General features: G+C 41.9%; 1 protein-coding gene across 6 annotated transcripts; it reads right to left on the bottom strand.

Moving 5' to 3' along the window:
* Window positions 1-40,298: 40,298 nt before the first annotated feature.
* DTNA (dystrobrevin alpha) lies at window positions 40,299-277,051 on the bottom strand. Of its 6 annotated transcripts, none has more exons than XM_054984554.1 (23): window positions 276,986-277,051; window positions 187,271-187,338; window positions 169,783-169,863; window positions 147,187-147,400; window positions 131,929-132,014; window positions 130,138-130,292; window positions 128,277-128,382; window positions 123,285-123,451; window positions 119,588-119,712; window positions 111,754-111,834; window positions 102,494-102,571; window positions 101,438-101,530; window positions 95,840-95,927; window positions 87,157-87,281; window positions 81,019-81,132; window positions 68,509-68,605; window positions 67,315-67,335; window positions 59,515-59,674; window positions 57,674-57,763; window positions 55,844-56,012; window positions 52,601-52,733; window positions 46,368-46,416; window positions 40,299-41,068 (listed from the first exon to the last, which is right to left on the bottom strand). In XM_054984554.1, the coding sequence occupies exons 1-22, from the start codon at window positions 277,033-277,035 to the stop codon at window positions 46,399-46,401; spliced, it is 2,319 nt and encodes a 772-aa protein (XP_054840529.1). In that variant the 5' UTR covers window positions 277,036-277,051; the 3' UTR covers window positions 40,299-41,068; window positions 46,368-46,398. The 6 variants fall into 6 exon arrangements, with proteins under 6 accessions (XP_054840529.1, XP_054840530.1, XP_054840532.1 ...); XM_054984555.1 differs by having other exon boundaries at window positions 87,157-87,278; XM_054984557.1 differs by lacking the exon at window positions 276,986-277,051 and adding an exon at window positions 276,579-276,758.
* Window positions 277,052-280,005: the final 2,954 nt, after the last annotated feature.

Genomic DNA, 280,005 nt, shown 5'->3' with positions numbered 1-280,005 from the left:
TTGGGGAGGGGCGCCTCAGAAACTTTGGGTGGCCTGGGCATTCCTGGACATTCCCCCCCCCAACAATGCTTCTTGGCTGGGCCAAACCTAGGAAAAGGTGGGAGTTGGTCAGTGGTTATAGTGGTATCTCAGCAATTTCCTGCTGTGTCCTGTTTTTGAAATTCATTTTTAGGATAGTCACTTTAAGATCGGCAAATATACATACCATGTGCTTAGGACAAATTAATGGTCACAAATTTGACACTAAGGCAACACAGAAAAGCCTGTAGGGGAACATTTTTAAAGTTTTCCTGGACATTCGTTTATAGGAGTTTTGTTTCTGCCTTATTCATAAGGGTGACTTAGTACTGAAATTTACTAAATTATAGCATCACAGACACTTTCGTTTGGTAAACACATGGTTGACATCTCGGAGTCAGGGCAGAATACAAAATATTTGCAGTGCACAAAATTTCTGAGCAATGTACAGAGTTCAGAGTAGTAGCAATCTTCTCACTTCAAACTCATATCCTATAAGTGAGTACAAGCACATTTTCAAATAATATATATAGTATATTATTTTATTTTGAAATAAAATAAAAAAGAATCTTGGATGTAGTCTGAATATTCTGGCCTGTACACATTAGATGTTATACTTAGGCCCTTGGCAAATACAGTAGGTGCGAATGTCTACTGGGACAGCTTTGCCTGGGTTGTGCATGCAGGGTGTAATCCCTGCAGCTTCTAACTTTTTGTAATAGCATTTCAGATTTGCCCAAGTGTTTTATAGCTTTTTATCCAAACAACCACCGTGCAAAGCAAGCCACAGTGCAATGATACTATTATCTGCTTGAAACCAGTTCATGTTGGTTGTAGCTGCCAAGGTGGTGCACAATTGTCAATACACACCTACTGGCTACGAGCAACTCTTCAGAGTGTAGACATTTTAAAAAGAATGCTTGACAGGCTTGCTGGGGCCATTAATTAATTTTTAAAAAGAACTGGTTCAGCATCCACTTCAGCAAACATAGAAAATTGTAGGTTTGAAGAAGACACAAAACATCTATCTACCAAAAGAATCCCAAAATCATATAGCTACATATTTGCTGTCATTTTGAAAGTGCTACTCAAGTGTGTTTTTCAATTTCTTCTCTAAACATTAACTAGATGGTTGTACTCTTGAAACTGTACCACACTATTTTAGGTAACAGCAAAATGAAGAGCATGGACATGAACGTTCCTTGCCAATGTTCTCTCTGGGCTGCACACAGGACAAAAGGAAATTTTAAAAAGGCCTCAGATCTGCATTCCCTCCTTCCCCCCCCCACACACATCTTGTTAATGCAGATGGGTTTTCTCATTGCTTCAGAGAGACAGCACCCAGGCTGCCATTTTAGGAATAGATACCACCTCACCATTTAAAAATGAAATAGAAATTGAAAGCAGAGCTTAAGAGTGGCTGAAGCAGCCTCCCCCACACTACCATGGAAGAACTAACTGTTCTCAATCAAAGATATATAGACCCATCCCAAACCCAGCAAAAAACAACAGCAGCAGCAAGCAAGCAAACAAATAAAGCTATTTCAACAAGGAAACAGGCCCTAACCCACTCCGGTGTTCCATTCCCAAATTACAATGTAACAATAGTGTAACTGCAAAGTAATTTAAAATAGAGACCCACTTTTCCTCTATTAAAAGGGGCCCCCCTATCCTATGCTCCTTCAGGTCACGGGGGCAGGGCTGGGCACTCGGAGAGGGGGCCGAGTTTTCGCCGTTTCATGGGCACCTACGGGCTATGCTTTCTTCTTCCATGGCATAGCTCTTTTGTGCCGCTGTGGGCGTTCCTGCTTCTGGAAGGGCTTAGGGAACGAACTAACTGTGGCCCCGACCTCCTCCCTGCCCCCTCCTGCGCCAACGCGGGGCTCTACACCGCTTCTCCGCCTCCGCCCAGCCGCCCCTTGCTTGCGCCAGTGCCAGCCCACCAGCGCTGCTGCACCTTGTGCCACCACCGATGGAAGGCCATTTATGCACACCCAAGAGCCTATTCTGCCGTCGCAAGCCTTAGTTCAGCTCCTATTCACTTTCCCCACCCCCGTTAGGATTGCACTGTTAAACACTAGCAATAATATATACCCCAAACAATGCAAGAGAAAAAATTATGAAAATGTTTTCCAATCCGTTATAGATATTCAAAAAAGAGATATTATCTTTCGAGACATGAATGGGGTAATGGATCTTTTAAAAGATAGGTGGGAAAAAAACAAAGAAGGCAAACTCCCCCAAAATGTGTTTAATTCTATGGGAATGTTACAATTGGAAGATGCTTGGAGGATCAAAAATCCGAATACTAGAGACTATATTTTCTTTTCTGAGGAACACCAAACATATTCAAGGATTGATATATGCTAGATATCAAAAACGTTAGCTATTAATCTAGAGAATGCAAAGATACAATCAAAAACCTTTGCAGATCACAATCAGTTAGTGGCAACAAAACAGAGGCAGAAGGGGAAGATAGAGATTAAATTATAATCTTTTATTACAAGAAGACATGGGCCCTTTTTGCACTTACGCCTTAAACCGCCATTTATGAGCATTCAATGTGATTGCAATGATTTCGGCATGGCGCCCCCACATTCCACACTGTCTGTGACAGTTTTGATTTGGTGTCTTGTTTTCATTTTAGACGGGCTTTGAAGTCTCGGTGCAGTTTCGGGCTTTTGGGGCTTTGCAATTCATGTCACACTTTTTTAAAAAAAAAAACTTTGAGCAGGTGTAGTAACGTTGCAATGTTGGAACCCATCCCCCCACCCCCGTATTTGCTGATTGGGCTCTCCTGTGCCTACGGGAGAGGAAATTGGCGGCAGAGTTCGGGGGGGGAACATGTACTTTTAGTGCTTGTTCCAGTATCATTTTTTTTAAGCCAAGCCAGGAAAGGGTTAAAATACTCTTGCTTCATCCCCTCCCCGCAGCTTCCCTGCTGCTTTGTTTCCAAAGAGCTGTGCAAAACACTTGGGTGTTTTTTTCTCTTTGGCAAAGCCCAAAACATACCTGGGAAGGAGGGGAAAGCAGCCATTTAATCCTTTCCTGGCTTTTAAAGTCAGGAGGAATGTGCACTATATAATGTTACAACCTATTCTTGCCTTTGGGAAAAAAGAGTGTATGCATACCCCAAGGAAGGAAGGGGAAAGCAGCCATTTAACCCTTTCCTCCCAAAGCCAAAAGGGAAGCCCCCGGGGGCTACAAGATATACAACAACAACAACCGGAGGATGCCACAACAGTAATAGTTATATAATACTTTATAATAAAGTGCAAAGGTGCAAAGTGTGTAAACAAAGTACAAAACTTCAAAAGGTACAATAATTACAATAAATACAAAACAGCAGTCTGTCGCCAAGGTAATTAATTTTACAGCCATTCAATGATGGGCTCAACTGGAGGTGGAGAGTGCAGTAAGGAAGGGTTGGAGAGAACAGTCCAAAGGATCACGCAAAGGGTAAAAGGGACCACGCTAGCCGACGGGCTAAAGCTTCCATTTACAATTCCCGTTTCGGAGCTTCTTCTTCCAGGGCTAGTCTCTAGGGGTTATTAAATACAATATAATAATAAATAATCACAAATGGACCACATTCCTACATATACCCCCCAAACTGTAAACATATATAACAATAAATACTCACTATCCGTAACCAACACTCCTCACACACCCACCAGTACAGAGCAGAAATTCAATCAACAGATGTAAGAACTCAACGACACGCCCCTCCATTTATACTCACTCTCCTGGGTCACCGAGTCATACAGAATTAAAGGGGTCGTACTACACTGAACTGCAAATATACAACCATACAGCAAAAATACCGAAAATAAAGCTAGACTCACACAAAGAACTGGATACACTGATAATTCATTAGCCAAGAAAACAGGTATAGTCAATAGAGAGGTTTAAACCCCCTGGGCTCATACTCTGGAGTGCGAAGATCCATTTAGACTCGGATCGTAAAAGGTTGGAGGTGCAACCAGCATCCAGCACCTCCAGTACCGAGACAGACAACTCCCTGGGATCATTATGGTAAGATATAAAATGTTCAACCAAGGGGGCCTCCCTAACTTGGTTTTTAATTCTAGACAGGTGCTCCTGTATCCGGACACGTAGCTGCCGTGTGGTGCTGCCAACATAATTGAGGCCACACCCACATTGAATGATGTACACCACATTGGGGGATTTGCATGTGGAAAATTTAATCGGGAGAGTTCTCCTGGGAGTTATTAAACTCGATAAGTCCACCATCAAATTGCAAACTGAACAGTCACCACAAGGAAAATGTCCAGATGGAAGAGAGCGACCAGGAGTAGGTCTACTAAACTCCGATCTGACCAAAATATCTTTAAGGCTTCTAGTTCTTCTAAGACCCATTAGGGGGTATTGCTCACAGCCAGGGATCCCGCTCACCAAATGCCAGTGTCTCCTAATGATTTTATTTATGGCACCCGTCATAGAAGTATATTCCATGGACCACTTAATTCTAGGGTCCCGCAGGCGGGGTCTCGGCTGTAAGAGTAATTCACGCGGAGTAGAAGCCGCTCTCCTAATGGCTGGTCGTGTAACCGCTGCTGGGTAGCCTCTTAAAGCAAAACAAGCATCCATTGCTCGACAGTGCAGATTGAAGTCGAAGGGATTGGTGGAATTCCGTCTGACTCTTAAAAATTGACCAATAGGAATGTTATTTTTCAAACGTCTAGGATGAAACGAGTCATAATGTAAATAGGAATTCCTATCCGTTGGTTTTACAAAAGGCCGCACACCAAGCGAGCCAGCTGTGCGTTTGTATATGGTGACATCTAAGTAATTAATACAACTCATACTCCCAACCCAGGAAAACTCAATGTCCGGGTCAAGAGTGTTAAGCCAGTGTCCGAATTCTTCCGCGGGGGAGGGGGAGTCAAGAATGGCTATGACATCATCAATGTATCGTTTGTAGAAAACAATGGACCTCTTAAAGGGGTTGGACTCAGAAAAAACGTGTTGCTGTTCCAAACGTGACATATAAAGATTGGCAATGCTAGGGGCCGCAGCACACCCCATTGCCACGCCTTTGACCTGGTAGTAATATGTATGGTCAAACTTGAAGTAATTTTTTTCAAGAATAATGTCCAAAAGGCTAAGCAAAAATGGGGTGGAGGGACTCTGTACAGTCCGTGACCAAAGCGCGGTTTCAACCACGGCTCTAGCGCCCTCGTGCGGTATAGATGTATACAGGGACCTAACATCTAAGGTCATCAAATAAGCTGTCTCAGGCACCTTCAAAGATTCTAAAAGAGATATAAGGGACATGGTGTCCTTAAGGTAAGCCGCAGTTGCAAATACCAAGGGCTGGAGAAAAAAATCAATGTAAATGGATAGAGGCTCCAAAACGGAATTGGACCCTGATATTATTGGTCTGCCAGGCGGCGGCCACCCCGGTTTGTGTACCTTAGGTAAAATGTAAAAAACCGGGGTACGGGGTTGTTTATTAATTAAGGCTTCATAGGTTTTTTGATCAATCTCATTAGAGAGTAAACCTTCCTCCAACACAATCTTTACAATCCGTTGGATATGCGCTAAGGGGTTACTAGGGATCCGTTGGTAATCAGTGCGGATATTAAGCTGACGTTCAGCCTCCTGCACGTAATGGTCGGTATCTTGAACTACCACCCCACCCCCCTTATCGGCAGCCTTAATTATAATGCCATCGTCGTCCCTCAGGGACTGTAGGGCGAGCCATTCCTGTTTAGTCAAATTATGATTGCAATGAATTTTATTCTGTTCCATGCGGCCGATATCCCTGAGGACAACCTGCTCAAAAGAGTCGATCAATGGGTCCGAAATGGACGGACAAAACGTAGATCTGGCCCTAATCCCGGTGGTAGGTGCCGGGTCCCCAACATTGTCAAAAAACCTTCTTAATTTAATAAGTCTGATCAATTTAAAGAAGTCCACACGTGTATGGAAAGCATCATAACGTGGAGCTGGAACAAAGCCCAGCCCCTTATTTAGAACCGTTTTCTCTACATCTGTCAAAACTCTCGATGACAAGTTAAATATCAAGTCCGGGTTCTGTTGTTCCGTATGAACCGGGACGAAGGTTTCCCTAAAAAATGTCCCCCCGGCTGGCGAGGAATCTCCCGGTTCCTTAGTGTCCTGATACTAGACCCTTCATCTCCGGAGGTGTCTGGCTCGGAAGGTTCAGTGGTCTCGTATTCAGATCCCTGTTGTAAACTACTGGCCCATGTCACTCTCTTGCGGGGTTTCACAGAAATATCATCCCTCCACTGATAGATACGCCCAGAGGTATAATCCTTTCTGTCCCTTTCAAATTTCTTGAGTTTAATTGCTTTCAAACGCTCTTGGCTGTCAGCAATGCATTGATCCAATTCGGCTTTCTTACGGTTAAACTCCTCAAGAGTAACCTTGGATTTTAAATCTTCCTCCATCTTTGCGGTGTCTAGCTTTATTTTTTCCAATTCAGCATTAGAGGTTTGAATGAGGAGTAACATTAAATCAAAAGAACACTTATTAAGAATCGCTGCCCAACGGGTCTTAAAATCCGCATTATCTTTAAACATCCCCGGGGGCTTGTGGACTCGCAAGCCCCTCGGGATGAACTTATTAACGGAATAGTCCGTTAAAGAAGCCGCGTTAAGAGACAAGCGACATTTTTTCATTTCAAGTTGCTCCAGGGTAGACCAATCCTCAAGTGGTACCGAAGTGGTAGACCCACTCTTCCATCTGGACATTTTCCTTGTGGTGACTGTTCAGTTTGCAATTTGATGGTGGACTTATCGAGTTTAATAACTCCCAGGAGAACTCTCCCGATTAAATTTTCCACATGCAAATCCCCCAATGTGGTGTACATCATTCAATGTGGGTGTGGCCTCAATTATGTTGGCAGCACCACACGGCAGCTACGTGTCCGGATACAGGAGCACCTGTCTAGAATTAAAAACCAAGTTAGGGAGGCCCCCTTGGTTGAACATTTTATATCTTACCATAATGATCCCAGGGAGTTGTCTGTCTCGGTACTGGAGGTGCTGGATGCTGGTTGCACCTCCAACCTTTTACGATCCGAGTCTAAATGGATCTTCGCACTCCAGAGTATGAGCCCAGGGGGTTTAAACCTCTCTATTGACTATACCTGTTTTCTTGGCTAATGAATTATCAGTGTATCCAGTTCTTTGTGTGAGTCTAGCTTTATTTTCGGTATTTTTGCTGTATGGTTGTATATTTGCAGTTCAGTGTAGTACGACCCCTTTAATTCTGTATGACTCGGTGACCCAGGAGAGTGAGTATAAATGGAGGGGCGTGTCGTTGAGTTCTTACATCTGTTGATTGAATTTCTGCTCTGTACTGGTGGGTGTGTGAGGAGTGTTGGTTACGGATAGTGAGTATTTATTGTTATATATGTTTACAGTTTGGGGGGTATATGTAGGAATGTGGTCCATTTGTGATTATTTATTATTATATTGTATTTAATAACCCCTAGAGACTAGCCCTGGAAGAAGAAGCTCCGAAACGGGAATTGTAAATGGAAGCTTTAGCCTGTCGGCTAGCGTGGTCCCTTTTACCCTTTGCGTGATCCTTTGGACTGTTCTCTCCAACCCTTCCTTACTGCACTCTCCACCTCCAGTTGAGCCCATCATTGAATGGCTGTAAAATTAATTACCTTGGCGACAGACTGCTGTTTTGTATTTATTGTAATTATTGTACCTTTTGAAGTTTTGTACTTTGTTTACACACTTTGCACCTTTGCACTTTATTATAAAGTATTATATAACTATTACTGTTGTGGCATCCTCCGGTTGTTGTTGTTGTATATCTTGTAGCCCCCGGGGGCTTCCCTTTTGGCTTTGGGAGGAAAGGGTTAAATGGCTGCTTTCCCCTTCCTTCCTTGGGGTATGCATACACTCTTTTTTCCCAAAGGCAAGAATAGGTTGTAACATTATATAGTGCACATTCCTCCTGACTTTAAAAGCCAGGAAAGGATTAAATGGCTGCTTTCCCCTCCTTCCCAGGTATGTTTTGGGCTTTGCCAAAGAGAAAAAAACACCCAAGTGTTTTGCACAGCTCTTTGGAAACAAAGCAGCAGGGAAGCTGCGGGGAGGGGATGAAGCAAGAGTATTTTAACCCTTTCCTGGCTTGGCTTAAAAAAAATGATACTGGAACAAGCACTAAAAGTACATGTTCCCCCCCCGAACTCTGCCGCCAATTTCCTCTCCCGTAGGCACAGGAGAGCCCAATCAGCAAATACGGGGGTGGGGGGATGGGTTCCAACATTGCAACGTTACTACACCTGCTCAAAGTTTTTTTTTTTAAAAAAGTGTGACATGAATTGCAAAGCCCCAAAAGCCCGAAACTGCACCGAGACTTCAAAGCCCGTCTAAAATGAAAACAAGACACCAAATCAAAACTGTCACAGACAGTGTGGAATGTGGGGGCGCCATGCCGAAATCATTGCAATCACATTGAATGCTCATAAATGGCGGTTTAAGGCGTAAGTGCAAAAAGGGCCCATGTCTTCTTGTAATAAAAGATTATAATTTAATCTCTATCTTCCCCTTCTGCCTCTGTTTTGTTGCCACTAACTGATTGTGATCTGCAAAGGTTTTTGATTGTATCTTTGCATTCTCTAGATTAATAGCTAACGTTTTTGATATCTAGCATATATCAATCCTTGAATATGTTTGGTGTTCCTCAGAAAAGAAAATATAGTCTCTAGTATTCGGATTTTTGATCCTCCAAGCATCTTCCAATTGTAACATTCCCATAGAATTAAACACATTTTGGGGGAGTTTGCCTTCTTTGTTTTTTTCCCACCTATCTTTTAAAAGATCCATTACCCCATTCATGTCTCGAAAGATAATATCTCTTTTTTGAATATCTATAACGGATTGGAAAACATTTTCATAATTTTTTCTCTTGCATTGTTTGGGGTATATATTATTGCTAGTGTTTAACAGTGCAATCCTAACGGGGGTGGGGAAAGTGAATAGGAGCTGAACTAAGGCTTGCGACGGCAGAATAGGCTCTTGGGTGTGCATAAATGGCCTTCCATCGGTGGTGGCACAAGGCGCAGCAGCGCTGGTGGGCTGGCACTGGCGCAAGCAAGGGGCGGCTGGGCGGAGGCGGAGAAGCGGTGTAGAGCCCCGCGTTGGCGCAGGAGGGGGCAGGGAGGAGGTCGGGGCCACAGTTAGTTCGTTCCCTAAGCCCTTCCAGAAGCAGGAACGCCCACAGCGGCACAAAAGAGCTATGCCATGGAAGAAGAAAGCATAGCCCGTAGGTGCCCATGAAACGGCGAAAACTCGGCCCCCTCTCCGAGTGCCCAGCCCTGCCCCCGTGACCTGAAGGAGCATAGGATAGGAACTATCCTGGGGACCAATCAGTGTGCGCTCCCGGCATGGATGAGACCTCCTCCCCAGACCCAATCACCCGTGAATGCACCCTATAAAACATCCCGCCAGTGCCACCCACACTCCTCAGGTAAGTGAGCACATGGCCTGAAGCTCTGCCTGTTTGCTGTGTGCCATGGCCACTTTGAACACAGGGCGGGGGAGAGGGTGCTCACGGTGGTAGGCACTGAGTGCACTTTGGGGACTTTGTCAGAAAAGATGGAGAACTGTGCACTCGCTGAGGGGAAGAAGGGCAAAGTCCAGAATGTCTGGCTAACTAAAAGCATCCACTCCTGTTTCCCTGCAGGTGTCCTGACTCTGGAGTTCCAGCTCGGTAAGGAGCGAGGGAGCACTGACAGGTAAGGAGGAGATGGGTCGACAGCAAACCCGTCCCGCTGATTAGTGCTAACCGCCCCATCACCTGAACCTACTTGATCACTAGCCGCTTCAGGTGCGGCTCAGCAGGAGAGGGGGCGATGGCAGCCATCCCTGCCCGCCCCAGAGGCAGTTGCCCAGAAAACTACTCTTGACCAGGCGTTTGTAACTATCAGCTCGTTTCCTCCCTTAAAGGTAAAGGCACCCCAAGGCAGAGTGCATCCTCGCCAGATGATCTTGCATCAGCTGGTCACTGCCGCTGCCGCTCTCTACTATGTGCATCTTCTCAGATGTTGGAGTGTGGGGTTCGCCTTGGCCGTGGACCGAGGCAAAGCCCACATGTGTTTCTTTCTCTTGCAGGCATGTCCCGAACATGTCCACTCCTCCCCGCCCTGCCCCCCCAATCCTCTGCGAGTGTCATTCGGATCCAGCCCAGGAGGCAATATCGCACAGCAGCCCGCATCTCAGCCTCGCCCCTGGGAGCGGGAAGGAGGGCTGTGTGAAATGCCTTGGCTCCCTTTCCAGCCGAGAAACAATGGCGCTTTTTCCAGTTTAATAAAACGAGTTGAAAAACAACAAACTTCTGTGTTTGCATGCCTGACTTTGTCCTTAGCCCCTCTCCCAACACCCCCGTCACATATTTCCACTCGCACATGCCTACAAATGTATCAAGCAGCCCCCTTCCTCCACCCAATGTAATGTCAGGCAGAGGGGTGGGAACTGAACCGTGGCCCATATATGTCTGCGGGGGCGGGGGCACTGAGGACTTTCATTCTCTGATAGGCTGAGCGGCTGGCATCTGATAAGCCAGGAAGACGGGGTGCAGGTGGAAAGCTGCTGCCAGGGGGTGGGGGTTGTGTTTGCGGAGGCAGGGATGGGCTTGGCATGGGGAGGGTCTCTCATTTCACTCTGGGGGAGCATCTCCCCAGTACTGGAACATGGCTGTCAAGGTCTGGCCCCCGCTCTCACTTTGTAGAGATGCAGTGATATGTTCCCGTTGCGCGGCAACAAGTCTGAGCGCGCGTATCATTCCCCTCGTTTCCAAATGGCTTCCTGGCCTCCCACGTGGTTCCCAATGGACATTCCTGTCACTCATTGGCGGCCCCGCCTCCCCCCACCTGCTTCTCTGGAACCTGGGGACTGATTAGGGTTGCTGGTCTCCAGGTGGTAGCTGGAGCTCTCCTGGAAGTACAACTGCTCTCTAGGAACAGAGATCAGCTCCCTACTGTCTGGCCCTTCTTTTCAGAGGGGGGGAAACCCCTTTTTCTTTTGGTGGTGGCAGTGGAAGTGGGTATGTGCAGGCGCACTGAGCTGCGGCTACCGGCCTGGCCCTCATCAGAAATGGAGGCTGGACGGGCAAGGGGGGGTGTTCAATCTGGACCTTCACTGTCACCTCTGCCTGCCTCCCTGGCAGGGATGCCTGCCCTCTGACGGGGGCCTATTGGCGGCGGCGGTGGCGGCGGGGGTGGGGATCGCAGCCTCCCCATTGGCTGCGCCACCGCTGTTCTCTCGCCTGTATGTGAGGGGCGGGGTGTGGCCATTGGCTGGTGTGAGCGGGGTTGTCAGGGGAACGGTGGGCGGAACCTCCCAGGGGCCACTGCATTTCACCTTGCTATGCTCAGGTGCTGGCGGGACTATCCTGCGAAAGTCATTAGGGTGCCGTCCAGCGCCGCCCCATTTACACCAGCTCACGAGTGACGGTGCAGCCTGGGGGGGGGTTAGGATTGTACTGTAAATCTTGCCTCCCAGGAGCCTGATTTGCAAAATCATATATCTTCCTTCAGAGTCTCTTAATTCTTCTGTAACATTTATTTGTAAATTGTTTATAAAAACCATGGCTCCTTTTTTAAATTATACATTCCTAATAAACTCACAAATACATACTAGCAAACAGGAACAAAGCCTCCAAAAATAATCGAAACTGTAATATGATACAACAGGGAGGGTAGGCAGTCCTGTGCTTCAGCTGCCATTATATAACTGAGTCCCTCGTGTCCCTGCTTGCCTGGGGGTGGGGGAGCTTAGCCTCCCTGGCCAAATTTGTGGAGGGTGGGGGGGGAACTTGAGCCACTGAGTCCCCCAAAGTTTATGCCTATGCTCTGAACTCCTTCGAAGAGGGGTAGTATAAAAATGTAGCAATGGTACAACGGTAGTTTCATATCTTGTTTATGACTAGCTGAAACCATTACAGTGCTGAATGCATGCTTTCAAGTTAAGGAGAGCTCTTTTGCATGCTGTTAAGCAAAAATATAGTAGGTAGGGGAGATGCTGGTGGTAGGGTTGCCAGGACTAGGTTGAGAAATTCTGGGAAGCTTGAGAGCAGAGCCTGGGGAGGGCAGGGTTTGAAGGGGGCGGAGGGGCTTCAGAGGGGTATAAAGCTGTAAAGTTCACCCTCCAAAGCAGCCATTTTCTTCAGGGAAGCTGATCTGTGTAGTCTAGATATCAGTTGTAATTCTGGGAGGAATCCATACCCCAACTGGAAGTTGGCAACCCTAGTTAGTAGAAAGGAAGGATCCCCCCCATATGTAGTTCAAAGGTCTTAAGATGAGGTGTTATGCAGACTTAATACTAAATGCAAAAAAAAAATCAAGTTGTTCCAAAAACTTGTGTATCAAAGAAGCTCCTGCATAGTACAGAATCTGACTATCTTAATGTCAATTATTTTGTCAGGCTGTTGTGTGTATTCTACTGATCTTGATTGCATTGTTTTCTAATTCTGTAATGTGCCTTGAGTCTGTATGAAAAAGGTGGGCTAGCAATGAAGTAAAAAAACATTGTTTACCTTTAAACATGTTTATCTAACGCCAGATTTGCCTGGTGATGCCTTTTTGAAGATCTTGATGGGAAGGAACTGTTGGTCTTAAGTTTTCAACTATTTCTGCAAGTTGCAGTTTCAGTCTGCTGTGGCAGCCTCTGAGAAGCCAGTCTGTGCCTACATGTGCATGATTTGGCTTTTGATCTGGTTGTAGCACGCTGAAGCCAAATCCAGTGTACTCCACCAGTAGACTGTGCACATTAAGCTAATGGTGCCATCACGTGCTGCAGTACTGAGAAGAAAAACTACACTCATTGAAAGGAGAAGTTGTATTTAATCACATTATTTACAAATCCTGTTGCTTCTTTTTATCTGTTATTACCTAATAGAACTTATTTGTAATAGTGTCCCCTCAGCATCTGTTGAAGTTACAACTATTTGTCCACGTTGTATCTTTAAAAAAAATTATTCATCCCTCACTTTTCTCCTGAATGTCATGTGTAGTGGTTAAAAGCAGCAGGATTCTAGTCTGGAGAACTGAGTTTGATTCTCCACTCCTCAGCTTAAAGCCAGCTGAGTGACCTTGAGCCAGTCACAGCTCTCAGAGCTCTCTCAGCCCCATCCACCTCACAGGGTGATTGTCATGAGGATAATAATAACACACTTTGTAAACCACTCTGAGTGTGGCATTAAGTTGTCCTGAAGGGCAGTATATAAATTGAATGTTGTTGTTGTTATTATTATCTCCTCAATTTTATCCTCAGAACAACAATAACCCTCTGTGTAAGTATAGGTTAAGCTGAAAGAGGATGACTGGCCCAGGTCACTCAGTAAGCTTCATGGCAGAGTGGGGATTTAAATCTGGTTCTGGTCTCTTAAATGCTACACTGTCTTTCCACCATCATCTTAAAAGCTGACATCAACACAGTCTTTTCATTAGCGGTATAAAATGCACTTTTGAGCATTCATTGTGTTTGCTGATGCTGAACTTCCAGAGTGGCCAGGGGCTGGAGGGACCAAATTCTCCCCTAATAATTATGCACCCCAGGGAACCAGTTGCTTCAGATGGGATTCAGGTGGCTTTGATCAAGCTCACCTGGGCTGATGAAATCAGAAAAATACTCCCCCCCCCCGCTCCCTATGGTGATCTGACTCCTTAAACTTGAATCTACCTGAGCTATATATTGTTTCAGATGGCCTGGGGAGGTGTTGAAGAAACGATCCTCTACCAAAAGCCAATGTGATCTGGTTGCTGTTGTGCTACAGGCAGTTGATCACAAAGACAGTAAACTTGAGAGCAGAACTACAAGTGACAAAAGGCACAGATTGGACACTTGTCAGCTTCCCTCAAGTTTTGATGGGAAATGTAGGCATCCTGGTCTCGCAGCTTGGCTCTCTGACTGCTGTCCAATGGACTTTTCAACTGTCACTTGTCCAACATTCCGCCAAGCTGCCTACATTTCCCATCAAAACTTGAGGGAAGCTGACAAGTGTCCAATCTGTGCCTTTTGTCACTTGTAGTTCTGCTCAAAGGAGAGTTTAGTGGGGAGCAAAACAAGACTACTTTTTTTTGGTCCTTCTGCCAAATAAAACAGAAGTCTAGTGCCACCCAAATGATTACCAGAATTTATTCCAGCATGAGCTTTCATGAATCAGACAATTCATCTTCTGAAACCGTTTGATTCTATCCAGTTCATCTTGTTGTTTTATCACTTGTGGTAGCACTAAAGAGAATACTTCAGCCCATAAATTGTCCAAATAGTTTGTCTATGCAATAGTAATCTCAATCAGTGACAATTGTAAAGCATCCTTGAACTCTAAACCTCTGTCAGTAGATCCCTAACTCCCACCTCCACCTGGACCTTCTGTGCTCTCTCTTTAAAATTCACCATACTGGGTCATCCGCTGTCTCATCTCCTGCCCCTGTTCCATTTCTCTGGGCTCTGAGTTGCTACTTCTCTAAGAAAAGTTGCCACAAAGGAGGAGTACAAAACTGTGTTGTTGGGGAAGGTGGAGTGTTTAAACCCCTGCCCCCCTCATAAAAGCAGAGGCCAGCTTGGGCCTCTTTAAGTGGGAAGGGAAGATGGAAACAATATGGTCACATGTCTTTTCTCCTTAGCAAGACTTACAGCAGAATGTCCCTGCTGTATTGACTTACGTAATCTGCTTTGAGTCTTAGAGAGAAAGGAAACTATAAAAACATAAATAAAAATAAATAAATATATAAATAAAAATAAATGGGAGTATCTGAATGATGCTAGGAGCTTATGTGAGTGTTGGTACCTGAAGAAATACCTAGAGGCAAAAGGCTTCTAGAAGAGCACTCACAGGGCTATTGTCAGATCTGATGTATTCATTTCTAAGGCTGAGGTCAGGAAAATAAGTCCTGTGAGTTGGAAGCAGATGTCCAACATATATCGTCTAGTGGGTTTGATGCCATGATCTTCCTTTCCTATGGAAAAATTTGGTAATTTAAAATGAGTTTTTAAAAAATATTCCTCATTAACTTCGGGTCACAGAAATATTCAAGTGGTGCTTAAACAATTAAAAAGCATTATCTGAAGCATGAGGGAGCGGAGGGTAAAAGCCAGTCCATCCATGAGTTGCAGCACAAAAGCAGAGGAAGAAACTAAGCCTGCTCTTATTTTTAGGTATGCTTTAAATGGCTTTTTAAATTAAAGCAGAGATTCTGAGAATCCATTCTTTGTCTGATTCCCTTCTCAACCTGTATTGTACCCGTCATGAACCTAGGATACTTTGATTATGCAAAGGTTAAAGTCAATTATTCGTTTTATTTATTGACTTCTCTTATATTCCAGTTTTCTAATTCATGGGGATCCGAAGCAGCTTACATCATTCTCCTCTCCTCCATTTTATCAAGTAAAGTTACAGCCATGCACTTTGACCTGAAGCTTGCACAGAAAATCCTTAGTCCAAAGATTTTCAAAAGAGAAATAAACAGGTACAATTTAGTATGTTAGCATAAAATGGGAGAAGAGAAAAACTTAAAATAGCTCAAATTTCTAGAATGGCTTAGTTAGTACAAATATATGTATTGCTGAAATTAAAGAACAAACATGTTCATTATATATTTTGTGGAGCGCACTGAAAGTCAGCTAGGGAAGGATACAGTAATTTAAGACGATATTCAATAACTAAGATCCTGGGACATTTTGTTTTCCAGCTACAAATAAAACACCATTAATCCTTCTAAATAGATCACAAAATTATTTTTTTCTGATTGCTCATAAAATGTGCTATTAATTCCCAAATTATTATTTATTCTCAAATTATTGTAGGTTTCCCTGGTGCTTGTGGAACAGTAGATTGAAAATGAGAAAAAACACAAATCAAATAAAAGAGTCTACTTTCTAAACAAATTGGAAAAATATCTGTGACTGCTGGGAGGATGGGAGGAAATGGAGAAAAACTGTACAGAATTGGCTTACCGAACAGTAGTTCCTTTGTGGGTGCATCACATTCACAAACAAGACTGTTTAAAGCTGTAGTCTTGATGTCAAAATAAAAGTGCTTGTCATTATCTGTTTACTTGCCCCTAATACATGTGATAGAATTGCTAGGAAAGAAGAAGAAAAACCTCTCTTTGAACACTGAAAATTGAAAAGACATTCTTCCCTATAGGCCCTTTACCTTTAAGGCTCTAAATGGCTTGGGGTCAGGGTGGGTACCTGAAGTATTATCTACTCTCATAACTATCCAGCCTGCCAGTTAACATCCACCTCTCAAGCCCTGACAGGGCATTTTCTGTGGTGGCATTATGGTTGCTAGTCCCCTCTCTGGGTTATGGGGCATTCCCCAACTGCTGTTCTCTGCCCCACTCACCTAGTTGATGGAGGGGGAAAAGAAGCGGAAATTGAGAGTACTCACCAGCTTCCTCAGGCCCTCACTGGCAACATTGTCAGGTTGCTGACAGAATGATATTTCTTTTGAGCATGGAAATGACATCATCATGTTGGCAACGAAGGCCTGGGTTTGGGGGTAAAAGCTGTAGAGGTTTTGCCCCAAAACCAGAGCAGCTCTAGCACGGCGATGGTATAAAGACATAACTTCAACAAGTTACATTGTTAGCGCATGCAGGTAAGTCTCACCCCCCCATCAACCCCGCCCCCCACCTCTGTTGGTTGCAGGGGTGACTTGGCATCTCTGAAAGGCAACTTGTCTTTGGAATGTCCTCCCCCTGGTGCCTATTTTACTTTCTTTTAAGTGCCAGGCTAAAACACATCTTTTTACTCAAAATTTTAATTAGGGGTTTTATCTTATTAGCTTTTAAACAATCTGCTTCTATATTATGGACAGTTTTTATTCTTGTTAAGGTCTAATGCCACCCTGGGCATCTCAATGGCTGACTTCAAGTTGCCTGAAGTGGTGGCTACCCGTGGGCCCATGAACGGAATAGGGAAGCCCGAGGAAAAACCCTCGGCCAAATACCGGGCCGCACGCTTGTTGGGGTATCGGAGTAGGAGGGGGAGCAAGGACCTGAGCCTTATTGGCGTGGGGGCCAGGCCCCCGACCCCGCTGCCCGCGCTACTTGCTTGCTGCGGCAGGCTGGGGGGTGGCCGTGCCGGAACCTCCCTCCTTGCGAGGGCCACCTTGGGAGGGCCGGCCACCCCGAAAGGGCTGCGCGGAGGTGCTCCCCCGTGTGCAAGAGGCACGGGGGTGAGGACCAAAACAGGAGTCACAGCTGTGGTCGTACTTGCACCTGGGCCGCAAACACCTCCCCTGGTTGTATTCCCAGCAGATGCCCCGGTTCCTGTCCCGGCGGCTGGATGCCTTCCAGCCTCGAGCCCCCTCCGCCCGACCCCTGATGTGGGGTCCGACCAGCCACAACCACAGTTTCTGATTAATGAGGTCCCACCTGGCCCGGGGGTTGTGGGACGCCCTCTTGCGGAAGGCCTCGTCATAGTCTATGGCTGCTGCCTCCCCTGCCAGGGCCCTTGCCCTGAGCACGTTTCCCTGGTGGTTGGTCAGGTGCCAGCCCCTCTCGGGGTAGGCCGCCTGGACCACCCCCATGTAGACAGTGTACCCCTCCAGCCAGTTGCTGAAGGTGCGCTCTGCCACCTCCCCCTTGCTGGATTTCTTCTCCCTTTTGGCAGGGGGGGCGCTCCTGCCATCCTCCGCCTCGGGCCTGATAAGGGCGAAGACGTCCACATAGTAGCCCCCCAGTATGCGCTCTCTTACCCTTCTCGATAAGTGGATGCCCGGGGGGTCCTCGTCGTCCGTAAAGGACGCTGCTGTCCTGGGGGGCTCCCCAGACTGGCCCGCGGACCAAACCTCTGCTGCCCCCCCTTGCCCCCGTGCCAGCCCCAGCCTGCGTTTTAATGCCCACCTTGGGAGGCCCGGGGTCTGTGCAGCCACCCCCCAGTAGTCATCCCCCGCGTCATCCTCGGAGGAGGAGGTGGAAGACGTACCTGAGGATCCCTCGCTGTCTGTGTGATCCCTGCTCCGGTGGGCTCTGCGCCTCCTCTTCCTCCTTTTGCTCTTCTGCTTGTGCGGTGGGCTCCTGGAGGCATCCTCACTGGAGGTTGACTGATCTCTGCCCCTTCTTTGCTGCTGGGGCTGGTTCCCCCCGCCCCTGTTGCGGGCTTGCTCGCTGGATGCCTGGGCGCCCCTGATGCCAGAGGCCTCCATAAGCTCCACCTTTGAGGTGAGCTGCTGTAGGGCCCTTGAGATCCCTTGCAGGGTGCTATCCTCCGCCTGCCCAGTGCCCCTGCCTCCCGTGTGCCGTCCCATCCTGCCTGAGCCTTTCCCCTTGGCTGGCCTTGGGGGGCTCCCAGAAGCCTCGGCCGCCCTTCTGCCTGCCCGGGTGGCGAGGCGACTTGATGGGCCTGCCGCGGCCTGTCGTGTCCCTCTTTTGGCCCCCCTTTCCCCCCCTTTGGGCCCCTTGGGGGTTGCAGCGGCCGCGGCTAGGCGCCGCCTGGGTTGGGGAGGGCCGTCCATGGCCTTCCTTGCCCTGTTCCGACCTCCACCGGTTGGAGCAGATGGGCCCGCCGCCGTCTTCCTGCTTGCTGCTGGAGCCATGCTTTTCCCCTTTCTTCGTGCTCCCAAGCAGCTGGACTGTCTCCTCGGCCCCGCTCGAGTGGCCGCGCCTTCACCGGGGCCCCCCGCCGTTCGCCGTTCGCCGCCGCTGCCGCAAGCCCTCGTCCACCGCGTGGGGCTCCCCTTCGCTCCAGGAACCGTCGACTTGTTCGTTCCGCAGCTGAAGATCAGGCCGTCGCACCGCGTGCTGTGAAGTGATTTCAGCTACAGCCACGGGGACGACCTGCTCTCTTCGCCGGCTGGAACAAACAGGAAGCGGCCCGGCCGGCTGCCTGGGTAAATACCCACGAGGCGGACCAGAGGGAAGACTGCTCCCCTCAGGTCCGCCCCCCCGGCGCCCCGCCCGCCTGGCCCCCGCGGCCCATGCTGATTGGCCGGGCGGAATTCAAACCGATTGGCCGGGGCGCCGAGAGGCAGCCGGGAGCCGGCGCGAGCCCCGGCTTCCCCTCCGAGCCTGCTGCCCCGCCGCCGGCAAACTGGGCGCCCAGGTAAGTCTGGGGGCCCTTGCTTTTAGTGGTGTTTAATGGCTTGTTTTTTATACTGTGGTTTTTAATTGTAAGCTTCCTCAAGCCGATCTAGAGATGACATAGAAATATTTTAAATAAATAAATACAGTTTATCTTATACTATCTTCAATCAGATAGATATTTTTAGACTTTTCTTGTAAATATTACAGCTGTCTACCATTAGCCATTCTGCTCTGGAATGCGGAATTTGGGCAATTAGCATGTCTCTTTAGGTAACATCCACTGTGCCACTGAAGTAAAGGAATAAATGAAATTTATCTGGGCTCTGTTCAGCGTTATGACTAATTTTCGCTAAAACCAGTGAGACTTAAGTCTCATTCTTTCATTTGGGCTTGGATGAAATTGGCTTTAGCCAGATTGGGGCCTAAGCGTTTACATTATTATTATTTGAGGGGAAATCCATAAGCTATGCACAAGTCTGTTTTATTACCAGTCTAGTAAAATGCCTGTCATTATAACAGGTAGACTAGAAAGAGCATTTGCAAGGCCTTTTGGGAAGTGTGAATGAGCTTTGCAGGAGGACACACATTGCGTTGACTATGAGGTTTTTTAGTGGAGGTTAACCCGTTACAAGACACAGACTGGGGAACTGAAATTAGTTAAGACTTTTTGTTTGCCTTTGCAGCTGAAATAATATAAGTTCAGCAAAAAAGTTTCACCACTTGCTTAGCATCTTTACAGGTATGAGGATGGTGGTGATGAAACAAAATTTGGAATGCGAAACTAGCTAAAGTAGGGAACACCCTTTTTTATAAAGGAAATGTTACATACCTGAATTATTGTAGCTCAGAAGTGAATGCCCAGTGAATACTTGCTGATGTCTATTGGGAAGTAAACCCCATTTATTATTTGGAGGATTCATTAATTGCCTTTCTACAAAGTATTCAAGATGACTTTTAATATAAATTGGAAATAAGTAAAAACAATCAGCCATTGAGTTCAATTGGGATTCCCAGTAAGTATGTTTGGGAGTAGAGCTAAAATATAATTAATAAAATGCTACTTTTTCCTGGCATCAGTATGATTATATTGACTGTGAATTTTAAGACCAAAACTAGAGCAAAAAAATCTAAATGCGTCACATAATTAGTAAATAAATAATTCAAGACAAAGGTGTAAATTGTTTAATGTAATACTCAAAATTTTTGTTTTACCAAGAAATATATTTAACTTGAACCTCACATTCTTTGGAACTAAACTGTCTACAGTTCTGTATGCCCTTGTACAATATCTGCTTTTCAACCCAATGCTCTTTACATATCACAAACAGCCCTATTTTAAGAGATGCAAAGGGAATTTCCTCAAAGCAATGTCCCCGTGAGTGTTAATTATTCTGTTTTCCAAACCCACTGGTTGTTTCATTCATCTCAGAGGTTTGGGGATATGTGACAATCTGCTCAGCCTTTGGAAGGAAATCAATAGAGAGCAAGAGCTCTCTCCTACATGGCAAACTTTCAAATTGTATATAACACAAGGAAACCATTGTCTGAATTTTAGACTAACTGCTAGAGCCTGAAGAAACTCTCAGACTCTACTAGCATATACAGTGTGTACAGAGATACACAGGGAGGGAGGTTCAGATCTGCTGCTTTGGAAACAGACTGAAAAGAAAAGCAATTTACAGCCATTGGGAACTAGTTCTGCCTTAGGGACGGAATCACCTGGCGGCTGCTTTCTCTCAAAGCTTGAGGATCATCTGCTGCCATGGCTTGTTTTTAAACCCCGTAACTATTAAATCAATAAATCAATAAATGATGATGATGATGATGTGGCCTGCAGAGGGAAAAGGAGATTTCATATGTTTTGTAGTTTGGGTGAATCGTTCACTTAATTAACTGGAATTGCTTCCAGTCTGTATTCCTATCTGATCTCACCTCTACAAAAGAGAACCTGGTACTCTCAAGCTTCCATGCCAAACCCATTTTTGCCGTAAGAATAGAACAATTTCCTTTGCTCCTTTCTTTTTAATTTGTAGAGTGCTTAATTGAAGTCAGGGGTGCGTTGGAATCCTTTTTGATGTTCCAACTTCTTCTCCTACTTGGAATTGATAAAGGAAGAAATAAAGTAGAAGATATCCCTGAGTATATGTGTATAATCAATGAAAGGTCTACTAAATCTTGGTGTACACAGCAGGAGCTGGGAATCAGTCCATTGTCAGGTGTGATAAGAAAGTAGTAGAGTGTTCAATGTTTTAAAATTAAAATAAGCAACAGTAGAATACTAGAAATCTTCATTTCTGTTGTAATGTGTACAAGCAGCCTCTAGGGGACAACTGTCTGCTTTGCGTGTTCTTCAGTCTTGACCCTTCAGGGTGCCTGTAGCAAATCGGTGGCTGCTGAGGCTTGACTGAGAGATGCCTGGGCGTGTGTTCATCAAGTGCCAGGAGATGCAATGTTAGCCAGGAAACGTAGTTTTAAAAGACAGGGCTGGCAGAGATTGCGCTGGAGGAAATGGATTCTCTCACAGCCCTCTGCGGTCTCTGGTGTGCTGGACTGTCTCTCCTTCCGGAGCCTTTGCCCTGCCACCCTCACTGTGTAAAACTTTGAACAAACCGAGCTTCGGCAGGGCAAAGGCTCCGGAAGGGAAGACAGTCTGTCACACCCGAGGTAGTGGAGGGCTGTGAGAGAATCCATCCCCTCCAGAGCAATCTCGGCCGGCTCTAACTTTTAAAACTATGCTTCTGGGCTAACAGTGCGTCTCCCAACACATGAAGAACATGTGACAGAAGTCTTGTGTAGAGAGACTGAGAGGCTGATGAGAAATGCAGGCTGAGCCAGAGTGACAGCTGAACAAAAAGCTGTTTATTGTATATAAACCTGGCATGTCATGATGCTCAAGATACAACAATATCACACAAACATTAAATTTATTTATTTTATTTAATTTATGGTCTGCTTTCCCTGTAAGCAGGCTCAGAGGGAATTCACAACATATAAATGCAGATAATAGAAACATATGTGTCCCGAGCGGGACCTTCCCGCCCCAGACTGGGCCCACCCAGGGCCCCCCCGGACCGAGGCCAGGCCCCGCCAACGCCCCCCCCCCCGCTCGCCAGACCCCCAGCGCTCACCTCAAGACCCGGGGGAAGCCGGCTCGAAGGAGCGCCGACGGGCGCGGCGGCGGAGCAGCGCCCGGGCGCGGCGCAGGCTGGAGGAAGCGGCTGGGCTGGGGAATGCCGGGCCGCCGCCGCCGCCGCTGCAACCCCCGCAGATGGGCATCAGACCGGCGCCCCCGACAACGCGGGCGGTGGTGGGCGGGGAAAACCTGGAGAGGCCTCCGCCGAGGAGGCGGCTGGGTGGAGACATGGCAGCCGGGCGGGCCAGGCCCGGGCCAGGAAGGGGGAGGGCGCGGGTGTGAGCATCGGAAGGGAGGCGGGCACCCGGGGCAGTGCGGAGCCAGATTGGGGAGCAGAAGGTTGGGAGGGCTCCCCAGTATGAAGAGACTGGCACGAGAAGGGGGAAGGAGAGGGGGTCGGCGGAGCGCAGGGAAGGGAGGAAGACGGAGGAGGCAGGCGAGCTGAGAGGAAAGGGGTGGGAACAGACAAGGGAAGGCACCAGTGACAGGACGGACAGCAGAGCACGGGGCGGGGAAAGGAGGGAGCACGGTGGCGGATTGGGGGAGAGGGGAGAAGCGGGTTGAGGCAGTGGCACAAAAGGGAAGAGCCCGAGGACGCCGAGGAGGAGAAGTTGGCGGGGAGAGCACATACGGCCAGAGCGAGGAAGCGAGAGAGAGAGGGGAAACGGTCATAGACTCTCCAGGCAGCTGGTAGGAGGCAGAAGCCAGTGGCTCAACTGCTGCCCCTGCCCAGTCTGAGGCCGAGGGAACTCCTTTGCCACCACCCCAACCGGGGTCCAAGGGTATGGCAGAGCAGGGGGGGCCGGCGGCGGGTAGTGCGGGGCCTCACAATATAATAAAACATTGGTAGTAATCATATGATTAAAATACTGCACTAAAAGCATCCCAGGCGGCTCACATTGCACCCCACATCTCAAAAACACCTGCAAAGTCTGCAGGAAGGGTGGCCAAGATTTTATAAGTACAGGTCAGGGGATGTCTCTCCCCCCTCCCCCTCTGGAAGGGGCCAGTTGGCTTGAGTAGATGGTTTTTTTGCTTTTAATTCTGCACTGCTTTCCTTCAGAGACAACTATCTGTGAAATGCACACCTGTTCTAGGAAGAAAGAGAGTCAATAATAATTAGGGGGTGCCCCAGTCCTCATAAGAACATAAAAGCCCTGTTGGAGCAAAACAAGTTTTCTATCCAGTTCAGCATCCTGTTTCACATTTATTCTGGAGGAGCAACAGCAGGCCATACTGGCTGAAGCCTCCCCTGATGTTGTATCCTGGCACTGGTATTCAAATGGTTAGTGTCTCAGAATGTGTAGTCACTATGGTAACTAGTAGGGTTGCCAATTCCTCTCCCCTCCCAGTGGGAGGGGGGACCTGGCACTTACCTTGTGCCACTCATGCGTTTCTCTTCAGGTGCAAACACGTGCTTCCGGCATATGTACAATGACGTCACTTCCAGGAGTGATGTCATTGCACCAACCGAATGAATGCTCCTGTGCTCTGTGCAGGGCTGATTCGGAGTGCTTGCACGGGCCAGCACAACGTAACTCCCAGAAATGATGTTCTTACATCCCCTCAGGACTGTGTGCACTGCATGTGTTCCTCGGGTGCCTGCCAGTGGCAGGCAACCTCCAAGGGGATCTCCACCTCCTGCCGATCACTGGCAGATCGGCAGGCAAGGAGGAAAACCCCTGGGAGCTTGCCTGCCACCAGCGGGCACCTGGGAACCCTAGTTATTAGCCATGGACAGAGCTCTCCTCTATTAAGCAGTCTAATTGCTTTTAATGCCATCTATGTCAGTGGCTATCACTACATCCTCTCACTGGCAACAAATTCCACCTTTAATCACTTGTTGAGTAAAGAAGTATTTCCTTTTGTCCATCTTGAATCTACTTCCCACCAACTTAATTAGCAGACCCTGAGTTTTAATATTTTGGGAGTGAGAAAACAAGTTATCTCAGTCCACTTTCTCTACCACTTGCATAATTTTATGAACTTCAACTATCTTCCCCAGACAGATATTTATGATCTAATAGGTAATTTTAGCTTTATTAATCCCATGGATGAATGACTCTGTTATGTTTGTTTATCCAAATTTATTATATTTGTATTTTGCAGGTTAAATAAAATTTTAAAAAACCTATCTTCCCCAGAAGGGAAGTTGGCATGGTATAGCCCAATCTTGTCAGATCTCGGAAACTAAGCAGGGCTGGTACTTGGATGGTAGTACCACCAAGAAACACTCTCCAGAGGAAGGCAATGTTGAACCACCTCTACTTTTCACTTGCCTTGAAAGCCCCTTGCTGATGTCTCTGTAAGTCAGTTGCGAGTTGATGGCACATATGTACGTACGTATGTAACATATCCCCCCTAGTCATCTCTTTTCTAAACTGAAAAGTCCCAGATTCTTCAGCCTTTCCTCTTAAGAAAGTTGCTGCAACCACTTAATCATCTTGGTTGTCCTCTTCTGTACTTTCTCTAGCTCTGCAATGTCACCTTCGAGATATGGTGACAAGAACCACACAGAGCATTCCAAATGAGGCCTTACCATAGATTATGCAGGGGCATTATAATTGCAGTTTTGTTTTTAGTCCCCAATAATTCCCAGCATAGAGATTGCCTTTTTCACTGCTGAGTTGACATTTTCACTGAGCTACCTACCGCTACCTCAAGGGTCGAATCCACATTCACCCATTACCCGCTTATTAATCGGATTTCTTTCGTTTTCCTCCAACCCGTAACTTTTCCTTCTCCGTTCACATTCTGGCTCCCCATCCGGCTTTCTCGCGCGAGCCTCCGGTCACACGTCCGCTCGCAAACCGCTTTTGTGGGCGGGACCTTTTTTCCCTCCCTTTTTTTTTAATTTTTTTAACAGACTTTTCCGTTATTTCATTTTATCTATATGAGGACACATCAATAAAGCGACATATCACGTGAACGTCTCGATATCCACTGGTTAATTTTTTGGGGCGGGCGATTCAAATAGTCTATAAAGGGTCGGTTTTCCGGCAAAATCTATTTGTGGGTGTGAGTGGATGGTTGGTGTGTTTGGTGGTGTTGTGGTTAGTGTTTGTGATTTGGTTGTTGGTATGGATCCGATAATCGCACTCATCGGACAGCTGATGTTTGCATTGCTGGCTTGCCAGACGCAGCTGCTTCTGGCTTACCGGCGCTATTCAGCCCAACGCCGCAGAGCTGCAGCCAGGATTCTGTTCCAGGATTCAGTCTCCACCGTCGCCTGGGTGCGCTCCAGAAGATGGCGCCGGCAGCGCTTCCAACATTGGTTCATGCTTGCAGAGATGGAGGAGCCACGGCAGCACTGGGTGTACCCGAGAAGCACCGACTGGTGGGAGAATATCGTGTTGGTGCATTGGGATGACCGCCGTTGGATGCGCCGTTTCCGGATGTCCAAGAGGACCTTCATCGACTTGGTGGAAGCGCTGCGTCCCAGGCTGCAGCGTCAGAATACCTCCCTTCGCTCTGCAATATCGGTGGAGAGACGAGTCGCGGTTGCAATTTGGTGGCTGGCCAGCGGAACAAGCTACCAGGTGGCGAGCGACTTGTTCGGGATCGGGAAGTCAACGGTAGCCTCCGCGGTGGTCGAGTTCTGCCTCGCGGTCGAGGTGGAACTTCTATCGAAGACTGTCTCCTTCGGCACAGCAATTGGAGAGGTGAATTTTATTTTGCAATATCAAATTTTCGTTATTACAATTAAACGTTGTAAAAAAAATTTTTGAGCTGTAAAGTCAAGGCTCCAACCAGTTCACATCAATATGGTGTTCCCAGCATCCCCTTTTCCAAGTCATTTTACAGTCAATTTTGGACCCCGCTCAATATTTAAAATGCTATGTTTTAGCTTGTGTGTAAACGAACATTGCCCACAGACGCCTCGAGCACCTCAGTGATGTGCACCTTCATAGTGTGTTATTCCCAAGGACACATCCCTTTGTTGAGAAATATGAGTGCACCTATTGACACGCACATGCCCCCCTTGCTGTGTGACCTGAAGTAGTTTACGAAATGAAGTGTCTCGGACAGGGGTCGCCTTTTTTGCTCCTATGATATTATAAGTGCTTTTACATTGGTGAGTTGGTATGCGGGAATGCACTTTGGTCTGACCCCCTGCTGTGTTACCAAAATCACAACACAATTGGTGTAGACCCTCTTCTAACCCCCCTTCAATAACCCTTCAACGTGAGGAAAAATTTGGACTATGGGGAAACAATTCCCCCCCCCTACGATTCTCCCCCTGTCCTCCAACAATCTCCATGGTCATCTATGGGAAGAAACGTCGCCCTTTATGGTGGCTCTGGGTGGCATTGTGAAAGCAAGGTGAACCCAACGTGCAAGGCACCATATCCTACATGCAATCCCAGCCTCCAACAATTTTTGGGTTCATTCTACTTTGGTGGGCGATTTTGGGGTCTCCCAAAAAACCATGCCCCATCCATCTCCAAACCCCAGTTTCCTAGGTGGGAAACAATAGAGGCTTCTGTAGCCGGGGGCGGCATTTGGTGTGCAAAATCCAGCCTGTCTTTAAGGTCGCGTCTCCCACCCGTCCTTGTTCCCTCTAGCAAGGCACAATCCAATCCCACTTTGGTGGGCCAGTTTGTGGCCTCACAAAGATGCTTCTCTCAACACCATCCCCGCTCACCTTTATTACCAGTGGTGGAGATAAGAGAGGCTGGTGTGGCCATAGGTGGCATTTTTCAATTAAAATTCCTCAAAACATAAGAGAACCTCGATCCAACATTCCGGAATACAAAAACCTTTAAATGCAATCCACAAACCAAATAAATTCTGGGTGTTTAAGTATGAGACGTTGCAGATTGATTATGATGCTTTAAAGCGCAGTGTGTCTGACAATATTTGAACTCATGTTTTCCTCTTCTTTCTTTTTCTCACAGATAATGGATGGTTTCTGTACATTGGGTTTCCCGCACTGTGTGGGAGCCATTGATGGGACGCATATCCTGATCTGCGCCCCGGGAGGGCGCCCAGATCAGTACGGGAACCACAAAAACTATTCTTCAATTCTGCTTCAGGGCACAGTTGATCACCGGGGAAGATTTGTTGACGCCGAGGTGGGGTGGAGTGGGAAGAACCACGACGCATTCGTGTTCGCCCACTCCGCCTTCTGTGTTGCCATGGATACCGGCTCACTGATCCCTGGAAACCCTTTCATGGTGGTGGATGGTGTTCGCATTCCACCTGTGGTCATAGCTGATGGAGCCTACCCCATGCGTAGGTGGCTAATGAAGCCCTACGGGAGAGCGGCAACCACACAAGCTCAGAAAAGGTTTGACAGCCGCCTATCGCGAGCCAGGAACGTGGTGGAGTGTTGTTTCGGAAGATTGAAGGCAAGGTGGAGGTGTCTGTCACACCGGCTCCAAGTTAGGGAGCATAACGTCATAGCCGTGGTGACAGCGTGTGTTGTTTTGCACAACCTCTGTGAAAGCCGGGGACATCCCATCACTGGTAGCGGAAGAACACCAGAGACAGTACTTGTTTCTCATGGAGAGGAACAAGAGTTAACCACCGATCACAGGCATCTTGCCGAAGGAAAGTTGGTTAGGGATGCCCTGGCAAAGTACATGAGCCTGGAGTGGACAAGGTGAGGTCATGTTCCTCATTGTGGCAAATGTTGGACATTGACTGACCTGCTTCAAATGGCTGCTGAAGCGTGGAAAACAGAAAAGGTGTTAATCAGCAACTCACATGTGAATCTGATCTGTTTAAATAAAAAAAAATGGTTAACGTTACATCAAAGACTTCTCCTTTTTGGGGTGCTGTCAAACAAACAGTGGATGTTGATTCTAGTCCTGATACATACAGACAAGACGTCCACACACAGATGAGTGGTCCCCCACATACACTTTATACAGTCAGTCGTGGTCTTGGTGGCAAAGTCTGGACTCTTGCTTTCCTTTCCTCCCACAAAAATTTGGAAGTAATGTTGATGGAATGTCCCCCTAGAAAATGGGTGTAGCTACATGTGGCAATAAGGGGGGGGGGAAGCGACACTTTATTGAAAACTGTTGTGGTTTTCTATTCAAAGTGAGGTTGGTTAGAATGGGCACAACATGACTGATACCACTTATCCAAAAAACGACAAATGCAATTATTCATGGTTTTTTATTGTATTATTTTATATTAAACATCTCTAAACTTTGCAGAGAACGGCAAAAACCTACAGTTAATCAACATTGGAACGAGTGTCCATCATATAACACCTTGACAATTCTGTTCAATCCCTGAAATCCTAAAATCTATACACATACGTGCACAACTGGGGCGACAACACCCCAAATTTTTTATTTTCTTTAAGCACACCGAATCTACGCCATTGCGGCATCTCCAATGCAATTGAACCAGTCATATTAAATTATGTGCCAGAAACCATTATATCGGGTAAATTAGCGGGTGAACGTGGAACATTGCTCTTCACAGCGTCAACCTGTCCCTGGCTTTGCCAACACATGACCGCTTGGCTCCTGCCTTCTTTGCGTTCTCCTGTGAGGAGGGTAGAGAGGTTTGCTCATTATCGAGTGTGTGGACGGTTCTTTCACGCTGTTGGGCGAGCATCTGTCCCAACGACTTTAATGTGTTCACAGCCTCAGACATTACTGAAATGTTCTGCTTCCAGGCCTCGGAAAACTTCTCGCTCTCCATTTTTGTATGCTCCAAGAATTCCTTCTGAATCTTGTTTTCATCAGCCTTCCAACTGCACAGCATCTCTCTGTCCGTTCTCCATTCGGCAACTTGGACATTGTGTTCCTCTCGAGAACGGCGCATCATATCATCGGCCACTCCATAGAGTGCTGCGTTTCTGCGTTTCCTGTTTCTTAGTTGGAATAGTCTTGTCCCAGGTGAAAGTTCTGCCAGGCATCTGTTATCTGCCCCTGCTGGTGTGGATATAGGTTAGAGCAACAGATTAATAATTTGATAACATATCATACATTATTCAAAAAAATGAACCTGGAGAACAGGAAAGTATATGTTTATCTGTTGGCCGGCAGTAGGCCACGTAAGGGGACACATCCCCATGACTAGACAAACCTACATAATAGGTATTTTTTTATTTTACCTCATCACCCCCACCCAGGTCTATGTGTTCAACGTGTGTTAACAGCCATGCATGCGTGAGAAGTAAGGTGCGTTGCTCGCTGGATGGAAAGCTTCCATGATGCCGCTTGTCAAGGGGGTGGAATAAAACGCACACATGGGAACAATTGTCAACTGTTAAGCTTGTAATGGGTGTCAATGCGTTAGTGAGATTAGCCATTTTATAAGCTTCAGATGGAGAGGAATCCCGCTGTGACCTGAGTAGCCTATTTTTTTACAATGGTTACATAAGGTGCTCTTGCAATGTGCCAGACTGTGCAAACTCTAACCATTTTCAATGTTTACCAAAATGACACATTTCTTTGTGATTATGACAAACTGGTTACAGGTCTTGTGGCTTCAACCATCACAAAAGATAGGTGTGCCAAGATGGAGTCTGTGTGTCCCTCTAAAAACATTTTTGGACCTGCGATTTCTGTAAGTCCAGTACAAGTGGACCGTTACGGCTTTATCACTAGAACGGGGCAAACTCTGCTGAACACCCCACTCGGCACATTGGAGAAACCAGGCAACAAATACGAAACAAAATACATGGACACAAATCATACATCACAAATGGGGATGTCCAGAAACCATTGGTAGAATACTACAATCCACCAGGGAATTCCATCACAGACTTAAAGGTCGCTGCAGTTGAACAGACACATTGGAGAAAAAAAAACAACGGGCGGCCACCCTACTGTAATTAATATGCAAAATGTAACCTGTCCTGTTGGTGCTGAATAGGGACTATAAACGGCTTTTAAAGTGACACAGGTGACAGAATACATTTGCACAGGTTACGGTCTGGGGGAGCTCGGTGAAAACTGGCGTGGGCTTTCGGGAACCACAGATCTCTTTGTCAAGTTCCTCTGTCAGGGAGAGCTGTGGTTATGGACGGCTCAAATGTCATTGGAATTGGGTGGTCTATCTGTTTGGCGGCTACAAACTAACAGGGCAAACTCCTTGGAGAACAACAAAGACTCACACAAAATGGAGATGTTTGCATTTTCTATAAAATGAATGTTTTGAATGCACCCTCCACCTTTCCCCCCAAACATTGCCTCTACTCTCCCCTCCCCCACTCTCCCTCCTCCTCTGAATTTGGCCAGGCTCTGTGTCATGTATCTGACTAAGTGAACGTGAATCTCGAAAGCTTATGCTAAGATGAAATTATTTGTTCTTGGAGGTCAAACAGGACTCTTTTTGATTATGCAGATCAAGTGAGCTTACCTGGGTGTGAGCGTGAACGAAGAGCCAGGGGAAGGTCAGAATCACTGTCCTCGTCCTCCACGGCGATTGCACTTGTGGGGTCATTTTCTGAAAAATGAATTTTTAAAAGTTGGGTTTTCAAAGACAGGAGTTGAATTTTGTATAGGTGACTACAAATCCACAATTCACATCAGAGGCATCGTTTGGTGTTGTGTCCTCTTTTCTAATTTGTGTTTGGTCAAAAAGAAATTTCTCTAAGAGCATAGCTTTTGTGAAGGAACATCTGTTCGTTCTTTTTGGACCCCAAAAAGCAAATGATCTTGCCCAGAAAACCGGGATCAAATAATATTTTGGCATTCAGTGACCAAGCCTTTATCATCCTTTTGCTATTACACGATGTCAAAGACACAACATTGCACCTGTGCGCCCCCCCCCGCCACAGTTTCTTATTCCTATGTTGATCTGACCCTGAAGCTGGGCTCCGGGTTTATATGCATCTAGTCTGGTGATAAGAGTTCAAGGCAAGGATCCATTAATGAAATGGCCATTTATTTAAAAAATTTCTTTCATCCTAAGCCAACAGCATCCTGGCTTCTTAATAGCTCAAGACAGGATAAAATGTACAGTTGCTGGCAAGGATTGCCTGAGCAGGAGAAGTCTGTTGACGATTGAAAACCAGAACTCTCTGGCCACCACCTTTGTATGGCTGGTGATGTCACAGTGCCCCTATGAATCAAACACCTCCAAACAATCACATCATTGACAGACTTGTTCAGACCTTGCAAACTGGAGGACATGGCATTTTCTCTTTTGAGAAAAGCCATGTCATTTTGGCGTTCCTCTTCTCCTACTGACTTCAACTATTCCTGTCACAATTTTGGATTTGCCATGAAGGGAAGAAATCTGTCCAAGCAATGCTTACCCTTGTCAGCTAGTCCATCTACAGTGCGGTCAAGATCCTCTTCACTGGCATCGGTGGATGATGACGAGTTCTGCTCTGTAAAGGTGAAAAGAACACAGGTGTCGTCATTTGATAGACAGGGAGATGGGAACAGGATAAAAATCAGTGCTATAAACCGGTTTACTCAATGCTCCACGACTCACGTGCTGCCATTGGATTTGGAGAAGAGCACCTCAGTGGTGCGGCATCAATTGTCACCATGTCGTGCGAGAAGAGTTCCTCCGATCCCTCCATCACTTCCCTGGGGGCGCTGATCTGAGGGGGTCCACGGTCAAAAGTGATGCTTCGCGCTATCCGCTTTGGTTTCACACTTGCGTCCCCTCTTAGAATACTGTCCAGTTCACGAAAAAAAGGACATGTAATGGGGCCGTTTCCTGAGGTGGAATTGTGTGCTATGACGCGCTTGTACTCCAACCTCATAGTTTTGGTTTTGTTCCTGCATTCCAATGCGGTGCGCTTATGCCCTCGTGAGGACATCATTCTAGAAATTTTCTCAAAGTTGTCTAAGTTCCTGTGGGAACTTCTAAGGGCCTCCTGTATCTTGTCCTCTCCCCAAAAAGATAGCAGGTCTAATACCTCTTTTTCCCTCCATGTCGCTGATCAAGGAGCAGCAGGAGCAGTTGTAGCCATCTTTTCAGGGCAATTGTGTGTGGGGGTGTCCCCGGATCAAGATGTCGGTCGCTGTTCTTTCTTCACGTCTGCAAGAAGGCAAATGGAGGGCAGTCAATTCCACTGTGATCGATTGGATGAGTACTGTTCTCCCGCTGAAAATTCAAGCAGTCGACCGCGCATGCGCCGTAACCGGCAACCGGCCCTTTTCTCAATTTTTTTTTTAAAGCAAAATACCGTTATTGCAGATATTCGAATAATCATTGGCGCGCTATTAAGATTTAATTAAAAAAATAAATAAATCCGTTTTGGGAAGTGAACCAATATCTTGAGCAAACCAACACATTTCTTGCTAACCGTAATTTCCCGTGCCACAGTGAACATCAAACAGCAGAAATTCAATACATTGGCCGTAAAGGGCCACCCTATGAGAGTGGGGATACACAGCATTCCCTAAAATGCTTTTCGCGCCGATATCAAATCCTCAACACCCATTGGTCACCTTGTTTCACCTAATCCAATCAGCAACCAGTTTTTCCGCGCCTTTATGGAACCGTTATGTGGGCATGCTTATTTATGCCACGGCACATTTTCGGTATTTCGTTTATGGACAACAATGGCAGCAGCGGCGAAAGGAGTCTTCTGGCGGGATGAAGAGGTGGAGACCCTGCTGGACCTCGTTGCACGCTCCGGAAAAGCGGGGCGTGTGATGAGGAGCACACATCTGCCCACAAAGCTAATTTTCCACAAGCTTTCGAGGCAGATGTGTGCCCGAGGTCACAGCAGGACCCCCGAGCAGTGCAGATCCAAATTTAAGCGAGTAAAGGGGGACTTCTATGGGGCGCTTGAAGCCTGGCAGGGGATCCCTCGCCAGAGTGGAAAGCCCCCGTATTTTGCGTCCATGATGAACCTCTGGGATCTCACTGGAAGGCCGAGCTGGCAAGCCCGACATCATGCCGGTAAGAGTTTTTTGCTAATTTGTTTTAAAGATTACTGTTAAGTGCACATCAATATAGTGACACAAAGCTAACTTTTGGGTGGGTGGGGGGAGAGCCGAGAATTCATCTTCCCCCCCCCAACATCATCATTGCGTGATGCCGTGTTTTTGCAATAGCGAATTTTCTTCTCTACCGTCGATACCCTGTTTTACCCCCGCGGCAGGGACCCCAAGGTCAAGATTGCGGCATGTCCAGAACCGTTATGTTCATTATGGTGCATGATCAATTGTGTTATCATTGTTTTCCCCTTTTTTAAAAAAATCTATTGATTGCAATGGGTTTATGGAGTGTCAACATTTCCTCTTCACTTTGCAGCCCTTCTCCGTGGTAGACCTTCCACCGCTGCTGTGGGGGAGGAAAGAGCAGAGGAGGAGCAGGACACGGCCGAGGTGCCTGGGGAGCATGCTTCCTCCGAGAATCCTGCACAGGGGTCAGAACCGGCAACCCCTGGTAAGCAAGCGTTGCCCTTAAAATGTTTTCCCATCCAAAAAACAGGCAGAAGATTAACGGTATCTTCCCCACACCGTGCTCTTGTCCATACACCTACATAGACTGTGTCCATGAATGAGTGGGTCCACATTTGCATCCACACTCCTATGGAGCGAGGAAAAGTGGTGAGTTACAGGGGAAACCCCAGGCACAGAGCATCGCCACTTACCCCTTTTTTTCCAGCTTTACAATTTGTGGTGTTTAAACCAAAAGTTAACATTCTTCTGTTTCTGTATTGTGACAGCTTGCAGAAAAATATGATGTCAGTTTTATTTTACCGGTGCAATCACAGAGTTCCCATTGTTCAGTAAAAATTAGAGTCAAACCAGAGAATCCACGGGTCAATGCCACTGTGAGTCGACCATGATGTACTCATTGCTTTGACTGACCAATTTTCAAAGAATTAAATTATTTTCTATGACCTCTTCAGCAGGTGACCAAGAAAGCCAAGCTGCACGGTCCGAGGAGGGTCCTTCGACCAGCGCACGGTCTGCTCCCCCAACAAGAGCCCGACGCAGAGGGATCGATGATTTGTTTACGGCCATGGAGAGGATGGAGCAGAGGCTGGGATCATCTAGTAAGTTTTTTATCTGGGTGTTTCTGTCAAAATTTTATCTCCAGGTGCCGTTTCTCAAAAAGAATTTTCTTTCCAAAATTCAGTCACAAACGTGCAAGAGAGGTTGAGCAGCGTGGAGGACCGGCTAGCACGCCTAGGGCGGCGAGTCAATGTCATGGAGCGCCGGGAGAGACGGAGACAGCGTCCCTCCGCCTCCGGGGATGCCTCCTAATTGATCACCGAATTGTATATAGTTGTATAAATTTGCTCCCCTGACTCCCACAGTTTATTGTAGAGATTTGAATGTTTAAAAAAAATCTCTGGGTTCTCTTTCAAAAACCTTTTGTCTTTAAATTAAAAAGACTGTTTTCCTGCCTTGAAAAAGAGATTTTCAGAGTGTATGTGTTCCGTGTCTATGCATCAATTTGAAGGTGTGAAGGTTTTATGAAGAGTACACTAGATTTCCTCCTTTCCGATCAATGCCCACCCCTGGTTGGAAACAGGTGTCACATCTTTAGAGGTTTTTTCTCTGTACCATTTTTTCCTAATTTAACCAACACCCGACACACATGTCAAGTAAATTGATGTTTCTGGAACTCATACCTTTTGAACCCTACCAGTAGAGGTTTGGTTTCCGGTGTCAAATTCGGATTTCTTCAGTTGACTTAACACAATGTAAGGGTTTTCGGGACCTGTTCAAGAAATGGCTAATGGTGGATAACATTGTTCTGCAAGCACCTATCTAGCATTCCCCCTTGTCACCGTTTTCACAGACACATTTTACAAAATGAGATGTTCAACAGTTGTAGTAGTGCGTCATGATCAGTCACACACAACCCAATGCATTGAGCGGAGGCAAAACAGGTGCCTCAAGTGCAGGAAAGTGGTTGTTTTTATTCTAGATTAATGTGCAGTCCATTCCCTCAAAAATTAGAACTTGAGTGTAATGTTGAGGGAGACTGCTTTAGCATCATAGGGATACCCGGTCACCTCCCTATGTGCTGCTCTGGATAACCTATCAACAATGTCTACTTTTGTAACAGTGCCAATCACAGGTGGTTGAAGGAAACAGCGAAGGAGTGGTTGTGCCAGGATGCCTCTAATTTTAATTCAATTTTAAAAATTTGACCAGCTATGTTTGTTTTAAAATCAAGGAGAATCGCTTGTCTTTGGTAGGTGCAAGGATAATATCTTTGCTTTCCTTTTCCAGATCAAATGTGACGTGCAAGCAACACAGCACACTTTATGCCAACTACCACAGTATAAAAGACAGGGGACATTATAGGGCTGGTAATTTGGGCAAATCCCAGGCACCCAAGCAGCATGAGCGGCATACCCCTCCCAGATACAGAGATCTGAAACGATAGAATTATTCCTCATGGAGATCACAGAAAGTGCAGGGTTGTAGATGCCCAAAATGGATATCTCGCCACATTCCTTGCTACCAATGGCACATGTATAAGCCCTGGTGCCCGGTTGGATTTTAAGGGAATGGATGTAAATTTGGCGCAAAAAAAATTGGTCACCAGAAATAGGAACCGATTTTTACAGACCAACAGAAAGGTGTTCAATGCCCACAATGATTGCTGCTTTTTTTTAACAGCAATTCCCTAGTAACTCCAACTGTGACAAACTTTTCTTATGAAGTAATATTGTTGTCGGAAACACAAGAGAATCATATTCTGTCTATGTTCCAGGTAGCAGTCCTTGCGACTCTTTGATGTTGTCTGATTTTTTTTTTAAAGCAATCTTTGGAATAGCGATATTTTGAAATACGAGATTAGAAACGGTATTTCGCCGAGACAATAAACCCAAGCAAACTATCCCCCTGGTGCTCACCCTTTGGATGTGGCAACCGCCAGCCACAACAAGGACCCTCAGTAACCGATTTCAAATATGAGATATCCATAGAATAATCCAGTCTAGGAAAATTGAATTTTTTAATTTTGATTAATCGTAAATGTGCAACGTATATATATGTTAAAAGAGAAGCTGAAATCAAAAGGACACATTTCTCAAGGAGCAAGACACACGGCAGAATTTGAAAACTTGGTTGTGGTGTCGTTCAGTGGCTGTGTATACGTGGGGAGAGGCAGGAGGCGTGAAGACGGCAGTAATGTGTGATTTCTGTTGCGCTGGAATACACGACGTGATTTCGCTATGACAGATATATCTTTAAAAAAAAATTTTTAAAAAGGGGGGGGGGATGGATGAAGATATTTGGATGGATTGGCGACCCAAAAAGATGTTACTGAGAAACAAGTTTGTCTTTTGAGACATCTGATGTTGTTGAACCAAGTAACGGAAGAAACAAAAGGAGAAATATAGGAGTAATCACCTATGAGCCGTCTCTGGTGGAATCGGCCAATGGGAACGCAAGGAACGGAAGGGGAGACTTGATTGACGGCTGTTTAAAAAAGGGGCGCGAAAATTGCGCTTCCAGGCATTCACGTCCTCCGTGAAACTCCCGCAGGAAAACCACTACTAGAAACCCGAGAGAAAACCGAAAGATATCCATGTGGAGGATTGGGTAATGTGACCGGCACTCGGGAATGTGGATTTCATGTGGAAAAAAACCGGGAAAAAAGGGGTAATGTGGATTCGACCAAGGTCTCTTCCCGTCTCAGTCTCAGGAAGTTTAGACCTCATTAGCATATACTTAAAGTTGGGACTTTTTGTTACATTATGTGTTATCTCGCACTATATTTGCTGCATTGTTGCCCATTCACACAATTTGTGGATATCCTCCTGGAGTTCTTTACAGTTGGCGTTGGTTTTCATCATCCTGAATAATTTTGTGTTATTTGCATACTTGGCCACTACACTGCACCTAGTTCCAGATAATTTGTGGAAAATAGCACTGGAAATACCTATTCATAAAACAGAAGCAGAGCATTTAAAAGCTGGTAAGATAAAACCCTGAATTAAAAGCCTGCATAGAAGGATGTGTTTTAGGATGGCACTTAAAAGAAAGTTAAGTAGGTACCAGGTGAGCCTCAAGGGGGAGGGATGTACTAAAAGTGAGACACCATCACAGAAAACACCCTCTAGCCACCCACTTCATCTCTGATGTTGGAGGCTCAGGAAGCCCGGCTTGAGAAACAGATCTTAACTAGCAGGCTAGACAGTATCCTTTAGGCCCCAAGCTGTTTAGTAATCTGCCTTGACTCACTGTCGGAAAGGTAGGGAATAAATAAATAAATAAATAAATAAATAAATAAATAAATAAATAAATAAATAAATAAATGATCCTGAAGAAGACTTTTCCTGAAGCCAGGAGTCTTGGAAATGACAACAACAACTGAACATTGATGAATTACTTTTAAAAATCTTTTTTTAATGAAGAAATAATTCCATTCCAAAATATAGACACACAATTAAATAGTTTAATCACTTCAAAATATAACATGTCCCCAATAAGTTTGAACACACGCACACGCACACGCACACAAAACAATACTTAACAACAATACAAAAAACCCATACAATAATAGTTCCATTTACAATACCAATGAATATTGTGAAATTTTTATTGTGTGTCTGTCCGGTGTGAAATAACAGTAGTTAAAAATGTCAGACAGTTAGTAGCTTCAAGATGTAACTCTTCATACATTTTTGGTTCACAAGTAAAAATGCCCTCTATTGTCAGGACACAGCGAAGTGCTTGTCATTCGAGGCTTTTGCACTGAATTGAACCAATGTAACTGTAGCAACCTGAGGCTGCAGTATTTACAAGATATATCTACAGCAATTTCAATAAACTAATAAGGATGGATGATTAAAGTAAAGGCAGACATCTGTGCTAAAGAATTATGCAACATTTTTTCTCATGCATATAAGAAAATACATATTATCACAACAAAGGCCACACACCTTTTAATGCAGTTTTTAGTTAACGTTACTACTTACAGAGAATCTATTCTCCATCTTTCCTTTCAACGTTCAAGAACCCTATTCATCTTCACATTCTGATTCTTGCCCCTTAATTACCTTTCCACTGACAATCCACATAGAGTTTTTGGCTGCAGTTGTTGGCCATAAAGACACACAAAAGGCCAATTCAACCAGTTCTATAACTTTAATGTCTACAATCCATCACATTTTAACAAACAAACAAGAACTAAGTGGGCTAAAACACAGATCCAGTTGGGAGGATGCACTTCCCTGATCTCTCTCCTACATGTGCTGTATCTACCATGTCCCCACTGAACAGCCATGTATTGTGTACTATTTGTATATGGCATATGCACGTAAAATCCAACATGTACAACATGACTGCTACCTGAAATAAAATCCAGAAACTGACAGTGTGGCCTGGGCCTGTGTGCATGGGCTTTTATAAGCATACACCACATTCAAATGTTATGCTCATATACGGATTGCTGTCTTCAGAGGTGGATCAGTGATGTTAGGCAGGTAGAGAGGAAAAGCACATTCCTTTCCCCCTACCATGCATAGCAGAGAGATTGGGGGAGAGCTTTAGCATTACTGAGTCATAACCAGCTTAGCAGCTGGATAATGTGGCAAAACTAGATTTTATTTCAGGAGAGAGAAATTTAAAAAGTGCTTCATCTGGAAATTCCAGAATATGAGGCCACCTAGAGCTCTGCTTGGGACTTAGAGTCAAAATGAAGCTTGAGGGAATGATGCGTGAGTTGTCTTGTAAAGATATTCCATCAATAATAATGCTACACAGCTCTGGCAAAGGCTAGACAAAAGCATGGGCCCTAGATGTAATGCTGGTATGTAAACAAGTGTTGGTGTTAAAGCAACATAGTTATTACTCCACATTTAGTGATGTGGCTAGATTTGGTCATTCAGATGTAGCTGTGGTCTTGTCCATTTTGTCTCTCTTCAGGAAATACCTGACTAGAGTCCTGAGCTGTCAGCAACATTTGCCAGTATACTATAGTAAGTGTTATTTGTTCAGTGCTAGGCACTAGGAGAGAGTTACCGGTTCCTGAGAGAAGGGTGTAGGAGAGGTAAGCTGTCACAGGTTATGTATAGTGCCAACCTTGTCAGGCTGGCAGGTATCACAGCAGTAAAGATTAGTTATTGCAAAAGTGGGATTGGGAAGTGTCGTCATGGAAACATACTTTATTTTCTGCAGTGGTCTGAATTGCATGAGTTTGACCTCTTGAAACAATGTTGAAACATACACAAGGAGGAAGATGGCCAGTAGTCGCAAATGATTTTGTGAAAAATAGCAATAACCACTGAATCCAGATAAGCTTTGCCTGCTGCTCATCCCCAGTAGAATCACCAGGAAGGGTTAACTTTGAATTTGGACAAATGATACACAAACTCTTTGGGACCAGCTTCACTGAAGTTAAATATATTTGTTGGTAATGGCACACTTTCTATACTGCTTCTTTTAAAACTGGAGAACCTGTTCTAAACTAATGCTTGAAATTCAGATAATTGTATTGTGAATGAAGTACCTTAATGGGTTTCTGGTAATTTCTTGATTATTTTCTGTCTTCTTCCTAGCTAAAAGAGCCTTGGTGTGAGATACTTCTAGCTAATTCGCAGCATAGCCATGGTTGGGAAACCTCATCACATTTTTTCTTAATATAACCCTATATCCAAAAGTCTGTCTCTGTCTCCCCCTTCCTCTGTCATAGTTAATATAGGATGCTATTCAAAGGGACACCTTTGTACTATCTTTTTAAAAATACGGACACACTTCTCCCCTGTGCTTTTCATAGATAGCTAATTCCCCATTCAGCTCTGAAAGAAAGTCTCACTACACATTTCCAAGAACGCATGCAGAACATCTGGTGGCTGGCTAAGGCAATGCACATTCAGAAATAAAAGGTAATAGTTGCAAGCGCACTTTTAAAGCCTGTACATTTAAAGCTAAAGGCCTCAACAAACAGGATATGACGAATGGAGAAAAGTGAAAGAACACGTGCTTACTAAAGCTCTGAAACAGCAATAAAACAATACCATGGGGGATTATACATAACGTGAGTCAGTTTAGGGATCTCATGGCACCTGTGGTTTATAAACAGCTTTAGCAACGAGTATTTCAAAACATAGTTCACAGTTTTAAGAAGATCTGTGCTGATTTTAAAAACTAGATTCTATATCATTTGAATGTTGCCTTTTGTATATGATATCTATTTGGAAAGAAAATATTTACACTAACTTCTATGGCTGAGTTGTTAGATTACTTCCTGTTATATAGTAGCCCTAAATCATAGAGATACTCTTAGTACATTTTGTACAAATCTTTCTCACTTTTTTTTTGCAGAAAGACTGTAAAACAAATTGCATCTAAGGCTGCCATCCTGTACCTGTTTATGCACTCTAGTCCTACCAAAATCAGTGGTATTAAAGCACATAGGACTGGCTGCAGGACTGCAACTAAAGTCTAGCACTTAGCTTTGGGGCTATAAATATATACACTCAGGAGTATATTCATCAAGTGTTAAATGCGTCATTTAGCTTTTAAAATTTCCTCTGTGGAAAAACAATGTACAGTGTATAGGAAAGTGTTCTAAATTTTCAAACTATTCAGAAATCAAACTACTATAAACATCATTAATATTGTCATTGTAAACTGAACATGTTCAACGTTATGTGCAAAGGGCTTGAGTATTTTGTTAATACTGCTGTTAATTGTAACAGCAATCTTTCTTTTTGTCAGCCTGTGTTCTTCACCAGTAATGAGCCATGTTACATAAGATGTCGCTGCTGTAAGTTAGCTTTAAATAAAATGTCTTATTTTCTTCAAAACAAACACCTACAAACTACAACTTGTAGAACAAAAGTAATGTGCTACAGTCTTCAAAATGGGTTGGTTGATCTTATGTCAGAGGTGCTGCACTTGTTGTTGCGCTTCTTCTGTGAAGTTGGCAGGCACTCTCTTTCTGCCATCAGGTGGAGTTCAACTCTCCTCTTTGTCAGTTCTTATGTAGCTTTCATTGTCTATTTGACTGCAGCTTGCCTGTTGAGAAACAGTTAGAAGAATTTTGATGGCACCTGCTGTGGTAATAGGCATTACAGCATGGATGGAATTTCTGTACACAAGGGCTTCCCCGGTGACTTATTTTTGTTTTTAAAATTTATTTATTCATAGTCCGCCTTTCTCACTGAGACCCAAAATGGATTACACAGTGCAAGTGAAATACAATATAATCAACAACTAGGACATTCACAGAGCAAAATACAATAATAAACAACAGGATATTCAGTGAGGAGCTACAATATGGTACAGTAGCAGCAAATCTTTCTGATACAAAGCATAACTAGTTAATATGGTATGTTTAGCAATGTGGAAACTCCCTAGTAGGAGCTTATCTACACCAGCAGATAGTACCTAGTGGCATAGTCTATAGTCTCTGTCCCTACCAAAGCATCTCTCTGAGCTATTTCTTATGACATAACCCTATAATTTGGTAGAAAGCCCTCCTGAATAATTGAGTTTTACACAGTTAGTGGAAAGCCAAGAGGGTGATAAGCTTTCCTGAACTCCTTAGGCAAGCCATTCCACAAAGAAAGCACGTTCAGTGGGAAGGGAATACAACTCTGTGTATGAATCTCTTTTGAGTATGTAGAACTATCCCCTCTATAGAAATTGCTATGCATATGGAAGCTTAGTGAGTACATCAGAGCTTCTATGAGATAACTGCATCATTCTCTAAGCATAAAACATTCCTGTTTATATACTCCAGAGAAGGAGACAGCACATATATTCCACATAAGAACATGGGGCAGCACATAATACTTCTCTATTTGTTTACAGACAGGAAGATGAGCAATTCAGAGCAATATGAACATTATACAATGAAATACAGTGAGTCATAATGAATAATTCCCAGTGATTTTCAATGAGACTGATGTATTCCTGACTTTACCTGGATTAGGGATGTTCAGTAGAACTCTGGGCTATCAAAGCTAATTTTAAGCTTCTAGAATGGCAAAACATTTGTTGTGGATTTAAAACCACAAAGAGAGATTCAGCCATTTTTTGGAATAATCACCAGCTTTCCCAAAGAATATGAAGCAACTGAGTGACTTCAGAATGCTAGAATTCATTCTTAACTGTAAAAGATTTCTTCTATAATGCAGAACAATTAAAAAATGGGGTTTAATGTAAGAGTAACAAGATCTGCTACAAACCATCTCAGTCTGTATCTCTTTGCTTTTGCTGGTTTCTTAAACAACTTTTAATAGTTTTTAACAGTAGAGCAGTTTAAAGAAAAATCTATCTGGGCCAAAAAAAATCTTACAACAGTACTGACAAATATTGTTTTGAAAGTATACCAAGATGTAGTTGGCATATCACACTTCTTAACAGAGCAATGGCAAGTTAGATTGTATCCAGATGGCAAGTTTCTAAATTTAAATCAACTAAACCTAAATGAAAGCAATGGTTCTGGGCAGGGTTCCATATCATTCCTACCATGAAGGCTATTATGATAAATAACTGGGGAACATGCAAGGATTTGTGTGTGTGTGTGTGTGGGGGGGAGCTTCTCATTTCCCCTCCCTATTTCCTGTGGGGGGGGCTCTCATTTTCCCCTCCCTATTTCCTGTGGGGGGGCTCTCATTTTCCCCTCCCTCCCTATTTCCCATTTCCCTTCCCCCAAAAGCTCCTACTGCCTCTCTCCTTTTCCTAGTCCAATAGTACCTTAAAGACTAACTAGATTTCCATGATATGAGCTTTTGAAAGTGAAAGCAAAATCTAGTTGGTCTTTAAGCTGCTATTGGACCCAGATCTTGCTCTATGACTGCAGACCAACATAGCTACCTACCTGAAACTATTCTTTTTCTGCTTCCTTCTTCTCGCTCAACCAGCCAGCCTACCATTATCACCTTCCTTGGCGCTCCCCATGGCAGCCTCTGCCTGGGAAAACTATGGCCCAGTTGCACGGTGCTAGCTGTGGGGCTGGGCCAAGTTGGGTGATGCTAGACACTGGGTCCAACTGCACAGTGGGAGACCTGCAAGGACATCTGGGAGGGGACCTCACTTTCCCGTTCCCTCACTCTCCATACTATTTCCTCCTCCCTTGGCAACCCACATACCCTCCCCCTTTCCCTGCTTCCTTCTCTCCATTTCACTCATCCACTGATTAACGTACCTTTTCTTTGCCTCCCATCTTCATCTATGTTTATTACTTATTTACTTCATTTATATCCTGCCTTTCTCCATAATGAGTCCCCAAAGCAGCTTGCATCATTCTCCTCCACTCTATTTTATCCTCACAACAACCATGTGAGGTAGGTTAGACTAAGGTTGTGTGTAACTGGCACCAAATTCCATGGCAGTGTAGTGATTGAAACCTGGGTCTCCCAGATCCTAGTCGGAAACTCTAACTAAATCACCACACTGGCCTTTGTGGGATGGCTGCTGTCAAACAGCAGCAAGCAGCCAGTTCTGGGTAAGTCACGCAAGTTGTGTGGCATCAAGTTGCCTGGTGCTTGCTGCCTGGCCCTGATGAGTCCTCCCCTCGACAACCAAAACAGCCCTGAAAAAGGCTCTGCCCCCTCTTTTTACTAACAAACCAAGAGTTGAAAGCTGGTAATACTGTTGTGGCTGTCTAGCGACCTCACAGTGGTCGCTAAGTTTCTTAAAGCTGCAGGCACTGCTTCTATTATTTTGTTTGTTTGTTTTAAAAAATACCGGTGCATTTTTTAAAGCTTTTCTGCAAACCACAGGTTTTCTCTTTGTAGAAAGAACTGTCTTGTCTGTTCATGGCTCTAGTCTCTGAATTTAAGTATCCACAGATTTGGCCATGTTGAGAATTATATACATTGACATACATTAACTATATATTGATATCCTTTAGATGCATTTTTATACGCGCCCACCAGACTAGCCACTTGACAAAAGAAATACCCAGTTTCCATATTGTTTAAAGGTACCTGACCTATCATTCCAAGGGCTACTTAACAGTCACAGGCTCTTAGCAATTATGGTAATATGTCAAAAGAATTATCTACACTATATAACCATTTTGAGCTAAACAGTTCTTTGTAGGTATATGAAGGCATGCTAGTTTCTATAGTGAGACACCCAAACAGCATAAAAAATAATAGTCAGCACCATGCTCTTTGACTTCTCATAACTAATGGATGATGCATGTAGTTGCAGTTCTTAAGTAAACTAGGGCAGAGGTTCACCATGAAAATGAGTGAATGTCTAGGTTAGAAGAAGAGCTTAACTACTCTTTTATTATCTTACAAACACACAGCTGAACCTCACAGCCTTACGAAAGTTAGGCTGTGAGGTTGCAAACAGAGACCTGCTTGATTTTAGTTCTGTGCCTAGATTCTTACAGGCCTTCTTATCAATATTAAATGAAGTCCACCTTGGAAGCAAATATTTTTGTGCAATAATGCTATGAAAAGAGACAGAGGGCAGCTTTATTATTGCTGTATGGGTATACTGTATGTGGGGTTGGTTTTGATCGGGAAACTTCATATAGTTTAGAAAGAAGCAATCAAAGTGTTGACTGGGACTCACTGCAGTGAGCATATAACACTTATTTTGTACAAACTACCTAGTTTGTTTCCAGGGTCAATACAAATTGCTGGTTTTTACATTTAAAGTTCTAAGTAGTTTGGGCAAAACTTCCATCTACAATAGTTCCCCATTTGCTTCTGGGCTCAATTCAAAGTGCTAGTGTTAACTTTTAAAGCCCTATGTGGCTTGGGGCCAGCCTACTTTAAGGTCTGCCATATGAACCTATCTACCCACTCACGACATCTTTAGAGGCCATGCTTTGGGTGCTCCCGCCTGCTGAGGCTAGACAGGCAGCAATCAGTGTGGTATAAATCCCTACTCTGCCATGGAAGCTTGCTGGGTGACCTTGGGCCAGTCACACCTCTCAGTCTAACATACATCACAGGGGTGTTATTATGAGGATAAAATGGAGGACAGCAGAATGATGTAAGCTTCTTTGGATACCGATTGCAAAGAAAAGCAGGTTGTGAATTAACTAAAATAAAAATAAAAAGTCCAAGAAAATGTCTTTGCAGTTGTGGTGACAAAACTTTGGAACCCCCTTCCCAGGGAAATTTGTCTATATTCCCCTATTGGTGTCTTCTGCCAGCAGGTGAAGATTTTTTTGTTTGGTTTGGTATACACCCAATAACTGTTATTGGCTCTCCTTAGTTATCTTATGTGTGTTTTGTGTTTTTATTTAATTGTTTAAATATTATATATACTATTCTAAATGCTGTTTTAATGTTGCAATATTTTAACGGCCATTTTGGGGACCCTATCAGAGATTAAAGGTGGCATAGAAATGTTTTAACTAAAAAAAATGTGCGAAGGATTGCCCTCATCTGTATGTATCTGCCTGCACAGTGGGATTGCCCAAGGAAGCCCATCTGCATGAGACAAGAATGATAGAGACGCGGCTGCTGGGTGGGGACCTGCACAAGAGCAATTGCTGAAGCTATCCCTGAACGTTGGAACTCCTTCCCCATGAATTTGGCTTAGCTCTTTTACTACAGGCATCCTAATGCTTATTTCAAAGAACATTTCAAAATTAGATTTTTATTGTGTTTTAAATGCTGTACTTAAATATTTTATCATGTTAATATTTTACATCTTTAATAACTATGATATCATCTTTGTCTTTGTGGGTAGCTTTGAACATTTTAAAAATGGAAATTAATAATAAAGATGGATGGGATTACTGTTTCTGTTCTAGGCCCATTAACTTGCTTGTTTTCATCATGTTTAACCAATATCAAGTCGTAAGTGCTTTAAAAAGTGGTATATTAATAAAAACAACATAATTGTAGAGGCTACCATTATGAGACACATGTGACTGCCATTTGCCAAAGTTTCATTTATATAATTCTAGAAGTACCAATTGGCAGTATGAAGGGACCTTGAGGGGCAGCTATTCCCCAGCTGCCAACCTTCTCGCTCTCTGCTTCTTTCTGCTTCCTCCTTCTACTTGAAATATCTCAGAGGAAGGGAATGATGGGATTGTGAACACAAGAGTGAGAGCCTTCTTTTTGCTGGTCTCAGTTTAGAGAAGTACATCAGCAGAACTTCCTCCTACCCCAGCAAGAAGGTAGCAGGACAGACAGACAAATTGTAGCTTTCATTTTGCTGATGCATTACCCCTGTCTTAGGCAGCAGAGTTCAGACATCTGGATTTGCCAATAATCTATGCTGAGGAAGTACTGCTTGTCTTTCACATGCACACCTCCCCCCTTCTTGAGGTGGCCTTCTGGTACAGCCAGTAGTAGACCACACTCGTAGATGAATATATAATACTTACTTCAGAGGAGAGTGATACAAGGATGGGGTACTCATCCTTGCAAGCTAACCTGTGAATAAAAAAGAAGGAAAAACAGAACATGTGAACAGTCAAACTAGCATTCTTGTAGTAGTACACAAGACAGGTGAAAGAGTACATGCAATAATATTGTATGAGAAATAAGACTGTTTGCATGCAAGAATAGCTGAGAATTGGCATGAGAGCCCCCACTCTCCTAGCTTTCTGCAAATGATACACAACCAAATTATTCAAAAAGGCTTTTGTATTGTATGGAGGGGCTCTCAGATGCTTTACTAATGAGTTAAGGACCATAGACTTCACCACTATGTTGCCTTACGTACTACCTGTTGTCTTAAATATGTGCTCCTATGAGCTTCTTGTGGTTTGTGTGGTCTAATGGCAGCCCTAGAATTGCTTATGTTCTGTTTCAACATTTCTTCAACTTTGTATTAGATTCTTACTAATGTTATGTCTTTGTAAAATTGTGTTTATTTACCCTATGGCATTATTTATGGAAATGTCCTTGAAACTGATTGTACTAATGTCACACTGTTTAATCTGCCTTGAATCTCAGTGGACAATAAATGAAACAAACAAACAAACAAATAAATAAAAATAGATTTATTTATTTATTTATTTATTTGATTTATATTCTGCCCTCCCCACACCAGCAGGCTCATGGCGGTATATAGATAAATTTATTTATTTATTTATCTATATCTAAATTTATCTATATAGATAAATTTAGTTATTGATCTATTCCTTTCTCCCCAAGGGGGGCTCAAAGTGGCTTACACTGTTCTCCTCTCCTCTATTTTATCCTCACAACAACCCTGTGAGGGATGTTAGATTAAGAGTGTGTGACTGACCCAAGATCACTCAGGAAGCTTCCATGGCAAGAGTGGGGATTTGAACCTAGGCTTCCCATAGCCTAGTCTGACATTCTAACCACTATGCTATGTTGGCTCTCTGTTCAACTGAATACAAATTCTCATTTCCTGCAAGTTCCAGAGCATTGGAGACTCTCTTGGAACTCCTGCTTGAGTATTGCGCTTTGTAGTACAACAGGAATGTAATTGCTTGGACAGGCAAGTTTTAGTCAAAGTCTGGACAGTCAGGTGTCTCAAATTACAGAAATAGAAAAAAAATGCCAGTACTACATAGTAACTACCTTATTTATCTGTTCCATGTGAATACTGTCTTTCTAGCTAGGTAGCTTATTATTTTGTTTTTTAATACTTCAATAAGTTATAAACTGCAAAGATGTGGTGGTCCCTTCAGAAACTCATTGTATGAGCTTCCTGTCTGGGCTTCTCTCTTTCCTTTTCCACTGCATTTTATTAATTCCTGGAAAGATGTAGGAGGTGTTCCCTCTCAGCTGAACTATTTCAGGCTGCTAATGGTCCCCTGCCTGGGCTGATCTTATTCTGCCTATTTAGCCACAATAAATCTTATTTAAGGAGCCTTTCTTATACAGAGTAAAGTATAAATTGCATTCTCATATTGTTATAAGCTTTGATCCAAGGTAATTTGTAGAGAGTCTTGTATGTGGAATAACCTTAGATGTTTTCCCACAATCACTGAAAACTAGTACTATGCATAACTATTTGGAGGTCAGCCCCACTGCTGTGAACAGGGCTGTACTCTCAGTTAACTGCACAGTACATCTCAATAACAGGATTGCTACTATGCTTGTACAACTCCAAATTATGTAGTGAATTTATGTAGTGATGTTACCTCATCATACCCATACCCATACCCATGTGTACATGTGTATGTACCATCAAGTCACAATTGACTTATGATGACCCCAGCAAAGGACTGTCAAGGCAAGTAAGAAGTCAGTGCCTTCCTCTGCAGAGTTGTCCTTGATGGTCACCTATCCAAATACTGACCCTTTTTGCTTCCAAGATCCTACGAGATTTGGCTATACCATGCCACCTTCCCTCCCGATCCATACCCATATGTCAGTGTAAATGTAATCTTTACTATGATAGCAAAAAGGGGGGGAAAGTGGATTTGGGGTACAATGGGTAGGATGCAGATGCTCCTCTAATGGAACGAGTAAGCATGCCTCACAAAACAAGCAATTTTGAAGACTACATAGATCAAGTTCAGTAGATCTCAGAAGTTTAGATCAAGTTTAGTCCGATCAGGTTTAGTTAGATTGTAGAAGCAACCTTCTCCTTCTCTAGCACTATCTCTCAGCTGAGCACAAGTAGTTGAATCCTTATTGAGACTCTTTGAGTTAAGAGTATTATTGTTTGAGGAGTTAGAAGGCTGTTTGTCATTGGTTTCCTTCAGTGTGGATTCGACATCAGCCATCTCTGCCAGCGGGGAGAAAGGATTTGACACCGGGATGGAAAACATATCCTTTGTTTTCTTAGGGAAAAATTCCCTAATTTTCGTTTGCTTGATACGAGGGAGACACGCCACTTCCTCATCTTCAGATTCTTCAGATTCTCTGGGGCGTTTCCCAACCCCTCTCCCCTTGCCAGTAAAGCTGTCTGATTGCTGAGTCATCCCTCTCTTCACATAACAGCCTCAAAGCTCCAAGGTCAGAGAGTATCTCCAAAAACAGCAAAAGTTATCTATCTAATTAGTAGAGCACTTGTTTCAAGGAAAGTAGAGTGTTAATGAGTTACTGGCATGCTTTTATATTTTATATTTCCATTCCGTCTGTGAAGAGCCGTATCAATGAAACACCTGTGAGATAGCCCGGTTCAGCTTTATAGTTTCTAAAAAGCAGTTGCAGATTAAAAATTAAGAGCTGAGTACTCTAAATCACTCTGTGAGGATCTTAAAGCTTCAGCAAAAAAAAAAAATTCTACGTTCATTAAAACAGTCTTTAAAAGGTAAAACAGTCTTTAAAATCAGAGAGCTCACGCTGACCGTGTGTGCCGTTCCCCTCTCTCCTCACACTCAGATTGTAGAAGCTAAGCAGGCTTGGTTCTTGGATGCGTGACCACTAAGGAAAACTCTGCAGAGGAAGGCACAGGAAAACCACCTCTGCTTCTCACTTGCCTTGAAAGCCCCTTGTCAGGGTCACCATAAATCGTCTGCAACTTGACAGTGCGCGCGCGCACACACACACACACAGACCAAGCTCCTCAGTCATCTAAGTAGATGTAGATACCTTTTTCCCTGGAGAGATGGAATGGAGCGAGATAAACCCCCATGTTTTCTGTGAGGCTTGGCTCAGGTGTTGTAGAACTTCAAGGTCTAGATTGCCAAGGAATGCTACTCCCATTCCATGGACAACTGATTGGTGTGAACAGAAGGACAGCAGAATAAGCTGCTATGCTACTCTTGAGAGCAAAGTATCAGAGAAGTTTTATACCATTAAAAATGAAGAGTTCACCAAGGGCACTCCAAGCTTGTAAACTCTGCAGGCTAGTGATAGAGCTGTTAGGAAAAGACCTTTGAGGACCTTTAAGGAGGCAGCGTCCAGAAGCTCAAAAGGAAAGATGAGCATGCAGTCTCAGAACTGCACTGGAATGCGATGAAGGAAACTGGCAAACTGGTTACAGTGAAACTGGGGAAGAAGCTGGGAGGTACTTCTTAATCAGAGGATGGGAGAGAAGGACCTGCTCTCTTGCCCCTATCAATAATGCTTCAAACAGCTGGAACATCTTCTCTGACTATCCTATAGACCACACTACAAGTCTTCCTAAAGGAACAACAAGTATCATATATTGTGACTCCACTGGTGTCTTCTTCAGATGTCTGAAAACATTTCTTATGGAATGTTCACCACATTCAACTGCTTCGATTATCCAGATGCCCAGGAAGCAATTGATAGTCTGGAGATTCTGCTGTGCTTCCCTTAATCATTTGACTAAGGGGAACAGTCATAACTCATCATTATGAATTTGAGAATATTCTGGAAGATAACTATCTCATCATTTCCAAAATCCGTCTGGTTGATGTGGGCTCTTTCCAGTTATGAGGAAATACAAAATTGCCCTCCACAAGAACAGAAAGGTATGGGGAAGGATATGCAGAAGAAAAGTAGGGTTTCTTTCCAGCACATTGTATCCATAGTTGCTTTTTGACTTGGATAAAGCATTGTTGTAAACAGAAAAACAAGAGCTGCACCAGTCACCCAGACAAAAGAAGGGAAATGTGTCGCCTTCTTTCATCTTGGACTAATCATGCCATTTGTGTTTGCTAATTCTTTTCTACCATACACCACTGAGTTGTCTGCTTTGTTAGATCTTCCCAAGCCACTAAAAATAGCCTTAAGGGGATCTCAGTCATCACTGCCTTTTTAGCTGAATATTGGAAATGCTCTGTGCTGTCAAAATTGGGGAGGGAAATCCCTTTCTTCTGACCATTCACCTTCCTTTGACTTGATCCCTTGGAATCCACAGAGAAATAGCTGAAAGTCTGCATCTCACCCACAATTTAGCTATGGGAGAACCAGCAAAGATGAGGGGTCTGGCTGTAAGTTTTCTGTCCGGGGGTCCTGGTGCTCACTGCTTTTGGTATGGGTTGCTGTCCTCTTAACCACTGTGCTGGTAGGACTACCATAGGCTTCACCTGAAAACCTGCTTTCTGTCTTTTGTGGTAGATAGTAGTAATCATGACATCATAATAGTAAGTGAGATCATAAGACTGTGCCAGTAATACATTTTGATTTGATGGCTGACATTGTTGCTATGGTACCTTCCCCTTATGCTATTATTGATTTTGACACTATTGGAAGAATATAGGATTAAATTAGTTATATTGGTGTAAGCTTTGGTGTAGTGGCAGCCATTTCAAATGTACCATGTTTTTTTGTTTTGTTTTTTTACATGGTGCTAAGTTCAACTTTTGGCTTTCAATAAAGATAATATTTCCTTAAGAGACAATGGCTGTTTTCACATGTCTTACTTGCCACTGGAACAATGAGGAAAACACCTGGAAAACAGCATCTTCTTACGCGAAATTGCACCAGCAAGACACTGTTTTTGTGCAAAATTGTGTCTTCCTGGTGCGATTTCGTGCAAGAAGATGCTGTCTTCCGGGTGTTTTGCACGATGTTCCAGCGGCAGGTAAGACGTGAAAACAGCCAATATATGAATTGTTGTCCCACCAAAAAAAAATACAAAGCTTGTTCATACATGTGTGTGTATATCTTAGCTTTTATACATATAACAATTTTTCACTACTTGAATACTTGGAGATGAAGAGTGTCACCAAGTCATAGCTGACTTATGGCAACCCCTGGTGGGATTTTCACAGCCAGAGACTAACAGAAGTGGTTTGCCATTGCCTCTGCAACCCTGGTCTTCGCTGGGGGTTTCCCATCCAATTACTAACCAAGGCCAACCCTATTTAGCAGCCAAGATCCTATGAGATCAGGCTTGCGTAGGCTATCCTGGTCAGGGCACTTGAAGACTTAAATTTGATGATTCTCAGGGCCAAGCTACACATGACGAATGACACTTGAACAGCAAGTGTATTTCTTCCTGTTCACTTGCCCTCCACTCAATCCACTTGCCGTTCAAGTGTCATTCGTCATGTGTAGCTTGGCCCTCAGTCAAATGTGTGAGCTCTCTATTGAATGTGCGAGTGCTCTATTAAGCAGCACTACATTTGGGTAGATACTGGGTAATATGAAAGTTCTGCCTTTGGTGATTATGTGAATATCTCATTCACATTGTATGGCATAACTTCATAGTTAATGTGATGAACATGCCCATTCATATTCATACTGTCACCTAATATGGGGTGAAAATCCACATGGATGGTATAGAATGATAGCAGTTTTTGTGATACGCTAATGACTAGCCTTCAAAAGCTACTATCAGCTTTATGCAGATCTGTAAACAAGCACTTTTCAGAGCATTAATATCCAGAGAAATTTCTGAATTTCAACAAACTTCAGAATTGGACTTCTCCATCATGCCCAGAAGCATCACATTCTCTCCCCACATCCCTGCTTTGTGTTTTCGTTCTGAACATGTAGCCTGATGAAGAAGTATTAGGGAACTCAAATATTTGATCATTCTTTTGTGACATCTTGCTTGGTCCTAGTGAATGGTTTTACACTGCTAGTTTGTTCTGATGTGTTTCCTCTAATGGATCAACAAGGTTTCCTGCAAACTTTTACAGAAAAATAAGTGAATTTCATCATTGTTTGGAAACTGACATCTATATGATATAGTTCTGACACAAGAAGAAAATCTATCATAGTGTAGGTTCAATTTAACCTAGATAATTTTGCTATGATTTTACTTTATTACCTGATAAGCTTCATCCTGCAGCTTTTGTTTCAAATACTCCTCCATCTTGAGCTCATTCTCCAGCTGGCGTACAGAATCATTTTCATAGTTCTCATCATCTGCTCTGACATAGGGGTCTCCATCTTCTGTAACCCTAAACACAATTATTAATAAATAGCTCCCAGGAAGGTTTTTACTATCTCAATGAATGCTGAGGGGCAAGGTCATAACTATGCTTTTCTTTGTACTACAAATTATATACATAAAGAGACAAACACACTTCCCTTCAGAGATGCAGTTTTATGTTATTCCATCTTTTGTCACATTTCATCTTCCAAATGGCTATAATCCCCCCTTGCAATGCATGTTGTGGTCTAGCAACATGTTCTGTAAAATTAATTGGGAGAGTTCTTTTTGTGAATGCAGCCTCAGGCAAAGAATTCCATGCACTGTAAAAACCACCAGATCACAGAAAGAAATTCTAGCCTATCCCTCTTTAAGTGCTGGCAGATTGCTAAACACAGGAAGCATTTTTTTAAAAAAAATAGAGCATTAAAAAAATCCCCAACACCAGTAGTTTGAAGTGTATTGCTATCAGTCAGATCCCTCCTGCCACTGATGGGCAGTTTATAGATATGAAATCATAAAAACCCTTCCTTATATAGCATAGCTGCAAGGCCACTGCCTGGCCTGAAATAAAAAAAAATGGATGCCAGCCAGATAAAAGCCTGGAAAAATATTTTAGAAGGGAGTCACAGTGGTTGACTGACTAATGGCCCTCTCCATGCCCTGGAGAGAAGCATAACTTAGAACAATGAGGTTTCTCAAGAAACTCCTGACTAATCTCATCCACTCCCTGCCTCACTTCCCCCCACCCATTTACCCTGATTAAGCACCACTTAATGCTATTCACCAAACTTGGTAGCTTTTCCCATCCAGTACTCAAAAGATCATCAAGTACTACTTACACCTAAGTCCACCTCAGGTAGACCCATTAAGTCTCTCCCAACTCATTATCCACTTCCGGACAACTCATTAAGTCATTGTTTGGGAGGCAAAGATGCCAGCTTGCTCCAGGGAGCATTTTGCCTTATATCTGTACTTCCTAGCCACCACTGCGTGTGTCTTTGGATCTGAACACCCTCCTCCAAATCCTTTTGGGCCCCTTCTCTTCTCCACAAAATGATGGCTGTTTTGCTGCTGCCTCAACGGACCTCTATCCTTGAGACATAGGTGGAGAATCCCAGTTACCCCTCTCGCTTTGTCTCCTCTAAGCTAAGTTCCCCCAACTAATTAGGAGACTGCCTATTTGGGTAACAGTATAGTCCAGGAAGGACTCATGCATCTTGTTTGGTTCTGAGATGTACAACTGACAGCACAGGAAGTTTCTCAAGGAAAGACAAGTACTACTTTCCCTGGAAAACACAGTGAGTGGATAAATGCGTACTGCACAGCTTGTACTGGTCACTATCAAGCATATGAACCAGAAAGAAACAGGAGACAGCAAAGCCCTGGCCTACGGGGTATGAGAGTAATGAACCAGTATTCCTGATCTCCAGCAGTGGAGCCATCTGTAGAAAGTCTGGATATTTAATAATACCACACAAAGGTCAAGATTTTTTTTTAAAGTTTAATTTTTTTACCTTTTCTTTCAGCTGTAGACTTCCATGTGGTATTATTAACTGCTTTTGACAGTTCCCACCGTTTCAAAAAACAGTTTGTCATTTGGGCATTTGAGCTGCATTTGGACAGACAACTCTCAAAGCCCCCTTGGTCATATGTGATTAGTTGAGTGGCTCTTCATATTCCTGTCTAAGGGTTGGATCCCATGAAAGATTTCCACTGATGGAAGGGGCAATTTTCACTGATTCCCCTTCCTGCAGCAGATTTTGATCTCCCATATTCCCATAAGCAGCATTTGGAGGGGCATTTTAGGCTACAACAGGAGGGGAAGAGAAGAATGTTATACTCTGCTGGCAGAAATCCTTCTGTCAGCAAGATCCAAACCTATGTCAGTTCAAGTGACTCCTATTAGTGAGGGTCTCTCTAGATGTGCAGGTTTTTAAAGAGTTAGGTCTGGGCTCCCCAGACCCAACTCAGGTTCCCCACAGCCACACAGCAGCTGTGGGGAATGGCTGTTAAAAATAAAAGTGAGCCTAAATGTCCAGAATGCCACCGGGGAGGGGGGGGGGCCTCCTGTTTCCTCTCTCAGCTGATTCCCTATGTCAAAATAAGGAGGGTGGTATTTCCCTGGTTTTACTGCTCCACATGCACAGAATACTCCACATGGAGCTGCAAAAATAAATATCCCCCCACTTGCTATTTTAGAGAATGGCTTGAGGGGGGAGGGGGGAGCCCTTCCTTCCTCCCATAGTACTGTTCTGAGGCTGTCTGGGCTCTCTTTTACTCTTTAAAAGCCATTCCCCACAGTTGTTGTGTGGCTGCGGGAACCCGAGTAGGGTCTGGGGAAGTCAAACCCAACTCTTTAAAAACCTGCATGTCTAGAGAGATCTTCAGACTGTACTTATTCTATTCAATTTGTAAAGGCAAGATGAGCCCTAAGCAATTGCTCATATCTGCTATTCTATGCACTTTACATCTAAAATCATGATCAGACTTTGCTCTTTTATCTATAGTCCTCAGTAGAAGACACAGTCCCAAGGACTAAAATGTAAGTATATTTCTATAACATCAAATGGAAATTCTGTTTTAAGATTGGCAACTGCCAAATTAATTTATCTGTAAAGAACTATGCACTGAAAACAGAATCACAGAACCACAGAGTTGGAAGGGGCCGTACAGACCTTCTAGTCCAACCCCCTGCCCAATGCAGGATGAGCCTAAAGCATCCCTGACAAATATTCATCTAGCCTCTCCTTGAAAACTGCCAGTGAAGGGGAGATCACCACCTCCCTAGGCAGCTGCTTCCACCTTTGAACTACTCTAACCATGGAAGAGTTTTTCCAAATATCCAGCCTGAACCTTTCTGCATGTAATTTAACCCCTTTGCTCCATTTCTGTATTTCTGTTAGGGTAAATATTCATTGCTAAATTTTCAAGTTAAAAACATTGCACAACTATTTTCCCTATCATTTTTAAAATGAGATTTTTCTTTTACACTCAACTTGCTATTTTTGGTTTAATTTCAGCTTAAAGATTGCTCCTGATATTTTGTGTACACAAGCTACCTTCACTTAGCTTCAGAGCTTTACTGAAGAAGCCAAAAGGTAATATGTAAGAAGAAGAAGAAAATAAAATACTCACATATCACTGCGAATGGTCCCAGTGGCAGCTGCACTGTGAAGGTAGCCTGGCTTCCGGGCATGGATCTGCGCAAGGAATGCCTTTTCAGAAGTTGGTGATGGAACAAGGTCATCAAAATGAGTCCGACCAAACTCAGAGTCCACATTACTCTCCGTCTCACTTCCAACTTCTGTGGGAAGAAGAGTGATGATGGTACTATAGTATGTCTCTGTTGTAATTTATAGCATTAGTTTTCTTTACATTGTCCGTTTAAATGGCTATAAATACAACCTGTTATGCATACAGTGCTAATTACACAGCTAAGTATTTCACTCCTGTGCTGCTGATGCTATTTAATAGGGTGCTTGAAGAAAGTTGATTTGCTGGGGTGCTAGGTGTGATGGTTTAGTGCACTTAACATTTCTAAATTACACAGGGAGTATGCTAAATCCCCACAGACATTTTCAGTAACTTCAACAGCAAAGCAGGTGGTTAGCAGGGCTAGCATGAGGCCACAGTCCAACAGTGGCTTATGTCCTTGCATTCTTGGGTAAATTCCTGACAACTTGGGACTGTTCTTTTCAGGATCACTTCCAGCACTACCTAAGTAGCATTAATTCATGCAACTTCACTTCATGAACAAGGGGTGGTTTTAAAGAGGTATGTGTGTAAGTGGTCATATTTGCCTTCATGATATTAAGGCTTATGAATATGGCAATATCATAAGCCCCTCTGCTCATGTGTTTAAAACACAGACAAGCTGCCTGACTAGGCAGGAGATGGAAAAGTACTGGAATGTGAGAAGTGAAGTAAGATTAACTTAGCCCAACACCCTGGAGTTTGTGCATAATGATAGAACAATGGAGGTCTCCAGAAGTACTTGAATGAATCCATTCACACACCCTGCAAATTCTACCCTTTACCCACTCTATTATAGTCTCACCCATCCAGTCATCGTGGGTCATCATATAATCATTTTACACCTATAGTTCCTCTCAGGAAGACCAAATCAAACCTTCCTAGTTCATTGTCCCACCTTGGAGACAGTTCACCAGCCTTATAGTCTCGCCCTAGAGACAGTTTACCAGTCCTTTGTCCCACCCAGGGAAGAACAATTAAGGCATTGTTTTAGGGAAGAGACTCAGTCCTGCCCTGCGGCATGTTTCACAGTATATCTGACTGTCCTGCTATGTGCTCTCTGTGTGTGTTCTGGACCTTCCACATGCCCTCAGATGGCATGTCTGAGCCCTTCTCTCTCTTCCCATGAAGTACTGGTCACTGAAGCTGCTCTCCCTCGGACACCCACCATTTTTCTGGACCTGGTAACTATAAACCCAACTGCAACTCTCTCCAACTTTCCTCCCTGCTTTTTTCCCCCAGTTAGCTCTGTATGTGTGCTGTGTGTTTTGTGTGCAGTTGATCTGTAGTATTTTAAATAAAAACCCCTTTTTAACTGAACATCTGCCTGCTTATTGAAAAGGTTCTCTAGAGGAAGGGATCCTTGTATACATTGGCGCAAAAGATCCCAGTTACCCCCCTCTGGTAAGCTTCTCCTTGTTGCTAATTCCCCCTACTCACAAGGAGATCTGCTCTTTGGGTAACATGTGTGAGATGTGTGTGTGAGGGCAAATCTATCAGAGCAGGACTTTGAAAATATGGCCACAGGTATGTGACTCCCTACTGTACTTTCACACCTTGGAATGGGGTAACTGACTTGGCATTTAAGTGCATTTAGTTTTTATCTGTTTGAATCTTTAAAAATCATTGTATGCAACATAAGTATTTTCTTTCCCCCCAGCTGCACCTTTTTTAAAAAAAGTGAAACATAATTGCACTTTAAAAGCATCAGACCTGAGTTTAGTTCTTTCACCAGTGAAGACATAGTATTGGTAATAGAATCTGCTGCTACCAGTAAGTCATTTCTTAAATTTCTTCTTGTGCCTGAGAGAGAAGAAAAGCAAAGAACTCACCTATTTCTGGCAACATATATGTATTTTTGAGCTCTTTAACATCATACAAGTTTGACAACCTAGAGCATAACTAAGGCAGACATGTAACAAAGAGGGGGGAAAGCATCTTTGAGCTCTTTGCAAGACAGGAGGCTTCTGCAACTCTAATTTGAATATGTTTTCTGTTTTCCTGTACTTCATTCACAGCATGGGCTGCTTCGTTTAATTAAAATGTCTCTAAACCAGAATCAAATACAATATACTGCACAAGTAGTGCTGTCACTGTGTGCCCAAGGCTGCTTTGAGCTTGCATTGTTTTCTAAGAACAGCTCCCTCACCCCACCTGGCCATGTGGGAAATTGCTTTTGAAACCGAAGAGATAATCCAAAACATGGTCAGCTGATCAAGGGAAAAAGTAAAAATATTCATCTAGGCATGTCCAAGTATTGAAACAGCTTTTTGGTATTTTTATTGCATATTGTTATTATTTCAAGATTGCAAGCTAGCTTGAGTGATTTGCTGGAAACAGAATGGTGCGGTATAACTCCCCACTGAGCAAAGAAACAACAAAATTTGTGAATCCATGCAAGTTTAATTTAGCTGATTTGGAATGAATTTTCCTCTTCCACTTCTGATGAATCTGTCATAAAACTGAGAAATGCTGAAATACAGATATTTATCCTTCTACTGCTGCAGTCTTATACACAAAGTTGCTCTGTACTGCACTAACACAGGGAAACTAGTGCTCATAATTAAAGAATCACTCTGTAATACGGCCGGATGAAGACGGCTCTGGGCAGTCAAGCAGTTGGCATAAAGAAGTATCACTTTACCACACAATATAGAGCATACTTGTACATTATGCAGAAGAATAATAGCTGCTATGGTCAGAAGAACACAATGCATCTTTCTGTACTTGACTAATACAGGATGTTGTGTCTCTTAGAGATAATTGAGAAAGCTTACACTAATGAGACAGCTTAACTTGTATTCTCATATTCCACCCTCCATTATACATCAATCCTAATAAAACCCTTCTCACTGATATTACTGGTCCAAAATGTATCTTTTAAAAATCTTTCTTAAATTACAACCCCATTTTCATAGACAATATGTGGCATGGGCAGAAGTAACAATAGAGCAGCAGAGCACAATTTCTCTTCATGGCAATTGTATGTGGTGGTCATGTTGTTGGCATGATTGTGGGTGAAACTGCCCTTGTGATGGAGTTTCCAGACTGCTCAGGACAATCTGTTTTCTACTGGTTGTTAGCTATGTTCTCCATTTCACACCCGATGCATACTGACCCTCCGTCCCCCTTCTGTTGCTGTGTTGTCACATGATGTCATGATCCTCCACCCACTCTTTAAAATCTTTTTGTGGTACATGAATAGCATTGTACAGGAATAGTACAATTCCACTGCTTTGCAATAAATGTATTAACTACAGAGGGCTTCACCAAATTCATTAAAATTCTTGAGGTGATAACATCCTGCTGGAGAAACATCTATTTTTGTAAGATTTAAAATAAAGTGGAGTTTATGTGAGAATGGGCTGTTCATGATTTGTGCCCAAATGGAGGACATCATGTGGAAATGGGCAGGGGTGGGGGAGCATATCAATTGGTGGCTGAAGAGGGGAAAATCCTTTGTGTGAAAGCAGCCCAAGGTTAACCAACAGCCTATTTACTGACTACACCTGACTGTAACTTCTTTGTAACAGGGGGAAGTTCACCCTACTCACCTTGTGCAAAAGCTTCCTGCACATCTCCTCCCACGCCTGTCAGAGAGTCCTGAGGTGTATGGGCTGGAGTAGAGGAAGCAGATGCAGATCTGATGGGCATAGGAATAGGCCGACTGATAGTGTGGCTGGGAGAAGAACGAGGGGAGCCTGCCCCTTGGGTCTGGGGGGAAAAGGTACATACAGGTGAGCATGCCTTACAAAAGAAAGTACTCCAGGGCTGTCATCTTCATATCCATTTCAGCCGCACACTAGTCAAAAAACAGATCATGTCACACCAAATAATAGGATATTCCTGATGGAAAGCTAATGCATTTTCTTTTGTTAGTTAACAGAGCCAGATGTACATGTTAGCAAAAACAAAGCACAGGAAGGGGGGATAGGTACAGGAGCCAAATAGATCCTGTTCATAAATACGTGAGCTCAAATTGACATTGTTTAAAAAAAATAAAATTTTAAGTTAAAAAAAATAAATACAGTACATTGATCAGAATTAAGTGATATGACTGACTTGAAACTCTGGAGAGCCCCTGCCAGTCACAGTACATCAATAGTCTGATTCAGTATAAGGACACTTCATGAATTGAATGGAAATGTCTCTTACCTATTAATGAGAAAAAAGATTTTTTAAAAACATTTTTTTCCTGTTTTTTTCTTTTGAGGGGAAGAAGGACTAATTTTAAAATTTATTAAACAATTCCTCACCAAATTGTTCGCACTGCAAGATAGTAACAATACAATATTATTTATGTAACTTTCCCATCCACTGATGCTGAAGTTAAAAGCTCTGATCTGAGTGCCATGCTTTTGATGGGGCTTCTCAACCCACTTATTGTTGAGCTGTCTCAATAGGTTAACAAATGATATATTTGACACGGGGACACTTCAATAGCACAGTCAATACTCGGAGGGGAGACCACCAAGGGAAACTGACATTGTAAGGCCAAGGCAAACCACCTCTGCTCATCTCATGCCTGAAATGTCCCATGGATGGGGTAGCCATGAGTCTTCTTCTTCAGAAGCAGCCTCTGGATTGCATTGTTTAAAATCCATGGCCACAGCAATTCCACATTTCTTCTGCGTATCTTCTGGTAATATTTAGTTAAAGGAGACATGGGACATAGTTGCTGTGCTCAATGCTTCTCTGCCCCTGTTCATCTTTACTGCGGCTTGCAGAAGGTGGGGAAAGGTGATGTCATGTCATGCGCTTGCTTTAACTAAACATTATTTGGAAACATGGGAAGAGATGTAGGCCAATGTGCCATTTGGTTTTAAAATGCAACGCAAAAACATGCCAGGGAAAAACATGTTTGAGAGTCCATTACACGAGCCTAAGGGGTATGTTTGAGTGTACAAGGGGTTTTAGCATCAGTCACAACCAAGTCATGCAATCAGAAAGCTGGAAACACAAAGAAAATATATAAAGATCAGATACTATTGCTGTCAGTCTCTGCCAAATAAGTGCTCCCCCACATATCAAATAATGATGATGATGATAAAAAATAATACAGAATGGTTTCCAATTGGCAAAAGTGTCAGACAAGGATGTATATTAACTCCCTATCTGTTCAACCTCTGTGCAGACCATATCGTAAGGAAAACTGGACTAGATTTAGAAGGAACTGGAGTGAAAATTGGCAGAAGGAACATTAACAATTTGAGATCTGCAGATGACACCATGTTACTTGGAGGGAAAACCTGGAATTTGTACTGATGAAGATCAAGGGAGAAAGTGCCAAAACAGGATTACAGCTAAACATCAAGAAGAAAAAAGTAATGACTACTGAAGAATTACACAATTTAGGACTGACAATGAAGAAACTGAAATTGTTAAAGATTTTCTATTCCTTGTCTCAATCAGCAACCAAAAGGGAGACTGCAACCAAGAAATCAGGAGGAGACTGAGATATAGAAGGGCAGCCATGAAGGAACTAGAAAAGATCCATAGGGATAAGGATGTGTTACTGAAAACCAAGATCAAGATCATTCATACTTTGGTATTCCTCCATTACTATGAATGGCCATGACATTTGGAAAATGAAGAAAGCTGACAGAAAGAAAGTTGATTCATTTGAAATGTGGTGCTGGAGGAGAGTTTTATTGATACCATGGATGGCCAAAAAGACAAATAAGTGAGTTCTAGATCAAATCAAGCCTGAATTCTCCCTAGACGCTAACATGACTAAACTGAGGCTGTTGTACTTTAGTCACATCATCAGAAGACAAAACTCACTGGAAAAGACAATAATGCTAAGGAAGCTAGAAGGCAGTAGGAAGAGAGGAAGACCTAAAATGAGATGACTTGACTCAATAAAGGAAGCCACAGACTCCATTTGCAAGATCTTAGCAAGGCTGTTAATGTTAGGACATTTTGGAGATTGTTAATTCATAAGGTAGCCCTAAATTGGAAATGACCTGATGGCACATAGCACACACACCCCTCTTCTGTTCTTGCATTCTCAGCTTTTTTCTTGGTTGACTGAAAAATCCAAGATGGGGGAAACCACTGGAACTCATTCTATTCTATTATTGTGGTTAGTGAAATTATTTAAATTATGCACCACCTACCCACTTGACTATAGACCACTGTGCCCTGTTCCCCCAATGCATGCAAAGATCTCCAGTCTTACCCGACTAATATTTTTTATTATATCTTCCTCACTTGTACTGAAGGCATCTCTCAGACTGTGAAGATAACTGAAACAAAAAGGAGTCTTCACAAATCTGGAGTCCATCAGAACCATTCACAGTAGAAGGATTCTATTCAGCAAAAAGTATGTTTCAATTACTTTCTCTAGGATCCAAGGGTCTTTCCACATCATTGATTGAAAGCCCTCCAAAGTAGTGAGAGGAAAGTAAAAAACAAGACACTTGCAGGAACAGAGAACTTCAGGATGTTAGGTATTCTAGTCTTTCTCTCACTCATGCCCAAGGCCTCCAAGGCAGGCAGGGAGAGACACACACATCCTGCTGGTGTTTTGTTTTATTTCATTGGGTTCTGTAACAGATACTTCCTTTTCTTTTGCAGTCAACCTTTTATGAGAATCACATCTGTACTTTCTCACTGACTGCACATCTATAAAATCAGAGTAGTTAGTCTGTAGTAGCAAAATAGAAAAGAGTCCAGTAGCACCTTTAAGACTAACCAACTTTACTGTAGCATAAGTTTTCGAGAACCACAGTTCTCTTGAAGAATCTTAAAGAGAACTGTGGTTCTCGAAAGCTTATGCTACAGTAAAGTTGGTTAGTCTTAAAGGTGTTACAGGACTCTTTTCTATTTCATATATAAAATGTGGCAGGAATATAGTTTGGATTTATCCTGCCAAGAAATCCTCAGTATAATAATATATTTGAAGAAAAAATCTGAAGCAAAATATGTAGCTCCCTCTGCTGGAATCTAAGGGTAAACTCATCAGGGAAAATTACCTGGCTGGTACCAACAAAGAAGCTTGTTTTGAAGTTAAAAAAATGCAAATGGCACTGAGTTGACACCTAAGGCATCGAAATATCTACAATCTGCCATCAAATCAATGCCCTTTAAAAACAGGGTATATAACAGCGCCAAACTGGACACTTTTTACCAATACCTTTGTCCCCACGGAAACTTTTAAACCCTTTTGTACTGTGGTCAATTCCACACAGATTATCTGACCAATGTATTGTCGAAGGCTTTCACGGCCGGAGAACGATGGCTGTTGTGGGTTTTCCGGGCTGTATTGCCGTGGTCTTGGCATTGTAGTTCCTGATGTTTCGCCAGCAGCTGTGGCTGGCATCTTCAGAGGTGTAGCACCAAAAGACAGAGGTGTAGCTGTCTTTTGGTGCTACACCTCTGAAGATGCCAGCCACAGCTGCTGGCGAAACGTCAGGAACTACAATGCCAAGACCACGGCAATACAGCCCGGAAAACCCACAACAGCCATTATCTGACCAATGTTTTTGGTCTGACCAATGATTATCTATACAATGTTTTGTTCCCCCCCTTTCCTATAACACTGTGGTGCATTTGTGCACCTCTAGGGGTTTCACTGGCTTTTCTCCACTTTTTCTCCAACCTGCTTTGTTCCATAGTTTTGGAAAAGATCACAGAAAAACCAGGATGACTGCTGTTTGGGAGGGAAAATCCTGATTTTCCAGCCCACATGGTAGCTATTTTCCTTGATCCTGTCCCTGTGGTAGCCATGTCCTCCCTGTTCTACCAGGGACTTTTTATTTTTTTAAATTGGCACCAGAATATTGTTATACCGATATACTGTTGTAACAATAGGTATAGCAGGTTCTCTGAATTTCAAATTTTCATTTTTTTAAAAAGTAAGACTCTAGTCCTTTCCCTTGCAGAGATATAAGGAAAAATGGAAGGAGCTAGAGACTTCCCTTTTTTAAAAAAGGTGGGAAGGCAGAGATCTACTTCATTTGTTGTTACAATGGTATAGTGACAGAGTGATATTCTAGTGCAATTTTTTTAAAATTGCAAAACCCCTGGTGGCCTAGGGAGGGGATGGCCACTTCTGGGGGACTGGGACAGGAAAACTGATGGGAAACCTGCCAAGTGGAAGTCCTGTAGCTACTGCACTTTATCTGCAGCAGCTCCAGCAATAGTAGGGCTGCCAGGTCCCCCGGTGGGGACAGAGATGCTCCACTCCCAGCCTCTAGCCCCCACTATCACTTACGTGGCTGGTGGGGGGGGGAAAGGCCTGGGAAATGGGCCCAGGAGAACCTCCTGGGCCAGTGCTCAGCGCGTGCACTCCTGAAGGGCACGATGATGTCACCTCCATAAGTGACGCCATTGCACCTGCCTGGCAGCGCAGTAAGTGCCAGGTTCCCCCGCCTCCCACTGGGAGGGTAAGGGGACCTGGCAACCCTAAGCAATACTGAAACCACAAAATCCCATCCTCACATGGAAACCACTAGCACTTTCAAGATGATATTTTTTGCAGGGAGAGGAAGGAAGGAATTGCTTTGGCAGTTGCATAGAGGTGACAGAATATAGAGGGAGGTGCACATCTGACATGCATATTAGGATGTTCATCCAAATGTGGCTGTCATCCATCTGTAGTATATTACTTCTTCAGTTAGTCATAGTGCACAATCAGAACTGGAAAAGCCAGGCTAACAGTTTGCTGTGAAGATCAGACGCACTTGCTTGACTGTTCAGTAGCAAAGATTTGTTTTTTATCCCCACTCACAGTGAATTTCATCTGCCTTCAGTGATGTTGTCAGGTTGCTGAACCTGATTCACTATGTGAGACAGTGTTGCCATCCCATTCACTACATGATCTTTGCACTGCATGAAACAAAGAAGGGGAAAGTCCCCTAAATGGGACAAAAGCAACAGTATGTTGGGTCTATGGGTAGGCATGAAATAAAGTGAAAGACCACTAAGGTCGCATTTTTCCAAGGGGCTTTTTGCAACACTCAGAACCCACTTTTCACCATGAAAATGTTCAAGTATGAAAATCTAGTGCAGCAGAACTATGTCATACGTTTAAATTAGTCTGCATTCTAAAAAGTCATTACTATTACTAATTACTAATCAACAGCAGCCCATACATGGGCTTTCTCTGTGGTGGCCCCTAACCTATGGAACGGCCTGCCTGAGGAAGTCAGGAGAGCCTCCACACTCCTGGCTTTCCACAAACGATGCAAAACCGAATTATTCAAAAAGGTCTTTTTCTCAGATAAGAGGGCAGTATTGTAAGAAGGGGGGGTGCAGATGTTTTGCTAATGAGTTAGGAACCATAGATTTCACCATTATGTTGCCTTACATATTATCTGTTGCTTTAAATACGTACTCCTATATACCACCTGTGCCTCATGTTGTTTAATGTAAGGCCTAGAATTGATTATGTTCTGTTTCTGCAATTCTTCAACCCCATATTGGATCCTTGCTAATGCTATGTCTTTGTAAACTTGTATTCATTTACCCTATGACATTGTTTATGGAAATGTTCTTGACACTGTATGGAAATGCCTGCCCTTGTCCTTGCCACTGATTGTACTAATCCCACACTATGTAATCTGCCTTGAGTCTCAATGAGAAAGGTGGAATATAAATGACAAATAAATAAATAAAATATTATAGACTAAGATGTTTCATTATTGAATGCAAACAGCATCTTCAACCTATTTTCTGTAATTATTTAAAAAGTATTATTGTTAACAATCTTTTTCTTTTTTAACCTTTTCCCCATAAAACAAATCCAAAGCAAACGTAAAGTATTGTTTATGTTATTCTTCATCAAGCATAACCCAGAATTTCTTACTAAATTAACAGTGAAGTCCTAAGCAGAGTCACTCTAGTCTAAGCCCACTGAAATCAATCAGCTTTGAGTGGAGTAACTCTCTTTAGGATTTCACTGTAAATCATGTCCCAGCCAAAATGTAATAAAGGCAAGTTGCTAGATCACCAATGGCTCAACAAGACCATTTGGTTTTAAAAAATTAATGTTGGTATTTTAATTATCTTGTTTTTAACAGTATTTTTAAAGCTACCTTCGGAGTCTTTGAGCTAGAGATAGCACCACAGAAGTAGTTAAATAAATGAAATAAATTAATCTGTGCTTGCATCTCTCTACTGCATGCAGATGTAGCTGAACTGAGAAATAAACCTGTTCTTTACCATGAGAAATCCCTCATAGCATTTGCTAAGAAACTGAAAGCAGTAAGCAAGTACTGATTTCAGTGCATGGCTTATGCATGTGCAAATGGACACATAAATGCAGCCCTATATAAGACATTTAAATACTAAAATGCTACAAAACTATTTTTGAAATATACTAGATTATTAACTTGGATCAGTCTTTAGAAAGTTATCTTTTCACTTTGATCTAGAGTATCGGCTTGCAGAGTTAGGTTGCAGCCCCACAGCTAATTACGTTGTAAGCTTTGTATAGACATTGTATGTTGATGTGATAATACTTTATTTATTTATTTATTTATTTTATTATTACATTACATTATATTTATAGACTGCCCTCCCTGTCAGACGGGCTTTGTTGTTGTATAATCTGTATTGATTCTATTCTTTTTTCCTAATATAAAAAGAAACAAAGAAAATTATCTTCAAAGTCCCCCCTCCTAATAATTGCTTGAAAACAATGGATTTTTTTTTAAAAAAATGATGCAAAACCAAATTATTCATAAAAGCTTTTTATTCAGATAGGAGGGCTGTATTGTAGGAAGGGGGTCTCAGATGCTTTGCTAATGAGTTAGGAACCATAAACTTCACCACTGTGTTGTACTGGATTCCTGCTAATGCTATGGCATTGTTTATGGAAATGCTCTTGATACTGACTGTACTAATCTCACACTGTGTAAATCCACCTTGAGTCTCAGTGAGAAAGGTGGACAATAAATAAGTAAATAAATAAATAAATAAAAGTCAAAGAGTTTTCAAGGCTATTATTCTGGAGACATTTCAGCTCAGCTAGTTGCATTTCACCTACCTAAATTATCTCTGCACTTTCAAATTAGTTGGAAGCTGCTCATGTCCATGCACGATTATAGCTTGTACTGAACAGTGCTAAAGAGTTACAGCTCTTCATGGCAAAAGTGACCATATATCAGTAGTGTGCCAATGAAATCTCTTGCATTTATTACTGACCTCTCAAGAGAACGATAAATCTTAATTAGCTGACTATGCAAAGTACTTTAACTCCTGAGATAAAAGGTTAAAGGTGTGCAAGGTAATGTTATTTATCAGTCTAGAGCATGAACACGCATTTCAAGCAGATATAGCACAGCACACATTTGGATCACAGCAGCACTCCTTAACAATTAGTGACATCTACAGGGTAAATAACTTACTCCCTGCTTCTGTTCTTCTTCCTAAAGAAAGATTGGACCATTAAGAGTCAGGTTAATCTGAGTTTAAAGTAAAAGACAAGTGAAGCTACAGAGTAGGCAAAAAATCTATCCACTGATTGTAAAACAAATCCTTTGACTTGAAGCCAGTACTCTTCTGAACAGCAGTGAGAGGGGACAAACAACACAGGGGACAGTTGCCTTTATGTCCTGCTTCTCAAGTTCTAGAGCCATCTGACTAGTCACGGTTGCAAACAAAGTGTTAGAATAGATAATTTGATCCAATAGGCATTTTAAATTTTTACCATATACGTGAAACAATAGATACAGCTGTATAGCACCACACCTTCACGTTACATTGTGTACCCAAATTCAAGCTTCTGAACCCAATTTCCCAGTTCCTAATGCTGTTGTCTCGAAATATAATGTGAAGACCAGTTCCAAAGGCAGCAAAAATGAGTTTACAAAGCAGTTTTGTCCTGCTCTGCTGAGACCCTAAGTTAAAATCAAACAAGGCACTACCGAAAGAATAGTGGGCAAAATGTATACCCTGTTAAAAAGGAGGTACTTCTTCATTAAAATAAGTGACTTAAAATAATATGACTGCATATTACATATTAGGAAAGTTCCAAATAACTGAAGTTATCTTTTTTAGGCTTCATTACTCTGTGGCCAAGAATGTGAATGTATACACGTTTGTCACTTTTCAGATCTTTCATGCTGAAGAAAGAAGTGTATAAAACAGAGCATATGACAATGCAGCTCCTTAATATCTGAAAGCAACAAGAAAATAGTTTATTATCTAGAGAAGAGGATATTTGGATCTCATCTCCGTTACTCATGTTTTAATGAAAAGGTTGGTCATGTTGCAAGCAGGGATGGACTGGCCATTATAACCACCAATGGGCTGATGGCCTGCCCCCCATACTGCGTAGCCTGGGAAAGACAGTGCCTATCTCGGGGAAGGGTTTTCTTCCCAGTCCACTCCTGGTTGCAAGCTGCAAAAGTTGTAAGGGCAACACAAAAGTTGGGAACAGTCAGCTTACTGCACTGACAGAGGAGCCATTTCCCACAACATGTATCTATGGGAGGAATGGCCCAGATTGGGCAATTCAAACAACAACACCTCCCCACCCCATTATGCTGCATACCACCCCTCTATTTAAGCTGCCTTATTATGAAATTGGAGTATCTTACCTTGAGCAATTTCATGAGGCCTTCTAACTGAACCATGAGCTCTCTCCGGCTTTCCTGAAGAGCAGACATCCTCTGTTCCAGCTCATCCTTCCTTTGCCTGAGAAATATATATTTAAGATTAGACATAGGACCACTGGGGGTGGAAAGTGATGTCAAATCACAGGTAACTTATGGCGACTCCATAGGGTTTTTGAGGCAAGAGACATTCAGAGGTGATTTGTAATTGCTTGGCTCTGAGTAATGATCCTGGTCTTCCTCAGAGGTCTCCCACTGAAGTACCATTCAGGACTAGACATCGGCACAAACAGCATTACGAACGGAAAAAAAGTCATGAACAGGCTGCTTGGCTGCTTGCGAATGGGCCGTTTGTGATGAGCCATTCCAGCCGAACAGGTGGTTGGGCACAAGCCTTGTTTGTTGCGCTCGGCCGCTGTTCAGGAAGCTAGACACTCAGGCGCCTTCAATCAATTGCCTCGGCAACAGAGTGGGGGAGTGCCTGAACTCTGTCTGCACTCCCTCTGTCTCCCTGGACACCCCAATCAAAGCCCAACTTAGCTTGATGGGCAGGTCTTCCTTCCAAGCGTGGAGCTGCAAATCAGTTACAATTGGTAATGTGGGAGCAGACACCAGGGAGGAGGGAGGGAGGGAGGGAGGAGGGGGGTGTTCTGTGGCCATGGGAACTCCACTCTCATCCCTGCAAACCCTGTTACGCAGTTCTGACAGCCAACCACAGGCCTCCTGTGTTTCTCAATGAGTCCTCAGCTTATAAAAGGGCACTGTGCTCCCAGTTCTGGTTTCACTTTCAGCAAGCAGTGGAGTGGGACAGAGCTGTTAATAGCATTTTGGGAGAGAGAGAGGGAGAGTGCATCGGAGCTGGGTTTTTTTCTGTGTGTGGTGGGTGAGATAGAGAGACATCCCCTCTGGTTCCAGGGCTGCTGCCAGGGGCCTAGCTTAGTGGGCACCTCGGCTGAGGACTCACATTACTATCAGTGCCTGATCTGGTCAGGTCTCTGGGAGTGTTGTGCTAGGGCTCTACCCCCTCCCTCTGGTTCCAGGGCTGCTGCCAGGCCCTGGGGTCAAGCTCAGTGGGCACCTCGGCTGAGGGCTCACCCTGATTATTATTATTATTATTATTATTATTATTATTATTATTATTATTATTATCGGTATCAGTATCAGTATCAGTATCAGACAGTGCCTGATCTGGTGGTCAGGCTTGTGGGTGTGCTGGGCTAGTGCTGTAGCCTCAGCTTCAGATTGCAGGGCTGCTGCCAGGCCTTGGGGCCAAGCCCAGTGGGCACCTCGGCTGAGGGCTCACCCTGATTATTATAATTATTAGTATGAGTATCAGACAGTGCCTGATCTGGTGGTCAGGCTTGTGGATGTGCTGAGCTAGGGCTCTACCCCCTCCCTCTGGTTCCAGCTGCTGCCAGGCCCTGGGGCCAAGCTCACTGGGCACCTCGGCTGAGGGCTCACCATGATTATTAGTGCCTGATCTGGTCAGGACTCTGAGAGTGCTGGGCTAGGGCTCTACCCACTCCTTCTGGTTCCAGGGCACCTCGGCTAAGGGCTCACCCTGATTATTATAATTATTAGTATGAGTATCAGACAGTGCCTGATCTGGTGGTCAGGCTTGTGGATGTGCTGAGCTAGGGCTCTACCTTCTCCCTCTGGTTCCAGGGCTGCTGCCAGGCCCTGGGGCCAAGCTCACTGGGCACCTTGGCTAAGGGCTCACAGTGTTCTCTCCTTTTCTGTTCTCCTTAATTCTAGTTTTGTGGCACAATGAGTCTTCCTGTTGTGGTGGCCACCAAGGGTGGTCGTGGAGTGAAGTGCAAAGGCAGTCCTCCTGGTTTACTTGTGGAAAGCAGTACTGGGTGTGGCTCATGGGCAGCAGACAGTCCTCCCACTCCCCCCAATTCACCTGTGGGGGCTGCAGAGGAGGCCAAAAAGGTCTTTCCGCAGGGGGGAGAGGATCTCTCTCAACATTTTGAGGAGGAAATGGGTGACGGATCCCTGGAGGAATGGGTTGTGTTTTATGAAACATCCCTCTCATCCCCATCCCAAACTCTTGGTGGTGTCCTCACCTGCAGTCCACCCCTGCATAAGCAGATGCTTTGTCCACCTCTGACCCGGAGGCATGGTGGCTGGGCACATGGGGGGTGCCGCTGGCGAGTGGCCAGACCCCCTGTCCCCTGAGGGGAGGCGGTACGCCACCGCCTCCCCGAACCCGCCAGGCCTGGTGGCTGCAGTCTTTACCCACCCTGTTGCATAAGTGGATGCTTTGTCTGCCTCCGACCTGGAGGCCTGGTGGGCGGGCAAATGGGGGGTGCTGCCAGCCAGCAGCCAGACCCCCCACCCCCTGAGGGGAGGCAGCATGCCAATGCCTCCCCGAGCCCGTCAGGCCCGATGGCCGCAGTCTTCACCCACTTGCTGCATAAGTGGATAATTTTCCTCCCATCCGCAGGCCTGGCAGGCTGGCACATGGGGGGTGCCGCCGGTGAGCTGCCAGACCCCCCACCCCCTGAGGGGAGGCGACACACCTTCAGGACCACCGCACAGGGCACAAGGGAACTGGGGAAGGCGGCTCCATTTGTGTTGCTTGGGAGTTTCCTGGGGGCATCGAATTTGGGAATGTATAACTTTGCGATCCATACTGCAATCTTGACCAAACTTGGATGGTGGCTGGAAAAGAGCCTGCTGCACATTCCCTGTGAATATGGGCTCTCTAAGTGCTAAGGGGGCTGCTATGGCGCCGACGAACTCCGAACACCAAACCTGTTCATTAATGGGACATGTTTGGGTCCAGTCAGCTGTTCGTGTTCATCGTTGGGAATGAACACCGAACAGCCTGTTTGGGTTTTTTTCCCCGTTCATGCCCATGTCTATTCAGGACTGATCTGGTTAAGCTTCCAATATCTGATGAGACTGAGCTAGCATGAGAAATCCATTTCAGGGTTCCCAATGCATCAACACGCAGTGAAAAGCCTACACTTGCTAACATTACATAAGACAATCTACACATATATTGCATGGGATTTCCTACACTGGAAATAATAATATTCCTCCATTTTACATGGAGAAATATTGTTCCAGTTTAATCTGCTGAACTGTATAGCAGTTGATGGTTATGAATATTTTATTCAAAATATTTTAATCCCATAGTTTTGAGTGGCTTAGATGGATGAGAAACAATAATTTAAAACAAAAGAACAATAAAACTATACATATACATTATGATTAGAGCACAACTAAATCATAAACCTAAATTAAGCCACCTCTTATGGACATTTAACAATCACAGAAACACACAAATTTTAAATCCAGAGGAGTTAGCCATGTTAGTCTGTAGTAGCAAAATCGAAAAGAGTCCAGTAGCACCTTTAAGACTAACTTTACTGTAGCATAAGCTTTCGAGAATCACAGTTCTCTTAGTCAGATGCGTTTACACAAATTTTAAAACATCAATAATAAACATCAGAAGTCCAAACATTCAAGTTAACTCATTCTCAGGAGAAGTCCTTCTGAAATAAGCACTTCTTATATAGTTTCCTGAGGGCTAAAAAGGACAGAATGTGATGTCAGGCAAACTATTTCACAAAAAGAAGGCGGCCAGTGAGAAAGCTCAATTTCTGCCTAAGCTATCTAGATTACCCAAAATGAGGGAACAGAAGAGACTGGCGAGCATATCTGAGCATGCACACAGGTATTTTCTAGATGAAGTTGTCAAAGATATGTAGCCTCCAGATTCTGAAAGGCTTTACAGGTAGCTGAAGACAGGGGAGCAGATAAAGGTAGGTTGGCTAGTGGGTGGGAGGAAGAGATAGAAGCAGGAAAAGAGGAGAGAATATGGGGACTGGCAGAGAGAAGAAAGAAGAAACAATGGGGGAGGAGATACAGGGGGAAAGGAGATACCCAACTTCAAGTCTTTGTGGTCCCTTGCTAGTTTCTCTAAAATCATATAATCTGTTCTTGTCAGGAAATGGAGGGCCACATTTTGTTCCACTTAAGTTTCTCAGTTGTGTTAAAGGGCAGCTACATGTATCCTAGAACTGTGTCCCTCTCTGGAGGGGCAGCAGTATATTTACTAGATGGAGCAGAACAGAAGAGGGCATGTTATAATATATGCTCTAATACTATGATTCCTTCAGTTGCACTGCCTGAATTACAGTGCTATAAATGAAGCATCCTATGATCATAAATATGTATTATTCATAACAATGATCAAATTTATCTTGAATAATGGAAAATAGGAATAGAAAAGAGCAAGGGTCCAGTAGCACCTATAAGACGAACAAAATTCTTCAGATACCATATCTGAAGAAGTGAACTGTGAGACTCACGAAAGCTCATATCCTACCACAAATTTTGTTTGTCTTATAGGTGCTACTGGACTCTTGCTCTCTTCTACTGCTACAGACAGACAAATGTGGCTACCCATCTTGAAAACAGGGGGAAATTGATACATCAGGGTTTTGAACTGCAAACGAAAAAACTTGGTAGGTGTGACTGCTTGGTGTTTTCTCAGCTATGCTACCGTCTACTGTCACACCTTCCAGTAGCAGTGACCCAGTTGATGGGTTGCATGTGGTCAGCAAGGCAGTGTTAATAAATAACTGTGTTGGATTACTGCTATTACAGAGGAAGCCTTGGGAGGGAGAATAGGAATTAGAGGTAATTTTTTCTGTCCCTTTACTTCTGGAGTGATACACACCAACACCTTTGTTTCACAACAAAAGAAATGTTTATTGTCTCTTCCTTAGATGGGCTTGTGCTTAGAGGTTTGGTGGATAAGGGAAGGAATGTAACAAGGGTATTGGCTATTTACAGCAATAGAAAACAGAAGCTCTGCTTTAGGAAATTTACAGTTACACACACCCACAGCTTTAATGGAATGACAAGCTGTTCCTGTTGGAGAGAGAATTATTCTACTTTGCACTTCTCCCTGAACCCCAGGATCTTGAAAGGGAGCTTGTCTCTTGGGCTATTCCCCTCAATCCCCTTACAAGTCACTAACCCACTATCTTGCTTAAGGGAACACAGGATACCTGCTCTATTCCTGCCTCTCCATTGGCCCATGAGCCTCTCCATTGGCCCATGAGCCGTATGTACCTAAACTATAGATGGATGAGTCCTTTTTCTTCACCTGGCAAAGCTGAATTCCCCAACTATTTTTCCTCCTTCTCCCAGAGGTTCCACAGCCTCCCATTGGCAGATGCTGCTAAGTAACTGCATACTCCCTCTGTAGACAGGGATTTGCTGTGATGCCTGGAGGCAGAACAAGAGGCTGCCTGTTACAGCAGGTAAAAGTAAATTTGAGGGAGAAATTGAGTTGACCAGGAATTTGGAATAATCCCTAACAATCAAATGAGGCAGCTGTCCCCTTCAACTGCTGTCTTCCACCAGTGAGTGAAGACTCTTGTTTCATTTGACACCAATAACTGTTATTGACCCTTCTCCCTCTTCTTGGTATTGTGGTTTTGTATGTGTGTGTTTTTATTGAATTATTTTTGTATTACGTAAATGATTTTTTAAATTTAAATTAGTATTTAAATGTTTTACATTTTTTAGCATATTGATCTTTTCCACCCTGGGCACCCTATTTGGGTGGAAAGGTGGCATACAAATGATTTAAATAGAATAAACTATAATAAGTAAGCACCTAAGGCATAACTGTAAACTAGGGTTGCCAACCTCCAGGTGAAGCCTAGCAATCTCCCGGAATTATAACTGACTACAGAGATCACTTCCCTTGGAGAAAATGGGAGCTTTAGAAAGTGGACTGTATGGCATTATGCCCTGCTGAGTTCCCTCCCCATACCCCATACCCCACCTTCTCAAGACTCCACTACCTAATTCTCTAGGGATTTCTGAACCCGAAGCCAGCAACCTCCTTTTGTACTTGCATTTTCAGAGTACTGAGAATTTAACCTTCATTTTGCTATTTTGTAAATGTTGTAAAGGAATTATGGAAGCACTTTTAACTGTTATTTAGCTATTATTATTCTGAACACATGTAAAGCAAGGCAGATACTGCTTCCTCTGTCGATGCAAATTAAAAATGAGTCAAGATCTCAGTTGACAAAGCTCCCTAAGGACACTCAATGTCAGAAAATTTAAACTAAGCTATTATGTTTTTAATCTGTGAAGAAAACAGAAGAAAGTGCCAGCTCTGCATAATCACTGGACATTTTTTAAAGTAAAACAATCTTGCCGATCATCTGACATCTTCTAAAAATGATTAAAATGGATTTTCAGCATGATCTTCTAAAAGGGTTTGCAAAAAGATAGTCTGGTACAATTTATTCATTTTGATGTCACTCTGTTTCTTGTCCTATTGAGCTCATGCTTGTATTACTGACAAGTATTTCTGCTAGTTAGCAGGAGGATTCCTCTGGGAGAACCAGAGACTTTCTAGTATCTTTGCTTATCCTTCCCCCTTTTCAGGGCTAAATAAGAGCATGTATCTTCAGGGCAGGGGGATCTTTTGTACTTCCATTAGAAAAACCAATAATGTGTGTGTGTGTGGTGGGGGGTAACAATTTACCTTGGCAATCTTGATAATTTAATAATACTTGTATGTAGGAATGCTCATAGAAGATAACAGAGCTTTAAAAAGAGACATTTAAAAGAATAATTTAAGAATTAAAAAACATATTTTTGCAGAACAGAATAAAAAAACTTTTAAAAACACATAAATGTTGGTAATACCTAACTACAATTAAAGTATAACCTACTGTCAAGCTTTGGTTCAGAGGTGTTAATGGTCTGTGATGGGAGGGAGCTGAACAGCCAAGGGCTCCCTCTCAGCCCAAACACTGCCAGCTCTCTGGAACCCACAAGGAGCTGCTGTAGCACAGTGGTTTGGCTGTGAATCAGCAATCTACTGGTTTGAATCTCACTACTGCCATGAGCTCAGTAGGTGGCCTTGGGTGAGCCACTCCATTCAGCCCCAGCTCCCCAGCTGTATTGTGGAGATAATGATATCAGTAACTTGTTCACTGCTCTGAGTGAGGCACTAATCTGTCCAGAAGAGAGGTATATTATTATTATTATTATTATTATTATTATTATTATTATTATTATTATTATTCACTTTGTGGCGTTAACCATGTGAGGTGGGGTAGGCTGACAGGTGAGTCTGGCACTTGATCTCCTGGTGATTAGGCCACAGGGGTCTGAGGGGGAGTTTGGGTCATCAGTTTGGCAGGCGGGTCAGCCAATGCTCGGATCAGTGCCCTATGCGCACCTTTGCTCCCTGAGCTGTAATCTCAATAAAGTTGTGGCCTCTTTACCTCCAGCACTGTGTCTGTGTGTTTTTGTCGCCATGCCCCTTCCCCCCTCTCCTCCCCCACTTAGCACTCGTCTGCAAACATGAGGACATTTGGTCAGATATTTTGTAACTACATGGCTTGGGTTGATTAGTGTATTTCTTCTGTGGAATTAGGTATTTGTTGAGAATATAAGTAGTTTACTTATAATAAATTATATGGCTAAAACAAATTTTTAAAAAAGACTGAAATCCAATCCTGTCATGACACTATGGGATTCATGGGCTTTCCAGCATCTTTGCTTGTCCTTTCCCCGTACCAGGGCTAATAACAGCATGAGGGGAATTTAGATGGGTGAAAAGATGTGTGTATGTGTGTGCATGTGTGTGGGGGGGTGATTAACCCCCTTTCCTCCTCCATCACAGGTCTAACCTGCATCAGAGCCTCATGCTGCTAAACACAGCCTCAAATCTTAAAACTATTATAATATATTTAATAATCAAAATAAAATTTAATTAGATAAAATTAAATACGTTCCATGAGCTTTTCTGCTATTCCAGTGCCTTTGGATTAATTAGATACAACCCTGGAAAACAGGCATAGGCTTACTACTTACTGAGCAATTAGATAAAATGTTACCTTCAAACTTTTCCTTATATCTCCATCAATATAAAGAGACATACTTTTTGAAAATGAAACCTGAACCTTCAAAGAAAGTGACAACAGAGTTGCATTTACCTGTAACTGTTGTTCATTGAGGTCTTTCGCAGGCACACATGGGACTTTGCATGTACAGGCCTGCCAGCCGGAGGATTTCTTCAGCTTTTTCTCCTATAAAAGGGGGCACCCTCCTTTCAAGAGTGTCTGTGTGGCGATTTCTCACCAAAAACACCATGCGCTGGGCAGAGTGTGCCTCTGACCCTCAGTTTCTCCTTTGCTGCCGAACTCTCCAAGGTCAGAAGTGAAGAGCATACAGAAGGGCAGGAGGGAGGGTATGTGTGCCTCCACAGAAGACCTCAATAAACAACTGTTACAGATAAGTGCAACTCTGTTTTCATTGTCGGTCTTCCAGTGCAGTCCCACATGGGAGTTTAGCAAGCCATTTACCAGGAGGAGGGTTGACTCTTCACTGGAACAATGACTGCAAAACTGCCTGACCTACTGCTGCTTCTTTCCTGTTGAACATATGCAGGGCATAGTGCTTCACAAAGTTTCAGCATATGCCCACATTGCAGCTTTGCAGATCTTGTGTAATGGAACTCCTTTAAGGAGTACTGCTGATGTCACCTGTGACCTGGTGGCATGTCCATGAATATCTAGTGGACAAGGCAGGTCAGCAAGTTCATAACGTAACTTGATAGCCTGTACCACCCATAATAGAGGAGTTAAGTAAATCTTCCTTTTTCAAACCCACTGAAGCCAGGGCACAGGTACAAGGATTATCCTTTATCTCTCACCCATTTCTCAAACCTAGACCATTTTCTTGCATATGATAACCTTGTGTTAAGCTTCCTAGCATTTAACAACAACAACATTCGATTTATATACTGCCCTTCAGGACAACTTAATGCCCGCTCAGAGAGGTTTACAATGTCATTATTATCCCCACAACAAAGCACCCTGTGAGGTGGGTGGGGCTGAGAGAGCTCCAGAGAACTGTGACTAGCCCAAGGTCACCCAGCTGGCTTCAAGTGGAGGAGTGGGGACTCAAACCCGGCTCTCCAGATTAGAGTCCCGCGCTCTTAACCACTACACTAAACTGGCTCTTTAGTATGGCTTCTGCCACCTCATCAGGCAGGTTATCTAGTGAAGGATTAACCATATTGCTACAGTCAGCCTGAGAATATCATGGTACTTGACTTCCTTGTAAGATAGCAGATCTGGTATCATGGGAAAGAGAAGGTATTGCCCCTTGGTCATCCACAGTAGTCGTTGAAAGCATCATTGTCAAGGCCAAAAAGATGCTATTATAATACATGTGGTCTGTTCTGCTTGTATTTTCCCAACCACACACAATATCAGTGGGATAGGTGGGAACGCATAAAAACAGTGTCCTGACCATCTCATCTGAAAGGCATCCCATAGGGATTCTGGGTCCCATCCCCCTAGGCAGCAGAACATGCTGATTTCCCTTGTTGCAAGGAGGTCCCTCTCTGGAGATCCTTAGTTGGAAGATTGGCTGTATGTACTAATCTAAGATTGACAATTCATGAGTCCCGGATGCTGTACCCCTTTGCTTGTTGACATAGAACATAGTTGTATAATTGTGAATATTTGCACATTTTTGTTTTCTATCATATCTGCAAAGGAGATAAGTGAGTAACGAATAACTCATAGCTCCAAAACATTGATGTGTAGCTTTCTGTCTTCCCTCAGCCATATACTATGGACTTTAAGATGCTGGCAATGTGCTCCCCAACCCTCCAATGAAGCATCAGAGGTGACAGCAATGTCGACCAACCTGAAACCAAATTCAAAACCTCTGAGAAAGAAAGAATCGGAAAGCCACCATTTCAGCAACATTACAATTAATGTATAGTGTACTTTCTTGCTTGGGAATGCTGTTCTTAATTATGAACTGACAGAAACCAGAGTTATAGGCATCTCATATGCATTCTCACTAAGGATGTGACGGCTGTAGTTGCACCCTTAGCCTAACAGTGTCTGAATCCTTAATGCTAACTGAAATCTACAGATAAGGAAGGAATGCACCATAACCACAGAAATGCCACCAGAGGCTTTTTTTAACTTCCAAAACCAATGAATTGGTTTATTTATGTTAGATGGGGAAAGTCAGGTGAAGTCAGGGGTTGAAAATTTCTGAGATAAAATTCAACATATATAACTGTAATTGAGGTAAAAGTCAGAACATGAGCAAACTTCAGTTCTTATGCTCTTCACTGTTACTTAAGGTGTATGTTTTTAGGCTTTGGTTACCTTGTTTTCCCTCAAGCTCTTGAGTATACTTTCTCTTTAGTATTCTCTTTCTCTTCTGGGGTTAGGAAGGCTGGTACCCACTTTCTGGTACCCCAAGCCAGAGCTTTCCTTCAGTTGTTAACTGAATCTGAAAGTCTTCACAGGCAGTTTTCAACCACAACCAACCTGAAATCTCTTCTCTCAAGAGCTACATCCCTGTTTGACTAGGTGCGGGGGTGGGGGGAGAAATCCCCTTAGAAGATCTACCCCTTTCTTTGGCCTGTCTGGGAGTCTGCACCTACATCCTAAACCTCCTTGCCAACTTTCCGCAGTTCTCCTGTCAGTGGTAAACTGCTTTCCCTCAGAACTCCATCCATCAACTCTCCACACTGGGTCTCCCTCTGTGCTAGGACTGAACCAAGACCCTCCTCTCTCAGCTCTGGCTACCCAATCAGATGCCTTGGAGTCACTTGCCTCTCAAAGCTCTCTGATTCTGAGAGGGATTAACTCTTAACAGTCCTGCAAATGTGTTTGTATAACCCTTCCAGGCTTCTTTAAGACATGCAGACTGTCACATCTGTATCCTCCTTGCTCTCTCCAAGGGTAAGAATGCTCTATTTTGATCAGCACCTAATCACCTCCTTTTGAATAACTTGGGTATTGAGTGTGAATGACAATAAGGTCCAGGGGCCTGATGTTCAGACATAGATCTAACTGACTCTGTGTGGTACACATCTCCCTAATCAATGCCTGATGTTGGAGACCTGTCATGTTGGTACCAGGAAGGGCATTCATGCAGGCAACACTCCCAGTATACATTTCTCCAAACTCTCCAGTATAACAGATCCAAGGGGAGTTGTACAATCTTGCCTTCCTCTTCAAATGAGTAAGCTGACTTCAAATGATCTGAAGGCATCTGAGGGGTTTCCATCTCCTTCACAGTATCTACTTCAAGGTCAATGACGGGCCTCTGTTTAGGGCTCATCCTCTATTTTGAAATGCATCTTGACTTCAATCTTGCCTTCTTCCTGGGAGGTTTCAAGGCACCATGCACAGTCTCTCTTCATTCCAAGGATCTTGTCCAATTAGCAGCTGGATCTGGTGGAGTTGAGGAAGGAACTCTCCTGTTCTGCTCCAATGGATCCCTTGAGGATGACCTCTGATGGATCCAAGGGGAGGGTGTCAGATCTGAAGCTATCATAGCACTTACTACTGAGCTAGGCTTCAAGGCCGGATCTGAATATTCTGTTAGTGCAGAGATCTTTGCTGTTGGGATGTTCATTGTTGACCGTGTCCTTTCCCAAAGTACAGCCTTGGGTCTAGTAGCTTGTTCAGCTCGAGCCTTGGGGATGAAGACCTGGCAATACTTGCAGGAATTCGCATTGTGGTTTCCCCCCAGGGAGAGCGCATGCCCATCTGTCCTCATCATTTTTGTTGCACACTGAGTGCATTTTTAAATAAGGCTTTATCAGCCACGAGCAAGGCTTTTTTTTTGTATTTTGCTCGGTCTCTCTTTCTGACTCTTTACTCCAAGTGTAAATCTGCAGTGCAGATTGAAAAGACCAGCATGAAGAACGGAGAAGCTCCTACTGATGATTCTAACCATTCGGTGGCAAAGAAGGAACTGAGGGTCAGGGGGGCACACCCTACCCAGAGCATGGGTGTTTTCCTTGGGAAATTGCTGTGCAGACACTTTGGGAGGGGGCACCCCCTCTTATAGGAGAAAAAGCTGAAGTAAACTTCAAGCTGGTAGGCCTGTGCATGCGCAGTCCTATGTGGGACTACACAGAAAGACAGACAATGAACTAGAGGTTATCATTGAGAGGGCTAGACTTCCATGCACCCTTGGAGGTATGGTTTTACTCACAAAAAATATAGTGCACATAAATGGACCAAGGAACAGGGCAAGACAGAAGAAAAAAGCAGGAGAAAATAGGCTGGATCCTGTGGAAAACTTCCACTAATGGAGGGGAGGCATTTTCATCATTTTGCCTCCTCCCTTTGGCCACACTTCTGGCTCTCCCACCCCCATTCTGTGCCTGGTGGCCCCCTGTCCCCCAAAAGCAATGTTTCAGTCTGAGATAATTTTGGGCTGCAGTAGGAGACAAGGAAGTTATGTTCCACTGATGGAAATCCCTTTCTTCAGTGGAGATTTACTACGGGATCTAAACCAATTTGCTTATATTTAAATATTAATAAAATAAACAGGATTCCACTCCTGTAAAAGAACCCCCAAAATGTTTTCATTATTTTCAAAATAATGATCTACATGGAACTAAATGAAACATAAACAAGTTACATGTACATACAAATTAATTAATGTCACCTGAGGAGCCGGAGTTCTGCCAGGAGAGTAGGGTTCTGAGCTGCCTTCTCCGGAGTGGGCTGAGATGCCTGCTCATGTTCAAGTCGCAGCCTGTGAATCTCTTGTAAGATTTCTCTTACAGGGACAGAAGTAAAAAAGAGGCAATGAGACAGTTATTTTCACTGAATAAACTTTATACACTTAGCACCACGCCAGAGATAGAATATAATCCTTATTCAAAAGGCTGGAATCCAGGAGTCACATGGGAGTTTCATACACACAGTATGAGGCTCCCTTTCCAAAAACAACCAAAGGGGACTTAAGGAGTGCATTTTGATGTGGTTCAAGGATCTGTCATTGCATGCGCGCACACAAAAGACTATGGCCAAGTTATATCCAAATATTGTTATATAGAAAAAATTCTTAAAACTCAACTAAAATTCTTAAAACTCAATTTAGAAGTGATGGTTGTTGTGGGTTTTCCGGGCTGTATTGCCGTGGTCTTGGCATTGTAGTTCCTGACGTTTCGCCAGCAGCTGTGGCTGGCATCTTCAGAGGTGTAGCACCAAAAGACAGAGATCTCTCAGTGAGAGATCTCTGTCTTTTGGTGCTACACCTCTGAAGATGCCAGCCACAGCTGCTGGCGAAACGTCAGGAACTACAATGCCAAGACCACGGCAATACAGCCCGGAAAACCCACAACAACCATCGGTCTCCGGCCGTGAAAGCCTTCGACAATACATCAATTTAGAAGCTCTGTTTAAATGGACAAGATGATGCAGATAAGTTTAATTGAATGTTTGGTTATAAATAGGGTGTTAATAGGCTGTTAGGCAGGGACTATAATGATGGACACTGGGGTACAGGAACAATGGAAGTACTGAGGAGGTAAAGTAGAATATTTTGCAAATTGGGTTTTGGTGAGAGACCTGGGCATTTGGGGACAGGAGACAGCTGAGGAAGGAAGTCAGAAGGCTCCCTTCTGGTTATCTCCAATGTCAGCTGATGTTCTTTCTGAACAAGATAATCTCAACTGGTGTTTCTGTGTATCACATCCACTGATCACTGTGCTATCTCATTGGCTTTGTTTCTCTATAAGTGTAAATCCTATTTAGAGAGCTATTTTGTTATTTTGGGCTGTAAAGTTTTGCTTGCACTCATTAGCAAGCAGGTAGGTCAATGTCCTCCTTCCCAATAGGCCTCCCCTGCCAGTTCTTGCTGGCAGGCAGACTGGGATGTAGAGACTGGAGTGGAGGAGACAGAGCAGAATTTTATTCCCTGCCACAGTAACACATATACATGAAACCAGATAAGGCATGAATGATCTGCAATGAGGAAGCATGGCATCATCTCTCTAGGTGAGAAAGAACTGATTCAAGATTTGTAGAAAAGAGCAAGAGTCTAGTAGCACCTATAAGACTAACAAAATTTGAAGTAGGGTATGAACTTTCATGAGCTTCAGCTCACTTCTTTGTGGCTCATGAAAGCTCATACCCTACCACAAATTTTGTTCTTTTCTACTGCTACAGACAGACAAACACGGCTACCCATCTTGATTCAGGATTTATCAGTGATTTTAATTTCATGCAAAAGCAGCCACACCTTTCTACTCAATACCCTGCCCCCCGCCAAGCTATTATTATTCACTGTAGGGGGAAAGATGGGCCATCTTCCATGTTTTCAGTTCAGTTCAGAGTTTATTGTGTATAGCTAGGCTGTCAAAAAAGTACAAAAACTCCATTAGCTAAGATAAAAATTAGGTAAAATACAATTATATATACAATACTGATTTACCAAAATGTGAGGGAATTTCCATTAAAACAAACATTGATTAAAACTTGAAATTAATAAGAAAACTGCAAGTTCAAGTAATGCCCTCTTTCTTTGCTGCATTAGTCCTTATCTTCATCGCAGCAAAGGCAAAAAGTGAAACTTTATATAAAAAGTACACGTCAACATCAGAAAGCAAAAATTAGATTTTCTCCACGTCTGTATATAAGCTTAGACCAGATAAAAACCCTGCCAGAAACTTAGACCTGGGGTCAGAATATAAATGGCAAAAAAGAAAAAAATGAGGTAAATCATCTAGTGTATGAAATGCACAGATACAGATCCTTAGGGCTATAGGAGTTTGAGAATAACGTCCAGACAATATTGCCGAGGGCATGGATTGAAATTGCAATAGAGTAAAGGACACTCTAAGATTATGATTAGAGATGTTAACAAGATAAGGAGAGTGGGCGTGGTCAGATTTAATAAATTTGAACCACAATGCTGCTCTTGAATTTAGAATTTGGGAGCGACTTATCAATGCATCGGAGTTAAAAATCCAGTCCCTAAGTTGGGGATAGGTGGCCAGAGACCCTATAAGATCATCAGGGATAGAGTACCTTAAGAATATCTCATTAAGGTAAATAGAGCGCTGCGAGTTGTTGGCCATCAAAACACTGAAGGATTGTTGGCTAAGTGAAACTTGTCTAGGATTTTTATTCTTTACCCGATAAGGGAGGGGGTACCTGATTCCGCTCTCATAAAAGCAGCTGGAGACCCCCTGGGAAGAGCTAGGATACATCTTAACAAATGGTTCTGGATTATTTCTATACTAGATAGGTTTCCTTCTCTCCATTCCCAAACCAACTCCATAAAGGCGATGAATAGTTCATACATAAAGAATGTATGTGTGTGTATGTGTGTTTTAAAACACACTCAGTTTTGCGTGCTCAGTTGAGGGGAACTAATCTGTCTCCTGCTGCCCTTACTCCAACGCTTGCAGCATTTTTCTCTTCAATGTGTTTCAGAACAGGAAACAACCAGTTTGGGAGGATAATGATGAAATCAACTAAACAAAGCAAATTAAAAGTGTCCGTGTATTTGGCGAAAAGGTTCAGATGCTCTCCCATCCATGTGTTCTGTTTTTGTTTGAAAATAACGCCCTCTATCCACCTTCTTTTTTTGAATTTTTATTTGAAATTTAACGTTAACCAACATACAATTAAACACATAAACAATTACGAAGTGCTGTTACAACATTATATATAGTCATCATATTAGTCTGTTGACAGTATGCTTAGTACTTTGTTGTGCCATTCTTTATATCTCCTTAGCATTGTGAGTTCAGAGCGTCCTGAGCTTAGAGGAAAAGCCTAGTTTTAGAAATTTTTGATACGATGTTGTTATAACTTGCGAGTCGTTAGTAGAAAGAATTATTGCCATTTTTCTGTGAAATCTGTCAGTTTAGGGTAGTTTAATGAATGTTGTTTACTGTTTGTTATCTTTTCCATTGCCATGTGTTCCCATACTTTATTAAACCATGTATCTAAGCTAGGTGATTGGGGATATTTCCAACATGATGCTGTAGATGTTTTGGTGGCTACTAAAAGTGATGAGATCAGATCTTGTCTTATTTGAGGTAACAAGTGTTCTCGCCAAAGATCTAAAAAGATAAGTTCTGGTTTAAATGGTGTTTCATAATTTGTTATTAAAGCGATGCATTGTAATACTAGTTTCCAAAATGTCTCTAAATAAGTACATTGCCATCAACAGTGCACAAATGTACCTATTTTACCACATTTTTTCCAGCATAGTGGTGATTTATTTGATGTTATTCTAGACAGTTTTTGTGGAGTGAGGTACCAACGATGAATTATTTTATGTTTGTAAATTTGTGTTAATGACTAGAGAGCTAATTAACCTTGATACCCAGATTTTTTCCTATCCCTTTGTTGTTATTAAGGTATTACAGTCCTGCTGCCACTTCAAATACAATGATTCATTCTTTTTTCTATTTATTTGTATAAGTATGCTATATATTTTAGCTATTAAACCTTTCTGGATAAACTTTCCTGCTCCTAGTATTTCCTCAAACTTTGTCTTTGGTTCTTTCCTTATTTCTTTTATTTTGATCTGGTTCATGAAATCATACTTGAAGATAAATATACCATGGGATTGTTCGTTGTAATTTATTTTCTAATTCAAACTTTTCAAAGGTACCTTTTCCTGAGGATATATCATTTAGTTGTAAATCTGTTGATATTTTATTCGATACATATTTTACAAGGAATTTTTCATGAGAGGTCAACAGTGAGTAACGAGATACGTTTGGTAGTAACTTATATTTATAATTATCCCAAGTTCTAATGATACTATTAATAAAGATATTGTTTTTGCATTCCCTAGGTCTGCTTGTATTTTCAGACCATATTACTTCTTGTAATGTTTTTGGGAAGCAAAGTGATTGTAGCATAGTTATCCAATCCAGTTTTGCTTTATTTTGTAATATATGGACCACATTTGATAGTCTCGCTGCTGAATTATATAGCTTAATATCTGGATAGCTATAACCTCCATGCTGTTTTTTTCATTTTGATTGTAGCAAAAGCTATTCTTGGTTGCTAATATTGCCATAAAAATCTATTTAAAATGGATTGCCATTTTTAAAATAAATAAATTCAACAGGAAGTGTTCTAAAAAGAAAAATTAATTTAGGAAGTATAAAGAATTTAATTATATGATATCTTCATACCAAGCTAAGTTTAGCTTATTCCATCTATCAATATCTGTTTTTATTTCCTTGATTTTTTGAAGATGATTGATTTTAATTAATCTGTCTAGATTACTTGGAATAAGAGTTCCTAAATATGGTATTTGTGATGTAGCCCACTGGAATTTAAACTGTTGCTTAATTTGCTCTTTTTCCTGGTTACTAATGTTTAATGGTAAAATTTGTGATTTCAATTGGTTTATTCTTAATCTTGTTACCTGCCCAAATGAGGTCAGTGTGTTTTGTAATTCTTGTAGAGATATTAATGGGTGTTATACATACAATAACAAATCATCTGCAAATTTTGTTACCAATTGCTATCCCGCAAATTTGATTGTTTAGCCATATTGATTCAGCTAGAGGCGCCAAGGCTATTGCAAATAGGATTGGAGATAGGGGGCAACCTTGTCTTGTTCCCTTAGTAAGATTAATAATATCAGATGTTACACCATTCGTTCTTATTTTGGCCCATGGTTGCGAGTGTATAGATTCTATTGCCCGCAAAAACTTGCTCCCCAAATTCATGGTTTGTAGTAAAGTCTGCAAGTACGGTATTTCCAGTGAATCAAACGCCTTCTCTACATCTAATGAAAGAATGAGAGCCTCAGTCTGGTTATGCTTAGAATGTGATTTTATATTTAATGTTTTATAGAGGTTGTCTGTTAGATCTCTTTTAGGTATAAAGCCTACTTGATCTTGTTTTATATATTTTTCTATAAATAAATTGAGGCATTTAGCTAAAATTGACGTAAATATTTTATAGTCCACATTCAAAAGAGAAATTGGTCTATACGATCCTGGTTTCGATAGGTCTTTGCCTTGTTTAGGTATTATTATTATTGTAGCTGCAGACCATGATCTTGATAATGTGCCTGTCTCTAAGATGCTATTACATGTGTCTGCAATGGGCTTGGTTAGGATATCTGAATATCTTTTATAAAACTCAGAAGGGAATCCATCTGGTCCTGCAGCTTTATTACTCTTCAAGTTTTGTATTGCTTCCTTAACTTTTTGTATGATGATAGGATTTTCCATTATTTGCCTATGTTCTTCAGATAGTTTTTTGATTTCCTGTTTTTGTAGAAATTTTTCAATTTCTTTATGCCTGGTGAGTTAGATGTGTATATTTGCGAGTAAAATTCTTTGAAAGTCTGCGCTATTTCTTTTGGCCACTGTGTCTCACAGTGGCCAAAAAAACAGGTTTTGTGTGTATTTGTTCTTTAGTCAATTTATCTTTTATGTTCCAAGAGATATTACGAAGTGTTCTTGGGATTCTAAACCAATATTTTTGTTTCAAGAATAAGAGATTTCTTTGTATCTGGTCTGTTTCCATAATTTCCAATAATTTGCATTCATTTAAAAGTTGCTGGTATATCTTTTTCCCTCCTCTCTCTTCATGCAGTTGCTCAAGCTTTTGGTTGCTCATTTCTTTTTAATGTTTAAGTGCTTTTTTGGCTTTGTTTAGATATGGTTTTAATGATGTGATTTCCCCCCGTAGTACTGTTTTTAATGCATCCCAGACTATTTGAGAGGAGACAACATCTGTTTGATTTTTATTTAAATAATGAGAAATATACTTCCTTATTATATTAATATTACATGGACCAAAAGATTCTTACCTGTTTTTATTTTCAAGTTCTGCAATAAGTTGTCTTTGCTGCTTATTTGCATCAATAGAGAATGAAATGTCTGGAGCACCTCTTTGCTGCTGCTGTTGCTGTTGTTGTTGCTGTTGCTGCTGCTGCTGAAAGAGAGGGTGTCCATGTAATTAAAGTACTCAGTACATTCACTTTGTATAAATATATCTAATTGTTCAGTAAAAACCATAAAACAACATTGGCATAATGTAGCGGCAAACAATGAGAGTTGTAAAGTTCTTGGGTTCAAGTATCATTTTAGGTGAGACCTCATCTGGTGGTATTAGACTAGCCTCTGTGTGTGTGTGTGTTCCCCATTTTCAATGTGTACATTTTATTATTTATTTGTCCAACTTATATACCACCTCTCACCATGTCTGGTGCTCGAGGTGGTTTACAGCCAACATATAAAATACAAACATTAAAACAATATTAAAATAGAATACAGATATTAAAACCCAATAACATAGTAAAATACAAACATGAAAGACCTTGAACACTGAAGAAACACTATATACATGCTAAGAGTTACTGTTATTGCACAAAGTATAGTACAGCTGTATGGACAGTTTCTGCCATCGTAGATGAAATACTTGTGAATGTCAGAAGCAAAATGCATGTTGGCCTTTTATAAGTCAACATCAACAGTGGCTACATCTTTGCAGGGCTTTTTTCTGGGAAAAGAGGTGGTGGAACTCAGTGGGTTGCCAGCACAGGGGGCAACTCCTGGCGGAAGGTGGTGCCCCTGGTACCACATGTGCAAAGTGTGCACACGTTCCCGGGACCATGCAATGATATCACTTTGGGTCAGCTGGAACAAGGGGGTAGTTTATAAAAGTTTAAATCGCCCTTGGTGAAAATGGTCACATGGCCAGATAGAGGGGAGTTAAGATCTAAACTACCCTCTGTCTGGAGATCAGGGGGCGGGGCCACCAGCCATATGACCATTTTCAAGAGGTGCCGGAACTCCGTTCCACCTGAAAAAAAAGCCCTGCATCTTTGTAATATTTTTGGTTGCAGCACTTGTGTCATTTTTGCTGCAGCAACAGTGTTTATTTTTACTGCAACTTTTAGGAGGCACAGAAAAAAATTGGTGGGCAATGATTACTGGGCAAAGTTTCTAGACATACAAGATGGATGTCTCACAGAGGCAGACTAGGAGGCCAGGGAACCACAGGCTTCCTCATGATCCTTTCAAGTGTGCTCCATTGAACAGAAGCACCCTTGAGAGAGGTATTTCTGATAAAGGACTAAGAAGTGGTCTCTAATAGAGGTTGTAAACTGCAAAAAAATTCTGTTTCGGTTTTGGAGATCCAAACCAACTATGCAATGTTACTTGGGGGTGGGGTGGGGGCTGGGACATTGCCAGCTTGGCTCTAATCTGTTTCGGGCTTTTTATTATCATGAGTTTCAACTTCTTTGCAATGCAAGCTTCCAGGCTCCTTGAGACAGCTGTTTTTGTCCTTAACGGCACCAAAATCACACAGAACACAGTCTTCCTTCCATCGACCCACCAAGTTTTCCCAATCACACACACACACACACACACACACACAGATAACAACAGACCATGAAGAAGTTGAGTGTTGGTAGGTGCATGCACTATGGTGAGAAACTGGCTGGTTAGGAAAGCGTGGCAGGGTGGCTGCTTTAAAAACAATCCTTTCTATTAATCTTTTTTTCCTATAGTGCCAACAAATTATTATTGGTGCTCTGTTTCCTTGTGATTACTCCCAGGGAAGCGTCTTTAGAATTGCAGCCTATGATTGAAGTCTTCCAGGGTTTTTATAAAGTTTGATTGATTGAGCAGACCCATCCCCATCCCGCTGTGGCACTGTTTCTCACAGCAACCATCCAAGTGCTTATGGGAGTGGAGGAGACAGACAGCCTGGGTAGTGCTGCAAAGCAAACCAAGATGCACCCCAGCAGATATACTTAGATTTACGTCCCATGTTATTCAATAGTGCTTATTTACAGGGAAGTGTCTTCCAAATTGCAGCCTATGATTGAAGTCTTCACATGACATTTCCTCTTCCATATGTTTCCAAAGCTGACAGGCAAGAGGGGAGGTGTCTCCCCTTGCAAGGACCCAATTGGCAGGGAGACAATGCCATTTCCTGGGCAGCCATGGGGAGGAGGAAGATGCACTCATGTGCACTGTAGTGGTTAAGAGCAGTGGAACTCTAATCTGGAGAACTGGGTTTGATTCCTCACTCCTCCACTTGAAGCCAGCTGGGTGACCTTGAGTCAGTCACAGCTTCTCAGAGCTCTCTCAGCCCTACCCACCTCACAGGGTGATTGTTGTGAGGATAATAACAACATACTTGGTAAACTGCTCTCACTGGGTGTTAAGTTATCCCGAAGGATGGTATACAAATCTAACATTATTATTGCATTCATTCCCCCTTCCCACCAACAGAGTTAATGAATAATGTAAGGGCTCTCTCCCCTTGGGATCTGATCGGTGCTGTTAAGGAAAACAAGATGCTGCCGTGAGAGCTGCTGTGTGGTATGAACTGCCTAGTGCTGCTGCCGTGAGGTATGAACTAAAATGAAACACACAACATTGGGGGGGGGTGCTGTTATAACTTGGTTTCCTGGATTTGGTTCACCATTTCAGAAGCTGATTTAACAAAACAAAACAGTGATTTCTGGGTATATTTTTGGCTTGTTTTTTCCATTTTGCACACCTCTAGACCTTAATACTCAACATGAAGACTCCTGTGATAGGGAGACTTTGATAGGGACACAGACACACATATTTAAGTTTTTTAGAGGACTGCTTATGTTTAAAAGGTTTTTTTATATACTGAAATTTTTCGTGTGCGAAGCATGTAACAAACGTTAGAGATGAGGGAGTTGATTGATTTACAAGTCAGACAAGACTGGGAAGAACCAAACACCCCGTCCCACCCCACCAGAGACAATACAGTACCTCAGCCGAAGCGACTGGCAACTTTCATATCCATTCATGATAAATGCCAAGCCCCTTCATTTTATCCAGCTACTCTTCCCTCATGTGCAGTTGATAGGCAATACTTACTAGTTATTTCTCCAGATGACATTGCAAGCAATCTCCCCCTACCCACATAAACACTTGGTTTATGACTGCAACATGATCCCTGCTTGGTTTATGACATCAGGCAGTGATCAAGAGACAGTTAGGAGAACATTTCACTATCAGAGGTGCCCATCCACCTAGCTAAGGTAAAGCTAGGGCCAAGATGCAGAGAGTCAGCAGCACTGTTTGGCTATGACAGTGAAGAACTCACTACCCTCTCTCTACCAATACGATATCTGATATTAGTAAAAAGTTTTTACATCAACAGAATGAGACATAATTGAAACAGTCACAGTCTTTATTGAACATAATCAACTGAAGAATGAGCTCCAGTAGCACTAAGGAGGAATGCTTTTTTGGCCTTGTCGGTCCCCTGCACATGGCTAATTTGCAGAGCCAGTTTGGTGTAGTGGTTAAGAGCAGCAGGACTCTAATTTGGAGAACAGGTTTGATTCCCCACTCCTCCGCTGCGTGACCTTGGGTCAGTCACAGCTCTTCTAGAGTTCTCTGAGCCCCACCCAGCTCATAGGGTGACTGTTGTGGGGATAATAATAACATACTTTGTAAATCACTCTGAGTGGGCATTAAGTTGTCCTGAAGCATGGTATATAAATCAAATGTAGTTGTTGTTGTTGTTTCTACTATTACTACTACTGATATAACTGAGGAGTAATGGTTGCAGGTTCCCACATTACTAAATCTTCATGCAAGGCAAAGCTGCATCTTCCTTTTGTTCAAGTAACTTCTGTAGAGACTGGAGTCATTTGTGGTATCCTCCAATACAAACATCTTCTCTTCTCTTGGTCACTACTGCTGCTGCAGACTTCATTTGTAGTTTGCGTGCCATTCCTCTGTGTCTGTTGGATAGCTGCCTGCAGAAAGACAAGATGAACACAGGGAGACTGAGGTACATTGGTAGCAGCTGTAATGAATATTACTTTGTGACTGGGTGAGAATTAGTTATTGAGAAAGGGGGGCTTTGGGAAGCCTTTTCATTCTGCGTGACCCAGTCAGGCTATCCACTCTTGCCTTGGGTGCGAACAGACATAAAGACCCCCCTAGTGTCATTTGGGCATGCACCTGTAGGGGGAGGTGACATTGACATAGAGATAATACTCTACCATCATTAGAAGAGCATTGCACTGGAACTCTGTCTCCAGTGATTGTTTGTTCTGCCGCCATGTGCTCTTGCTCTGATCCTACAAGGAAGAACACAACATGAGCACTTGGTGAGCACTAGCACCAGTTGGAGGTGTTTGATGTTTATCTGTGCTTTCCATTCCTTGATGTGTCTGTGCTTCCCATTCCTTCAGTGTGCAACAGCAGACCATCTGTGCTTTCAACCCCCACATTGTTCAACAGTATATTTCTCTTGTGTCCTATTGGGGGAAGACACTGCCACAACCTATTGAGTGATGGAGGATTGTTAATCCAGTACCTGATTTTTTCATTACACTGTATGTAGAAGGAGAGGTGATGCTTAAGAGTTCTGCCTTCCTGGTGGGTCCATTCTTTCTTATCACTGTGGCTTCCTTAACTTTATGGCCTTGGCTGTAGTTGTGGAGTTGAATTTCCAGGTGGGTGCTTGTCTGTAGAATCATGAAGCAGAGCATCTGCAAGAGGTCTGAGAACAGAAAAACCATTTACCTGCCTTTCCTGTCTATATTGCTAGACTTGGCTCTTTGTGTAGGCTCTGTTCATATATTCAAATGAATGTTAGGTAAGGTGTGGAGCTTGTTGCCATGACTTATGGAGGGGTTGCGGCTCAGGGCAAGAGCCTCTGCTTTGCCTGCAGAAGGTTGTAGGTTTAATCTTGGTTTCTCCAGTGAAAAGGACCAGGTAATAGGTGACGTGAAAGATCTCAGCCTGAGACCCTAAAGAGCCAGTAGAAAATACTGGCATTGATGGACCAATGGTCCATCAGAGTCTCTCTACACAGGACAACTTAGACGGGGATGCTCAAGTGTAGGGAGACACAATGTTATCTGGGAAGCATAGTTTAAAAAGACAGAGCCACAGAGATCTCTCCTCAGAGGGTTTGTTAATTTCATCTTCACTTCTTTGAAGGCTCTGTCAATTTCACCACCTTTGGCTCTGTCTTTTTAAACTATGCTTCCCAGATAACATTGTGTCTCCCTACACTTGAGAGCATCTCCATTTAAAAGTCTCACTAAATGAGACGCATTACATGTGGATGCTCAAGTGAAGGGAGATGCAATGTTAAGTGGGAAGTGTAGTGTAAAAAGACAGATCGGAAGGCTCTGTGAGGAAATAAACTCTCTGAGGAGCGCACTTTGCGGGCTCTGAAAAGAGGGGAGATTGACAAAGCTTTCTGATCTGTCTTTTAAAAACTCAAAGAGGTCTCAAGTAGAGATTCTGAGTTTTATAAGACAGCTCAGAAGGCTTTGTCTCCCTCCTCTCCAAACCACAAGCTGATGCAAGGGGGCAGAAAACAGCCCCCAGGGAAAGTCACTCTGATGTCAGCTTCATATGGGGGGATTCACTCTGTCAAGAACAGTCACTTTGGAGCGCCTTCTCCCCCCCACCCCCGCCTTTTCACTACCCCTGGTAGTATTACCCACGAGCATCCTCCACTTCGGCATAATGATCATTCAAAGCGGGGGGTGGGGGGATCTGTTTAATGTGAGTTAAAGACAGTCTCTCTCGGCTCGCTCACCACTGTGCTTTTGTAACGTCTGTTACAAAAACGTCTGTCACCACATGTGCTTTTGTAACGTCTGTTTTGCTCAGAGAGGAGACAGGAGAGCCAGAAATGGGATGAGTTGTTTTTGAATTGGCTGCAACAGGAGCTGGCTCTCTGCAGACTTTTACGCAGGAAGTTGCTCCTCAGGGCAACTTACAGAAAAGGTGGGGAGATCGCTCCTCAGGGGGTTTGTTTATTTCCTGACAGAGCCTTCCAGTTTGTCTTTTTACACTACACTTCCTGGCTAACATTGCATCTCCCTTCACTTGAGCATTCTCCTGTAATGTGTCTTGTTTAGTGAGACTCTAAGATGTCACGTGCAGAGAGTCTCTCAGCATGGCAGCTTCATATGTATGTGTATAATCAATTCTCTATACATATTTATTGTCCACATTTAGATGAATGTGAAAAGGTTAATATTAAGTTTTTCTGGAGCGCTTTCTTCTATAGTACAAAAAAGCTGCAGGTGAAGCGGGATGTTCCTCCTTTATATGAGCAGACAAGGGAAAAAACCTTCAGATGTCTTGCACTTTAGAAGAAAGCCTGTGGGAAAAGCCAGAAATGGAATTGTGTGTGTCATGGAGCTCTGCCATTAGCCATTCTAGGCCTCAATTCAAGCCCACAGAAATGGTGTCAAATATGTCAGTGAAGGAACTCCATTTCTGCCACCAACATATACATTACTTGAGACTTTTCTTCATTTATCTCAGGAATGTGTACATTTAACTTAAGGGATAAGCTTAGATGGTTTAGGCTTACACACTCCCCTGTGAAAATAATCCCAGTGATAGCAGTTGACAAATCTGGTCTCACATATCAGTGGAAATGTGCTTTGTGGGGGTCAATAAAGAGCTTCTTTGCATTTAACTTTCATTTTTGCCTCTTGTTCAAAATATGCTGATGGGGAGAAAAAGGTAATGACGCTAGCCTTATTTATACCTTTTCGTGCACTTTTATTAAGTTTCTGCTTCGCTGTCTTTTGTTCAATGTGTAGTACATATTCAGCCCATCATTCTTCTGCTTTGAGGTTTGCATAAGAATTATAATCACTGCTTTGGAATGAAAATGAAAGCCATGGCTAATGCAACAGGTCATCATGTTATCCCTCTTTTCCAGGATCGTTAATCAAAAGAAACAACATTCAGCCCTTTCGTGCCTGCAGCATTTGAACCAAGGCATATAGTAGATTCAGATTTCTGTTTACTCCCCTCCCCCCCAGTTGGAATGAAGAGGCAGACGCCAGAGTTGGGATAAAAAGGGCTGTTTATTGAATAACAACAACATAACTTGCAGCCACAGCAAGGGCCTAACTAGCAATACAAGTCAGGCCCTGGGGTCGTTCTTGGACCTCCACCCTGACCTGTCTGGGCAAGCCACCCTCTGCCCCAGGTGTAAGCCATCCATTATATGGCTGTGCCCCGGCTTGGCCAGGCAACATGGTTCACCTCTTTAAAGCTGCCCTCCTGGCCACAAAGCTGGGGGAGGACTGGCTTGTCCAGGGGTTTCCCCACCTGGGCATCTGTCCTCGCCACTGTGCTGCGAGACAACCAGTTGCTCCTGACAGACCCCAATTCCCCACCAATGGGGATATGCCACAGGTGCTCGCCATCCCGTTGCATTCCCCCCTACATCTCACCTGGCTGGGGTGTGACTATGTGACCCACCTGTACTAATTATTTCCCCTCACATCCACAGTGCAAGGTAGGTGAAAAACTCCCCCCCCCAAACAGCCAGTCATGGGCAGGGAGAAAAAATTCCTACCTGGCCCCAGTAAATGGCAACCCGCTAACCTGCACTGCAGAAGGGTGAGGTGGGTGGGCCGCTCTCAAGGCAGCAACTGGTGGCTGGAGGGGGGGCAGAGCGGCCTTATCAGGCCTCCGTCTCTGCCCCCCCCAGCATACCCGGATGGCCAGAAAAGCTCCATCCGCCTCCCCCTCCTCCAGGGAGGCAAATCCTGGCCCCCCAGCCAAGCGGCTGTTGCTGCGGCTGGGGCGTACCACATTCCTGCTAAAGCCATCCATCAACATGTAACCATTACTGAACAATTTTAAAGATTTCTTCTCTTTAGAGCACAACATTAAAAGACACATGGAAATAGTAACATCTATAACCACTTTTTATAATGAAAGGCATAATCCAACTGAAGTTAAAAGTGCTAAACTTTACTGATTTCACTTGGAAGGAGTTGAATATATGCTTAATTCTTCCACTGAAATCAATGGGAGACAAAAGTGCTTTGCTTTGGCTTACTCCAAAATACTAAAGAGAAAATGTAACATGCAAACAACTAACATGCTAACAACATGTTCATTATGTTCCAGAGCTTTTTGTGAAATGCTGGGAGCCCCAGTAGGTATGTGATACTCAAAGAAGTCAAGCAGTAAACCTTATGTACTGTGGAAATCCTCCATTGTGCATGCACGCCATCCTCCCAGCACTGAAAACTACAGTGTAACCATTCCATGCACGTGCTAGAGCCCTACAGAGTGCCAGATTGTAAACACTACCCTTACCTCTTAAAGACAAAGTAGATTTTGGGAATTCCATGAATGAATCTCCTAGTAGTTAACACACATGCTTATCCCAAAACTCTGGATTATAAAAGACAAGTTCATTGGCTGTTTCTTGATTGCATATTTTATTGCTCTGCTGCAGTCTGGCCCTTAGCTGATATGCCAAGAAGTAACGATTGCGATTACTAATAGAGAGTGCATGTCTCCCTTTTAGGGGTACTCCATTAGTGGTAAACAAACATAACCTGGGGTGAAAGTATCCTAGCTTCAGTGTAACAGGTGACAGACTGCAACTATCTCAAACAACTTCCATGCTGGTGGTAAAACAATTTATTTCAGCAACTAAAACAAAAGCATAATTACCTCCCCCTAATTAAAGCCACTTACTGATGAAGTAGTCTCTGCTGCCAATCTTGCGGCATACCTGGCAATCAGTCTGTGCTCTTCATCTAGACGGTTTGGACTGTCCATCAAACTGTGGGCAGAGGGCAAGGAAAATGAAAGGTCCATTAATATACAGGTTAAGAAGACAACATTCTGTAACCTATACAGAGAACAGATGACTGTGGGGAGGGTGTGTGTGTGACAAGAAAGAGAAGTACAAAATTACGCATGGTGTAGAGAAAAAGGAGAGAGAGTTCCCTTCCTCTCATAATATCTCTACTTGAGATCACCCAATGTAATTCACTGACAGTAAATTAAGGACTGACAAAAGAAAACGCAACTGTACATAATGTATAATATGGAATTTGTAGCCCAAACTTATGGTGATGGCCATTGACTTATATGGCTTGTGAGGGGGGTATAAGCAAACACTTGAAGAATAGTTCTAACAATGGGAATTAGCCATAACAGTTTTCTAGAACCTCTGTGTTGTCTTGGAATACTAGTTGCTAGGGCCAAAGAGTACAGGAGGGCTGTTTCCTTCAGGCTCTGTTTCTGGGCCTTCCAGAAGCATCAGGTGACTGCGATGGGAGACAGATCCAGCAGGGCTCTTATGTTCTCACGTTCTTTATGTGGGTCTTTTGCTACAGTTCCTGTTCACGAGGCCAATCTGTCATTCGTGAATGTATGAAGCTAGTAATATTAATTCCCACCTTCAGAGAGATATCTGAAAGTATCCTTGTCTTTTGAAAAATCCAAAATTACCTTGATGTAAATTTGGGTTTTAATCATTTATTTTACAACAGCCTCCCCTTATTTATTCTTAATTTTACAATTAATGCAAATTAATTGCAAAATAAATTTTTGAAAGTGGCCTTTATTTAAACAGTCACAATTGATTTCTTAGCTATCTCACAGTTCTCCAAAAATCATAAAAGGCAACTATTTTGGAAGTTTTGGTAATATATAAATTAATAAATTCAATGGCAATACATTGATTAAAAGAATGATCATTAAGCCATTAAAATTCTTGAACTGGTTCACAGTCTGTTACCACTTTTGCTTATCTTTGTTAAAGTGTTTTGACTGCCACATCTGGCACTCGCCAATTAATCAACTAATACATTATTTGCTTAACCTACTCATTAAAATAATTAAAGAACACTGTCCTAAATAATAGTTATTAATTCTTTATTTTGGACAAACCCCCATTTAAAACTAATGAAAACTGTAAAGCATGAGCATGTACTGTTTTGAGGTTTTCCTAAATATTATCAAAATGTTGCATTGTACTTCGAATATTTAAAGGCACTTAATGTGTTTCAGCATAGCTGACAGCAAGATCTTTTTTTTCAGAATCTGGATCCAGCAAACTTCTGCAAATGCTTCCTATATCACAAGGCACTTCCATCTAATGGCAGTTAAGGCAACTTTAGAAATTCCATACAGGAGAAGCAGTTTTAGATTGCCTTGATACTGACCACCATTTGGCTTGTGATGAAAGCCCTTCTTCCAACCAGTCCAGGATCATCTGTTTCAATGTCTGTGTATAAAATCTGAACTTGAGCAAAAGGTGCAGAGAAAGACCCTGCGTATTAGGAAGAATGCAAACAAAGCATTCATTCTGAATAATCTCTTAGACGTCAAATGTAAGTATATACCATATTGTTTTTAACTGTGTTCAAGAATTCTTAAGTATATGATGGAGCAGAGTGGAATTAGGCAGCATATGTTGCAGGGATCCTACTAGGGTTGAAGAAAGATCCCTCTGAATGCTTTGGGCATACAGATATATTGCTATCCCCTTGAAGGCCCTATCAACAGAGGCTAAGTTGTCCAGTTTGGAGAAGGTTACCCCCCGCCCCCCCGCCGCTGCCCATGTAATCCCCAAGTGCAAACATTTACTTTTCATCGTTGAAGTAGATTGCAGCTATTCACTTAAATACACAAGAAAATAAGGCACACTTAAGGACACGGGCTAAGCTTGCAGAACTAATCTTTGTCACTCCTTTATCTGGTGTTATAAGGAACTGAACTCCAAATCTCCTTGATGGTAGACCATTTACTTTCTCAGTGGCTCCCACTAAATTCTGTGCATGGCAATAAATGATTGTAAGGGGGGATACAAGAGAAAAACTTCTCCCTACTGTAAAAATTGTCATCAGCATCCAAATATATTATGAAGACGGTTCCTAACCATCCAGTTCTTGCTATTGGTGGTTGCCCCTTGTTGTGGGGATGAAATGTCCTTCAAGGGTCATAAATATCCCGCTGTTAATGATCCTTATAGCTATAAAGTCATTAAATAGAATGGAATGCTAGAACAAACTTGTGTATTGTCTCCAGATGAGATATGACAGATTTATTATTGCTGAAAATGTGAAATTCCCCTTGGACATATTATTTGTGGTCAAAAAAATACTCTGATATACCAAAATATAAAGAAAAAAGGAAGGACAATAATACGAGTTATTTCTTAATCAATGAATCTATTGGGATTAATTCAGGGTGCTAATTCACCTGAAGTCCACTCATACGTTTCAAGCAAATGAGTCATATTACAATCTACAGGGAAAGGAAACACACACCCACATTCCAGTAACAACAAGCCACCCTGATTTGAAGGGAAATTAAGCTCCATTTCCAAATGCCAAAAATAAACATAAGCAATGAAAAGTATATTTCATTTGTGAAATCTGCATGAGAATTGTTCTATATAAACAATAATAATTTATCTGAACCTGTGACAATCCTAGAGCTAGAGGAGTTAGCCGTGTTAGTCTGTAGTAGCAAAATCAAAAAGAGTCCAGTAGCACCTTTAAGACTAACCAATTTTATTATAGCATAAGCTTTCGAGAATCAAGTTCTCTTCATCAGATGCCTGATCAAAACTGGGCAGATACAGAAGAGGAGGGGGAAAGAGAGAGAAGGGGGCATAAATCACAAGAAGACAGAATGCAATTAGCATAGAGGCAATCAAAACATTCCTTTGCTTGGAAATGTAAACATCTCCTTCTGGTGTGCAGTCAGTTTGTAGCAGTGAAGGTATCCAATTCCTATGTAGTATAAGCCTTCGGTAACCACAGCTCTCCCTGCCTGTTGCATCTGACAAGGAGAACTGTGGTCCCCGAAAGCCCACACCAGGCGTCACTGGGCTCCCCCAGATCCTAGAGCTGTCTGCTTCTCAACTGGCCACTGGATCCACGTCTTTAACCTGCACCAGGTTTAGCAAGTGGTAGTGTTTATTTCTGTGGTGTGATAAGTTCCACCTGATAGGTTCTAAAGTCCAAGATGCTGTTTCATGAAAGAATCAGAGGATTCTTTTTCTCTACCAGCTGTTAATTTCAGATTTCCAAATGTTTTTGATGCTGCCTACACTATTCAGGCCATAGTGCATGGTACAAAAAAATTCAGTCTCTCTCAACACCACTCTTAATTTCTAAGAACATGCACCAATCAGTGTTGTTTGGCCACTGTTGATATCAAGGCATTCTTTTGCTGATGAGTAGATGAGTAGGACATTTATACCTACTTTGGATGAAACTGCAGCTTTCTGCCTTTACTTGAAGCCACCCAATGACAGAGATTCCAACCCTCTTTAGGCTGCATTGTTCCCTTGCATGGCTACTCTTACAATTATTACTCTCTTGGTTTTCATCAAAAATCTGCCTTTCCAAATCCCTTATTTCTGGTCCTAATATAAATCAGTAGTTTGTGAACAGTAGTTCTGTCTCTTCTTTCAGATTGTCAATGGCATGGCAAACCCTTGGCAATGTCTGGAACTTTGTAGCATACTGTATGAAAACTCTCTGGCAAGAAAGCACCCATTGATTAAATACTTAACAACTGACTATAACATTCATCTGAGGATAGTGACAGAACTCTGTAAAAATAACCACATAAAGTTCAAGAGTAACATTCCTTTATAGTGTCAGAGTTATTAATATTCATAACTATGCCTTTCTTTACTTATTAGCAGAAAATAAAAAGACTGTTTTAAGTCACTGTGTAATCATAGTTAAGCGTTAGTTCTGCTAGCTGATTTTGTCTGTTGAAGTCAAGAACATGGCCTGTGTGAATGACTGATGCTCTTTTTAATCAAAGACATTAAGCTGCAGTCTTTAAATGCCAGTAATCAGATGTTTTGTATTACACATTGCTTCAGTTACTTGAACCATAAAGATTCATTTACTCATCCATCCGTCAGAAGCATTAAGTTAAAGGCTGATTGTAGTATATGATTTGTCTGAGCTGAACATGTGGACTCAACTGTATCAGTGCAAATTTGCGGGTATAAACGGAAAGAACTGAACTGGCATTTTGCTGGCATGAAGAACAATGAGAAGGTGAAGGACTATAGCTTGCTGGGAGCACAGGATCTGGCTAGGACGCTCCACTGGTGGATAAGATGCACAGGAGTGTATTCCACTTGTCATTGGCACGATGCAGCTCTCAAGGCACGTGAATGATTACTGGAAATAGCTGCCTCTTTTAAAAATATGACAATAAAAATATGGTGGACAAAATTTCAGTCTCCAAGATTTTCAGTCCTCCTGGCCCAGTATCTTAAACATCTCATGAATATCATATCTGGCTTTTGTCATATGGGAGGGTATAGGATGATGAACCAAAGCATCCACCTCTGATCTGAACCCAGCAGTAGGAACACCTGTACACCAGAAGGAGCATAAAAACAATGCAGGCCCTTGTTTTATGTAGCCTTGTTTTATTCCTAACTTTCAAAATACTTCCTGATAGCCTTACAAGTCTGTGGAGCCCCTGAAACGGACAGGCAATGTTTCCTAGTAAGTAGGGATTAGCAAATGAGAGGTCTGAGCTGAATCTCTGTTCAGCCACGAAATCACTGGATGTCATGCACATGGTTCATCTCATAGTTATTTTTAGAACAAACAACAAGAAGGCCAGCAAGCAGTCTGCACATTAAAAGCACAATATAAACAATGATTAGTAACAACCGCCATCAAAAACACAATCCTAAAACTACCTATTTACACTTGCATATTGTATTTGTACTTCAGTGCTTACCCATTGTTGATTTTTATCTGGTCAGAAGCTACTTTCATGAAGAGAACATAAAACCCTCATGTAGATCATCATATTTGACACATGAGTTTTTCAGCACTCAATTAATATGCACCAGGGAGCAGTGGTTATTTGTGGCTTCCCTACATTCACCAAAATAATGTGCCCATGATATTCAGATGTGAGAATTTTCACTTGAATTTCACAGAGAAGTTACTTCTATTTAGATTTAATCATAACATGTGAAATGCCCTAAACTAGTTCATGAGGTTTGTTGTGTCCTATCTGTTGCTAGGATAAATAAATTAGCATGTGTGATTACACCAATGTCTACTTTTTAAAATCTGACACAAATCAATGTGCATAGCAATATTTTCCAAACAAGGCAGTTGTTTGTAAAAGTTGATACTTAACATTGCTGAAATCAAATGGATCTCTGCCTTGTCAACTGAGTCTCTGCTCCATCTTTTAGGAACTGCGCACACTGCTCAGACTCAGCTTCGCCAGGCTAATATCACTCCTCTAAAGACCCCACCGAGGTGCCCAGCCTGCACTAACCGTGAGGGGTTGTTCTGGAGCATGTTGACATACAACCCAATGAGAACATGTTCATCAGCCAGCCTGTCTGCAACATCGAGGCTATACTGTAACCTGAAACAGGGTTGGGGGGGAAGGGTGTAGTCCGGACAGACAAAGAGAAATAAACAGAGAAAGCAGGAGCAAGTAAGAGTGTGAAATGGGAATTGATAAATGAGCAGTAAAATGTTCTTCCAAAAAAAAAAAAAAGCTGAAATTCTTGTCAATTCATTCTCAGAGTAATTGAGAAACTGAGCCTGCAGGACAGGATAGTTAGATTGCTGGACAATACAAAGCACCTAAGAAGATCTAAGGAAACAGAGGTGCTCAATGACCATGCAGGATATAGCCCTGGGTTAGTGCTATAAGGAAGCATAGTTCAGAAAGAAAAAAGCCCCAGCTTTCAGAAGTTGCTTTTTTTGCCTGACATCCTGTGCACACTTATTTGGAAATAAATTGACTTGAAATCCAATTGATGTTAGTCAACCTACATATGTAGATAAGTTGCATGTTACACAATGCATTTTCAGACTGCAGTGAAGAATGAATCACATGCCTGAATAAGTTCCATATGTAAAAAATTCTATACACGTAGGAAACCAGTCCATCAGGGAGAAAGCCAAGTGAGATACATCTCAGTGATATCCTAGTTTTTCATAGGTAAGGAGGTTCTGTTGTTAGGGGTCAATCAAACATGTGATCATCCACCTGTAAAGATATAGCCATAGGACCTATATACCACTATCTACATTTGTAGATTTAGCCTTAGGATTGAAGTGCAAAACATTAACTTTGCATACACAAAACTTCATCAAAATATAAAAATGTATTTTAATAAGTCATTCTGAGACCTCAAGAATTGTTAATATATTTTATATGTATTTCGTTGCTTGTGCTTCATCCAGATGGTGAGTACATTAAGGTAGAATTAAAAATCTCTACTTGATACATTTTGTAGAATGCACAGTATATTCAAAGGAAAAAGGCATTTGCTTTAGTTGTGTTAGTGCAAGCTGTCAGTGCACCTTCTTAACTTACCCTTTGCCTTTCAAAAAAGCTGGAGCAGCCCTAGCCAGCAATTTGTTCTGCTCTACTTCATTATTCTTGTAAGGAGAGCTAGTTAATGAGACAGGACAACTAAGAAGATGATAAACAGTGACAGCTGAAATCAACTGAACCTCATTCAAAAATTCTGGACCATATGCAAATAATTTAATCAAAAAATATCTCCAAAACCTATATCACATCAAAAGTCTGAAACAAGGTCTGGAGTTAGACTAAAACAGTAAATGGACTTTGCAAAAGCTAATAAAACTTCTGTTCCCATATATATAAAGAAAAAAGTCTGCTAGAAACCTATTTAATTTCACACAGAGCTTCTAAGCTGCAAACTTGATAGTGTGCAAGAGGAGATTTAATATGCCTATTCTTTAGAAAACACTTCTGTCAGATATTTCTGAAAAAAAGGACCCATTGTCTTTGCCACTACAGAGATATTTTTCCATTATGGATATACTCCAAAAAACCCATCTACAAATAGCTAAAAACATTTAGTGGAGACCTCTAATTTAAATTTAAGGAAGTGCAGCATTCATTCTTCATCCTCAGTTATGCTTCTTCGTTGCTGCATTCTATTAATTACACTTTTATGTTTAAATATCAAAAGCTTTTAATATCCTGACGTAATTTGTAGAAAATGAAAAATAACTGAGCACATGAAACTTCCTTATACTCAGCCAGGCTATTAGTTTATCAAAGTCAGTATTGTCTACTGTGACTGACGGTAGCTTTTCTGTGTCTCAGGTTGAGCCTATCACTTATTATCTGATCCATTTACCTGGAGACGTCAGGGTTTGAACCTGGGACCTTCTGCACACAAAGCTCTACCACTGAGCCACACCCCGTTTAGTCTCCTGTCTCTTAAAATGATATACCAAAGCAGGCTACGAAAAATGTTCTACCTTGCTCCAGTTTGTCCTCTTTTCATTGCAGTTACTAGATATGAAATGCATGTCCCAGCCAAAAGGAATGTGCTAGTATACTATATAGAAGAATGGGTTTCTACATTTGCAATGTGTTATAAGAAAAGAAAAACCTCTAATTATTTTGAATCCAATAGTCCAATCCACAGTCCTACTAGTTCCAAGAGCTAGGAATGAAACTCTTTTGTACCACTGAAATTAAAAGATCCGAGGCTAAAATTTTAACACATTTATTTGGAAACTGATTCCAACAAATATTTTCATCACATAAATGGGTATGGTCCTAATCTCTATGAGCTGCTGTGTACACATGTAATTGTATATATGCAGGGGGTGGGTGCCCTGTTCATTTTTATGCCATGAATATTCTATGAATGCAGCAAGGAATGTTCTGTGCGCACAGTGACAGTCTATGTTTCAGAACAGCATGTATAGTTCCATGTGCACATTGGTGCCCTCATATGTGTTTTCTGAGCTACCTGGTGACTTATGGTAAACATGTATATGACTGAGAAGTAAATCATCTTAGGCCTAATTATGGGTTGACTGGCATACTGATTAAGCTCCAAAATAAAATACTACTACTTTTATCTGCTTCTTCCTTTCATGCTCTTAAATTGATTAAAGTTCCAATACAGCCAACTCCTGCCATGAAATTAAGATTTGTTCATACAGTTGGGCACAACCATTCAGTTCAAGACCTCTTCATTCAGTTCAAACATGAACTTAACACTGACAGTCTTCATCTGTCAACACAGTTATTACTGCTAATCCATACAAAGATATTTAACATGATTAACAATGCACTGGTGATCCTCTACTGCTTAGATAAGGCCTTTCCTATTCCATGAGATAACAAGCAGTAGAGGAAGAAGAATCACTTATCAACTATATGTCTGATGGGGACACTGTCCAACCAGAAGAATTTGCTGATGTTGGCAACATATTGGATCATTCTGATCAGAGTTTCCATTTTAAATCTCAGACTTTGGGTGGGCATTCTATGGTTACTAGACAGGCGCCAAAGTAAAATTTTGCTTCATAGCAGTGCTATGACAATTAGGGGATAGAGGCAGAAGTCAAGGCTTGCCTCCCCAGTGACAGACATCTCATCTGCTTTACAGATTGGGAGATAGATGCAAAGGCACAGGATTTGTCCTCCTTTGAGTGATAGGCAGCCCTTACTGGGCATGACAAAAACAAATGCTTTGCTTGCACTATCAGGCAGGCAGGGAATACTATAGTGTATGGGAGGGACAGAAGGTAAGGCCTACTTTGCAGAAAGCTTGCTTACTTTCCAGATGGGAAGATAGAATCAAAGATATTGACCCTCCAGTAAAATGCACCTACACAAAGCTAAACAAGACGCAAGAGGTCAGGGATGAGAAAGTTCTGATGATCTGATCTCTGTATTTGAAGTAGAGCCTTTGATTTAGGATTTGAGAAATCTCTACATCTTTAATTTCATGTAAAACCACTAAGTAGGTAGACTGTTCGCCAATACAGTTCCAGCTCCTCTCCCAGGGCTAGTATAAGGCCCACTAAGTCAGGCAAGCTCTTCTTCAACTCTGTAACAAAATGGAGGGTAGGACTGGTCTATATTTAAACATAAAATGGAGCAAGAGTGTGATGGGGACTAAACACTATTAACTGCCATACACTACCCCACTGACTGGGGTGTTTTTCTTTTGGCCAAGCTTTGACACTGGAGGTTAGCTGGACTAGAAGAAAAATGCTGAGATCAGCCAAGCACACTGAGGTAAGGCGGGGGAGGGTTTAGCTCTTTTCACCAACTTCAAATATAGACCACAGTCATTCACCAAGAAAGAAAGGAAAACACTTTTACACCAATTCACTGTTCTTTGTGTCCTCTACTTTCTCCTATCTGTCTGAAACCTGGCAAGGAGGATCCTTGGAAAGGGGTAGAGCTCCAGAGAATTTCATCCCAATTGGTAGAAAACAAACAAAAAGTTGCAACTGGAAACATGTTTCTCACTGAAACAAACTGAAGTTAGTAAGTGTAATAATAAAAAAGAAAATGCATTAAAATACTAAGGATAACAACTCGAATTCAACTTCTATGTACATCACAACCAAGCTCTCCTCCATAAAAGCTTCAGCAGACCTGGATTTTAAAGCAGATCTGGATTTTTAAAAAATCCAGATATCTTAAGACTTTCCCCTATTGCTTCTGGAACAGATTCCATCATTTCCAAGTTTAGCAAGTCTGGTAAGGACTTCTGCAACATGAACAAGGCCACCTAGGCCAATGTGGAGAGATCATCTCAAAGTAGCATGCAGGCACAGGAATCGCCTGTACCAGTAAATAGTCTCCAGAACTTCAGCAGATCTACAGATTCTTGTAAATCTCTGGTCCATTTCAGAGGGGCTTTATTGTAGCCAGAACTACAAATAGACTGCCAAAAGCTGAAAGGTACAATTCAGTAATATTTTATTCAGTAGGGGTATCAGAAAAATCTCCCAGTTTTCCAAATTTCAAACTTTCCGCAATAAATTTTACACAGAAAAGACATTTGCTGTTTGTTGGTACATTTAACCATGGATATCTTCGGGTAACATAGCTAAATGCTAAATGTATGTGATATGATGTATCAATAATTTGTTTTTATTGCCCTGATTACTAACTGACAGAAGAAAAATGCAAACAGAAACATTATGATGAAACATGGTATAGAGATTCAGCATTCAACTCCTGTGAAGGAAATAAAATAAAATAATCATCATCATTTCCATATTTTTTGGATTGCCAATTACCCTATTCTACTAGCATTGCTTATTGGGATTCTTCAGTCACACACAAGCCATGAGGAAGGGCTTTACTATACTCAGATGTTCACTCTAGCTAGTATCTTAATAGAACAGGAATGCTAACAGGAATGCAATATAAGAGCTAATAATTTCCCCTATCCAAGGTCCTGAATAAGTCACTGAGTGTGTATGCGTTGTGTGTACCGTCAAATTGCCTCCGACCTATGGCGACCCTATGAATGAAAGACCTCCAAAACGTCCTATCATTAAGAGACTTGCTCAGATCCTGCACACTGGAGGACATAGTTTCTTTTATTGAGTCAAGCCATCTCGTTTTAGGTCTTCATCTTTTCCTACTGCCTTCCTTTCGGTGCACATGGGTATGTATGTTGTATGCACACCTAGGTATCTTTAGATCCCAGTTTATATATGCATCAATTTGGCATAATATTTTAGTTTTAACTGGCTAAAAATAATGTTATGTCTTCTCCACACCACTGAATAATTTGTTGGACAAATAAAGCAAGGAGCGTGCCATCATCTATTATTTCCTATAAAGGATCAAAGAACTATCTGGATAATTTAGGCAACCTGGTCAATCTTGCTTGATCCTATAGTCTTCATTTCTCTATCCCCTAATTGCTACTATTTAGATACAAAAATAAGCTTTTATATAGCCAGTTACCAAATAGTAACCCAGAATTTAATGCAGGTTGTGAGCGATGGATACCCATTATCAAAAAATCTGATGTTTTCATGTATGATACAGAAATCAGTAATTTTCACAAGCTCTCAGCTGATGCCACAAATATCAGCATCATGAACACTGCACAATTTTCCTACTTAAAATTCTTTATAGAGAAAAACGTCACACCACAGGAGTCTAGATTTACACTGAACCAAAACCAATGTATCAGTCATTAAATGTGAATGTAAATTTCACATTACATTTTGTGTCTTCAATTCAGTTTCAGATCAGTGTGAGATATACTAGATTACAGTCATTCACCAGTACACAAGTGTATAGAATTATACCTTTACTGTTCTTTATGTAACTTGTGTAAATGCCCTTTGTTGGTTAATTTAATTTATGATAATGAAACATGAAAATCTCTCTTTTCCATTTCTATGCAAACAGAGAGAGCGGGGGGAGGGCAAGAGAGAGTTTGCACATGCAGCATCTCATAATTGCTCGAAAAAGAGGATGTGACCACAGAACTACTGCAATATTGTATCACTAGTTAAGAGTGAGAGAATCTTGCTAGATTGGATCAAATGGCCCATCTAATTTAGCATGCTTTTTTCAACAGCAGCCAGCCTGGATGTTTCCAGGAAGTGCAAAACAGGGCATAAAAGACTTACAATTTACAACATTAGCTTCACCATACAAACAGCGGCAAGTGTGAGCCCTGGTATATTTATGCAGAGAATGCTCAAGTAACACTGCTGCATGTGAACCATCTTTAAGCACTTGGAATTTCCATGAAGCAAGTAAGTACACAAAGAAAACTGACACAGTAAGACAGACTCATCATTATGTGAGATTTTGTAGAAGTGAATGAGAAATTATTGTTGAAGAATATACATTTCTCTCTCTCCAGTCTAACAAAGTTGATCTTTGTAAGAGTTATTCAGAGTGAACTAATTGCAATGAACACATTTAATTTGTAAGGGCATTTCATCTTTAACTGCAATATTTCCTTCACTAGATCATCACAATACCACAATTGAAGTTTCACTACCTTCTTTCTTTGCTGGTCATGGTCACAAACGTACATGTCAGACAATCAAGGAAATGTAGTACTTTAGTTTCAAACATCTGAACAATGACTGCTTAGCTTAATGTCAGATTTCATAATTTTCCTAACTTAAAAAATATTTACTTACACCACAAACAACCTTGTAAGCTGTTTACAATATACTTTAATGCCTTTTCCTTATATTATACACTTTGTGTTTCTTATAATACAAGTAAGATTCAGACCATATGTAGACAGGTACATCCTACAGAATGAGACATTCAGTGTATGTAAGCCTGTTTATTTGATTAGGTGCAATAGCTATTTAAACTGTTGCAAATGAATTGGTAGGGGGAAGCAAACGGTGAGTCTAGTTAGAGCTCAGGGGTTTCCTTTACTGGCTTTCATTCCAACTTGTAGCAGCCAATGTCACAGCAAGAGCCTTTTTCAGTCTTTGAAGACAGGTGCTGATTTCACTCAGAGAAATCTCTCAGGCACCCTTGAGTTTGGATGCCTCCTTCCTGACATCTGATCACTAGCAACAGGAGAGGCTCTTCTCAAAGGCACAGAGGCATGCACCTACAGCTGTGCTACGTACAAAGTATCTGATGGGGTGTTTTTCTGCCCTGTAGCTGGTTTGCGTGTAACCATCAAGCCTCGTTTACAGGTGGAAACTTATCTTCTTGTATGGATTGCTGTGCCTCACTCAGGAATAGCAATCAATATGTTTTTTAGTGGAACGCTCCCTTTTGACTTGTGTTTCCTTCTTCTGTGCTTTGGGGGAAATACGTTAAAATTAGAAATCCACAGGACACTTGCCTAAGAGCAAAAGTTGCTTTAAATACTTGTCAAATGCAAAATACAAAATAAAAAAGTAGGGAAGTTCAAGGCTAGCATGAAATTCATTTGAAGTCTAATGGAAACCACAAAAATCTCCTAATTTTTATCTAACAAATACCAACAAAAAATTTCCATCATTAGTAATTCTGCAGAATAAACTAATGGATTGATTTTAGACTATAAGCTACAGAACTACATCAATTAGTAGTTTAGTGCTCTTATACTGACCGTGAATTGTTGTGAAGCTGATTTACATACAGCTTTATAAGAGAATGCTCATCAGCCTCAGGACTGGCTACATTTATACTCTCAAGTAACCTGGATGATTCAAACAATGAAACTTCATTAACAGTCTGTAATAGGGTAATAGTATAATGAAACCATTCAGGAAGGTGCATTTATTGAGAGAACAGGACTAGTTTATCCAGTGCATATGCTATATATTTATATACTGTATGTATTATTCCACTGTTACTGCATTGTTTTCTACCTTTGTAATTCTACTTTCTGCATTGCTTGACATGTTCTGTCTGATTTTTGGCACTGTTTATAATAGGCCTATTGCATTGCTTTTTAAATCTCTCGTGCTATTTGATTTCACTGTTTTACACCATGCAATCCACCTTGAGTTGCAGTGAGAAAGGTGAAATATAAATAAAGTAAGTAAATAAAGAAATATATTGAAACATGCACAGAAATAAGGTTAGTGTGCATTCAGAGCATTTAATTTACACCCTTTGGAGATGGGATGCAGTTTACGAGAACAAAGTACTAAGATGTAATTCAAGGTGACAGGGACTAGAAGTAAAATTTTTTAGACCAAGTTACAAACTACTTCAGCAGGATTTCATTGGAATAGGAAAACAACCCACAAAAAGTAATAGTAGAAAGCCATTAAATTACTCAAAATAGTTAGCACTGAAAACTGCATAATAAATTTGCTGCTGGATTTCTAGATTTGGGTTAAACTTCAAAATCCAGTTCTTTGTCAGAACTTTTTGCTTTGCCCTCAGAAGTCTTGATTTTAGTCATATCAGTTCAAAACAACTGAACACACAATTGCATCTTGAACATGAGCGTATGCACCAGATACACCTTAATTTTCTTTCTCTCTTTACAAATAGTGATGTAGTGGTTAAAGTGTCAGATTAGGATTTGTGAAACCCAGGTTTGAATCCCTGCTCTGCTATGGAAACTCACGGCATGACCTTGGGGTAGTCACTCTCTCTCTCTCTCTCTCTCCCTCTCTCATCCTAACCCACAGAGCTGCTGTGAGGATAAAATGGAGGAGGGGAGAACGATATTGTAATCTGGTTTGGGCCTCCCATGGGGAGAAAAGTGGGGCGTAAATAATTTAAGTACAGAAAACACTTTATCTTGCTTATTCTCAAAAGGTTTCCAGAATGCTTAATAAATGAACAAACAAAATGCACTGCAGATTAATTCTGGGTATTTATTTGTAGGTAGGGTACTTTAACACTGTTTACAGGCTGCATCCTAATAACACTTCTTTGGGAGAATGCCCATTGAATAAAATGGGACTTGCTTCCAGGGAGACACACTTAGGATTGCTACCTGAGAAAGTCTGGATCAAAATGTTCCCTTCTGCATGAGAAAGGTCCTTTCCATTCCAACAGGGGCTGCTATACATCTTGAGCTTGAGTACTGCATACAAAAAGCTAACTTGATTCCAAATATGTTTTTCTGCTTGCCAAAAGCCTGTGCATAAGCATAAGCATCAGAACTGTTGTGGGAGCTATCTATTGCAGGCATTGTAAGAACTCTTATGGAAACTGCTGAACAAATTTTTTACAAATATTATTAGCAGCTGTTTTTCTTCTACTCATGATGACTCCTTTGATTCAACTTGGCCATTTCAGTGCTGTGGAAAGAGTGCAGTTCTGGCTGGGTATAGCAACTTTATACACTCACAGTGCAATCAAATCACAGTGTCTGCAAAAGACAACTAACTTCTTTTACACAGCCCTTAAGATTTCTTGGTAGAACCATTAAGTGAGAGACAAACAATGTTAGTAGGGATAGAACACTTGTAACTTTGACATCTTCATATAATGCATTAAAAACAAATAGAATTCACTGTTATAAGATGTAGTGACATAACATCAGCTTAGGTGGCTTAGGGTTAGAGAAATTCATGGAAGGTAAGATTTACCAATAGCTGTTAGCTATGATAGCTAACAAATGATAATTAATGGAAACCTCCACCCTCAGAGGTAATATACCACGGAATAATAAATTCTGGGAGCAAACAATGAGAGGCTGTTACTGTCTTGTCCTCCTTCAATATGTCCCAGAAGCAGCTAGCTGGCCAGTGTTGGACGGTGAATGCTAGATCCCATGGATAGACTTCTGGGTTTGAACCAGCACAGCTTTTCATGTTTTTGTGAGTGATAGATTATCATTTCCTGACATGGCAGACTAATACAATAGCTCAAATAGTATAGCCTCTGTTCTGAATTCTAAAACAAGTTGTCATTCCTTCATATATATTTATTTTATTTATTTTATTAAATTTATATTCCACTTTCCCCGCAAATGGGCTCAGAGTAGATCATTTGGAGCATTTGTTCATTTTGCTTCTTGGTATTTAAATGCCAGCTTCTGTTTCTAGGTATACTGGATGTATATCATAGATGATTCAGTATTCAAAGTTAAACTGATATGGGTTGTATCATGACATGCTGCATACTTATAGGCATATGACCAGAGATTACCTGGGCTGGCTCTGTAGTGCTAGAAGACAAAAGATAAGCATCTAAGCAAAGGGTAAGCTAGGTCTTTGCTTGGGCTCCTCTATTTAAAACATTGGAGGCCTGCTTTAGGTGATGAAAATTCAAATTTCTATATTGGTTTTTGACTGTGACTGCATGAAATTTGAAATGAAAACCTAAAATAAAAACAGATGCTTAGTCATTGTATCTGAAAATATATCAGAATGAATGCTCACCTTCTGTTTGCAAAAGGGCTTCCTGAGGGAACAGAGTGGGAGAACAGTGTATCATTCATGCTGGTCACTGGTCTGGGAGGCCTTGAAAGAAGACAGAATTTGTGGTTTGTAAAGCATGAAATACAGCATCTGTACACATGCAAATACTAGCAGTCAATAGAAATGAGAGTCCTTCTGCTTTTCTTCTATAAATCTAAATTTTTACATGGATTAGCAAGAGCGAGTTTAGAAAAACATTCATTTTTATATTTTTAGGTATCCTGCATGCAATCTGTTTGCTCCCTTTACTTCCTCCAGAAAAATAATTGGCTGTTCTATATTTTCACAAAGCCTACTGAAATGCTCTATAAAACATAATTAATACAAAAATCTTTCAACAATCTATAAATTGTTTGCATACTTCACTGATTTCTTATTTAACTTTCTGTAGTTTTAAAAGAACACTGACTCTTTTTTGAAAAGCCAGGTTTCCTCCTGAAATTGCTACAATTAACATCTCAGGCCATTTCAAATGGCCATGTGGTAATTCTTTTGAATTCATAGAGGCTGCTCCATGTAGGGTGTAACAGCTCAATGTTACGCAGAAACTTATATTTTCACTAGCACAAGAGCAAACAATCTCCCCTCTGATAAGTTTGCTATGGCATAGTATATGTCAGAAGAACCACTCCATGATGTGTTCACCTAAACAGCTCTGCACTCAAGAGCATCACACAATTTAAACTTTAAGCAACCATGGCGTGGGAGCTTGTTAAGATGAACCATCAGCTCACTATGTTTACAAATGAAAAAACAAACACAGGAATCTACTTAATAGAATTTTGGAGATGAATGTTTCTCTCATCTAGTCACCTTCCCTTCTACACTTAGGGTGTTTTTTTTTTAAGTAGCAACATTAAGGGGAAAGTAGGAATGTACAAGACTGACAAAACACTGACTAAGATGAATGCAACAGAATACAACAAATTGATTTAAATGTGCATTTTTGGACAGAGTGCTTATCAGAATAAATATGTACAAATTCATGATGCATTACATTCCTCATGAAAGAATTTCAGAAGATATTCTTATGACTTTTTCATAAAGGTGGCCAGGTTTTTCTACATAGCAAATGAACAGTCAGAAAAACACTTAGACAGTAGAAAACAATATAAAAACTGTTAGTTCTTATCAGGGGCAGACTGGGAGGGAAAAGTGACCCTGGAAAAGGGACCAGAATCCCTCCCTCCCCAATCCTGCCCCCCCCCCAAAAGGAAGGAGAAGCCACCTGCCTGTCCTGCCTGCCACTCAGGGAGGGAGGAAAAGGCAGAAAACCTGTCAGCCTGCCAGCTCAGCAGGTCACATGTGGTCTCCACCTCCCTGCATGCAAGCCTCTCCCAAACACCTGGGCCAGTGGCAGAAGGGTAGCATGTGGTTGCCCTGTTGCCACGCGAGGGATTCTCCTGCCACTCCTAGGTTGGGCCAATCCAGAGGCAGACAACAAGTGGCCTTCCTGTCACTGCACAAGATTTGAGCAGGACATGCATAGACTGGCCCAGCCTACCTCTGGTTCTTATGCATCAGTTTCTCATTCATCTCAGAAATAGTTTAGAATCTGTAGGTCAGTATGAGGAATTCTGTGGAGTTGGGCCAGAAACCCAATTTTAGAATTTTTGCTTTTGACATCAATAAGGTCTGGATGGCAGCTGTAGAATGATCACCTGTCATATTCAATACTCCTTGTAGCTGAAGCCGATGCTGTTGGGGTAATTCTGTTATTTGAACCCGGGGTAAGAAACTGGGAATGGGAGGTGTTTGTTCCTGTTGTAATCTCTCCCAAGCCTGGGAGCCTGCTTGACTTGAGAAGTCCATGAATCACTCAGCCTGTTTTCCTGCCTGCAGAGTTAGAGGACTATTAGGACTGTTAGGTGAACTCCCCTTCACTGGCAGTTTTCAAGAAGAGGCTGGATGAATATTTGTCAGACATGCATTGGGCAGGGGGCTGGACTAGAAGGTCTGTATGGCCCCTTCCAACTCTGTGATTTTGTGATTCTATGATTCTGAGAAAGGGAGGGGGAGAATTAGGAGTAGCCTTGGGGAACCTATATCTGCTTGATACTTGTCTGTAGCTGCCAGTCCTAGCAAAGGTGGCATAAGTGTACGATACTGGCATCTTATCAATAAAGAACTTTTACTCATGAAGGACTCTTCGGAGTTGCCTGACATCCTTACATAGAAGGGGACCCCACCCCCCAACAAATAGCAATGTAAATGTAATGCTCTTGCACTTGGCATGGTGGTTTAGAGGATGCACTGCTTATGAAGCAGATCCAGGGGAGATGCGAGAACACTACAGCTTAAAATACTCTCAAAATGCTAATCAGCAGGGAGGGAGAGGCGTCCAGTGAGACAGTGAAATCCCTTCTCCCTCTTCTGCAGATGCTAAGATCTGTTCAAAAAAGAAGGCCTAAGGAAGAAATCAGCATCTTTGAAAAAAAGAAGCAATAACTGGAAGTTACAAAGGTTGTCCCTCCATCTAAAAATATACTGAAAGATAACTTACCAGGTATCTCTTTTGCAGCCAAAACAAAATAAAAAGATACTATTAATTAAGATGAAATGTTTTCTTTAAAAAGGAGCCACAAGTAGAGAGAAACAACATGTTTCACTATTAAAATTCTGATCTTATAAGCAAGCACTCAATAAGTTGTGGCTCACAAGCAGGACTACTGTGGTTTGATATAAATGGTTATGCATATATCCAAGTCTACCTCTATGAGATCATAATAACTACATTGTCACCATTGCTGGTGATTCACATCAAGAAAACCACTGACAAATTGGTTATCTCATAGGATTTCCATACATATATGAATAATATGAAAATTGATTTTAAATAGCTTAGTATATTTATTAACAATAGATGCCTATTTTACAGTTCAGTATATGGATAGAAAGTTACCAATATTTGTTACAAAAGTAACAAAATGTGAAAAAGGTGTACAGTTAACCTCTGTTACATAATAATACGTAGAAAAGTCTTTCAAGCCATTGACATAGCTCTGGATGACCAGATAAGCTCCTTGTGTTGTTTGCATTGGTGTTCTTTTAACAAGCTCCCATCTCCTCATTACTGCTGTATGTCAAGCTGCTTTGAATACTCGACGAATTATGCTGCACAATGAACTGCATTTGAAACTCAAGACACTAGAGCATGAGAGTCTGTTCAAAGAAAAACAATAAAGACCAGTAGGTATATAAAAGGTAAACTAGGAATTGTAGCCATAACTATGTGCGATTCAATAAACATGCTGCTTTAACTTAAATTCTTTCTGATTACTATTGATTAAAGTTAAATTACAGAAAATCTACTATAAAGGCCATAGATTGGTAGTGAGTGATTAATAAATCTTGATGCTCATTTAGACTGCTGTAGTATTTTAAGCATAATTAGCCTCTTCGGGGGGAGTACTCTATGTTTCAGCATAAAAAGTGTTAGCAGAGACAGCAAAGACTGTAGTATCAGTTTGCAAAGCATTAAATATAAGAATACAAATTATCAAGGGAATACTTTTCCAAGCCAGAAAAGTCATTATTCATTTAGGGTTTGCCCTATCAGCATGTTATGCTGATATAAAACAGGGAGGTAAAACCACTCTGCTGGCTTACAACATCTACTGTGCTGAATTTAACAATTTTTGAACATAATATTTATTACTAAGTGCAACCACTGTGCTGGCAGGGAATCATATACAGGGAAATACTACACTAAAACCTGAATATAAAGCTAGTACAAAGGTAGGCACAGTTACATAAAAGAATTTTGTCTTTACTGAAAATGACTGCTGTGTGTGTGTGTGTGGGGGGGTACTTTGATCACATGCAGCCTACCATTGAAGTGGCTATAAATCCTCCTTTGCTAGGATGCTTGTTTTGAGCTGTTCTCATGAAACACTTCATCTTCCATTATATTTAAGAGTAAAAGTTACTCTGGTAAGAAGATATTCCTCTCGATTTCATGTAGCATATCTTTCCTCCTCTGAAAATTTGTTAGTTGCATCATATGTACTGCTCTTCCAAAACTTTTGGATTTTTATTTTGGTTTCATTTTACTTAAATATAACTCTCAATTTCCCATTAGGAAAAATAAAAAATAAAATCAGTCAGTTTCACTGTCAGTTCCAGGCACAAGGAAATTGCTCTTAAGAAAGGAGGTAATATCCTAAGGTAAATAGGTCAAATTACTCATTTTTGATACCCTTTTAAGAACAAAGCGTAAATACCCCAGTATATTTCCTGCTACTGAAATGTACTGGGTCCAGTCCAGTTGTGATTCAGACAGCAATCCTACGCATATATACTTTTAATTAAACAACAGAATAAATAAATTGGAGGCAGAAAACCAGACAGCAATGTTGTCTGGCCGTTAGACAGCAAGAGAGTAAAAAAGATTACTAAAGGAAGATAGAAATACTGAAGACAAGTTGAACAAATTCATTCTACTGGTCTTCACTATAGGAGATGTGGGGCAGTTACCTACCCTAGAACCACTATTTCTGGGGATGGCATCTGAAGAACTTAATCATAGAGATTCAATCAGAGATGAAGATCTAGGGCTGCTAAATCATAAATTAAAAACAAAAAAGTCATTGAATACAGATGATATATAAAGAACTTTTTGATCTCCTAAAAGTAATGTGTAACTTGTCACTAAAATCTGACTCCTTATCAGGGGACTGGAGATCCCAGTGGAGATCTAGAAAATTACGGGCCAGTCTAACTTCTGTTCCAAATCTTGATTGGAGACAGGATAATCTCTTCATGGCCTGGGACCCACATATCTAAAGGACTGTCTCCTCCTACATGTCTCCGTTTGACTACCACAATTTTCAGGCTGCCACCTATTGGCTCTTCCCTTACTTAAGATGGCCTGCCTGTCATCAGTCAGAGTCTGTTTTTTCCACTGTAGTTTGCTCTCTATGGAATGGGTTTCTTGAAGCGATGAGGGAAGCACCATCTTTAGAAATTAGGAGGTGCTGCAGGCATCTTTTAGAAGCAGGGGGGTATCTGGGGTTTTATTCTATTAGTTTGAATTGTAATATTTTAAATGTTATGTGTAAGCCTCAAGAAAAAACAAGATATAAATATTTTAATTAATAAATAAATATCCAGGAAGGCCTTCTTTAAAAGAATATGAAAATGAATGAAGATGAGCCAATAGATATATACTTCAGAAAAGGTGTTTGACAAAGCCCCTCCTTACCAAAACTTCCTGAGTAAAGTTTGCAGTTATGGGATAAGAGGACAGCTCCTCTTGTAAATTAATAATTGGTTAAAACAGGTAGCAGAAACCACGAGTAAATGGAGAGAAGATGCCTGTTGACTGACTAGTTATTTCTTAACATTGTTTTGGCTACTAAGAAATCAGACAATCTGAAGTCTAATATTTCAAACTAATTTTTGAAATTCAGGCTCAAAACGATTAATCAAATAAGATAATATTTTAAAAGAACTGTTTGTTAAGGTTAAACAAATGAGTTCTTCATTGTGGCTTCTGCTAATATTTTCATAATAGACTTTCCGTTTATTACTAGTATAACACACTGATCGGGTTTATAATGACAGCTCATTTCTTTAGAACGATCTCACTTAGTAATCACAACATGGCATTTAATATCTATGTAAGATTTTTCATGTCAAAGCAGGTTAAGTGACTTCCAACAGTGCAGCCAACCATAGACACTCATTATGTAACACAATATTCCTTCCAATTACTATACAGTAACACATACATACAACAGTGACAAGCGTAAATACTGAATGATCAGCCATATGTAAGGAAAAAAACTGACTTAAGGTATATGAGACACAGAACATGAAAATAAATCCTTGCAATAGAGATCTAAATCCACTTTAACTAATTTACATAATAGGAGAAATAGTTACATTAGAAACCCAATTATGTAATCCTGATTTTTATTTAAACACACAGGAAATTGTTCTTTCCATATAGTTCCTATTCAAACATCTGATTACCGGGTTTACATATCTCCAAAGCTACTTGGAGAAAGTGTATGTGAAACATTTTGTGAAAGCTAATTATCTTTGACTAGAGATGGGCACGAACCACAACAAAAACGAACCATGAGGTTCGTGGGTTTTCACGAACCAGGAACCATGAACTGGCATGAACTGGGGCAAGTTCACGAACCAGTTCGTGGTTTGCGGTTTGTGGGGTTTAAATGCCCCTTTCTGGCTGCTTAGCAGCAGCAGGGGAAGGGGCATTTGAGAGTTTAAAGGGCCCTTTCCTGCCGCTTGCAAGGGGCAGGTCCCTTTAAACTATCAGCTGGCAGGTGGGGGGGGGAATCCCTTGCAAGCGGCAAGGGCCTTTAAACGGCCCAAACCCCAGCCTCCAGCCCCCACAAACTTCCACAAACTGGTCTACTGATGAGAAGTTCTAAGGACTCAACAGCAAAATAACATACGCTAGTCACTTAGGTCTTTTGTGCATTTTACAAGGCATTTCTAGATATCAGGTGTCTCAAAGGTTGTAGACACAAAGAACAACAACAACAGCAATAACATTCGATTTATATACTTTCAGGACAACTTAACGCCCACTCAGAGTGGTTTACAAAGTATGCCATTATCTCCACGACAAACACCCTGTGAGGTGGGTGGGGCTGAGAGAGCTCCTAGAAGCTGTGACTAACCCAAGGTTACCTAGCTGGCTTCAAGTGGAGGAGTGGGGAATCAAACCTGGTTCTCTAGATTAGAGTCCCGCACTCTTAACCACTACACCAAATTGAACAGAATGAACACCATAGAAGATTCAAGACACTATTGTTGTGTGAGTTTGCACTTATCATCAATGGGCAAGTCTGTTAGCTACTGTTTTAATTGCCTGATGATTCTACTTGCATGTTTCAGATAACAGTGATTAGTATGGGGATGGTATAGGCACTTTTTGCCTTGCTAATATCTGACATGATGAATTAGCAGAATACCAGTCAACTGCTTCTAAGTCACACTCCTGCCAGAAATTAAATATTTAGACATGCTTAGTTTTCCTGTCTATTGTTATACTGTATTCTTGATCATCACCTGCTGGTTATACCAAACAGTGAGTGTTCATATATGGAAAAATCAAGATATTTTTGATTAAATTAAAATATAACAGTTGAAATCACCTATGTTCTTCTTTTTGTGTAACAGTGCATTCAGTTTCAGATCATAATTTCTGCAGACAAGCATTGCCTCTGTGTGGATTAACATACTTAGAAAAAAAAAGAATCTTGCCAGAAACAGGCAGTAGAAAATAATACACACATCTCAGATGAAAATTCTGAATTTACTGTCAAGTGCTGAAACGCAGAATAATTTTTAGTCTCATTTTTTACTTCCTTCAGTTTCTATAATATGGTTTCACTGGTCAACAGATATCTGAATCATGTTAACCTCTTGTCCACTACTCAATTTAGCAATCTGTATCTCAAAATTTAAAACGGTCATTAAGATTGCAAAGTTATTAACTACTTCTGTAGATCTCTCCAAGGATTCACTCACCCCCATCTATGAAATTCAATATTGCATAGGTGAGCAAGAGGTGAGTAAATTCATACTATATCTCAAGTCATCTGTGACTTATGTTGCCTTCCCCTTGTCTCTCTTCCCCTTTGATGCTGGCCCTGCAGTTCATACCAACTGGATCATTGATTAAGAAGCATCATTTCTTGAAAACTGCCATGAAACAGTTAATTGAACATGACATTCAGTATGAAGCTGCCCCCTTCCACTTGTCCTTAAAACAAGATAAATAGTAGGTCAATTAGAACAAAGATGTGCAAATACTTACACAATATGAGCCAAGTTTAGAGGTTTTTCAGGCTGGTCTGGAAACATTGGGTGCAAAGGCTCACGGCTGGAAGCACAGCTTAAAGACTTGCTAAGTGCATTCGTTAACTTCTTAGCAGGTGATTTCTGGGAGGAATAAGGAAGGTAAAGGTAATCTGGACAGATAAAGTTTAAACAGTTGTTGCTACTACAGAACTACAGAAAAACAAAATGATACTTTACTACTGATGGTAACTTTTATCCACAAAGTCCATACATTTGGTCGGTCTGTATAGGTCCTGAGTTACTTCCTCTTAATCTGTTAAATAACTTTAAAGAAGGCTTAATCTTGTACGGCCAGGAGAGATTCTACTTCAAAATATTTTCAGAATCTCCCAGTGTTTCATTAATCATCCCATGCATTGAGGGGTGGGGAAATATGTAAGAGAGTCTAGGGCCCTCTTCCAATCTCTCCATGGGAACAGTGTTTGAAGAAAACATCTATCTCTGAACAGCAAAAATTCAGATTAGAAAGTGATCAAACATTTCTGTTAACGGAAACCATGTCAGTCATAAAAGTGTTAGGTACAAACAGACGTGTACACATATACTTTCCTTAACTTGTTAAGACTACATTGGAATTTTTCAGCAAACATACCAAATAATCAGATTATGACTATTAGCAGAGTTCTGTACTAATAGATAAAGGCATTTTATCCTTAACTGGAATACAGGCAGAACTGCATACCTTTGCATGAACTGACCTCTGAGAAATTTACCATTAGTGTGAAGTGCCCATAGTCCTATAAACATACTAAATGCTGATACAACATTCAGTCAAGACAAACAAAAAGTGAAGATTCCAGAGTGAAAAATAAGTTTGATTTCCAGTTGCAGGAATCAGACTTCAATCAGGCTCTCTATTTCCTTTTCAGAATTGGTTCAGAGGCCTCTACTATAATCAAAACTTCTAGTGCATCTCATCAGTTGAGGTTGCAGGTAGCCACATGGGTCAAAAAAATTAAAAAATGTAAGTCATGTTACATTATGCATATACTAAGGCCTTAAAAGCTGGACATAAAATCTCTCCCCTCCCCACCAGTCCATGAAGAATTCTGGCAGAGTTCAAAAGCCTGTATGAAAGAACGGACTTGCAGGTCCCGTTCCCTCTTGCACAGAGGCTGGGCAAACCACTTGGCTGCCCCAACTCTCTGCTTGATGTCTGTCCCCTGCTCTTATTTATGGGGGTACCAAACTTTTCCCTAGGCAGTATCCTCCACCAACAACAAATCTGAAAGAGAACTCCCAGCTGGATGGAACTGTACAACAGCACTCTGTGTCTATGTTGCTGTTTAGATGTAACCCAGTTCCTGCATCTCCCGCTTCACTTGCTCTAGCTAATGAAGGGGTAATAAATTGCACTTTTGCAATTTTGAGCTATCATGCTCAAGGGATGGCAAGCTGAGGTGCTGCCCTTCCCCTTTATGCTCTTTGGAAAGCAAATCTGAATGGGTGTGATGTGTACAGAGATCAGGCTTAAAAGCTTTCAAAATATAAGAACGTTTAATAAACATAAATAAAAAGTACACATGGTCTGTTCCAGCATCAGGCCAGGCGAAAATACAAAAAAAGGTGAAACTCCTCAGCCCTCCAAATACTAAACTCTGTAATTATCCTAAATGATATTTCATTAGGATGGCTAATAAATCTTGAAGTTGCAGCATTTAATAGTCCTTCATTATCTTAGTTCTCAGTGTTGGGACTTCTATTGTCTCTTTACACTTGGTCAAGATGGAGTCCCTTAATAAAGCTTATTTCTTCATGGCTTCACCCTACTTGGCCAAAAGCCAAAAGAAAGCTTCTTCCTTATGTCCCGAACATTTATAATCTTCCTCCCTCTGGGGTCGTTCTAAATTCCTGCTTCAAGAGGAAGAAATTACTACCTAGACTTTTGGCTGTCCCACTCTGTCCTTTTCAGGTGTGCAATGTTAAACCTTTTGTTCATACGTTGGCCAGAGCCATTAACATAACTAAGAGCTGGAGAACTCTGTGCCTGGAAGAGAGAGATGACTTGGGACACTGGATTTTTCTCATGTTACATATGTGAATTTTCTGTACTTCTGTACCCATGCTCTGTCAGGTTAATTACAACATGTATTATAGCTGGCTTCTTCTAGCTGTATCTGAAGAAGTGAGCTGTAACTCACAAAAGCTCATACCGTACCACAAATTTTGTTAGTCTTATAGGTGCTACTGGACTCTTGCTCTTTTCCACAGCTGGCTTCTTGGAACTCTAATTTGCAATATCCCTCCCACTTACTGCTTGGATTATAAAGACTCCTTTCCCTTTTCCACTCCATGTTTCTGATGAAGGGAGTTTTGACTCTCAAAAGTTCATACCCTGGAAATCTAGTTGGTCTTTAAGGTGCAAATAGACCTGAATCTTGCTCATCTCCTACAATTTTCTTTTTGCTAGTCTTTTACTAGTAGAGTAACCTCTGGTACATGTGTAGCGTGCAGCTCCAATTAACAAAACATCATGGTGGATTATATGGCGGAGTATATTTCTCTACAACTACATGCGGTGCTGTGATATTTTGGTTTGTCCTAATAAAAAGGTATTACTTGGCTTTTATTTCTGACAAGCTGAGTGAGCCATAAGCCACCTAATGAGCATTGCTATTCTAGCAACAAATCATAGTTCTTCATTTCTTAATCTTTGTCTATTTCTATGCAATTCTTGCATTAGCTTCCATATACAATATATTGATTATATAATATTTCATCTTGTTTCAGTGTCCCTATTGCATTCTTTCTAACAATGAATCTTCTTAGAATTGAATTCCAGATTCAAAGGAAATCGATATTGTGAAATCCACCACACAATGTCTTAAAGTTTGACCCACAACCTTGCTAAGCTGCAACATTTGGACATCTGTTTGAACACAACCTTAACTGATTTCCATGAAATTTAATGCCAGGAAAATGTGCATAGAAGTCAAAGCACATATATAAGCATAAAGCCAATGAATTTAGTTGTGGTTTTAATTGGTTATTGATACAATTTAATACCCTTGTAGACAATATGGCATGCTCATATATATATTTACTTCACCAGAGAGCAAAACACTGTTCATTGTATTAGATTTTTTTTGCTATAGCTGTGCAAACCACTCTGAAAAAATTGAAAGACTATATTGATTGAATATTATTGAATATATAATATGCCCAGACTTCTTTTGAATTCATAAAAATGTATTTAATGACAACTTGAATTGTAAATCAATATTTTCCATAGTTCCACAGTTCACATCTATCACCACATCAAGCATAGCATGTGAGAGAAAAGGTAACAAACTTAACTATGAGTCCTACAAAAATGAACAACTTACTGTGGAAACAGTATTATATTCCAAGACCTGCTTGCAGCTGTCCTGACTTCCAGTATAGTATTAACATGTTAGACTGTTCAAATCCACACGGAGGATAGTCACACAGTCCAACTCTTCCCATTTTTCATCTCAGAAATGACTGGGGAACAAGGGACCAAGGCTGGGGCTTCTCCATTTTAGAGATACGTAGCTAAACTGGCAAAGCAAGTTTCCTATTTTGCAGTTTTAAGAGAAACAGGGTGGTCAGTTCCAATTCCAGTCCTTGGGGTTTTCTCTCTGGCTAGCGGAGTTCAAACAGTCTGCAGCATTTCATGACCCTTCCCTTACCCATGACGTGTATTCTTTCATTTGGTGCTGGTTGCTATGGGAACCACTGGCATGTCCCCTCCAGAAGCAATCCTGACAGAGCTGGTAATTGTGACACTGCTGGCATCGATAGCGAAATCCCATCATGCTCTCGCTGTGGCAGTAGGAACACTCAACAGGGTGGAAGACTACAGAGGAAAAAGATGTAAAAACAAAATGAAAGAAACAATCAGCACAGCATTAAAACTGAAGCCACTAACCGGTCTTGAAACTTTCCTTTGTATGTGGTGATTTTCAACATCAAACGCTATTCTTAAATTGCCTGAAATGTAAATGTAAAAGCTTCAGAATTGTCTCTCAACACAAAGAAGCATCTGCTACTGTCTAAAAAAAAGCCTCTTGTAGTGTCAGAAAAAACATTTTCCTAGGAATGAAAATGTTAAGGAAAATCTTAGGGTAAAAAAACTCTGGTCTATTTGGAATAGAAGAAAGATATATTGTAAAAGGTTTAAGCATAGCAATTTCCAAGTTGTATGTTGTAGAGTTGGTATGCAATATATTACAGATATAGTTTTTAACCTACACTTCTATCTTAGGCAGAGTCAGATATGCAAAGCACAATAAAATTTGAGTAGGTTAATTAGCATTTAGTAAAGCTTTGCTTTACAAACTAAAGATATGAGGTAACCTTCCAAATTCTCGTACATAACTGCAAGTTTAACCAGGAAGAGACTCACACTGCAATTTAAAAAGACAAAAATGCAACAACATGACAAGGCAGTGAAACTAACTCAATCTGCTACATACAAGCATACATAACACTCCCTTTAAAAGCCTGTTTTAATCTTTGGATACTAAAAGGAAGCATGAGAAAGAAAGGAAACCTCAACATGGAGATCACTAGTTGTAATTTCACAAGAGCCTGACTAAAAAGGTGAGTGGGACGGTACAAGTCAGACTTACAGAAATCGATGGGACTACTTTCCAACATCTCAAAATATAGACAGAAAATAAGAACACTACGCTCAACACCTCACGTTAAGAAAAATAAGACCTATTCTTAAAGTAGCAGTCAGGGCAAACAATTTTGGTATCTTTCAGCAAATGCAAGAGACCAGAAGGGAAATGATCTGGTTCAGTCTTCTTATACAGTACAAGTGAGGAGTTGCAGGAGAGTGACTCATAGAATTCTGTGAAGCTGACAAACTGTTCATTGCTAATGCTTCAGAAAGATGATTGTGTACGTGGAAATCACTGGGTGACCAATACAGGAACCAAACAGATTACATAATTGGAAGCAGAAGATTGAGAAACTCTATTCTTTCTGCTAACACAAGACCAGGAGCTGATTGTGACACAGATCATGAGTTGCTAATATCAAAAATTAGAATAAAGCTGAAGAAAAACACTAAAAGAATCATAGTACCAAAATACAATCTAAATAATATTCCTGAAGAATTTAAAGACCATGTAAAGAACAGGTTTGCATGCTAAGTTTGATTGTGAACCAGGAGAACTATGGGATGAAACCAGAGATATTATCAAGGAAGAATATACAAAGGCTATTCTTGTAGCCAAAATAAAGGAGAAGCCAAAATGGATGACTGAGGAAACTCTTAAAATTGCTAAAGACAGACGAGAAGCAAAAGCAAAAGGTGACAGAAATAGTCAGAATTCTAAATGCAGCTTTTCATCAACTTGCACACAGAGACAAAGAAATCTATTATAATAACCAGTACAAAGAAATAGAAGACAACAATAAGAGGAAAAACAAGAAATCCATTCCACAAAATCCAGGAAATCAAAGGGAAATTCAAGCCACAGCTCGGGATGCTGAAAGATCAGCATGGAAATACAGTATCTACTCAGGACAAGATAAAGGAAAGATGGAAACAATACACTAAAAAACTATACAGAAGAGATGGAAGGATAACAGTTACCTTTGAAGAAGAATATTTTGATGAAGAACTAGAAATCTTAGAAAGTGAAAACGTTTGAAAAACAGCTTTGTACAAATGATGAACACGTTATTTCCAAAATGTACAAACTTTTGTTGAAATTTGAAATGGAAGAAGACTGTTTGAAAGACTGTATGGTAAAATGGGCCAACAATTTTGGGTATGATATACAACTGGACCAGTGGGAAAATATGTGGATAAAGGGGCTTAAATTCACTTTGTGTTTCACACTAAAAGAAATTTAGCAATGTATGATAATTAATTAATGAAAAATATTAAATAATTAATATATTAATATTATCTCCCTACCTGTTCAACCTCTATGCAGAGGATATCATAAGGAAAGCTGGATTACATGTAGGAGAAGGTGGAGTGAAAATTGCTGGAAGGAACATTAACAATTTGAGATACGCAGATGACACCACATTACTGTTGGAAAATAGTGAAGACTTGAAATGACTACTGTTGAAGGTTAAAGGAGAAAGCACCAAAACAAGGTTACAGCTGAACATCAGAGGACAAAAGTAATGACTACTGAGGAATTACATAATTTTAAAGTTGACAATGAGGAAATTGAAATTGTTCAAGATTTTCTATTTCTTGGCTCAATTATCAACCAAAAGAGAGAATGTAACCAAGAAATCAGAAGTGCCTAAAAAGAGGTGTAATGGGAAAAGAGTGCTATATTGAAGTCAGAACATCTAAGCTGTAAAGTGAAAGCTATGATGGAACCTTCTTAAAGTAACGTAAGTCTGAAACTACCAAACTCTCTCTTTTATGATCCGTAACTTCTGAAACTAAGCTTTAAGAAGATTATTGTGCCTACTGCTTATGAAATATTCTGTTCTACAATCAAAAGTTACCTCAGCTTTTCTTTCCCTTGCCTACCTATTTACCAACCCTGCCCATTTAATAAATCTGCTATTTCCTTTTGAACTTTTCTCAGTCTCTACTGCCATTTCATTTAAAGAAGACGGGGGCTTTTGCTTCTCCCCTACCAAATATTTGAGCTGGGATATAAGCCATAAATATATGTTTTAAAGTGTGGGACAAAAGGAACTTAAAATTATGCCCAGAAACATGCTACCATAGGCTACTCAGCAACAGTAACCAATCTTGCCCATTTTGGAGGAAAAATTTGCCTCACAGTGAGGGACTGAGAGGGCCATTTGTCACAGATTGCCATAGATCGGAGGTGACTTAGCAGCACATAACACACACACAATGTTTTTATGATGGGCTGGGATTTTAATTCTGGATGTTAATTAGTATCTTTTAATGTATTGTTTTTATTATTTTTATTTTATATGATGCCTGAGGCAGGTTCTTCGAGATAATTTCCCCCCTAAATAATAAACAAACAAAGAAAGAAATGCAATAGTCATTTAAGGCTAACCTCTGAGCACTCACATAGTACAAATTCAACAGTCTACCTTGCCAAGTTATGAACTTTTACAAAGATATTTGGAGTGAGTCACCATTTCACCATAAAGGATACTAAGGTATGATGGATTATTACGCATTTGTGCTGTCCTGTATTAGCAACAGAGTATTATGGAACAAACCAGAGCTCAAAACAGAGGAAACAGTTGAGAGTAGCTAAGGAGGAGTATGCACAGTGAAGAGAGTGACAGTGGCAAATACTGCTTACATGTTTTGGCCCTCTCCATCCTCTTTGATAGCTAGGCTCAAGCAATGTACCCACTGGTTTCACTGTCACTGTGAGCAGTGGCATGGACCACAAATACTGGCAAGGAAGATTAGTAGGCCTTTGTCATTAAGACTAGCCAGGTAAGTGGTTAACAATGTTGCTTCCAGCTACTTCTTGCACTTGGGGTTGTTGGTGAGATGGATGACCTGGCATAGCAGAAGCAATGGTGTTATGCAAAAGCAAAAACCCAGTGAACTGGAAACTATCAGCAGTGGGGGTGCTAGGAAGAGACTGTAAACACAACATATAAGTACTAGTGAAAAACTGTAAGTAGAAGTCTTCTGTAGAAGACTTTAAATATCTGTATTCAGTAAGTGTAACCTCCCACTCATAGCTGTCTGTACCTTAGAGCTAGATAACAGTAAGGAAGTCCTCAAGTACCAAATGCCCTTGTGCTATCTAAATTGGACAAATGTGTCAATCTCTGTGTGAAAGAATCAATGAACACAAATCAAACTTAAAAAAATCACAATGTCCAGAAAACAGAGGGGGAACGTTTTAATCTCCCTGGGGATACTATTACAGATTTGAAAGTCACTATTTTATCAAAAAAAGAAAAGAAAAGAAAAGAAAAGAAAAGAAAAGAAAAGAAAAGAAAAGAAAAGAAAAGAAAAGAAAAGAAAAGAATGCCCTTCAAAGAGAATATGCAACATGAAAGTGCTGAATTAGAACACATCAAGAAAATAAACTACACAAATGGAGGAGAAGAGAATGTCCTCTTAAAACAGAGACTACTCTCTACAATCTCTAATAGCTCTACAGGACCCACTTTTTAGCGATTTTAGTTGGCTGTTCTTAATGTGTTTACCAGAATATAACTTTGTACCAGTATCAGTTAAATTTCACATAAATTTCCAACTACTTCTCTCTGAGAATAGATTTAATCACTTTGCTTATATTTGTAGCTGCTAATCCTGTTCTAGTCACTTACACCAGTGAATTCTTACTTGAAAGATTCACACCTTCTTTCTACTCCAGCCAATCCCTTTCCCTCCTACATAAAGCATATACTCATGACAGATTTCACACCTAACCTTTCTGCCTGAACTCCTTTTTAATGTAACCTTTGTAATCTTCCCTTTAGAAGAATTCTTAGTTTGATCTCCCTCCACATATCTAAAGAGGGCAGCTGTGACTCAAAGTGCATATAGAAACAAATGTTGTTTATTCTTAAGGTGCCATTGGACCTTTGTTTTATTTAACACAGCTACCCCCTTGCAATTCACATCCCCAGCCACTCTTCCTTTTTCAATTACTCAAGTGGCTTAAATTCTCTAGGGAAAAGTATAGTTATTGGGACCCACATGGATATGTCAGTTGCTACTTATAGCGTTAGCTACGTACCATTCTCAACATTTGCCAACCGATGCAGAAGTGGTAACCAGACCAGACACTGTGGTGGAGGATCAGACATAAGTGTGTCCAAGAAAGCATTCAATGTGACTTTTTTCTGTTTACAGGGATAAAGAAGAAACAATTCAATAGCACAAAAGGGGTTTAATTTTACTCAAGAAAAACCCCCAGGTATGAACAGAAAAATAAGCACAGACCCCCTCAGTATTTTAAACCTTCACTTAAAAGTATATTGTAGTAGGGTTTAAAGACGGAGGGCACTGTTTTAGGTAGCTGTATCTGACGAAAAGATGCATCTGACAAAGAGAACCATGATTCTCGAAAGCTTATGCTATAGTAAAGTTGGTTAGTCTTAAAGGTGCTACTGGACTCTTTTATATTTAGGTAGCTGTAAAATCCAGTCATTCTTATATCAGTGTCATTGGTTCAACAAGGATGAAGGCTACAGCTCAATGGCAGAGTGTGTCCTTTGCATACAGAAGCTCCCAGGTGTAATCCCTGGCATTTCCAGTTAAGGAATCTCAGTTAGCAGGGCTAGGAAATGCTTTCAGGAGACCATGGAAAGCTGCTGTCACTGGATAAACCAATGGTCTGATCCAGTATAAAGTAGCTTCTGTGTTTGTGTAATTGTTACATAAGTGTCTAATAAAAATAAAAAGATGTAAAAAGTTTCCTTAGTCTACCAAAATAAAAAATAAGTTAAAATCATCCCACACTGTGAAAGCCTTTTTGATAGAGTGTGGTATTAGACACTTTTGTTAGTCATCAGCTGAGTGGGTTGAATGTCCCTTGACACAGCATCTGCACTGACTTATGCTGAACTTGTTGATTTACACTGTCATGGACCTACCCTGCACGAGTTTGCTCAGAGCCAAGCTACAAGTGACGCCTGACACAGGTTGGACACTTGTCAGCTTCCCTCAAGTTTTGATGGGAAATGTAGGCATCCTGGTCTTGCAGCTGTAATGGAGAGCCAAGCTGTAAAACCAGGACGCCTACATTTCCCATCAAAACTTGAGGGAAGCTGACAAGTGTCCAACCTGTGTAAGGCGTCACTTGTAGCTTGGCTCTCATTTATCCCACTCTGACCTGGGAAGAAGTGAGGTTAAGAACAGCTGCTGGTTTGTTCTAATAAACTTGCCCTTTGCAGGGTTCTAGAAGGGATTTGAGAGTATCCTGTCCTGGTTCTGTCTCTAAAGCTCTCATATATGGAACATTTGATTATTTCTGAGTTGGGTTATGATCTAGAAGAAATTGAGTTCTAAAAGTTTGAGAAATGCTGCTTTATTGGCTATTTTTGCATCTTGTTCTATAGCCCCATGTACTGGTCATTTTTGAGAAGATAAACTGTATTTCTCAAACAGACAAACAGACAATGCACTAGATATTTAATTTGTCTTTGTAGCTAAATTATTTCATTAAAAACTGTGTAAGAGTAACAGAAAATTCAAATAACTTCCTCTTACGACCAAACTAGACATGAAATGAGAGATGTGTTTGCAGTCTCCCAACAGCTGTTTTTTCTTTTGTAAAACTAAAAGGAAGCTGCAAGGTTCTGTGAATATGATAGAAACAACACAGCGAGGGGAATAGATGCCTAATCTTTTCCCCTTGGACAATTTTTCTGGTCAAAATCATCCTTCCCAAGCTGCTTTTATGCCTGTAAGCCAAAAGTTATGGAGATCACTGTTGCTGCTCTGATAAAATTCAAAGCTCCACATTCTGGCAGTTATACTTATTTTATTGGAAACCTTTGCAATTAATTTATAAAAAAAAATCAAAATCCCATGAAACTAGCACTGTATATCATTGTTGGAAGAAAGAAAATTTCAGATGATTCCTTTTTCTCTACCTGTTGAGAAAAACAGGATTTTGCTGATTGCTCTGTGTAGCCAAAAGAAGGACCTTCGAAGACTGCAGTGGGAAGCTTAAGAACTTCTCGTAGAAACATGTCATATCTCCCATAAACCATTACACCACTGGAGTCTGAAATCATGGAGAAAATATCTGACGGAATAAAAGGGTAAAAATGAAAATGTATTTAGTCTAAGCCACTCTTTAGAAATCCAACAGGGTGAGAGCTGAACTGGGTATTGCTATCCATGCATTGGTTGCACCCAGATTTGATTATATGCAATATATGTGGAGTTGTCCTTAAAAAGTGTTCAGAAACCCAAGTTGGTTCAAAATATAGTAAACAGGATGTAGTTTGTGGAGTGCTATCATGATATAATCATTGAAAGATGTTTAATTGCTTCTAGTTTGTTTCCAGATACAATTCAAGGTGCTAATTTTGACATAAAAAGCCCTAAATGGACTGGGACATGAACATCTGAAGGACAAACTTCTGCAACATAAACCTGTCCATATCAGACATGGGAGTCTTTCCTTGAAGCCGACTCCAAACAATGGCCTATTCCACATGGCACACTTTAAGCCGGCGATGCTGAGCATTCACACCAATCAGTGCTGAAACGGCTTGGGGTCCCATCATTTGGCACTGCACAACCTCAAGGCAATTTGGTGTCTGCTGATGAATTGAGATGTCTGTTCGGAACCGCATTTTGTGGGAGCTAGAGCTGATGTCTTTTCTTTTTTAATTCGCATGCTTGGTAACGTTGCAATGTTGGAACTCTTACCCCTTGCCTGTATTTGCTGATTGGGCTGTCCCCTGCCCACTGGAGAGGCAATTGGTGGCGGAGTTCTTGGGAAAAATATGTACTTTTCATGCTTGTTCTACTCTCATTTTTCGTTAAAAAGCTAAGCCAGGAAAGGGTTAAAATGCTGCTGCTTCATTCCCTCCAGCAGCTTCCCTGTAGCTTTGTTTTGCAAATGGCTGTGCAAAATGCTTATTTTTTTCCCTCTTTGGCATAAGGAGAAGATGCTGGGAGGGAGGGGAAAGCAGCCATTTAATCCTTTCCTGGCTTTTAAAGACAGGAAGAATTAGTAGTAATGTTACAACACATTCTTAGCTTTGAAAAAAAATATGAGTGTGCTCATACCACCATGGGAGGAAGGAAGAGGCAGCCATTTAACTCTTTCCTGGCTTTTAAATCCAGCAGGGAATAAACAGCAACGTTAGGACTAGTTCCTGGCTTTGAAAAAAGAGAGACTGTGCGTATACCTGGGAGGAAGAAAGTGAATGGAGAAGCAGTTTTATGACCCTTACCTCAATTTACTGATAAAACTGGTGGAAAAGGAGTTCAGAGAGCTGAGGAGGGTGGGAGTGCTTATCGGTGGACAGATCAATCAACTCCTGGGGAAAGGAAGAGGGGGGCACAAGAAGCAGAACGGGTGCTTTTGATTCTGCATGGATATAACACATACCAGCAGTGACTGGGCAGTGGCTTCAAAAAAACCCACAGAATGTGAGCAGGGGGGAAAATGGGGAAAAGATGGACAAAAACCATTTCTGCTTCCCATGACTCCCTTGAACATGCAGAACTCTGGAGTACAGAAACACTGTAATGTGACCATGCGGAAAACACCAATAAATGTGCTTGAAGAAAGTTCTTACTGATATTGATTCATATCAATGTTACTGATATGACTTAGTTACTTAGTAGGGTGGCCTGTTACTACTGCTTTCCATAGAAAGGAACAAAAATCCATACAATACAGACAATCATACAAAAAGACTTACATCTTAATTTGTCCATGATCTTTCCCCCACAAAGTGTTGCCAAAGCCATTTTGACAGCAAACACGGAAATTTTTCCATGTCCTTCTCTAAACAAAACAAATATATCAATAAGGAAAGAATGTTACACTGTTAAATAATGTAGTTCTTAGACTTATACATGAAATTACTGCAATTCTACAACACCATTTAAAAAGTATACAAAATAAAAATCTCAGCAGGATCTCAGCAGGATCTCAGCAGGATCTGATTTTATTATGCACAAAAGTTAGTGTCCTCAGTGAGAAACACACCTCTGTCTTCCCTTTGGAAGACTATAAAAAAACTCTGAGAACTTCTGGCATGCAACATACAGGTGCATCTTTTGCTACAATTTCTGCTATAGGTCAGGACTAGAGATGGGCATGAACCGAAATACGAACCAAAATTCATGATGAACCAGGCCAGTTCGTGGTTCGTGAACCAGCAGTTTGTCAAGTCCCATTTCTGACGAACTGCCATGAACTTTAGGCTGGTTTGTTTGGTTCATTTTTCAGTTCATCACTGCAGACAGCCTGGCGCTGATCAAACAGTTTCCTAGACAACAGGAGATGGACTTCCTGCAGACCTTCTGCTGACCCAGAAGTGACCTTCTGCTAACCCGGAAGTGGTGATCTGCTGACCCGGAAGTGCCATTTTCACGAACCAAAATGAACTGATTCATGAACTGGGGCAGGTTTGTGAAACTTCATGGTTCGTGGAACATGACGAACCACATGGTTCTTTTTTTCTGGTTCGTGTCCATCTCTATTCAGGACCAATCTAAAGGAACTCAAGAACTGAGAAGGTTGTTTCAGTAAAACGGATGTTGATTTTGACATACAGAAATAGAAATTGCATTTACTTTTAGTGGCATGTTCTTTGTCATGGCTTCTTTAGGAGGGAGAAATTTAAAGGGGGAAGCGGTAGAAGTCCTTAATTCTTTGTTCAAAATTGCCCCCTGCCAGCCACTTTCTAAATGTGTTTATAATGATACACCCATCTCAAGCCTCATGATAGAAAAGTATCTCGTGGCTGGTTTGAATGAGAAAAATATCAAGTAAGGAAAGAATTAAGTACTCACTTCTATACTGTTCCAAATCCCTCACTTCTGAAACTTTGTATGTAATGGGTTGGATCCAGACTAAATTTTCTGCTCAAGCAAAGTTTTTACCTCCCTGTTCCCACTGATCTCTACAAAATGCTGCTCCTGGCGGAGAGGGGACCCTCAGAGAAAGCAGAAGAGGCAAACTGGAGGCATATAGCAAAAAAGAGGAATTGGTGGAAATTAGGTGGAAATTTAGTATTGACCCAATCCAATATGTACAAGTTCAGGATCTAAAATCTGGAAGTTGCAAAGTGAATGGATAATGCTCTGACTCCCAGTTTAGCATTAATTGTTTTATGTAAAAATAAATAAAAGGCAAACAGAAATGACTCTGCTTTTTGAAGACAATGGATAAATTATCTGAAGATGTGCATTTGAACTACTACAGGTTTAATTACTCCCCCTTAGAGAAAAAGTTGTGAACAGCAGATGTATAAACTTCTTTGCACCCCACAGCCAGAGGCTTTTCCTACAGTTGAATATTTCTGAGAGCAGACAAAATATTAAAGGAATATTTTGCATTCATGAGTTGCAGGGGTGTTGTTGTTGTTGTTGCAAGTGCTGCATTTTGATTCGATGGGTTTGGACTAGGGTTACCGGACCCCCGCCCAGGACGGGGGATCCCCCATTTTGAACCCCCTCCCCCTGCCTCCAGGACAGTGGGCAGCGGGGGAGAAAATGGCTGCCAGCAGGGGACACTCTAGGACTCTCCTTACTCCTAATCTTTATGGTAGTCATAGAGTTATAGGCTAGAGCATCACTGTTCCATTAAAAGTTAGTGTGAAGCCTCATCTGCACTTAGTTTCGGGAAGCCAGCAATGAGGTAGGTTTCTGGGTTTTTTCTTACCAAGTTTCCCCGCTGGAGCCCATACCTGGTCAGTTAAGAAACTCTCACAGTGAGTGAGAGAGAGGAAGAGGGAGGGAGAGGGCGGTGGGGGGGAAAGCAGTCCTCAGTCTTTTCCCCAGGGTGCCTTGTGGCTGTCTCTGTGTAGGCACATGCATTCTGCTGTCTTAAAATTAGCACTTGGTGTCTGCAGCAGCCAGCAAAAGATCATTAGAAGAGAGGTTGGTTTCTCTTTCACCAAGTCTTCTGCTGGAGCCTGTGCTTGTCCTCAGTCTCAGCTAAAATGGTGTGTGTGTGTCTGGGCTGGGCTATGGAGGTGGAGGACAGTCCTCAATCCCTTCTCCAGGGCGCTGGTGGCTTTGTAAGTGTGCATTTGAGCACGCTGCAGCTACAGCCTTAAAATTCCCGCCCCATGCCTGCAGCCATGAACAAAAGATCTTCAGAAGAGCTCTCAGCTGGGGCAGCCCTCTGGCCAGGACTGGAGAAGGGTGGTGAGCTTTTGAATCATTAGTTCCCCATGAGAGTGACTTTTTAAAAAACTTGGTATGTATAGGGGGGAGGGAGAAGTTTCCCTCCGTAGTTACCCTTCCCTTTTTTATCTCCAACCAAGCCTGTGGGGAGGTGAGATTTCTTTCTTCACTCTCTAAAGACAAAAGGAAGAACGACCTTCTGTTTCTTCCTACTGACCAGTGTTGTATTTAGTAAAGGAAGAAACTGGGCTGGTCTGACTCCCCTTCTAAGTGCACTTTTAAAAGGCAGATGCTTTCTTTGTGGACTTCAAACTGGTTTGTTGTACTAATTACTTCCAAGCAACAGGAATGAGCCATGTCTCAGTTTGTGGAGCAAATAGAGTGGGAGGGAGTGATATTAGAGGAATATGGAAATCTGTTTGGAATGGTGTCTTATTCTGGTATCTCTGTGAGTGGAGGAGTTGGTTATCTCAAGCTTACACATATTACCTTACTCTTTAGATGAGGCAGATTATGTAACTTTTTCTGTACTGAGAGTTAAATGTAGTCTACTATAAGACCAAATCTTCTGTTTGCATAATATTAGCTGCCCCCGCCCCAGTCTTACTATAGCTTTGTTTCTGTGGCTTCAGCCATTTTCAGCCCCCTTTTGCCATTTTGGGCCCTGAATGGCCAGGATTGGGTCCAAAATTAGGGTAACATAAAGTAGACAAAGGACTTTATTTGTGTGTGTGGAATTATACATGGTTTGATAATGTAGGATTCTGTTTTCTCTCAGTAAGCATAACATTTAATCCCAGCCAAAAGAAGTATAAGTGGAGGAGGGGGTTTATAAAAATAATAACTTTTGAAATTGTAACAAAAAAAACCCAAATGTGGGATGTTAGGTTTTGGGCTGTGGTCCCACAGTAGAGCATCTGCTTGGCATGCAGAAAGTCCCAGGATCAATCCTTGGCATCTCCAGGTAAAAGGATTAGGTCATAGGTGATGTGAAAGACCTCCGCCTGAGACTCTGGAGAACCACAGTCACTCACAGTAGATAATCATGACCTTAATGAACAAGGGTCCATTTAGTATAAGGCAGCTCCATGAGATCATGACAGTAAAACATGTTGTGTGTTGGCTATATGAACATACTACAGTGAATTATACAGTTTTCCTGAATGTTTCTAGATCAAGATGGGAAGCCCTGTTAGTCTATCTGTAACAGTGGAAAATAACAAGAGTCCAGTAGCACCTATAAGACTCACAAAATTAGTGGTAGGGTATGAGCTTTCATGAGCCACAGCTCACTTCTTCAGATACCAAAGAAGTGAGCTGTGGATCAGGAAAACTCATACCCTACCACTAATTTTGTAAGTCTTATAGGTGCTACTGGATTCTTGCTCTTTTCCACTGAATGTTTCTGTTATTGTAATGACTTCTAAACCAAGCTATTACAACAGTGTGTGTGTGAGGAGTGCTTCAGCAAGAGCTTCCAACAGGACAACAGCCTGAAGAGTTCAAGCATACAGGCAAGAGCTTATATAACAGATGGAGTGGATGACAATATCTAATGGCGCAATCCTGTACATGTCCACTCAGACCTAAACCCTATTCTATTCAATGGGGCTTACTTCCAGGTAAATAAACATAGAATTTCAATGTTAAATTCCTAATACAAACCAATTTTAATTCACAAATATGCAAGCGCATTTGCTACTGGAAGATTAAAATCCCAGTTTAACCAGAATTCAGCTCATATAGGTCCAGTGTTCACTGGGCTTTAAACTCCTATCACTGTATTGGAATAGTGGCTTGGTGGCAGAATTCTAATTATATTGAAATCCAGCTATTCCTTCTCTAAATGGCTGCTGCCTTAGTCAGAAATCAGTTCCGTTGTTTTAAATGAAACGTACTTCTGGGACAGGTTGAACAACAGAAGACTCAGCTGTGGTGCAGTCAGATAACCCACCAGTCAGGCTCACACATGTAGGGGAATGAGGTGAGAGAAACCTATAGAATGGACTGCAAGTGAAGGATCATTGAGAATCACACTGTGGCATGCTCTCCCATGTTGACCCCCTGCAAGTAGAAAAGTAGCTCAGCAAGAAAAGGGGCAAACTTTTTCCTGCTAGCTTTCTGTTTGCATGGATTTTTGTGATATTACATGAAAATATGGCATCAGTTCACTGGTTTGGGGAAAGCAAGAACTATTAGTCCAAGATTTCTCCCAGGAAAACCATTAAAATATTGGTCAGGGCTGGGTGGTGTAAAACATGGAATTTAAACTTGACTTTTGAAAAGAGGGAGGGAGTTCACAGGAAGGGGTGGGGCATGGGACCTTGACCTGGAAGTGATGTCACTATCTGTGATCATTTGACCTGGAAGTGATGTCACAGGATGTGACACCATAAAGTAACACCACATCCTTTCTAAGCACCCCCCCCCTAATTCTCCAGGTTTTCCACGACAGGGACCTGGCAACCCTAGTTTGGACACTGTTTTATCTAGGTCATTTACATGTATACCTCTATACTTAGATTAATTGTGAATTCAATTTACAAACACACACAGAGCGAGACACAACATGACTGGATGAATAAATGGGAACCAGGATGTTCTGATGCTCCTACAGCTTGGAAATTCTCACAGCAGCTCTGCTGTACACTGAAGGTTACTCTTTTTAATAGTCCTAACTAAGCATTCATGAGCAAAGTCCAGCTCCTTAAGAAAAAAAAATTAGCTTGTGGCAGCTGCAAGCAAAAACATTCAATTCTGCAATCTTTGATATGAAGCTTTAAAAGGAAAAACATCTTTATGGGAGGACTAAACAAAGAAACTGCCTTGCTAGTAGAGATGGATGAGAGAAAATAAATTGATTTACATGTTATTCAATGTATTCTCAGAGCTCTCTACAGGATGGATAACACCCTGAGAAGCAACAATGCCTCCCAGTTTAGTATGTCTAGTCAACATTCACATAGCCTATTAATCAGAAACCTTCACTTTTCATTGTATGATTACATTCAGGGCCCAAGCAACATTACTTTCAACCCAGTACAAATCACTAATACAACCTCTTCATCCCATCTCCTACATTACAGCAGCCCTGACAGACAGATGTCTAATTCATTTTTGAATGACATAAATAGACCATATCATGTTCAGAGGCTTGCAACTAGGCCACACCTTCCTAGACTCTTGGGCCCTGGTTATGCTAACCTTAGCAATCACAATGACATGAGAGATGCAGAACTTTTCTCTGTTTTTAATGCACTGTACATGGATATTACAAATATATCCAAAAAACATGTAAAAGGAGGCAGGACAAAGGGCTGAGCAGCCTTTTTGTAATTTCCCTAACATGCTACCCTTACTCTTTTAAGAAAAGAATTGCTTAACGCACTGCTGTCTGGAACATTTTATGGTAAACTACCATTTGTATTTATCTATGGTTTATGAGATATCCACAAAGAAATTTAGGCCACTGGCACTCTAGCCTACAGCTCCAGAAATACTAGGAGCATCATTTCATGTCTAAACCAAATTTTGGGAGGGTCACAAAACAAAATCCACATATGGTGAAAAACCTTTTGTGTATTTGCAAACAAAAATCCCATTTTGTTATCAGTGTCAGAATCTCATAAGATACAATCTCATAAGATGGTTCAGCAAAAGACAGTGAATTATCTAGATTCTTTTTAAAAATAAACTCCTTTATATGGTGAGAAAATGCTTCAGCTCGAATAACAACAAAGTATGTTCCCTCTCTCCTTTTATATGTATCTAATGACGTTGTTATTTTGAGAAGAAATAGAAATTCTATAGAAACTTGTGGCAGCTTTTAATACCGTCATTATAAAAATGAACTCTGATCCATAGCAAGTTGTTGATATTTTCAATTTAATAACATTTTCTGAGAAAATTAATTGGAATCAAGCAGTTATTTCACCAAACAGACCATGTGTGCAACAAACAAATGTCTGAGCTGGACATTCTGCAGGCATCACCTCCATTCAACTTTAGAAGAACTTTGGCAACTTGTATAACTCTAGGAAATACAATAACCTGGAGATCTTCTAGAACTACAACTGATCTCCAGATGACAGCGATCAGTTCTCTTGGAGAAAATGGCTGCTTTGGAGGGTGGAATCTATGGCATTATAACCTGCTGAGATCCCTCCCCTTCCCAAACCCCACCTCCCCTCCAGCTCCACTTCCAAATCTGCAGGAATTTCCCAGACTGGGTATAGCAATTCTAAAGATAGATGATTAGATTTGTATTTTCTGGGTTGGATCCTATGCATTGTTCTAGTCATGTAAGGAACACTGCCGTTGATACAAGATATCTACTCAGTTCTCCCCACTGGAGACTCCTTTCACTCTCTCTGCTATTCCCAATGTCCAGATTGACCTCTCCACACAGAAAAAGGATTTCAGGGAGCACAATAAGCTGCAATTGAAAGGAGAAGGCAGGAAAATTCTTTTCCATGAACTCTACTTAGCTTACAATGTATAGGATCCAACTGTGTGTAATTATTGTTGCATCTTTCTAAATCATAAACATACACCAAAGCAAGCAGTTTCTGTTTCTAAGGAAGCAGTGGGCAAATTAAAACCTAGGGGACCCGTCTGGCCTGTGTAAATTGTTCATTTGGCCTGTTCTGTCAGGAACATCAGTCTGCCAAACTGCCCATTCAGCTATCAGGTCAATGCTCCCCAAACAAAACACTATTAAGCAACTGGAGGGTAAAAGGCTTGGGTATCTGCTCACAGCAGGCAGAAACTTCTATGTGAATCCTAGGCAAGCCAGAAGTGGCAGGGGACTGCTAACATCAGAACCACGAAGAGCTGCTGTTCAACTCAGAGCCCAAGTGGGCAGAGACCCTGATGTGGCTCTCCCATAAAAGAACTTGCCTGCCCCTGCTCTAAGGGAAGAGTTATATATCTATATCCTTAGAGGGAAGGAAATTTGGAATATCTAAGCTAGCTGAGTAAGACTGAGCTGAACACCTGCCTCTCCCCTTTTTGCAAGTATATGAATTGTGGGCTCAGACAGAGGCGTTAAAAAAGCTGGGCTCACAAGTAGAGATGGGCACGAACAGCAATATGAACAAAAAAAAGCCACAAACAGCCCAATCCGCTGTTCGCAAGGAAGCTGTTTGTGAGGCCCCGTTCCTGGCGAACATGTGTTCGTTCCAAGCCCTCTTTGTGGAGCTCATCAGTCGTTGGTAAAGCCAGACAGTCTGGCGCCTTTCAATCAATTCCCCTGGCAACATAGGCATGGACTGTCTGAACTCTGTCTGAACTCCTTCTGCCTTTCCTTCTGGCTTGTAACCCCTCAAAGTAGCTTCCAGCAGACAGTTCTGTTTTTCCACTGTGAAGAGAACATGACACGAAAGGGGGAGACCCATGGATCATGTCTTTCCCAGGGTGCAATCTCTCTGGAACTTGGGGGGGGGGGTCTTCAGAGGACAGTGAAGACTATGTCCCCTGCAAATTTGGTGGGTATTGGACATTGGGAAGGTCAGTTCGTAACCGCTCAAAGTAGCTTCGAGCAGACAGTCCAGTTTTTGCCACTGTGAAGAGAAAATGACATGAAAGGGGGAGACCCATGGACTCTCCTTTCCCCTGCTCAAGTTCGGCTAAGTCCCAAGGGGGCTGTTCTGGCTCCCACGAACCTCCAACTACGAACATTTTCGTGAACATGTCATCCCTGTTCGTGGATGGCAACAAACAACGAACATCTTGTTCATTTTTTTTCCTGTTCGTGCCCATCTCTACTCACAAGGACTGTGGGTGAGTTTTCTGCACACACAGTGGAGCTTTACACAACCTCTATTCTGGCAATTTCCATCTGGCAAGCTAACCCCAAATCCAGAACATCTTCAGAATAGTTAGAGATGCCCTAATGCACATTGAAGCAAAAATCCATGCCCACAAATCTCTTGTGAGCCTACATATAACATGAAAAATATCTCTTAATTACAATCTGTACAATACTTTTTACACAAGTTCTGTACTTGGGTAAACCTCAATACAAAGGGTGAAACAATTATTATATGGAGGAACACACACACTGCTTGGATCAGTTTCTGTTCAGCAATCATATGCATTGAAACGCGAATCCTGCATAAATATAGCTGCACTATGCAAAACAATTTTTCATTTCCACCAATAGGAATAATTTAGAAACATCAAAAACTACAGTACAAGAATAAATGGCTGTACTAAAGTGACACATGTTAAATATTTGAAAGGTAGGGCTTGACTTTATTGCTTCAGTTTTAGACAGACTGAATAGATTTTTTTTGCAGTCAGAATCTATGAGTGAGTTTTGTACATGGTACTCAGTCCCTGCACATCCTCTTCTGCTAAAACTTTTGAATGCCCAAAGTACTCAGTCCCTGCACATCCTCTTCTGCTAAAACTTTTGAATGCCCAAAGGCCAATTGAAAACTATGGATCTTGCACAAATGGAATTTTTAGTAGAAAAGGATACATGGTTCATAGCAGATGCTATTTAGCGTGCATGGAACTTGTTCATAGGATTCAAACCTCACTGTTTTGCATAAATTAACACTGCACCCTATGGCTAATTGCACAAGTCCAGATTTCACACTAAAAGATCCATTTACCAGGAACTAAAACTATAGGCCTCTTTAGGATAGGAGTTTTACAGTTGTTGGGCCACCATGACTAAAGAATCCTGCTGTGTCCCTCTCCACCACCACTAGTTTTATCCTGAATAGAGAGGCCTATGCAGCTTAACCTTTCCAATTCCTGTTAAAAGAAGTGCTCATAAAGGGTGGGCTAACATTACAGCAAAGGGTTTTTAGGTCTCTTCCAGCTCTATATTTTATAACATTTTCCGGCACAGACTTCTGTATTCTGAAATTCTATGCTTCCACCTAAGCATTTCTAGCTCTCACAACTGTAGACAAATGCTTAGATATGTTTGATAAAGGCTCAATAGCAAGAGGACATATAAGGGATACCTTCTTGAGGTCAAGGTATGAGGTCCTTGTCCTTTCCCGTGGCAACTATTTCCTGGCTTATCCAAACACAGAGACCCTCTTGGGAGGGGCATTTGATGAATAGTGGCTTAGCTGAACACAGGAAGAGACCATTAAGGAAGCATTCACCACGGCTGCTGTGCTTTCCAGCCCATTCCTCCAACCTAGATGAACAGTCAAGGCAGTCATTGTAAGAGCTTCTGCCATTATTGAGAGAAGACAGGATGTACTTCTCTCATGTTTAAATTTGGGAATTATTATAATAACTATTTTATTTATTTTGCAGAGCTCACAAGAGTACCTGGTAAAAACCCTCCTCTTCCCTGTACTTAGGCATAGAGACAACTGAGGGCATGAGAGAAGGCAAAGCAAGACCTAACTCAAACAAGACTGAACTCTATCCATGAGAAAAGAAATGGGTGCTCACCTTTTTGAAAACCAGCCTCCTAATTCTGCCTGAAAATATATTAATCCTCTGCATTATGCTACAAGTTCAACAATGCTGTTTCTGTACCTACATAGCGCTGCACCAAATTTTTGCAAGCAATTCCTCCTTGTTCACCTTCTACATAGACTCTTGAGAAATCTGTGAACAGCCTTGACAGACTGTTTCTTTGGCACCATAAAAAAAAAAACTTGTTTCCTGACTCCATGATCACAGCCATTTGGCATCATGTTTCCATGTAAACGGTCAGATTTGATGATGTCACGAAATCAATTCAGAGTGAAGGAAGCATTTCAGATCTTTTCTCTGAACTAAATGAATGATAACAACACAGCCAAATCAGATTTGGCTATGTGACAATGGCACAAAACCAGCTCAGAGTAAGGGCAAGAATCATTGCCCTCATTTGGAATGGGTACCATTTTCACCATTCTAAAATTATTGAAAGGGGAAGTTACTTTTTTGAATTTACAGAAGTTTTCATAAGCCTTGGCCTTATTCATAAATTAATTCTGTTTCATATTCAGTTTCACAGAGTTTCTTTCACACTATGACAAGGATGCAAGACAAGGGCCCAGTCTGAATGTTAGATGCCTTTGTAATTTTTATACCTCCACATTCTTAGAGGTCTAAGATAGTATTCAAACAAAGCAATTATCAAGATGTTCCAAAAATATACATGGTAAAGTCCTAACTGGGCAGTGCCCACCTCAAAGGGAAAGTAGGAAACATGTTCGCATGTTCCAACACATTAAAACATTTTGTGTGTGGAAAGCTTGCATGCTGGGAGAAGGTTATAGCAAAAGCTGGAAGAAATTAGACAGTCTCAAGTGGAGTATTGCAGGTCAGAAGTCAGGAAACAGCAAAATGAAATCCTTGTTTGAGTTGGCTCTGAAATTCACTTACTTTTCATAATCCAAATACAGTTTTCTTGCCAGAATGCAATAGGAAATAATAATGACCAGCGGGCAACTTAAAGTCAAAGTTTGCTCCCTTTTGACTCACACTGGTAAACAAGCCCCTAAAGCTGCAGATCATGGGGTCTGTGCTAGAATGATAAAGTGAGCACTTTTTAATAGACAAGTTGGCTGGGGGGTGGGGGTGGGGGGTGCCTATCTCCAAAGCAAACAGACACTCTGATCTAGACATCCAGAAGGAAGTAGATGCTGAAATGTCTTGTCTACTTAAGTTTCCCTCTCATTAGGGCTGTTCGTTCTGCCTTGATAGAACTGTCAACTGTGACCATGCAACTTCTTGCAAATGTGCAATTTAAAAGCTCTAGTAGATATATAACACTACATATAAGTACAAAAGTTTGAGTTCAAAATTACAGCTACATTTTATTTTAAGAATTTATGATAAAAGTAACGCAGTTAGCATTTTTAGGATCCTTCTACTGATTTAGCCAAGGCATGTCTTTGATATTCTGCTCCCTACATAAAAATGCTAAAAAGCCTCCCCCTTCTCTTTCCCTTACTGGACTATCTGGGACTCCTTATTCATCTCACTTGGCTATATATTTCACTGAACCTCATTTCCGGATCTTCCATTTATTCCTTGGCCATTACAATCTCTAATTCCAAGCCTTGTGTCAGAACAGTTGCAACACTTCTGATTTACAGAATGCAAAATTTAAGTTGCTGCTACTCTACACCACTTAGCATTTTAAGACACAGGCTGAGTTATCTTAGAGTAGTACTTCAGTGGTGTGCCATTTCCTATCTAATGCAGACATATAAGTTGGTGATTTTAAGCCCCGCAGTACTGAACTCCAGAACAAAACATGCATTATGAATTATCTCTTTTTTTACAGCTTTAGGCTAGCTGTAGGTAGGTTATGGCCAGGGCTGGCGCTTCTGTTGAGGCAGAGCCGGCCCCCGCCTCGGGTGCTGAACTCTGAAGGAGGCACCATGCTCGCCCCCCAACGATCGATCAGCATTCCCTGCAGTGTGCGTGCTCCTGTGTGTTGCTCGCACAGGAATTCTCTCTTGGCGCAAGGCATTTCTTCTGGAGTGCAGAAGGGCAGCCCTGTCTTCCTGCTCATCCAACACCTGAGGAGCTTCAAGTTCAGCCCCATCAGCGGGGACATTTCTCTCTCTGCCTTTCCCCCCCCCCTCCTCTCTCTCTGTCTCAATTTAGGCCTCGGGCGAAGCTTCCGCAAGCAAGAGAGCCTCTAGCTGGCTGGGGAGCAGAGAGCTCCCGTCTGACCTTTTGTCCCCCTTGTTCCCTCCTTTCTTTATTGCTTCCCCCCACACCATGTACTAAAAGGAATGACAGGAGAATTGCCCATTGAAAATAACAGGAGAGGCTTGAAGGCCCATTGGAGATCATGGGAGCCAGGGATGCCAATTTACTTGCCTGGGCTCCATTGAAATGCATCACAACACAAAAAAAGTTACAAAGAAAATGTGGAATGGATTTTCTATAAAGGTCTCTGGGACCAGATGGAATACTCTGAGAGTGGAATGACAGCCCCCAGAGTGCAATGACGGTCCCCAGGAATAGAACCTGTGGTCAGGGACCAGAATGACAGGTTGAAGAGTGGAACGACTGCTCCTGGGAATAGGGTTAGGGCTCTGGGACTGGAATGACACCCCCTGTCATTCCACACCCACTGCTATTCCAGTCCCAGACCACTGATTCTTCTCTCAGGGACTGTCATTCCACGCTCAGGCCTGTGTTGATAGATCAAGATGGGTAGCCATATTTGTCTGTTGCAGTAGAAAAAAGCAAGAGTCCAGTAGCACCTTTAAGACTAACAAAATTTGTGGTAGCGTATGAGCTTTCATGAGCCACAGCACACTTCACTAATAGACTCTTGCTCTTTTTTTGTGTTGTAATGCATTTCAATGGAGCCCATGCAAGTAAATTGGCATTCCTGGCTCCCATTTTCTCCAATGAGGCTTCAAGCCTATCCCATTATTTTCAATGGGCAATCCTGTCATTCCTTTTAGTACATCCCTTTCCCCCTCCCCAGCTGGCATCAATTCTACTTCTCACCTTTCCTCAGGCTTTGGGGGGGGGCTGCTTTTGGTGGAAAGAGTGGTTGGTTGTGTGTGCACTGCCACAGAGGAAGGAGAAAGTGAGGTGAAACACACATAATTCCCTTTCAGTCCCTGTGCAACAGGAAGGAGCACATCACTGTTGTTGGGTTTAAAGCTGTTGTTTTAAATTCTATTACTTTCCCCCCCTTCTCCCTTTCATTCTCCCTCCCCCTTACTATTCTTCGATCTCAATGCTGCTCCCCCTTCACTCCAGCAGAGCAGCGCCCCACACTGCACCCCTCTTTATCATCTTCCTTCTCTCATTCCCTAGTTTACATATATCACCCCCACCTTCCCCCTCTCCCCAACAGTTTATTTCAATATTTGTACACCACATGCTTAGTTGTCTGCTGCTGTTCACTTCAAACCCAAGGAGGGGAGAGAAGGATGAGGATGGAGGGTAGTTCCCGAAAGGGATCTCTGACAAAGGTGATCAATATTTTAAGGCTTGGAGAGGGCTGGAGAGAAAGAGAAGGATTTAGCTCAGTCTCCCCCTTCCAAACATCTCTCTCCAACAGGCCCTGTAAGAGAAACCCTCCTTCTACTGCCAAGAGTCTCTGGGTTCAGAGAGAGGTGGGAAGAGAGAGGGAAACTTATTTACACACACACACACACACAAAAGGTGTGCTCAAAACTTCAATGCAAGTCGCTGTTTCTGCTCACAAAATAGATTTTTGGCTCACAATAAGAAAAACAAAGATTGTTGTTATTCTCACACTTATTTAAAAATTAAAATTTAAATTACGAAATAAAAATTAAATTAAAAATGTAAAAAGTTTCAAGTTTTGTGCTTTTCATTTTTCCTACATTTCTTTGGTTTTTAAAAATTGGTTGGAGGGGGGGGGCAGCGCACGTAGGTATCTCGCCACAGGCGGCAGAAACACTGGCACTGGCCCTGGTTATGACAACTTACTGGTACTGAGCCCAAACATGTGTGCAGGCATTTTCAATTACATTCCCTCCTGTTCGAGTAATGAATTGGGGTTTTGCATACATTAAACGCAAACATTCCTTTTCGTTCAGCTTTTAAAAAATCATGAAGGCCATGGTTTCACAGCTTCACGACAATTTCTCCTTGGAGAGGGCAGGAGGGATGGGTGAATGCAAGCACGCTGTGCCTCTGCTGCTTTGTCATGTGGAACAGTTGCCTTCCCTCTACCCAATGGTTACTATGGTGATTAAGCTATACTAGTTGATCTGGCTCTGAAAGGTACACAATACGGAGTAAGAAGTCCATCAAGTGTGTACAAGAGAGGGGGATGAGTAGGCAAACATGAGAACAAGGAAACTTTTTTTAATGGTTTTTTAATAATGTAGCTTCCAATTAGTGCATTCTCATAATATAAAATTGTAAAGTGGTAATAGGAAATTTGCACCTGTCAATGTATAAAACTGATCCTAGTCAATCCTGTTTGCAATTTTGGTCTCTTCAGATGCTTTTAGAAATGCCAGCAACATGCTGGTGGATCCTGTGCTAAATTACCATAATTTGCATATATACACACAGAATGTCTATCTGCAATGTGATATTAGGGACATCTCTTTTCCATAAATTTACTTTTTTGAAATCCAGGTACAGCAAAGTAAGGTTTTACACAATGGTAATATCATGGATTCTACTGCCTTTTTTCTGTTGGAATCTCACAGTTTGCCATATTAATAGGAAAAAGAAAGAAACTGCTCACAGCTGCAAAAGCTTGCAGCAAAAGAGATTTCTCCAAACAATAAGCCACTAACCCCATACCGCTGCTACAGAATAAACACTACTGCTGATGCTTCTACTAGCAATAATATCTGAAGAACGAAACAGTTTTGCATTTTGAAGTGTTCTACCAAGCTGGACATTACATGCACATTCATATAATGTTACCTCACCAGCCTTTTTTTTTTTAATCAAGAGAAGTCATTTCCAGAGGGGTGACTGAGATCAGAGAAGCTCTGTGTGTGCGTGTGTGTGTGTGCACACGAGTGCATTGCTTAACCATTTCCTACCTACTCCAAACTGCTCTTCAGCTGCTGTTTGCCTAGAGGGTTCCAAATATATGTTTGCTCCTATCTGAGACTCCGTAAGAGGAAAAGCTGTTGGAGGTCAATTTGGAGTGGGAAAAGGTTGGGTGGCTAGAAGCACTCTGACTACTTGTTTCTAATTACTCCTGCGGAAGTGGCTTCTTCTGACTAGTAAGTGCCTCTATGGTAATATGCCTTGAACTGGCCTTTGGAGAAGCAGCCTATAAATTCCCTAGATCAATAATAATGTCTAGTTTGGCCATATTACTTAATGAGTAATTGGTAAATGAACAGCAGCAGTGTTTACAGTTGTCAATACAAACTTACGGATCAAAAGCTGCCAGCAAGAAGTTGAGTAGTAAACTGATGGATTGTTCTACGTTGATCTGGTGGGTTGTTGGCATGCGTTTGTTGAGTTGGTAAAAAACTGTGGATAGCACAGCTTCCAGCCGAGCTACGTTCAACTCTATGTTTGGATCCAAGTTGTTCAGTGAATTTTCCCGCAGTGCTTCTATTACATTCCAAATGTCCACTAGGTGCACTATATGTAATGAAAAAACAATAATCAGATAAATGCCCACAGAAAATAATATTTCTCCCGCTAGAATCATATACTATGATAATCATACAAATATAATATAATATAAACTCATAAAAGATTGTTCAAAATTACAAAATGTTCTGTGCCCCCAAAGAGTACTGGGAATCATAAATAAAAGGGAAAAAATCAGGAAGGCTCCCACCCACCTGGCTTTCTGCAGACTCTGTAAAACGGAATTATTCCTAAAGCCTTTTTTACACACCACCGATGTGGTGGTGGTAGAGAGAGCCCTCAAATCAGAGTTGGTGACCCCTGGTGGGGTTTTCATGGCAAGGGACTAACAGAGGTAGTTTGCCATTACCTGCCTCTGCAACCCTGGCCCTTGTTGGAGGTCTTCAATTACTAACCAAGGCTGACCTTGCTTAGCTTTTGAGATCTGATGAGATCAGGCTCACCTGGGCTATCCAGGTCAGGGTAATTAAGAATGTACTATAACAAAATGTTTCAGAAAGATGCTTTGATAAAGGTATAGAGAGTGGGACTCTGGAATATATTGTTGTGTACGGTACATACTATCCATTGCTGTAATTATGAGCCTACTACATAATTATGAGCCTACTACATGCACTGTTTAACATGTCGTTAATTGCTTAAGCTTTGTTTCAGCTCTGTTTACAAGATTTCTGCTTGTTTTCAGATTTCTGCAATTCAAACCTTATTGCTTTGTTTATTGGTTGTTCCATCCTGTGGACTGGGTTTGACTCACTGTGCATAATCTGTCTTGGGCTAGATCAGCAACTGGCCATACATGTCACATATTTTCCCCATAAACACAGGCAGGGATCCCCTGGTCTGTAGTTGCATAGATAGCAGACCAAACAATAATTCTTGGTGATCATATTTGAGGTTTATAAGCATTTTCCTCTCACATTCCTGTGGTCTCAATGGGCTACCACCATGCTCTTAGATTTCATAATATAAATCAAAATATTTCACCAGGTTAGTGGCCTGGCAAATGTTTAGAAAATGTATCATATTCCTATATAGCTGCAAGGGTGAGGGTCAACATTGGGATGGATATCACGTTCCCCAAGAAGTCTACTTTGTTAGGGACTTTTGGCTCTTCTTTACTTCCATCTTTTACACATATTGCTGCTTTGTATCGCTTTACAATAAAACCTATTTGCTGGAAGTAAATAAACCATACTTCCATCATTTCCTATTCAGCAATTTTCAGATGCTGAACATGAAATTATAAAAAGATTAACAAGTATTTTAATATATACATTAACATCAACACTTGTTTTGCCTTTCCCCTTGAGTCTGTCCTTTGTGTTTTATTTAGTGAGAAATAGACAGCTTGGAATCATTCAGAAATTTACTACTACTTAAGTCTTGAAATAAAAATTCACTTGATAGCTATTAAAGGACTCAAGACAGGGACAAGCCAAACTAAAAGACAAACTCTATTTACTCACAGAAAAAGGCAAAACATCTTTCAAATGCTTTTCAAAGAATTTCACATATTCACTGAATGCATGAACTGTCCTTGCTCTTGAAATCCTTATGTTCCACAGAAAGCGAGAAAGATCATACAAGTTGAGCCTACATACACACTCTCTACTCACATAAAATCATTGTACACTGTACACTTGATTTTTATATGTACACTGAGTAATTCTTCTGTTATATTCAATGCACATACAGCTCAATGTCACATTCGAACCCCTCATTTGACCAGTTTAATGTATAAATTGAACATGCATTGGTAAGAAAGGTGTATATATACATACATGCAGGGTGTACATACATTCACTGTAGCATGTGTCAGCTGCACTGGCTTCCAGTTGAGTTCTGTGTCAAATTTAAGGTACTGACTATGATGGTTAAAGCCCTTAAAGGACTGGGACCAACATACCTGGGGGACCACCTCTTGCCATACATTCCCCAGAGGGCACTTCGTTCTGCCGACAAACGCCTTCTGGTGATCCCTGGCCCCAAGGATGTTCACCTAGCCTTGAACAGGGTCAGGGCCTTTTTGGCCCTGGCTCCAGCCTGGTGGCACTCTCTCTCCATTGAGACTAGGGTCCTGCAGGACTTGTTACAGTTCTGCTGAGCCTGTAAGACGGAGATATTCCGCCAGGCTTATGGCGGTGGTTGAGGCATGGGTGAACTGCACAATTAGTCTCTCTGTTTTGGCCTTTAGTCTGCTTGTTTTACATTCCGGCGACCTGCCTGCCCTACCTCCATGATATTGGTGTGCGGGATGTATTATGGTGAACCATCACATGCTGCATTTTAGATGGTGATTTTAACTTTTGTATTGGGATTTTGAAATTGTGTATTTTATCTTTTATTGTGTATTGTTGTTTTAATTTATTGTACCACTATATAATGTTGTAACCCACCCTGAGCCCTCTCATGGGGAGGGCAGGCAAGCAATCTATTAAATTAAATTAAATTAAATTACAAAAGGTATACTCCACCTTTCTGCCCTGATTAGGGCCACCAAGGTGGTGAACATCAAAAACATATAAAATAAAAGCACATCTTAAAAAATGATTAAAACTAAACAAAAACACATCATTAAGACACTTGAAACAAAGCTAAATCACACATATAGCATAATAAAATAAATATAGCATAAATATAACTATTAAAACATAAGGCAGGAAGAAGGAATCACTGAGGGAGTGCCAGAGGACATAAAAAAAGTCTTCATCTGCTAGCAGAAGATGGCAACAGAAGGAAACAGGTGAATCCCTCTAGGGAGAGTTCCCAGGCTGTCACATGCATAATCTCCAAAGGAGGGGAACTTGAAACAAGGCCTTGGAAGATGATCATAGCAGTTGAGTATGTTTGCAAGGGAGTAGGATGTCCTTCAGGTATATACTGGTCCCAACCCATGCAGAGCTTGGGAGCAGTCACTTGAATTGTGCCTGGAAACATTAGGTATGCCCAGGGCTTTTTTTGAACTGGAATACCCTGGAACGGCGTTCCAGCAGCTCATTAAAATACCCACGTGACTAATGTCACATGAGTATTTTTTAAATGGCCTATTTTGACCATTTTGGGCCTGGACTGGGCCCAAAACAGCCTGGATCGGGCTGCTGCTGGGCAGGGGAGGGTTCCCCCACCTGGCACTGGCCTGATCCTGGCTGGTTTGGCCCCGATCCGGGCAGTTGTGGGCCAAAACGCCCCCAAAATGGCCAAAATGGTGCCGAAATGGGCCAGATCGGGCCGCTGCTGGGCCAGGAAGGATTCCCCCACGCGGGCAGCGACCCAATCCAGGCTGTTTTGCCCCTGATATGGGCCATTTGGTTTAGTTTTGGGCCCATTTAGGGCCCAAAATGGCTGGGATTGGGGCTGAAATGGCCAGGATTGGGTAGGTGCTGGGCAGGGGAGGGTTCCCTTGCCAGGCACCAGCCCGATCCTGGCCATTTTGGCCTTGATCTGGGCCATTTCAGGGCCGTTCTGGCCATTTAGGGCCCAAAACTGCCAGGTTCAGGGCCGAAATGGCCAGAATCAGACCAGTGCCTGGCAGGGGAACCCTCCCCCACCCAGAAGCAGCCTGATTCTGGCTGTTTCGGGCCCGATCCTGGCCATTTGGGGCCTGAATTGGGCCCAGAATTGCCGAATGGGGCCCAAAACGGCCAGGATTGGGCCTCTGTCGTGCAGGAGAACACTCTCCCACCCAGCAGCAGCCCGATCCTGGCCATTTTGGGTACCTTTTGGCCATTTTAGGCCACGTTCAGGCCCAAAATGGCCAGGATAGGGCCCCAAATGGCCAGGATTGAGCCCAGATCTGGCCACTGTTTGTCGGGGGAGTGCTCCCCCGCGGCGGAGCGGCTCATTCCTCGCCAAATTGGACTCCCCCCATGGAGCACAGGAGCGCTCCTGGGGCAGCCACGCCTGCATAATGACATCACTTCCCAAAAGTGATGTCATCGTGCAGTCCAGGGAGCGCGCGCGCAATGCGCATGTATATAATAAGAGGCACACCTCCTCCTCCCGGGAGTTGCCACGGGTGAGAGTTCCCCCACCTCTTTCCTCAGAAAAAAAGCCCTGGGTATGCCCTACCTCCAGACCAACCATATTATTGCTAATTCCTTGCAGCATACAATGCAAAGAAATAAAATTGAACTGTGTAATACGTTCATGGATTAAATAATGAATTAAAGTTTAATTGATCTATAGAACTGAATGTCACAGGATCTAATGACAGTCAGTCGTTCAGTTGGCATTTCAAGGGGATTAGATGAATTTACTGAAGTTGATGGTTATTACCCTTGATGACTAACTGGAACCTCCATGTTCAGAGAGGCAATAACTGTTGTGTTGTCCTTCATACTTTTATATTATGAATGCCGGCACTTCATAAACAGTAGTATTATTTAAAGACAAAATAATATGTATATGCATACATACTGCTCTTTATATGGTTTTCTTATATTTTTAAGTGCTCTGTCCCACTGTTTCTATTTAGAACTTTAGTGACAACTGTTCCTATTTAGAACTTTAATTGTGCTCCAGTATTTGAAAGGTATACTATTATCAAACCCTCTGAATATCAATTCTGTAGGGCAACAACAGCCCTTGGCCTCCATACTCTGCATGTAGGCCTGCCTTCTGGGGGCATTTACTTGGCCACTGTGTGAAACATGTTGCAATACTAGATGGACCACTGCTTTTATTCAGTGTAACTACTATAGACAGGTCTATAGCCATGACTTTTATAATCTATTCCAACTGCAGAATTGTTCCATGGCAGAATGGTTCCCTGATGCTAAAAGCAGAGTTGCCAACAGGCCTGGAGAAAAAGGTCCTGTCCCTTTAATAGAGGTTTAATGTGAAAAATGGGCAATTTACGCATTTCATGGCATGGAAGTAAATAACATCACTTGGTAAATAACACCCCATTAAGTCTCTATTAAAAGGACAGGGCACTTTTTCTCCAAACAGTTAGTAACCATAGCTAGAAAGGAGACAGCCACATCTGAAAAACTCCACAGAGAAGCCCAGTATTAAATAGCAATGCTACTGAGAACCATAAACAAAGACCAGGAGCTTGGTGAAGTGTACACATTGCCACAGTTTATCTTCACAATAACTCTGTGAAGGAGATTAGGCTGAAAGAAAGTGAAATTTCTCCCTTCACTCAGTAAAGGGGTAGCTGATTTTCTAGATGTAAGCCAACAATAACTTGGCTGGCTCATTGGGGACCCCAGATTTTTGTGCTCCTATTCCCCCTTTAACTGGCTTTACTAAACAGTAGGACTGCCAATCTCTGGGTAGAACCTGGAGATCTCTCAGAATTACAGTGATCAGTGGAGCAAATGGCTGCTTGGAGAGTGGACTCTAAGGTATTATACTCCCACTGAGCTCCCTTCTTTCATCAAACTCTGCCTTCCCCAGGCTCCACTTTCAAATCTCTAGGAATTTCCCCCCAACCTGCAACTGGAAACCCTACTAAACAGCCTAACCTAATTTACACAGTTGAGGCAGGCAAAAACAGTGCTTGGAGCTCCCTGGAGAAAAGACAAGAGACAAACACACGGCAGTGGCAGCAACATAAGAGTAGTAGAAAGTGAAGGAAAATGGCAGAGCACACAAGCAGAAAATGTAGGGATAACCACTTTCAGAGCAGTTATTTCTAAAGATATTCTAGAACTAATGTATGTTACAGGCACATGATTTTTTAAAATGCAGGTTTTAAAGAATGTGTTCATTTTAGGATTTTGTGGTATTTTCTAGTTCTGTGGGTTTAGCAAATTTTAGTAGTAACTTTTAGATCACAATGTAATCTCAATGTAATCACACTAGTATAGAAAAAGAGACATGAAATATATTATTTATGCATGTTTTAAACAAAAAAAACCCTCTCCTCTGCCTTGGCCTTTGTTACAGGCCAGAAAGGAGAACTTTTGGCCTCCATTCTCCTCCTACTGCCTAGGAAACATAGGAGACATAGACATTCCTTAGACACATCTGCAGAAACAGAGATAATAAAAGAGTAAGGGTCTCCCTCTTCCTGGAAGAGGATACGTGCAGCACAATTGATGGGTTATGGAGTCTGAAGGAAATGTGAAATGACCATATACGGGGAAACTGATAAGAAGAAGTGTTATCGTTGCCTAGCAACAGCCACTGAGGGCATCCTGTTGGGTGACTGGAGTCTACTGTGACTGGACTGTAACAGGACGCTAAGGGACAGAGTGAACTGTAGTTTTTAGTCAGTGCACTGAGAGAAAGTATACACTCTGGCCAAATCAAGCAAACTGTGTGGAGACTGAGATGACTGTGTGTATCTGAGAGCTAAGCCACAAGTGACACTTGACACTAGCTGGACACTTGTCAGCTTCCCTCAAGTTTTGATGGGAAATGTAGGCAGCTTGGCGGAATGTTGGACAAGTGACAGTTGAAAAGTCCATTGGACAGCAGTTGGAGAGCTAAGCTGCAAAACCAGGATGCCTACATTTCCCATCAAAACTTGAGGGGAGCTGACAAGTGTCCAACTAGAGAAAGTATTCATTCAGGTTAAGTCAGGCATACTGCGTGAGCCTGAGTTTATTCTGTGTGCATCTGAGAGAAAGGTTATTCTTCCTAGGTCAGGCAAGTAGGGTTGCCAGGTGTCCAGTTTTCACTTGGACAGTCCATTATTTTCTTGGACTGTCTAGGGGAAATTGAGTGAAAAATTGAGTGAAGGCAGAGTGAAAAATTGGCACAGGAAAGATGCAGGCCTCATCGCCCTGTGCTCTGAGGCAGAGGGGGGCCGGTCCAGCTCACCTCACCTCCTCACTGGCCACCCCTTTCCTGAGGCTCCTTTCTTGGCTGGCGCTGCCTCTGGCCCGTAACTGAGAGTCAGGAATGAGTATGGGAAAGGGGGCAAGGGAGTGCTCTCCATTCCAGAAGTGACATCATTGCACTAGAGGCCAGAAGATCATTCCTCATGTGAGCACCAGGGAACCACCTCTTTCCTTTGTCTAGTATTTTTCAGAGACCATCGAGCAACCCTACAGGCAAGCTGGGTGGAAAGGCCTGAGTGAATCTATGTCTGTGTGGAAGAGAGGAATATTTATTTTGTTAATCTGTGCAGAAAATTAATATTTGTGACTGGGTCTGTGAAAATATAACTGTTTCTGAAAGCACCAAGCTTAAGAACTATTCAGAAACCAATACCCTTATCAAAACTCTGCAACCATCATGCACCTTCCTTGATGGTACATCTGACAAAGAGAGCTGTGGTTCTTGAAAGCTTATGCTACAATAAAGTTGTTAAGTCTTAAAGGTGCTACTGGACTCTTTACTGTTTTACAACTATAGACTAACACAGCTAACTCCTCTGGATCTATCATCATGCTGATGTACTTATAAATAAGTTCTACTTCTGATTAAGCTAGAAAGGATCCCTTTTTTACTTTACCAGCACACTCACGTGCTGACTGTTCTGCCATAAAGCTAGGTGCAAGCACCGAGTCGTTACTGACACATGGGGGGAAGTCACATCACAACATCTTCTTGGCAGATTTTTGTCATGGGGTAGTTTGCCATTGCCTTCCCCAGTCATCTACACTTTACCCCCAGGAAACTGGGTACTCATTTTACTGACCTTGGAAGGATGGAAGGCTGCGTCAACCTTGAGCCAGCTACCTGAACCCAGCTTCCACCAGGATCGCACTCAGGTTGTGAGCAGAGCTTGGGCTGCAGTACTGCAGCTTACCACTCTGTGCCATGGGGCTCTGTTCTGCCATACTATCAACTATAACAAAGCCTTCTTATAATGTCAGTTAAACAGAGGTGGTCTAAAGTAAAAGCCTTTGGTGGCACCAAAAACCTTTTGAGAGAATCAGGGAGACAGCAATATATAGGTTGAACAAACGTAAGTGGAATTAGCAGTTAGTAAACTGCAAAGGGAAGATGTTCTCAATGTATAAGCTTGAGTAAAGTAAAGAACACCTGAAGCTCAGTGTGAGTGGAAATAGAAAAACCGTTGGCTGTGACTAGGGCCCTGTTGAAGTAAAAGTTTATAAAAGAGGAGTTGAATTAAAGATCCAAGGCGGATTTTTTTTTAAGTTACAGTTTGTTTAACAGGTATGTTATAAATGAGAAATGAGAATTGTAAAGCGCTTTGACTGCAATGCTATATTACTATATGGATGTGTCAGTGAGAACCATGCATGCAACCAGGGATATCTTTGAAATTTTCACTTCAACAACTTGCATGGCTGAATAAGCAAGCAACTTTTTAGTTTGAAAATGGCTTGCCTGTTTCAGTCATGCACATAATGGCAGCAGCAGAAACTTCAAGGACATCTCTCCCTGTATGTGTGCATCTTCCTGGTATGTCTGTACATTGAAATGTTTTACAGAAATAATAATTTCTTTAAACATCTCAGAAGACAAAAACAAGAAAAAAATTACAAGTGTCACTGTTATAAGTGTGTGTGTGTGTAAAGTGCAGTCAAGATGCGGCCAACTTATGGTAACCCTGTAGGGTTTTCAAACAAGAGACAAACGGGGGGGGGGGGGTGTACCGTTGCCTGCTTCTGTATAGTAACCCCATACTTCCTTGGCAGTCTCCCATCCAAGTACTAACAGGGCCAAACCTCCTTAGTTTCCAAGAATCTAACAAGATCAGGGCCGATTCCAGATGGGCACAAATAGAGCGAGTGCTTTCGCTTTTTCAGCGACCTCACTCGTAAAAACCCGCAATTTCCCGTCCCGGCTTACCTGCGGTCCATGGCACTCAGTTGCACTCTATAAGTGGACGGTGTGAACGCGGTATTGCGGGTTTGCATACTTCTGGACGCTTCATCGCCGTGGAGAGGCCCTCCCCTTTCCCTCCTTCATTTGCTGGCCGGCCAGCAACAATATTCCCTTAATTTTTTTTAAAAAAACGGGCGCTATTTACGCAGTCGCACGTTTGCGCACATCAAACTGCACAAATGCACAAAAGTGCACAAAAGTCGACGCTGCATATTCGCATACCTGCGCGTTTGCGCATTTGCGCAAAACACGTAAAAAAAATTTTTTAAAAAAAACCCGAAATGCGAACCAATGAAGGCCCCCGACGTCAACTGTGACGGGGAGGAAACAACCAATCCCGGGTACCTCAGTTGGCCGTGCGAACATCCGGAAGCGGGACGGCACGGCACGCTGCGAGACAAAGCGGATGGAGACGAAAGTGAATGTGTGGCCGGTAAGCGATTATTTCCGCAGAAAAACCGCAATTTCTGGCCATCTGGAATCGGCCCAGGCTATCCTGGGTCATCCAGGTCAGGTCTACTATTATAAGACAATATTGTAAAAGCTTAATTTCTCCTCAGACTTCCAATCAATCAGTCATGTTTTTATACAATGGAACTGAAGAGCTATCAAGAGCTAGAATTCACAAAAATTAATGTTTAGTGGTAATTCACAAGTCAAACAGTAAGTCACTAGGGCCAAATAGCGATTGTTCATGATTTCTTAAAGAATACAAGTATGAATTTGTTAGATAAACTATATAACATAACTAAAATTAGCTTCTTTATCTGAAGATTGGACAATTGTTGATGTTTTAATACCAGTTTTTTAAAAAGGGGATTGAGGAGAGGGTTCAGGAAATTATATACCTGTCAGTACAATTTCTTACCAAAATTAAGTGATAGAGAACATTATTAAGGATGAAATTGTCAATTGTAAAGAGCCAGTGTAAAATTGCAGTTAAACAAATCAGACTAGGCTTAGGGAGATTTAAATCCCTGCCATGCCATGAAGGTCTCTAGGTGACCCCGAATCTGTTTGCCTACCTCACAAGGTAGTTGTAAAGATTCAGGATGGAGGGAAGAACCATGTATTCCTTGGAAGAATGAAAGGATGTAAATGCGATAGAATGACAAGCTTGGATGGGAAAAATTCAGGCCACACTGAAGTAAAGCCAGCTTGAAGTTTCATATGAAAAGGGGGAAATTACCTGTGGCAATATACAACTTCTCCCAAATGAATTAACACGAATTATAGCAGGCCTATACATGACATTACAAAAACCACTAGATGGCACTGTGCATATTTTAGTAAACGCCATACGTACACAAGTTTTTATGTGTTAACTCCATGCTGTCCTTTTATCAAATTAAAGCAAACCAAAATCTATGGCAGTCTGCTGCTCTCTCACAAAATAAATGATATCTGCATCTCATACAGAGTCAACCATTCCATTTTTCAAAGCGCTCGTATGTAATAAATGATCTATGATGTAAAAGAAGAAAAAATAATTGAAAATTATAACTGGGTTGGGCAAACGTTAGTTTCAGCTCATGGAATTTAGTGGCTAGAGTGGAAAGCTTTGAGTTCCTGCCTTTTTCAAACCTCACCTCAGCAATGATCATAAGATGGCCTTTGACAAGCCACTACCTTACCAACAGCCTCAGATATGGATACAGCAATACCATCCTATCTCACAAGACTAGTGTAAAGATCACTAAGATAATGTATGTATAGAACTGTAAACATTCTAAAACACACACAAACACATACAAAACTTGAGCATTTTGCTATCAGGGAGAATTTAGCCATGACAGTGGCACTGGTGCCTGAGTGTATGCTGCCTTTTGTGTTTTATGCCTTTTATGGGTCTGGAGTGCCTCTGTCTGTTGACTACATTACTGAGTCTGCACACTAAACAGCTGTCAGGTAAGGAAGCTATTTTAGATATAAGGTCTATAAATAACATATTAGGCCTCCAATGCTACTTTGACCCTGAATTCCTGGCCTGAGGCTGGAAAAGACCATGCAGGACAGCATTAGTTTATTAATCACAAGATGCTGTGGAATCCAAAGCAAATTCTATACATTCGAATAAATGCAAGTTATATTCCACTTTAATTACTATAGGTTAGATCCCATTCTGCCAGTAGAGGTGCCTTCCTCCAGTGGAAGGAGCCTTCCCGTGAAGTAAGATTTGCATCAAGGTAGGTTCCTTCTTTCAAGAAAGCTCCTCTACTAGCAGGACATCTCAGAACCCAGGTGTTTCTTGAATCTATCTCATTGTTTGTCCTTAGGAAAAAAATGTTAACAACCCCACTGCAGGGTGAGTAATGAGCATGTATAGAAAACATATGAAAATTAGTACCAAGCAACAGAAATAACTGAAGTTAAAGAGGAGCAGGGCTTTTTTTCAGCCAGAATGCAGTGGAACGGAATTCCAGCACCTCTTGAAAATACTCATCCTGCCCCTCCCCCTGATCTCCAGAGAGATTAGTTTCCTTAGAGGAATTGGCTGAGCTCTCACAAGGAATACTGCAAAGTCAAGGGTGAGGAAAGGTGGGGGAGCAGAGGGGATGTTCTTCCAGAAACCGAAGCCGAGGAAGGCAAGAACCAGCTGCCAGGCTTTAAGGCCGAGGGTGGCCAGAATGGGTCGATCAGACCTGAGCTTGGGACAAGGGCTTTGCAGATGTTCTATTGTAAGCAGGGCTGCTGCAGTGGTACCAGGCTCCAGGCTGCCTCTGCCTTTGTATCACCTTCTCTCCCGCTCCATCTGCCTTTTGTAAGGGAGGGAGGGAGCTAATGGGCCAAGATGTGGCATAGGACACCCACACGAATTCCTCCAGCCTTTTCCCTTGTTCTCCACGTCCAACTCCCGACTTCTGGAATGGGCAGCTACTAGATTATCAGTCTTTGTTATGGGTGAAAATCGGAGCCTGCAGAGCTTCTTATTTGCACCAAGTTAGCCAGTGATGCACAAAAGAAAAAGCCCCCTTCCAAGGCAGCTGGTTCCTATTTGTGTAACTCGGTGGAGACCTTTAGCATGGAAGTGCTGCGCAAAAAGCCCTGGGTGCGAGGGAGGGAGTGGCAGGAAGATAGATTCCCCTTTTGCATTTTTACCTGCCGAGCCTTTTAACCACAGAAACCCATGTGCAAGGCTTTGAGGCTTGTATTTCACAAGGCTCAAAGGAGCAGGGGCAGAGTCCTGGACAGGGCCAGCCAGGGCGACCCCCCCCCCCCGGTGAGTGTAAGCAGGAGGAGGACTCTTGACAATGGCAGCTGGTTTCAATTGTAATTTGCACACAGAGGGTATGTGCGCTCATATGAGCAAGCGGCAAGAGTCTGGTGACAGTTCACAGCTTTTTTGCTGGAAGACTTCTTTGCCATTGTTCTTTGGGGGAAATCTCCATTCTTGGTTTTGCTGCAGTCCAAATGGAAGGCATCTGGATCCAGCTTCTTACTGAGGGAAATAGAGGGGAGAGCAGACAGACACATATAACATGGGATACCACAGCAGCAAGCCACCCCAGAGTTTATTCTGATGAGCCATGTTCGCTGGCATTTAGCATAGGACCTTCTGTCTCTATAAAACAAGTGTTAGTGAATGTGTTCCTAAAATAATATTTTTCCGCTTTTTGAAAAGCAATTTAGCATAGTGGCCAAGAGTGCCTTTTACCAGTTGCATCTGGTGCACCAACTCTCTCACTACCTAGACTCAGCTGATCTGGAAATGCTGATCCATGCTTCTTCAACTTCACAGTTGGATTATCGTAATGTGCTCTATGTGGGGTTACTCATGAAGACAACCCAGAAACAACAATTGGTCCAGAATGCAGCAGTCTTACTACTCTCTACTACTAGCTACTAGGAACATATTACCCATTTTGAAACAGTTACATTGGCTGCCAGTTTGTTTCCGAGTTCAATTCAAGGTGCTGGTCATGATTGTAAAAGCCCTTCATTACCCACATATTTGAAGGAACATCTCCTTCCATACATTCTGGTGTACCAACTACGATCCTCAGGCAGCCGCTTAGGGTGGCCCATGTGGCATCAACCAGAGCCAGGGCCTTTTCCTTTGTGGCCCCAGCTCCATGGAATGGGCTTCCTGAAGAGGGGAGGGAAGCCCCCTCTTTGGAGATATTCAAAAGGTGCTGCAAGGCCTGGCTGTTTGCCAGGGCTTTTGAGGGGGTTTGAAAGGCAAGCAGGGGAGGGGCAGGGAAGGGATTTGGGGACTGTTGTTTCATTTCGGTTTTAATTGTAAATGCTCTTAATCTACTCTCATAAGCCACCTTGAACTACATGGAAAAGCAAAGTATAAATGTTTTAAAAAATAAATATAAGTAAGTCCCTTAAAATCAATTGGATTTTCAAGTAATCATGGTTGGTATTAAGCTTTTGGGGAGTTTAAGGTTTACTTATAAAACTTACTTGGTTACCACATATTCTCTGTCTGAATTTACATCACTTTCAGCTACTTATATATGTTTACATTAGTCATATATATGTTACATGTTGATCCTTCACTCTTCTCTATTCATAGTTGCTGTCTGCTTTCCTGCCTCAGTAGACACCTTGGAGTGTGTTTTTGGCAAAGAGTGATTGGGTAGTAAGTGGAGACTCCCATTCAAGCCAAGTGCAGAAGGATTATATATTCTTGGGTGAAAATTAATTCCTGCCCAGTGTCTAAAGGGGGTTTAGCTCTGAGGACGACCCTGTGCCTGTTGTAAAGGGTTGAACTAACATTAGGAAACCTCAGTTGTAAAAAGGATCTCTACGTGAGGAAATGTTGCTGTAACCAAAGTATTAAACAAAACACCTCTTATTGGTAATGAATTAAGAATAAGCAACTAAGCTTCAAGAAAGCTATTTTGCCTGTGACTTAAAGAGTATTCTGTTCTACCAACAAATTTTACCTCAGCTCTTTCATTCCCTGACTGCCCTTATTCCATTCCTGCCTTTTCAATAAAGTTGTTGTTTCTTTTGAATGTTATACAGTCTCCAGTACCATTTCAAACAATGAGAAAGAGGGCTCCTGTTTTCCCTCCATCAAGTTTCTGGGCTGAGCTAAATAGAAAAGAGTCCAGTAGCACCTTTAAGACTAACCAATTTTACTGTAGCATAAGCTTTCGAGAATCACAGTTCTCTTCATCAGATGCATCGGATGAAGAGAACTATGATTCTCGAAAGTTTATGCTACAGTAAAGCTGGTTAGTTTTAAAGGTGCTACTGGACTCTTTTCTATTTTGCTACTACAAACTAACATGGCTAACTCTGGAGGTATGACCATGGGCTGAGCTAAAAAGCCAAAATTATAATTGCTTATCAGGGTGGGACACAAAAGAACTTTAAAACCACAAAAAGAGACATGCTACGTGGGGCTGCTCAATCAAAGCAGGCAAAGTTGGATTTGGCAGGAAAATCTGCCTCAGAGTAGGAAGAGTGGGGGTGGGGGGGTACATCATAGTTACATATATTGTTATACAGTTAAATTGATATGACAACATTTAATTGCCAATTTTTAGCCTGAGGAGTTGGAGGGGTTGGCCATACTGTGCTGTATTGGCAGCTGCAGCAGCAACAGGGAAACCACACAAGCCTAGCCCCATGTGGAAACCACAGAATGTACTGAGAAGTGCAGCTTACTCCCTGTGACTTGAGATGGTTTTGCTCATCTACAGAGGCAGGAAAACAGACAGCAACATACATAGAAAAGGAAGGAAGAAGTGAAGGTGTGACTAAGTTGTAGCCAGATCCAGAGGCCCTCTGGTTCCTCCAAGAAGTTCTATACCCCCCATACCTGTACCATTTGTGGTACTCAATCTCAGGTTGCCCACCCCTGCGTGGCTGCATTCTCTTAAGACAGTACTTGAACATAAATACCTTTTTACCTACACAAGCAATACTGTGATGGCACTGCATTTATGGTCAAGTTCATATAACTATTTCCTGGTTCAGTTTCTCTAGCTTTTTAAAAGGAAGCAGTATCGAAATTTATGTACCAGGTTGATATAGGGCTGAAAAAAAATTAACATCTGTCAGTACTTGTCCCAAATCTCTAGGCACCTGGGATTTTTACAGCCATGTTTTACAACTCTGTTTGTGCTCCTTTATTTCAACTGTAACTTTTTACTAGCAGTGAAAGTTGAAGAACATCACCTTTTGTAAAGTCTTCAGGTAATTGTGGGGACAAAAGATGGAAGAGGTTTAAGCAGCAAGACCTGCAGAGCAACTGGGATTTCATTCTGGCACCTCACTTTGATGCTCAGACTGCCTAACTTTTTAAAATATTTTTTTAAAACTTTTATTTAATACAAAAGAAAAACTACAACAATAACTTGAACAACAAATACAGGGAGTGATATAACAGTTATACAAAAATGCTGGTTACAGTAAGAGAAAAAAGAAAAGAGAAAATAAAACATTTCAAACAATTGCTTACTATAGTCTATAATTGTTAAGTGTAAATAGCGTTCACTAATTGCCAATGTGACTTATTCCATTTATGGTTCTAAATTTTCAAAATATCCTGATATAAATTGTTAGGAGGAAGTGTTTCAGTTTTATCAACATAATCCCAAAAAGACCACCATTTTTCATAGTAATTGCTTGTAGATGAATTAGCAGATAGATTCTCAGTTATTTTATCTATTATAAGCTGGTCCCACACTTTTGTATACCAATGATTCAGTGTTGGTGGGGACTGATTTTTCCAGAAATAAGCTATTGACGATTTTGCTATAGCGAGTGGTTATTTATTAAATCACGTTGTGAGACTGGTATAGTTGTGTTTTGCCAGAGGTTTAAGAATATTAGAGACTGCCTAACTTTGCTGCTGGCTTGGTGACAGAATAGCCTCAGATGTGAGGCTGGTCTAGAGTGTGATGTATTTAAAAATATCTAAAGTCAGTATGTCTTTAATAACACTTGCATTTAATTTACAGATAAGAAAATATTGTGTGTTAAACAGGGTGGGACATAAACCTAACATAAATTGACAGCCAGAAGAGAAAGTGACCCAAAGGCATGCAAGAAACTGAAGCTGATTAGCTGCCTTCTTGCCTCTGAGGTCTGATTATTTGAATTGAAGTACGAGGAAGAGAAAGATGGGGGCAGGGACAGAAGTTAAAAAGATTACCATCACGGTCAGTGGTAGCACAACTCTATCCCCATCAAAACAGCTGTTTTATACTGCAGACTAGATCCAGCAAAAAGTCTATTGCTCAAAAGAAAACAAAAGCAAAAAACAAAACACTGAAGCCCTCAAGGTGCCAAACTAAAAATCATCAGGGATATGAACTCCTAGTTTGTCTGCTCCGATTAAACTCCACGTTACAATTACCAGCCTGGCTCTAAATTCATGGCCTTTCAACGGCCAACTGTTTATTATGATCTAGGGAAATCAGCATCCTTTGCTTTTTCTACAGCCAGCACTGCAGAATAATCGCACAATTCACTGAGAAAAGGCCACTGAAGATGGCAGTAATTTTTCAGCTGTACGGTAATGTTTAATTGCATAATGGAGTTTTGATTGCAGTATGTTGTTATGTTCTGGTTGTGGTAGTAGTGCTGCTGCTGAGGCCCGCAGGGAGAGAGTGTGTGTGAAGATGATAGTCTTGATTTTTTGTATTTTATTTTTGTACATGCTACAAAAATAAAACATAAAAAGCCGTAGTGTCCAGTTAATCAAATAATTTAAATAGAGGATGGCTCTGATCTGTTTACTTCTGGAATCCCAGAATTCTGGCAAGCATCCGGTGATTCCAGCTGGCACAGCTGGCACTTGGGCCTCTCCATTTTGGAGTAAATTCTGCTCTTCATTATTTCAATGTTTGCCCTGTCTCAGCACCCAAAGTAGGGTAAGGGATTCTAATTTTCCTCTACAAAAGCTTCAATATGTTTTTCATAACTATGAATGGCATATATTTGCTTCTTCCATCCACAAAGCTGAGATAAATTACTAAGTTCAAACAGTGCAGTAAAATTATTGTGAGTGTTCTGCATTTGCTGCATTTATATAAAGCTATAAATTGAGAACAATGGAGGGTTTTTATTATTTATTTATTTGTATGACACAGTCTGCATACATGGAGCCTTACATAGTACTCTAAACAAAAATAAAAAAATAGACAGGCACCTGCTCTCAAACAGTTTATAGACTAAAACAGACAATCCGAGAAGAGCACAGCAGAAGCCCGTGTAATAGCTGAGCATTAGAACTAAGTGCAATCCTAAGCCGAAGGGTTTATTATGGTCACAAGACCAGCCACGTAAAGTACAGATATTGCAACTGCGTAAAATACAGTTCTCTGGCTATCCTCTAAAAGATATACCCAAAGGGTTTCAGGACTAAAATCCATATAATACTCTAATGTGTTAAATCTATAGAGTAGTGGGATAATTGATTGTATCCTTTCTTCTTGATAGAATTCGCAGTGCAAAAGTATGTGTGTGATAGTTTCGACCACTTTATTTGAACAGGGACAACAACGCTGCTGCAAAGGTAGACAGGAGAATCTCCCATACAAAACTGCAGAGGGGAATGTGTCAAATCGTGCCCTAGAGAAGGCCCATCTACATCTTTCGTTTGTAATGTCCGAAAGATATGGGGATATGGTGTAACTCAGTCCTTTTTAAAAGCTCTTATAGCTTAGAGGGCGCACTGCCTCATCATTTTGGGACTCTATATTAATTAGTCTTTGGGTGATTAAAGCTTTTGCTTTGTTGAGTCCCATATCAAACAGGGCTACCGGGTCCAAGCCAATCAATTTAATTTTATCAGCTATCTTTGAGCATCATGTAGGATAAGGGTCAGAAGCTAACAACAAAGGAATTAAACCCTTTGGCTCAAGATGAATTCTTAGCCAGTAATAGATGACATGTTCCCAGATTTTTATTTATTTATTTCAATTCTGGGCAAACCAGCTTCTTGCCTAAGCAGAGTTACTCCAGTCTAAGCCCACTGATTTCAATGGACTTAGACTGGAGCAATTCTCCTTAGGATTGCACTGTAAGAGTTGCCACATGAAAAAAAGGGGGTTGGAGACGGATTTGAAGAAAGAGATCATGGCGAACACTTTCAAGGAAGGAGTTTCATGCAGAGAGGACAACATGAGAAAATAGATTCGAATCATAATAGAGTGCAAGAGATCTTCGGGTGACTGAGCCTGCTTGCAGGAAGAGCGGAATACAAATTGAATATAATAAAATAAATAAATAATTAAATGGTAGAGTTGGAGGAGGGAAGGTTCTGCCAGGCAAGGATATAATAGGAAAGACGGTCTGGAAGAAAGTCTGTGGAAGGTTATGGAAAGCTCTTTGAAGATTAGGAAAGTTATTTGTACTGAAATCAGAAGTGGATAGGAAGCTATAAGAGATTTCATGAGTGGCATGGCACAGTCTGAATGATGGAGTGGTGACTTAACAGTGTAATGCATCCTCCTTAGTCCACTGACGTCTAGAAGGATTTAGAAGGTTGTACCTCTGCTTAGGATTGCACTATTAATTTGGACAGAGGGAAGAACATTGTGTGATAATGGAAAGCCAAAGAGAAGAATGTTGCAGTAGTCAAACTGGGAGATGACTGGAGGGAAGTATAGAGATAGTAGCAAATGAATGAATCACTGAATTAGATTAAGTCCACGGTGGAAAATGAGGAGAGCAGAGGCAAACTTCAGAAGAGCATCAGAAGTGAAGAAGAAACTACAAGGATTGCTAGAATGGATATGGATCAGGGTGCTATAGCAGAGTTTCTTGGGTGAACAGGAGAGGAAAATGAGGAATGCATAAATTTAATCACAGCCATCTAAGTCTCTTGATTTGTCAGCAGCCCAAGAGCATGGTGTTAACAATGGTAAAAATCAAGCAGGGCTGAGGATTAGTGGGATGAACAACTCTGTAGGTCAGTGGGGCAAACACGTTAGGAGCTAAATATAAATGCAGAGTCTAAGAACGAAGCAGGAGGATCAATTTGGAACAAAAACAGCACAGGAAAGTAGATCTAGATTCCACACACACACACACACACACACACACACACACACACACACACCCGCTCTTTATCTCACTGCAACCTTTGCTGTTAGCACTTCTGGTATGGGAACTTGACTGAACACAAAATGCTAAGAGCTGTGGGGAGTACAGTGAAGCAAGGCACAGGAGCGGGTCCTTGCCTTCTTGCCCACTGCTTTAGATACATGGAGATCCCCTTGTCAAGTCTAGTTTGGCTACAAGAGAATACACAAAAAAGAGAGGCTTTGTCTACGATTGGGGGAAAATTGGTTCAAAGTCATAAAGTAGAAGGAGAAAAGGGAAGAGACAGCTTGGTGGTGTTAAGTTTCAACTAGTTATCAAAGAGCAAGATGGGACAAGCAGAGCATGTCTACTTGGAAAGTAACTTTCCCTTGCCAAAAAAGAGGCTAATTGCCCTGAGACCAAAACAATCAGGTCCTGATGGTATGTGGCTGGAAGTCAGAAGGGGCTGCTGCTGCAGTAGGCAAAGCACATTACATTCGCTTGGAAAGTCCAAGTTCTGTGCAATTGTTGTCAATATCCTGATTAAACTCAGGCTTATTAGACTCCCAGAACTGTGAAGATATGAATGGGAAACTAGTTGTGAATAAACCTGGATTTATAAAAATGATTAGAACCTAATATAAGGGAGCAGCTAAGGAACAGTGCATTTCTTATCATCTGATAGAATACATTTCCCCTCCAAACACAGTGGAACGCAGTGCCGCTCTCCACTTTTTAGGTTACAATACTGTGTCAAAGTCTGCACACGTGAGCACATTTACATTTTACTTATTTATTTGGATTTGTATTCTGCTCGCTCCGCAAGTGGGCTCAGAGTGGATTACAGCCAGAGAATATAAAATCAAACAGGGTAGTATAAAAATATAAAAATATCAGTATAAAATTCATTTAAACAGCAACGCACATATTGCACAATCCTCCAGTATCAACAAATCTGTGGGGCAGGGTGGCCAATTGATAAAGGCAGCAAAACCAGAAGGGCATACTGCCCCCCACCCATTGGCAAAAGGCTGGTTGGGTGGCTCTCCTGCCAGGGCCATTATATGCCTGGCAGAACATCTCTGTCTTACAGTTGTGGTGGAATGATAACAAATCCTGCTGGGCCTGGGTCTCCTCAGACAGAGTTCCCCCAGGTTGGTGCCAGAACCGAGAAGGCCCTGGTCCTAGTCAAGGCAAGGCAAATCTCCTTGGGACCAGGGATCACCAGTAGATGTCTATTTGCTGAGCAGAGCACCCTCTGGGGAACATATGGTGAGCCCGTAAGCCAGTAAAGCTTATGCCTCAAATCAAGGAATAGGAATGTAACCATAACACCTTGGCCAAATCCACATTACTTCTTTTTTTCCGCGTTTTCCCCGCATTCTCCCCGCAATCTTGAGTGCCGGTCACATTACCTCATTAAACAGACGCATTTCATTCGCATTTCTCCCGAATATGTGGTCACAGTTTTTCAACGGGAGTTTCACGGTGGCCGTGAACAGTCCAATGCGCAATTTACGCGGTTTTTTTAAAAACCACCCCCCCTTCCTGTCTCTCCGGCCGTTCCGAGAGTTCCTATTGGCTGATTCAACTTGCAAGTGCTCCGTAGTCTGCAAAAGACTGTTTTTGACTTCATAGCATTGGATTTATTGATTATGCTGTTTTTGAATCAAATCTGGTAGTTTGAAAAATCATTTTGGGGTGAATCCATCCTCAGAACGGACTCGCAAAACTTCCTTTTTAACTGTTTTTTATTTTTTTATTTTATATTACTGTAATATCGAAATTACAGTGAATCAATCATTCAAAATAAAGAAAACAGTCGCTGCCGAGGGCCGCCCCAGCGGCGGGGCTGGAGGCGCTGGGAAGCCGGCGGGCTCATCGCTCGCCTCCTCTCCCGCCGGGGTCAAGAAGGTGCCCGGCAGACCGAGTCGAAGCCTGGGCGCAGCTGGAGGCTCCCAGCTCAGAGCGGAGAAGGGACTGGCCGAGGCATCCCCGGCTGAGCCGAACGGCAGGGCTTGCGGGGGCTGCCGAGACAGCAAAGGTGGCTTGGCCCGTGGGCTGGCACATCCGCGGAGGGGGGCTGAAGATGAACAGGGATTTTAAAAACTGCTGCCGAGAGAAGCGGCGGCGGCGGGCCGGGGATGCCGGCCGAGGAGACAGCCGCGTCCCTCCAAGCCTCTCTCTGCAGTGAGCCAGTGCTGCGCTGCTGGGGGGCGAGGATGCGCTGCGCTGCGAGGCGCCCTCTCCACTGTGGGCACTCCGGCTCAGGCGCTCGCCACGCAGAGGCCCAGCTCGCGGGGCGCCTGCCCCTGCGAGGTCGCCCATCAGCGCGGCGGTCCGCGGGAGGGGAGGGGGCGCAGCCTTCCCCCCTTGGGGTAAACGGCCCTCTGGCCACCAAGCCGGCTTGACCCCGCAGGTGCTGCCGCTCCAGTCTTGGAGAGGGGGGAAGGGGGAGCGGACGGCTGGGTGGCGTCTCGGCACGCTCCACTCGCACAGACATGCAACCCGCACCTTTCAAACCAGCCTTTCAAACTGCACCTTTCAAACCACCTTTCAAACCAGCCTCTTCATCCAAAGTGACTGACCGGCCTGAACCCGCCCAAAGCTTGGCTTTGTGAAACTTCAGTAAAATTCGAGCACTGAACTGTCCTGCATAGGAAATGCCCACGAAAGCTTCCCGCATGCTTCAAAATGTCCAAAAAAGAAACGGAAGAGCCATCAGTGCTGTCAGTGGGGGAAAGAGAGGCATCATTATCTTCAATGATGTTTCTTTATAACACAAGATCGAAATAACGGAAAAGTGAGCTCAAAAAAATTTTTAAAAAATGGGCGGGGAAAAAAGGTCCCGCCCAAAAAAGCAGTTTTCGAGCGGCCGTGTGACCGGAGAGACGCGCGAGAAAGGCGAATTGGAAGCAGGGATGTGAACGAAGAGAAAAAAATCACGGATTGGAGGCAAACGGAAGATATCCGATAAACATGCGGGTAATGGGTGAATGTGGATTCGACCCTTGACTTTATGAGCCATTACACTGTCAATAAGTATGCAGACACCAGGACATGAACTATTGCATAATGTATTCTGTTGGCAACTTCAGAAGCCTGTTGCTTTCTTAGGGATTGCTTATATAATATGTTATTCACTTGCTAGTTATTTACCCTTCTAATAGTGGAAATTTTTGAAGGCAAAAGTTAATGTCTCAGAAATATAGATTCTTAAAAGAAGATCCACCTAATTATACAAGATAATCTTAGAAGTAAAATGAACAAGCCTAAAAAGTGTTAGAAAGCAAAACTAGAAAAAGGTGTCTCTTGATGTTATGGTGCATCTCATAATTTTGCAAAGAGAAAGATGGATGTGGAAATAACTTCTTAGAAAGTGTGCTAAAAAAGCTCCACCCTTTTCAACCCCAATCTGCATCCTGATATTTCAACATTTAAACTTTTAAGTGTAATTAGCACTAGTAAAATATCATGTTCTTCTGGAGAAGCAGGTGTTCTTATTAGCATCTACTGAATGTGTATTAAAATAAATTCCTATTTCTATTTCAACAGAGGAACAAACACAACTCTGCATTGGAAGATTAATGATGGTAACATGATTTAACCACTGGCATACTTACAGTTACATTTCTTCTGTACAAATCTAAGCTTGCATGCTGTTCTGTAGGTGGATAAACGGATGCGATCCAGATCTTGAGCCCCTAATAGAAGAGAACAATATTCTATGATGTTTGCAGTTTATACCTTGCATATAAAAGGAAGAACACAAAGAAATGCTCTCTTGTTCATTTTCAAGGCTGTCTTTTCTAACTAGAGAGAATGAGGGGGAGATTGCAAAGTTAAAAATAGTAAACAATAGAGTAAGTCTTCTGTCACTTTGAAAAACAATCTAATCAACCCACAAGCTAAAAGACAAAATGGCTGACTTCCAACATCGTGAAAAACTCTTTATTTTTAATATTTAAACTACAAAGAATACAATAAATATCCTTGATTGATTAGCTGGTTCAGAATCAGGTATTATTAAATATTCAAACCAACATATTTACTTTAGCTATAAGACTGCTAATAGAAAAACAGAACAAAATAAAGAGTCTTGGAGTATCAAAATGGCAGCTGCTGCAGTAAGTCAAGTAAAAGTATCTCAGTTTGGTAAGTGCAACTTGACCACTTATGGCTGTGTGTTGACATTCTCAGGGAGCAAAACTAATCAAGTCTACTTGGCAGTAAGTCCTCTTTTATTCAATAGGGCTTACTCCCTTTAAAGTATTATTAGAATTGCAGGCTTAAAGTTGCCACTTCCGATCATGCTCCAATACCAATTTCCACATAAGCACAAATGTTCAAGCATTCCTTCTGCTTCTGTTACTAAATTATAAATATGTGGTTGACTACTTACATTTTTTTGCATTCAGATTAAGCATTTATTTATAGCAGGCATTATGGCTTTACCCATATGCCTCATCAAACCCCTGTTTGGTGATGGGCATAAACATGAACACAGATTCCCATTTTGTGCAAAGCAAACTCACTCTGAATTTGCCCAGGCACTGATGTTTTGACATCAGTATATGAGAACAGAGGTCACCCAGTCTGAACAACTGCAGTTGTAGAGAAAATCTTATGCAAACTTGAGCTGAATGTAGTAAAAAAGCATTATATTTACTGACTTGTGTGACCCAACAAGTGCTGCTCCAATCTATACAAGCGTACTATGCTCATAAACACTGTTTTCTCTGGTGTCAGGAATCCTATATGCATATACTGAACATTCTTCATCACGTAGGCTGCAGATGGTAGCTGCTGTTACTACATGGTCAGAACTGAACACATTGCTGGGGTTGATGAAAACTGTGCTAGTCCAAGCCTTCTGGTTCAATTCTGCAGGTTACAAAAACTGCATTTCCCAATAACCCTGTTGCGAGCGGCCATCACAGAACACTTGCTTTGCACCCCGGAAGTTCCTGGCACTTCCACTTCATGGTTGAGCATCTGCCAGGAACGCTTGCAGGAACAGAGATCCTTGCCCACCACAAGCCCCTATACACATATAGAGCTCTTGAAAAAAATTTCAAGCAAAATACTCACAGATACACTGCACACTGACAATCATCAGGTTTCAATCAGTTGATACTATTATGAGTCAAAAATTACAGAATGTCCATGACAGGAAATAAATAAGTGAAAATATAATAAATGAGTGAAGGTGATGTGGGTGAAATTCATGTACAAGAGAAATCTGAAACAAGAGTGGACTTCCGGTTTGGGATTCATGGAGGTCTAACGCAGCTCCACTTGCGGAGCTGACCGGACTGCCGTTTTAACCGGCCGGTGGGGTGAAAATAGCCCGCGGCCGACTGCTCTCAGGCGGGGAGCAGGCAAAGAACGCTCAAGACCCTAGGGTGAGCTAGATCTCGGACGAGGGGGGGCTCTACACAACGGGTCCCCTCCCGATCCTTGAGGTCCCACCTTGCGACGGGTCGGCTATAATCTCTGCGGCAGTTTTGGGGCCAATTCGGCTGGCATAAGACCTACATACCCAAGCTTCGATTGGGGGAAGAAGCTGAGAGGAGAACTTAAAATCGAAACAGCGATTACAACCCGAGAAAAGTGAAGAGAAGGTAAAGATCATTATCTTCCGATACGGGACAGATTGATAAAAACAGAGAAGGAAAAAAGTAGATTTTTAAACTGCAACAGACTAGTGAAAAGGAGGGGAAGACTCGGCAGGAATTGTATTTGAAAAGAGACTAAGCTTAAAGAAGTTATTAGAGAAATCGGACTATTGTTTTGAATACCTGTGGCTTTGGAGCTGTGAGAAAAAGACACCATCGCGAGATCTGCTGTGGGAAGACGGGAGACAGGAAGTGCGTAATAACAATAGAGTGGCTGGAGAGAAGCGGCCCTTGCTGGAGGGCAGGAAGTAGGGAATCGCCATTTTTGAAAGGGGAAGGGTCGCGGCTTCAGCGGAAGAGGAAGTAGGCCATCTTGGATTACAAAATCATAGAGAAACCATAGAGAAAAGACGCCCGACATTTTGGACTCTTTAAAATTTAATTTTTAAAAGAAGATTGGGACATTTAAAACAGAAAAACGTTAAATTTTACGCCACGGAGTTAAGGAAGAGAGCGGATTCGTGGGAGCGAGCTAAAGCAAGCCCCACGATGTCAAAAAAAGAGTGGCAATCGGCAATAGAAAACCTGGATAAAAACTTGGACAAAAAACTTTTAGATATGATCAAAGAACTTAAGGACACGAAATTGGAGCTGATAAAAGAGGTCAAAGAGGTTACACAGACAGTAAAATCGGAGCTGTCAGAAGTGAAAAAAGGCATGGAAACAATACGAAGTGAATTACAAGGAACGCAGCAGAGAGTTAAAACAGTAGAAGACGCGATGGAGAATTTAGCAGACACGCAACAAACAGAGATGAGATTGGTGAAGGGGAGAATGTCAGTTGCAGAAACTAAACATATGGAGAAGCAGCTACGTTTTCGCGGCTTGCCAGAAGTGGAAGGGAAGTCAGCGCAAGAACAGATGACTGAGGTGTTGGCTGAATACCTGGGGAAGGAGGAGGAGGAAGTTGTGGCTATCCTAAACGTGGCATACCGTGTGAATTCGAGAATTGCAACCCAGAGGAAATTACCAAGAGATGTGATTGTGCAGTTTACAACACGAAACATGAAAGAGAGGATTGTGACAAAACAGTTTCAAGATCCATTGGAGATTGATGGCAAGACGATTATTATAATGAAAGAACTGCCCAGATCAGTGTTATTGGACTGGAAAAAATATAAAGTGCTAATTCAGATTTTGAAGGACATGAAAATCAGGTACAGATGGGAGTTACCGGAAGGAGTGTCCTTTGAGTTTGGAGGGGCAAAAAAACGTATCAGATCTGAGCGAGAGATGGAGCGATTTATTAAGGACAATGAAAAAGACTTACCATCAAGACTATGAATATGGAGTGTAAAGTATTATCTTGGAATGTAAATGGACTAAACTCACCGAATAAGAGGAAAAATATTTTTCACTGGCTACTAAAACAAAAATGTGATATTGTTTGTTTGCAAGAGACCCATATTAGAAAACAGGATGTAAAATATTTAAAATCTGGAAAATTGGGCAAAGAATTTGCAGCGGCCTCTAACAAGAAAAAAAGAGGAGTGGTGTTGTACATAAAAGAGGAGCTACAGCCAAAACTTGTTATGAGAGATGTGGAAGCTAGATTTGTAGCAGTGGAATGCATTTGGAATTTAAAGAGAGTGTTGGTAGTCGGACTTTACGCACCTAACGGTGCAAAAGAAAGCTTCTTTGAGGATTTAAGGAAGCATCTAGACGATCTTGCATATGACCAGATAATTCTTGCTGGAGACTTCAATGGAGTGACAGACTTGGAACTAGACAAAAAGACTATAACGGCACAAAAGAAAAGAGGACTATTGCCAAAGCTTTTTTTTGAGTTGATTCAACAAGAGACTCTCGAAGATGTATGGAGGAGAGAATACCCTAAAAGTAGACAGTTTACTTTTTATTCTGCAAGGCATTCTACATTATCAAGAATTGATATGATCTGGGCCTCAAAAGACTTAGCGTTATGGACTAAGGAGGTAGAAATAATGCCGATGGTAGGCTCAGATCACAACCCAATTATGTGGAAATTTGGAAAAAGGAGAAAAAGGAAAGCATGGAGAATAAATGAGGACTTGTTACAGGAAAGAGAGAATATGGAAACATTGAGAAGAGAGACAAAGTTTTTTATACAATACAACGTGAATAAAGAAGTACCAACCAATAAAGTTTGGGATGCTTACAAGGCGGTTGTAAGGGGCATACTAATGGACTTAAATGGTAGAGCAAGAAAGAAGAAAGAGGAGAAAAGACAAGAGATTGAGGAGAAAATAAAAGCCAAAGAAATACAGCTAAAAAAGAGACCAGGGAAAAAGAAGGTATACCAGGAAATTAAAATACTTCAAGAACAGCTAACAGCAATGAATAATAAAGAATTGGAGTGGAATCTTAAAAGACTGAACCAAAAAGCGTTTGAGGGTGCTAATAAACCTGGAAAGTACCTGGCATGGCAATTGAAGAAGAAAAGGGAAAAGAAAATAATAAATAAAATTTGTGAAAACAACAAAACGTATTTGGAGCAGACTACCATTAGTAGAGCCTTTTATAAATTCTACGCTAAGCTGTATAATAAAAAAGAAGTAAACAAAGAATCAATAGCGTCATATTTGGAGAAAACCAAACTTCCAGAGATCTCGGAAGCTTGGAGAAATAAGTTGAACAGTGAAGTAACTGACGAGGAAATAAGTAAGGCAATACAATCTGCAAATCTAGGAAAGGCGCCAGGGCCAGATGGACTTACGGCTAAATTTTATAAGACAATGGCTAATGAACTGGCACCATTCCTAAAAGAGGTGATGAATGGGGTCTTAAGGGATCAAAGGATTCCAGACACTTGGAGTGAAGCGAACATATCATTGATCCCAAAAGAGGGCCAAGACCTGACTAATGTGAAAAATTATAGACCTATATCGCTACTCAATAATGACTATAAAATTTTTGCGAAGATATTGGCGGAGAGATTGAAGGGGTGGCTCTCGGAAGTTATAGAGGAGGAACAAGCAGGCTTTTTGCCAGACAGACAAATAAGAGACAATTTAAGGACAGTGATCAATGCTATTGAATATTATGACAAGCGTTGTGACAAAGAGGTTGGTTTCTTCTTTGTAGACGCTGAAAAAGCGTTTGACAATTTAAACTGGGACTTTATGTTTGCCACTATGGAAAAGCTACAATTGGGAGAAAGATTCATCAGAGCAATTAAGGAAATTTACAGAGACCAGACTGCAGCAATCGTGGTGAATGATGAACTGACTAAGAAATTGACGATAAGTAAAGGAACAAGACAAGGTTGCCCGTTATCTCCATTGTTGTTCATTCTAGTATTGGAGATTCTGATGATACAAATACGTCAAGATGAGGAAATTCGTGGAATAAAAATAAAGGACTATTCATATAAGGTCAGAGCATTTGCGGACGATATAATGTTAATTGTAGAGGACCCATTGGAGAACATGCCAAGAGTGATAGATAAGATCAAGGAGTTTGGAGACTTGGCAGGTTTCTTCATTAACAAAAAGAAGTCAAAGATACTATGCAAAAACATGACTAAGCAGAAACAACAATTGTTAATGGAAACAACGGATTGTGAAGTAACAAGTAAAGTGAAATATTTGGGAATTGAATTAACTGCAAAGAACATAGATCTATTTAAAAACAATTATGAAAAACTATGGACTCAGATAGAGAGAGACTTGATTAAATGGAATAGACTGAATTTGTCATGGTTGGGCAGGATTGCAGCAGTTAAGATGAATGTGTTACCAAGAGTAATGTTTTTGCTACAGACAATACCAATCATCAGAGACTCTAAACAATTTGAAAAATGGCAGAGGAAAATATCAGATTTTGTTTGGGCAGGCAAGAAGCCTCGAGTGAAAGTGAAAGTTTTACAAGATGCAAAGGAAAGAGGCGGAATGCAACTGCCCAATCTGAGACTTTATCATGATGCAATCTGCCTAGTTTGGTTGAAAGAATGGATGACATTAAAGAACAAGAAACTACTAGCCCTAGAGGGATATAAAAAAATATTTGGATGGCACGCATATTTATGGCATGACAAAGTAAAGGTCAACTCGATGTTCCTGCATCATTTTGTTCGGAGAAGTCTATATATAATCTGGAAGAAGTACAGAATTTATTTACAAGAAGGAACTCCTTTGTGGGTGGTTCCGTATGAGGTGATAGACCCGAGAGCTGTTGATAATGAACAACAATGTTTAACGTACAAAGAAATAACTAAAACTGAAGCATCCAAACTCAGAATAAAGACACAAGAGGAACTATCACCCAACTACGACTGGTTCCAGTATAGACAGATCAGAGACTTATATAATTCGGACTCTGTAAAGGGAGGTATACGAATAGAGAATTCGGAACTAGAGCAGACCCTTCTTAAAGAAGATAAGAAAAGAATATCCAAGGTATACCAAGTACTGTTGAAATGGTATACCGAGGATGAGATAGTTAAAATACAAATGGTGAAATGGGCTATAAACTTTAATAAAGAAATAACAATGGAGGCATGGGAATACTTGTGGAAAACTACAATGAAGACAACGACATGTACTAATATTAAAGAGAACATCTACAAAATGATTTATCGTTGGTACATGACACCAAAGAAGATTGCGCTAGGGAATTTGAATACTTCTAATAAATGCTGGAAATGTAAGAAGCATGAGGGCTCCCTCTATCATATGTGGTGGTCGTGTGAGGTAGCTAGGCAGTACTGGGGGGAAATAATAAGAGAAATGAGTGAAATTTTACAATTTCAAATTAATAAGAACCCAGAACTCCTGCTACTGAACTTGGGAATGGAGGGAATTCCAGCCCAATACAGGACGTTGATATTTTATATGACAGCAGCAGCTAGACTTCTGTATGCGCAAAAATGGAAAGTACAAGAAGTGCCAACTATTGAAGATTGGATTTACAAATTGCTGTATATGGCCGAAATGGATAAGATGACAAGAAAACTGAGAGATCTGGACTCAGGGCAGTTCAACACAGACTGGGAGAAGCTGAAACAATACCTGGAGAAGAAATGGGAGGTGGGAGGAAAACTGTGGCAGTTTGAGAACTACTGAAGCACTGAAGTAGAGGGGGGAGACTTTACCGGGGGGAGAAGAGATAAATGTGAATTAATAAGCAGTCAGATTAATAGATTGATATATATATAGATATATATAGGTTAATAAACAGAACATAGAGAAAATAATTAATTATAAGGTTTAAATATAAGGATTGATTAACTAACAATATTTTCTTTCTTTTTGGTAAGTTTTGCACCAAACTGAATGTCTGAAGAAATAGATGGGTCAAATTGATTGACTACGTGATGAGAGATATATAGAATTATTATAAAAAGATAGAATGAGTAATATATAGAGAATAAGTCAAATTGTTTGATATAAATGAATGTATGATCTATATGGTTTATGATATATAGAAATATTTGAAATTGAAAAATGGGATAAATTGTTTATCTAAGATGGAAACAAAGACTTACAGTTTGGGCATACAATGTTAAAAATAGTCAAGGATGTACTGCTTAGAATAATGGAGAATATATATTTGTTTTAGATAGAGGAAGCTAATAAAAATAAGGGAAAGGGGACAAAGGGTGGGAAAGCTGTTGGAAGTCAACAAAAAGGGGGGGAAAGGGAGGGGGTTAGAGACGAAAAAACTGGGGAAAATTGAATGTAAATGTAAAAATAATGTTCTAACCCAATAAAAAAATTTTTCAAAAAAAAAAGAAATCTGAAACAAGAGATCTATCAGTGGACCAGAAAACTAAATATTGTTTGGTTGTTGTGGGTTTTCCGGGCTGTATTGCCGTGGTCTTGGCATTGTAGTTCCTGACGTTTCGCCAGCAGCTGTGGCTGGCATCTTCAGAGGTGTAGCACCAAAAGACTCCATCTCCATCTCTGTCTTTTGGTGCTACACCTCTGAAGATGCCAGCCACAGCTGCTGGCGAAACGTCAGGAACTAGAATGCCAAGACCACGGCAATACAGCCCGGAAAACCCACAACAACCATCGTTCTCCGGCCGTGAAAGCCTTCAACAATAAATATTGTTTGTGAAGAAAATGCCCTCTTTGTTTTGGTTTTATGATTAGACAAGAGAGAACAAATAGGTAATAGATCTGAAATCCCAAGTTTGAACTTATTTTAGAGGAAAATGCATGTCTCCCCTCACCCATGTTACTTTTTCCCATTCCCATCTGGCATGTACTTGACTAGATCTTTTTACCAATTGGCTGCCTGGATACCATCTGCTCCTGGCAGAAGCTACGCTGAACCATTTAGTGTATCATCCTAAAAGTTTTTGATTTTCTCACAAGATGGTTTTCTGTTAACAGACTAAGAATTTCTGCCCTCTGTTGGTAAAGTTGCTGAGCACTTGGAATTCAGCGGACCAAGCTGTTTCTCTCATGGCAAATGACAAGTATTAACTTTAAGTGAAACAACTCATACCTTTTAAAAGAAACTGTACTATTAAAAAGATACATTTTGTCATCATCATTCTTTTAAAATAACGATAGGATATAGTGCAGAACTGCAGTCCTAAACTTGTATTAATCAATCTTAATAAATAAATTGCAAAGCAGAGATACTCAAACATCTTTTAATGATAAACTCCTTTTCAAGGCAGATAATCATCAACAGCTTTGTGAACCCTCATTTCATCCAAATCACTGTAATGTAGATGCATTCCTGCCTTACTAATGCTACGTACTCAAGACTGTATCCTTTTAATCAAAGTATTAATTGGGTCTTGAATAAAAAGGGCAAAGTAATATAGATTAATTATCTAGAGTAGGGATGTGTGCCTTAGGTTCGGGATTCAGGTTTTTGACCCGATTCGTGCCCGATCTGGAAAGATTTTGGCATTTCTGAATCAGCCTCAGCATTGCTGAAGCGATTTGGAAATGCTTTAGCAAAGCTTACCAAAGCGATTCGGAACGCTTTGGTAAGCTTCAGGTGGTGTGGCAGCAAACCTCTTGTTGACTGTTCCTGCAAACTTGCAGGAAAAAAGTGCTTCCTGCAAGTTCCAGCCTTTTTTTTACCCAGTGGGAGGGAGTGAGGGAATGAGAGAGGGGCAGAAGGGGGAAGAGGAAGGGGGATCGGGGAAGGGGGGGACTCAGAGAGTGTCCAATCCCTGCAGCAGCTTTCCTTCCCTGGGGATTCTCTCTGGAAGGAGGGTGCCATTTTAAAAAAATACTGCAGGGACTTAAACTGGAGGCTTGCCTTTTAGCCAGCCTCCATTTTGACATGAGACTGGTGGCTGTTTCCTTTTCACTTGCCTCTGTCTCTGAGGTCTGGGCTGTGACTTGGCTGCAGGGCCGGCGTGGCCATTGAGGCCAGGTAGGCAGTGGCCTCAGGGCGCAGGGTGCCGGAGGGGGCGCCAGAGGAGGCGCGGGGGGTGGGAGCGCGTGCCACGGGAGCTGCAGCCTCCGAGCTCTCCCGCCCTGCGCCGCCGCCGCTAGCATACGCCCAGGCCAGGCGCAGCAGCTGCGGGCATCTGTGGCGGCGCAGGGCAACCGAGCAGGAGAGCTCAGAGGCCACCCGTGCACCGTCCCAGCTGCCGACCGCAGCGATCAGGCCGGAGGCGCGCGAGCACCCATGATGATGTCACACGTGACATCATGACGCAGGCTGGTGCGTGTGTGCATGCACATGCGTGCCCGGCTCGCCGGCCAGCCACAGGCATCAAAAAGTCTGGCGCCGCTGCTGCTTGGCTGGCCTGTCTGGGACTTACTGCTGGACCTGCTGTGCTGACTTCTGGATCTGCACCTGGAGACTGGTAGGAGAGTCACTAGTGTTTTTTTCTCTTTGGGGGAGGTGGATAGGGGCACCTTTGGGGAGAGCATAACATGGCCCCCTGAAAGTCCAATCTTTCTGAAACTTGAGGGGTTTTGAGAGGACAGGTAGGAGTAGGACCCCTGCAAAATTGGTGCATTTTGTTTGCAAAATGTTGCCCCCAGCCACCTAGAAAGCCTCCCTAGTTTTCCACTTAGGGAATAATGGAGATTGGAGGTGGATGGGGCACCTTCTTTGGGGGGCCATGACATGGCCCCTCAAAGTCCAAAATTTCTGAAACTTGGGTGATCATGAGAGGAGAGTTAGGAGAAGGTCCCCTGAAATTTTGGTATTATTAAGTAAGAAAATAGCCCCTGCATAGCTGAGAATGGCGTTTACCATTGAAAACAATGGCTGAATCTTACCTGAAGCATTTTAAATACCCAAAGCCGAATACCTGAAGCAGTTTAAATACCCAAAGCCGAAGCGGCTTTTCCCAAAGTTTTTCCCCGCTTCAGTAAACCCAAATTGGGAAACCCTAATATTTTTTGGGTGCAAACCCCTAATCTACAGCATGTGTTCAAAACATCACCCTAAGATTAAAAATTTCAGAAGAAAACTGAAGAGAATCCTTTGGAAAATAGTTCAGCAATGCTGTAGAGCACCTCTGTTTTGAAAGAGGGGCAGAATACAAACACATGTCATCTCCCGCTTAAGCTTTCTTTCTTGGGTGGGGGGGCGCAAATATTTGCTTGCGCTGTAAGATGTCACATACATTTCTGATGTTTTATAAACAGCAGTATCTCCCATATGGGCCGTCATCACACGGGCTTTTATTTAGCGCTAAAATGGCGCTATTTCCCGGCAAACACCCACCTTATTCCAACACTGTAGCGATTTTCTCTCTTCTGCTTTGTGCTTGATAGTCGCGCTATTTTGTGCCTCAGTGTGAATGCCTCACATCGATGTATTTCGCCTCGCAACGTCCTATGCCCTCCCTTCAATCCCAGAATCCATTTCTTCCTGCGACTCCCCTTTTTTTAATTTTATTATGTCCTTATAACGCCATAACGACATAACACAATGCAAACTTTCAGCTGAAGTAAAAATGACTCAATTGCCATGGCAGAGTCTTCAGCGATGGGGATCATGTCAGACAGGGAGTTTTCTGCGGGCAAAGGGCTATTTATATAATTTCAAAGTTGGAAAAACAAAAGGGTCATAATGTTTTGCTCTAACGGAATGTTTATATGCTGTTATTCCGTTATAGCGGAATTAAACGCCAGAATAATTTTAAAAAAGGGGGAAGGAGCTACTTCTGCGCGGTTAGAGAGAACAGAACAGAGTGCTTCGGTGTGGACAGCTGGTGGCGCGAAGAGCCGTTAGGTGACCCAAAGAAACGTTACTGTGCCGATAACAGGTAGGACACTATATGCTGTAAATTTAACGGAAGAGATGCCCGTGTGACGACGGCCATGGTTAGCAGACTAGGAGATAACTGCAATGAATTCCAGAATTTTTTCCTGTCAGATAGAACTCCAAGTGTAATTTCCGATATGACCATGGGAAGAATTGTGAGTAAATCTGACAAAGCCATTTTTATACAAATAGTTGTTTCTGATTTATCAGTCCATTTGACATGCTTGAACTCCTGTAAGGTTCTCATCAGGGAGATAAAGTCAAGAGGAAACAGAAGGATTGAATCAAGGGGTATGTAAACATTTTGCTATCACTGAATTGGTGGAACAATCTCTTTAGAAAAACATGGTGCAGAAGCACCTGACAGAGAAGGGAGAAAGATATCTTGCTGTGCTTGTGTGAGGAACAAGCCAATAAAAAACAGACAAAAAGTCTTTTTTCTTATACCTGAAGGGATCAGAGTGGGGGTGTAGCATCCTTATTGATTGGATGCTACCTCAGGGCCTCATTTCCTCAGCAAATACAAACTCAGAGATAAAACAGATCATAAAGAGTGAGCTTTTCTTTTTCCTTGTAATATTTTATGATACTTCAAAAAGATTTATGGAGATGCCCATTGGTCAACTGATTTCAATAACAGAACCACTGCTTTTAAAACTGTGATTATTTTCTGTTGCTCTGTTAAATAAGACTTTATTATTATGAATGTTTTGCATTCTTTTTGAATCAGGAGGACTCCAGCATGTCTTGTCCGCCAGCTGTATTACTGAATGAGACAGCAGCTGAAAAAAAATTCCCAACTTTTGTGGGCATATACTGAGCTTCCAAATGAAGCATTACTTACGCTTCTGTCCTCAGTGAATGTAGTTTTGTCATTATTAGCTACAACGCTATCTTTTTTTTATAAACAAAATATTTCCTACCTAGTTGCTGATGAGAAACAAATAGCAAGCTATTGAATTAATAATATGCAAACCAACATATGGTTTGTAACTTGCTGAAATTGTATTTTTGAAATGGTATTGATCCATTTGTAAGATTATTTTTAAAAAATCACTTTCATATGCCATAATGGTTGGCAGTTTGCAGGCATAATAAAGCAATACAGTGTAAGAACTGGCTGGCATTTTCATATTCAGCAGAACTGTATTACTACTAAATAGCATATGCCAGCAGCTAATTGTGGGCATTATTAAAGGTGCCAACAAAAAAATGCATTGTATTTATTACCACTTGTGACTTTTGAATTTCAAAACTGAATTAAAATATCGTTTCTGTACAACAAATAAAGAAAAGTGATATATAAGATCTATAAGACTATTGTTTACAAACTGAGAGGTCTTTGCAGCAGATCCAGAGGAGTTAGCCGTGTTAGTCTGTAGTAGAAAAATAAAAAAGAGTCCAGTAGCACCTTTAAGACTAACCAATTTTATTGTAGCATAAGCTTTCGAGAATCACATTCTCTTCGTCAGATGCATGGAGGGCAGAAGGAAACTGGTCAAATATAGAGGAGGAGAGGGGAGGGGGGAGGAGGAGAGGGGGGATGTAAACAACTCCTTTGATATGGAGATGCAGACAGCTCCTTTTGGTGTGGGGATCAGTTTGCTTGTGTAAAGGTTCAAAGGAGAATTGGGTGCTAGGGGTTCTAGGTTCTAGGTTCAAAGGAGAATTGGGTTCTAGGGGTGCTGCTGAACTCTTTAATTTTGCTACTACAGACTAACACGGCAAACTCCTTTGAACCTTTACACAAGCAAACTGATCCCCACACCAAAAGGAGCTGTCTGCATCTCCATATCAAAGGAGCTGTTTACATCCCCCCTCTCCTCCCCCCCTCCCCTTTCCTCCTCTATGGCCATTTTCACACTACATACCTGCTTCTGGAACATCGCGAAACGTAGCGCAAAAAATGCAGAAGATAGCGTCTTCTTGCGAGAGTTTTGCGCGATGTTGCGCAAAACTCTCGTGAGAAGACTCTATCTTCCGCATTTTTTGTGCTACGTTTTACGATATTCCGGAAGCAGGTATGTAGTGTGAAAATGGCCTAGATTTGACCAGTTTCCTTCTGCCCTCCATGCATCTGACGAAGGGAACGTGATTCTCGAAAGCTTATGCTACAATAAAATTGGTTAGTCTTAAAGGTGCTACTGGACGCTTTATTTTGCAGCAGATGGAAGTGATGCTCATTGGGAAGGCAGAGATCTTGAAGGGCATGGTACTCCCCACTTTCATTGGAGTTCATCCGACCCTTGTAGACTCGGGCCTTTTCTGCATGGGTGATTTATTCCTCTCTTTTTTAGTGTCCACTCCTTAAGGATCAGATTCATTTTGGCCAACAACGTTTTCACACACTTCTTTTAATCCTGGTGTGGGTGCTGCCTTTTTTTGTCCACACTGCCATGAAACAAAGAGCGTTATGTGGTGAGGTGTGAACATCATTGTTGGCTTCCCTGTCAGTGTCACTGGTGCTGTCACATCATCACCACCACCTTTTTTATTTTTGTGTATGCCCAATTGTGTTATTACTTTATGACGTTAGGACAATGACCAAAGGCACCCAGTACTAAGGTGTTAGGGAAAAAGAGACAAATGAAAGCAAAAGGAAACCCAACATGGTGCGCATGCAGTGTTGGCATGGAGTCACCTCAAGCACCTGAGCCCATCTGCGGGGAGGGCGGGGTATCAATCAATCAATCAATCAATCAATCAATCAATCAATCAATCAATCAATCAATCAATCAATCAATCAAACAAACAAACAAACAAACAAACAAACAAACAAACAAACAAACAAACAAATAGAACGTTTAAACCAAAAAGCACAGAAGCCTAAAAGAGATCCATGTAACCCCACCCAAATTAACCGTCATTATATTGTTATGAGGTACATCTTTTTTTGTGTGAAAAAACTTATGAAATTATAACATTGTAACGTCATTAGCTCATTGTGTTTGTTTTACCCTCTGGTGCCAGCCTCTGCCTCCCAGCTCTGGGTCAGCTTGCACGAGGTTCTCCAGTTTGAATGGTGGGGGCGGAGTGTAAATCCTAAATAAAAATGTCTACTCAGAGCATGGCTGTCCTGTAACAGGGGATTTTTTTAAAACTAAGTATAATGACATTATAATGTTATAACGTCATGATGTTATAATGTTGTTATGCTTGTTTTTTTTAAAAAAATCCCTGATACAGGACAGTCATGCTCCAAGCAGACATTTTTGTTTAGGATTTATAATCCTCCCCCTGCCCCCCCCATCCAATCTGGAGAACCCTGCGCAGCCTGACTCAGAGGTAGAAGGCAGAGGCTGGCACCAAGGGGCAAACCAACACAATGAGATAACAATGACGTTAAATGTTTTAACGTTATAAAGTTTTCTTCACAAAGAAAAGAGTCTTGGGAAAGGAAGGAGATGAGGAGAAGGAGGGGGAGGGAGGAATTGAGAGGAGGATGTAGAGACCAATCAGTGAGCAATGGCCTGCAGAGGGAGAGAGGAACAGAGGAAGGAGGAGAAAAAATGAATGGAAAATTCTGCATGAATAGAAAGCAGACTCAAAATTGCAGGAAGAAAACATTGGGGAATAAGCATAGGCAGAAAATCTAAAGAGAAATCGTGAAAATGCAGCAATGAAATCTAAAGGGGGAGTTAAGCATCCATAATCTAGAAGAAAATCCAAAGAGGTATGGGGCCCAAAGTGGTAAAAAATAACTTGAGCAAAAAAGGCCTCAGTTAAGAGCCTAGGATTATACTAGATCCAGTGCTACTGCTAGATAAGCAAGTTAAAACATTTTCTACAACCTCAGTTATGCCTGGAAGATGGCCCCATACCTTGACATGGCTGATCTGACCACTTGGATCCATGCTATGGTAACAATGAGGCTTGGCTACTGTAATGCACTGTGCATAGGTCTCCCTTATAAGTTAACTTGGAAACTCCAGTTGGTGCAGAATGCTGCAGCTTGTTTACTACTGGGAGCTAGGAGGAGCATGAATATTACTCCCAATTTTGCAGTCACTTACTGGCTGCCTATCAGTTACTGGGCTCAATTCATGGTATTGGCTATCACATACAAAGCTCTTCACACCTTGGTCCAGCATATCTATGGGACCACCTCTCTCCCTATGTTCTGCCATGGCAGCTTTTCTCATCTGAACAGGGTCTCCTGCAGGTGCCACCTTGAACATGAGCAAAAGCAACAGTTGCTTGTACATGTGCATTCTCTGTGGTGCCCCCCAACCTATGGAATGACCTATCTGAAGAAGCCAGGAAAGCTACCACTCTCCTGGCTTTCCACAAACTATGCAAAAATGAATCCTCCAAGAGGGCTTTTTACTCAGATAGGAGGGCTGTACTCTAAGGAAGTGGTCTCAAAGAGATGCATCAGTAAAGAGGGACTATAGACTTTACTTGTATGCAGGGCTTTTTTTCTGGGAAAAGAGGTGGTGGAACTCAGTGGGTTGCCCTCGGAGAAAATGGTCACATGGCTGGTGGCCCCGCCGCTGATCTCCAGACAGAGGAGAGTTGAGATTGCCCTCCGCGCCGCTCAGCGGCGCAGAGGGCAATCTCAACTCCCCTCTGTCTGGAGATCAGGGGCCGGGGCCACCAGCCATGTGACCATTTTCAAGAGGTTCCGTAACTCCGTTCCACCGCATTCCTGCTGAAAAAAAGCCCTGCTTGTATGTACTCTCTGTTTATGTAAGTATGATCTTTCTGGATAGTTTATAAGTTGTTTAATGTATCAGTCTTATAATTGCTTATGCTCTGTTTAGCATTTCTTCAACTCTGTAATGGGTACCTGCTACTTTTAAAGCTTTGCAAATTTGCCTTTATATACCCAATTACGCTGTTTATTGAAATATCTTTGAAATTGACTGTATCAACTCACACTGTGTAATCTTCCTTGAGTCTCAGTGAGAAAGGGGGACTATAGATAACGTAAATAAAATAAAAAAATAATAGTAACAGTATGTAAACTGCAGATTCAGAAAACAAAAGGCCATCTACTGGAGATAATTTTTCCAGTGCCTCCAGATTCTTGGTACTCCAGTTAATCTGTTAAGTTTAAATCCTATCAAAGGTGAAGTCCCCCAGTCCGACGATGTGCCAGTCTTTCCTCTGAATTTGTTTGTTTATTTAAGTTCTGCATCACCCGGAGATTCCCACTGGGGGTGGGTGACTGTACTAGGATGCTGCCTCTCAGCATTCTAAGCCCCCCCCCCCGCCAAGAAACTGTTCCATGGGTCCCAGCAGGAACGTGTTAAGTTTCCAGGGAGAGAATGGAATCAGAATGGGATGGGTGCAATCAGATCACCAACTCAGATTTGGTGTGAGCTGCACAACATGCACAATCCTGCTGCATGTGATCCACAAGCCATATGTTATGCACCTCATTTGTTGAAGGATGTTTCTTTCACATATTTTGCTTCTGCAGTATGGGCACAGAAGCAGCGCCGGTGTTCAGAAAGTGCCAGTGTCAGAGTCTTAGGTCTGAGCTGATGATCACTAAACAGAAGCAAAGAAATTGAAAACTTGTATTTCTGCTACCGTTTATTCATTTAGTATTATCTTGTATATGTAGTCCATTTTTATCCTGCTGTCCCTCCAAGGATATCAGGGTAGTGTACATCATTCTCTCCTCCTATATTTTATCCTCACAACAACCCTGTGAGGTAGGTTAGGCTAAAAGAGTGTAACTGACACAAGGTCACCCAGTGAACTTACACGGCAGAAGGTGGATTTGAACTTGGAGCTCCCCGATCCTGGTTAAACATGCTAGCCACTGCACCCCATTGTCTCTGCTAAAGCCAAGAAGATTTCAGTCTATAATTTAGGTGGGAAAAAATTGCTCAGGAGAAGGACAAGTAGAACAAGCAATAGAGAATCAGGACATTCATGGTAAGCAGAACATCCTTAAAATTTGATGACATAGTAATTTGGCCCATTCATAGCCCTTTTCTTTCTCAGCTATATATCTGCATTATTTTAGAGATTTTCATTACAGATCCTTAGCATGAACTGAAATGGCAGAAAACTAACTTACCCAGAGCTACAAAAAAGGCAGTATCAGGTCAGTTATGTATACCTTGGAACGTGTCTGACACTAAAAGCCCTCTTGAATCCCTATTTTATAGCAGGAGCTACCTACAGCCCAGGGCATGTTCCCATACAAGATTAACTAAAAATTGCATTACATTCTCTCTTGTTTATCTTTTGCAAAAAAGCATTAATCGACCATAGAAATAACAAATGCCACAGCACTTACGCATTTCTGCAAACAGCTGCCTCCTTTCTGCCATGGTAGTTCCCCTTTTCCCACAGTCTTCAATCATTCTAGCCAAAAAAAGAAAGAAATTAAGCATATACTCAGTATCATTCAAAAGCTCATTTGCCAAAATATTTAAAATGTTCTAGTCTGCTGCTTTATTCCCCTGTAGCCAAAGGAGCACTGATACAGTCTTTTGTTTGTTTGTTTTTTAAAAAGCTTTATATTTTGTCTGAGGCATTTACTTTTCTTTGCAATGTTTTTATTTTTGTTTGAAACTATCAATCTTGTAAAACTCTATGCCACCACTTTATTGATGATCATTCTCATTTCCAGCTGGAGATTTCTCCTTCCTAAACCTTTCAGTGTTTCGCTCAGTACTGATTTATTGTCCGTCTTTGGTCAGGCCAAACAAGAGATGGTTCTGGGAGTTCCATGTCTGGGGCTGCACCAGGAGTCTGATTTGGATAAGAACTATAGCATGTGAAAGTTAGCCTTTCCACTCTACACCGTTTTCCTAGTTGTGGAGCAAACTTGCAGACACTTTGTATATAGGCTATGTCTAGTCTTCACTGGGGCTGTTTCAAGTTGAAAAAAAATATGCCATTGTCCCAGTTTGACATTCCCCAAAGTTATTCTTTATAACTCTTTATAACCCTGTGTTTAGAGCACCCTTGGGAGCCCTAAACACAGACCTCCCAACAGCTTATCTACTTCATAGTTAAAAATTATGAAAATTTAAAACTCTAAATGTTTGTTCTCTAAGATTTTTTTTAAAACCATGCACTGATGTCAGTTTACCCCACATAATTACTGTTCTATGAACATGTGCAAAACCTGGAAAACTGTATAATTCTGAAGAGGAGCAAACTTCCTTGCTGCAGCTGTAAACCATCCCACCCCCAGCCAAAGTTGGACATCAATCATCATATGGAAATATGCGATCTTCATGAAAACCCCAAAAAGCACCCACAAACAGAATGCAGGATTCCTGCAGGCTTCTGTTCATGGGATTGTATCATCTTGGTAACAAATTCATGCAGACATCCAGATCCATTTTTAATGGTTATACTTTGCCAAAGCACTCATGTGGAGACAAACATTATGTCATGTAGGGAGGATGCAAAATTAATTTTGATGTAAAATGGAGAATAATTTGCTTCTTTTAGTGAAGTCATGCTTTCTTACTTTTGACCTGAATAAAGGCTGGCGAAGAGGAGGTTAATTTCCAGTACTGGGTGAAACACTCTTTGCAGAATTAGCAGCTTCAACTACCTCAAAGTTAATAGCTGAAATGGAAAAAGGTTATTACGGTGCCCTCCTTGCCTTAATGGATTTACAGTTGCATCATGAATCCCTTGTCACATTTCTTCTAATAGCAGGTCTTTCCCAGCCGTGCATTTCAGTACTAGTCTTTGACAGTGTCACAAAACTGCTTCCCACCCTTTCCTAAGGCTTCCTATAACTGCAATACACTTCTTTTGTTTATTTGCACTTCATCTAGATGAGACACTTATGGTTTAAGAGAAAAAGGGGTTGTTAATTAATACAAAGTGTTATAACTCAGCACCATACTTGGCCTTGTTTTTTAACAACTGCATTACAGAAATCAAGTTTCATCTTGATTTATCTTTGCAATCAAGATGCTGTCTTAATATTGGGACAACATCCCTGCAAGTTCTTATTAGACAGTTTTCTGGAAGTTGCATGAATTTTTAAGCAAGAATTGAAAATACTGCCTTGACCCCAGTCTATTAGTTCAATTTCTTTTGATTTCATCATAAACGCTGAGGAGATTGTTGGATATAGTATTGTAAGACTGGTTATCTAACTCAGTGACCTGTTTCACACAGCCGCCAGCCACTTGCCCTGAAATTCTCGAACAGCGCAGGTTTCCAACAGAATGCGGCTCTCCCAGCGCGGCAGAATGCCGCTCAAGCTGGGAGCCGTCCTTTGCGGCCCCTCCCTGGAGGAAAGGAGACAGGCTCCCTTCCCAGGCATCCTGGGCTTAGCTGGGGGGCGGAGCCAAGAGCCTGATCCAGGCGGCTCCGCTCTCTCCAGCTGCAGTCTCTTCGAGCGCTCGGTGAAACAAGAGCTCTTTGCTCTGCCCTCCTTTGAGTGGTGAAGCTGAAGGGAGGAATGTGTGCTGAACAAGCATTGATGGCGGCAGTGGAGGCAGTTGGAAAGCGGCGATAGCAGGCAGCTCTTGGAGGCTGACGGAGGCAGCTGGCACTTGCAGCTGCAGCGCACAATACAGGCCAGGGCTTCAGGGCCTGTTGGGGCTAGAGTAATTGAGCAGTTTAATTGAGCAGGCTGGTGGGGCACTGGGGTAGCGGGCAGCTAGGCTGTATCAGAGGGACTTTGGCCCAACTTGGATGTGGTCGCTCCCCTTAATAGTTGTCTTGGAGGGAGTGGGTGGTGAGAGCCCTCCCCCCCCACTCACACATAAACCCCTCTTCCTGCCATAAGCCTGTTTGTTTCCATTTAGCATCCCCCCACCCCCGGCAAGAAGTAAAATAAAGTAACTTAAAAACAGAGCCTGTGTTCTTCACTTTGGCCTACTGGTAAAGCGGCACCTAAGCCTATATTCTTGTGGGCCATAAAAGAGGGCCTGGTGGCCTGTCTCTGCCTGACAGCCATTCTGGTAGCAGTCAGATTTGCTCAGGGCTGTGCTCGGCGCCATCTTGTGGTGGAGAATTACTGGTGGCCTGTCTCTGCCTGACAGCCATTCTGGTAGCAGTCAGATTTGCTCAGGGCTGTGCTCGGCGCCATCTTGTGGTGGAGAATTACTGGTGGCCTGTTTCTGCCTGACTGCCATTCTGTTGGCGGGCAGATTTGCTCAGGGCTGTGCTCGGCGCCATCTTGTGGTGGAGAATTACTGGTGGCCTGTTTCTGCCTGACAGCCATTCTGTTGGCAGGCAGATTTGCTCAGGGCTGTGCTCGGCGCCATCTTGTGGTGGAGAATTACTGGTGGCCTGTCTCTGCCTGACAGCCATTCTGTTGGTGGGCAGATTTGCTCAGGGCTGTGCTCGGCGCCATCTTGTGGTGGAGAATTACTGGTGGCCTGTCTCTGCCTGACAGCCATTCTGTTGGCAGGCAGATTTGCTCAGGGCTGTGCTCGGTGCCATCTTGTGGTGGAGAATTACTGGTGGCCTGTCTCTGCCTGACAGCCATTCTGTTGGCGGGCAGATTTGCTCAGGGCTGTGCTCGGCGCCATCTTGTGGTGGAGAATTACTGGTGGCCTGTTTCTGCCTGACAGCCATTGTGTTGGCAGGCAGATGTGCTCAGGACTGTGCCCGGCACCATCTTGTGTGGCAGCTTGGTACTGCTCCTGGCAATTGCTACTTTTGCTGGGGCTTAATGCTACCTGCCAAGGCTAGCGTCAACAGTTGGTTAAGGGGTAAAGCTGCGAGCCAGTCCAAAACATTATTAACGGCTGCTGTGTCATCATTTGGGAATGTTTATGCTGCCCAGAAAAGGGGGTGGCCCATCAATGGGGCAGTGGCCTGTAAAAAGGCCAGTGCCGCGGAACCCTACTCGGGCTCTGTCTTCCTCAGACGAGGACGATGGCCCAAGCAGGCAGGAACTTATGGAGCGCATTGTTGCTCTTGAGAGGGCTAGGAGTGGTACAGCATCAGCTGTTGCGCGTGTTCAGCCTTGCAAGGGTACTAAAACAATTACAAGGGCTGATTTTAATAAGGATTTTGCCTCTTGTCTTTCTGCCCTGGATGGAGTATCAGGAGTGGTGGCAGGTGATGGAGGCAGCAGCCAGGACCATCCAACATTAACTGAGAGTGTGGCTGACATTGACCAGGAATGGTCAGCTGACAGTGGGCAAGTTGCCATAGCAGTGGAACAACCCATGCCTGACGGTAAGGATCCTTTGCCCAAGCGGAGTGCCACTTGGCTCTGGGGCTCTTTGGGACAGGTAGCTGCTACCGGCGCGCCTGCATCTTCTGTTTTGGAGACATATCCCATGCTTGGTCGGCCTTCTGCAGGCCCAACTATTTGGCCTAGTTATGCCAGTCGCTCCTTGCACCTGCAGCAGGCGCAAGTACTGCCTGTATCGGGCTGTGCTACCATTTGGGATGGATAGGCCTTCCCTCTGTCTGTGACTGGGTGGCCTTTTGGTTATGGCAAGCAGATGGGCCTGGCCCCTTATGGACCCCAGGGATATGGCATGGTTCCTTATAGGACACTTCCCCCGGGAGATATGGCATTGCCTGCAAGGTGGGGGGGGGAGAATATACAAAGGGTTAGTACATGGATGTCTTTACCCTTCTCTTCAGGGAACAGGAGAAGAAGGATATAGATGATCTGTACGATAGGGATAAGGAGAAGATCTGCTGCAGGCAGATTGACAGGAACTGGACTCATTGGTTGTCTGGGTTCCTAGTTTATGCAGGGGTATTGGCTAGGGCAAAGCCAGGTAGGGCTCTCCCCCTTTTCCAATACATGAATATTATATACAGGGGGTACACGGACTTTGAGGGGACGGCTTGGTTGATACAGCTGTGGGTGCAGTTCATGGCCCTTGCCAAGTCCAACCTCAGGAATAGGAGCGAGTGGTCATATGATTATTCTGCCCTCTCAGGGTTCAAGTTCCCACACTTCTGCGGGGCAGCAGGTTTAATTACGGCTGCTTTGTTGGGACTTCACGTCCGAAGAGCTTTGCAACAAGAAAGTGGGCAAGTATATGCATGACTGCCCTGCATGCATGGGAACCCACCCATAATCTGCCTGCCCCAAAGGAAGACAGTGTGGGAAACGCTTTGGGGGCAGTGGTGGCCAACAAGAGCCTGGAAAAGGGGCCCAGCCCAGTAAAGCTGAGGGTACTTGAACGGTTTCTTCAGGTCTCCCCAAGACGCAGGGATGCTGACTATTCATCCATTGTTTAGACGACTTTATGATGTCTGGGCCAGCTGGCTTGGGGCAGTGTGCCATGTTTTTGGCAGGGTTCATGGAGTTTTCTGAGGAACTGGGGGTTCCTTTAACTCATGAGAAAACCAAGAGACCATCTGTTGTCATAGCGTTCTTGAGAATAGAACTAGACACAGTTCAACAGACCTTAAGGTTGCCCTTAGAGACGGTGGAAGATCTTGGGCTCAATTGGAGGGCTGCTTGAGTGGAGCCAAGATATCTCTCCTTGAGCTGCAGCAATTAGTTGGCCATTTAAACTTTGCCTGTAAGGCAGTTGTGCCTGGGAGGGCTTTCCTCAGGTGGCTGTGCGATGCTATGAGGGCCTTACGGTTGCCCCATCAGCGTTTAAGGGCACGCGGGATGACCTGTTGGTGGGGAAGGAATTCCTTGACACCTTTAATGGGGTGACTTTTTGGAGGGAGGAGCTTTTGCTAGAAGCCGAACTTCAAGTCACCCCTGATGCCTCCTGGTCTACAGGCTTTGGAGTCTTTTTTAGGGGGCATTAAAACGCCAAGTGACCTGAGGCAGCCCATCTCCCCGTCAGTGCTGAGGGGGATGGTGACCGCGTGGGCGGAAGTCTGCTCATCCGTGTTTGAACGGAAGCTTTTTTATGCTGCTGCCTTAACGGCATTTTTGGGGCCCTCCGAGTGAGCTGGTGGCCTCATCGCGTACAGACGCGTCTGGACGGGCCTTGAAGGCCCAGGACATTAAATTTGTGGGGGACAAAGTCTCCATTGGGATTAGAAGGTCCAAGACAGACCAGCGGCAGCAGGGGACCACCTTGCTTTTGGGCCCCTGCTCTGAGCAGGAGCTGTGCCCTGTTAAGGCCCTCAGGGAATATGTCACGCTTCGTGGGGATGCCCAAGGGGTGTTATTCCGCCACGAAGATCAGGCCCCACTGACTTCAGTTTTGGGTGGTGACAGAGAGGGCACTTATGAAAATTGGCTTGTCGGGGGTCAAATTCGGAACCCACTCCTTCCGGATTGGAGCGGCCTCCACAGCAGCTGCTATTGGATACCCTCAGCAGGTGATTCAGAGAGTGGGTAGGTGGCGGTCAAGGGCGTTTCGGTCCTATGTCCTGCCCCTACATCAGTGCTAAATGGCAAACTCCTAGTTCTTTCCTCAGGTGCCGTGTCGGGCCAGGAGAGGAAAAGAATCCTGATTTGTGGCCACAGCATGGTGTTCTGGGCGGCCTATCAAGCCAAAATAACACAGTTTGGATCCCAGTTGGGCCTGAGCGCTGTGGCCATGGTGGATTGGCAGGGCAGGCGTGGTCTCAGATGGCCCGGGCTGCTGCTCCTCCTGTTTAGGGGACGGAAAGGTCCTCCCCCACACATAGTGGTCATTAACCTGGGTGGTAATGACCTTGGGCTGGTACAGGGCAAGGCCCTGTCGATGCAGGTAGCTGAGGACCTTGAATACATAAGCAGCCGATGGCCAGGTGTGCTTATCGTATGGTCAGATGCTACAACGACGGGTATGGCGGGAGGCCTTTGACACCAGGGCATTAGAGAGGGCCCGACGCAAGGCTAACCACGCCATTAAGAGGTCTTTGGGGCAAGGCTTGGGTATTTATTGCCACACCCCAAGATTAGGGCAGAATTTGCCCACCTCTACAGAGGAGATGGTGTCCATCTGTCACCTGAGGGCAATGATATATTCCTAGATGACCTACGGCAAGGGCTTCGGGTGGCTCTAGGCGCGAGGGTCTAAGCAGAGGCTTGACCCTTGCAGTGGCAGGAGATTTTGGGAATAGGGTGCGGGCCAGTGAGCCCCTGTGGCATTCCCCAAGGTTGGGGAACAGGGTCTGTCATTAGGGCGGTATGCTTGGGCGGCTACCGTCAGGGAGGGCAGACGCCTGAGTGGATCCCTGGGAACAAGGCCTAACCTCATGCTTGGGCGGCTGGGGCACAACAGGTGCTTGAGTGGGAATCCTATGGCCTAGCTGGCCGGGTTGCAGCCATTCCTGAGATGGCCTACACCCGGGACATTGGGGCTCGCCCAGACAGGCAAGGCGGTGGTCAGTGTGCTGACCCCAGGGCTTGACCTGTACCGCTTAGTTAGCTCTTGCCGTGCATTACCTTTATGGTCATTTTAATAAACGGCCCTTTATTCCAAACCTGTGTCTGTCTCTTCCTTCCGGCTGGGGTTGCAAATACCCCCTACTGTCCAAATATGCAGGGAAATATGTGTCAACCCTCCAAAAACAGGGGGGAAAGGTCTACATATCAGAGATCCCGTCCTGTTGCAATGGAACTGAGTCATAATGAAGAAACAGCAATGAAGCAAGCCCTCACTGTTTTCTCTGGCTGTTACATTGAAAGGAAGCAAACAGTTTGTTACCCTTCAGTTCTCAGCTTAAATGAGAAACTGAGGCCTCCTGTACTATGTCCAAAACAAGAAAAGAGCACCGGGGGAGGGGGGTGTTTCTGACTTGGTGATGAAATTGAGAGGGACAGGAGAATTGTCATCAATGCTATAATCTGTTGCATGTTCCATTTATGTTCTCTATTCTCAACACACCATCAGAAATCAAGTAAAGATTTACGGAAGCTTAAAATCTTTACGAGACCATACATGTTTAACTCTTATTTCCAAATTTGTAACATTATATAATATAGCTATTTTTATCCTTTATATAATCAGACCTCCTCTTTCTGTGCATTTCAAAATCTAATAAGCTGGCATCAATTTCTCCTTTGTCTGAGTAAGAAATGCCAAGAATTCTGTTCACTGAGGTGGGTTTAGAAAAACAAGGCTCTCTAAGAACAGTTGAAATGTCTATTTCTAATTCTGTTCTTTCCACACTCAAAGCATATTTGATAATAATGGCAACAGCATTTATTTAACACACAACATTCCGTCTTTTCCTCCACATGTAATGACAATTTCACTTGTTGTATTTATTCAGCATATTTTCTATAACAGGAAAAATACGTATGATAGCCACTCCAGGAACCAAATTTCCCTTGCCTCAGGGTTAATTTCATTTCATGTTATTTGACTGGGTCAGAAAAACGATGACATCTACTGAGGCAAACCAGAATGAAGCTCCAGGGACAGAGAGTAGGAAGTTGGGGATGAGACGCATTATGGAAAAACAAAAGCCTTTTCTTCAGGAGAATGCGTGTTGACTTTTGCTTTCACTCAGGTCATTTATTCAGCTAGGATGTGCTACAAAGCAGGCAGCAGGATTTCACATGTAATTAAACTTGTACTTAGTCAAAAAGATCTCTTGACCTGCTTTGTGCTGGAAAGACTAAAACCAAATTCACTTTAAAATAACCTATCAATGACAGAAGCAGGTTGGGAAAGATCAATGGCCTTGCATACTCTGAGATTCTGAGTCTAGATTGTGGTATACAATATTTTTAAAACACTGTTGAGGAAACTTCACCATTTTTAATATCCATTTTACAGTAAAGGATATATGAAACTAAAATTCTGGACCAGACATGTGATGTTTCTATAAGCGAAGGGTATAATATTTCGTTGAAATGAATTCTTATAGTTCTTCATGCTATAATATTGTCAAACAAGTTTCCTGAAATAACTGAGAGAGAACAGATTTATTCTGGGAACTGGAGGGCTACTTTTTAGCATTTTAATTGAATACAGAAACATGAATTGTTCATTCCCCATTAATCATATATTGCTGGTAATACACAGATTATACACAGATTATATGAAATAATGCCAATTACCAGACACCCAGATTTGTATATAAATTTTATACTAAAAGGCCATTCTCTGCAATGAAGAAATGGAGTTTCCTATTTCTGGTTTCAAACTGCTTGTTTTTTCTCAGCATGATATTAAATCCATATGTGTCAATCTTTTGTCTTCCATCCATCTTTTGTTGTATTTTGCTTAGGGCAGGGAAGACTCCCATGAACAGTACGCATCAGTTTGGAAAAGTGAGCCAGAGATAAGCTGCTCATGATGAGAGAGAAGGAGGACAACTTGGGCTCAGTTCTCAGTGAGTTGGTAAGCCTGCGTTCAGGCTGTAGCAGGTGTGGTCTCACATAATTAACTGTTCCCTACCCCCTTTTTGCAAAGAACCTTCTATCAAAACAAATAACTACTGGCTTCTTTGCAAAGAAAGCTGCAAGAACTGAAAATTGGATTGGATGGTAGGCTTACAATCCCCCAGGTGGGGTGGGGGTCCCCAGCCACCAATGGGTGCTTCCTGCCACTACTCAGCTGACCGGTGGGGAAGAAATGAAATGAAATTGAAGGAAATATTGTCAACATGCTGACATCACTCCTGTGTGCCCATAAGCAACATCAGTACGTTCCACTGCAATGCTCTGTCACTTTTGGTTGGCATCAGTGCATTGCTGGCAATGTGAAGATGTCACAAGTGAGCCCCTGTCAATCTAGTAAGTCCCCCCGCCCTCTGCCAGTTGCCAGGGGGACCAGAGAATGGGAGAACAAAAAGTATTATCCTATACACTACAGGTTCCCAACATGGTGCTGATGGGAGCCATTGTGCCCGCTGACACTCTGCCTCATGCCTGCCAAGTGTTTTTAGAAAGTGGGTAGGCCAAGTAGGGCTTTTGCTAAGCATGGCTTTTTATTGGCTATTGGAAATTTGATTGGCTGTGCAGATTTGCTTTGGCAGAAGCTGCTTTCACAGCACAAGGATCTTCACTGTGTGACTGAAGGTAAGCTGTGGCAGCCATTTTGTAGCTGGCTCCACCTCCTCCAGCAGCCATTTTGTAGCTGTGCCCAACACAATATGTCAGAATTCCAAATGGGCCCATAAGCTCAAAAAGATTAGGGACTTCTGCTATAGACAGTTACAAGAAAGCAAGCATCACTGAGCTTAATGGGACTTACATCTCTCTATATAAACAGAAGTGTTCTAACTGACTCATCAACGCCCAGCCAAAACTCCTGGACCTAGAAACATGAAATTTGGGGAGAACATTCCTTTCATGATGTAAACACCCACTAAGAAGGGATTTAAAGAAATTTGCCCCCTAAAGGGGTACAAAGGGGTAAAATATGTTTTCCTAAAGGAATACAGCTTCCCTGTGTGGCTGGCAGGCTGTTGCCTGCTTGTGCCTCCGCCCACTGCCAGCTCGGCCACTCTTCCTTGATTGGGTTAGCCTTTCAAGGGCATTTGGGGCTTACAACATTCCACACCTCATCCCCTCCCCCCAGAGACAGTTGGAACACAGAGGTCATTAGCATATAGGGCCTGATTGGACCTCACCCCTCAGCCCGCAAACAATGCAAAACTGAATGATTCAAAAAGGCTTTTGTATTGTAGGGTGGAGTTCTTAGAAACTTCGCTAATGAGTTAAGGACCATAGATTTCACCACTATGTGCCTAACATACTACCTGTTGTCTTAAACACGTGCTCCTATGAGCAACTTGTGCTTCATCTGGTCTAATGTCAGCCCTAGAATTGCTTATGTTCTTTTTCAGCATTTCTTCAACTCTGCATTGGATTCTTACTAATGCTATGTCTTTGTAAAATTGTGTTTTTTTACTCTATGGCATTGTTTATGGAAATGTCCTTGAAATTGACTGTACTAATCTCAGGGTTACCAGCCTCCAGGTGGTAGCTGGAGATCTCCTGGGATTACAACTCATCTCCAGCCAACAGAAATCAGTTCCCCTGGAGAAAATGGCTGCTTTGGAAGGTGGACTCTATGGCATTATACCCTACTGAGGTCCCTCCCATCCTCAAAACCCACTCTCTCCAGGCTCCACCCCCAAAATCTCCAGGAATCTTGCAACCTGGAGCTGGCAACCCTAGTAATCTGCCTTGAGTCTTGGTGAGAAAGATGGACTATAAATGACGTTGTTGTTGTTGTTGTTGTTAATAATAATAATAAGTAATATGCAGTTGCTATTGGGAGTCATTGAATGTGTCCTGAGGTAAAAGACACCTCCCAGTCTTCCCCTAAAAGCTCACTACGGTTGCCAATCTTCCTGTGGGGCCTGGCTTTCCTGTGTGGCTGGTAGGCTGCTGCCTGCTTGCACCCCCCCCTCCTCTGATTGGTCAACTGTGGAACTGTGTTCTGAGGTAAAAATCAGGTCAAGGAAACTGCAGACAGTTGAAGAAAGATGGTACAAGACTTCTGAATAAGGATTTTATATAAAAGGCAGTATGGCAACTGAGTTTCTAAATGTTCATGTGGAGATGGTGCACAACCTTTCTAGAGGCCATTTTGATGCGAACCTCTCACATGAACCTGACGAACTGCCCTCCACACCACCCCTCCCTCAGTCCAACTCCACCTCACACCTCTCGCAGCCATCCCCTCTTACTGCCCCTAAGAAGCCTCCTGGCAGACATCGTGCAAGATACACCGATGCTAAAAGGAGGAAGCAACTTAGAGATGCGACAAAGAAATATGCACATCGTTTGACTTGAGGGAGGACTGCTTCTCACATGCGCAGTTCTACGAGGCCTGCTCCAGCATGAGCTCACCCAGAAGCCTGGTGATCCTAGCACCTGAGGGGAAAACCACCAATGTGGTCTACAAAGAAGTCCTTCAGGAGGAAAAAAACCAGTTGTACATATTTTTTACTTTATTTATTGTACTACAATCTTTTCCTTTTAAAATCTCTTCAATAAATGTTACATTTCAAAATTCACTTCATCGGTTTTTGGCATCAGCATGCTTTGCTGTATTCAAACACTTTTGTAAAGCTTGGGTACCATCCTATTATACTACAAAACCAACTTTAGAAACACACACACACACACACACACACACTCCAAAAAATGTTACATACATTATAGCTGGATTTAAAGTAGTTAAATACCGTAGTGAAGCACAGGTATCAAGCTAGTCCAACAATATGTAAACCTTCTTTGGTGATATATGCACAGGTACTGATGTGGTGCCAGTGATGGACAGGAGACTGTCTAGCCTATGAGGCTGAAACAGCCAATCAGCTGTTAGTATCTGAACCTATGTGAATGCTAGTTTAACATCTAATTGCCTTTTAGAGAACTGATTGAATGTAGATTTCTGTTATTTTATGGGTCAACCCATATTTTAGACGTTTTCTAACAAGTGATGGGCAATGAATACATGCCTGAGATCTGATCAGAGAATTCAAATGGTTATTTGCCATGCCCCCCCTCCCCCAACAAATACACATACACCCATTTGTCTTCCTACAACCCAGCAAGTGGAAAAAATAGACATTTGCCAGCAGCAAATAATGGCAAAGGAGCAATCTCTGCAATAGTGCAATGATTCTCAGTTTGTACAGAATACCTAAGATTAGAGGCATCATGAAATAAATGCTTAGTTGCAAGCCCTGCCTCTTCCAGGTAGAGAGAGGTCACTGAGTCCAAAAGTAACCACATTTCTGGATCCAGCACCATTACATCCCTCTAGTGCTACTGGGAGGGGGAACTAGGTATACAACACTCCAGAAGTCTGACTCACCATGGGAGAAAAATAGCAGCACACCTAAGCAAGCATTTTGTGTTTATTCTTTTGAAGCAAGGAGCAGTCCAGAAACAATCTTTCACTGAGGGCCTATATTAGCTCTTAGCAGCCCTGTAACTTTATCTAGACATTCATCCAGAATTCACTGAATGTGCATAGAGAAAAGCAGGATCATGACTACTGGCTTTGTCTCCCGACATCTATATGTTCATTCTGAAGTAAGCCCATAAAATGAATATGCAAACACATGTTCCTCTAGAAGGCATGTACTGTGCCTCAAGAAGAGGGTTGTCACTCTCTTGAAAGACTTATGGGACCCACTTGATGTCAGACTAGAATCAGGATGATTTAAATTCAAATTGCTGCTTGGTCATAAGCCTTTTAGGTAGTTTGAGTAATCCTGGCTCTGCCCATGTTTCCAGCCTACACAAATGGGAATAACCAGGGATCTCCATAAAGCTATGGTGAAGATTTGTAAGACAAGAGTGGTAAACAACTTTGCATATTAAAATACCATACAAATTATTAACTAGCTACAGTGACGGAAACCTAAATGAACACTACTGAAGATTTAATGTTGCTACATTTCCAAAAAAAGTCATTCAGTGTATTACTTTAAATCTAATTAAAATCTGACAGATTATTTATTATTTAACAGTATTTTACAATAGCACAAAAAGCAGAATGAAATACAGTATTATTAAACAAAATTTATTTGAACCTATTTCAGCGAGGAACTAGGCAAAAATATCTGACAATTTTTAAAGTGCTGTTCTGATGGTACTAATACCTTCAAGCATTGGTTGAACATGAGGAGAGGGAGAACGGGCATAAACAAGATGGTCCCACCCCTTTTCTCCATGTGATCACCAGCTCATGAACACAACATCTACACATGGAGGCAGTGTCCAGATGTATGCGCTCTCCCCATGATCAGCAGCATTTGGAAAACAGCATCCCCAATCACATGTATACTTAGATGCTGCCTCTACACATAAGACCAGTGTTTATAAGCTAGCAATCACACGGAGACAGGGGCAGGGCCAGCATGTTCATGCCTGCTTCCCTTCTTCAGTAACCATGCTGCGGGTTTGTGTAGAGGTCTAGATCATACATGTATTCAGTGCAATGTGTACAAGGCTACTGCTAAGTCATACTAAAGAACCACCATTACTGTAGGCAACACAAAGTATATATGAAGGGGAACATTTACAATAAGGTATTATTAACTACTTCATGCAAGTATTTAGGTGTTCACTTCTCAGAAAAGGTGGGTACTCTAAGGATAATATTATATCAATACTAGAAAAGACAAAAAAAACCCTTAAGAAATGGACTAAGTTTTTTGGTTTTTTAAAGTTTAACGTATTTTGGTTAGGTTGAATTGTAGTACTGAAAATAAAAAAAACCTACTGAAATTCCATTCTCTTTTTTTGGTGACAACACTTCTTTTTTCAAGCAAACTACAGAAAAGAACAAAAAGATTATATGATTATTTTATCTGAGAATATAGGAAAGGAAGGCTGCAAAATGCCTTCCTTTCCTATACCAAACTGCCATTACTACGTGGACTCTACATTCAGAGTCCATGTAGTAATGGCAGTTTGGTAGCGCACTGCATAGAAAAGTAGTACTACACTTCCAGACTGGAGGCTATCAAGCACTAAACAAGCTCAGGCTGATATTTTTAGGCCACTAAATAATCCTGAACAAAAAAGGCACAATTTACAAAATCAAAAGAAATGATGGTAAAGATGTATGCCATATTGAAGGATATAAAATTCAAAGAGCAATGGCATACCAAATGAAATCCGCCACCAATTGCCTCTCCAGTGGACACGGAACTGCCTAATCAGCAAATATAGGGGGGATGGGTTCCAACATTGCAACATGACTATGCATGCACAAAGTTTTTTTTAAAGTGTGATGTGAATTGAGAAGCCCTGAAAAACCCAAACTGATCTGAGGCTTCGAAGTAAGTCTAAAATGAAACACCAGTTGCTGAATTGAAGCTGCCTTGGAAAGTGTAAATGGCTTTGGGTGCCATGCCAAAGCCATTGCCGTCATGGCGAACACTCATAAATGGCGGGTTAAACCTTGACTACGAAAAGGGCCTAGGTTACTCCTGACAAAAAACTAGAGACAGAAGACAATACCTTCAGTGGAAAGCAGGTTTGGAAACGTTGGTTCATCAGGCTGATTGACAAAATTACAATGCACAGATAATTAAAGGGAAATAAAAAGCTCACACAAGCAATTTTATTCAGAGCTGGAGATCCTTTATTGTTTATTGGAATGAAGTAAAACCTGAAGAAAATTAAAAAACAGAAACATTGTAGCATATTTAGATATATGGATTAATATAAGATATAACAATATTATAGACGTCTTTTGTGACATTTATTCTTTCTATGTAAATATTTTGAGTATGTTTTCTAATTTTGTATATTAAAAAGAAAATAAATAAAAAACTAATTACTCCATCCATATTTTGGATGGCCCTCTTCCCTTTCCTTGTTGTGAGCGTCAGCGCTGCCCGCTGCACAGGTGAACCCATTTGCCACACTGCCAGGTGTGTCAGGGATGCTCACTAAGCCTCAGATTTGGGGAGGGAGGTGGGGTGCTCCACGTGGTATCTCCTCCTACCTGTTGCATCATGACATACCATCTGCCAGGTCCCACCACCTTTTCCCACCCCAGCCTCACTGGGAGTCCTCCCTTTTAAAGCACCCTGTCCGTCCCACCTCCCAGAGGTAGCCAACCCCCCTCGGCACATCAACAATCCTCATCCAGCTCACCTGGTGAAGGGAGAAGTAACAGGCTGGCTGCCTGTCATTCACCCTCAATTGGGCTGTCCTCTAGGCACAAGGCCTAAAAGGCCTCCTGCAGGGCAGGCTGGGTCCCATCCCAAACCACCCCTGGGTCCCCACCCTCCAGCCTGAACACTCCCAACCCAACGGTTGTGCCTGGCTCTATGCGCTGGTTGCCATGTCCCTGTGAGGTCTGACTGACAGCTGCCTGGGCAGTGTGGCTCCACTGGCCTCAGGGCTGCTTTCCTCCCATGCTCCACGCTCAGTGGGTGTGGGAAGTACCAGTGGCAGAGGTGGTGAGTGTTTCCTAGCCAGCTGAAGCACTGTTGCCTCAGCCAACTCCAGAGGCAGCTCTGGCCAGGTCACATAGGGCCTCAGAGGCATGCACAGCAGAGACTGCTCCTGCACCACCGAAAATCCCGGCCTGTTGGCCTCCTCTCCCTGCCTCCAGTCCCCCAGTGCTGCTACTGGCAGCCCCTGCCACGTTGCTGAAGGCTCCATTGTAGAGCTGACCTTCTCTCTCACCCTCTGACCCCCGGCATCCTCATCATGGCCCCAGATATCACAGGGCTGGGTGAGTAGGCCAACAAGGGCTGGGTCATTGTTCAAGCTGGCAGGATGTTTGCGGTGGGGGGCACTCCCAGGCCTTCCCCTGTCCAGAAGATTGGCACTGGGGTTGAGTCTGGGGCAGGCAGCTGCTGATCCAGACACTCATAAAGAACAGTACTCCTTCTGCTACAGAAATCTGAACTCTACTATTCTTCTGTGCCAGAACCATGTTAGTGCCCTAGATTTGCCATTCAGATGCTGGAGACAGCAATATGGAAATAATGACTTGGAAATTCTACAATTCCTAATTTACAAGTGATAGAACTTTGTTTTATTCTTTTAAAACTTTTTAAAAAATTATGTGCACATGCAACATTTTTTCCTAGGGATATATCAAGAAAAAACTTTTCCACAGGAATCCAAGCAATGGTGTTTTTCCTGGAGACTTTAAAGCAGGTTTGATAATTTGTGTGAAAAAACATTTGTAATAGCAATCCATTAAAAGCAAAACCACGGCACCTGAACAGACTTGCTCCTCCGTGGCATCATACTACTTTTATGTGTATTACTTGAAGCCATGAAAGCACATTCATCAGATCATACTGTGGTGCAGCCTATCTTGTATACAGAAGTTCTGGAGAGCCTGGTGTGCTAAATGCACATAAAAAAACACTCTGTATTATTCAACCTCCTTTCTTTCCAGCCAGAAAAAAATGGGGAGGGACTATGTGTATTCCTCCAATTCCTGATTTTTCAGGATGATAAATTAGATGTTTCTGAAAGGTCTCCTCAGATGCCGTAAACTCCACTGACAGTATTGCAGTGCTATTTTAGAGACCTGTCTGAAAGCTCTCAGTTGTCTAAAGTTGTTCGGATGGAATTTGAATACATAAATGTATCATGTATCTCCAGCTGGGAACACAAAATCTTCTCACCCTGCCCCCAATGCTACCTTGATCTTCTTTCTATACTTGTCATGTTGCCCCTTCTCTTCTTCCATGTCCTACCTAGTTGTTCTATGACAGTGTTCACAGACCTCTTCCACTCAGTAATTTGCTTTGTAGGTAAAGAACAAAGAAACATAACAGAGAATCCCACTGGACTCTGGATACCATATATTGATCTATTCTTTTATGGCTGAAGGTGCCATGCAGTCTGCAAACTAAAACAAACCAAAGAGACAGCTGAACTCACAGTAGGCAGTGAACACAATACTGTTAAAGATACCGGCAGAAAAATAAGCGACTGTCCGATCAGAAGGTAAAACCCATTCTAAGAAGCCATGGGAAATAGCTGAGGAAGAAATATGGCTGTCAACTTACTGCGATCTCAGACTGACCATGGGGAGTGGTTTTCTTACTACACATTTAATTGTTAGAAAATATATAGTTGCTTGTCTTAAAAGCAGTCTGAGATGACATATAATTTATAAAAATTCAGAACCAATGAAAAAGAATCAAAATATTAAAAACAGTAATAAAACACAACCTCAGTCGCAATGCTATACTCCTGGACAGTAGCAGATAACACTCTTTGCAAGTGCTTGCTGAAAGAGCATGCATGGGAGATTCATATCGGCCCAAATGGACGACCAGCATTCTGCAAGATATCCTGTTTTGGCCCTTAGAAAAAAGAAATCCCAAATGCATTTGGCTGCCACCCACATTTATCTATATCTATATCTATATCTATATCTATATCTATATCTATATCTATATCTATATCTATATCTATATCTATATCTATATCTATATCTATATATGGGAAGAATAAATAGTGGATGGCAAAAACTGGGTAGCAAATACTTCCTTTCGTTACACATATTTGTATTTTAATCAGTTATGGAGACAGTTGTCAAAATATATCCTGGCCTCCAAGAGCTTCAGATTCTGACAGAAGTGATATTAAGGTCCTAAGGGCAAATTAATTCTGCAGTTATAAGCTGCAGCTGAGCTCACTACACAGGGGGCACTTCTTGCCTTTTCCCCTTCACCTTCTGTAGCATCAACTCAGTGTTGTTAGAGAAACAGCTGCAGGGAAATATTTCTTCTACAGACTGCAACAGAACACATCACTGTAAGTATTTCTCCTTCTGCGTATGTCAGAGAAAATTTGAAGATGAATGTGGAGAAGAATGGGCGATACTGACACCAACAATTTGTCACAATTTTATTGCCTTGATTCTAGGTGCATGCAGCAGGCCCCAAAGGTTGTGATTCCTGTCATTCAGTTGGATGGCCAAGTTCTACCCACATTACAAACCCCACCCACGGCTCAGTTGGGTGTCAGCAACACAGATGCTGCCCAACTGACTGATAGGGATGAGTCCTCACCTGCCAGATAGGAGGGCAGGTATGGGGTTAAAACAGGGAAGTATGAGAGTGAGCTCTCGGACTCTTGGGTGAAGGCCTGCCTTCCTGTAAGAGCCAGGAAGCTATAAAGCCCACCCCCTTTAGGCTGGCCTTTAAAAATAAGGCTGAGACCAATGAGAAGGCCAGCCTTTATTCCAGGTAGTAGAGGGAGCTGGGGGAAAGGAGCAGGACAAGGGTAAGCCTTGAATCCCCTCCCCTTTACAGAGTTGATGGCATAAAGGAAGAAGCAAATGAGTTGGACTCATGGAAGAGCCAAGCTACAAGTGACACCTGACATAGGTTGGACACTTGTCAGCTTCTCTCAAATTTTGATGGGAAATGTAGGCATCCTGGTCCTACAGCTTGGCTCTCCATTTAATTGAAGTTTACAGAAACCCACACACACACACCCAGCGGAGGGGAAGGAAGGCACCTGGCAAGAGCCCAATGCCTGCAATCCCCTGCTGACTGCATGTTCTCCCTCCCACAGACTGCCGCTCTGTAAACTTCAATTAAATGGACAGCCAAGCTGCAAGACCAGGATGCCTACATTTCCCATCAAAACTTGAGGGAAGCTGACAAGTGTCCAACCTGTGTCAGGTGTCACTTGTAGCTTGGCTCGAAGAGAGCTCAAGTAGGGGATGTTTTAGGTGGGTAACTGTGTTGGTCTGCAGTAGAACAGCAGGATTTGAGTCCAGTGGCACCTTAGAAACCAACAAGATTTTCAGGGTATGAGCTTTCAAGAATAAAAGGGCCCTGAAGCAGGGAGCTCTGACTCTCAAAAGCTCATACCCTGAAAATCTTGTTGGTCTCTAAGGTGCCACTGGACTCAAATCCAAATGTGGAATGTGAGACTGGTATAGGAAAGAACCACAACGTAGAGTTCTCCTACATGGTCTTGGCATTACAACTTTTTCGAACTATATCAGAAGCATTCTGCAGCAGCTCCATTACCATTAAAGGTAACATCAACGTGGACCCCTGGTGGCTTGTATACCAAGTCTATTATCTCTGTCAGGGTCTCATTGGCAGAGTTCTTCACCTGAACAATGTGGTGTCTTTCTTATACATCATGTCTAGAATTTGCTATGTTAAACTGTATAGCCGTCTAGTTTATTCCTTGCCATGCTTTGAGTACTGAACAACAGTTACGCCATGTTAATGTATTAGTTGTTAGCCTCTCCTTCCTTCCAGGCATTGCCGGACAGCTCCTTCCGTGGGAGAGAATGCAAGTTTATCTTATGTCCGCAGCTCCGACCTTGAGGTTCCCGCTTCCTCGTCTCCACACTCTCAGCGCTGGGAACTATGAGGGGGGAGGATGGGAACCCAAGGGTTGAAATGTAATTGCTTTCATCAGGTACCTCATTCCTAGCAAAGTCTATGGTCGGCCAGAACGGTCTAAGTTCTGGAATGTGGACCCAGGGCCTGTATGCTGTTTTCTAATAAACCTTTTGAAATCAAGAGACTCTGTCGTCTTGCAGAAGGGAAGAAGGCAGGAGCTAGCCGACTGGAATGCCACAGTCTGACAATCTCCAATGTAGTCCATTTTATGCTAAAAAGCTTGTTTACCCTAATCAGATCCATTGCTTAGACTTAATATATTTATTTCCCCCCTTTCTAAGGATCACTCACAGGACCAGATGTGAGGTGGGAAAAATCTCCATAATTTTCACATCATAAAATGATTCTCTGAAAATGTCCTCATGAAACCAGAAGTTACTGCATTCATAATATTTTCCAGCAACAGCAGCACACTTATGGCTGGCAACAACAAAACAGTGGCTCCTGTTAGATGGGAAATCCACCACTCTTATATAGGGAGTTCCTTATAGGCTGCTTGCAAAAGTTTTTAAAGGCTTACTGTTCTCTTGGGACTGTAGGTCATTTGTAGCATTCGTAAGAGGGCAATCTAAATTAACTACCTCTCCCAGGTATTAATTTGCTCTTTCTGAAACCAGAAAAAATGTAAAAAATTACCCAGAATCCTCTGAGATAACAAGATGAGTGTGTGACACAACCAAATTAAATCACTTTTCGAAGAACCTCTAAACTGAGAGCAGAATCAGCTGTTTAACAGAGAAGAAATCCTGAGAGATTAGAACACTTCTTTAAAAACACTAAACTACCACAACACTTGCATTTCTGCATATTTGACAATCAACATTAACTTGGTCAAATCAGTAGAATGGCCTTAACTCAAATTATTATTTCTTAGCTGCATATTGCATTTATTATTTACATCACAGCCTTCCTCCTCGGAGTGCTGGACAACATAATAGTGTTATCCTTCTTTAACCTTGCAGTGGCCCTGAGAGGTATGTCTCTGTGGAACAGCAATTCCTCCCAGGGCACCGAGTAAGCCTCATGGCTATGCATCATTTTGGAACTAGGTTTCCCCAGTTCTAAATCAATATTTTATCTCCATTTATTATTCTTATCATACTTGGGATTGTGATTCCATCTCAAATAACCAGTTTCCTGTATGTCACAGAAGAACCTTGCACCTCGCAACATTCCTTCCTTCTGAATGTTTAGGAGTTGGAATTGAACAGGCATTAAGGACAAAACTAGACCTTAACCAATGAAAGTCAGCCAGTTGAGCCCGCATGACCGGAGCTCTACCAAAGAGGAAGAAAACACCAAGGAATCCACAATACATGACAGCCTCATTGCCAGAGAGGCCATAAACCTTTCTTCCCAGCCCCTAGACAGACTGGCCAGCAGCAGGGTAGGGTGCCCCTCATCAGAATGGGTGGATGGGTTGTACCATGTGCCTGCTTGGACTCATGCTACTCTTAAGTAGAGTAGACTTATCACTCAAAGTTTTACAACATCTCAAGGCATATTTCCAGATGGCTTGCTTCTCATTTGGCCCCTGCAAACTCCCCCTCCCTCACAGGTAAGCACCACAGCAGAATAGGAGTGGGTGAAATTCCTGCTTGTTGATTACAGATTTCTAAGCATGCATCGGAAAGATATTCTGTTATGAGGGAGACCATATTTTTCTAGAGCTAGCTTTAAAACACCAACATGTAGAAGAATATCTTCCATTGTAATTGTTTGGGGATTTGTTTTGTTCCTTTTGTTCTGCTAGAGTGACACTTGATAACATAAAATGCTCTCACATTTTTAAGGCTGTTGGAACAAAGCCAGGCATGCCCTGTACAAATCTCCAGTTGCAGTCTGGACCCTGGGAAGCAGGTAATTAGCCAAAGCAGCTGTATTGTTACAGTCTCTCCCCCTCTCTCCTAAAGTTTAAGCTCAGTGCGAGTTCCAGTGTTGATATGTGAGTGTGAGTACATCAGTGCCACATGTGGAGGCTTATTTCATTGTACTGACATTCTTTTATTTGTCTAATACAAACATAACTGCTTGAACCAAGGAAACCTTGAATTACCGTAACATGCTTAAACATATAAATTGTCTTCTGTCATTTTTCTAATAATTTGGATTTTTTCCTAAAAATACTGAAACCTTTTCCATGTCTAAAAACCAGTGGTCGCCAAAACTTTCCCCTTAAGTACGAATCTCAAAGGAAAAGTGTTTTTCTTCAAGACCCATCTACTAAGGTTCCTGTAGTTTTTCCCATAGGCAAGGCTCCCTGTGTCTATACAAGGTGGAGGAAACATATCCACCAAACTGAACTAAGAACAAAGAATGCAGCCATTCATGTTTCCTCATATTGTCAATATCAAACGCAGCATCAGATCTCAGTCTTGCTCTCATTCAGTATGTTGAATAATTGTGTTAGTTTTTGACCAACACCATTGTTAATAACTTGGTGCCTTTTATTGGATGCTTGGTACTGTGGTTTCTGCAGGGCTAAATGGAAAAGTGGAAAACGGCTGCAGGCAAAACATACAGGTAGAGGGAAAGGAGGGTCATAAAGGCACTGAAGAGCAGCTTCTCTGGATAACTAGATGTTCATATAGAAAAAATATCAGGAGATAAGAAATTATGCATGATCACCTGGCTCCTGGCTTACTGTTGTTAAGAACCTACTCGGAAGAGTTTGCTTGCTTGCTTATTTATTTATTTATTTATTAAACTTCTATTCCGCCCTCCCCGCAAGCAGGCTTAGGGTGGATCACATCATTTAAAAACAATAAACAATTTCACAATATCCATAAAAATTTCATTTAAACACATTATAATTCACATTCCATTTATGACAGTAATAAAAAGTTTCCAAGATGGATGTTTGGCTATATTCCTGCTGACACAGTGAGAACCCGAATCCCAACTTAAGCTCTGTAGTAACTAATACCTAATTTAGAGATTGCCTCTTATCATACGTCCTGTTGTAATATATGAAATCAGCCACGTGCATTCTATGAAATATACTGTTTGAATAGACATGGGGGGGGGGATCTGTGGCTTATGTAACAGCCTGGATCCCACCAAACATCTCCACTAATGATAGGATTTGTATCAGTGGTGTGTGATTTTTCTGCTCCCTCTTTCTGCTGCAGCCCAAAATGCCTCCCCACAAATGCTGTTGTGGGGGTACAGGGGAATTTGAGGTCTGCCAGGATGGGGTGGGGGAACTGGTGAAAACTGTGCTCCCTTGAGCGCACAGAAATGACTGGTGGGATCCAACCCAAAGTGTCTTATGGCTGTTTAAAGGCTAACAAAATGATGATAGTATAAACTTTTGTGAGCTAGAGCCTACTTCAGCAAATGCATGCATCTTTGGCTCTGTTCTAGAACTCCCTTTTTGAGGGGCAAAGCAGATGATCAGGTTTTAGAGAGTTAGGTCTGGACTCAATTTGAGTTCGCCTCAGTCAACCAGCAGCCATGAGGAATGGCTTTGTAAAGTTAAAGAGAACCCAAACTGACTCAGAATGCTGCTGTTGGGGGAGAAGGGAGTATTCTATGCACATGAAGCAGCAAAAATGGGGAAATAACCCTTTTCCTACAATGATGTTTTGGCACTGGAAAATAAGGGGGGGGGGAGATACCTTCCTCCCTCTCTGGCAGCATTCTGAGCCCATTTGGGCTCTCTCTTTTATTTTTTAAGGTCATTTTTTTGCAACTGCTGTGGGGCTATTGGGAACTTGAGTTGGGCAGGCAACTCAGACCCTACTCTTTAAAAATCTGAATGTCTCCTTTGGCCCTGAGATTTGTCAAAATTCAAGGATTTTCCTGATGTGTGCAAAGACACACTGTATGGAAAAGAGTTTGTGTCTAGGAACTAGTAAAACAAATAAACATAATTTTAGATATGACTGATTTATTTTAGTATTTAGTTATTTAAATATGTTTTAGCATTTATTATTTAAATATGTATAATATAATTTTATACTGTTTGTATACTTCACATTTTTATAGTACAGTTGTTACCTGTCATGAGCTAAACTACAGAAAATATTATAAATCTCGTTTCAGGTGGGTAGCTGTGTTAGTATGCAGTAGAACAGCAAGATTCGAATTCAGTAGCACCTCACATATCAACAAATTTTTCAGGGTATAAGACTTGGAGAGTTAAAGCTCCCTTCATCAGATCCAAACAGGAATGACGATCCCCGAGCCTTTATATCCCAGCCAGAAGGTGGGATGGGTGTTGTAAGAAAGGGTGTCAGGATGTAAAAATAAAATGCAGCTTGATTAGGTGTGATGGATGTCACAAAGAAGGGCACGAGCATGTAAAAGGTACAATGTAGCCTGATAAGAGCAGAAATTAGCATCTATAAAGAAATAAGAATCTTAGGTCTCTGTTGAGCCTCCGAGGGTCCATTGTCCTGAATTTGTGTATGAACTTAATTTCAACAATCTCTTATTGTAATTTTCCCTTGAAACTTCTTTGTTTGAAGACTGCCACATTTAGGTCTGCAGTGGAATGTCTTGGAAGATTAAAATGTTCTCCCACTGGTTTTTGAGTGTTGTGATTTTTAAAGTCAGATTTATGTTCATTTATTCTTTATGTAGGGACTGACCAGTTTGTCCAATGTAGAGAGTGGAAAGGGACTCCTGGCACTTGATAGCATATATAACATTGAAGGATGAACAAGTGAATGAACCTGAGATGGTAAAACTGGCATTGTTACGTTAAGTTGTTAGAATGAATATGGGGACAGTGTTGGCATCAAGGTTTATTGCAAGCCTTGGTCCCAGAGTCTATGTCCATGTTAGGAAGTACATTAGTGGGAATGACAAGTTGTTTAAGGTTGGGGGGCTGTCTGAGGGCAAGAAAAGATTTGCCTCCAATCCTTCTGGGCATGGAGCAAGGGGTCACTGGGGGTGTGGGGAGGGGAGATAGTTATGAATTTCCTGCATTGTGCAGGGGGTTGGACTAGATGACCCTAGAGGTACATTGCAACCCTATGATTCTAATGAGAGACAAGTATCATTGTCCAGCATAGGTTACAGGTCATTAATTATGTGACCTGTATGTGACCACCAGTGGCATTCTATTGCTGTTTCGTTTCAGCCTATCTTGTAGCAGGTTATCCCTTTGTATAATTCTGGCTTTGTCAGTCTGTTTCCTTACTACATTGGGTAGGTTTTGTAATTCTGAAAATATCTGCTGTAGATCCTGCAGGTGAGAATCTCAGTCAGAGAGACTGGAACAGATGCAGTTGTATGTAGAGAACAGCTGTAGACGATGGCTAGTTTGATGTGTTTAGGATGGTCTGGAGGCATAAGGTTACATTTGCCTATCAGTAGGTTTCTATATAAGATGGTTCTTAAACATCTGTCATGCATTTGTGCAGTGGTACATTATAGATCCAATAAATCGTTGCATTTTTAGCTTTAGTTTGAAATGTAGAAATGTGTTTGCTGACACTGGGTGATTTTCCCCCTTTCATTGTTGCTGCTTGAAGTTGATTTAGCCATTTTTTTGCTTAAACAGGACATTTCTATAATATTTTATGTATTGTGTTATTAAAATAACTATAAAACGTACCTCCCTTTAAATTGGAACCTGGAATATATAATCTGTTTTATTCACATTTCTTGAACAAAAACATCATCTTTTTGTAAAACAACCCCATCCTCTCAGAAAACACCCTCTAGATGATACAGAAGAACATAATAGTTGATAAACCGTTATTTTTCAAAACAATGTCAGATCTCATACAGGTCATGAATTTTAGTGGTTTTTCTTTGCACAATACATTAATAAAAAAGGAAGTGTGAAGATATTGGTGTGTGTATTTGTGAGGAAAAAATTGTTGATTCAGTTATATTTATTATGCATTTAATTTAATTTACGTATTAATTCTTTTAACAATGACATCTAGAGTTCTGGGTGTTTTAATAATTCCATTTATAAGACATGACTCTCCACACAATTATATTTAATTTTTAGCTTGCCTGTTCAAAAATTGTAGCCTACAGTATATTATTTCCTAAAAAACAGGGTGTATTACAATTACAAAATCTAGCAGTTAAAATGCTTTGAAATATTGTAATCTCAAATCGTGTTGGGATACTGAAATACTTTATGGCAGCCAATAGGACTACAAAAGATAAACATGACATTTTGTTACAAGCATTTAACATTTCAATGTATAGGACTGAAATATTAAACTCAATGGAGAATCAAGACCTTAATAAATGTAAAGATGTCTGATGACTTTTTTTTTGTATTTTGAGATTTTCAGCAGAAATATTTTGCAAAGTAATAGACCTCTGTTCAGCCCCCTACAACAGCTGTGGCACACTCACTTCAGGGAGACTTCATGCATCACTATGTCAGCTAATTGTTCTATATCTTTAGTCATGTCTACAGAAGGGCACAAACCAGGAAAATGGCGATTCATGGCGGATTGTGGTTTGGTGCATTTCACGAACCACAAACCTACACTAACTTGCCCAGTTTGCGAGCCGGATCATTTGGTTCATCACATCACTTCTGGAGGCCATAGAATGGCCCCTTGACAGTCAGAGATGCCAAACTCACCGGGAGTCCTCAGCAGGCTATCCTCCAGCAACCCTCCAAGTTTGGAGAAGATTGGATTTCGTATGTCTGAGTTATAGACCCCCAAAGTGGGCACCCCCAGGAAAGTTCCATTAGATATAATGGGAGCTACGAATGCCAATTGGCTCCATTGAAATACATTGCAGCACCAAAAAGTTGCAATGAAAACGTGGGATGGAGTTAGAGAATCTTCCTCTGAGAACGGAGTGACAGCCCCCAGAGTGAAATGACGGTTCCTGGGAGCCTGCTTTGAGGCTGGAATGGGGACAGAAGTACTCTTTGAGGGGACAGTCAAGGAGATGTTCTTGGGGAGACAGGAATATTCTATTAAAGGACAGGACAGCGACACTGTATGAGAGGAGGTTAATCTTGGGGGGAAGGAGTAGATATTCTTTGGGGATACAGGAATATTCTTGTACAGGAAAGGACAGAGGCGATCCATGAGGGAAGATCAATCCTGGGGGGAAGGTAGGGTTGCCAGCCTCCAGGTGGTTGTAGGTACAACAGAGAAAACTCACGGGAGACAATAAACAAACATTTCTTCACGTATCAAAATTATTTCCAAAGTGCACAGTGCTACATATACATGATATAACTTAGAACATAGTCAACCTTACCACCACGATACACTCTTACAAAAACATTCTTGCCCATATATATCCTTAATACACACCTTCGATTCCGATGGACATTCCTAATGTGTAAACCCGGAACACGGCAGCAAAGCGTTCTCTCTTGTGCCAATTATAACAGCAGCAAAGCGTTCTCTCATGTGCCAATTGTAACAATCACCGATTCCTTTTAACCCATTTTACCTCGTTATTGGGACCGCTCTTAAAGGGACAGAGCTTCCCTTAAGAAGGGAAGTTGCTCACAATCAACTGGATCAATAGACTTCATGACCTCACCAGTGGTAAATACTAGTTATTCTTAAAGATAGCAGCTCAGAGAGAGCTCACTATTCAATCCCGCTGGTTTCACTGTTTGTAACCTGTGAATCCATTGCGCTTCCCATTGTGAATCCATTGAGGAGGTACTCAGAACTAGGGGAGACAGCTCTCTTCCAGCTGAATTCCTGTTACAACTCTTAGATCTGGTTCTTGAGAAAAATTACTTCAGGTTCGAGGACTCTTTTTTTCTACAGACGATGGGTGTAGCGATGGGGTGCGCCGCTGCACCCAGCATTGCCAATTTATTTATGGCCAGATGGGAAGAACAACACATATTACATCAATTGAACCCGTATAGGGTGGGTGTGTACCTCTTTAAGTGCTATATTGATGATCTCTATTTTTTATTTAAAGGAGCCAATCAGGTGGAGGAGTTTTGTAATTGGCTTAACAGCAGAGATGACAATGTGAAATATACATGGCACCATGACATCCAAGAGATTCACTTTCTGGATCTCGTGACGTATAGGGATAGTTGCAATAGGGTACAGGTGAGAACTTACAATAAGGAGACAGACCGTAATTCATATTTAGAATATGGGTCCTTCCATCCCCGCCACTTAAGGAAAAATATTCCCTATGGCCAACTTTTAAGGATTAAGCGGAACTCATAATCTCCGAAGGATTTTGAGAGAGATAGTGAGGTCATGTGTAGAGAATTTGCCAAGAGATGATACCCACAGCGAGTCATACAATCCGCCTTATCCAGAGCCAGATCAACATGTAGAACATCGTTATTTGACAAGAAAACACAGGAATCACAGAATAGGATTAGATGGGCCATGGAATACACTCCCTTAGCCAATCAGATTAAGAGAATTGTGAGTCGCCATTGGAAGCTAGTAGAAGACATAGAGGGCTGTGAACTAAAGCCCTTAGTTGGATTCAGGAGGACGAGGAGTCTCCGGGATGATTTAGTCCATACAGATATGCATGCTACAAGGGAAAGGCAGGCATTACCACAAGGTAATTTTAAATGTGGTCGATGCAATATTTGTAATCAACTGTGGGAAGGGAGGGAGATTATGATGAAAGTTTTTCATCATTTTGCAACGTGCCAAACATCGGGAGTGATATATGCTACTGAATGCCCATGCCCGCTAATATATGTTGGATGCACATGTAGACCAATTAGAACTCGGGTTCTGGAACACATCTCGCGTATTAAAAATAAGATCAAGGAGGCACCCCTCACCTCACATCTTGTAGAAAAACAGCACAAGGAGAATGCCTTCCGTGTAGTGATTCTTGATGTAATTAACAAAGGCAATCATGAAGCAACTCAGGTTGCGCTCCTACGTCAGGAAGCGCAATGGATTCACAGGTTACAAACAATGAAACCAGTGGGATTGAATAGTGAGCTCTCTCTGAGCTGCTATCTTTAAGAATAACTAGTATTTACCACTGGTGAGGTCATGAAGTCTATTGATCCAGTTGATTGTGAGCAACTTCCCTTCTTAAGGGAAGCTCTGTCCCTTTAAGAGCGGTCCCAATAACGAGGTAAAATGGGTTAAAAGGAATCAGTGATTGTTACAATTGGCACAAGAGAGAACGCTTTGCTGCTGTTATAATTGGCATAAGAGAGAACGCTTTGCTGCCGTGTTCCGGGTTTACACATTAGGAATATCCATCGGAATCGAAGGTGTGTATTAAGGATATATATGGGCAAGAATGTTTTTGTAAGAGTGTATCGTGGTGGTAAGGTTGACTATGTTAAAATGTATGTAGTGAATCTTAACTGTTTGTTATAGCGGGAGATACGCCCCTGAGGAAGTGAAGGGATGAAATCTGTGCTTTTGAGCCGGCCCCAGATAGGGCGTGGCCGTGGAACCTTTCATCGTTTCGGCCTTCTACCGCTCACAAGAATTTCTAAAGAAGATCCAAGGAGAAACTGTCGTCTTGAGAATTGACTTTTTGGACTTGTCACTGTACCCGGTGTGGTTTAATATGTCACATGCCTGATTGTATGGTTACAATTTATATGTCTAATGAGTTCTAAGTTATATCATGTATATGTAGCACTGCGCACTTTGGAGATAATTTTGATACGTGAAGAAATGTTTGTTTATTGTCTCCCGTGAGTTTTCTCTGTTGTACCTACAGCCTCTTTACGGGAGCAGCCATTGTTTTTCTTAGCCTCCAGGTGGTGGCTGGAGATCTCCCAGAATTACAACTGATCTCCAGGCCATAGAGATCAATTCCCCTGGAGAAAATGGCTACATTGGAGGGTGGATTCCAGGGCATTATACCCTGCTGTGGTCCCTCCCTTCCCCAAATCCTATCCTCTCCATGCTCCACTCCTCAAATCGCCAGGAATTTCCCAACCTGGACCAGGCAATCTTAACTTTATAGCATTATACCTTGCTGAAGTCGCTCTCCTCCCCATACCCCATCCTCTCCAGGCTTTCCCCCTACATCTCCAGGAATTTCCCAACCTGGAGCTGGCAACCCTATGGGAGAGGTGCTAAAAAAATAATAAAAGACTCCTTAGATGAGTAACCACTAGGCTTAGCCCTTGAGCCTGGCTGTGGAACAGAAGCAGGTGCACCAGAATGTCAAGTAAAAGCTTCAAATAGCAACCTCTCTGTGACTGAAAATCCAACAGCAGTTCCTCCCTGTCTTAACTGCCTGCTGGAAACTGAAACCACTTGCCTGAGAGCTGGGGGTTATACTTCTTCTATTCTCCTAGAATAGAGGATACTTCTTCTATTCTCATAGAGCAGAATGGGAGCTCTCTGGTTGGCAACCAGAACTGCCTATCAAGCTTTGGAGGGCTAACATTGGTGTTCCCAGGGCTGCAGAAGGTCTGCAGAAGTCCATCCTCCCATTCCATAGGGAATATATTGATTGGCTCCAGCTGTCTGCAGTGACAAACTGAAAAATGAATCAAACGAACCACTCTAAAAATCATTGTGGTTTGTTGCCGTTCATCAGAAATGCACTCTTGATGAACTGCTGGTTCGCGAACCATGAACCGTCCGGGTTCGTGATGAACTTTGGTTCATATTTCAGTTCATGTCCATCTCTAGTCACATCTGATAGCTCAGGATTGGGAATTATAGGTTGTTTTACAAAGAAACAAAACTAACTGAATGGGATTGATATAGCCATTTGGGTTACTCGTCCCAATAAATGCTACCTGTTTCTTTACTGAATTTTCAAGAGTATTATCAATATCTAACAGAGTATTCATAAGTACACAAAATAAAAAAAATACTCCAATGCTACTCAATATAGAAATTGGGAATGATGCAACAATTAATGCAACAAATGAATTTTTGGCTGAGCAAAAATGAAAGTCAGAGAAATTCACTAGACTGTTTCACTCAATTGCATTATCAATGTTCTACCCTCCTCCCATCCCATTACTAAGAAGTTTTGCTGTAGTAAGGAGGCTACCAACCTCCACAAGGGGCTGGAGTCCTTCCACGCATCTGATTTCCAGACTACAGAGATCAGCTCCCCTGGAGAAAATGGACACTTTAGAGGGTGACTCTATGGCATCACAGCCTGGCTGAGTTCCACCTTCCGCAGGCTCCACCCCCAAATCTCCAAAAATTTCTGAACCTGGAGTTGGCAACCGTTGCTGGAGAAGAATTTACTGATGTTAGATATTAACCACCCATCACTACCATTCAGTAGGGTTATAGACATATTAAGAAGCATACCTATTGTACAATATAATAATTCACTTGGAAGAAAAACTCCAATAAAAATAAAATGCACTACAGCCTTGGGAATAATGGGAAGTACAAGCCAGTAACATAAAGAGCAAGCAACACATCTCTATCTTCTTGCAAGTACCAACCACTGGTATAAAGAAGTAAAAAATATCTGTCACTTAAGTGTGCCACAATGATCACCTAGCAAGAGACCCATAAATGCCTTTGACTGGAGTATAACCCTACTGTCCCCCCTTGTGACTCATAAGCAAACTTCTCTCACCTTTTCATATAACAAGAACATTCTGCACCTTAGACTGTAGCAGAGTACATTACTTTTTCTTTCAACTACTGAGAGTGCAGCCATTTTTTAAAAAAAGACAGCTCCTGAACATCATAGTATACAATCAAATTACATCATAGATTCAGAGAAAGGAGTAAGGAAGGTACAAAGGAACAAGCTAGTAATCTCGTTGTAACATTGCTTTTTGTATTAGAAGAAAATATTTCAAACTTTTCGTTCCTTGAGCAAGTTTCCAAATGCCCTGGGAAACATCTAGGATTTGCTTTAATTTGTGAAGACCCAGCAGTTCAGTACTTTGACTTAAAATTAACAGCATATAATTGAAACTATTTTCATGTAATATCGAAAAGAGTCCAGTAGCACCTTTAAGACTAACCAATTTTATTGTAGCATAAGCTTTCGAGAATCAAGTTCTCTTCGTCAGATGCATGGTACAGAAACCATGCATCTGACGAAGAGAACTTGATTCTCGAAAGCTTATGCTACAATAAAATTGGTTAGTCTTAAAGGTGCTACTGGACTCTTTTTGATTTTGCTACCACAGATTAACACGGCTAACTCCTCTGCATCTATTCTCATGTAATGTTTCAGTTTCAACTACACTTTTAAGTTCAATGTTAATTTGTTCCTTCCTTTACTAAAATTCAAGAAATATTCAATCAAAATGGAAAGGTCTGTAGCATAAGCTTTCGAGAATCACAGTTCTCTTCGTCAGATGCGTCTCTTTGCATCTGACAAAAAGAACTGTGCTTCTCGAAAGCTTATGCTACAGTAAAGTTGGTTAGTCTTAAAGGTGCTACTGGACTCTTTTCAATTAAACTACAGCAAGGGAACCAACCAACCAAACCTGAGACAAGGCAGAACAGAACCAACGGGTCTATGGCATTCATTGCTCCCATTTAGATTAAATCTTAGTGTATATAGTACAGAACCAAATTGAAGCAAGGGAACCAACATCAAACCAGAGAATCCCACCAGAACCAAAGCAAATGGAACCAATGTCAAACCAGAGTTCTTACCAGAACCAAACTGAAGCAAGGGACATTGTAACAAGTAAATAAACAGCAAGCAAGCAACTGCTTAAGCAATTCCCCCCCCCACAATAACAAAAACTCTTTAAGATTATATAAAGAAAAACTAGCAAGCACCAAAGCAAGCAACTCTTGTCTTTAGACTAACACAACCAGGGAAAATCTCTACACATCTATTGGCCACTCACACATTTCCCCTGAAACAAAGTAAGAAAAAGAGCTTGGAGAAGCAGCCAGCCAGCTTTAAACTGGCTGACCTGAGTTTCCTGGATAAAACTGAATACTGGCATTGATCTATTCAGTATCCCAATTTTATTTGGGATTCTCTACTAGATTTTGTATACCCAGATATCAATACAAAATTGCACACCCCTACTATTGACTTGTCTACTATGTGACTCATTGCTATTTGGGCACTGTGAGTTTGAAACAAATGTCTACAAAACATTCTTTAGAGTTGTCATTGTTAATACTTCAATACATTCTGCTTACAAAAAAAGACAAAAATAATAATCTTATCTGACAGAACAATAACAAAACATATTATGGGAGGGGACAAAAAGTTAGAGGGCTAGATTCAACTATTTGCCACTGGTTAAAAAGGAAGAAGAGGGTTTCCTTTGACCACCAAAAAGGCAATGCTGTAGATCATGGAACCTGCATAGGCAAAAGGAATAGGAGATGGTGACTGTAGAAAGGAAAGGAATTAGATGAAATTGAGTTAAAAAGCTGGTTGGATAAAATTCATCATCCTGATGCTAAAAAAATAAAATAAGGAAATGACTACAAGAACCATTATTTGATACCTCCTTTCACAGAAATTGCGTATGTCAGGGAACCTGAAAGAGGAAGAGCTACCATTAAATGGTTGAAACAAGTGTTGGAATAGTAAGTTTTAACTAACAAAATTGAGAGGCAATTCATGATGGTATGAAAAAAGGTTTTTACCAAAGTATCTCAAAATCAAAGTGGCCTTGGTATCTATAAAGTCTACATAAACCAGTATTTCTGTTCTGTGACATCAATAATATAGGTTGATATAAAGCAATTAGTCATTGTAAAATTGCAGGGCTTATAGCCTTTCTGTTCTTCAGTAGGAAACTCAGTTTCATCTATCCAGTTATCTAGCCTATACAATAAGCTAGTGTTGGGCTGTCTCAACAACTACAAACAGAGCTAGTTTGTGTAAGTAGGACTGCCAACATTCAGGTGGGACCTGGCAATCTTCTGGAATTACAACTGAAGACCACAGAGTTCAGTTCCCTGGAGAAAATGGCTGCTTTGGAGGGTGAGCTCTATGGCATTAACCCTGCTGACTTCCTCACCAAATCTCCAGGACTTTCCCAACCCGGAGCTGGCAATCGTATGTGGAAGGGATCTTTGCCTCTTCCCCTTGCAGCTGCCTGCATCCCTGAGAATCTGGGGACCATTGGAGACAGCATAAAATATGGCACAATAAAACTACAGCAAGAAAGAGGAATGGGCAGGAAACCCTTGCTCCACCTCTTGTTTGGTTGGCAACACTCACACAAGAACAAGAAAGGTTAATTTCTGCCAGTTCCCCCTTCTTTCTGCAGCTTTCTGCAGTTTCCTATCTGCTGAATCCTACTCCTGAAGGCTGGTTTGTCAGGTCCTCCACTACGTTGGGGGACCCCTTGCCCCCAGTCTCCCACCAGCCACCACTATTCACCTGGCCAGAAAGGAGTCCAGGAAGGGGGGAATCAGGTGGATGTGCCTGTGTCCACTGTGATTTCATCATTACCAGCGTGACCCCTCAAAACATAGCATTTGGGGTCAATTTTTAAAGAATCAGCCCCTAGTGCAACTTGCTGAATCTGGGTCACACCAGAAATGATGTAATCACCGGAGGATGCAGGTGTGCACACATGCACCTGTGCCCCCACCTCCTGGTTTTGACATGGGGGGACCTGGCAACCCTAACTGAAGGTCACACAACCCTCAGGAAATCTTTTAGAGGAGGACCCAAGGGGATTGTACTGAGCAGGGAAAGGTGGGAAGGATCTATTCCATAAGCATGCTTCATTCCCAGCTCTAAGTCTATTAAACATTAGTTAATAATTGGATAGAACCCTTGGTTTCCTTTCCTGTGAATAGGAATAATAATAGTTGTTCCAGCCATCCAGATAATGCCAGTAAAAATGGATATAACTGAAGGTATACAAACAGTTGGCATTCACTGATTAAGATTATGTGTTTAAAAAGTTCTATCATTCTACAGAGCTTTGTTGTTTGACAAGAGGAATATCTGTTTTTAATACTGCTGCATCTATAATGGGAGAGCATAAATCAGTTTGAGGGAAGTCAACTATAGCATATGCAGAAAACCCAATATTGAAAAAAAGATTCTCTTGGTGTGCAAAGCCAAATTCTAAGACAAAGACTAATCCTGAAAGCATTGCATTTACTGGGACCAGAAAAATGATTGATGTGACTGAAGACTTACAATTTCAGAACATGAAAAACAGGAGAATTATGAAAAACTTTGGAAAACATAACAGAAGAAAAAACAACAGAAACTGTTGTTTGCTTATTTGTGACAGATGTCAAAAGATCTATATAGATACATACGTATATATAAGTATGTGTATATATACATACACACATACTTATACATGTATATATAAATGTGCAGAAACTGAGAAGAGGAAAAAAGACTCGGAGTCCTGCTTTTTCACTAAGATGACTAAAAAGTTGACTTATAAGATGAAGTTGTTAACTTACCTGAGTCTGCTGTTTAAAATAGCAACCCAGCACTAATTTTCCTCTTTGAATACAAGAGGTCTAGGTAGGACCTAGACCATTTGACCATACATGTTGCTCCACAAGGAACTCCAAAGTAACCTTTAACTTCAGTACTCATTCTTCCTCTTATGCTCAGTGCAAAGCAATCCAATACACCTTATCATGTGGTGTGTTGCTATAGCAACTGTGAATCCAGCTGCTGCAGTACAAAAGACTGACAAAAACTTGTTTTTTTCCCCTTCCACCCACCTAGTTAGAGTCAGGATGCTTCCTTTATGCAGCATATCTCATCCAAATGCATTTCTGCTACCTACAGACTTGTATTATGTTAAGCAGCAGAATGTAAAAATTAATCTAAAATTGTTTATAGCTGACATATTAATGAAACAAAATGACATAAAATCACTATTGAATGCTTGAAGTAACAAAGCTTTAAGAGACTGAAAGGTGTTCAAGGCAAATAAACTTCACCCTAATGCAGAAATCCACATATTAACTCCCCTAAGCCTGTTTGTACCAAGCCACAAAGAGCAATGAATAAGCGGATATTGACCAGCAGAGGCAGCTCTAGATAATGACTTGTGTGAGTGAATTAAGATAATCTCTACCTAGGAAGGATAAACATTTTCCCTTGGAGATAACCCTAGGGCGAATCTGATTACCCTGGTCAAACTTTTTTAAAACACAATGCAAACAAAGTATCTGTACAACTTTGTTCTCTTACGATGTTGTCACCAATACAGTAGTAAACTACGTCTGCAAATTACAGCCAGTTATATTTAAAAATTGCTTTCTCTAAACAAAAAAGCACCCTGCATACAAAACCAACCCAGAATTCCATGCATTTTGCCAGTAGGGCAGCCCTATCCTCCCATAAATGTATTAAGAAAACATTAATACAGGGAACCAGTTTAAGTGCTCTAAAGAGATAAAGCAATTCATAAAAATCTAATAACCCTTCCTGATAACTTGGAGAACATTAACCTCATCTCAGAGGGATATATGTGTGGGGTAAAACAATACTCAAGAAAGATATAAAAAGGGTAAAAAAAAATCAATTTTAGATACTTTCCTTTAACATTCATGAAAATGGAAGTTTATTTTGTTTCAAATTAAAATTTTTTTTTAAAAAAAGAACCACAATAGTGTGATTTACTCAATATGCTAAAGGTGAGGGGTGGATCTTCCCAAAAGAAACATTCTGTCTTATGTCAAAGTGTGATTTCAAGCTCTGGATGTTTTAGTACTATGAAGCACAATGATACCTGCCACCAAAAATATTCTGGTTTTGTGTGAATATTTCTATCAAAAGACTCATTGGAATTTGGCTTCGGGTATAAGAAATATACACTAAATGCAATTTGTCTTAGGGTTTTTATAGGGTTGTTAGAAGGATTACCAACAGAGTTAATAGCCAGTGACAATAGATGGAAATTATTCTTCAACCTCTATAAAAGAGTAATCAAAATTTAAGCCTAAAGAAATGTCCTTCTACAGAGACTCTACAATGTAAATCCAATGTAGTGTTTGGGTGTCCCACCTCTAATACATAGCCAATAGGCAGTGTGTAAGATTAAGATGAAAAATAAAATATAAGGTCTCCATGACAAATAAAAATGATAATAGGCTTCCCGACCTCCAGCAGTTGGGGGACTGAAGATCTCCTGGAATTACAACAGTTCTCCAGACTACAGAGAGATAAGTTTCCTGGAGATAATGTCAATTCCAAGGATGGACTTTATGACATTATACCCTGCTAAAGTTCCTCCCTTCCCTACATCCTGCCCCCAGGCTCCATCCCCAAATCTTCAGGAATTTCCCAATCTGCAGTTAGCAAGCCTAAGTGATAAAGACCAATGCTGAAACCTCAAATTTATGTATATTAGGGCCATTGCATGCTATCTTTTGCATATGGGAACGAGCTTCCAAACACCATCAATTTACAAAGTAACACATATATAAGGTCAAAAACATAAATTACGACTTTGGACTGCAAAGTACATGCAAGAAGAGGTAAATCCTTTCTCCATTCAGATTTGCTTTATTTTTCAGGTACTTATAGATATGCACTTGGGATTTTCTTCCTGAGTACAAAATGTAATGAATGAAATAGTCCCTCATCTCCTTGAAAAATGACTTACGTGTGCATTAAAGTGCATATGAATGAGCTCACACTGGTATTTATAGAAGAAAACTAAGGTTTTATTTCCATGAACTTGCCCTGAAAATGCTTAATATAATAGCATATATGGAAAAACAGTTTTGTTTTAGAGGATTTTGACATTTTGATTACATTTCTCATAGCTACATAATGAAAATATCAAAAAATACAAAATACAAGTAAACATAATAGTTATATTGCACGATTACATGCATAGTTATAAAATTTGTATTTGCAATAAGCAATAAACAAAACCTATATTGGAACAAATGTATAATTATGCTATTTTTCTTCTCCAGTATATACCAAATTTATAAGTACAGATACATAATAAATATCTCAATTTGGAAAAAAAAACCCCAGTCCTTTATATATGGAGAAACATGTGATTTCCCAATAAACTGCAATTTACTTTTTAGCTGCTTCAAATAAACATGTAATAATTTCCAAGTAATTGTTGCGTACATGTTTTGAAGATAATTCATAAGTTTCTATAGGATGTCTTGGTAAAACAGAGCCAGACATATTTTGGATTAAATGTAATATTTCTAGCTAATAAAGCCAAACCTAAAATATATATCAAGTACTGATGGGTGAACTCTTTTTGGCTCAGTTTGGAATTGGCGCAGTATTTACAAACTCTGCTATGAGTGTTCAGAAAAACCTCATCCAAGAATTCTCTCCCAGCTTGCAAACAGAGCCATATGCATATGCCTTTTGTTTTGCTCCCTGGAAATTGTAGCTGCCTGTACCAGCCACGGGTAACAGCTACTCAGAAGTTCACTTGTAGCCTCTCCCAAGCATATACACACCTGGGGTTTAAGACCCCAATGGGGTACAACAGCCCCCACTGTAAAAACCAATCCAGGTGAGTGACTCAAATATAGAACAAAAGATTGTTGAGTCAGACGATCTGGCTACCTAACTCTCATTAATTACTGTGAACCATGAGCTAATACTAAAGAACATATACCTACAAATCAGCTAATTTGAATTTGAAGTGCATGTTGTTTGGAAATCAACCAGAGTTTCATCAAGAATGTTTATGGTTTGGGACTGATTAATATTATGAACAATCACCACTTGCCCTCACCTAACGGTCAGGAGGACACCAATCTACACATCAACTGCTGCTAATCCCAATTGACCAATAGCATATGTGGCATGGGACATTATCCAGAAAATCAGTGCTGAAATTCTGCCCCCAAATGCTCACTGATTTTAAAACTGCAATGAATTTCTTTCAATGAAACATCCAACTGAGATCTAAACATCCTACTGAGATCTCAACAATTGAAAAGTACATTTTAACATGTCCACATCTCTTTTAAAGATCTTCCTGTGACCAGATGTCAGCACATTGCTGGGGGACGCCACAGATGCTCTGGTATTTGGGCAAAGCTCTATGGTCAAAGCATAAAGAGCATTGCTGAAAACAGAGTGTCCCCAGAGCCCACTGGCAACGTATTGACATCATTTCTGGGTGCACAGGGAGTGATGTCATCATGTCACTGATGAGGGCCCCACAGGTTGCTGGGCTTTTGTTTATTAAATTGGCATTATCTTCCAATATTACCAAAAGGCATATTAGGAGTTGAAAAATAGACAAATTAAGCAGCAGTTCATCTATTAGTCTGTTAAAAGACTTCATCAACTAAAATTTCTTTGATCAGTTGACAGTGCAACTACAAAGAGGTTTAAAATGAAAACTTTGAGATTCAAAGTGAAAGAAAATGTTTCACATTGCTGAAGGAAATTGACGCATAAAACCTCACTGTTTTAGACCGCATTAAAACCAAAAGTGCAAAAAAAAAAAATCCCACATGGTGCATTAAATAGTATCTCTACTCCAAAAGGCAACATAAGATCTTGATTATGTTCTATTATTAACAAACTTGCTTCACCTTTTTAATGAATTAAGAACTTTCACTCCAATATTCTGGTCAGTTAGGTTGTTCATAATATCTTTACCTGTAGACTTTGCTGAACTGTAGGAAACTAAATTTGGGGGAAAGCACCTTCCTTAGGGTGAGTGAATTTAACTTCAACAGGATGACCCTGTCCATTATTAGAGCTATGCCAAGTGCAGCAGTAGTTTGACTTACAGCAAAGTATATTCTTTTAAAGATCTATAGGCAGACAAAGCATAAATGAGAAAAGTGTCAGATCTGCCTCCTTCAAAATCAATGAGATAAAGTCTATAGAACAAGTCAAGAAAAAAAGATCGACTGCGAACAGCCATATTTGTCTACTGTAGTAAAGTAATACAAAAGCTTAGAGCTTTCGTAAAGACTAGTTAGTCTTTATTTCAGTACGAACTTTTAGGAGTCACAACTCATTTCTTTAGATATGTGAAGGGAAGATTATACTGGGAGTTCTTGTTCTGGGGAAATAATTTTCCCCATAAGAAATATCTCCATTATGAACTTGCCTTCATATATTTGAGGAAAACCAAACACAGTCACTGGGGCTCTGGGGCAAAGAATTCCCCTAATTTATAATAATAACATTCAATTTATATACCACCCTTCAGGATGACTTAATGCCCACTCAGAGCGGTTTACAAAGTTATTATTATCTTAATAACAATCACCCTGTGAAGTGGGTGGTGCTGAGAGAGCTCTGGAGAGCTGTGACTGACCCAAGGTCACCCAGCTGGCTTCAAATGGAGGAGTGGGGAATCAAACCCGGTTCTCCAGATTAGAGTCCTGCCGCTCTTAATCACTATTCCAAACTGGCTCTCAATTTCCCAGAACAAGTCTGATCCAGAGGCCTTTTTGGAAAGAGAGAGATCACACATGATCTTCCTACTTTTCTTAGAGATCTGACTGCATGTTTAGCTGTTACTCATTGTCCATGTGTTGGCAAATCTTTCTGACAGTCTCCAGGCATTACTGTAGTATAGTCATAAACCCAATAGAAGGGACTATAAATTCCCATGATTTAAAGACTGTAAGTCCTATGAACCACAGACTTTAAAAATGATAGCTGTCTCTCCGTTTCCTTGTGCTATCATTAAAACAGAGTGGCACTTACCGTAACTGCTATTCATTGACGTCTTCTGTGAAGGCACACATGGGACTGCGCATGTGCAGGCCTGCTGACTGATAGGTTTTTCTAGCTAAGTCTGCTAAGGGGCGCTCATCCCTCAGTGCACATGAGTGGGCTTTCCCGCTGAAACAGCACTGGGAGGCGGTGCCCCCGACCCTCCAATTCTCCTGAGCCGCTGGTTTCCAAGTAAGAGATGAAGAACACAGCAGGGTAGGATGGCAGGCAAGTGTGCCTGCACAAAAGACATCAATGAACAGCAGTTACAGTAAGTGCAACTCTGTTTTCATTGTCCGTCTTCTGTGCAGTCCCACATGGGAGACTCACAAACTTCTTACCTGGAGATGGGAGTGATCTTTATTGAAATAGAGAGTGGAGTACAGCTTGTCTGACCGCAGCCTCTCTCCTCTCCATCACATCCAATGCATAGTGCCTCATGAAGGTGTCCGGTGAAGACCATGTTGCTGCGCCACAGATGGCAGACTATGGAACTCCCCTCAAGAGTGCAGTGGAAGACACCTGGGCTCTCGTGGAGTGAGCCCGCACCTCCAGGGGGCATCGTAAGTTAGCTCAGCTATAACACTGCTTAATGGCAGAAGCGGCCCAACAAGATATAGATTGAGCTGTAGCTCTCTGTCCTTTCTTGGGACCAGCATAACATAAAAACAAATGCTTGTCCCTCCTAAACTCAGAAGTGTGGTGTGAATAAAACAACACTGCCCTCCTCATGTCTAAGGAGTGAAGGGCCCGTTCAGATTCCAAGGTAGGGTTCAGAAAGAACACTGGAAGAACAATGTTCTGAGCCAAATGAAATTGATTAGAACCTTTAGGCCAAAACTTTATATCTGGTCGCAACACTACCTTCCCACTGTCAATCTTACAAAAAAGGAGGGTCCGAACGTAGGGCTGCCAGTTTGCTTACTCTCCTACTGGAAGTAATGGCAACCAAAAATGCCACCTTCTGAGATAGGAAGCAAAAAATCACAGGTAGCCAAAGGCTCAAAGGGAGATCCCATCAGTTGTGCAAGAAAAAGTTGAAGCGACCACTGGGGAACTATCTCCTTGACTGGTGGAAACATATTCTGGAGACCCCTAAGGAACGACTTAGAAATGCTGCGTGAAAAGACTGTTTTCCCATCAATCCTGGGATGAAACGCTGAGATGGTGGCAAGGTAAACCTTTATGGAGAGTGGGACAGGCTCTGGTCTTTGAGTGATAACAAGAATAAATGTCTGAAATTTGGCAATCAAAGAGGTCCAAATTTTTCTGAACCACCCAGTTAGAAAATCTCTCCCATTTAAACCCATAAGATCTCCTTGTGTTCAATCTCCTAGCACTAAGGACAATTTTGGCTACTCTGGTGGAAAGGGTCCCAGTCCTCTTATGTACCACACTGTCAATTTTAGTCTGGGTAGCTCATGAAATCGAACCCCCTCGTGTGTTAGCAGATCCGGTTCCAGTCGAAAGTGATGCCACTGGCCCTGAGACAGGTGCATCACGTGCTGAAACCAAGGCTGCCTGGGCCAAAAAGGTGCTATTAATATAATATGTAGCCTGTACCTCTGAATCTTGCTGACCACCCGAGCTATTAATGGAAAGGGAGGGAACGCATAAAAGAGGTGCCCTGTCCAGGTTATCTGAAAGGCATCTCCCTAGAAGTTGTGCCCCAGACCCCCCCGCCCCAAGCAAAAATTCAAAGCCTTCTGATTCCCTTCTTTGGTGAAAAGATCCATCATTGGAAGGGCCCAGGTTTTGACCACTGGTACTAAGTAAGTGTCTGTCAGGGACCATTCGTGGTTCTCTGACTTTAATCTGCTTAGCAGGTCTGCCTTCACATTCTCGGTGCCCAGAACGTGCACAGCTTGCAGGGACACGCCTCTCACTATCGCCCATTCCCATATACTCATGGCTTCTTCACACAGAGTCCTGGATGTGGTGCCCCCCTGCTTGTTCAAGTAAAACATGGCTGTGCAATTGTCTGTTAATACATGAATACCTTTGCTGGATCGTATCTGAAAAGGCTATAAGGGCATAACAAATTGCATGTAATTCCAAAACATTAATATGCAGCTGGCACTCGTGAGATAGCCATCTCCCATAAGTACTAAGGGGTCCGCAATGTGCCCCCCACTCTGAAGTGGAGGCATTGGTGGAGACAGAGACATCCACTTGTGCTGTGCCAAAATCTATACCCTTCAACAGATTCCCCTCATCCATCCACCAAGACAGGAAGCTGATCACTTTTCTGGGCATTAAATACCTTTTGTTCAAATCCTGTGTCTCGAAGTCGTGCACAGACAAAAACCATAACTGGAGCCTATGCAGACATAGTCTTGCTAGGGGTGTAACAGAGGTGGTGGCCGCCATCAAACCCAGTAGGGTTTAAATATTCAAGGTGGATTGAAACCTACACCATTGGAATTGCTGCACCATACCGCAGATCCTCCTAGCTTTCTCCAAAGGGAGAAAGGCCTTATTCCTGATGCCATCTAACACTGCCTCAATGAACTGGACCTTCTTAGATGGAATAAGGGACGACTTCTTGAAATGTATAAGGCCCAATCTATTGCGTCTATCACAAGTCCTATGTGTCTTTGCAGGGCATCTGTGGATGAAGTAGCCAGGAGCCAATTATCCAAATATGGATAGAGGAAACAGCCTTGCTTCCTCAGGAATACAACCACTACAGCCGTGCATTTTGTAAAGACCCTCGGCGCCGTAGAGAGTCCAAATGGTAAGACCTGGTACTGATAAACGCTGCCATTGTAAATGAAATGCAAAAATCTCCTATGTGAGGGCTGTATTGCAATATGGAAATAAGCATCTATCAAATCTACGACCGCAAACCAAGCGTCATGCGGCAAGAACTGTAGTACCATGTTTAGGGTCACCATTCTAAACTTTCTCTTTTGTATGTGTCTGTTGAGGCGTCTAAGGTCCAAGATAGGTCTCACTCCCCCATCCTTTTTATCTACCAGGAATATATTCAAATAGAAACCCAATTGCGATTCACCAGCAGGGACCTGTTGTATCGCTCCCTTAGCAACTAACTGTCCCACTTCCATCTGTAAACTCTCAGAAGGAGTGTGTGATGTAAAATCAGGGAGTCAGAGACGGATAACATTCAAATTCAACTTTACAACCAAATTGTAATTTCCTGACAGATGGAGAAAAATTTAGCCAATCTGTCACTGAACACGATCGGCTGTTCCAGCTCTAGTCAGAACCGTCCTTGTCCAGGTACCTCCTTGTTGGAGGAAGGTTGTTGGTCCTGTCAGCTGCGGTTAGTAGATCACTTCCTCTGAAATTGCCCCTGCTGAGGATGTTGCTGTCTGTGTGTATACTGAGGATACAGTTGGTACCTGGAGGATCTTCACCAATAAGGCTGCTGTTGCTGATGTTGTTGATGGTATGAGTACTGCTGACCTGAAGAGTGCTTGGGCAGGACTCGGTAAGAACATGCTGTTAGGCGGTCCTTTCTCTTCTGTGAGAGATACTCATCAGTCTTGGATGAGAACAGTGTAGTTCCTTCAAAGGGGAGGTCCTCAATCTTCGCTCTCATTTCCAGAGGTAAAGCAGTGGTGCACAACTAAGCATGGCGGTGCAGAACCACTGACGAGGCTCGCACTCTCACAGAGGTATCGGCTGTGTTATGTTCCGCACCAATCTGCTGCTTAGAGAGTTTCAGAGCTTCCTCCTGAATAACCTTGGCCAAAATCTTCTGATCTTGTGGGAGCTTGTCTGTAAAGAATGATAGATGATTCCAAAGGAAGATCTGATATGCTCCCATAATAATTTGCTATCTTGATCTTAAGGGCTGCAGAAGAGCGTAGCTTTGTCCCCAAAGCATCAAGCTTCTGACTCTCCTTGTCGGAAGGAGTGTGCTGGGAACCCTGTTGCTGGTGCACCTACATCTCCTCTGTTACAAGTGATGATGGGGGAGGATGTTGAAACAAAAAGGAGCAAACATCCTCTCTGGTCTTGTATAGGCCTTCAGATCTCTTAGACGTCGACTGGGTAGAAGCTGGTTTCTCACAGACAGCATTGATGGTATCGACAAACCCCTCAATAATCAGGAAAGCAACTATTGACGGGTTCCCCAAGTAAATGTGTTGTAAGATCTTATCCTTGGGTTTAGGATCCGCTGCAGCTACTTCAATTTCTAATGAACGGCCATCCATAACAGTTGTTCTGAATAAAGGCAGTAATCTTCATTTGGGGATATGTGTCCTGATCCCACAACAATCTCCTCCAGGGATGGATCTGACACCGGACTTGGGCTGTGTTCGCGACTCCATGGCAGATTCAGGGATCCCATAGGGGGATCTGGACCCTCTGTGCTCTTCATATCCCGAAGAAACTGAGTGGGTACGATATGATTTTCCCAGATCCAGACCATACTTGGATGACCCCGGGAGTGGCTAGTCAGATCTGGGGTGGTACGGGTGTCAATACTCAGAGTCAGTTTGCCAGTCATCAGACAGGAATCCTTCCTGAAGTTCGCCCTCCTCAGCAGAAGAGTGGTAAGATGGGAACCCTGAATGAATAGAGGGTGTGCATGGTCTATCCTCTGGAACAGACTCCATGCACTTTGTCTTGCCTTTGGCCTTTTTATATAGGGGCTGAGAACGTCAGGATTCTCTCGGCTCCGAGACCCTCAAGTCCAACCACTTCTGATCTGCTTCCCTCGGATCTGAGCTCCTCAGATCCATCCCCTCCGGATCCATTCTTCTCGGGTCTGGGCTCTTCGGATCCGACTTCTTCAGCTCCAAACCTCCGACACCTGGTTAGCTTGGTTCCGAGCTCTTAGGCTTTGAAGCCTCCAAACATGACTCCAGTCTCCCAAATGTAAAGGCCACAACAACTACATTGTACATGCTTCCTATATCCACTCCTTATTGACATAAAGAATAATTTACAGGGCCAGACTAAATTAATCTAATTTGTGAAGACTTTCAATATTTTCCATTAGTTTTATTATACATCACACAAGGGCTTGCTGTAAGAAAAGCACTGTTCTTTAAAAAAAGTTAACATAAAATGATCTCTAATCTCTAAAATATATGGAAACATATGAAGTTGCCTTGTACTCAATCAGATCATTGGTCCATCAAAGTCATTACTGTCTACTCAAACTGGCAGTAGCTCTCCAGGTTCTCTGGCTGAAGTCTTCCACATCCCCTGATACCAGATCCATTAACTGGAGATGCTGAAGATTGAACCTGGGAACTTCTGCATGCTAAACAGATGCTCTACCATTGAGCCATAAGCCCCCTTCCCCAAATGCTGGAATATAACCAATGCATGAAACTGAACAAATGTCTTAACATCAATCTGAAAAAAATGCATAGTATTCTTAGCATCATTCATTACTTATTTGGTAATGCAGAGTGAAGGTGGCAAAAAGGAAGTCTGCATATCCAATTTAAGTGGTACCCATCACTTGGGTCTCCCACCTCAACTCCAAGGTGAACAGTACTTTGACCTGATCTATGATAAATCACTCACTACATGTGGGATGAGTGACTCTGCTTATCAAGTAAGTTTGCTCAGAGCTTCAGCAAGATTCAAAAAGGAATCAGACACTGAATTTTCCAAGGAGAAATTGACAAGAGTAATGGCACTGATTTTAAAACGAAATGTGATTCTGGAAGATGGGTTTGTCATACATCTTTCCTATGTAAGTGCTATTTAGGTATTCCCCCTGGTCTTTTTGAATAATGGAAACTCTCACAAAGATGCTTTTTCTGACATTTTATATATTTCTTGCTGGAATATAAAAAATGATTTCGCATAAAGTTAATAAAATGTAGAAAGATATGCTAAGCAAATATAAACCAACTGTTAAGCATTCCAAGTGTTCACTACTATTAGAAAATCTAATTCTTGGAATGCAGCAGGATTCTCTCTTCATAAAATATCTTCTGAACATATGCATATTCAATTATTTAATAAAAGTAAAATCTACCCCTCACTATTCCAAAAGGATGGCATAATAAAATATATGAGCCACAAGCTCAGGGACATTGTTCAAATAAAAACCACACAAGAGAACAATTAAGACAATTCTTAAAAACTGCGTAAAATAATCTCTATAACAAGTCCACTTCAACAAACCAGCATACATTCAGTAAAACATCACAATTCAGCACAAGAGGGAGAGGATAAAAATATCCCAAAGCCTGGGGGTATAGCAAAGTTTTAGTGAAGCACCAAAAATAAGATGATGGGCAGTGATGGCAGATTACTCTCTCCACCAGTGAGCCACTGAGCATTGCTGAAGGGGGTGTCCTTTCCTGGGGGAACTGGGAGGTAATGATGGCGCTGCTGGGACCACAGCTGCAGCTCCATGCAGATGTGCTGCCATTGAGTGGCTAGCAGAACTCTGTGCCAGTAGGTGACATTCCACCCTGCTATGAGCTCTCTAGATCCTCAGAAGCTGTATGCCCTTACAGTGCTACAGCTGTGGACCTGTTGCCATTAAGGATACCACACATTTTTCTCCAGCAGTGCTCAGTGGTAGAGGCTGGGATGTCCCCTGCAATTTGCTCTCCCACCCAGGAGCTGCTGCTAGTGGACCACTATAAAGAAGGCACTCTCTCAAGTATCTACATGTCTACAGTGAGGGGACTCAAAGCAGGTCCTTTGGAGCAGATCTTAATTCTGAGGCAGATTAAAATGACAGCAAGGAACTGCATCAGTGCCTAGTTGTTTGGGGCCTTAAAGGTCATAAATCAGACCTTGAACGGCACCCAGATGTAAAACTTTGGTTGTGTTATGTGCAATATCATCACAGAGTGAAAATCCTGTAGAAGAACTAATTTAATATGATCCCCTAGAAACAAACAGCGGTGCCAATAAACCCACATTTGTGGGCAAATTCATATAGATAGGATGCTTTTTGATTTCTTGATCAATAAGGAAAATGCATACTCACTTGGAACTATTAATCATTTTGGAACCCTGAATGACTTCTGTGGTAATTAATGTATAACTATCTGAAAATAGCATCCTGTAGGATTGATCATATTTTTGTTAAAGTAGCTCCCTTGAAAGGACCTCTGAAGTGTAATTACTCATACTTCTAAAAGGTTGTCTGTAGCTTGTAGCTACCCATTTATAGATAAATTCAATACTGTGTCGATCCAACTTCAGCTTCCAAATAAATGCATCCAGTAAAGCCCCTCTATTTCTGGAAGAGGGGAGAAATCATAGTTACCAGACAGATTCAGCATAAGTAATTATTGCACCAGCAAAAACAACAAACATTAAAAAGAAAATTATCTGACATCATGATGACCAAAGAAGCCTTATGCCACTCTGAAGACTTGATCAGGGATGCTGCAAACTTCAGCATGAGTACAATCAACATTTAGACAGAAAGTGACCAAACTGCTCATTCTAATGAAAGTTGAATCCCTCGCCTTATTTAATTTATTTATAGTCTGCTTTTCTCTCTGAGACATGGTATTTTGTTTGAAGTATGAAATAGATCTATGCCTCACAGCTTTGCAACTGCACAGTTTGTGGCATTCAGCTTGGCAGCTTCTATGTAGCCTGGTATACAGGTTTTCCAGCACAAGCTGTTTTATATGCTACAGGGGCATCGACAGATTGTGCTTGGGTAAATAAGCTGTATTTGAAAGTTACGCATTGATGGCTGGTGAAAGCATGTACTAACTCCCATGATCATTAAAGTGATCAACTTTACAGGCATAGATCACTTGAAATTTGCCAGCTCTTCGCGTTTGTGTAATCTGGATACATTATTTAAATTGCCTGTTGTACTTCTGCTGCTTTTTGTGCCTGTGCAGTTGTTGGCATTCATCATATTGGCATGTGCTCAGAACAGAGCACAAGATTTGAAACTCACCTACAGCCATAAGAGGTAGAGAAAAGGCCTCTGAAATGTTAATGTTTTGGTTACTGGCAGCCCCAAGCACGCCCTATGCTCCTGGAACCTATGCAGCCAAAAGTGTAGGCCTACTTCATCTTGGATCAAACCAGAGAATCCAGATAAGAATTAACAACAACAACAATCTGCTCATATACCACCCTTCTGGACAGATTAGTGCCCACTCAGAGCAGTGAACAGTCAGTGTTATTATTATCCCCACAATACAGCTTGGGAGCTAGCACTGGGAGGAGAGGCTTAACCAAGGGTACCTGCTGAGCTCATGGCAGTAGTGGGAGTCAAACCAGTAGAGTGCTGATTTGCAGCCCAGCTACTGCATGAGAAATGGTCATAGCCCTTTATTGAGGTTTTGTCTTACGGCTACAGAATCTCTCCACAGCCAGAACAAATTAAACCACCAGAGCTTGTGAGACAATGGCCATTTCCACACACGTTGAATAATGCACTTTCAATGCACTTTCACAATCCTTTGGAAGTGGATTTTTTGTTCCACACATGGAAAATCAGTTTCAAATGTTCACTAAAGAGTATTGAAAGTGGATTATCCAACGTGTGTGGAAGCAGCCAATAACTAAACAGTCCAGGCCCTCTCAGAGGGTGATCCTCACAATACAGACCTGCCCAGTGCTCAGTCAACAAGCTAATTTTATCTCTTGCCCATTAACATCTCTCTCAAAGTAACTCAAGTTAGAACAATATCTTATCCCCACCCATGGATGGAAATTTGGAATATTTAGGCTTAGCATTTTTGGTTCAATTCAGCTTCACTGCAGGACAGTTCCATCACCACCAAGACTCATGACTGCACTCAAGCTTCAGCTCCTGGGCATTGTACCATTTCTCTCTCTCCTTCCTCTTCTCCTAGCCTTGTGTGGTTAAGCTCCCAAATCCCATTCCACTTTGTTCTTTCCTTGCTCCATGCTCCAGCCTTCTCTCCACAATCTGTACCACCTTTTCTTCTTTTCCTCTCTTCTGGTGCCACTGTACATTCACAAGTGGATTCTGCTTGGCCTAGCTGTGGGCAGACACACCTAGCTTAAAATGACTGCTTCCACTAGGAACTCTTTCCTTGCTTGTTCACGGCATTCCATGAATTGCATTCTTCTGCGCTGCATTTTTTGAAATCTGCCTCCCTTTCTTGCGTATTCTGTATTACTGTACTCACTACCAGGGTCAGCAGGATCCCATATCAAGGCTGGACATGTATTTTCCACCAGCATTCCGGGTAACATTTTTGAAGGCATGGCACACAGTAGAAAAGGAAGTAGGAAAATATGTATGTACTTTCTCACACAAATATATACAAGCCATCTGAGCACAAGTTAACAGTTAATTGATCACTGAGCTCTCATGATTACAAGTTGAGGACAGTGCACGTGACCAAGTATTCCTAATTTTAATACATATGATTTTGCCCTTGGCTAGGTAATTACGACACCTCTCTCCATCCCAAGAAACTTGTGTATAAAGTAATTAAGTTGTATAGTTGTGAAGCACAGACAGTTAAATCAGCTGAATCTTAACCAGAAAGGGGACACAATAGAGCTTGGGATACTAATGAAGCATTTCTTTGTCAGAGATGACAGAACCCTGGCAATCCCTACACATTTTGTTCTTCTCTCAGTAGTGGTCATTAGGAAATCTGCTCCATTTCTCAAAATATGTAGATCACAAAGCATCACAGTGCCAAACAACCATGACTAAAAGGAGTATGACAGATCATTCAACTGTGGTGAAAAGATGCATGCTTAATGAAACAGATCAAGAGCCTTGTCTTTAAAGATGAAGGCTCTACAGGAAGGTAGTAATGCCCTAAATATGCAATAAAGGAATATTTTTACATAAAGGTTAGTGGTAAAGAGACAGTACTTCTAAGTGCACTTAACTCTATAGCTGTGCCAAGAATAAGGCATTAAGCATTCTTATAAATCTCATTATATACCTCCAATAGCAGTATTTTCATACATTAGCTATCTTTGGTCCATAACAATTTGTCTAAAATATTTGTACATTTTACAAAATCTTATAGACTTTCAGACACAATTCAAGGTACTGGTTTTGATCTATAGAGCCTTAATGGCTTAGGACAATGCAGCTCCTTCCCCGTGCTTTGAATATGCCTTCTTGACTTCATCATATCTGTACCAAGTTAGAACAACACAGTCAGAAGGTACCTTCAGTGAGTGAGCCACTCTGATACCGTAGAATAGAGAGTATTACAACTCCAAATTAATTAGACTTACAGTTAACCAATCACCTAGGGAGAGGAGCAATTCCTTCCTGAGGAGTAGCTTGCCAAAGCCACCATTCATAGTATCCTATAACATACAGATACACATGGGTGAGATGGGTACAAAAAATCAGTGTTAGAAATAATGCATCAATTTTGTAAGGACCCTGTTTTACTATTGTACATGTGTCACAACTGCTTCTCACTGAGAACATGTTAATAAAGATGAATGTGAAACACAACATATGGAAATCATACATGTACATGATTTAAAACTGAATAGGCAGTGGTGGCACAGTACCCAAGAAAACTCTGGCTTGCCACTCAGATAATCCCTGTGGGGTGACTGTTTGCATTAAAAAATAATGACCATATTCAGACATCATGGTAAATCTCTGGAAAGGCACAAAGATAGCTTGCTTGCCAGATATATGTGCTCCTTCTTTTCTCTTTCTCTCCTTGATTGAGATTTCTGATTGTGGCCAACAAGCCAGCCAGCTAAGGTTGCCAACCTCCAGGAGGGGCCTGGAAACCTCCCAGAATTACAGCTGAACTTTAGATGACAGAGATCGGGGGGGGGGGATCATCTTTGGATGATGAACTTGTTGTACCTCCCTCTAAGCCCTGCCCTTAACAGGCTCTACTTTCAAATCTCTAGGAATTTCCCAACTGGGCATTGGCAATTCAGTAGCTAGCTAGGTGTCACTCAGGCACCTACCTAACTAGCACCAACCCCCTTCTTTAAATGAGGATGGGCTGGAGTCCCTGAGGATTTCATAGATAGGAAGAAACCAAACATAGTTCTATGTGCCCTTAATCTTGGTGACTTTCCAGGCTTTTGTTCAACCTCTTACAAAAGGTAGAAGACTTGCACAAACTCAAGGGAGAACAATTAATTATATAAATAAAAGCAAATTCATCTGATAAAAAATAGACTCATATTTATTTATCCATTTATTTAATAGTCCACCTTTCTAACTGCGACCCATGGTGATTACACAGTGCAAGTCAATATGATCAACAGCTAGGACACTCAATGAACAAATACAATAGGGTATGGGTTGCAGAAATTTGAAAACAATCATAAACATGAACACACAGATGAAGTATACATGAAACGCCACTGAAACAAAGTGTAAGTAATTAAACACGACCTCTTTAACAATGCGGAAATATGTATCAACAGGCAGTACCCAACAGAATAGTCTACAGTTCCTGTCCCTTTACCAAGGCATCTCTCTGGGCCACTTTTTAGAGCATAGCCCTGTTACCAGAGTAAAAAAGCCACATAGTTTGTGGAAAGCCAGGAGAGTTGGAGCTTCCCTGACCTTCTCAGGCAGGCCATTCCGTAAGGTGGGGGCTACCACAGAGAAAGCATGGGTCCAGGCTCAACAAAACTTCCTTTGAACTTGTTGTCAGTGTCCTGTTTTAGCCCTTGTCTCACTACAGCTAGATCTTAGCAGTATTTCTTATTTAAGCTATGGCAATTGGGTGGTTCTTGTGTTTAGGTTGAAGGTTAAGGCCCATTAACAACAGGGCCTGATGTTTTTGCATTTGCATTTAGGGTGCATAAGGTAATAAAGGAAGTTATGCCTTGTGGCTCATCTGATTTATTGCTCAATTACTACAGTGCTCCTTATCAGTTCTGCATGAGAATTTGTGAAAGCCGGTAGATTTCTTCTGAATTTCCATTAGCAGTGTATCTTTGTACCTGCCTTTGGCCCTTTGTTTCTAGAAGGAAGTTGTTCAACATTGCTCTAAGGGTATAAGTGGGGTGGACAGTGAGAAAACAGACCTAGGCTTGATAGAAAATGCTCTACTTTATTTTTGGTCACTTAGACTGCAATCCTAAGCAGAGTTCAAAGGAAGTTTTGTTGTTCACACTATTTGAAAAGGCATAGCCCACGTATGTAAGTATAAGGAGTGCCTAAAGGGATCATTCTGGAATGAGGCTAGAACTCGATTAGCTACAATGGGACGCAGATGGCATGTATACTATTGAAAACTGCAGCACTTACAATGCAATCTTAGCAGTAGAAAAGAGCAAGAGTCCAGCAGCACCTATAAGACTAACAAAATATGTGGTAGAGTATGAGCTTTCGTGAGCCACAGCTCACTTCTTCAGATACTGTAACAATGGAACAATGGGAAAATATGTGATCAAAAGGGTTAAAATGTACATTAAGCTCCAGTCTTAAGGAGAATTTTTATAAGATGAGGTATCATTGGTATACGACCCCTGAGAAACTGGCTAGAATGTACAAGGGCTCTTTGAATTTATGCTGGAAATGTGCTCAACATGAAGGATCATTTTATCATCTGTGGTGGACCTGTAAGAAAGCAAGGAATTTTTGGACACAAATATAATGATTAATTCGGAAGATTTTAAAGATTAAAATACAATTGAAACCAGAGACTTTTTTGTTGGGAATGACAGATAATCAGTTAGAAAGAAGCTATGGAACTTTGTTTCTATACATGATCATGGCAGCAAAACTATTTATATGCACAAAATTGGAACTGTCCAATACTGTCTGTACTGAATGAACAGTTGATAAGGGTGATTGAATTAGCAAAGATGGCAAAACTTACTTCATAGAGCAGAGAAAAGACAATAAATTTGTTTGTTGTAAAATGGAAAGCCCTTATTGAATTTGTACATGAAATAGACAGTAATGATTTGATGACTTATGGATTAAGGGATTTAGACATTAGAAAAAAGAGAAGTTTTATTTTTAACATAGAATAAGAGAAAATTTGAAAATATTAATATTTGTCACTGAGAAAATTGGAAGCCTCCTTTTAGTTTATATAGTTCTTTTTGCTATTCTATGTTTATTCTGTGTTCTGATTTTAATTTTTGTTTGTCTGTTAGCTAGTTTTTGTGTAATTGTATCTTTATGTTTTTTCTTTTTTTATTGTATCAAACTCCCAATTTTTTAAAAAAGGGAAATGGAACACCGGCTAGAATAAATGCTTAGAATCTCAAAATATCCATTAATCTCTCTTCAGAGCATATTAGATTTAGGTATCTGCTGCACAGAGATTGTAAAACCAAAAAAGAATTCTTACACATCTATTAACTTCAGTAGTTTAATATAATTTTATTCATTCATTTATTTATTCATTTATTTATTAAACTTCTATCTCGCCCTCCCCACAAGTGGGCTCAGGGCAGGTTACAACAATAAAACATAATTTACATAAAAAGTCAGTAAAAACACAGAATTCCTGTTAAAACCATCCCTAGACTGTGACCTTACAACCCACCACTGCCAATAATACACAGAGGGTTGGGCAAAACTCATTTTTGCCATGAAGGATTTACTACCTGGATAAAGTAAGTTTTAATACAATATTCAAATAGCCAGTTTGGGACATACAGGTTTCCTTTACTGTATTTGTAAAGAAAACCAAGGTTTCTTGGAACTGTCAGTCCATTCAGACTAAAAGTACTGCAAAATGATTAATTAGCAATATTAGTCTTTTAATGTATTTTATATTTGTCATTTTAGAGGTGTCAGCCTTCATGCTGGGGATGTTGGAGCCTGGGGGGGGGGGGGGCGGGCTGCCCTCCAAGATGGCCTATGTGCTAGGCTGGGTGTAGGGTAGGCCTCAGAACTGGGAAGGTTGCTTGCACCCTTGTTCTCTCTCTCCCTCCGTTGGGTGAGCTCTCTCTCAGCTTGTGTCTCTCCCTCTTTGTCATGCCCTTTATCTCACTGCTACCCACATGTCTCCACTCCCAACTACTACTCATCGGCCACCCTGTCACATGCCTTTATATAACCCACTTGGAGGGGACTCCCGCCTTTCCCCCCAGGCTTTGCCCTGTTGGGTGATGCCCCCTCCCCGGTGATGGCAAAGGCTGTCTGCCTCTCCTGGCCTCTCCTGCACTTCCATCCCGCCCCAGCCCCTCCCAGGACTTTCCTCGTTCCCCTGGAGAGTGGAGCTGGCCACACCAGTGGGTGTGGCCTTGCTTCTGTGGTGGTGTGTTAAGCATTGCTTGGCCTGCCACCACTTCTGCAGCCTCTGCACTGCCTGCTGGGGATGCTGCTGCTTCTGCGGCTGGGACGGTGCTCCCTGGCTCTTCCGCTGGCCATGTCGTTATCCTGGCAGTTTAGGCCGCACCCTCCATCTGCTCTGCCGGGCTGGCATGCCTGATGGCTTCGTTGGCCTTCTCTACGGCTCTCAGGCCACTCTTTGGCCCAACCAGGAGCTGCGCCATTGTGGGTTGGGTCGCCTCAGTATCTTCTACGGCATCCCTTGCAGACCCTTCACAGCCAATTTCAGTAGCCTGTCATTTCCATCCTCATACTATGATCACTAAGTAGTACTTAATACTCTTACTATTGTCATGTTTTTCTTAAGCAAAAAAATACAACAAACTTTCTTTCTCTCCTCCTCATACACACACAAACAGAGCTTCCCTAGCAGCAATCCACACAATCCATTGGTACTCGACTACCGCTACGTACTGTTGCCTGACATATAAGTACCATGCTGAGATTTCCCTTCTCTTTGTCTAATGAGGACTGAAAATAATTGTTAAGAATTCCAGCATAAACTGCACACAAACACGACCCATAAATTATTCATGACTGTCCATGTGTATGGAAGCAGTCTGTAGCAGGCCAGCACTGCTCACCTCACCATAAATTCCAAAATGGAAGAGACAGTTGACTGGATACTATTTTAACTCCCTACCAAGCACTGAATTAGTAATTTCCCCATCTGGGATGTCCTAAAAGTGGCCACATCCAAGGTTGGTAGATTGTGAAGAGAGCCAGACAAGGCTGAAGCCAGCAATGTCCATATTTCCCATCAATCTTATGAGTAGTAAGATAGGAAACTTGATCCAGGGAAACACAGTTCCAAGAAACATGTTTTTTCTTATTGCCTGGTACGTGACTGTAACTGAAACAGGCAAGGGTAGTTCAGGGGACAGGGAAAGAAGCAGCAGCAGCAGCAGCAAGAGATTTATCACTCACCTCAGTACTTCTCCAGCATCTAAGGCCAACGTGAGCAGACATGTAATGCAGAGAGTTGGGCTTGAATCAGAGTTCAATCCTCATGTAAGCAATAGGCAGATAATGTGGGAGTAAGAAAACTACTATAGCGTTCAGTTGCCAAAACCACAGGGTGTTTAATCAAAGGGAAAGCAAAGTAATAGAACATGAAAACAATCTCCTTCCCAACTTTTCCCATTATATTTGTCTCACTACTGCCTTGCCAAAGTTTGTGGGGTTCTTTGCAATTATATCAATGGTCCAACAAGTTCTCTGTTGAAGTATTTTGTTCTTCATATAATGGGCATCAGAATAAAAATGCTTAAGGTTTTCAGAAACCCTCTCCCTGCAGCTACAGAAGTAAGCCTCTGGGATATGGAACCAAAACTTCCATGGAGAGAGCAAATTAATAGAAGTGGGGATTTTTTTACTGCCTTCCCCTTCTTTCAGCATCCCTGAAGGAATTGCTGCTGACTGATGGGGAACCCTCTAGAATTATATGTCATATGATGGGGGGGGGTGCATCAAGAAGGGATTGTCTGAACCCCTCCCCCCCCACACACATACTCTTGCAAAAGCTCTATAAATACAGAACATAATAACATACAAAGATCAGACCAGTGGTCCATCTAGTTCAGCACCCTGCTTTACACAGGGGCCAACCAGCTGACCTCAAGGGACAAAAGACAGCATAGAAGCCAAGGACTTCTCTGGGGTTTCCTCTTAGCCGTGGTATTCAGAGGTTTACTGCTTCTGTACCTGGAGGTTCCCTGAACTTCACCATGGTTACCAGCCATTGATTGATCACTCCTCCATTAATCTGTCTAACCCTCCCCCATTACAGCAATCTGTGTTCATGATGACCATCACAACATTCTCCTGGCAGTAAATTCTACAATTTAATTATTGGTTGAGTAAAGAGCATTTCTTTTTGTCTGTCCTGAAGAAGCTTGCACAAGTGTGAAGGGGAGCACAATTTCAGATGGTTCCCCCTTCATGCTTTACTCTCTATTGTTACATGGTATATTGTTCTGACCCTCAGCAGCAGCTCCATTAGCAGAAGCCCTGGATCCAACCCATTAGTCTCAGCTCTTTATCTCCACAAGGACCAGTTTGTGGTTTATCCTGTAGCACTTGTGTTGAGAACATGCCTGTCTTTTGCATTAAAATTGTAGCCATATTCTTAAAACTTTGGTTCAGGCTTTCAGGCCTTCCTGAGAAATCTTCTTGAAAACTTGCAGAGCTTCAGAGAGAGAGAGAGCTTTTGGTACACAGTGACCTTGTGAGATAAGATAGTGAGCTAGCCTCATTAGCGAGATGGAGCTTCCCTGGTACAGTTTTGCCAATTAACATTCTTGACTGATCACACCATTTTGCAGCTGCAAGAGAGAAGGGGTGGCACCAAAGCTGCAGATTGGTCTTGCTCCTCCTTTCGCACGTATGCACTTAGTAATGGTGACATCACTTCTTGGACTCCCAACTGGTCAATGAGCCTGGATCATTTGAGACTCCAAGAACCATAAATTAACTACCCAACATGAGACTTTAGGCTCTAGTCAAGTCATATCCAGTTACACTGTGACCTAGCTATTGCTTCAGTTCTGTCTCTGTTCCTGTAGGATGAAAGCTCTGCTGCAACCATCTTTGCATCTTGTTATACTGAACAACTGCGTGCCTCTGAAAAGAGGCTTTGCTTCTGCCTAACTTCTGTTGGATTACCGTGCTATGTATAGTTAGTGCTTACATGCTGTAGGTTTTGTTATTTTAATCCTCACAATCTGTCTTGTCTAATTTCGTATATCTTTTGCACCTTAAATAAATTAATTATATTTTCATTTTGTGTGGTCCTTGACTCTGAAACCTCAAAAGACCAGCAACACCCCATGCCCTGACCCTTGACCACCTACCAAGGTAAAATTCTGTTTGGGAAACTCTGACGTAAGCCAACTCTTGCAAGGTAGACTTTCTGCTTTAAGTTCCCTGTAGGCTTGAAGTTTTCTCCCTTACTTCATAGCCTGGGGATAGTATAAGGGAGTGGTGGCAGCTTATTAGGCTGATATGAGAACAGTCTCTCATTGGCAAGTCTGTTAAAGTTTTGTCTAAAAGGAACCAGCCGTGGGTGTCTGTGTGTCTCTACACTCTGAACTAGGGAAGAGCCACGGAACTGCGCCTGGGATCCTTGATAGCTCGTATAGGCAATTGACAGCACTATACATGCACAGGAGGAAATTACGAAGTCCCAGTTATACAGCTGGAAGGAGCAACTGCCATAAACTACTGAGAACTACAGCACAATTCCTGCTCAGGATAATTTTCTTGTGCTTGCTGGTGAGCAGTATGCTTGGAGAAAAAAACCTTCAATGGAAAGAAAAAGACTATAAAGCACTTTGCAACATAAACTACTATGTAAATTTAAATTTACCATCATTATCACCATTACCATCAATGGAGCCAGAATTACACCCTCAAACTGACTTCTGGTTGGTTTCATGGTGTGCTAGTAAACTTGAGAAATAGTGGGAAAATGGCTTCCCTTAAGACAGATGGAGCTGTAATGATGTCAAATAAAGGGCAGCTTCTTCAAATGATGAGTATCTATCAACAGGTTGGATATGTTGGCTTGGATGGTCTTCTTCACAGTAGAACTTCGGAAACTTGAAAGGTCAGACTATTACAGACTTCATGATGGACTCAAAAACAAAATACTTGTTTGAGAAAAGTGATTTCCATTACCTCACGTGCCCCTTACATTTCATTATGGGAAAAGAGGCAGAAGTGTTGATTTTGCAAGTGATAAATAAAGAGATTTCCTTGCTCTTGGGCTTTGCCTGTTCTTCACATTGTTTGCATAGCTGTGTGCACTGATCCTTCATTGCATATGACCTTTTATGTACAATACTGTGACTCAACAGGCTTATTAGATAGGAAAATAGAGCTGAGTTACCACCTAGCTATTTGGCATTGATCTTGCGGGGCTTTTGTTTGATTTTTATTGTCCTCATTAAGAACAAACCTTCATGAATTTCCAAAGAAGTAACTGTCCGTCCTCCATACATCTGCTTCTCTGCCTCACTCTCCAGCAGTTGCTGTACCCTAAAATATTCTCACAGACTGAAACACAATTGCTCTTACAAGCACAATGTTTCATTATGTATGTTGTTTTGAAAACAGTTTCCAGAGCTTCGAGTATGTCAGAAAAAGCAGGAGAAAAGAATGTTGATGCAGTTACAAGGTCAGCTTTTCAGAGGCTGTGGGCAGTATTTCCTGGCAAGCTGCCAGATAATCACCATAACAAACGTGGCAGCTCATAGGCAACAATTTAGCTGCTTTGACAATACTAATGACAATACCAAGTCTCCAGCAAAGTCTGAAGACAGGAATTTGCCTCAGAATCAGAAACAGCAAGCAGCACACCGAGACAACCTAAAAACTATTAAAAGGTTTCATAAACCTTCCATCCCTTGCTGCTGCTGAACGCCTATTAGAGGTAAACTTTAAAATCTCAAGTTTTGGCAGGTGGAAAAGTGTCCCATTGTCAAAATGTTCTTGTAATCAGGGAATTTTAGACAATCAACAGGATTGCACTGTTGGTATACTAAATATCAGTTCTCCAGTGAAAGTGAATAGTGCAACTAGTTTGGAGCACACTTCTTGTCATTCTTCCCATGAATGGTTCCCTATAACAAATTCCATTATACAACCACTACTGTGAATACACCATAGGGACCAAGTATGAGAGCACAATATGCAAAACAAAGGAATGTTTTCATAGTTTAAATGATGTGGAACTTACAACAAGAATCTTAGCTTACAATTTCCATGAATTTTGAAACATGAGTGAATTTGTAAGAGCCTTACTATGGACTCAGATACAGTTTCCATTTTTTTCCAAGGAGCAAAAAGAACAGAGTTGGGAGAAGGGGAAAACTTTAACCCTTTCCATCTTTGCTGTTTTGACTCTGGAAAAAGCCCTGAGCTGCATCCTAGAGAAATCTCCATTAAGTTTTTTCTAGGGTGGGCAAAAGCAGCACAGGAGAATAGCTTTTCTAGGGAGAAAACAGTAGGGGAAGAAATTTCCTTTTTTAAAATCATTTAAAACAAAGATGGAAGAAACTGCCACATTGTTGATCACTTGCTCCCATAAACCAAAGGCCTTTTTGATCCTAGAACAGAAGTCAGTCAATTCACTATTCATTCCAAAGGAAAAGAAAATAAAGAACAAATATTTCACTTCTGTTACCCTAAATGTGAGAAGTGAGAGAGACAAAGATTTAAAAGTTTTGGATTTCAGGGTAAAGAACAGTAGTTTAGGATTCCCTTTCCTAGCAGGTATGCCTGTCTCCCTTCAGGTATTCAGGTAAAATTAAGCTCTCTCTTGAGAATAGGAACACAGACATTCCTTTTCCAATAAAGCAGCTCTTGCTAGTCATCTGACTTCAAAACAAATGCAAAGTGTTATTTTCACCCTAGCTGTGACTGTAAGTGCAATGAAGGGGTGGTGGATGAAGAAAGGTAAATGCATTTCACTCAGCTTTCAATAGGGACTTGTTAGGTCTGGCTTGCGGGTAACGAAGGAATCAGGGTTTAAGTGAAAAAATGCTAAGAGAAACAAGTACTCATTGGATTACATGACCTTGAGAGTCAACGTTACTAATACCAGCAACACTGTTTCAGTTCCCAGGGAATGGTTTACATCTATTGGATTTTTATCTACAGATATCTTTTATACTAATAGCCAAGTGGCCCAGATCTGATGCTTCAATCGAGAAATTGGAGTTGTGAATGGACAAGACGGATCTTCCTACACAGCCTGTTTTGGGCTGAATTAGGCCTGTGCGGGGCGATTCAGTGCTTTGGCAAGCGCAGGAGCACTCCTCGGCCACCTTTTGACCCACATGATGACGTCACTTCCTGGAAGTGACATCATCACGCATGCTGGGAGCATGTGTGCGCTGTGCGCACACACAAGAAAAGACCCTACTGCCTCCGCAGGGTAAGCCCCAGGCTCCCAGTCTCCCTCCAGGGGACTCAAGGGACCTGGTAACCCAAGCCCAGAAGCAACCACCGGGCAACTTGATACCACATGACTCACCCAGGCCTGATTGCTTGCTACTGTTCAACAACAGCCTGCCCCCCCCCCAACAAAAGCCAGAGAACTGTAGTGGTTAAGAGTTTCAGGGTAGGATCCAGGAGGCCCAGGGTTGAATCTGCACTCTGTGGTGGTAGCTCTATGGTGGCAGCTCACAGGGTGACTTTGATCCAGTCACACATTCTCAACATAACCTACCTCACAGGGTTGTTGTGAGGATAATATGGAGACAAGGAGAATGATGTAAGCTGCTTTGGGACCCTAATGGGGAGAAAGGCAGTATATAAATGAAGCAAATTAAGAAATATTGATGAAGTTGGGGACAGATCAGATAGGCTTTTTACTGACTTTGAAGGAGAAAAGGTTATAGTGAAAGGTGAGCTGCCAGGAGGCTGCCAGGAGGAGGGAAAGAGGAAATAGTATGGGGAAGGGGACACAGGAAAAGTGAAGAACCTCCAGAGAGTTCTTGCAGGTTTCCTACCATTCAGCTAAACCCGGTTCAGCTGGCATCATGCAACTGGGCCATAGGGGAAAGGCTGCTGGGTGAGAAGGGGGAAAGGTGAAGACAGAGAGGCAGATAATGGTGGGCAGGAAGAAGAGAAGGAAGCAGGAAAAGGGGGAGAGGCTACGGGGGCCAGGAATGAAAAAGAGGACATGGTGGGGGGAGGGGAAATGAGATATCCCTCACTAGACCTTGCAGGTCCCCATTTGTTACATCTAAAAGAGGTTAAGAGGTTTTTGTATTATACCTAAAACACATTATTAAATCTTTTCATTACTTTAATTTGCTCGGCCTTGGAAACAAAGTGATTCCCCCCCCCACACACACACAGAGTCCATCCTGGAAGTATGTTAAGTATTGCTATGAAATTTGTATCCTCTTGTCCTGATCTTATTTGCAATTTGGTTGCTGAAGAACTAACCCTATCATTACCAATAATGCAATGTTAATACTTCAAAAGAGCATCAAGGCCTGATCACAGGCAATAGATTTCACAATGAAAAGTGCTCTTCAGCTAATGAGATTTAGATCCAGTTAAAGTAGGAACTAAATAGACGTAATTTTAAGGCAGGCCTACAAATTTTGATCAAGATACGATTTATAGCTAATCTTCCTTCTAGCAAGTTTCACCTTCATTGACATTTCCTAAATAATGTTTTAGACAACTAAACTACCCAGGAATTCAGCTTGTTGAATTAAAGCAAAATACTTTGCAATACAACTCAGATCTTTGTCAGCCTATGCTACTTAACAATGCTTGCAGTTTATCCCCTCTGGAAGTTAAATAGCCTGTTCTCTACTACACAGCTGTCTTGATTTTGCATATTAATAAATTTTATGGATCTTGTGCTGCTACATCAAGGCAGAGCTGTTTATTAGACATCTGGTACTTAGTTAAATCTAAACCGTTAGATAGTTCAGATTTAATTTTACAAAAGTCCCTTAGCTTAAAATCTGCAAGCAATAGATGATTAAATGCTCAGATGTGCCACAAACATGATGTTATAAAACATCCTAATACATCTGCTTTTAACATGCATGTAGAAATATGATCCAAATGAGAAGAAATAGTAATATATATTCATTATCTTATTGTGAGTGCACACTAAACAGTTTGAACAGGGGACAGAACATGAATCCCTTTAATTTGGATTTTCAAAAATTAATAAAAACAGCACTTAAAAAAATTATCATGCTAGAGGTAGCAAAGACTGGGAGTGTGATGTGGAAATGCAAAGTTTGTATCATTCAAGAGGGCTTGAGATTGCCTCCACCTTGTCCACCCCCCTCCCCCAAACCAGGGATGGGATCCAGAGAACCATAAGTGGTGTCACACTCATGAAATGGGGGTTTTCTGCCTTCTCCTAGTTGCTATAGCCCCTTATGTTGCACACCAATTTTTGTTTTTTATCTATAGTTCAACTGGAATGTTTCCTATTAATTTCCACAAATGTAAAAAGTGTCCCACCTTAAAAAACAGATTTTTTTGTCCATAGTTCAACTGGAATGTTTCCTGTTAAATTCCACAAATGGAAAATGAGTCTTACCTTAAAAACCCGATTTAAACAAGATGCTAACAAAATAACTAAGCCATGCTACTTCATGATGCTTTCCCCTGGATGATATCTTTGGATTAATGGCTGCCTGAAGATTCGGATCCTTGCTTTGGGCATAGGACCTTTACCTGGAATCTCTTCAACAGGTAGCTGTAACCAGTTCTGTATTTTCTCCCTCATCCCAGTCTTTTGCTTTCCTTCTTGAGTGGAACATCTGCACACTGTGTGTGTGGAATACATGCCAATTAATGGGGGCGTGGTAATGTTGCTTTGTGTATTGTGATTGCTTGAATCTGCTAACTCTGCAGGCCAAGTGCAGAATTAAGCCGAACCCGCACATCTCAAGTTTTCCGCTTTTTTCCCACCCATTATTCGCTTCTCAGAGGGCTGTTCACATACTCTTACCTCAATTGTCATGCGTTCAAACGCTTCTCTTGCGTGGTTCTCACCGTGGATGTGGACAAATAGAAGCATTTCATAAGGGGACTGCCCCCTTCAAATCACCCCACTTCTGTGTTAGCAGCCTTTCCGGAACACCATCCTTCTTTGCCGTGCAATTATCAAGCTTTTCCACTCTCTCCGCAGCATGCCTGCCCGCCCACCCCTTTTTTTAAAAAAGGGGACTTTCCCAGCATTGTTGCACAATCCTGGCCATAAATCTTAATCAGGGTGCTCCAAAATCCCCACGGAGACATCAAGGGATGGCATCATTTCCATTTCCGTGTCATTTTTAGGATGCCGAACAGTCGGAAATATCAGTGGCTGTTAAAATTAATTTTTTAAAAAACTGTTGAAATTACTATTATAGCGGAAATCCGTCATTCTAACGTTAAATTCAAGTGTCAAATAATTAGTCTGCCTGTTTGGACAGTTTGGATCACCCCCACCTTAAATATCAGTTCAAATTAGCCAGCCAGAATAATGGTCCAATGGATTTCAAAGAAGAAGGCATAGAATAACATTAACCAATCACAGGCACCATAGGGGTGTGGCCTCGCCATAGTAATTTAGTAAAAAAAACGCTATAGCGGAAATCTGATGAAAAAATGAAAAAAAAATGAACGTGATGTTGTCATCGGCGTGTTGTGCAATTCTACCAGGGATGTCGACGAAGTATAGCGCGAGGCAGCAGCAGTAAGAGAAGGGATGTGAACACAGACTGGGACATTGCGGGTTAGAATCCAGCACGATTAATGCACATGAAAAGCGGAAGGTAGGGAAGTGTGGATTCGGCCTTAGTTTTCTCTAATAAACAAAAGATTTCCCTAGTAAATTTCATTTCCAATTTTACTTTATCCAGATTCTCCATGCACTTTTTAAGGTTTGTAGAAAAACTGCAGCTTTTGGGCATCAAGATTCCTTTCTGTGTGTGCGTATGTGTGAGAAAGAGTCTTCCTATATTGAAGGTACTCCCCTTAGACAGGCAGTTTCCCTTTTTTCTGTCTATCCCAGTGTGAATTTGGGCTTAAAGTGGAAAGTGAGTTACATTCACACTGACACATGAGTATATTTGTTACTGAACACACATGTATTTGGAACATAGATAAAACAAGCCCAAGAGACTTATTGCCTTTTGCTGCCGAGCTCTGAATCTTAAATCTATGCCTATTTTTTGGAGGGGGTGGGATGCCAGCCCTAGTTTTTAAAAAAATGATTCTTGAGACTCAGAGAATAGGGTAGCCAGTTGGAAAAATGATATACTTTTGTATTACTGCTTAGAACAAATATATCACGGAACAGCTCAGCGTAAGATTTTGGCACACTTGTAGTACCATGGTTAAGGCCAGATTCATTTTATGGCCATATTAGGTTATGTAAGAAGGTTGCAGCTGGATTTGGCAGCTCCCTTCTTTTAAGAACTGAGTGACAGCATATTAACTCTGCATGTATAAGCCACAGTGGTTTCAAGTATCATTACAACATTGACTATCAATATTACTACTCTGTACTTAGTAAATAAAATTCCTGAAATGAAATTCTAACGGAAATATTAATTTTTCAGAAGACTGTGCAGCACACATATAAATGTATGCTTGTTTATAATATAGAGTAGCTTGCACAAGAACACAAAACTTGTCTGAACTGTTAAGAGATACTTTCAGTGGAAGTCCTGCTTTAATTGTAAACACTTATTAGGGAGCTAGTCCCATTGAACTCACTGGCAATTGGTTCCAAGGAAACAGATGTAGGAGCAGAATGAAAATTAAATTCAAACAATCAATTTAATTGAGCTGTCAATCTAACTGTATATTTCTCTTTTAAAAGACTTACAATCATTTATAGATACAGAAAGAGCAACTGGTGTTTTATGATATTCTTCACAGTCATGTACATACCTCCTCAATCTGAACAAAAAAGGAGGATATATTATAAATAACTCATCCCATCCCTTTCAGTGCAGAATTTGAGTGTGCTGCTGTCTTCTGATTATTGAAAGCTCATCTAATGAGGTCTCAGCAAATTCTCAAATCTCAATGTAATGTACTATGCAAAACTAGCTAGGAAAAGGATACTACTGATACAGGAAAGTACTATAGCATGTTTAAATCTATGCTTACTTAGAAATATATCATATACTTAAATTTCTTCCAGAATGAGGATTCTAAAGCCATCTTGCACTTCTGCCCATGAACATTTCTGCACATACAATTCCATAGGGAAATCTGGCATACCATCAAACTCACTAGATCATGGAAAGAGTAATCTTCATAAAAATGTGTCACTTTCAGTAAAATCTAGCATTTATTTGCATGACTGTTTAAACCTCAGGATGATTATCAGAAGAAACACATGAGGGCCCTTAAAATTTTAAGGAGGGTGTGTGTGAATGTTTGCAGCAGCACATATGCCATGGAATTTTTGGGAAAGCCTTGCTAGCAAGGCAAAGAACTTCTGCATACATTTTACATGAACTCAGAGGCTCATTTAAATTGGGCTGCAATCTATGCAAAGCACAGGTTGCAGCACAGTTAACCCTCCCAAGGAAAAAAAATCCAATCACACTACTGTGGAATTGGGGTCAAAATGACCCCAACTTATTACCCCCCCATGGAAACCTGGTAGCTCTCTCAATCAGAGCATTAGCTAATAAGAAAAAAATCTGCAGCAATGCAGGACAAAGAAGAGTAAAATCTAGAATTGGGGGTCAAAAATACCCCTCACTGAAAACATCAAACCTCACAGAAATGTAAATAGGGTGAAATTGACCCCCCCACACACACACACACCACCACCACCACCGCTTTTAAAGCACAGGACACAGTTTATTTTAAATAAAGCAATCATTTTAACTGAAACTGTCACCATGTGCGACTTGCCCACTGTTGTCACTGTGTGTGACTTGGCCGCCGTTGCCACCATGTGCAACTTGCCAGCAGTTGCCGCACCACCATATGTGACTTGCCCGCAGTTGCCATGTGTGACTCGTTCGCTGCTGCCACCATGTGAGTTTCCCACCACTGCCACTATGTGCAAGTTGCCCGCAGTTGCCACCATGTGTGACTTGCCCACCGTTGCCACCATATGCGAGTTGCCCACTGCTACCACCATGTGCGACTTGCCTGCAGTTGCCACCATGTGTGACTTGCCCACCACTGCCACCATGTGGCTGACTCACACCTGATCAGGAAGTGAGGTTATGCCTAATTCTAACAGTTACTCTTCACTATGTCATGCAGAAGCTCTGTTTAACAGGACACTTTTTAAAATTAACATATTGTTTAGAAATATTTTCATGTATGCATGGCTTCCCTTCATTAATACAGTGGAGATATTCGTACTATGGGGGCAGTTGCTGCTGAAGCAAGTTTTTAAAAATCTGTGCATCCAATCAAATCTACAGTGGCCAATCAGAACCTCTGCTGGGCAAAAGCCCCACCTGATTCCTAAACGTATTGGTGGCCACCATAAAAGGTGTCTGCAGGCTCCATGGTGCCAATGGGTGCCACATTGAGAACCTGTGGCCTAATATGTTGTAGAACCTGCAGTTCTTAGGAGACCCACAGTAAAATGTTGCCATAGAACATGGTGTCCAAAACAGATTTTTTGTGCTTGGCACTGTGTTTGTGTCTGACACTGTGCAACTCTTACAACAACAAGGAGATTCTTAAGTAAAAGCCCAATTAAATATGCTCATAACAAACCATTACAGTACAAACCATTATGGTACAAATAAGGACCCAGTCTAGGCTGAAAGAGATAACATGGTGCAAATAAAAAGGGAGGAATTTGGAAGCAAACATTAAGAAAGACTTTCTGACATGGTAGAAAGTGAAATCTGCATAGACTGTTCAAAAGCAGCATGTTCTATTTGGGGAGGCAGAACCACGATGGGTTTATAACTGTAGGAAACATTGTGGTGAAACACAAAGCCATATGAAAACATGTACTGTAATCTGGAAACAATTGAGGTGTCAATCATTCACAGTGAAATGCTTACAATCATGTAAGGCAAAGACAGAAAATACTCTGCATTCAGCAAAAGGATTTCATGGTGAATAATTGTATGGATTTAGAAAGTAAATCTGTAATGGATTCTGAAAATCATGCTGCCAGCAAGATTCTTTCTGGAATGTGATCAGGCTGTAATATGGCATTTTCTTGCTTAAAAGCTTTCCCAAGGTTTTTCAAGTATTTTCTCGTAACAACAAGAAAAGAAAAAAAATCTTGTTATAGAAAGAAGGGAAGAAGGCATAAACCATAGCATCTTAAATAGGTGATCTAACATATTCAAAGTTATTATATCCCCCCACCCCAAGGCCACAGTGGTCATATTTGTACTTATTGATGGTCATGGATGAGGATGTACATATCCCCAACTGCATAAAAAATGTAGCAGACCATTCGGCATGGGTTGTTGAGTACTGCAATGCACATGAGGATGTGCATTCCAGGCAGCAATATTAAAATGGGGGCAAATATTTGGTCCAATATTTAATTAACATCAGCAAGATTGCCTCTTTAAATATCCTTTTAAACTGGAATATTGCTCTTTCTAAATAAAAATTTAACTCAAATGTTTTGAACTCCAATTTACTTGAGGTACATGGCTCAAAGTTACTCTATTTATAATTCTGACCACTGAGGACACACACGTGAAATATATATATGGAAGCTGATTACCCTGCCCTTTTATCAGCTATTCATGCATCCTGTTTTCCCACCATGGCCATTTCCACTCACGTTGAATAATGCACTTTCGCAATCCTTTTGAAGTGGATTTTTTGTTCCACACATGGAAAATCAGTTTCAAATGTTCACTAAAGAGTATTGAAAGTGGATTATCCAATGTGTGTGGAAGCAGCTAATGGAATATTGTGCATTTTAATGACTCTACGTGATTTGAGATAAATGCTGGTAGACCCCTTTCTTTAGGTTTGATTCCTTTGGTACTTAGCATGAACTTGAGTATTCAGTCTTAGTGAGAAAGATGGAATATAAATGAAGTATGTAAATAAATAAATTCTGCCTTTCCAAAGACTTGCTCAATACCACCCACAAAGTAAAACAGTATAATGAAATAAAAACAGGCATAAAACTTATCAATATTAAAACAGGCCATAAAACCATGAGCCATAAATGTACCACTTCCTGCCTTCATTACAGGAGCTCAAATCTACCATCTGTTGATGTGGCACCTCCTTTCTAGTCCTCTCTACGTAAACCTGCCTCTCTGCCCTCTACTGACTTCACCAAAAGGGTGCAACACTGCTTTAGATTGCACTATCAATCCATTACCAAAACTCCAGGCAAAGTGCCCCATGGCTGCTCTTAAAAGAAACACAGTGACAATGAATGGTGGTAGTTGCACATTGCACTTACTATCCGGTATTCCTTTTAGTAAGGAAGAGAAAAGGATCACCAAGTGACTAAATGGACAAAGAGGAAACACACTTGAGGAACAGCACATGCAGGACACAGACTAACTCTTCGAGTTAGAAAAAAATGCCTAGGGTTCCACAGATCCTAAAGATTCTTCAGGATCAAGAAATTCATATTTTTTTGTATTACTTATATCAGACAAACCAGGATTGTCCATAGAAGCCTTGACAATTACATTTCTGACCCAATTAGAAGCTTTCCTTTGTGAGCAGATGATAATCCGTTCATTCCAGGGTCTAAACTAGGATTTACTTAAATAATAACTCACTTTAATAAAGGACTGTACACCTTAACAAATCCTCAAACTTTAGGATTTCACAGATTACAATACATTTGCCTGTTGAATGGCAATATGTTAATGTGCTTCTTTACAGCTCTTTAAGTCTGAAAAAAGAGATTATTTAACATTAAGATATCAGTTTCTTTAAATTTGTGCTATTATCTTGAACAGATTAAAGAAATTACTATTGTTGTTACCAATAACAGGCACAAAGATCACAGAGAGGAGGAGGTGGAAGTTAAAATATATTACTAGAATGTAAGCAAGTTATCCCTAGACAGGGCTGACCTTGGCTGTATCTTCTGGAACTGGAGTTAGAAATGGCATGGTAGCAAATGACTCCCAAGAACCTTTATGCAATTGGATTATCCATAAGTGACGTTGTAATGCACACTGGAGCTTCTGCTCTTCCGCCTCTTCAGTTGTGTGGGGAATGATGCGTCTCACCGTGGCAAGCTCAGCGAGCTCCTTGGTTCCTGGAGCTTACAGAGCTCTTCAGAAGTGACAGCCAGGATGCTGCTGCAGAAACAGGAAGAGCAACACCAGCCGCCTGACAACCCTTGTTTCACCCTTGTTCGCAACGCGGAACAGGGTCGGTTTGGGAAGACAACTTCTAACTGTAACTTATCTTAGAAAGCACAGATACTGTAAAGAGTCCACTGTTCAATGATGGGTCTTTTCTAGAAAGTGTTTTGGGCCCTTCAGGAAGCGGTTATTTGTGTTGCTCTCTAACTCTGTAATCTTAATCCTATTGCACTGTTCATTGATTGTTTTATGCTGTCTGATGGCACTGCTTTATATTGTGTGATCCTGTAGTCTTGGCAAGAAAGGTGGACTATAAACCAGCCAGCCAGCCAACCAAATGTCCACAGAAGACTAGGGGGAATGATTCTAGCCCAGCCTTCCCCCTGACATGCCAATCTATGTGCAGGATTTTTTTTCATATGGAGATACAGTCATGCAAGTGTAAGACTCCCTGGCAACCACTGGGATATCAGGAAGTGGGAAGGCTGGGGAGGGGGCGGGGGCATGGACACTTATTGTGCTGAGAGTTTGTATGTGTAAAGCGCTGAGAGTTTGCTCACCACTGGTGGGTACCTGGCAAGCCTACATGTAAGCCTACATGTGAGTAATCCAAAATGGTACAGCCCGGACAGAAGGCTATTGTCCACAGTGAGAACTATGGGGGATTCACATGATTCAAAATCCCCATGGTCACCAAAAGAACATTGTATCATATGTACACTGAGAGGTCTGTGCCTCCCAGGTGCCTGAGGGCTGGATTCTGATTACAGTGCACATGGAGAGGAGAAAGGCCTTCAGCCTTCCCCTGGTGCTGTTTTTACAAAGTGAAACAGCCCCAGGGAACTGCTAGTTGCTCCATTGGGAAACATTACACACATTGGGAAGCATTGCACATAAATGTCTGGTGATCTTAGTTGGTGCACAGGCTCATATAAGGAAAGAAAGAATGTATATAGTTATAAGATAATTATAATTTTTAAATATGCATTTTAGATATGGCATCAGAAAAGAGATATAGATGCATGAACACACATAAATCTATGTATAAAATAAGTGTGAGGTTTAAAAGTTTCTAAATCTGTGACTTTTTAACCTCTCAGTCTTGTCATTTACATATATTACAATTTTTCCACATGAGAGAGAGAGAGAGAGAGAGAGAGAGAGAGAGAGAGAGAGAGAGAGAGAGAGAGAGAGAGAGAATGCAGTTGTTATTTTAAGATCTGGAAGATTTGAAAACTGAGACTGTTCTAGCTGAAACAGGCCAGTTGCAAGTTATGTTGGTTACTACTGAAGACAATTTATGACAGAGCTCTCTTTCCATGATTCATAGTCTTTCTTGTTAAAAAGGATCATTTCCAGGAGAATAAAATGTGATATAACAGAAATTTATAAAAATATAACTACTTCCTGCTGTTTATCATCATGGAATATCATGGAATATCATTCTTCCTAGCATAACAAAAATAGTTTTCTGTTATTAGATAGTCAGAATATCTTTTCCCTATATAAATATAGGATTGGATTCAGCTAGATATTTTCATACAATCTCCCTTAGTTCCTCTCCTTATCACAACAACCCCCATCCCAGGTGCCTTTTATCTATACAGATCTATACACGATCCCCATCATAGTCTTTTTGGTGGTCAGAGGACTCTCTCATACCTTTTTCACTAGCAGAAAAAAAAATTGTTGGATTTAACCCATACAAATTTTGTAAAGTCACAATCCTACCACCAGACTTTTTTTACAGGTCTCTCAGTAGGGCTGGGGAGGTGGCGGTGGTATTTCCTTAGGATCTTTTGCTTAATGTATGCTATACTCTTTATTACAAATACAACATTTCCCCTCAAAACTGGCTGTATTACCATCAGGTAAATGCACCACATAACCATCTCACCCGAATATTAAAAAAACTCATATAAATAAATTCTGAAAAGCACTTTGAAATCCTTGGATGAAATGTGTTTTGGATGAAAGGCATTATTGCTGAATTAAGCCATCATACATCCTGTCATTCTTGTTTAGCAAAATATGAAGAGTGATAGACAGATGCCTATTTATGACTCTGTTCTAAGTCATATTATTATCTTCCCTCTATTTCTACAGTCAGGTAATCCAAGGATCTTAGGCTGTGAGCTGATCCTGAGCAGAGCCACAGAAATGCTTTGGGGGTTTTTTGGATGGGCAGTCTGTGATAAAAGAAGACCACAAGGACATGGGCACACACACCTGGCAGCTTCAGGTCACTTTGATATAAAACATATTCCACATTTGTAAGAATATCAACGGAGTATCAACCTCCCCTCTCTCTTAAAGTCATGGGTGTTCATGCCCCACAGTAAGCCACTCTGGCACACTGACTAAAGAGGTAATATTAGCAGAACTCCACAAGAGCAGCATGAAAGGCATTTTGAGATGGAAGCTTAGATTAGACCCAGGAAAGAAGATACTTTTAAACAGGCACATGCCCTTCTATTTTTGAGGAGGAAACTGACACCATGTACAGGTTACTTATAAACAAGTATTTAAAAGAAGAAAAATAAAGTTCAGTTACCCAAAAGGAGAACTTAAATTTACACAACTGATCCCCCCCCCCCGGTTAGTTGTGTTATTTCACATACTGTACAGGCTTATGATTGAATGTACATTCAATGAGGATTGCATACCATAACAGGTCTTCAGTAAGCATAGCTATACAATATGATGGTTTCCAAACATGTTTGTTGCATTCACATTTTACAGTAAAACACAGAATGCAGATATATGCCTAAAAATGCCCCTTAGAAGTTTGCATATTTTTAATAAAGGAAAAATTGTACTGATAACATTTTGTAAAGCGACCACTGACTAAGACAATAGTTGAAACATGTCTGATCTTTTAAGTCTTGTAATAGGAATATTCTGCAGATTATAGATGTTTTGTTCATATGTCAAAGGATACTTAATTTGTTTAGAAAATATTGGTTAGTTGTATCTTTATTCCTCAACCTTTTCTGGTTTAGTTTAGGTTGTGTGCTGGTGGCACGTGGCAGGTTTACATTCCTATTATTAGTGCCATTTCCACCAAAACACTGAATGCATTTCTAGTAATGCCAGACCCAGAGGACATGAAAGAGGAAGGACCACATACAAACAGCAGCAGTTAGACCAGAAACCTGGAGCCATTGTTGATGGTTTGGACCACAGTTGCTATTCTTCTAGGCCAGAATCAATCCATATGGGGATCACTGCAAATGACTTCTGGTTTGTGGAGTCCAACATGCTGAATCAATTTTACAGTCACACACAAAAGCATCCATATTGCCAAGTTTGTAGTGCTGAAAGATGGGCAAGCAGGTGTAACTTTCTCCGCTTGGTCCCAGTTCCTCTTGTTCCCACTAGGGAATCTTTTAGGCTCTCTCCTATAGCACAAATTCATAACTAATTTTGAGAAAGTTTAGCACAGCACAAACACAAAACATGGATTAATCTATATTGTCTATACTTAATTGCACTAACCTCTTTAGTGGTTGTGGACCATGATCATTTACTGGAAGAAAGCAAACAAGGGGCCTATTTAGGTAAAGTATGTTGTGGACAACTTTGCACTATGCTGCATTCATTTCGTTTCAAGAAATCTGAATGGACATTTTTATACCAATAAAATTAGTAGAATTATAAAATATTTAATTGGTAGCCATAATTATTAATAGCAGCACGGTGCATCAATGTTAGAGGAAGCATTTAAAAGTGAAATACTGTATCATTTGTCAAGACTACATCACTAGTGCAATCCCAAGAACAAAACAGATTTTTTTTTATTGCACAGAGCCAACATTATCTAAGACTTTATTTCAGATTATGTCTCATGGAGAATGCTTCATGGCTGGGGCACTGATTCAACTGTAAATTTGGGGTCACACGTTAAATATGAGATGAGTTGGGGATTTCCTCAATCAAACTCATGTTTGGCACATGTGTAAAGAGATAAGTGTCTATGAGCATTCACCTAGGACTGCAAGGAGGCCAAAGCACTACACAGATGCAGAGGAGTTAGCCGTGTTAGTCTGTGGTAGCAAAATCAAAAAGAGTCCAGTAGCACCTTTAAGACTAACCAATTTTATTGTAGCATAAGCTTTCGAGAATCAAGTTCTCTTCGTCAGATGCATGGTACAGAAACTGGTCAAATATAGAAGAGGAGGGGGGAGGAGGGGAGGAGAGAGAAGATGCAATTAGGGGGGGAGAGGGAGGATGCAACCAAAACATTCCTTTGCTAGTAAATGTAAACATCTCCTTTTGGTATGGAGATTAATTGGCTTGTGTGAGGCTTCAAAGGAGTTTGCCGTGTTGGTTTGCAGCAGCAAAACAACCAGACCATCCAATTCCAATGTAGTATAAGCCTTCGATAACCACAGCTCTCCCCGTCAGATGCATCTGACAGAGAACTGTGGTCCCCGGAAGCCCACGCCAGGTGCCACTGGGCTCCTCCCCCCCTAATTGCATCTTCTCTCTCCTCCCCTCCCCCCTCTTCTATATTTGACCAGTTTCTGTACCAGGCATCTGACGAAGAGAACTTGATTCTCAAAAGCTTATGCTACAATAAAATTGGTTAGTCTTAAAAGCACTACGCAGTGTGCATTAAAGTTCTTATACTCAATAATATCTTTTATGAACAATTGCATTCAAGGTTCAAAATTAGTGGGAATTTCTCTTGCTTTTACATTTAGTTTTCATTTTATACTGCTTTTATGTTTAATTTTCATTTTGCGTTGCTTTTACTAGAGTCGCTTGTATTTATTTTATTAGAGTTGCTTGTTTTAGTAAATTATCTGCAGGAACACTTTAATACAGAAAAGAGTTTACAATACAAATGTTGCTAATAAAATATGCATTTAACATCCATCTAAACCAATATTTTGTCTCCAAATCAGATGCTTCTCAGAAACTTAAGAGCAAGGCATGATGTTGTTGGTCATTCTGAATTCTTTCTATACAGCTTTCAGTAATCAGTAGAGGTGTGCACCCCAAAAATATTTGGGTTTCCTGCTTTGGGAAGCAGGAAAAAATTTGGAAATACCCAAATTTGAATTTGGGTATTTGAATTGCTTCGGAATGCTCCATAAAGCATTTGGAGCATTCCAAAGTGATTCAGAGGGCTGGGCTTTCTCCCAGCACCCCCATCACCTAATCGGAAACCCAAAGTGCACACCCCTAATAATCCGAGATACTTCATCTAAACATAGGGGCTTTATTTTAAGCTGTAAGACTGATTCAGTTTTATTGTTAACAAACTTGTCTAATCCCTGCACAAAAACATTGTAACAAAGAGTGTGATAGTGTTGCTGCAAGCATTTGGCAGGAAATCCTATGGAGCATCATGGGGGGAGACTTCTGGGATATCACTTTCTGTTTCAAAACAGGAAGTGACTCCAACTATTGATCAGCACTGTTTCCCTCCCTTATTTCTCCACTGCCATTTCACTGATTTAGGGCAGAGGGTGGAGAGCATTGGCAGGAAGTCTCCCACCAGAACCAGAAAAGTTGCAACCCTAAGACTCTCTCTACACAAGACATCTGACAGATGAAGAACACATGTTGGGAGATGCAATGGTAGCCAGAAAGGTAGTTTTAAAAGACAGAGCCAGTGGCAGAGCAAAGGCTTTGTTATACACTGGAGCTGTGTGAAAGGGTTGTGAAATGCCAGAAGGGAAACTTCAGCCCATTATAACCTCTCCAGGTCCAAGCCTGGCTCTGGAAGGCAGCTCCAGCCCATTTCCATTCCTCACTGCCCTCTGATTGCAATCCCACAGTTTTAGACAGAGAGGTGAAACTGACAGAGCCTTTGGGGAAGTGAAGTTGAAATTAACAAACCCTCTGAGGAGCTCTCTCTTCCAGCTCTGTCTTTTTAAACAATGCTTCCTGGCTAACATAGTGTCTTCCTACAAACATGACAAACATGTGCTGAGTTGTCTCATGTACAGAGACTCTTAAGTAGTGACCATTTCATGTGGTAATGAATTCTACAAACTGATGGTTTGTTTGGTGAGTGAAGAACATCTTTATTATTTGTTTGTATACTTTCTTTTGGATATCTTGAATCTACTGTCCATCATTTCTAGAGGTGTACATTCTTTTTCCAGCAGAGGAAATTCAGATTACAAATATAATTTGAAAGACAGTAGTGTTGATATCTCACTCAATCACTACTATAGTTAGGTCGGTTAACAGCTCTCACATTTGTATATGAGTTTTGGGGATTCTTACCTTTGTGCTGCTATTGTTTTTTTACTTTGTTCTATTAATATAAAGTGACACGTCCTTGCTAAAGGCTCAAGTTTTGTCTCGCTTCCATTCTGCCATAAACAAACAAATGAACAGGATTGCCAACAAGATGGATTCTGTATCTTAATAACTTTTTCAGGAAGATATGTTTTATTTTAAACCTATATAGCCACTGTTCTGGACCAAAAAAGCAGAATGGTATACTGAGTATTTAGAGTTACAATACTAAATTCTGTGTACTAAGGATCAGAGAGGAAGGGGGAATTTTTTCACTGTGTAAAAACATTTAAAGCATTCAATTAAGAATAACATTGAATAAAAATATTTAAAAGATGGACAATCAGACTTATTTTGAGAAATGGTAAGAGCATATCATGTCAGTTGTTTTCCTCTGGAGTGGATGAAGTTAATTCAGTAAAGCAGGCCCAATATTTATTAACATTTTGGTGTCCATTTTTGTTTCACAGAACAGAATAAATTCTATGTGAACATTATGGGTTGAATCCAGCCAGATTTTCCACCAGATCTTGCTCAGTTCCCCTTCTTACTATAGCCCCTGCTCCACATGGCTTTTTTACATTCTAGGGTTTAAGAACCCTCAAACAGCTGCTTTGGTGGTCAAAGGGAACCCCTGTCACTCTTTTTCACCTGCAGAAATGGATCCAACTCATGGGTTTCTATGCACTTCAGTTAGATGAAATCAATGTTAGGATTTGAGGACTTTAGATATGATTTGTCAAACCTAAAAATCACTATTGGTCATACAATAGAAGGAACATTCAGATGAGCTTTATACAGAGAGCAGTATCTGACAAAATACAGCAGGGCTTTTTTTCTGGGGGGAAAGGTGGGGGAAGTCTCACCTGGGGCAACTCCCAGGAGGAGGTGGCACCCTGCACGCACACTCCCGGGATTGTGCAATGTCACTTCAGCCTGAAACAGTGGGGAGGGGGGTACTGTTAGAGCTATAATAAAATATGATTAGTTGTGATGCACAGTTTGATTTATTCAGCATCAGTTTTAGCCAACAGGGTATTTTAAACAGACATTAAGTGAATTTACATATGTCAACAAACAGTATTGCTAAGCAAGGACATGCAAAGGCAGAACCTTCATCAGAGTCTCATCCCTTTTAGTACTCCCTTTTTAATTTCTGTGTCGCACTGTTTTATAAAGGAAAAAGAATTTTTGAAAAGCAGTTTACATCACAACAGAGAATGTCACATTTTTCTTCATTTGCAAGCCAATCTTCACTTCTTGGAAGCTGAGATATGCCAACTGACCCGTGCGTGGCAGGCTGATACAACTACATGTAGCAATTTGGAGGTAATCATCAACATGAAATCACTTTTGCCCCTGAGTTCAGACTAACTTTGTATCCACATGGCCTTTCCTACTGTAGCCTACAAGTTTCCAGCTGTGATGCTCTGTCGCTCTGGGCACAGTTCAAGGTGACGCTCTGCCACTTTACGAATACAGTGACAGTTCTGAACCTATTGGCATCAGATATACCATCACCATCATTTTGGCTGCTTCTCCTGCAAACATAAGCTGTAGCAGGAAGGGGGGGTGATTTTCAAAACTGATATTAGCCAAGGGTTCTCATCCTTCCCACAGCCATTTAGAAACCATGCACGACCCAAAGCCACCCACATGGCTGGTCTTGGGCCTGATTTACCTCTGCAGTAAGTACATACGAAAGGATCTTAATTAACCTCTTGCAAACACTGACCTGGATCTATGCTAGTGCCACAGGATGCTATTTATTTTTCCTAACAGTGCAACAGACGTGAATCAACAGAGGTGTCTCGGGCTCAATGCATACTGGGAAAAGGGTCCTCATAAGCACTGCTGAGGCTTGTCCTCTACCCTTCCCCCCACTCCCAAGCTTGGAATCTGCCCATACAGCAACTGTACAGTCTTAATTAATATTTGGGATTTTGAAGCATAAATCAGACATGCTTTGAAGCATAAGACAGTCATTTAATAAGCACTGCCACAGGCATTGTTTGGCCATCGTTCAGCTTCCATGCTGGCAGCTGCACTCAGGAGAAACTGAAGGGCATTGTTATAATTCTTGGAACATTTTTTTCCTTTTACTCGGGAGTTTTTCATCCTGTGATTGGTGACATTAGAATACACTAGGAATAACATAAGAACAAATAAAAGACAATTACTATGACATCTTTGTGTCTGAAAGGCACAATGCATCATACACACAACTACATCCAGACAACCCTAGTGCATAGAAATGTCACCCACACATTCAGTAAATTACATAGGTGGCTGATTTCTACGTGATTTTCGTAGGTGCTGAAACACATGAGAATCCTTATATGAAGTAGTTTCCACATAAGGGAAGGAACTGTATACACTGCTATGAGGAAGAAGAGCAGGATGAAAATAACACCAGGTAGATAGTTAAGCCCAATCTGAATTTTGCTAGTAGAACTTCTAGAAGTTACAATTCATGTTTGAAACCAGCAGAGTTGTATGAGGAAACGCTTCACTTTTCCATATGTCACAGAACCCAAATAACTCACTTGCTATTTATAACACTGCAATCCCATATAAAGTTATTCCAGTGAAATCCCACTGAAATCAGTGGGCTTAGGCAGGGGTAACTCTGCATAGGATTGCCTTGTAAGAGTACCTAAGGCACAGTGACTTTCCCCATAATCCAGAGGAGTTAGCCGTGTTAGTCTGTAGTTGCCAAATAGTAAAGGGTCCAGTAGCACCTTTAAGACTAACCAACTTACTTGTAGCATAAGCTTTTGAGAAACACAGCTCTCTTCTACCTGGTGTTATTTTCATCCTGCTTCTCTTCCTAGGATCTCATAGCAGTGTATGCATCTAACGAAGAGAGCTGTGGTTCTCGAAAGCTTATGCTACAAGTAGGTTGGTTAGTCTTAAAGGGGCTACTGGACTTTTTACTATTTTGTCCCCATAATGTCATTTAAGTGGCACTAGTATTTGAGTATGTCTCATCTGTATCAAGATTGTTGCTGTGTTAACTGAAGACAACTTGATTTCAACGAGGTTGCTTTCAGCTATCTGCTCAAAAGACGTGGGAGCGAACCTCTTTAAACAGTCCTACACACACTCCAGATTAATCTAGTTAATATGCACTCAGGACAACTCATGTTCCCATGGTTCTAGAATACATGAACATGGTGTATAGCAGAGGACTTTGCAACCACCCTCTCAGCAACACCTGGCGTGCTCACTGACGTCTTACAATCCAATATGCATATGCAACAGGAAAAAAGGGGGTGTCTCACCGTGAAATAAGGCCACAACTACTACAAAACACGGTCACCATCTGACTGGATAACATTTGGGCCCTAAAGGCAATTGCAGGTTACCTTGCATTACATTGAGATAATAAAGTGCCCTTTATTGGAGGAAAGAGTTTAGAACTTTAGAGCAAAGAGAATTTGAGTCAAGGCTTTCCATAGGCTTCCATCTATGTTTTAGAAGTCCAAAAGATGATAGATGCCAATTGTGCAGAAGGAAACAATCACAGCTACAGGGCCTACCCATGGGCCCCAAACCATCCTCTGCAACCTGGAATTCTAACTTATTATGAGAAAACACATTAAATATACACTGTTTCATTGATTAATGAAACAAGCATCACCGGGATGGGACAGGAAAATGTGAGGAGTGGTAGTACAATGTCATTTTATCGGGTATGAAAGTAATTTTACAGCACTGTTAATAAATGGCTTTTTATTCTAACTACCACTGGAAAAGAGTTTTAGTTAAGGTTGTCAGTCTCCAGGGGCCAGTAATTACAACTGTTCCCATAATTACAACTGTTCTTCAGACAACAGAGATCAGTTCCCCTTGAGAAAGTGGCAACTTTGAAGGATGGAATGTATGGCATTATATCCCACTGAGGTTCCTCCTCTGCCCAAACCCAGTCCTCCCATGCTTCATGCCCAAATCCCCCGGAATTTCCCAGCTCAGACTTGGCAAAGCATGGAAGGGAGAATGTACCTTTAAATTGGAAGTAATTCAGTGTAGATGGATGACAGCCCCAAAGCAGGATTTTTCTTTTGGAGAGGCTTTTTTCCGCCAAAATTTAAACCTCTTGAAAATTCAGTGCAGCACTAATTTTGTTTTTAAATATTTGTACCTTTCTTCTCTTTCATATTTCACAGTTCTATAGTTACATGAAAATGCTTACAACTGCTACTTAGACTAGCAATATCTCAGAGACTGAACAAAATGTCACTTTCTAGAATAAAGTTGAGGTAAATAATGTTTCCCTACTTGTACCCACAATCCCTCCTGGAAAATTTGTTAGGAGAGTCAATCTCCTTCTGTGCAGTTGCATTAAAATTGCAGAACAAATCCATATTGCTATAATGGGAAAAGAATTTTTCCTCAATATCATAAGTAGGTCAATGCAAATATGCTGTAGTGAGGATTAAACTTCTCTCCTATCCTCTCCCAAGTAATGGTAATTTCAAATGATCCTTATTTAATTATGCTTCTGGAGTCAATGGTAATAGTATTAGAGAGTACTCAACAGCTGCTGCTCTGGTGGTTCTAAGTTCTGACATTTGAGCATGTGTGAGGCCCATACAGAATATGAGGTTTGCATGGCTGGAAATGCTAAAGAAAAGTATGCAGAAGAATATCAGTAGGTAATAGCAGCTAATTAAGCATATGACACAATATATTGTAACTAACAGAGAAACCAACCAACAGGACTGTGGAGAATTAGCTCTCATAAGAGCCTGTTCCCCTGTGGGGGGGGGAAGCCACTCAGTTAACTGGGGTGTTTTCTGCAGTGTGACAGATGTTGCCAAGTAGGCCCCCTCCCCTGCTTTAAAGCCTGCCATGAACTGTGTTAAAGTTTCTTGCATTACTGTTTTACTACCACACCGAAGATTGCCCCACACGTGTGTGTTCTGATACACGTGTCAGTTTCCTGCCTGCTTGTTAATTGCCTTGCTGCTGCAATAGACTGTGTAGTTCCCTGACTCCATGTTTGGTTAACTGCACAAAGGACTCTTTTTCTGGGCAGCCCTGCCCTGACCTGTATCTGGACTTCCCAGTGTGTGTTTGGACTGTGTTACAAGTGTGCCCCGTGCCTGCATTGCCATCTGCCACGGACTGTGCCTGTTCCCTGCTTTGGACTGTGCTTTACGTGCTGTTCCCCCTGCCTCCATGGAAGCCTGCCTAATATGGGCCCAAGCCGCTGCTAGCAGCCGGGCGCCTGCCGGGGAAACCTCCAGCGAGCCTGGCCAGGCGCTCCCTGGTCAGTTCCCGCCTGGAGCCTCCCGCGAGCCGGTCGCCGAGCTTGCCCTCGCTACCGGGCAGCCTGCTATCCAGCCCCAGCTATGCCCCGCTGGCATCCATGTTCTCAGGCAGCCAGAAGACCCAGAGGAAAAGACTGCTTTTGGAAGCCATTTCGGCGAAGCGGGCACACCACGTCCGCAGCGAGAGTACCTCGCCCCGCTCTGCATATCTTAGGAGCCGCCCAGGAGAAGGAACTAAGTGCCGACCATCCCAAGCACTTAGAGAATGCATCTCAAAGAAACCTCCGCATTCCAGAGCTGATGACATCAGGACAAGCCCTGTCCGCTGGAACATCCTTTCAGCCCACTCGGATTTCCCCCTCCCTCTTTTGTCCCCTCTTCCTGAGGTGTCACTTATCACAATCTGATTACTAAAGTGGCCCATCCAAGCCATTCAGTAGCCCATTAGACCCTTTGTTTTTGATCTGTGAGAACCACCAAGTACAGCACCAGCCCCAGGGTACGTTTTGGAGTATTTAAGCTGGTCTCTCAGACCACTCGGTGCTCAGGCCATCCTATCCAGAACCCCTTGCTGTCCGTCTGTGGTCCCAGTGCTGGCATTGGGCCACCTCGCTGTTGTGTCTCTGCTTTGCTTCAGGATAAGTGAGTATTCCCTCTACCATCGTTGGGAACCTGCTAATGCGAAAGTCTCTATATTTCCTACTCTGTATTTCCTAGTCCTTGTATGTTTTCTTGTATGTATGTGCAAGCTCAGGCTTACGCCACACTAAATACACGTGTTTGGAACTTATTTGTAGTCTGCCTCTTTTTCACTAGAGTGTCTGGAATCGGGACCTCAGTAGACATAGGTTAAGATCCGCGCTTATTTTAGTTACAGACTGCTAAAGCTAATTTCCCCTTATATTAAAAAGCAGTTCTGGTAACACAGAATGCAATTTAAGGAGAGATTTCCATAGTGCAGTACTAAGAGGGTTGGATGGGGAGGAGCTGACAGTGGCCTGGAATAAGAACTTGATTGACAGGCTTCCCTCTTCCCTCTGACTGGCTAGTCAGAACCCACCTTCAGGATGAGAGGACTGCTGACAGGATTTTAGAATTCAGTTAGGAGTTGGGATTTGAAGAGTGTGTATGTAAGTGTCTGATGGGGAAGGTCAGACAGGTGCCCCTCTGAAATGAGGGAAAGGATATCAGTTGCCCTAACTGTAACAATGTTGTTTTGAGGGAGAAGAACTTCCAGTATTAAAGCCAGCACAAGCTGAAACCTATTTACACAGCTACATTAAAACTGGGGATGTGTTTTGGCATAGAAGAATTGGTAGTAAGTAGAGACTCTCATTCCAGCCAAAAGAAATGGTTAATTTTTAGGAAAGGAATAATTCCTGCCCAATGTCTAAATGGGGTTTTGGCTCTGTGGAGGACCCCAGGACTGGTGTAAAGGGAAAACTAACATCTGGAACTAATGTGTTGAACTAATGCCTGGAAACCTAAGTTTAAAAGGGGAACTCTGTGGAGAAACTTTGTTACTGTAACCAAAGGAGTAAACAAAACACCTCTTACTTGTAAGCACTAGAAACATTGAAACTAAGCTGTAGGAAAACTGTTTTGTCTTTTACTTTTAAATTATTCTGTTCTACCAACAAATTTTACCTCAGAAATTTCATTGCCCGAGTTCCCGTATTTTATCCCTGCCTGTTCAATAAAGTTGCTGTTTCTTTTGAGAGTTATTCAGCCTCTAGTGCCATTTCATACAAGTAAGACAAAGGGCTCCTGCTTCTCCCCTATCAAGTCCTGGGATGGGCTACGAAGCCACAAATATAACTACTAATCAAGAGTGGAACTGTACGGCCATAACGTTACAACTTTGCAATCATTAACAAAGACATGCAACTTGGGGCTGCTCAGCCACAGCAGGCAAACTTAGATTTTGGTGAGAAACTCAGTATGGGGGAGTGAAGGGTGGAGTCTGTCATAACGGGTTTTCTGGATATTCAGTCTGCAAGAATTGGATCTGCTTTGAGTCTCTGTAATTCTGTACCTGAAGGGTTCAAACTGACATGTTTATTTTTTCTGCATTAGAAAAATGCCCCATTTCAGCTGGGGCTTTCAGGGGAATAAGTCAATTTGATCAGCTGATTGGCTGAGGAAACTCAGTTTTTTTAGGGCACCACTGTTGCAACCTTGCTTTTAAAAAAAATGCCAAAAAGAATGGACTAAAAAGTACAGGAAGCACAGAGGGAAACTTTAAAATATCAAGTGGGATTCAGGGGTCTCTGCAAAGCATTGTTAGCCATTTTGCAGCCTGTCCTCCATGTCAGTTGCAAGCCCCTCCCCCTGCCCAATTTGTAAGGCACTAACATTGCAACCATGCTGTTTTTTTAATTCAGGAAAAAAACTGGATTGGTTGCTGTTCAACCAAACAGGGTGCAGGGTCATAAAGGGTGAAAGGCAGGGCCAGGCTTCACACCAAAGAAAGCATTCTGCAAAAAAAAGCTGCAGTTTTCCTTCAGTGGGAAAATACATCAAGGTATGTGTGCAGTGAGAAAAGCTGCAGAAATAGCTCGATTCTGCAGCAGATGCAGCCTTTCCCCTTGCAGAATGCAAAAAAAAAATTGTCTGGGAAGCAGTTTGGAGACTGAATTGGGGTATTCTGACCATGCACACAGAACTCTGGAGAGAAATTAATGCAAAGGTTTAAGGAGTTGCTGCTGCCTCCTCTTTGGTTCTCTCTCTGGGTAAACATGATCGAGGAGGCAAATGGTGGGTTGCAGAGTTCAAACTATAGTATTCAAAAATAAAAGGAAATTAATTCATGAAATGAAAAACACAGATACCTTATACTATCACAGTAAACTGAGCACAAATCCAAAGAAAAGTAATAAAACTATATATCCTCTTTCTCTTAACTCTATACATACCCTAACTATGCTATTTATTCTTGGAGCCACAAGTCATCAAAAATAGTTCATCACCCCAACTTTCCTTTGTGTGGGGTCTTTTCCCATGGCAATCCTTAAAATCATGTGCTCAAGATGGATTCCAGGTTTAGCTTCATCCTTCATTGTTTAAGACAAAATGGCTAAGAGCTTAGGAACAGATCTGAAGAAAAATTTTTATTCATGTCCAGAGATTTTATAATCTCTTCTCTGGTCCTCCCTTTGCAGGACTATCTGGTCAAGGTATTAAGCCAAAACTGTTTGTTTTCTTCTGGCCAGAGTCATGTGTCTGTTTATGGCTCTGAATTGTCCAATGCCTGTGAAGGTAATCCTTTCCCATAGCCTTCCCATTGATACCTGTTAATCTGCGAGAAGGCATTTTGGGCATGTAAAGGGCCAGACTCAATTACTGTAAATTTGATGTGAATCCTGGGGTGTAGGTCACTTCTCCACATGGTCTATGAAAAGCTTTATTCCCTGTATAAAGGTACAGTAGTTGCTGCCTCCTGACTAGGTCTTGAGTGATTTATAAATCTGCATTGGTTCAATGCTGAACAGTTTTCTTTCATCTATGCACATATGTTCATATATATGTACCTATTTGTGGAGCTTTGTGTGCCCTCCATAAATCTAAAGCAATCCAAGACTGTATTCATATGATCACCTCTATATAATCAATCAGTTCAATATCAGAATGTCTCTGTACTTACTTAGTATAGCTATATGCTTACATTTGGAAACGAAATGATATGGTGATCCTAATGGAGAGGCACATAACCACTTTTTCAACAGAGCTGACAAAGTGCATGTGAACAGCTTATTGTACATGCAGTGTTCACAAGAATTAAACTGAAACAGGAGCCAGGTGAATAAATTTTTCAAAACTGACTACTAGTAGAGATGGGCACGAACCTAAATACAGACCAAAAACCCCCCACGAACCAGCCTGGTTCGGGGGTCACGAACCAGGGTTCGTGGAAGCTTGTTTCCACCAACTTCCATGAACTGGACTACTGGTTCGTTTGGTTCATATTAAAGGGCCAGTTTAAAGAGCCATTTCCCTGGGGGAAATGGCCATTTAAACTTTTCCTGCCACTAGCAAGCAGCAGGTACCCTTTAAACTATCAGCTGGCAGGTGGCAGAGGGGGGGGATCTAACCAAAAGAACACTTGCTTTATATTATCACACTAAGGGGAAAGTGTGCTTACAAGCTTTTCAGCACACCAGCTCATGCTGGAAGTCATATCTTTGCCAGCTTTAATTAAGGAATTATCAGGAACACAACAACATTAGACAGAACTGTGTCAGTAGAATTCGTCTCCATCCATTTCACTTTGGCATTTAATCAACTAGCAAATAATTTCCTATTTTACTTTCCAAAAGAAAAAGACACTAGTATGTATTTCTCTACTTTACTTTTCCCCCCAGTCTTGAATGTGTATGTGACTATACTGAACATGAAACTTAACATTAATCTACAGCAGAGTACAACAGGAAAGGGCAAAATTAATGACCTGTGAAATAGGAACAGTCAGTGCTTGGTAATCTATGCCTGGCTTGGCTACAGAACTTTGTATTTTCCATAGATACACTATAGTGGCCAACTAACATAGCTCATTCACACTTTCATGTGTGATGGAAGCAAAGTATATTAAAATAGTTTATTTCTATTTGGGGGAAAGGGAGGAGTTAGCCAACCAATTATCCTGGCTTATTCTGTTGATAATGTTACTAAGACAGACACCCTTTTCAAAAAGAAATGGTGAGTAAAAGATTGTTCACGTTATATTGGAAAAATGGGAGTAACTTATTGTTTTCACCAACTGCATTCTTGGCCCTTTGTAAGAAACTTTATTTATTTTTAATTTTATTACAGTCTTGCATCATTTACAATGATTTAGTTATTGGAAGAACACATGAGCATTCTAAATAAGCAGATACATACTGCAATAAATCATGTGAACAAGACCTGTGAGAGCATTTTCTGTATTTCTCAGCCATAAAGGACTCAACTTGCAACGAGAGAAGTCAAAAACAGCCTTGACCTTACACATTACCAAGTAATAAATATTCTGGCAACAAATTCTCAAATGTTCCCTATGTTTTCTAGGAATCAACTAAATAATTTTATCTAATTTCATGCCACTACACAGAATATATAGCCAAGGTGAACATAAGCTGTTCTGTTCTAGTACACTGGATTGGTAAGAAAACGGCCAAGTAACCCTTAAAATGGGTCCCTGAGCTGCTGCAGCCTAGTGGTCAGGCAAGGAGTCACTTTCCCCATTAGGCGGTATAGCTGGCTGAGAGAGGGGCTAGGTGCATGCAGTTCCATTTGCTTAGTGGCATGCCTGGGTCAGCATAGTTCAGCTGATGGGGCCAATGTGTGCTTGGCTGCCCACACTGGCTGTCTTCCCCATTATGCTTGCAAGTGGGAAGAGTCCTATGGCACCCTTAACCATCAGCTGAGGGGCACTGGCTAGCTAGAGGGGCAAGGAAGGCTCACAACTTGCCCACCCCAGCGCTGCTGCTCACCACATGTAGCCAACAAGTGCCTTGCCTGAACCCCAGCCCTGCTCAAATATGCTACCAGCCTCCCAGGTGCCTCATCCAGGCACCATGGCTGGCTCTGATGCTGTTGCTGCTTACCTGATGCTGGCTCCTTGTCCATTGTTTGATTGGCCCAGCTGCTGCTGCTACTGCTCAGCTTATGGGGATGGCAGCCAAAAAGGGAGTGTTGGCAGTGACTCAGGCTTTCCAGTCATGGCTGTTGCAGTAGTTGCTTTAAAAAGGAGTGAGAGGCAGCCAAGGAGGATCTGCATCAGGCATTGTAGGGTGGCTGCGCCTGCCACTGTCATACCCTCTCTTCTCCTGGTTGACGTCAGGAGAAAGGGCCACGGTGGGAAACACCACAAGGGCAGAGCCCAAGACAGTACGAGGGTGGGTGACAGTACCAGTAAAACACTTAAATTACTTTCAACCCTGTTTATAGGTATACCTGCTCTGGTGATTTGACCAAGATCTGCAGAAGCTGTCAGTGGCAGAGCTTCCATCTAAACTCTCTAGCTCAAACTGATCACAATCCCTGAATTTACTGATAATCTTTTTACATATTTTATCACTTGACCAGACCATCTCTAACTTTCCTTAGAAGCCATTTGCAATCCTTGAATAATGCCAATGTGAAATCTTTTAGCTGACAAGGTCAGTATGGAAGCCCAGCTTCATATTTTTAATCTCCATTTTAATAGTTTCATGCATGCATCAGTCAACCAAAAGAGATGTTTTAAATGCCTCATTAGCTTTTGAGTAGAATCTGAGAATTCCCCCATTACTTACAAATATTAATGCCTCACCTATCATATTTAAAGAATGGTAGTAGTGCACCCAAATGGCACAATCAGCTTGTGGAGCTCCAGAAGTGGAAAGGGGAGGGTAAATTTCACCCAGTTCTCCTTTATCACCACAGCCTCCCCCCCGCCCCGCAACCCAGATGGCACTTTCTCCATGAAGGTCTCATAACCCCAGACATTAAACGGGGAAGGGGAACAGGCAGAAAATCAGCATCTCCCAGTTCCTTTTCCTGGATGTTGGTAGGCGACAGTTCCACCCGAGGAAGGCTCTGCATTTAGCTGAACAGTCTGGGAGGATAACAGTCCAACATATTTAAATATTATGCAGACAGTCAACATCTTTTCAGAACAAAAAGAACAAGGAAAACTTTCACTGTGATAAAAGATTATGACAGTGTTGTTGTGAATGGAAGGCCCTGGGAAGGTGCTTGTGTGTTACATATATTGCCTCTAGTGTCATAATAGGTATTGCCAGTGCCTCTTTATTAAATGAAAGGGTCCATTCATCTTGCCTACAAGCCTTGAAACCCTCCCTTTAGCCCCACATGTGTTGCGTGGTTGTGGTTTGTCTGTGATGAGGGCACAGCTCTCTACGTATGGCCAAAGGCACTCCCCTTTTTTATTAAGACTTTGCTTGCCTTGGGACTAATAAGATTCAAGCAGCAGCTAAGCTATGTGTGGTTCTATGAATTAGTTGATATCAGCAGTTGAGCTCAGGACTTGTCACAGAGTTAATATGAAAACTGCTCTTCTGAACATCCCATGTTGGATCTGCATTAACACAAAACAATTTGTAGGAAATTCAGGCCATCCTGGAGACATCAGTGTTAAATTATTGGTGTGATGCCTGTCATGGCATGGAAAATGTATTTCCATACCCTTGATAAAAATCAGTAATAGAGCATCATTGCCACCTGCTTTGCGCTACTCCTAAGCAATTTCAAACTTGAAGCAACCAAGTATGGCCTAGTGAAATGCTTTTTCACTAGCTGTAAACACTCTCAGACATGGTTTTAATGTTTACACATCTAGAATTTTTGCCTGAGAAGAACATTAGAGAAGAGCACCATCCTGCCAAAGGTAAAATACTTTAAAATCCCACTGGCCTAGAGAGCTCCCAAGATGAGGCAAAGTGGAGCTCTGGCACCTGTGAAGTACTCATACAGCAACACTAAGAACAGCGATCCCAGTTCATAGATGCTGCTTCTGGAACTCCCTGTGCCCAGCACACTGACAACTTTTAATAAAATGCTTCATATTAGTAACAGCACAGGGCTACTCATAGCTCCTCTTCCATATTTGGTTTGCTCTTGCAAATTAATTTCTAGAACTTTTCAGTCATGTTCACTGGTAAACAATTACTTCAACTTTGAGCACTGTGACACACAGAATTCGTTAACAAGGGAACCAAACAGTCAGGTACAGCGACTTTTCAGTTAAATAAAGGAAACCAGTTCCAAAGGAGGCCAACTGTTGTGCTGTATCTTTTGCAAAACAATTGTTCCCTTATACCATTAAACAACTCCCCAGAATATATAAATCAGAGATCAGGAGTTCTATTTCACCATAAAACACACTTTGTCCATCTTACAACTCCTACTGCAAAAAGAACTTTTATAGATAGGATTTTGGAAAGTCAACTCTATAAATGGAAAATAGGAAATATTTTTACACCACAGGAAAATCTGCAAACTGTAAATGATTAAATGCAATGGCATTTTATAAATTCTAACAAGGCAATCCACAGTTCACTATAAAATCTTTACAGTATTTTTTCCTACAGTTAAGCAAATATGTCTGAGCTGTCTCTCATTCACCAACATTAAAAATAATGGTTTACTTTTTAAAATAATTTATTTCAATCCCCTCTCAAAAAATAGACATTGGTTTCAGGTAAGTCCCACAGATTTTAATGGTGTATATGAACAAGTAAAACAAAGCATAGGAATACCAAAGGATTGGACAACTTCGCAAAAAAATTAACAGACCTATCAGATATGTAAACACAAACCTGTTTTCATCAACTAATCAAGAGATCAAGTACACTGCACCTTACATCATAAGAAATCTATTTTAGAAAATGCTACTGTTGATGAAACATAATAAATTTATACCATGCAATGCAAATTCCCCAGTAAAGATGTGCAGTACTAGGTAAGACAACTAGCAAGAAAACATATTGTACATGATTAAAATTCTGTTTTATGTCCCCAAATTACACTCTGTTTCTGTGACACTTTGCAAAACCAAGACCAGAATGGAATTGCGACAAATATTTGTCTTAAATAATGCTGTCCTATTATCAGAGTATAACTCAATTTCAACTTCGTTGCTGTAGGAAAGACTTCTGCTATTCAAATAAAGCCGACTCAGAAAAAAGACAACTTTTAAACAGCACCAAGATCACAAAATAAAAAGATAAACATGTTGTAACAAGTGTAGTTGTATAATGCCAGCTTGCTGAAGCGTGCTTTCCAAACCTCTCATAAAGGGCAAACAAGGAGCATTACATTTTATAATCCTGGCTCCACATAACGCTCAGATCGCAGGAAACAAAGTATGTTTGGTGAAAGGAATGAAGAGCTCAAACAAAGCTTGCCACTTACCCTGCTGCACGCACCATGGTCTTCCGATACTCCAATAATTCCAATACACTAAGAGTTCTTTTATTGTCTGAAGGAATAAAGTCCTTGATGAGGCAAAAAGGAAAGTTCTCAAGCTAGAAGCCTGAGAGAGACTGAATTTAAACCCCAGCTCAAGATCTGTGTTCTCTGTGTCTATCTTTAACTTGCAGATGATTCGGTTTCACATTCCACTGAAGTCCTGCTGGCAGATGCATTTGCAAAGCTTACTGATCGCAGGCATTCAAAGACACTCCCTTTCTCTCCTCTTCCCCCTCCCCCCTTTGCCACTCCATCCCCCTTTCCCTTCCTTTCCCCTTCCTTCCAAGAGCCCCATGCAAATGTTTTTTGATCTGTCTTTGCAAGATGAAAGAAGAGGCTTTCACCGATACCTGCTATGTTGGCAGAGATGGAAACCAAGTCCTCTTGCCATGTCTGCCATTCAAACTCCACCATGGCTTTACAACCCAAAATAAACTGCCTTCCAGATTTGGCTGCCAGGAAAGGAATGTTCTGCAAGTGACATTCCTGCATGCCCGCACCAACACAGCACAGAGCTGTTGTGCTTTCTAACAGCATACACAGCAGGGATATATGACTGAGTGAAAAGAAGAACACCCCCTTGTGCTGCACCCTTGAATAAACATTGGTAAAACAATGCCTGTATCCCCACCCCCCATGCAACTGGCCTGCAGGTAAGTGTGTATAGGATTGCAGTCTTTGGAATGATGAATTGTGTTTGTAGGTAAAACCAAGTCAAAGACTTTTTTCCTCAGCAGCAGCCAACCCGAAGCTCATAGGCAGATCATGGCAGAAATAGTTATCCCTGTTCCTTGCCTACTCCTATCAGGTAATCAGAGACGTATTGCCTCTGAACATGGAGCTTCATTTCACCTATTTAAAAAAGCTTACTTATCTGTGTAAAACCAATTAACTGTATAAAACCAATGGGGTTAACCAGTTAAATCTGCATATTTACATAAGAATAAAATGATAGCATGTTTGTTTAGTTCATTTTTATACTACCCTTCTTTCAAGGAGCTCAGGATGGCATCCATCCTTCTCCCTTCCTCCATTTTACCACCACAACCCTAACTTCAGTGGGCTTAGGAGGATGTAACTCTGTTTAGGGTTGCCCTGTAAACGATCTAAAAGAGCTTTAAAAATATCTAGGCTGTTTTCACATGCACACGTAACCTCAGAGCATGAAGCGTCTTCCTAGCATGACTTCCCGGCACAATGCCCTTTAATGGTGTGATGGTGTCAGAAAACGCGCCATTAAACGGGATCGTGCCAGGAAATCATGCTAGGAAGATGCTTCATGCCATGAGTTTTGCATGATTTTCTGGAGGGTTAGGGCGTGTGAAAATGGCCCTGGTATTCTATTAGCGAGTGAGAGAGAGAGAGAGAGAGAGAGAGAGAGAGAGATTTAAAATGTGGGGAAGTACATCAGGGAAGAATGCCAGCGTCACTTTCAAGAAAAAGGCAGCCAACACTCCTGCCACACCTAATATTAGTTAATGGCAGAGTCTACAGATTTCAAACCCAGCCACAGTATGAAATGGGGACATAGATTAACATTATCCTGGGAGGCTTCACAAAGATGCAAGATCAGAAGAAGAAGAGGGAAACAAAGTAGAAGGACCCAAGCCTCTAGATGCTAATCCACTGTCGTATCAAGTTCTGGCACGGAATCCAGTATTGAAGTTTAGAGTACTTCCATCTGCCCGCTTCAAGATCCATATCAAGGGAGGCAAAGTGACTACAGAAGATCACTTTACCTGATTATCAGAATTCCTAGGAACACCTCTATTATATATTATCTGCCTACAATTTTATATTATTGTGTTTCCCGCAATGTACAATGTACTTGAACATTTGTAAAAGATAACAGTTGCAATGATTCAACTTCCCTAGATCATCCAAAATGTTCAAAAGATCAGACAAATGTCATCTACTAAGCAACTTTGAACTTCTGCCTGCTTGCACACATGTACCTTGATAGAAACAAAGAATAATGGAAGTTCTGGGTAATTACAGCATTTGAGGTAAAGGGTTTAGAAAATTGAACTCTTCACATATTACTGGAAAAGTTATAACCCAATACTATGCATGTTTATGCAGAAGAAAGTTCTATAGATGGGACTTCCACCAAAGTATATATAATTGGAGCCTGTGAAAAATCACATACTTCCAAGCCGTCCCTCTTTCCTAGGATTATATCTTAAGATGTACATTTGAAATCTAGAAGAATTTACTTCTGAGTAAACATGAAGCTGGAAGTACAATAACCCACTAACAATAATGAGACTAGCACACCCCTCCTAATTTATTCAGATTAATTACTCATTTAATAGTTCTACATTTATAAAGATCAAATACATGCTAAAATATAGATTTTTTAATGGCACACATTTAAGTAAGTGAGGAAGGGACATGCATCAAGATGAATTATTGAGCACTTTCAGCTGAAGCCTGGAAAAATATCGATTCACTGTCAGTTTATTCAGAAGGATTACATGACAAAACATTTGTATTTAACAGCAGCACAGGCCTTGCCAGAGAATTTGTTGACAGTAGTTTGCAACTAAGGGTCAAGCTAAACTAGACTCCAAGCATGAGTTCAGACTCATGGCTAGGAATGCAATTTTACCTGGGAACTGTAGTTTTCAGAGACAGAGCTGTGCACTGGGGGATAGGGTAGGGGTTCCTTAACAGCTCTCCGCCTAGCTAACACCTCTGCTGGCTGCTAGGCCAGCTTCCCCCACAGCTGCTTGCTTGCCTCCCTCTCTCCCCTCAAAACTCTGGTTGGCAGTATGGGCTGTTGCGCGCCACTGCTGCCTCCCTCCTGCATTTGCTCCTTCTAGGAATGTGGGAGTATTCCCCTCTACATGGAGTATATTTCATACTTCCCTAGCCTGGCCTGGCCTTATTGGCACAAATTAAATTTTACACTAAACTGCTCCACCGCTGTCTTCATCCTGCCTTCACTCCTGCCAGAAGTGCGTGAATGCAGCCACCCAGAGCACAAGGGAAGGGAGTGAAGGCAGGAGTAGAGTTGCCAGCCTCCAGGTGGTAGCTGGAGATCTCCCAGAATTACAACTGATCTCCAGGCTACAGAGATTAGTTCCCGTGGAAAACATGGCTGATCTGAAGGGTGAACTCTATGGCATTATACCCTCTGAGGCCCCTACCCTCCTCAAACCCTGCTCTCTCCAGGCTCTACCCATCCAAATCTCCAGGAATTTTCCAGCCTGGACCTGGCAACCCTAGGCAGGAGAAATGCAGTGGTGGAGTGCAATGGCCCACACTGCTACCCAGAGTGTGTGGAGGGAGGAAGAGGGAGCTGGCCGTCAGAGGCCGCAGCCAGGCGAAGGGCTGCGAGGGACTCTCTCCACTCGCTCATCCCACA

This window comes from Eublepharis macularius, chromosome 7 (genome assembly GCF_028583425.1).
Source record: "Eublepharis macularius isolate TG4126 chromosome 7, MPM_Emac_v1.0, whole genome shotgun sequence".
NCBI lineage: Eukaryota > Metazoa > Chordata > Lepidosauria > Squamata > Eublepharidae > Eublepharis > Eublepharis macularius.
The sequence above is the reverse complement of the archived record's forward strand: the minus strand, read 5'-3'. Positions and strand labels throughout refer to the sequence as shown.

Excerpts from the sequence above, each read along its gene's own strand:
- DTNA (XM_054984554.1), bottom strand. The coding sequence starts at position 277,035 with ATGGCAGACATGGCAAGAGGACTTGGTTTCCATCTCTGCCAACATAGC. Across the intron at positions 128,383-130,137 it reads AATCCTGTTTTTCTCAACAG|AAAAAAGTCACATTGAATGC; the intron begins GTAGAGAAAAAG and ends CCCTGTAAACAG. Across the intron at positions 87,282-95,839 it reads CAGCAGAGACTACTTCATCA|CAGCAGCAGCAACAGCAACA; the intron begins GTAAGTGGCTTT and ends CCTCTCTTTCAG.